Below are 238405 nucleotides of genomic sequence, written 5' to 3'. Positions count from 1 at the left end.
AGGCTTGGAAGAATTTTATATGATAATGATACAATAGGTTAAAATGCATGGGAACTCCAATTTTTTCTAAAAAAATCATGATGAAACGGGCAATCGGATTTGATAATTAGTCAAATTTCATGAAGATTTATCAATTACAAACTGCAAAGATTTTTTATTTTTATATTTCTTTAATGACAATAGATAGAGCTCGGAATGTATTATTTATGAGACTGATCCAGAATCAGTATATTGATCCCCTTCCAAAATTAATGGAATGTTCCATGGCGTAAGATCTAACTTTGGATAAAATGTTGTCAAAATTCGTTAAGTATTTTGGGACGTTGGAAAAAGTGCATTTACTAAGAAGATGCAAGTGAAATGCTGTGTTCTGAAAATGTTTTGTTATTGTCCTTTGATGTCACAGGGGTGTGATCCCTATATGTCAGTCAATAATCAGCAACCAATTAATCAATAACCATAAAACATATACGAAAATGTCAGGATGAAGCAGAATTGTCCCTAATAGTCTGCATACTGGGGTACCCGGATTGGTAAAATCAGACTAAATGTGGGAGATGGCTTTTCGCAACAACAAAAAAACTTGCATAATAATATAAAGGATCTCAATAGTTGGAGAAAGCCTTACAACATTCTCACTATTGAATTTATAAGTACAATAAGCAAATACTAATAAAAAACAGAGGTCAGCTGCACAAGCATTTCACCTTCAAAATAAAATCTTTATTATTCTTAACGCCTATTCACGCCAATGACTTACTGTACTCATAACGGGTCCACAGCCCACTTTTGGTGAAAACTAGTGTATTCCAATGGTAAGTTACACACTACTATTAAATGATAATTGTCCAACACTGAAGGAAAAGGATTTGGTCTGAAGTATTTTTGTAGGTGTTTTTATCAAACCTGGATCAGTGCCTATTGTTTTTTTTGTTTCTTTTTTTTTCTGGCCAATGGATAGTTACAATGGATGTAACTAAAAAAATATAACACTTAAATGATTGTGTCACTTGCCTGAGATGGTAAGAAGGAAAATTAATAAAATAAAACCTAAACAAAAATAAATCTCATCTTTCAATATGAATATTAGTTCCTCCAGATCTCATGGTTGGAGTGCATTAGTTTTTCAATGCGTGCTTTTATAAGTGGATGCACATCATGGGTCCCATGTGTGCAGCTTGAATGATGGCCGGTGACTCGTGAGCACACATTTACAGGAAGCTGCAATCAGGGAGAAGACGGGCCACCCAAACTCCCCAGATGTCTTTTCTGGGTGAGTTAGGTAACTCCACTGCTGCCCTACTTTTGATACACACAGTATCACATACACGCATGACACACTAAAGTGAATGAGCTAAGATGGAGTGTGTGTTTGTGTGTGCGTGTGCATGCCAAGTATCCATGGGAATGACTGTTATTTGCTGACCTTCTCTTTTGCAGGTTGTATAACTAACCAACTTGGCAGCAATTGGAGACCCAAAGGTGAAAATGGGTGGCTGCCATTGGTGAGATAACACAAACTTTAAAAAAAAAAGACTGTAGTGAAAGGCTGGTGCAGAACGTTGCTCAAGTACAGTGTGCTGTTCCCTTCATACAGTCCAACCACATCATATCCGAGCCAGGAACAGCAAATTACCCCCCCAATCCTCTATTATGCTTTTTTATAGTTGGTCATTATTCAACTACAGATTGGCCTTTTGAGTTGCAAATCTTTACATATGAACTTTGATAAACTCTTAAGAATTTAAAAGGAAAAAGCTTGCATAAATGCATGTGATGCTATTTATTTTAAGAATCGGAGAGTTGACTTTAAAGGTGTTGACTAGTCTTTGAGTGTTTGGGTTACCTATAGATCTTATTGTGTGGGAAAAAAAATCTGGTTTTTCTAGATCATAATCCATTTGCCAATCATTTAAATTCCTTCTTTTTTTACAAGATGTAATTATCTAGGTTTTTAAAACACTGGTTGTGCTGTTCAGCTGTTTGATGCCTAAAGCTTAACACTAACTGTGCCATGTTTAGCCCACAAAGGTTCCCGGTATTCCAGGTCCTGGTAGAGCTGGTCAAGATCTCCTGTGTCAAATGTTTGCTGGTCCTGTTGCTATGGCAACATGTTGGGGATGGATTCCAGGTGACTTCAAAAAGTATTCGAGCAATAGTTTTATTTGTTTAAGATTGGTTGCTCTGCACTTTGCATAACGTTGTTAACCTAGTTCTAAATGTAGATCTACGTGTCTATATCTAGAGCTTCAGGCCTCTGAATGAAGAGAGCTAATTTTGTTCATCTGTAATCACCATACTTTGGAGCAAAACAAAGTATTGAGGAGATCCTGTATTTTAAGGGATTGCATAAGGGATGTTTTTTTTTTTTTTTTTTTTTTGGGGGGGGGGGGGGGCTCTGACTGACCTACTTTATCAGTGCTTGGGAAAACCAATGGATTTCCTGCCCATGCAGCTTCCCTACTTTCTTTCAATGACCTTCAGCTTAACAACAATCATTTTTAAATCCACAGTCATTTGCTCCTGATTTGGCCCTTGAATCTATTTCTACTTCCATGAGTTTCTCAGTCCCTTTGTGCAAACGTTTTTTTTTTCCTAATAGGAGGGGGAAATAGATGTAATTAAATAAATGGTCTATATGGGAATATTATTTTCCGCCATTTTGGACAGGACATGACGCACTTTCATTGATCGGCCTGGCCTGTCGCTTTAAATAAATGGTGCATTGTGGGAGGTAGAGGCGCAACAGGTCTGTTCACATTGTGGGAAGTGTAGTTTTTCTGTTAGCTGTCGGCGCTAAGCCGCAGCGTGTATCCACTCCTTCAGTGATAAAAGTGCACCATCCAGGTGGTGTGTTACGAGAGGATTAATCATCACCTTTCTCACCAACGACCTGCTTCTTGTGTGCGGGCCTGTGACCACTCAGCATGCTGACGGGGTCCGACCGAACAGGTAAGTAGCCCACAGATTCCTCTCAATGCAGCTCAGCTTTACACTCTCCACGCAACACTGTTGCCTAGCAACAGCTAACAGGAATCAATGAACGTGTGTCATATCCTGCCGAAAATGTCGACTCTCCATAGTTTATGCCCGTATGTATAAAATCGTTCCAAAAAGTCCCTTTAATGTTTATTTTTTTTTAATAAAAAGGTGCACATATATTTATTGGTAATACGCTGAACTTATTTTTTTTGTTATATATGGGTACCCTTTAAAATCAAATAATTTTTTGAAAGAGGTTGAGTCAAAGTAAACGTTCTTCAACTTTTTTCATTTTATTGAAAATGAATGGAACATAAGCTACAGATGAATCTTGTCAATTATCAAATGCGTGTCCAGTAATGTAAACTAGGACACTTTGACTGGGAGTTATTAAGTCCACAATGAAGCACAGAAAAAGTGTGACACATGTTTACTCTGTTAGTTCAGTATCCCAAACAGGACAAAGAACACAAACCGTTTGGTTTATTCACAATTTGCAGCTGTAGACCCATTTTTGCAAATTAATGCATACAGAAATCATACTATCAAAAACAGACATGAACAGAAAACATCAACGACATGTCAAAATACACATTCGTTCATCTTGTGCAAATTCAGAGGCCATGAAGTGTGAAAGTGAAAGCAATTGGTTAACATTTGATAAAATGCTTGAGTTACGTCATGGTCAGTCAAGGTTCAGGAAAGCTTGCTAAGCTTTGACCCTCAGTCGTTTCTACAAAATATAAAGAATACCCAGCTACAAGTGTTTAAAGTAATTCAAAATACACGAGTACACAAATAAAGCACCCAAATAAGAGGAAAATAATTCGTATTAATTGTGGAAGACCTTTACATGCAGCAGTCACATCCTGAATATGTAATTTTCTATTGTGTGGATGCAGTTAGCACTTGTGGCTGATAGTTGTGTAAAATGCTACAGGGGGATAAACTGTTGTAAAACCAGATAAGGGTTAAATTTATAAGAGTGATACATTTTTGGTAAATGACACCAGTGAATTTAATCCACCATTTACGATATTAATGCTTGAGTTTAAGTCAAACACCACTGCATTCAGAGCAAACATTGAGGTTAATAAACAAGTTGGAGAAACCTTTTAATTTCTTTATGTAATTGGGCAGAGCCTTAACAAGGACAATTTCTCTTAGTTTTATTGATTTATAAATGGTCAAACAGTGTCGATCAATAACGATCTTCTATTATGCTAAGATGGGATTGAAAACAATCAACTTTAAACATTACCTGAAGAAAAAAAAAGTAATTCATGACTAACCAGGACCATTAGTTTCTTAAAAGTATTTGCAGACATTCAGAGAGAATAATGCTACATCTAAAAGTTAGTCTGCTTGAATTAGAATTAAGTCTGTGAAATGGGAGCTTCGCTAACCATTGCCTTTTCCTACGTTTTGAAAAAGCAATAGTTTCTATTAAACCCAGAGTAATTCTTCGATAAACATACTTTATGGGGGGATAGTTCAAAACTTGTATAGTGTAACACCATTTTTTAACCTCATATCAAGGTAGCCTTGGCTACGGCAATTAGGCTCCAGATGTTTTACTCTCAGCATTTGGACATTGTGTTAGCTATTAGATTCTTACAACACATCAAAATAAAAGCAGTCTTGTTGTTAAATTTGGTTCGCTAGTGCAGGGTTTAGTTAATGGCACAAATTCAGCTAAAGGATAAAGTACTGTTGCTTTGTGAACAAAAATGACCATCTTATAGCTATCAACTGGACAAAAAGCTAAAACATTAAAGAACCTTAACCTATATTAGTCTAAATGCCCCTGCAGATTATGTTCAAGAAAAAAGTGGAAGACAAAGAAGTTCAACGTAAGGCACTACAAAATGCTGAGGTCAGAGAAAAAATGAATGCTCCAATCATGTGGAGCTTAAACTCAAATTCAGAAACTGATGTGATAAGTCTGATTTATCTCATTTTTCCCACTTAAGTAAACACATTTGTTTGGGATACAGTTTGAATATTTCAGAATATGTGTTTGTATTATTCCCTTTCTAGCTGAAGCTTGATTTTTTTTTTTTTAAATTACGTTTTACAATTCAACAAATCAATTTGAACGACTCCGTTGCTTCTAAGGCCATTGTGCAGCACATGCTGTTTGCATGTCAGACTGAAGCCTTTCCACAGAGGTGTATCTGTGTAACATGATTTAACCTCCAGCCTCAAAAGCTTATTACAGATCAACAGCCACGGATGATTTCACTTGACATGATAAATACACATACATTAGGAAGACACAAACACACCTCTGTGAGGAAAACCACCAAAAAAACGTGAGGAAAACTAAATACAAAAACCTGATCGAGATAAAAATGTGTAGAACAAAACACATGACAGGTTTTTGAAGGCAAAGCTCATCATGTCTTAGAGATAAACTTTAGCCGCACAAAAACAGTCCAGTCACTGATGTCAGCAAGGCCTCTGTTACATTTCATTTCAAACTTACTGCATGTTTTTTTTTTTTTTTTTAAAGATATTTTCTGTTGTTTAGTTTCAACTGAAGCTTTTTTATGTACATTTTCTATAAAAATTACACAATAAAAAGTTCAAATGGGTCTGTGCCGTCAATAGATCCACACTACTGTACTGTGGATGGAAGGCACTGGCCCTTTCTCATTACATACATCAGTCCCACTCGACGAGTCGAGATCCTTTGTGACTTTTGTATGGGCCTGTTACATCATCTGTGGGACTTTAGAGGTCATGCTTACCAATGCAAATCCAACCAGCAGAGGATTTAACCCTGTTGCGTGGACTAATGCCCTGACAGGTCTATTTCCTTTATTTAAAGTGTAAGGAAGTCAGAATAACTACTTCATCAAACAACCAAAAGCGATGGGAATGATTAAACAACTTGTTGTGGCAAGTGTTACGCACATTCAAGCATCTCTGGGAGGCAGTGAACAAAAACTTTGAATTGACCCCAGCATGGGCTGGGTAAGCAATTTCATTTTCTCTTGTTGCAAATCCAATGTCCATTTGGCCTTTATCACCTCAATTATTGTATTGTCATTATATTTTGTGTGGTTTAGCAGGGATTAACATAAAAAGGTCAGGGTGGTGTGTTTAAAGAAGTAAAAACAAGTCTTTGTAAATCAAGCAGCTCAACATCTCTCTCTTTGAAATGTAAACAATATCACTGCATGCATAAATAATGACAAAATAAATAATAATAATAAAAAAGTCCCAAATCATAGAAAAAGATGAATGAAATAAACAAAAAAAAAGAGCCTTAAAGCATGTCAATGTAGTGCTCAGTGCATTGTTAAAAAGCTGGTTAAAAACAAGGGGAGACAGAATTGGAAAAAAAATGAATGAAGGGAAAAAAGAGGAAGACAAAAAATCTGTTTGAACACTCGGTATCTATATCTGCATGTCATTTAGTGAGTTGGTTTATTTCCTCAATAGTATTACCATCTAATCCCTGTTTTATTGCATAAAAGGCAGGGTTAGTGTTTGGTCTCTGACAGTTTACATTTGAAGAAATGCAGTGTGGGATCATAAATCTAAAGCCATGTTCAGTCCGGAAGCTCAGGTCTCTTAAGCACATCCTGCAATTTTTGCCACCGTTTAGGGAATTTTAAATAAGAGGAAGAACTGAGAGCTGCAAACATGGACGGAAGCCTGAGAGGCGACAATCAACAAAAACTGCAGCTGTGACGACAATAGTTACATTGTCCTCCTGTCTGAACATAGCTTTAGTCTGCCTTCACTGAGATGGAGGAAGAATAACCCTGCATGGAAGATCTCTGCTTAATCCAACTTGCAGCATTTTCGTCTAAAGAACCATCCCTGCTACATAGAAGGAGGTGCCACAACATTGAATTCAGTTCTTTGTGCATCGAAAAGGAAGGGGAACAGGACAGCTGCTACGGACACTTTGGACTGTGTGCGTTATTGTGTGTGCGTATGTTTGCGAGGCCTGTGGTCGCAGCATTGACACGGTCACCGATGCCTGCTGTACGTCATAAAGAGCAGCACCTTTCGGATGCCGCTGAGTCGGTCTTTGAGGGAAGTGAGAGCCAAGAAGGGCAGCTGAGCTCGGCCCTCTAATGGCAGAACAGCGAGCAGCCACCAACACCACGAGGGACCATTGGGACAAGCCTGTGAGGAGACGGAAAGTCAGACGGATTAGGAAAACCAAAGAGATGAAATGGAAAATCTACAGAGCAGTATGGGCTGCAGATGTGGAAAAAAAGCAGCAAATTAGGATACATTCACACAGCAGGTCTTGAAGGGATCCTCTACTGTTTTTACAAATGTGGCCTAAAATCTTTGAAATGTTCTCATTAGAAGATCTATGCCTAATAACTACTTTACCGTTTTAAAACGTGTATTCCGCCATCTTGAAATCATGTGATTGATGATGTCGCACACCCCCATTTGCCTGTTAACATCCCATTGTTTTCTATTGGAGGGAAGTATTCAGCCTGCTTTTTAGATCATTTAGCAGCTTTTTGGGTCAAAATGACAATTTGTGCTGCTTTTGGTAGGACTCCCACCTAAAAAGACCTCTATCCTCAGGGTTTGTGCGTCTTCAACAGTCCATGATTACTCGCTAACTGCAGTCACCAGAGCGTCAATGCGCACTGTTTAAGGGAGAGTTAAGGCCCCTTAGGAGAGCTCTGCTTCACTGTCTACTATGAAACCTCAGAGTGGGAACTGTCGCTCCCTGCGGTCATAGATTATTTTTCGGGTCACAACTGTTTTTATCCTCTTTTGGTAAACAAAAGAGGATTACATCGTCATCTTTAACTTTTCCTAATTATTTAGAGCCATTCTTTCATTTTGACCATAAAAGCTGATAAATGATCTAAAAGGCAGACTGAAAGTTTCACTCCAATAGAAAACAATAAGGACAATGGTGGTGTGACGTCTTCAATAACGTGATTTCGAGATAGCGGAATGCAGGTTTTAAAACATTTTTAAAAGTTATTAAAACGAATATGGTGCAAAATAATGTGTTTTGTTAGGCATATATCTTCTAATAAGGACATTTCAAAGATTTTTGGGCCACTTTTGTAAAAACAGTGAGGATACCTTTAAATTAAATTGTTTTTGTGTGTGCTTGTTCATATTGCACATTAAATGAGTTTAAAAAAACCTGATTTGGGTCGCATTTGTCTGCAGTCTGAGAGTAGCCTCAGTGTTAAAGTGACACAAAAACCATTGCGAGTGTCAAAATACAAATGCTGTGTAAAACTAAAATGCCAGAAACAACTAAACTCCATCAGTAATCCTTCACAGTGCAAAGTGCTGGCCAAATGCCGACCACACTCTGACTATCCACTGTGACATCTAGGTCAGCCTAACCCATGTCAGTGTAGTGTGAAAGCACCATGTGAGTTGCAGTGACATGCATTTTTTGTACCTGAGGCTCAGAGTCTTTCTCGGGCAGGGGTCCAAAGTGGCCCTCAATGCGCTCCTTCTGCTCAGCCTTCAGAGAATTTACCCAAATCAGGGCTTGGTCGTACACTGCATCGTGCAGGGACTGCAGCTCATGCTCTGCTGCACCCTCCACCTACAGGCAAACACACATTTTGTTTTTTAAATTAAATCACTTGATATTCAACTCTCTAAATTCATTCATCTCACACTGTACCTTAACATCCTCCAGGTACTCGATATCAGCCGTGTTGTATCCGTCCCTCTCGCTGTGCTGCACAACTTTAAACCTCCGTCTGCCAATCGTGTCCACTACTGAGCGGCCATCGGAAAAGAACTTCACATCGCGGATTTCCAACAGGCACCCGTAATCTGCAAACCTAAAGGTACATAGAGAGACGAGTGAGAGGTGTTTTTCCTTTGATTGGATGCAGGCTGCAGCGTTCTCATCTAACAGACACTAACCCTTTGCGGTCATCGCTCAGACACATTCCGAAGCACTTGGTTCCCGTCTCCATGCAGCGGCGAATCATCAGCCGGTAGCAGGGCTCAAAGATATGGAGAGGACACGGTACAGTGGGGAAGGCCATGGTGCACACGAAGATAGGCACATTCTTGTTCAGGCTACAGAAATATAAAGATTATTGAACTGGTTATATATCTCAAACATGAAGCAGGTCAGTGTGCCATGAATGTACACCATCTATTGTAGGCCAGTAGGTCAAAGAAGGGGCGGGGCAGAGATGTTATGCGAGCACTCGTCACATGGGATTATTTTCATAATGAGAAAAGAGATCAACTACAATTGCTTTAGAGAAGAATGGGAAAGGGTGTAGAAATCTTACTTGGAGAGCTCAGTCATTTCATCGTGGTGGATTTTCTGTCTTTCCATGAGCTCAGAGGGAAGATACTTTGATATCAGCATCTCTATTATTACTGTCTTACAGTACTGTCTCTGTACAAGGTACTGAAAGGAGAAAAATATAAAAAATCAAATAAGCAAACTTATCTTAGAGCCTTTTCGTCACTGGTCATGTTGAATGTTTCATATCTGACAGAAAGCCTTTAACCATTCACAGTAAGTGACTCTCGTACCTCAGAAAGCTCTTCTTTACAGAGTGGACACTTTGGGTTATGGTCCAGACATCTTTCCAGACACTGAAGACAGAACGTGTGACCGCATGGTGTCGTCACAGGCTCATATAACAGTCTGGAAGGAAAACAATTCATTATTTTTACACCGGAAATCCAAAGGCGTACAAGTGCAGGAGTTAGCGATATACCCGTCAGAGCTATATCGCAGGAGAGCTTGTCCTATTCATTTGGAGCTCAATTATTGCTACATTGCCCAATTACTGCTTTTTGTCATTTGAATAAGGAACTATAAAAGCTAGAGTTGCACCAAAATGAAAAGTCTTGGCTGAAACCAAAAACTAGAAACTACGGCCAAAAATCGAAACACTGAAATCAATTACTATGCCAATTATTGTAACTGTGAACCAACATCACTAAAATCAAATCAAAGCAATTGTATAAATTATTTATTTATTTAGCCCTGACATTCCAACAATGCACAATACAAAATAATGTTTAACTTGACTCCACTCATGTTTAGATTAAATAATAATGTACAGGCCTATAACTGACTGGGCTGCTGAAAGATGGAAAAATAAAGTATTTTCCCTCATCAAAATACAAAGTGCATTTAAGTTATTAATGAAGAGTAGCTTTTCTGCTTTATCACAGTTAAATCTGTTCCTCTTCTCATCTGATCTCCTTCTCTTGCATTCATTGCAGCGCTAATGATCTTTTAGATGGGGATCAATTACAGTTGTGATGAAGTGCAGAGGATCTGAATAAATCGTGATGAAACGTGCTGATAATGGATGTTCTAAAATGTGACATTAGAACAAAAGCAAACTTTTTATTGTTTTTGTTTTAATAATACCTAAAAAATAAACCCTTCCAACAAAGCTCACCTCATGCACAGAGAGCACTCCAGGTCTGTTGGGTCCACATAGTCATGAACTGAATTTTGAATGGCAGCCCCCTCTGTTAGCTCTGTACGTGAGGATAATCACAAAGATAATAACATTATATTGCTATAAAAACCAATGCAGCGTATTTTGTTTGGCAGCAAAGTTTACCAGATTTGAATCTCTTGGGATTGTTTTTCTTCTCCTGTTGATTCCCTTCTTCCTCGTCTTCCGTGATTCTTCGTTTGCGTTTGAGTAAGAGGCAATGGTCGAGCATCTGTCTTTGGCCTTTGCCCTCTGACCTCTCTATGGGTGAGAGAGTGGAAGGAAGACTGAATGTGGAAGACAGCGAGGCCGGACTAAGGCTCTGAAGGGCATGAAAGGATAAAAGAAAAAGAAGTGACAATCAGTGGAGATATTAAACAATGTGTGAGCGAGACCACTGAGCTGGTGTAGGGTCTACTGGAGGCCTTCAGCTGGGCTGCACATACCTTGAAAGGGTTATGGATGCTGTTCTTAATGTAGGTTATGGAAGACAGAAAATTGGAGCAGTCTGAGATGTGTTCAGGGACTTGATCTGTGACGGGAGCCAAGAGATCACTGAGAAGCTGGGAAAAAAAACGGGAACCAACGATGTCATATTTTATTTCAACGGATAACAAACTCACATTTTTAGCATGATGGAGAGAGGTAGTAACAGAATTCGAGAGGTTTACCTTGTGAGCCTCAGCCTTGGCCAGTCTACAGTCCGGCTCTATGGACAGACAGACCAGGTACTCTCTCAGAGCCTCCTCAGTGCTGCCTAACACCACCAGCGTTTGGGCCTTACGAACGTGACCCTACAGGCAGGGAGCATCAACATTACCACTGCACACATCAAATGAGCTCAATGTCCTAATCTACATGCAATTAAACTAATTTAGCTTTTTAATGAGGCATTGGGCTTACCCTGGACCAGTGAGGCATGAGTCTGCAGGCTGTCTCTGCGTCTTTCAGAGCCTCGTCGTAGTTTTTCAGACTAGAGTGGATCTGGGAGCGGTTACTGAACAGTATGTGGTCCATGGAGACTAAGTGGGGCAAAACACAAAAAAAGGCAAGTAAGCAGAGTGGCAATGGTGCAAAAAGCATGAAGTAATCCCCATTTATTTAGACTTAAACACAGGGTCAATGCTGTATGATTGTTTAAATGGGAAGAAGAGTACGAAAGTGCAACTGATACGGACACGTGAGTGTGGGCGTTTATCAAATGTGATGCAGAAAACTGAAAAAATAAAAACATTATGAAGACAAAACCGAGACCTCTATGTGCATTAGAAAAAAGTTAATCATTAACTATTATTTCAATGAACAGACCTGTTCTCTATGCACTAAATAAAAAAATCACAATAATATAGGAAAAAAGAGAAATTTTATTTTTTAAACTTTAGTAAAGGCATCTTTACACAATTTATTTTGTGCATTTGAGTTCAAATTGGCTTTAACAAGTGCATTTAAAATTAATTATCTGGCATATTTGGAAATGTTGTATAATTACATTAATTTATCCTAAAGTCAAGCCCGTCATATTATTTAGTAATTGTTTAATGATGAGTCATTGTGAGCGTGAGTCCTGAAAAGATGAGTAATATAGTGGTGTAGAGAATCTCCTTGCATGTTATAAAACCTGCACTACCATTTGCTGCCTTACAAAACCACGCAGCACTATGAAGGTCACCCACATTCTGGGTTTCATAACATGCACAAACTTATGCAAATGTCTGAGTGAGGCCTATGGATATCAGAAAAATCCAGGCTTCTGTGTGAGAACAGCTACTTTTTCACTGATTAACAAAAAGCTCAAAACGGACGTGTAAGGGAGACTTTTAGATGGAATTAAAAAAATCGAAATAGTAAATTGAGTTTAGGTTACCGGCATAATGGAGATGTAAATACTAAGGAGGAAAGCAGGCACAGTTGTGCAAGAGAAACACAAAATATTGATTACCAGAGCACTCTTTGCAGCACTCAGACAGAGACCTGTGCTCTATATAAGGATGAGGCCACTCTGCTGATGTGCATTTATGTCCAGTAAACCCATCTCCAAATTCACCCAAAACAAACACGTATCTCATATAAAAAGAAGAAAGCAGTTTATAATGTTAAATTAATAAACCTTCCCATCCCCTGGGAATTTTAATTGATGTATACATTTAGAAAAGAAAATATGCACATGAATCAATAAAATTAAGCTGGAAACTTTAAAGCATTTGCAATTTGTATCTATTATTCAGAAAAATCTGAACTTTGACTTTTAATAAACAGAGTTGATGGGGCAGTGTTAGACCTTATTCGTGACATCTTTGCTGAACATCATCCTAAAAATACACTGAATGCAGAGCTAAGGGAAAACCCCGTCTATGTCTGGAGTCATTTTCCCAGCTCTTCTGCTTTGCCTTCATCCGGACCATCGCTGTGGTTAGACTTATACAAGCTTTACAACAACAACAAAATCATCAGCTGTAAAAATCATCAGAATAAGAGGAGGAGGCTGCTGTTTGAGTGCAGATATTCCCTGTCATTTTGACTATTTTTAAAATTCTACCACTGCCAACACTTCCAAAGAATCAGCTCTGGTTTTTCTAAGAAATTTGAATATTTATCTCGGAGCATGCATAGATTATCTCGTAGTACTTTGGTTTTCAACCACAGTCCAAAAACATGTCTGTAGGAGGATCAAAGTCTCTGAAATGCCAGAGGTAATGTGTGTGTCAGTGATTCCTTTTGTGTGTTCGCAAAGTGATGACTGTAAACTTGTCCAGAGAGTAAACTACATTAAACCCATAAGTGATCTTATTATATTTGTGCAACCCAAATTACTTTCTAAGTCAAGAAGCATCACCTAAATTTGATATTGCTTTAGCTAAATCTTGGTTTACAACAATAACATCAATACAAATCATTAACGATGTGATCAAATATGTTACAATATATAGCCCAGTGTCCAATCAAGATTTAAAACATCAGTTTTGGTACGCAATTAATAGGATAAGGGCTATATCATACTGCACACGTAAATCAAAAGTTCACTTCGTAGCTAGGAAGTCAGATATCGTCACAACAAGATGTATTGTTTATTATCAGAGTGGTTGTGCGATATTCCAAGCGAGCGCATCATTTCAACAGCAAGAGACATAGTCAATGTCCAAAGGTCTCAAATGCTGTCAGAAAGTGTAGACATGCTATGCTAATATTGCTGAAAAACATGACATCCATATCTTAAATCTGGGCTGTGGAGACTGTTCTACTTTTTTTTTCTTTTTATTGTTATGCAAAGTTTATGCACAGATATAAATGTTTTTTTGAAGAATGCCATAATGATGATATGATTTGGTTTTATTTTTAGACCGGCATTAATCATGAATTTCAGTCTGTGTTTTTGCGTTCTATTTGCAGAGTGGCACTTTTTGTACTTTAAACAGGGAACAGTCTTCTATGTTATTGTTTATTTTGTTTCTTATATTCACTTGAGTTGGGGAAAAAGTCACACCAAGAGTATATGTAAGTCTGCTCAGAGTAAGTTAAAAAAAAAAAAAACATTTTGTATATAGTTCCACCCCTACTAGGTGGAGCTAGATTTTAGTTGTTATGCTGCAATGAAGTGGAACAAACTGCTGAAGTAGCATCCAATGTGAACATTTTTAAATCCAAGAAAAATGCACTCTTTTTCCTCTACTGCCTATGACTGAGAGGAAGATTTGAATCATTTTACTGTTGATTTAATGTTTTTTTTTTTCCTGCTGATTTTAATATTCTTATTAATTTAAAAACTGTTTCATGTGTTCTTTTGCACTTTTTATTCACATAAAGCACATTGAAGGAAGTCAAAATCCGAAGCAAACACTTGACCTGCTTTATCAGCACCTGATATAACTCCTGCAATACCTGACCTGCAATAATACCCTTGACCTACATTCGCCTGAATCATTGTCTGACGTTACACAACAAAGGAAGGGGAGGGGCAGGGTTTGTGCTTATGCAATGTTTGGTCCACTGGCCCAGCCTACATAACTGTGTTACCCAACACATGATGAGCAGTGCAATGATGCCAGGAAAGAGTCAGTGCGTACCTCTGCAGCACAGTGCGTGACACACATACTGTAATACCTATAAATGACAACTTTACAAACATTTACAACGCAGTTATTCACAGATTCCATGTCACTGAAAGAAAAAATCAACACATAAACACACACATGCAACAATATGTGATATTGACATGTTTGAAGTAAGTCTGGGTCACATCGACCAAAACTCATATCTCAATATTTTGAGGACGAAAAATGCCACAGAAGCCTATTTGTTAACAAACAGCTGCCAAATATGTGCCACTTTTGGCTTTTTCTCCTCTAAGGGACAGCACGTGTGAGTGAGTTCTCTGGTGTGGTTTGTTTAGGGGAAGATCTGGGTTAGGAGGACACATTTAGAAATCCATCTAACTGTGCTTTTCATGCAGTTCTGAGAAGTAATAAAAACTGACTCTTAAAATGAGTATTTATACACAAAATAAGCTTTAAATTTAAAAAAATAAATAAATAAATAAATCTCATGTTAAAATTGTAAAGAAGGTGTATTGGCAGTCCTACCGATCAGTATGGCTTGGTTGTATTTGTCCAGCGCTGCCTCCATCCTCCTCTCAGCGTACATCCCGTTGCCCTGCCGCCGCAGCAGGCCGGCCTGGTGCAGGCTGGGGAACCACTTGGCCAACAGGTTACTAAGCACCACGTTCACCCGGTACCCCCGCCCCGAGGAGTCATCCCCGCTCCGCCCGCAGTCCCTGCACATCACCGGCCGCTCCCGCTCCTTCCTCTCCCTCTCCAGACACTTCTTACAGAAGCTGTGTCCGCACGGCAGCGTTGCGGGCTCGAACAAAAAGCTCAGGCATATCCGACAGGAGAAGCTCTCAAAGCGGGTGCCGGTGGTACCCAGGGCCGCCCCCCCTCCACTGTCCTGCCTGCGAACGCTCCCGGACAGGTAGTCAATGAGGTTGTTCAGATGAGCAGGTCTCAGCCTCCCAACCTCCGAGGCTCTCCGGTACACATCCAGAGCTTCGCTGAATTTCTCCCCAAACGCCAGCGCATCAGCCAGCTTCACCATCAGCTCTAAGCGAGTGTCGGGGTCCCTGGTAGCGGCCAGCTGGCACTCGTAGATGTCTGCAGCCAGGTCGAAGTTCTTTGCCTGGAAAGCCTCCGCTGCAAGGTGCAGCATGCTCTCACCGTGGCTCTCCATTCACTGCAGCCCGCTGTGCTGCATGTCTGCTGCTGCTCTGCTGTCGGGTTCTGACTGCTCCTTACAGCCATGCTCTGCTCCCGGAAGCTCCGGAGTTATTCTCACCGGAGCCGCTGCTGCAAGAAAAAAAAAAAAAAACCTTACGTAAAGGTTGGGTCATGTGACCAAAGCCAGCTGTTCTCATTGGGTAAATGTGGAGTAACTGTTACAAAACATCACCGCCAGCAGGGTCAGCGTTGGCTCCTCCACAGGTCAGCAGTTACATGTTGGAGGGTTTCCCCACTAACCCCAAGTGGTCTACAAGAAGACCTGATCCTCCTCACTACCTAAAAATGTAAGCTGAAAAATATGCTTGTAATGTTATAAAGTACTTATAACATTAACATGACATTTACTTTAGGTATGTATGTGGTTCAAAACTGATCTGCCTCTGGGAATCATCATAACTCTGTAATAATAAGTCACGACTTTTTTTTTTAATCTGTATTAGTTGAATTTGAATCCAAAACTATAAATTACCTATTAGTATTCAGAGGTGGGCAGCAGTTTATGTTCATAAAATTGTTTTTTTTTGGGGTTTTTTTTTTTTCTGATAGTGTTCGGTATGAAGTTTTCTATTGATGACCTAATTTCGGAGTCACCAACATTTCTGAATATGCCAGCTACTTCAAAGTTACTGAATAGTCCGAAGGGTTGTTTGAAAAGCACTTCCAGATACAAAATGTTCACAGTTTCACTCTGATTTATAGGGTAAGATAATGAAGGATAACTAGCAGTAACTCAAAAAAGGTAGAAAAGTTTAAGTTTGACATTCAACACCTTATTTCTCCAAATTAATTCAAATATTTTCACAGAAAATGATCGTGTTCCTATCAACTTTTAACCAAGCGTAAATGATGTAACATTTGTACAATATTATGTAACAAACATGTAATGTTTTACAAAAATCCACATATCACATACCATATATTGTATATATATATATATATATATATATATATATATATATATATATATATATATATATATATATATATATATATATTGATTTTCTCATGAAGACTATATATGATTTAATCTTTACTGTAAAACTGTATTTACGGGGTTCTTCCTCCTCAGATTAGATATTCTTCATAAATCTTGAATCATTGAATTTCAGTTAAATAGTGACTTTGGTCGTGAACGCGACGATAGGTCTTGTAATATACAATTGTTAAATACCAAAAAACTTTACTGTGATTATTAGGGGTGCCTCGATACAACTTTTTCTCTTCCATTATGATACAGATATCGTCTCTTGTTGGCTGATATCGATGAAGTATCAGCATGAATGATATTTTGTAGTGTAGGATGTTGGAAAGAGCTTGATCAAGTAATTTTACACAAACTGAGAACAACAGACAGCAACAGGTATGAGAAAAACTGACCCATTCAATCATTAATATTCAATGGGTTGCATAACCTTATACATAAAAATGTTCTACAATTGAATAAAATGAATTTAAAAAGAAATGAATCCAATGAAAACAATGTATCGTAATTTACAGATTTTAGATGCAGGCCGCTATAACCCCATACTCGTTATTATTTATTAATTAAATGTTTTGGGGTTAGAAACAGAGGATAAAGGAAAAAAAAACATGCACAAAGCAGTCAGTAGATCACAGAGGAACTCGTAATTAGTATGTGCTAAAACTGGGTTACGTTCTGCTGTTACATAGAGGGAACTGTGCCGAGCTCATAACCTGACAACAAAGTGTTTAATCATTCTCTGCACTGATGTCACCCTCGGCCTTTTAGCACTCTGAATGTTGGCCTGAGCGTCACAATTGGAGCAAAGCCTACATGGCCACATGTCGAGTTCTCAAAGCCTGAGTGAACAGCGGGTTTGGTAACAAACAGCTCAACATGTCGTTGTGTCACTTATTGTTGCATTAATAGTGTTTGCATAAGGACACATTCATGTCAATAGGCATCTTACCACAATCAATGTGAAACCCTGAACAAACAAGTGGATAAATTAACATTACAGTGTTGATCATTGGTTTGCATTAGGTAAATAATCTGTAAAAATCATCAGTTATAGGCCATCTTATGTCAACAACTTTTGTCATTGTTGTAAATAACAGATTTTTGCTTCAAAAATGAGGCTAAAGTAAACTAAATGAATAATGCCAAAACCATTTGAAAAGAGAAAAGAAAAGAAAAAAACAATGCGGGATATTTTAGACTCATTTTCATTACAACTAAAATTGTTCTTTGGAGGTCACGGCAAGTGTGTTTGAAAAGAAAAGAAATTAAAGCAAATGATTACATGATCTGCTGTGGTTGAACATAAATGGGAACACTTGTAGGGAGAACATGACTTTAATATCCATCATGCCCCTGTGGTCAACATGTGTGAATAACAATAATGAAGGTAAAGAAATGCCACATATCTACATGCACAGAACTTTTCATTTACATCTTAGTTCATCCTTCAACATTGTGGAAAAAAGGCCTCCTCTGGGTTGTGATTATTTGCACTCAAGAATCATGCATCGTCTCGTCTCTCATCAGTAGCTTCCAGCCATAGACAAGGACATTAATGGCTCCACTCGGCTCTACATTTAGAAGGAGACTGTAATGTGGACAACATCCAAATGTCTTTAACACCACAGTTCAAACAGTATAATTAGCACTACCTGAAAGCTATAAGTGGCCTCCACACAGAGCTGCTTTCAGAGCGTTTGTCGTGAGCGAGTGAGGATTAGTGGTCAATCAGTCAATCGGTGACCATCTCAGTAACAGCGTTAGTTAATAATTTAGGTCAGCCAGTCTCGCCTGTGAACTCAATCCCACTCACAGACACGAGCAGCACACTGACTGACACACATGTATAAACAGACTGACTGACATATATATGTTAATGGGACACACATTTAATACCTCTTAAGACGTGCAGCGCTAATGGCTTTATTTAAGGACATCTGTTACAGAGTAATTCAGATGCAAACGACTTCATGCTCACACAAAAACATTCTCAAATCATTAGGACACAAAGCCTGCTAAAAAATAGTTGTCATGGTGGCTGCAGATTTAGGGCAAGAGCAGAACTTTTTAACTATTACATCATCAGTTCAGTTTCAAGTTTGGCTTCTCTCTGTTCTACAACTCATTTAAACGAGATACTAAACCTACATGTTGCTCCAAACAAGTGATGGACACTGTTTATATGAATGCTAATAATGTTCCAGGTTGGTCTAATTGGATTTTGCTTGTTGCTCTGGAATTTACACTAGAAAACAGCGTTTGCCCATAAGCATTAATTGCCATTCTTTATATCTGGGACCTGTTTATGATTAAATGTCACAGCATCAATGTTACTGTGTATCCATGTTAAGTAAAGGTTAAATGAAAATTAAAATAAACACACTTTTTTAAATGTTATTTTATTTTTGAACAATTCATTGGAAAAATGGTTAGGTAGTTTAATCTGTCAACTGGTAACCCATACCTGTTCCAAGACTCATTTTAGGTTGGAAATTGGTATTCATAGTTTGGGAAACTTAAGAAATTGTGTTTTTTTTTCCACCCCGTGTATGCTGGGAAAGTATGTTTGGATAGACAGATAAGTTAAACATTAAACATTTTTCAGTCTTAATATATGTAGGACAAAAGTGAGCACTTTGTGGATACAGTAGAATAATTCCTTCCAAGTTCAGTTTTAAAAAACGGTGCTCACATTACCTAATACCTTGTACAGGTTAGGTTGTGAAATTATGCATCATAATCAGTTTTTCACAAAGAAAAATGACAAAGGTGAACTGAATGTTGTACAACAGTTTGTGGCCCTTAAAGACAGAAAAAAACATGTGAGGAGGAGATATTACTTTCATTTCACATTTTAGCTATTTTTTGGAAATCAAACAAAAAACAAAAACAGTTTTGACAAAATTTTGTCTTCCTACTCAAAATCACCAAAATTGTGTTGAATACAATCCTGTGTGAAAATGTACCTTTGCTAATAAGTCTTTGTTATGCACCGTGTGTCACATTACAGAAGCAGTATAAGTAAAATGCTCAGACTTAAAGAATTTGTATTGTATTTTGCCACAATGAAAGTCTCACATACAGTAAGTCTCAGATATCCCGACATCATCTGAACCGAATACTATTAATATAAACTATTTACAACGCAGTTTAAGTGTTCTCACACTGATATTTCATATTCAAATTAAACAACATTATTGACAGAGTTAAAAAACGTTGTGTGACATACAAAAATCCACAGACTAATCAACTTATTAAAAAATCATCAGTCTTGGATTTTGAGAATGCTTTTCTTCTCCAGGTCGTTCATCTCTTTGAGAATCAAAGCCACGTTGTATCTGAGCTCCTGAAACTTGGAAACAGGAACCTGCAAAAGAACAAAGTCATATTGATTCCATCAGCATTCATTTTATACTTGGTGTCTCGATCAAAGTGACTACGTTCACACTGCAGGCAAATGCGACCCAAATCCGATCTTTTTGCCCATATTTGATCTGTTAAACACGAGCTGAACAGCACAAGTCCTATTTTTTCAGATCCAACCCAGGTCACGTTCATATGTAGTCCAAACCATAGTACAGTATGAATAACGAAAAGACAGGAAGTGACTGTAAACCCAGAGAGGAGCCTAAACCCACAGAACACAGACAGGGAAAACGCCAACACTGACCACAACCCAATACTAAATGGTTGGTTTAAAAACTATTTATCAGACAGAAACCACTTTGTTTATGATAATAATCTCTCCTCAACACACACCAGAATTAATCATGGAGTTCCACAAGGTTCAGTTTTAAGACCAATACTCTTTACATTATATATGATTCCACTAGGTAACATTTTCAGAGAACACAATATACATTTCCATTGATATGTGGATGATACACAGCTTTATTTGTAAATTAAATCAGATTAAACTCATCAGTTATCAAAACTACTGGCCTGCCTTAAAGACATCACATCCTGGATGAGCTGATACTTTCTCCTTCTTAATCAGGACAAAACTGAAGCGATTTTATTTCGTCATAAAATACTTACGAGATAAATTATCAGAGCAAATAGTATCTCTGGACGGCATTACTCCGTCACCCAGTACCACAGTGAAAGATAACTTAGGTGTTATCTTTGATATCAACTTCAAAACTCAAGGACAGCCTTCTTCCACCTCCGTAATATCTCAAAAATCAGAAATATCTTGGCCCAGAGTGACATTGAAAAACTAATCCATGCATTTGTTACATCTAGAATAGATAGTTCTTACTCTTTGGTACAGGATGTTGCAGTAACTGATTAAACTTAATAATCAATCTCCATTATATCTTAATGATCTGTGCCCTATCGTCTGGGCAGAACACTCCCAGTTTGCTGGTGTACAGGAAGTTGCAAGTGTGTCTAGAAGCAGAACAGGAGGCGCCTCACCTTTGGAACCAGCTCCCAGTCTCAGTACAGGAGGCTGCTACTCTCTCCACCTTTAAGGCTAAACCTAATGCCTACTTCTAGACTTACAGAAAATCAGTCAAACAGGACTAGAACTCACGGCGTTGAGCTTGCAAACCCAAAGTAGTATCTCTTCAGTTCAGTCGGCATTTACCAATGTTTTTTATTTACAATCTGGCAGATCAAGTACGTTCTGTCTAATTGTCAACCAGTGTTAATATTTGACAACCTATTTATAATTTATTGTCATAAGTTCCCACGCAGAGATTTTCTCTGACTGACTCATTGAAATTCTTACATGTCCCGCCATCACAAGACCCTAGCTCTACCCTAAAATTAGACAATAGTTGGACAAAACCAGTTTTAATTTTTTCTCCTTAAGATAATTTTTGCGTAGTCTGTATTTCTGACAAAACGTGATGCATTTAAGTCAAAGATTTAGTCACTCTGCCTTTGTTTGCATTAAGTCTTAAAGCTGTGAAAAACATATTAATCAGTTTATCAATAGGCTATGTCATTGTGCAATGGCATTTCGGTATGAAGTTGAAAAAAAAAACAAATTTGCAAATTTTTATTTGAGATGAATACCACCTCCTTTTCACAAGGACCTCATGTCTGCAGGAAACAAGCATTCATCATAAGAAGAACGAGGCTGTCAGGATGGAGAAGGACAAGCCTGCTGTGTTGCCTGAGATAATGCCTGGAAATGCCAGGTAAATCTTCTTGATCTGATTATGTAAATGCTGCACTTGGTGCACCACATGTCAGCAGAAGAAGCCTATCTGGTGATCTCCACATCGACACCCAAAGCCTAATATTTAAAGGAGCAGATGGAGCCAAGCCTGTCAATAGTGAGTATGAACCCGATTATCATAACATTGTCCATCATTATTGATTCAATGTCTTCAAATTGTAAAAGAAATATACACTAAATCACACACATGTATCAAACTTGTTGTGTGCCATTTATTAATCAATTAGTATAAAGTGTAGTGCAAACAGCAACTAAAATGCAATGATAGCCAAGGCTTTAAAGCTGGGGTATGTAAGTTTTTTGGGGTTTTATTTGGTCAAAACTCCATAATCATCCTATTATATCGTATTGCATATTGTAATCCAAAGTGTTCTGAGTGGACAGTGAATCTCTTCTCCTTGCTCTGTAAATGAGCGTTAGAAATACAGGAGCATGATGCTGGACTTCAGCCAATCAGAGATCTTTCTACCAACAGAGCGATCCCATGAGCAGTTTTAAGCGTTACTATTGGCTGCTCGAGTTGCTCGTCAAAATGGGATGCACGTTCTCGACCTGAGAGTAGGGACAGTCCCATGGCTTTATATTCCAGCTGAAGTCTCTAATGCAGCTTTTGGCACAGCGGTTACACGGCAAAGCAAGAGGAAAAGGGAAGACCGAGGTGAAGAAGCAACAGAATAAAGGCACAAACATGTTCAGGAGGAACGCTGTCCGTGGAGTGAGTGTGTGTAGCGATCTGCGAGAGATCCGCTTTCAGTCAACACAGTCCACCCCGAGTCAGCGAGAAAGAGTGAGAACAGATGGAATAAATAGCTTATTAAAAATGATCTAAGGTGGAAAGAACAGACCTAATTCATCTGCAGTGCGGACGGAGTGTGTCTGCTCTGATCAGCTGCTGCTCGGCTGCTTGTGTTTGAGCAGCGCATCGCGATTCTGCAAACCCCAGCTTTAAGTCTAACACGAGTTTTTCTGACCAAACTAAAGTAAGTAGAGGGGACGCATAATTTATTTACTTCTCTAGGTGCACAAATTAGCAATGATGGATAAGCAATATAATGGAAGATTAGATTATGTACCTCAAATTGATGAACACTTCCATCTGAGAGTTTCATCCGCATCAGAACAGAGGGCTGCAAGGCTCTGGCTAAGGAGCTGAGGACGAAAAGCACACCAAATACAAAATGTAACCATGTAGTCACTCAATTTATTCTCAATCACTTCAAGAAGATATTAACAAGCACATTCTTCCCGAAAAGTTTCCATCTGCTTGCCATCACTGCTACTGTATGTTACCAGTTTAATTCAAACACAGTTCACTTACAAGGTTTACGAATGACAAAGGAATATTTTTCCACCTATTTATTATTGAAGGAAAAGCCTTTTATAATAGACATAACGCATGCATGAATAGCACAATCAGTTGACATATGACATATAGGAGTACCACATTTTGACCTGGAAATTGTACTTTGCTGGTTGTGTTTTTTAGGTTTGATTCTAACATGTATTTGATTATTCAAACTCCATCTCCACAAATTTTTTGGTAGTCATGTAAAAGTAGAGATTTTTGTCTCCTTTTGTCTTTGGTAGGTAACGTCGTCCAATCTTCTTAAAGCACTGTAGGCGATATTCTCCGGATATACTTTTTAAGTTTTTGGTTGAAATTGTCTTTATGTACTGATAGAAATTATCTTATGTGCTCTGAAAAAGGAATGAAGAAAATATGTCATCTGTAGCAGCTCTAAACCTGTAATAACTTCGACCAATTGAAAACCAACCATGTCTCCCTGCTCGTTCTCTCGCATGCACAAGCTCACACTGAAAGCGCATCACATTTTTTTACCATATATAATGGTAAAGGTTATTGTTTACTTACTGCTGAATAAGACATGAGAGAACAAAGTTTCTACACAATACAAGCGATGAGCTGAGGTCTGCTTCTGCAGCAGCTGTGCGCGTGCATGTGAGTGAGACGGAGCACAGATGGGAGGGGGGTAAAGGCGGAGCCGTCGCCGAGGCTACATTCAAAATTATGCTAGCTTTCGAAAATCACCAACCCTACCTTTAAGCTCTTTTTTTCCCTCACTTCTCAAAGCAAAGTTTAAACTCACCTGTATTGGGCATGTAATTGAAGGACATCAACAGAAATAAACAGCAGAGAAACAAAATACTTAAAAATGTGGACCCTTTAGTTGAGGCCTACATTATGGGGTTCGTGGGCTTACATTAGGGGAATATGATGAGGAGTTGGTCAAAGACTTTGATGAGTTTGGCCTCATGCTTGTCTTTCAGGTGCAGGTTGGTGTTGGCAAACATGAGGTAGTTCTTTCCTCAGCTTCACACTGAATTTCCACTACACTCATTAATAATGGAAGCTGGTTTAAATCCGAGACTGTAAAAAGAATGGACGTGACGTCCTCCATACTTTCTACTCAACGTTCTTGAAGCCAAAATACAGCACTTAGGGATGCAGCCATCTTGCAAATTTGACGTCATTTGGAGCCAGAGTCTGCGCAGCTGGGTCGGGCGGGAGGAGCCCTGGTAACACGCCTCGCCCATTTAGCGTACTGCCCAATCATCGGCTGTCAATCATCGTAATATGACGTCAAATCCCGTATTTCAACCTGAAATAACTTATTTAAAACAAACTTTACATAAAAATGAGCACTTTAACACAATGAAGGGTGATGATAACTAATGATCACAGCAGAGTTTAGGTTAGGAAAAAAATAATGTGACGAGTATTTTAAGTTTAGAGTTTGAACCACATCCCATCTGTTAACATTGAGGAGGTGGGGTTTATGACCTATATTGCTGCCAGTCAGCAGGGGGAGCTCTAAAAGTAAAAGCTTCACTTTTGGAGGAGGTTGTTCTGTCCATTTTTTTTACAGTCAATGGTTGAAATACAAATATGTGGAGACTGCTCCCTAGTGGCTTGCTGCGGTAAAGGTAATCTGACTAACAGCTGACAGAGATGACAAGACTAATTTGGAAGAAATATGTATTAAATTGTGAGGAAAAAATAACATGTTAATAATTATATCACTAATTTGTATATGGCTCTCTCCCTGGGCAATGAAAAGTGTGTGCAAGGAAGGGACAACTAAAAAAAAAAGAAATAATCTTTAAAACAAAATGTCTTCTTTGCGGCTGGGTACTAAATTGTCCACACGCAGGTGTCAGTCTAAGGCCTGACGGTTAAGGACGTCTGCTCTAAGGGCTTTTTCTGTCTATACGTCAAACCTAAAGTCAGCCTCACCTTGTTGAAATAGCAACATCTACTCTCCATTTAAATTCTTCCAGAGCTGGGAGGTGAGGATCCTTTTGGGATGCTACTGCTTCTAGTCCTGCCCGTCTGAAAATACAAAGTGCAGTTTTATTACAGAATCCAAAAACACCAAACATTAACCAAGTGTCTTATCTTATAGTAATTATCATGATTGTTCAACTTACCGACTTCCAAATACGACACTGGAGAAATCTGTGACAAAGTCTTCTGGTATCCTTAAGACAATAAGTATAGTTGTTGTTGTTTTTTGTTTTTTCACAAAAGTGAATTATCTGTGAAAAGCTTCTTACCTCAGTTCTCTTAGATCTTCTTTCAAAACCTTAATGGATAATAAAAGTCAATTTTTGTGGTTGTGTTTTATTATATATTTGTTTATTAATACTTTCAAACTAGGGCTGGGCAATATTGTGATTCAAGATATATCGAGTTTTCATTTTGTCCATATAGAAAATGACTATCGCCTATATCGACATATATATATATATATATATATATATATATTTTTTTTTTTTTACTTGTTTTTATTTATACAATCACACAGTACAAATTACATCATACAATAATTTAATATTATTCATAAAGTGCAGTCAAATAGTGTCCTTTACAATTTGAACAATTCTGAGATATATTTTTATAGCTTATTTAGTATAAAAAAAATAATCGTTTTAGGTGTGTCTGCTTTTGTCAGAACAGCATGAAAAGCACAGTTAGATGGATTTCTAAACGCATCCTAACCCAGACCCTCTCCTAAACAAGCCACACAGCAGAACTCACTCACATGTGCTGTCCCTTAGAGAAGAAAAAGACTAAAGTGGCACATATTGGGCAGCTGTTTGTTAATAAATACGTTTGTGTGGCATTTTTCATCAGCAAATTAAACCCAGAATTATCTTTTTGGTAAGACATTATCGAGTTAAAAATATTGAGATTAATATCGTATATATCGCCATTTTGAGAAAAAATATTGAGATATGAGTTTTGGTCTATATCGCCCGGCCCTAACTCATACCAAAACAAACATCATTTGGGGTATTAGATTATCAGACTGTGCAGTGCATGCATTATTTCAGGTATCACAGTCCAAAAATATGACCTGAACCTGAACAGGATGTATTATGGCAAAAAATGTATTCATCTCCATTCCTGAAGGGCCACAGTCCTGCATGTTTTAGAGGTCTCCTTGATCAAACACACACTATATTGAAAAGATAACTGCAAATTAAAACCCTATTTGGTTGTAGTGAGAGAAAACAGATGGCTGACATGCAGGATTGCAGCCCTCAAGGACCAGAGTTGAACAATCCAAATGTATCTAATAAACAGAAGATGTGGATTGATTAATCAGCAGTTTACCTCCTGTTTAAGCAGGGACGTTGGAATGCGGATTGCTTCAGATAAAACCCGATGCATCCCAGAGATGATGTGACTGAGCTGCTCTTGTGGTACTACACTGCTTTCTGCGATTGACTTCATCACCTCACGGCAGTCCTTCCCCTCCAATGAGCTGACCACAGCTAGACACACAATGATAAATACATTTTTGTACACATCCCATGTCTAAATCTAATAGTCATATATAGGGGTGTTGAAAAAAATCGATCCGGCAATATTACGTCGTGCGATTATCTGATCAATTCTAAATGCATCATATCAATTTTTTTTTTAATGAAGAAAAATAAAAAAATATATATATTTACCTTTATTTAACCAGGAAAGTCTTTTCCACTGCAGGAGACATTGTAACTGCACAAAGAAGTGCACTGAAACCTGGCCATGTTGACCAGCTTGTGTTTTTTCAATAAAATCTAAAAAGAAAGAACTAACTTTCTGCATTTATTTGTTGTTCTAGGCATATACCTCAGTTAAGTTGCACTAAAGTCATGTTGCACTAAAGTCAAAGTTGGTTTAAAAGCCACAGGCAGATTGTGTGTTATTTTTTATTTTAAATTGTTGGCTCATGGCATGATAAAGCCAATGTTTTGAGTGTAAAATATGCCAATAAAATATAATTCATACATAACGTTCTCGTTAAGCTGTACAAATTTACAGATTAGTTGTTTCTTAAGTCATATATTTTTTATTGCAATAATTGCCTTATACTTTAATATTGGGATATATTGTATCGTATCGTGACCTATGTATTGGGATACGAATGGTATCGCCAGATGCCAGACAATACACACCCCTAGTCATATATATTTAATATAAATTCCACCTTTAAAAATACATATACGAAGAAAAAAAAACATTTTAGGTTATTTCCTGGGTTAGGATTTGGGCTAGGGCTAAAATGAAAGGGTTAGCGAGGTAGCTAAAATATAAATATGAGCTAAAATAAAACTGACGGAACTTTAAGTCACGTGGTGCACCTATCACGTCACCTAAACTGGCCAATGAGGGGCGCTGACTACGTTTCTGTATTAATAGCCACGGCCAAATTTAAAATGTACTCCATTCTAGTCCTTGTTCTTCTGTCCTTAGATACTTCACCTGCATTGTCCTGTATAAATGTGAAAGTATAATCTGACTGTGGTGTGAATAAATAATGGTCTAGGTGCCTGAGTTCCTTGGGAGATGCAATCTGACCAAAACGAATCCAAAATCTAAAAGCTTAAACATTTTTTTTTAATTTTTTTTTTAAACATAATTAAATCAAATGACAACGAATATGAGTTGACAAACAACATTTATTGCATTCAGTTTGCTGTTAATAAATAATAAATAAACGCCATTCGAGGCTTAATCGATCACTTTTAGTCTTTTATTTACCTTTTAGTAGTTTCCTGAACAGCTCTTGATCCACATCTCGTAGGTTTTTTGCCATTGTCTCAATTTCTGAGGGCATTCTCCCTCCCAAAAAGCTGGGGTCTTTAGCCTGGCTCCAAGACATCTTGCTACAAATAATGTATAAAAAAAAAAAATCAAAAACACAGATACAAACCGAGCTCAGCGGACGCTCGGTTTACTAGCCCTCACCTTCATTTCCTGTCACATGACTCACGACTTCTCTTTTCCAATCTCGCGATAATAGACGAGGATTCCAGCTGGAAGAGAGAGTTTGCCAAATGGAAACGGGAGAAGACGCTACGGTCTGAACGACAAAAGGTCGGTGTTGGAAAATAAATAGCTTCATTATTAACACTGTAACATACTCACAAACTAGAATAGGGTTCTGTTGTGGCATAAAATTGGTTTGTAATGGGGAGCCTGTGAGCTTTAGCTTGAAACTGAAGCCATTAGCCCGTGTAACGGTTTAAGTGGTGTTCGTCTTAACCGGTGACCGCACTACATGCTGCTCGTAAAGTTACACCAATGATTAAAAAAGGGTTAAGATGTTTTTCCAAACACGGGTAATTTAGTGACTACTTTGGCTGCTTGGAAAACAGTACAGACAACCTTGTGGTTCTTAATAGCCTACGTATTAGTAGCATTAGCCTCATTTAATGCACCCAGGAGCTGGTGTCTGAAGTAGAAACTAGCTAATTAATATTGGAAAACCAAGACGCCTAATTCACCACGTTTGGCTTTTAATAATGTCTTTTTAAGCGCAACTGAGCTCATTTTTACAACATCGCGGACTTTAATCGCAGTCAGCAATAGGTCATAAATGAACACGGTTACCAGTTGAACGATAGCACCGTGTTGTTTGGTGACGTGTTTAACAATTTCCCCCAAATTGCATAAGATAGCTTTTGATAACTTCAGGTAAATTACTTTAGTTAGTGGTTAATTTCGTTATTGTTTAAAGAATCGTCTTGTTTACAACTATATCCAGTTTATTTGAGTGCTACGTCGTCATTAGTGAACGCTGTTATTGTTGTCATTTGTAAACTCTAAACTGTGGTTAGTGACAGTGGAAGGTTATTGCAATATTTTTGATTATGTAGTAACTAGCACCACTGCTTTTTCCTATTTATGAGTGTCTTATAGTGAATGTGTCAGTATATTATCAAATCACTTGATTAATTTCTTATTTTAAGCTCTTAGTTGGAAGTCAGAGGCATAAATAATACTCAACCCATTGACACTGCAAATACTGTATCCTCAGTTGTACATTTATGAAGGTAATGCTTGCTTATTATTATTATTATTATTATTATTATTATTATTATTATTGTTTAATGCATGATTGAGAAACCCTGTCAGTCAATACCCATTGGTCTTATTTTCATACATATTCCGAATTCGGCATATTGACATAAAATCTGAATGTTCCATTTGTAGAGGATTTCTTTTTTCTCACAGTCTGAACAACACTAGGAAAAAAACAACCAAAACAGCACCTAAAATATTTCAATAAAAACTAGAAGTTACTTTTGTAAAAAAGGCAAGTTGAAATGTTTACATTACAACTGTTTATTATTACAACATTTCAGCTCTATAAATGGCTCTTACAACATTGTGTAAGTGAGACTTATAATTCTAATGGAAACATTGGATATACTTAAATAAAAGGGCATTTACTGTTATAGCAGAAATATTAGTAAACACAGATTTGAACAAATTAACTTAACAAACATGTCTCCATGAGAAAGATTATTGCTGTCTGGACAAAAAAAAATATGTATTAAATGCTTACCAGTTAGTTTAATATTATGAAGTTTTATTTTAAAAAGGTATTGTCCGATGTTTATTTGTTTTGGGATTTTTTTTTTCCTCATCTGCAGGTGCTCCTCCCAGCCATGTCTGAATCTCTGTATGAGAAGTTTTTGGCCCCAGAGGAACCATTTCCTCTTCTCTCCCAAAGAGCCAACCTCAGTGATGTGGGGACTCTGGATGTCAGTGACTTTGGCTGTCAGCTCTCATCCTGTCACAGAACAGATCCTCTTCATCGCTTCCACTCTAATAGGTAAGACGTTTGATTGTGCAATGCATGTGTCTGTGTCATCCAGAAAATAGATTACAGGGTTGGATTAACATTGCCTGTGTTTTTTTATTTTATTTTATTCAGCTGATGGCCGATATCTAAAGCTGATTTCGGAAGCTGCTATTTGAGGCCGATATACTTTTTTTTAAAGCACATTGAATATGAAAGATAATTGAAACACTCATGATATAAATGCCGGGTTCTTCCGTCAGTCAAGTGGTGGCTACAGCTGCCCACACGGGTGCCTGGTCAATAAGGATATAATAGGATAAGGATATTTGATCAGGCAGAATAAATTATATCCTTATCCTATTATATCAGCTTTTTATTTGTAAGCCTATTGTCTTCTACCTCTCCCATGCACATGCTATTATTATTATTACTTTTTTTGTTGTACATTCATACATCTGAATGGATGTTTATGTGCTTTCTTTGTTCCTTTAATGGCTACTTTAAAGTGCTAAATAAAAAAAATAATAACATCAGTCGATCTTGAAAAAAGTCCATATATCGGCCCAATATATCAGTGAACCTCTATTTATCACTTTGGCTATGAGGTGTAAGGGGCTTATTTTCACTTCAGGATCCAGCTTATAAAATGCAATTTATATATTTGTCTCAGAGCAGATTAGTGGTTTTCTGCTAATGAGAAAATTACTTTTGATCTGTATGTTCACTTGTTTAGAATTCCATGGTGTTTTTTTTTTTTTTCTTCTTCTAAATAATACACAATACATCTTGAAGAATATAAACATTTTCATATAGCACATATATTTAAAGTTTTAATCCTGTGCAGATGGAACCTGACTTCCTGTGGCACCAGTGTTGCCAGCTCAGAGTGCAGCGAGGACCTTTTTTCCTCTGTGTCTGTGGGGGATCAGGACGACTGCTACTCTCTCCTGGATGACCAGGAACTCGCATCCCTGGATCTTTTTCCTGAAGGAAGCGTGTGCAGTGACGTTTCCTCCTCCATCAGCACATATTGGGACTGGTCCGACAGTGAGTTTGAATGGCAGGTAGGTTCAGCTGCTTTACTTTTTATTTCAAGCATTTTATTTATAATTTTGACAGCTTATAATAACATAGCAAATACAATAAATCTTTTATTTGCTGTACATTAACTAGACATTCAAAATTATGCAATTTTGCAATTTAAATGTCATTAGAACAAACACACACAATAAATAAGTAGAATGCAGACTTCCAGCAGTTAAACCATCACATTTAAGATGTGGCTGATTTTTTCCTGATTATGGTATGGTGCACATTTTAAAAGTTTCCATGTATTTTAAGAATGGCTGCCAAGCTTTATTAAATGTAGTCAATGAACCAGTTAAGGTATATCTCAACTTTGCAAGGTTAAAAACTTCATAAGTTCAATTCAACTTTATTTGTAGAGTGCAATTTAAAACAAAGTCATCTCAATGAGCTTATCAAAATATCAAATTCATAATAAGAAAGAAAAAAACCCAACAAGATCCTCATGAGCAAGCTTTTAGCGACAGTGGGAAGAAACAACTCCCTTTTAACAGGAAGAAATCTCCAGCAGAACCAGGTTCAGAGGTGGCAGCCATCTGCGTCGACTGGTTGGGGTTAGTGGACAGAAGGACCAACAGAACAGGATAGAGAGAGAGAACATCAGTGTGTCTCAGACTAGTTAAGCTGTGGAGCACAGATCAGGAACTGCCATCATTAGCTTCACGACACCTGAAACAGAGCAGAGAGAGAAGGTTGAGGAGAAGGCACTGACTGCAGAAAAACATGATATATTATTATCAAGTCAGCCTGCCTTGGCCTTGGGCCTCACTCCCAGTGGCCTAGTCAACGCTTATTATAAAGGTGACAAACCTCTTCCTGTTTATTGGTAAACTAACAGCGACTCTAAGGAATGTAAAACGCGACCGTTTACGGGCGAGCACATGTCCGCTCTAGCGATTAAGTTCAGCTGCTCGACTTTTATAGTTAATTGTATAAAGCTGTCATATTTGTTGGATTTGAAAAACATGGATCACTACCTGTCTTTGTTTGCTGTTCTCACAGTTGCCAGGAAGCGACATTGCCAGTGGTAGTGATGTTCTTTCCGACATTATTCCGAGTGTGCCAAGTTCACCGTGTTTGTTTTCCAAGAGAAAGCCAAAGCCTCACCCACACCGTAACCTGGATGAGCTGCCATGGAGCGCCATGACCAATGATGAACAAGTAAATATTAGATATTGTTACCATTTAAACTGGGCTACATCATGAATAACTGATTGCTCACTGATTAAAGCTATCTTGTGTGTGTGCCAGGTGGAATACATTGAGTACCTCAGTCGCAAGGTGAGCACAGAGATGGGCCTGAGAGAGCAGTTGGACATCATCAAGATCATCGATCCCTGCGCTCAGATCTCTCCCACTGACAGTGAGTTCATCATCGAGCTCAACTGTCTCACTGACGAGAAACTCAAGCAGGTGAGCGTCACTCAAACACACGCCCACATTACGTCACTGAGAGTTTAGTTTTCCTCCCTCGACTCTCACCTTGTTGTCTAACCCACATTGTGCCTCGGTTTGTTGTGATTAGGTGCGCAGCTACATCAGGGAGCACAGCCCGAGGCAGCGAGCCAGCAGCACCAGAGAGGGCTGGAAGAGGAGCAGCCACAGTAGTGCCAGCACAGGCGGCGTCAGCAGCAGCAACGCCAGCTTAGTCAGCTCAGCCAGCTCCTCCACCAGCTCCACGGCTTCTAACTCTGTGGCAGGTAAGACATTAATTGATTTATATTCCTGCGATCCAACTACATCGATATGTGTTTGGCAAGTTGTCCTTCTGGATGACATTAATCGATCTAAAATTGTTTTAAAAGGTTATTAATCGATTGTATCGATACGAGGAAATAGTGCTTTGGGTTAAAGCACGGCAGAGTTTATATGGATGTTTTTTGAAAGTGCTTTTAATATTAATATAAGACGTTACGACCGACTCTGTTGACTGTGATGGCGCGCCAGCAGACAATAGCAAAATGGAGAAGCCGGCGATCAATCCACCTTTGGGGTTCAGTGTGTGGAAACACTTTGGATTTAACACAGACAGTGAGCGACTCCTTTAGAATGTCTCTGTGTTCACTGCAGCAGCGCATGTAGCATTAAATCATTAGCGTTAGCTCTGCAAAAGCTGTATCAGGTTTAAACACTGCTCATTTAACCTGAGCAGATCTTGGTTGCACTTGATTTTTTTTTAAAATTAATATTGGTATTTTTATGTTGAAAAAACAAGCAGAAGAATCAGGTAAACCTAATATGTATCTTTTTTATTGAACACTGAAGTGTTGGTTGGACTTTACTCATATAAAATATGAATACATTTGTTTATTTGTTTACCCTTACAAGAAACATCAATCTATTAAACCTCACCGGCACTTTACAAGTATTCATGTATTTATTTCACAGTCACACTGGTTGAATCATATTTTGGGCTAAAAAATTACTGAATCGATTTAAAGTCATCGAAGTGTTTGGGATGGAATCGTTTTAAATAAACCAATATTGTCCTTGAATCAAATCGGCAACAACAAATTGTGATTCGAATTGAATAGCTGCTAAAAAAAATTGTTATACCCCTAGCGATGATACAATTTCCAATCGATGTCCACAGCCTGTCTTCAAACCTGGTTAATGCCAAATGCTTACTTGCTTTCAAGTAGGGCTGCTCAATTAATTGAAATTTGATTCACGATTTCGATTATTGCACCCAACAATTACAAAATAACATAATCAAGAAAAACAATTATTAAAAAAAAAAAAAAAATATATATATATATATATATAGGCACACACACGTTATTAATACTAACTTGGAGTTGTTTAATCCATGTACCCCTCCCCTACTTCCCGCCCCTCTCAAAGCCAAAGCTAGCCTGCAGGCTAACATGAGGAAAGTTGTTGCTTGTGGTCTTGAAACAGGGCAGGAGTAACGCAGCAAAAACACTTGGTAAACAATTCAAATATTAAATAAATTCTCTTACATGGGAACACTTTGGGTTTGATGATGAAGACCTAGAGGAAAGATACTTGAAAACAGGGACAACACTGTTTTAATCACTGATTATGTGTTGCAGGTGGAACGGCCTCAGCCTGCAGTGGAAGCAGTATCACCAACATTAGCAGAGCACACAGCGACGGCAACCTGTCCACTGCTGCAGAACGCATACGAGACTCCAAAGTAAGAATTCTCACAATGGGTGTTTGTGGAAACACAATGAGCCACCATTAGTAAGTAATGTTTTATTTATATAGCAGAAGTCACAAAGTGCTTTACATATCCACTCATTCACACACCAATGGGCTGCCATGCAAGGCGCTAGTCAACCACTGGGAGCAACTTGGGGTTCAGTGTCTTGCCCACTTCGACACACATAGACCGGGATCGAGCTCCCAACCTCTCAATCACAGGATGACCCCTCTACCACCTGAGCCACGGTCGCCCCATTCCGTTTGTGTGCTTCACTCTCCTCCACTTCTCCTTCCTCAGAAACGCTCCAAGCAGAGGAAGCTCCAGCAGAAGGCGCTTCGTAAGCGGCAGTTGAAGGAGCAGCGTCAGGCCCGTAAGGAGCGACTGAGCGGCCTCTTCCTGAACGAGGAGGTTCTTTCTCTGCGAGTGACGGAGGAGGACGACCACGGCAACGACTTGGACATACTGATGTGACACCAGTGAACCAATCAGTGCTCCCGCTACGCCTGCTATACCACCACTCGCCCTCGAGCATAGAGCCTATAGCACGCTAACCCATGCCGCTGCCTGGTAACCTGCTTTCTGTACGAGTCACATGACTAATGGTACGCGCTTCTAGTTGCTCAGAGCTTTGCTTGATTTTCTTGGGGAACTTGTTGCTTTATTAGAAGCTTCTGTTAAGACATACGTTATTAGCAGTGCTAATGCTAACACACGCCTCAGAGCTTAGCCTCACCTGCTCACGGCAGCTTACAGATACGAATAAAAATAAGACTCTTAAATTGCTTCTTCTTAATGGTTATCAACTGTTCATTCCTACTAATACATCCATCCCTGGTAGAAGGACAGACCATGCAGGACAAACACATCCACTACTTACTGTAGCTGCTGACATTTAGTCACAGCTTCCATCTGTGAATCTAGAGACTTCAGGGCAGGTCTGTCGTCCTCCCAGCCCAGCTCTCTGCTCTGCTCTGCTCTGCTCTCATTCCACTGCTAAGGCCTAGAGGGAGCACTGAAACACTGCATGTTCACCATCCTTCACACCTGTTCAAACGGCTTACCTGTGTTGTAAATAGGTAACGGTGTATTAACTGCTCGCTTTCAGGTTCTCCTCTGTACCTATGGTTTATTCTATTCTTTCCTTTTTTGTGTCTTGATAATTTAGTGAACTAATTGGTAATCATAAGCTTTAATGCTGCTTGTTACCAACTCTTGTATGTGATTATTTTTTTTTGGAGTCTTATTTTAATGGTTTGGTTGTTGTCTAGAACACGTTTGCCCTCTGATCTTGACAAACTGCGAACACTCCTTGAATGAATTTAATCGTTGTGAATGTTTTGGAGCTTTGATTTACAAGAGGAGTTTCCTCATCACATTGTACACTGTAGGCTGAACTTTTAACTCTGAATAATTCCATCAGTTTTAAGCATGTTTAGCATGTTTTAAGTCTGGCAAAGTGATGAAGAAACACCAAAGAGTTGAGTTGTAGCCTCCATGCTGTGAAGAGATTGTATATTTTGGGCTAATTGTTTTGTTTTCCAGATTTCTGCAGCTGCTCGACTGTAATGTGATGAACCAGCAGAGTGAGGGTTCTCACAATCGGCTAATTCTTTAATTTCCCTGTCCCATGTGTAAGATATTTACAACAGCTTCACTCCAGTGTGGCATTCTGTAGTCTGTAGCAATGAATTATTTAAACTCTATTCTGAGACATTTAAAAGAAAAGTCTTAACTTGATGCAACAGTTGCTTGCTGACAATAAAAGTTAACAAAGCTTTTTAAGAAGAAACTGAAATGATGTTTTAAAAATGAGGAAAAGCATCATAGGCTGCAGTAATACAATAACTGTGTTGAGTGACTGGGCAGAGAGAATTTTTCTGTCGGTCAAACCTCAGTCCCTATCAACCTGACAAATAAACCTAGATTGTTGCATCCAAAATTGTTTGTGGTTTTTACAAGTACAATATGGAAAAAGTGACAAATTCTGAAGTTGTTAAATGTGTTTGTCTTATTTTTTCATTTTTTTTTTTTTAAGTAAAGCGAAGCATGAAAATAAAAAACATTTAGCCTTATCTCAGAAAAAAAAAAAAATTCTATCACAAGACCTTAAAAACTAGTGCAAATATGGTGTGCACACTTCAACTGTGATGAAAATGCATGAAAAAAGTGACAAACACCCAAAATCGGAAGTAAGGCTATAAGGCATTTTTTTCAAAAATTTCAAAAAAAAAATTGAGTTAGGACCGTCATTAGACCCTAAAAACTACTGCAACTATAATGCACATACTTAAACAGGGTTAAATAAGCAGTAAGGCAAAAAAAAAAAGACAAGAAACAAAAAGTAAGGCTATATAGCAGGGCATTTTTTTCAAAAATTTAAAAAAGAAAAAAAATTCAGTTAGGACCATCATTAGACCCTAAAAACTACTCCAAATATAATGCACATACCTAAACTGGGCAAAGAAATCAGTAAGGCACAAAAAATGACAAAAAAAAAAAAATTCAGTTAGGACCATCATTAGACCCTAAAAACTACTGCAAATATAATGCACATACTTAAACGGGGCTAAATAAGCAGTAAGGCACAAAAAATTACAAAAAACAAAAATCACCCAAAATAAAAACTAAGGCTATAGCAAGGCATTTTTTTCAAAAAAATTCCAAAAACAAAAAAATTGAGTTAGGACCATCATTAGACCCTAAAAACTACTGCAAATATAATGCACATACTTAAACGGGGCTAAAAAGGTTGTAAGGCACAAAAAATGACAAAAAACAAAAATCACCCAAAATAAAAAGTAAAGCTATAGCAGGACATTTTTTTCAAAAATTTCAAAAAAAAAAAAAATTTCAGTTAGGACCATCATTAGACCCTAAAAACTACTGCAAATATAATGCACATACTTAAACTGGGCTAAATAAGCAGTAAGGCACAAAAAATTACAAAAAACAAAAATCACCCAAAATAAAAAGTAAGGCTATAGCAAGGCATTTTTTTCAAAAAAATTCCAAAAAAAAAAATTGAGTTAGGACCATCATTAGACCCTAAAAACTACTGCAAATATAATGCACATACCAAAACTGGGCAAAGAAATCAGTAAGGCACAAAAAATGACAGAAAACAAAAATCACCCAAAAAAAAAGTAAGGCTATAGCAAGGCATTTTTTTCAAAAAAATTCCAAAAAAAAAAATTGAGTTAGGACCATCATTAGACCCTAAAAACTACTGCAAATATAATGCACATACTTAAACAGGGTTAAATAAGCAGTAAGGCACAAAAAATTACAAAAAACAAAAATCACCCAAAATAAAAAGTAAGGCTATAGCAGGGCATTTTTTTCAAAAAAATTCCAAAAAAAAAAAATTGAGTTAGGACCATCATTAGACCCTAAAAACTACTGCAAATATAATGCACATACTTAAACGGGGCTAAAAAGGTTGTAAGGCACAAAAAATGACAAAAAACAAAAATCACCCAAAATAAAAAGTAAGGCTATAGCAGGGCATTTTTTTCAAAAATTTCAAAAAAAAAAAAATTCAGTTAGGACCATCATTAGACCCTAAAAACTACTGCAAATATAATGCACATACTTAAACGGGGCTAAATAAGCAGTAAGGCACAAAAAATTCCAAAAAACAAAAATCACCCAAAATAAAAAGTAAGGCTATAGCAAGGCATTTTTTTCAAAAAAATTCCAAAAAAAAAAAAATTGAGTTAGGACCATCATTAGACCCTAAAAACTACTGCAAATATAATGCACATACTTAAACGGGGCTAAATAAGCAGTAAGGCACAAAAAATGACAGAAAACAAAAATCACCCAAAATAAAAAGTAAGGCTACAGCAAGGCATTTTTTTCAAAAAAATTCCAAAAAAAAAAATTGAGTTAGGACCATCATTAGACCCTAAAAACTACTGCAAATATAATGCACATACCTAAACTGGGCAAAGAAATCAGTAAGGCACAAAAAATGACAAAAAACAAAAATCACCCAAAATAAAAAGTAAGGCTATAGCAGGGCATTTTTTTCAAAAAATTTCAAAAAAAAAAAAATTGAGTTAGGACCATCATTAGACCCTAAAAACTACTGCAAATATAATGCACATACTTAAACGGGGCTAAAAAGGTTGTAAGGCACAAAAAATGACAAAAAACAAAAATCACCCAAAATAAAAAGTAAGGCTATAGCAGGGCATTTTTTTCAAAAAAATTCAAAAAAAAAAAAAATTGAGTTAGGACCATCATTAGACCCTAAAAACTACTGCAAATATAATGCACATACTTAAACAGGGCTAAAGAAGCAGTAAGGCACAAAAAATGACAGAAAACAAAAATCACCCAAAATAAAAAGTAAGGCTATAGCAAGGCATTTTTTTCAAAAAAATTCCAAAAAAAAAAATTGAGTTAGGACCATCATTAGACCCTAAAAACTACTGCAAATATAATGCACATACTTAAACGGGGCTAAATAAGCAGTAAGGCACAAAAAATTACAAAAAACAAAAATCACCCAAAATAAAAAGTAAGGCTACAGCAAGGCATTTTTTTCAAAAAAATTCCAAAAAAAAAAATTGAGTTAGGACCATCATTAGACCCTAAAAACTACTGCAAATATAATGCACATACCTAAACTGGGCAAAGAAATCAGTAAGGCACAAAAAATGACAAAAAACAAAAATCACCCAAAATAAAAAGTAAGGCTATAGCAGGGCATTTTTTTCAAAAATTTCAAAAAAAAAAAAATTCAGTTAGGACCATCATTAGACCCTAAAAACTACTGCAAATATAATGCACATACTTAAACGGGGCTAAATAAGGTTGTAAGGCACAAAAAATGACAAAAAACAAAAATCACCCAAAATAAAAAGTAAGGCTATAGCAAGGCATTTTTTTCAAAAAAATTAAAAAAAAAAAAAATTGAGTTAGGACCATCATTAGACCCTAAAAACTACTGCAAATATAATGCACATACTTAAACGGGGCTAAATAAGCAGTAAGGCACAAAAAATTACAAAAAACAAAAATCACCCAAAATAAAAAGTAAGGCTATAGCAAGGCATTTTTTTCAAAAAAATTCCAAAAAAAAAAAATTGAGTTAGGACCATCATTAGACCCTAAAAACTACTGCAAATATAATGCACATACTTAAACGGGGCTAAATAAGCAGTAAGGCACAAAAAATGACAGAAAACAAAAATCACCCAAAATAAAAAGTAAGGCTACAGCAAGGCATTTTTTTCAAAAAAATTCCAAAAAAAAAAAATTGAGTTAGGACCATCATTAGACCCTAAAAACTACTGCAAATATAATGCACATACCTAAACTGGGCTAAATAATCAGTAAGGCACAAAAAATGACAAAAAACAAAAATCACCCAAAATAAAAAGTAAGGCTATAGCAGGGCATTTTTTTCAAAAATTTCAAAAAAAAAAAAATTCAGTTAGGACCATCATTAGACCCTAAAAACTACTGCAAATATAATGCACATACTTAAACGGGGCTAAAAAGGTTGTAAGGCACAAAAAATGACAAAAAACAAAAATCACCCAAAATAAAAAGTAAGGCTATAGCAAGGCATTTTTTTCAAAAAAAATTCCAAAAAAAAAAATTGAGTTAGGACCATCATTAGACCCTAAAAACTACTGCAAATATAATGCACATACTTAAACGGGGCTAAATAAGCAGTAAGGCACAAAAAATTACAAAAAACAAAAATCACCCAAAATAAAAAGTAAGGCTACAGCAAGGCATTTTTTTCAAAATAATTCCAAAAAAAAAAAATTGAGTTAGGACCATCATTAGACCCTAAAAACTACTGCAAATATAATGCACATACTTAAACGGGGCAAAGAAAGCAGTAAGGCACAAAAAATGACAAAAAACAAAAATCACCCAAAATAAAAAGTAAGGCTATAGCAAGGCATTTTTTTCAAAAAAATTCCAAAAAAAAAAAATTGAGTTAGGACCATCATTAGACCCTAAAAACTACTGCAAATATAATGCACATACTTAAACAGTGCTAAATAAGCAGTAAGGCACAAAAAATTACAAAAAACAAAAATCACCCAAAATAAAAAGTAAGGCTATATAGCAAGGCATTTTTTTCAAAAAAATTCCAAAAAAAAAAAATTGAGTTAGGACCATCATTAGACCCTAAAAACTACTGCAAATATAATGCACATACCTAAACTGGGCAAAGAAATCAGTAAGGCACAAAAAATGACAGAAAACAAAAATCACCCAAAAAAAAAGTAAGGCTATAGAAAAACATTTTTTTCAAAAAGATTCAAAAAAAAAAAAAAATTGAGTTAGGACCATCATTAGACCCTAAAAACTACTGCAAATATAATGCACATACTTAAACGGGGCTAAATAAGCAGTAAGGCACAAAAAATGACAAAAAACAAAAATCACCCAAAATAAAAAGTAAGGCTATATAGCAAGGCATTTTTTTCAAAAAAATTCCAAAAAAAAAAATTGAGTAGGACCATCATTAGACCCTAAAAACTACTGCAAATATAATGCACATACTTAAACAGGGCTAAATAAATCAGTAAGGCACAAAAAATGACAGAAAACAAAAATCACCCAAAATAAAAAGTAAGGCTATAGCAGGGCATTTTTTTCAAAAATTTCAAAAAAAAAAAATTGAGTTAGGACCATCATTAGACCCTAAAAACTACTGCAAATATAATGCACATACTTAAACGGGGCTAAATAAGCAGTAAGGCACAAAAAATTACAAAAAACAAAAATCACCCAAAATAAAAAGTAAGGCTATAGCAGGGCATTTTTTTCAAAAAAATTCCAAAAAAAAAAAATTGAGTTAGGACCATCATTAGACCCTAAAAACTACTGCAAATATAATGCACATACTTAAACGGGCTAAATAAGTTGTAAGGCACAAAAAATGACAAAAACAAAATCACCCAAAATAAAAAGTAAGGCTATAGCAGGGCATTTTTTTCAAAAGTTTAAAAAAAAAAAAATTCAGTTAGGACCATCATTAGACCCTAAAAACTACTGCAAATATAATGCACATACTTAAACGGGGCTAAATAAGCAGTAAGGCACAAAAAATGACAAAAAACAAAAATCACCCAAAATAAAAAGTAAGGCTATAGCAAGGCATTTTTTTCAAAAAAATTCCAAAAAAAAAAAATTGAGTTAGGACCATCATTAGACCCTAAAAACTACTGCAAATATAATGCACATACTTAAACGGGGCTAAATAAGCAGTAAGGCACAAAAAATTACAAAAAACAAAAATCACCCAAAATAAAAAGTAAGGCTATAGCAAGGCATTTTTTTCAAAAAAATTCCAAAAAAAAAAATTGAGTTAGGACCATCATTAGACCCTAAAAACTACTGCAAATATAATGCACATACCTAAACTGGGCTAAATAAGCAGTAAGGCACAAAAAATGACAAAAAACAAAAATCACCCAAAATAAAAAGTAAGGCTATAGCAAGGCATTTTTTTCAAAAAATTTCAAAAAAAAAAAAATTGAGTTAGGACCATCATTAGACCCTAAAAACTACTGCAAATATAATGCACATACTTAAACGGGGCTAAATAAGCAGTAAGGCACAAAAAATGACAAAAAACAAAAATCACCCAAAATAAAAGTAAGGCTATAGCAAGGCATTTTTTTCAAAAAATTCAAAAAAAAAAAATTGAGTTAGGACCATCATTAGACCCTAAAAACTACTGCAAATATAATGCACATACTTAAACGGGGCTAAATAAGCAGTAAGGCACAAAAAATTACAGAAAAGAATAATAGCCCAAAATAAAAAGTAAGGCTATAGCAAGGCATTTTTTTCAAAAAAATTCCAAAAAAAAAAAATTGAGTTAGGACCATCATTAGACCCTAAAAACTACTGCAAATATAATGCACATACTTAAACAGGGCTAAATAAGCAGTAAGGCACAAAAAAATGACAGAAAAAAAAAATCACCCAAAATAAAAAGTAAGGCTATAGCAGGCATTTTTTTCAAAAAAATTCCAAAAAAAAAAATTGAGTTAGGACCATCATTAGACCCTAAAAACTACTGCAAATATAATGCACATACTTAAACAGGGCTAAATAATCAGTAAGGCACAAAAAATGACAAAAACAAAAATCACCCAAAATAAAAAGTAAGGCTATAGCAAGGCATTTTTTTCAAAAAAATTTCAAAAAAAAAAAATTTAGTTAGGACCATCATTAGACCCTAAAAACTACTGCAAATATAATGCACATACTTAAACGGGGCTAAATAAGCAGTAAGGCACAAAAAATTACAAAAAACAAAAATCACCCAAAATAAAAAGTAAGGCTATAGCAAGGCATTTTTTTCAAAAAAATTCCAAAAAAAAAAAATTGAGTTAGGACCATCATTAGACCCTAAAAACTACTGCAAATATAATGCACATACTTAAACGGGGCTAAATAAGCAGTAAGGCACAAAAAATGACAAGAAACAAAAATCACCCAAAATAAAAAGTAAGGCTATAGCAAGGCATTTTTTTCAAAAAAATTCAAAAAAAAAAAATTGAGTTAGGACCATCATTAGACCCTAAAAACTACTGCAAATATAATGCACATACTTAAACAGGGCTAAATAAGCAGTAAGGCACAAAAATTGACAAAAAACAAAAATCACCCAAAATAAAAAAGTAGGCATAGCAAGGCATTTTTTTCAAAAAAAATTCCAAAAAAAAAAAATTGAGTTAGGACCATCATTAGACCCTAAAAACTACTGCAAATATAATGCACATACTTAAACGGGGCTAAATAAGCAGTAAGGCACAAAAAATGACAGAAAAAAAAAATCACCCAAAATAAAAAGTAAGGCTCTAGCAAGGCATTTTTTTCAAAAAAATTCCAAAAAAAAAAAATTGAGTTAGGACCATCATTAGACCCTAAAAACTACTGCAAATATAATGCACATACTTAAACAGGGCTAAATAAGCAGTAAGGCACAAAAAATAAAAAAAAAACAAAAATCACCCAAAATAAAAAGTAAGGCTATAGCAGGCATTTTTTTCAAAAATTTCAAAAAAAAAAAATTTAGTTAGGACCATCATTAGACCCTAAAAACTACTGCAAATATAATGCACATACTTAAACGGGGCTAAAGAAGCAGTAAGGCACAAAAATGACAGAAAAAAAAAATAACCCAAAATAAAAAGTAAGGCTATAGCAAGGCATTTTTTTCAAAAAAATTCCAAAAAAAAAAAATTGAGTTAGGACCATCATTAGACCCTAAAAACTACTGCAAATATAATGCACATACTTAAACAGGGCTAAATAAGCAGTAAGGCACAAAAAATTACAAAAAACAAAAATCACCCAAAATAAAAAGTAAGGCTATAGCAAGGCATTTTTTTCAAAAAATTCCAAAAAAAAAAAAATTGAGTTAGGACCATCATTAGACCCTAAAAACTACTGCAAATATAATGCACATACTTAAACGGGGCTAAATAAGCAGTAAGGCACAAAAAATGACAAAAACAAAAATCACCCAAAATAAAAAGTAAGGCTATAGCAAGGCATTTTTTTCAAAAAAATTCCAAAAAAAAAAATTGAGTTAGGACCATCATTAGACCCTAAAAACTACTGCAACTATAATGCACATACTTAAACGGGGCTAAATAAGCAGTAAGGCACAAAAAAAGACAAAACACAAAAATCACCCAAAATAAAAAGTAAGGCTATAGCAAGGCATTTTTTTCAAAAAAAATTCCAAAAAAAAAAAATTGAGTTAGGACCATCATTAGACCCTAAAAACTACTGCAAATATAATGCACATACTTAAACAGGGTTAAATAAGCAGTAAGGCACAAAAAATGACAAAAAAACAAAAATCACCCAAAATAAAAAGTAAGGCTATAGCAAGGCATTTTTTTCAAAAAAAATTCCAAAAAAAAAAATTGAGTTAGGACCATCATTAGACCCTAAAAACTACTGCAAATATAATGCACATACTTAAACGGGGCTAAATAAGCAGTAAGGCACAAAAAATTACAAAAAACAAAAATCACCCAAATTAAAAAGTAAGGCTATAGCAAGGCATATTTTTTCAAAAAAATTCCAAAAAAAAAATTGAGTTAGGACCATCATTAGACCCTAAAAACTACTGCAACTATAATGCACATACTTAAACGAGGCATTTTTTTCAAAAAAATTCCAAAAAAAAAAATTGAGTTAGGACCATCATTAGACCCTAAAAACTACTGCAACTATAATGCACATACTTAAACGGGGCTAAAAAGGTTGTAAGGCACAAAAAAATGACAGAAAACAAAAATCACCCAAAATAAAAAGTAAGGCTATGGCAAGGCATTTTTTTCAAAAAAATTCCAAAAAAAAAAAAATGGAGTTAGGACCATCATTAGACCCTAAAAACTACTGCAACTATAATGCACATACTTAAACGGGGCTAAATAAGCAGTAAGGCACAAAAAAAGACAAAACACAAAAACCACCCAAAATAAAAAGTAAGGCTATAGCAAGGCATTTTTTTCAAAAAAATTCCAAACAAAAAAAATTGAGTTAGGACCATCATTAGACCCTAAAAACTACTGCAAATATAATGCACATACTTAAACGGGGCTAAATAAGCAGTAAGGCACAAAAAATTACAAAAAACCAAAATCACCCAAAATAAAAAGTAAGGCTTTAGCAAGGCATTTTTTTCAAAAAAAATCCAAAAAAAAAATTGAGTTAGGACCATCATTAGACCCTAAAAACTACTGCAAATATAATGCACATACTTAAACGGGGCTAAATAAGCAGTAAGACACAAAAAATGACAAAAAACAAAAATCACCCAAAATAAAAAGTAAGGATATAGCAAGGCATTTTTTCCAAAAATTTCAAAAAAAAAAAAAATTGAGTTAGGACCATCATTAGACCCTAAAAACTACTGCAAATATACTGCACATACTTAAACGGGGCTAAAAGAGCAGTAAGGCACAAAAAATGACAGAAAACAAAAATCACCCAAAATAAAAAGTAAGGCTATAGCAAGGCATTTTTTTCAAAAAATTTAAAAAAAATAATAAATTCAGTTAGGACCATCATTAGACCCTAAAAACTTCTGCAAATATAATGCACATACTTAAACAGGGCTAAATAAGCAGTAAGGCACAAAAAATGACAAGAAACAAAAATCACCCAAAATAAAAAGTAAGGCTATAGCAAGGCATTTTTTTCAAAAAAATTCCAAAAAAAAAAAAATTGAGTTAGGACCATCATTAGACCCTAAAAACTACTGCAAATATAATGCACATACTTAAAAGGGGCTAAAAAGGCTATAAGGCACAAAAATTTACAAAAAACAAAAATCACCCAAAATAAAAAGTAAGGCTATAGCAAGGCATTTTTTTCAAAAAAAATCCGAAAAAAAAAAATTGAGTTAGGACCATCATTAGACCCTAAAAACTACTGCAAATATAATGCACATACCTAAACGGGGCTATAAGAGCAGTAAGCCACAAAAAATGACAAAAAACAAAAATCACCCAAAATAAAAAGTAAGGCTATAGCAAGGCATTTTTTTCAAAAAATTTTTTTTAGTTAGGACCATCATTAGACCCTAAAGACTACTGCAAATATAATGCACATACTTAAACAGGGTTAAATAAGCAGTAAGGCACAAAAAATGACAAGAAACAAAAATCACCCAAAATAAAAAGTAAGGCTATAGCAAGGCATTTTTTTCAAAAAAATTCCAAAAAAAAAATTGAGTTAGGACCATCATTAGACCCTAAGAACTACTGCAAATATAATGCACATACTTGAACTGGGCAAAGAAATTAGTAAGGCACAAAAAATGACAGAAAACAAAAATCACCCAAAATAAAAAGTAAGGCTATAGCAAGGCATTTTTTCCAAAAATTTCAAAAAAAAAAAAATTGAGTTAGGACCATCATTAGACCCTAAAAACTACTGCAAATATACTGCACATACTTAAACAGGGCTAAAAGAGCAGTAAGGCACAAAAAATGACAGTAAACAAAAATCACCGAAAAGAAAAAAGTCAGGGTATAGCAAGGCATTTTTTTCAAAAAAATTCCAAAAAAAAAAAAATGAGTTAGGACCATCATTAGACCCTAAAAACTACTGCAAATATAATGCACATACCTAAACTGGGCAAAAAAATCAGTAAGGCACAAAAAATGACAAAAAAAATAAAAATCACCTAAAATCATAAGTAAGGCAAGGCGAATTTTTTCAAATAAAATTCCAAAAAAAATAATTTAGTTAGGACCATCATTAGACACTAAAAACTACTGCAAATATAATGCACATACTTAAAAAGGGTTAAATAAGCAGTAAGGCACAAAAAATGACAGAAAACAAAAATCACCCAAAATAAAAAGTAAGGCAAGGCATTTTTTTCAAAAAAAATTCCAAAAAAAAAAATTGAGTTAGGACCATCATTAGACCCTAAAAACTACTGCAAGTATAATGCACATACTTAAACAGGGTTAAATAAGCAGTAAGGCACAAAAAATGACAGAAAACAAAAATTACCCAAAATAAAAAGTAAGGCTATAGCAGGGCATTTTTTTCAAAAGTTTCAAAAAAAAAAAAAATTCAGTTAGGACCATCATTAGACCCTAAAAACTACTGCAAATATAATGCACATACTTGAACTGGGCAAAGAAATTAGTAAGGCACAAAAAATGACAGTAAACAAAAATCACCGAAAATAAAAAAGTCAGGCTATAGCAAGGCCTTTTTTTCAAAAAAATTCCAAAAAAAAAAAAATGAGTTAGGACCATCATTAGACCCTAAAAACTACTGCAAATATAATGCACATACTTAAACGGGTCTAAATAAGCAGTAAGGCACAAAAAAAGACAAAACACAAAAATCACCCAAAATAAAAAGCAAGGCATTTTTTTCAAAAAAAATTCCAAAAAAAAAAATTGAGTTAGGACCATCATTAGACCCTAAAAACTACTGCAAATATACTGCACATACTCAAACAGGGCTAAAAGAGCAGTAAGGCACAAAAAATGACAGTAAAGAATAATCACCCAAAATAAAAAGTAAGGCTATAGCAAGGCATTTTTTTCAAAAAAAAAAAAAAATTGAGTTAGGACCATCATTAGACCCTAAAAACTACTGCAAATATAATGCACATACTTAAATTGGGCTATGAAAGCAGTAAGAAAATAAAAATGACAAAAAACTAAAATTGCCCAAATTCAAAAGTAAAGCTATAGTAAGGCATTTTTTTCAAAAAAATTACCAAAACAAAATTGAGTTAGGACCATCATTAGACCCTAAAACCTACTGCAAATATAATGCACATACCTAAACTGGGCTAAGAAAGCAGTATGGTACCAAAAATGACAAAAAACTCATTATCCCAAATCAAAAGTCAGGCTATAGCAAGGCATATTTTTTCAAAAATTTCAAAAAAATAAAAATTGAGTTAGGACCATCATTAGACCCTAAAAACTACTGCAAATATAATGCACATACTTCAAAATGAGCTAAGAAAGCAGTCAGGGTGTTACGGCTGGTGCCTCCTGGCCTCTCAGCCTGTCCTTCCTCTCCTCTCCTAACACACCTGGCTCACATCAGTAATCAGGTAGGAGAGGGAGGAGGAGCTGTATAAAAGGCTGAGAGGACCAGAAAGCAGGAGGCACAACGACTGACCAGCAGCAGGCATGTGGGGAGAGTTCTTCAGCTCCCCACTGGACATCTTTTTAATTTTGTTGTTTTAGTTTGGACTGGAGATTTCTGGTAGTCCTGTTTTCGTGTTCCTGTCGTTTAGTGTTTTGTATGTTTGTAGTTTAGAGGGTGGACGACGGCCCTGTATAGGGTTGGCCCAGTGTCCTCCCTACTATTGTTCAGTTTGGCCAGGATCTCCAGTCCCTGTTATATTTGTTCTGCTGGTACTTTTATAATTTTGTTAATAAATACTTTTGATAATCGTTGAGGTTCTGTGTGGCGTCTTGTTTATGTTGTGGCCCCTCAAACCTTGAATAACATCCTAGAGGGGGTTGTAACAGGCACAAAAATGACAAAAAACAAAAATCACCCTAAATCAAAAGTAAGGCTATAGCAAGGCATATTTTTTCAAAAATTTCCAAAAAAAAAAAATTGAGTTGAGACCATCATTAGACCCTAAAAACTACTGCCGGTATAATGCACATACTTAAACAGGGCTAAGAAAGCAGTAAGGCAAAGAATAGACAATAAAACAAATATCACCCCAAATCAAAAGTAAGGCTATAGCAAGGCATGTTTTTTCAAAAATTTCAAAAAAATAAAAATTGAGTTAGGACCATCATTAGACCCAAAAAACAACTGCAAATATAATGCACATACTTAAACAGGGCTAAGAAAGCAGTAAGGTACCAAAAATGACAAAAAACAAAAATCACACCAAATCAAAAGTAAGGCTATAGAAGGCATTTTTTTCAAAAAATTTCAAACAATAAAAATTTAGCTAGGACCATCATTAGACCCATAAAATTTAGAAAATTATAAAAATCACCCAAAATCGGTGGTAAGGCTATTGTAAGGCATCTTTTTTTTAAAATTTCAAAAATTAAAAACTGAGTTAGGACCATCATTAGACCCTAAAAACTACTGCAAATATAGTGCACATACTTAAGCTGGGCTAAGAATGCAGTAAGGCACAAAAATTGACAAAATTAGAAAAATCACCCAAAATCAGAGGTAAGGCTATAGTCAGGCACATTTTTCAAAAAATTCAAAAAAAAAAAATTGAGTTAGGACCATCATTAGACCCCAACAACTACTGCAAATATAATACCCATACTTAAAATAGGTTAAGAATGCAGTAAGGCCTAAAATTTGAAAAAATGTTGAAATTTTTTTTGACATTTGGCTATCACAAGACCCTAAAAACTAGTGCAAATATGATGTGCACACTTAAACCTCGATGAAAATGCAAAAATGCATGAAAAAAGAGAAAAAACTGACAAACACTTTAAATCAGTAAGGCATAAAATGTAAAAAAGTTTGGAATTTTTTTTTGAGGTAAGGCTATCACAAGACCCTAAAAACTAGTGCAAATATGATACGCACACTTAAACTGGGATGAAAATGCAAAAACCCATTAAAAAAGAGAAAAAAGTGACACCTTAAATCAGAGGTAAGGCTTTTTTCTAAGATAAAGCTATCACAAGACCCTAAAAACTAGTGCAAATATAATATGTGCACTTAAACTGTAAGAAAATGCAGTAAGGTATTAAAAATGAGAAAAAAGTAACAAACACCCTAAATCAGAGGTAACGCATGAAATTTAAACAATTTTGGAATTTCTTTTTTTCTGAGATAAGGCTATCACAAGACCCTAATAACTAGTGAAAATATAATATGTGCACTTAAACTGGGAAGCAAATGCAGTATGGCATTAAAAATTAGAAAAAGTGACAAACACCCTAAATCAGAGGTAAGGCATAAAATTAAAAAAAAATGGGAATTTTTTTTCGAGGTAAGGCTATCACAAGACCCTCATAACTAGTGCAATTATGATATGTGCACTTAAACTCAGATGAAAATGCAGTAAGGCATGAAAAATGAGGAAAAAATTGACAAACACCCCAAATCAGAGGTAAGGCTATATAGTAAGACAAAAATTTGAAAAATTTTGGAATTTTTTTTCTGAGATAAGGCTATCACAAGACCCTAAAAACTAGTGCAAATATGATATGCACACTTAAACTGGGATGAAAATGCAGTAAGGCATGAAAAATGAGAAAAAAAAGTGACAAACACCCTAAATCAGATGTAAGGCTATAGTACAGCATAAAATTTAAAAATTTTGGAATTTTTTTTTAGATCAGGCTATAACAAGACCCTAAAAACTAGTGCAAATATGGTGTGCACACTTTAACTGGGATGAAAATGCAAAAACGCATGAAAAAAGAGAAAAAAGTGACAAACACCCTAAATCAGAGGTAAGGCATAAATTAGAAAAATTTTGGAATTTTTTTTCTGAGGAAAGGCTATAACAAGACCCTTAAAAACTAGTGCAAATATGATACACACACTTAAACTGGGATGAAAATGCAGTAAGGCATGAAAAATTAGAAAAAAGTGACAAACATCCAAAATCAGAGGTAAGGATATAGTAAGGCATAAAATTTGAAAAACTTAAAAAAAAAACTGAGAAAAGGTTATCACAAGACCCTGAAAACGAGTGCAAATATGATACGCACACTTAAACTGGGTTAAAAATGCAAAAATGCATGAAAAATGAGAGTCATGGTACCACAGCTCAATGTTGAAAGGTAGTCATGGTAATCCTGAGTTTACCATGTTATCGTGACTGAAGCTTGTTGGCTGAGCTTGAGCAACTTGGCGGAGGTCTATGAGTGCTTTTCTAGTTATTATTATTATTATTATTATTATTATTATTATTATTATTATTATTATTATTATTATTATTATTATTATTATTATTATTGTATATTATTGCTTTTATTATTATATTATAGTTACTGGATTCTTATGATATTATTTTGTTATTGCTGCTACCAAACTGCCAGCAGAGCTGAAGTCAGCATTCATTGTGAACATTTTTAAATCAAAGTTAAAGCCATTCTTTTTCTCTACTACTTATTATTGAGAGGAAGATTTTTGGTCATGTTGTTGATGTAATGTGTTTGTTATTGATTTTAAATGTTTTTACTGATGATTTTAAATGCTTTTTTTTGCTGCTGATTTGAATGTTCTTGTTGATTTTAAGCTGTTGAATATTTTCTGTTGCACTCTAATGTAAAGCGCATTGAGTTGCCTTGTGTATAAAATGCACTATACAAATAAATTTGCCCTGCCATTATTATTATTATTATTATTATTATTATTATTATTATTATTATTATTATTATTATTATTATTATCAATATTAATATTGATACTATCACTCTTACTACTATATCACAATCATCATCATCATCATCAATCATCATTGTTGTAGCCAAAGATCTGAAATATAAGGAACAAGAACATAAACAATCCTCACAGAAAACTATTGACAAGACTATTTACAAGCCTTTTATTGAACCTGTGGAAGAGAACTGTTTTGCACTAGGTTGTATACAGAGAGACATAGTCAGAGGTTTTGCTTTGCTGAATCAATCAATCAATCAATCAATCAATCAATCAATCAATCAATCAATCAATCAATCAATCAATAATTTATTAGAGATGAACAGAAAATGAATCAACAACAATATCAAGTCAATAGAAGAACAGGCACTCATCTAAAACACAGCTGTGGGCGTCAGGGTCGTCTCACTCCTTGGGCCACAACTGTAGTTTTCTCAGCATTTTTATTCTATGTTGTTATCTCGAGTTTTCTCCTCCTTCTGCTCACACATGGCTGGGACATGTGTCTTCTTTTTTATGATACATAAGACATTTGTGATTGTCAGGGTCAAACATGAGCTCATCAAAGATAAAGACATACATGCAGGAAGAAATGTACAAGTCAAAGCACAGTTTACAAAAGTTTAAATCTTACAGTATTATTTTAATTAGAAGATGTTTTACATTTAGAAATCAAATGATCTGTTAATGTAGTTAGTTAAAGATGTCATTTACTGGTGATTTAAAGCAATACAAATTATGTTCAAGATTATTGATTTATTCATTATTATTATTTATCATTTAGGGGTCTATTGTGTCTGTTTATTTGATTTATTAGGTATATGAATGTGAGTTGTTTAACGTGTATTAAGTTAAATTTTTTAAATATAATTATTCTTATTTGTTAATGATTTAGACTTTGTGCATTTTGGGTCAAACTGACATTTTAGTGTTCATTTGAGTCTCCTAGTTATTTATTTATATCTGATTTGCATTATTGCAAACTGCTTGATTTTGTAGATTTAGATTAAGTCAAAAAAAAAAAAAAAAAAAAAAAAAAAAAAAAAAAAAAGTCAAAATCAGATGTTCTGAAACTGTATGTCCTTGTCCTGTGGGGCTTTGACAAAAGTTGGCCTGACTGAGAATGTTTTTATTAACAGGATTATTGAGTATAAAGATATATAATTATAGTATCACACACAAAAAGAAACCATGAATAATAATCCATTCCAACAGTTTAAAGGCTGCCTCCACCAGTACTGTTCCAAGATGGCGGCGAGGAGGTGCGTCCCTCTACTCCGCCATGTTGACGCTACCCGGAAAAAGAAGAAGAATCCAACCAATCAGAGGCCAGCCGCCATTAAAAAAAACAGAAGTAGGTGTTCTGTTTACTGACCTCTTTGAGAGCAGACAGGCTCCCTTTCACTGTATCTTTCGTCAGCATTTGAACTGTTCCCGGACTGGTTCGGGTAGTGTGCTGATGGGGGGTCATGGGGTTTTGGGGAACGAGCCGGAATCGATAGATTACTCCGTGCACGAAGCGTGGAACGAGGCTACAAACGTTTATCTGCTCGTGATCCTGGTCAGCTTCGGCCTGCTCATGTACGCCAGAAAGTAAGGGCCCTGAACGCACCACAGCTCCGTCTGTTGTTCGACTTGTTCACTAATGCTCACACGTTTTAATCGACTTTTTGTGGTTTATTTTTTAGAAACAAAAGGAAGATCCTGCGCATCTTCACTTTGCCTCCGACTGTCGGCAGCAGCTCGGAGCCGAACTTCTACGACAGCCTGCAGAAGGTCCGCCTGAGGCAGCAGCTAGAGATGTACTCTCTGGGTGAGGAGAAGCATTCTGGAGAGTTCCTCCAGACACGATCGTCTTTAAAATATATTAATTTGAGCTTGCCGTGACCCAAAATGTTACATATATTAAAAAAAAAAAACTTTTAAGATGAAATTGTCTTTTTCTACATAATAGAATATATAGTGCATATTTAGAACACAAAGTATACTGTACAGCACTTTTAAATCACAAAATTAAAATAATCTAAACAAAAATGCAATTTAAAAAACAACTATAATTGAATTTAATATCACCAAGTAAATATTAAGAGAAATTGTGCAATTACACATTTTTGGCCCAAAATATTAAAGCCTATATACATATATTTAATTTTTGTTTTGAGAAATGCTCAGGCTTTAAAAGTTAGATCTGACTGAATCCAGTCCAAACCTGATTTCAATTTATTTTTTTAAGCCCAAACTCATTACAGTCCAACACTATTCAAATCTGTGCATGCACACAGCCTAAGAACAAGTCTTTGATACGTTTTAACATAATTTATTCACTTGCCAGTGACCAGCCTTGGATTCACCTCCTTAGCATCCATTTGTGCATCTTTCTTGTGCATTATCACACAGTGCCTGAGCACATCTACAAAGATAGAAAGGAAGACTAAACCCGACCTGCAGGTTGGGGCAACGTCAGCTCTAATGTTCAGGGCCCACTGAAAACGGGTTTGCAAGCCACAAATTGAGAAGCAGCAGAGCTGAAGTCAGCACCCATTGTGAACATTTTTAAACTCAAGTTAACGGCACCATTTTTCTTTACCGCTTATGACTGAAAGGGAGATATTTTATTGATTTTGTTTCAACATGTTACTTATTTTTAATCAGGTAAAGCATATTGAATTGCCTTGTCTGAAATGCACTATACAAATAGATTTGCCTTGCTTAATGCCAACTTTTTATTTATTTTTTGCTCCAGCCCGGAAGTTTGATCAGCAGGGGCAGACGGACAGCGTGCAGCTCACCATGGAATGAGGCTAGCAAGCAGTGCGTCACTGTTGTTTTCCTCCTTGGACCAAAACAACACATTTCGGACCTGTAAAAAGATGTTCTTCCTTTGCTTCACCTGTGAGGTGAAGAGATCCTACTGCTGGCTTGGTGAATAACAGACTGGGAATATTGGAGCATCACACAGCAGTGATGGTGATGAGAATAATCAATAACCCAGGACTCCAAAAGAACTTATTGGACTTGGAACAACAATGTCATTTTTCTCTAGTTTAATCTGTTTTAAGTGTTGATACCATTTTTTTTTTTAGTCTTAAAATTTAATTTTCCAAATAGTGATTTTGTGGCTGTATTTACTGTATGTATGTATTGTCAGAGCATCCTGGAGTTGTTGGATTTATTTTAAAGTTTTAACTTTTACTTTAAGATAAATTATGTTGCATCATTGTAATAAATGCAGAATCTGTCCTCTGCAAGTACAAGATAAGGCTTGTGATTTAACTTGATAATGAAGTCAATGTCAATAAACCCAAATGTCAAAAACAAAATCTCATGTTACAGATTGAGCTTTCTTTCTCTGTGGATATAAGTGTGTATTTGATCAAACATTTTAACAGTAACTATTTATTGTAATCAGATTTTAACTGAACTACTGGATCCTTGAATAGCAGGACTCCAACATGAGTTTTGACCAGGATCAATGTCTGCATGCCAGAAATAATGGTCAATTCTAAACAATAGTAATATGTGAAGGATTCATTTATTCAGACTACTTTTTTTTTTTCAGGAAATCTGATCTAACATGTTTCGAATTCTAACTGTCAGTGTTCCTTGGAGGCATCTAGTGATGTGTCTTCATCAGTTCTTTCTGGGCGTGGCCAACCTGAGAGTTCTCTTAAGATGGCCACGCCCCCTGTCACCAGGGGGCGTGGCCATCCTTATGAAATAACTCATAGGGATATATCAAAGCAATCACTAGATGCCTCCGAGGAACACTGACAGTTGGCAGGAGATCAATTTTCCTGAAGAAAAGTTGCCTGAATAAATGAAATCTTAACATTATTTCATAAAATCAAAAAATAACTTGCTGGAATTGATTCTAAAGAGGTTGTCATATTGTTATGATCAACTGTTCTTAATATATAAACAGAAATACATTAGAGAATGCATACCAGGCAGCAATTTAATAGTGGGACATCCACTAAGCTGACAAAGAAAGAAAATAAACAGACTAAACAGCAGAAAAGGACAGCTACAAGGTCAAACAGGAACAGAAAAGAAAATGTTCACTGAGTTATAAACTTAGTGGAACACGGGAGCAGCAGCACAAGTATGTACATCAGATTGTTTCATTCAACACAGCTACATGCTTTGGAATGATTTTCAGCTGAAGTTAAAACGCCTTAGAGTAGGATGCAGAAATGCGTCGGGCATTTAGGAAAATGTACAACACAAGATTCCCTGATCCTAAAGTCATGGGAATACCAGCAGAACTTCACAAGATATAAAAATACAATGATTTACAATTAAACACTGCAATTATATACATAGAAAGGCAGCAAATCTGTAAACAATGAGAATGAGGACTGATTAACTGAGGCTGGATGCAGCTGGAGGTCGTCTGCGGGGACACACATCCACGTTGTCCACAGACAGAGCACTGCTGTACTGGGAGCTCCAGTCCCTCAGGAAGAGCTGCTTTGCTTGGCTTTGCAGAGTCCACTGACCTGGTCCCAGCTCAGCATCCGTCTGGTTCACCACCAAACCAACACCAGCAATGTTAACAAAGTAGTTCTCTGACCAGTTGGAGGTCCCTGTACACAGAAGCACCAAGTTCACCTTCATGAGCCAATAGAACTGTACTGAGATGGAGACGCTAGGGAGGACAATTAGCACAAACTATCTGCTTTATCCACTGACAATTTCATTAACATTTTCAATATTTCCCCCCAAAAAAGTTTACTTTAAAGAGTAACTCAACCCTAAAACCACTTTTTTCTTCTGAATACAAATGTGAAGTAGAGATGATTGGTCCTGGTCCAACTCTCAACATTTTTGTCAAAGTATTTCAAATTGGTGTATTTTGTAGTAAAATGTCAAAGTGACTGCCCTCTATGGGTTGAAACCCAGCTATTACATTTGAATTTTGCTATTGGTTGAAAATGACATTCTGTGACATTTTGGGACCATCTCGGGTCACAAACAAGCACTGTTGGCCCCGCCCCTTTAATACAAACTAGTACCTGTGGGCTCTGCAATCTGTGGTGAGTTGGTTGGATTGAGATAATAGAGAGGTACAGTAAGTATTGAGTAGCTAGCTAGCATTGCATAGATAGTTCTTTGGAGATTATAAAGTATAGATGGGCGTGTCTTAACTGCTCCAGGAGCCCTGCTCATAATCAATAATATTTTTGAATTTCCCCCCTAGGGGCAGGTCAGCAAAAATCTGGGGGCTTAGTTACACTTTAAAGACAAAACTAAATTGCTTATGTTACTATATTATACAGATTGGAATATTAAGCTTGATTGTACTCATGATTGTGTGAAAACTCTAGCTCACCTTCAGCTTGTGAAACACGTGCATGAGGCTCATGTACCTCTTTTAAATCACTGGTAAAAAAAATCCTTGTTTTTGCTCCACTGTTTGTTGCTAATATCATTTTCTTTATTTGAGTCCGTTTCTTTTTACTCATCACCTCTGTGTTGTTTGATAGCATCCGTCTCTAAAAAATGGTAAAGCACTTTGTAACTATAAATAAAGTTTATTATAAAAGCATTTGACAAACCAATGGGAGTGAGTTTGACATGTGTCGTAAAGCAGCACTATGGTGTACGTATTAGGACATCCTCAGGTCTCAGAGTGAGGTATCAGGTAAACCTGTCATTTATCAGACCAAACAGATTTGTGTCTCAGCAAAACCTCCGTCGAATGAAACAGCCTCAGGCTTCAAAATAAATGTTGTCGACTCAACAACCTTAGTCCGTAAAACAAGACATGGCATTTTATTTTGAAGGAACCGGAAGTACAGATAAAGAAGTAGGTTGAAAAGCTCTTATTTATTTATTTTTTAAGTTAAGATATATCAACATTTTGTTTGATTAATAAATGCATAGTTAAATTAAACGTTGCTATATCTTAACCTTTAAAAATTAACAGAAAAAAGCTTTCAACTTACTTACTATCCGAAGCAGCACAAATTGATGACGTCATGTGTATTTCTGCGTTTTACGTCCTGAGGCCGTTGAGTCAGATGACTTTTACTTTGAAACCCGAGACCTTGTCATTTGACACTCTTTCATTTGACTGAGGTTTTGTTGAGACTTGAGTCTGTTTGGTCTGATAAATGACAGAGGTTTTCCTGATAGCTCACTTTCTCTGAGACCTGAGGATGTCCTTAAATGTACACTGTACAGCAGAGAGCGGCACAGTGTATGTTCAGTCACTCACCTATATAGACCACTCTGTCTGTGACCATGTACTTGGCATGACTGACCCGAGCAAACAGGATCTTCTTCTGCTCATCATTTGAAGGCACAGTGAAGATGCTCTACACAGAAACAAGAGCAGAAAGTTGTATCAGCAATAAAAAATGACCATAATAGCACCAGTTTGTCCAATATTGAGCCCAAACTTTATAAAACAAATCAAACACGCACTACATTCATTTCATGAAGTTCTTGCCCCGGGGGCCCAAAAAGGGCCTGATGAACACAGTGAGTATGGATTGTCTCACACCAGGATATTCATCAGGAAATCTTAGAACTACCAAACATACCACTTCAATTTTGCACTTCAGTGGAGTTCTGTTGAGCACCAGCAGGGACTGCAGAAAGGTGAACATGGCAGCGTTTGAGTGTTCCCAGCAGCTGACCATCAGTCTGACATGCACACCTCTGGTGCACGCAGCAGCACGCAGCTCTGAGTCAATGGCGGGCCAGAACCTGAGCACAGTCAGAACACCACATCAGATTCTAATTGTTCAGGACTAGAATTCTAGCATACAGTGAGTAAAGCCTGGTATATGGTTCTGTGCCAGGACCTATGCCGTCAATGCGATGCAGAGTTTTGCCAACTGTAGTTCTGCGTTGAGGGAACGTATCGCTATGCGATTGACCGCTGTGTCACTAGGAGGTGGTAACTGTGTGTTACAAATGAGCATTAAAAAGCCCTCATTTATCTTCCGGTCACAGAAAACAATGTTTTATGTTTAAGCATTTTAAAATGTACCGGTAATTTATTTATGAAGAATCATTACTTACCTACTGTACCTAATCATGTGTGTTTTGTTGGACACAAACATTAAAAAAATGGTTTAAAAATGAGCGCTTAATTTTTCAATATATACTACTGCAACAGGTTAAGTATAAAAGTGTGTCAATCGCTCCAGTCAACAATCACGCCGAGGAAGAGGGGGCCCCGACCCTGCTGGAGAGCGGAGAGAGAGCAGCGAGGTAACCTGGTCCACGGCCCCAGGAAGCAGGAAGTTGAGGTCTGGAGCTGACCAATCACAGCCCTTACTTTCTGTGTCGCCCTCGGCATGCAGTCAGGATTTTTGGGAGGAACACGTCAGGTTACAAGGAGTCTACGTAAAACGCTAAGTGCATCTAGGGCACTGATTTTACGTGGAACCATATATCAGGCTTTACAGTCAAACAATGGTGGTGGAAATTAAATCAGCCTTTGAACAACGTCTGCTGGAGCTGAGACAAACACAATGTGGTTACATAGTAACTGCACTAATTTTATTTCTCCAACAATGTAAAATACAAAACACCATTGAATGCACCATAAGCTTACTCTACCCTCAAAGGCTTTTTTTTTTCCAGTCAGACTGGTTTCAGACTTCAGTCAGCAGCTGCACTGTCAGGTACCCAGAGTGCACTGCTCTTATTGCCATGCTTTGTGAGCTGTACCTTGTCAAGCCGTCACCACAGTGAGGCTTTACGATCAATAGGACTTCAATAATCCAGCTTTGGACAATGTCTAACAGCAGGTCCTATTAGAGAGGGTCATGTTCCTTTTTCTGCTAAATTAGCTGCTTTTTGTGGAATAATTAAACATACGGTAAATAGGAGTTTTGTGCTGTCATTTTGAAATAGCAACGAGCGTCACCTCAGTGTGTTGAGGAGCCATTTTTACCCACAAACTCAAAAAAGTCTAATTAAAAAAGGTAAAGTTTCTTCTTACCTATCTAAGCACTAAGTACATGAAAAAAGTACTTTGCTTTAAAAAAATAAGTCACAAATGACCAGCATCCACGACTAGAAACAATGCACTTTAAAAAGGACAAGCTGTGACAAATGCAGCAATGAGTGAGGTGTACCTGACGGGCTTTTGATACTCAGACAGAGGCAGGTAGTCCATGACGGAAATGTAAATGAACTTCTGGGCATCTTTGATTACAGACAAAATGGCAGACAGGTCATCTGAGCGGCCTCGGGCAGATATTTGGGGAGGGGCACTCTGGGAGAGTCACAAACAACAAGAGCAGTGAAAATGTGTTTCTGTTCCAGATTTATGAGAGTAATGTTTACTCCTACAGACACAGGAACTGATCTGAATCAGCTTTAACAACACAAAACACGACAAACTTTAACACTTAAAACTTCTGAGTCTAAAACAATCCTGCACTTACAGAAAGGTAGACCTGAGCGGGGACTCCGTTAAACTTCAATTGCAAAGGATTCTGGGAGCTTGACAGGGCAGAGAGGCGAGCTGGCCAAACCAGAGGGAGAAAGCTGCCATTTGTGCCCCCGATGCTCCAGTACATCTCAAAGATCCGAGAGGCGTCCTGAGCCAAACAGCTGCAGTCCTCCACTGCCAAGCCCACCTCCTTCACCTGGTTCAACACACCAACAAGTGTTTATCTAAACACGAGAATGACAGAAATAAACTAGCAGTTTTGCAGAGTCTATATTAAGTTCATTCATAATAGAGACATGGAAAAGCAGCAGCTACTCTGGGTTCTCTTATTGACGCTTATTGATGTAGATAAAAACATAAAGTGAGTTTTCAAACCAAACAATCAAATAGCAGAAGTTTGAAGACGTCAACACCTAACTGAGGATAAGAGGCTATGTTCAAAATCGCATACTAACGTACTACACACATTAGAATGGTGATGACAGTTCCCACTGAAGTATACTCCCAAGTTTCCCAAGATGCATTTTGAAACTACATGCCAAAAACCTGAAGCACACTGAGGCTAAATATCTCTGTTAATGCTCCACCTTTGAAAGTTCTGAAAACATTTTAAGTAAGAAAGTGACTAAGTTGAATATCATCATGTGGTCATTTGATCCATAAAACTAACAGAAACACATTTCATGCTGACATTTCTGAGATTTTCGGAGACCCGCCATTGAACTGCTGACTAAACTTCTGGTTACCTTCAAAACAAGAGCCCTATTTACAAAAGAGTTAAAAACTAATGGGAGACAAGAAGAGATGCTTTTGTTTTCAAGAGGGGATGTTTGCCTTTTAGCCTGAAGCACAATAACGTGTCATGAATCTACTTAACATGAGAAGTTCTATTTAAACAGCGTCCCAGCTCATACCTGGATAAAGGCTGTGTGGACTGAGTGAAGCAATATGTGAGAAAGACAGGTTCATATGGCAACTGTACCTCACTGAGAGAACGCCAGTCCATGTTAGCACTCCCAACATAAAAGTGCTTCTGGTCGACCACCCACAGTTTGGTGTGGAGAATTCCTTTACTTATGGCCTGTAGGTCCACCTCTCTGACCTCAGCACCTGCAAAAGCCAGCATGAAAAACCACCAAGCCAATTCCAACACTGCTCAACAGAACACAAAGATAAACAAATGTTCCCACCTGCTGCAGCAAGTTCTGCTGTGTCTTCTGTAAAAGTTTGTGGATGATTGACGGTAATCTGGAGTTTTACACCTTTGGATCCAAGTTTCTTGAGCTGTTCAAAGACCTGCCGTCCCTGCAAAACAAGAATAGTACGATTTTAGACATCCACAAGCGTAATAACTTGAGCATTGTGGGTTTGTAATTGTGTAAATAATTACAATTATGACGTAATTAGAATTGTAGTTGTAATTGAAAAAACATGTTTCTGTGGTTTCTGTAGAAATCATAATTGAGTTCAGGTAATTTACTTTATAATTGTAATTGGCATGAACATTCTATAAAAACTGTCATTTACAAAGTAATTAAAGAGGCGGTATTATGCTATTTTTCATCCATCTCCATTTGTGTGATTAATTGTAACTGAAATCTAATAATCGAGAACGGAATTGTAATTGACTGGCAGGTGAAAAATAATAATAGTCATTGTAATCGGAAAAAAAAACAGGTCAACTTAATCGTAAATAAGATGCAATTGTAATTTCAAAATGTAATTGACCCCAACCCTGGTATGCGTAAAGTTTCTGGACTGACCTGAGAGTCAGAGGACGTGGGATTGCTGTCCCGCAGAGTGAAGTAGAAGGCAGCAATCTGGACTGAGCTGTTGGCCTGGCCCAGCAGCCTCAGCCAGCTGTTTGCTATGCTCTGTCCAGTAGAAGGGGATTCTGGGTACAGACCCACAGGGATGCTTTCAATCAGATGGACTCTGGTAGACACAGAGAAGCAGGATCAAACCAACTGAACAAAAAAACATTTCTAAGCATAGCAGACACGTTTTGGTCTACACACCGGCAGTCAGTGCTGCATGGCTCAGGCATCAGCACCAAGCCCTGCAGCCAGTGGAGCTCCAGCTGAGCTGCCAGCTGAGCCATAGACCTGGGAAGCCCGTACTGCCACACATGACCAAACCCTCCCAACAGCAGCAGCGTGAGGGGCAGGAGGCAGCAGATGGAAAGGCTGGAGCATCCTGACTTCTGTTAGACCAAAGGAGGGGGGTTAGAGTAGAAACATTTCTACCACTATGACAATATATATATTTTTTTAAATATGTATATTAATATTATGTATAAATGAGTAATGTGGCTATTAGTTGGGTCCAAGATAGACTATGGTTTATTTCCAATTCCCTAACGCTGTCACTTGTTCTGAAATCTTAACTTTTATGGTTCAGACTTATGTGGTAACGTTGTCCCTCTATCAATTTTTATTTTAATTTGCTCTCATTCCCTTTAGTCATTCCTGAAATTGGAATAAAATTGCATTCAATCACTTCATTGAAACCACATCACTGTCATGTGAACAAGTTTTCTCTCCAAATATAATTACTGTTCAAGCAATAAATAGAAAGGAGCAGAAAAACTGTAACCTCACCACACTTTTAACTGGTTTCTCCTTCTCTGGCGCTGCAGTAAATGGAGCTTCAACAGGATCACAGCTTTGCTCACCAAGATCCAATAACTCCGACTTGGGGTTTACCTTTTCTTCAACTTCCATCTTTTCTGGGTCTTGCTCCCCTACTATTTCACCTTCTGGCTCCTCGTCACATTCTGCTTCTGAAGAAGACCTGCTGATCTTTAGGTGAGCCGCCTTTATCGTCTCCATCTCCCAAGGTGGCTCTTCGTCCATAATGGCTTCCACTTGCCCAACCTCTAACGAGTGAATCATTTCTGCAGACTTGTTTGTGTCTCTGGTACCAGTGATAGTGGTGGCGAGCCTGTCCTCCCATGGCTTTTTGGTGATGAATCCCTCTTGTGGGAGCAGACTCTTAGAGATTTCTGTCATGGTGTCATCTTCGACGATAGTGGTTTGGCCCGGGTCTGTTCTGAGAGCAGGCCTGGGGCTGGCAGTCAGAAGAGGGTTGAGCACAGACTCGGACACACTCCAGCTCTTTGGTGCAGTGGTGATAGAGCTGGGCGCTGCTGCAGCTTCCTCTTCTTTGCTGTTCATCACAGACTGGACTTCAAAGCTCAGTTTGTTGACACAAGCTGCAGGTTGGATGGGTGTTGCTTCTGTCTCCTCTGAGGGTTTGACCTCTGAAGCTTCCACGCCATCACCTGCATCTTTCTCAATCGGCGGTGAAACATGGACAGCGTCCCTCTTGGTGACCAGTGGCTCTGTGGTTAGATTGGTGGGGCGTTTGTGAAAAGTAGGGATTCGGGAGGCAGGCTTTCCTCCTTTACGGTTCATGTCGTCTTTCTCCCCAAGTTCTTTTTTCTGAGAGTTGTCTTCAGTTTGGATTCGATCCAACACAATGCTGCAACACTTCAACGCCTGAAAATGAATAGCAAGAATGTCAAACCTGTATCATTACTTGTTTAAATAACGTTCATCTTTGCATACGGTCCATATACAAGTCCAACAGCAACCTCAGGGTAAGACAGGCATTTATATATGACACGTTCCAAAAGGTTAGCACTTCAACTCTAATAATATTTGCAAGTGATGAGTCCTGCAGTCTTTGCGTCCCCAGTCTTGCCAATAACTCACGGAACAATAATTCTCCGTGTTACCTTGGAAGGCTTCCGTACCACAACGCTTCAGCAGCCACACCTATTCAAATTAGCTCCACTCAATATGGCACGTCAGCACAGGCGCTGCAGACCATGAGTGTTTGTTTACAAATAGGACACGTGTGTTACTGTGACAACTGCAACACACTGACATTCTGTCACAGTGTAACAGCTGAACAGCTTTAGGCTTCATCCACTGCTTGTTAACACACGCTCTATAACAAACACTCTTTGGCAAGGAAGCAGCCAGCCTGCTTTGTTAATACTGTGGATGCTGATGAAGTTGACATGAAGACGTACGACAATACTCTGACTTTACTACACTGTACTTCACCACAAGGATGTTTCAATGCTACAAATGAAGCAGGCTTACCTAACCTTGACACCATTATCACAAGATACAAAAAATAATCATTTCATGTTATTTAATGCTGTCGTTCAAATTTTGCTAACACTTTAAATGGTAAATGGACTTGATTTTATATAGCGCTTTATCACCACACTGAAGCAGTCTCAAAGCGCTTTACATATCAGCGCATTCACCCATTCACTCTCACATTCACACACCAGTGGGACAGACTGCCATGCAAGGCGCTAGTCAACCACTGGGAGCAACTTAGGGTTCAGTGTCTTGCCCAAGGACACTTCGACACATAGTCAGGTACTGGGATCGAACCCCCAACCTCTCGATCAGAAGACGACCCACTACCACCTGAGCCACGGTCGCCCTTTACTTGACGTTTTATACAAAATTTTGACACTATGCTGTCATTAGAATGAATAAGGTGTCATTGAAGGCTGTTATTAAGTCAGAACTGTCATCACTGTGGATTATCCACTTCCTGAATGTAACGTCTTATTTTCCTACAGGAAGTTATTCCCAAAGAATAATCTAGGGTAGCATCTTCTTGAATAAATTGAAATTATATGTACGGTATACATCAGCGCTACACCAAAATGTACACAAAAACAATCAGATACATAGATTCTTTACTAGGAGTGTGACGAGATATTGTGCACGTCTCGCAAGATTTTTTTTTTGTGAGCTATTCACACTTCTATTTGTGACCTGTGGGGGCAGTAATGCGCCTTTGCTACATAAGATCAAATATTTTTCTTGTGCACTAAAATACAAAAATTTTAGTTTAATTTTCAAAAATGGATTCAGATGTAACTTTTGGACTCTTATTGCAGAATATAAATGAGGAAATGGGGAGTAATGTAATTCTATGCTTGGCCAAGTTTTCCATCCACAAGAATCAAATTTTAAAGTCAATTCTCAACTTTCGATTATTTTTAAACAAAGTCAGATTGTTTTGAACTCACTAAAATGGATTTTTTTTAAATCTACTAAAGCACAAATTATACACAATCTTTGAACTATTCCAAATGAATCGGTCCCCTCTGTATTTAATTAACAACATTTATTGTACTGCGGGTAAAGTAAGTATTTAACATGTCATAATTTTTCTCAGTAAAAATATTTCTAAAGGTGCTAATGACATGAAATTTTCACCAGATGTTGGCAGCAACCCATGTAATCCACACATGCAAAGGAATCAAACCATAGATGTCCATGAATTAAGTTATGTGTAACAATTTGAAATGACACAAGGAAAACTTATTGAACACATGAAGAAAGGGAGGTGCAAAAAAGCATGGAAAGGCAAGACACCAGCTGAAATCAAACAGTAATTAAAAAGCTATCCTGCCCCTTATCAGTGCAAATTCATATCAGCTGGTCTGGTCCGGCCTGTAAACCATGGATTTCCACTGGATGCTTATCTGCACCGAAACGGCAATAAAATCTTGAATGAACGCCACTTCCTTAAACTCAACTGCAATAAATCGGAAATCATTGTCACTCACTCCACATCCACATTAGAAACTTGGACTCACTGACCGTCTACAAAAAACTGCTCAAAACTCACCTGTTTCAGCTCACTGACAACCTACAATAGCACTCCCATTCTTTGTCTGTTTCAATTTTGCAAAGCGTCTTTGAGTTTGTTTTTTTTTTTTTAAAAGCGCTACATAAAACGTATGTATTATTATTATTACCTAAAGTGTCACACAAGAAACATCTCATGATGGATAAAATCAAAGAGCTCTCTCAAGACCTTTGCAACCTTAGGGTTGCTATAGCATTGGTTACAGAAGGATTTCTAAACTTCTGAATGTTAGTGATAATCCGGAAGTGGAAAGAACATAATTTCACCATAAACCGGCCACGACCAGGTGCTCCTCACAAGATTTCTGACAGAGTGAAAAGAATTCAGAATAGTTTACCAGAAGCCAAGGATCACTTGTGGAGAGCTCCAGAAAGACCTGGAATTAGCAGGTACAATTGTTTCAAAGGAAACAATAAGTAATGCACTCAAGCACCATGGCCTGTACTCAGCACGCTCCCACCCAGGGTAATTTAACATTTTTTGTTAAAGCTTTGCAGTTGCACTTTAATCTCAAAAACAGAAATGTGTTTTCACTTTTTCAAATAACATTTTCTTTTTTTGTTGTTGCAATAATTAAATGTTGTTTAATTATTGCAATAATATGTGTTTTTTAAAGGCGGGGAAAAAAAATGAAAATCTGAATCAAAAATCAAGTTTTCAAATTTAAAAAAATAATAATCGGGCTAATTTACTCACTGTTGTAATTTGGAAACATGCACCATGTTTGTCCTTTCAATTTCAATAAAGTATTAAAAAAAAAAAAAAAAAAACAAGTACACGTATGTAGCGTTTTAGGATTAGGTTATAACCTAATATCGCAACAATTTTTATTGTATGGTTTAGTCTTAGTCACGCGACCTAAACTGACCAAAAACGGATAGAATGTCAATATATTGATACAGCAACCATTTGGATAGCCACTGCCAAATTTTTTATTTTTTTTTTAAAGGGGAAAAAAATCGAAATTGGAAACAAAAATCAAATTTACAATGTAAAAAAAAAAAATAATCGGAATTTTGTTTAGAGCTCAAATCGTGCAGTCTTATTACTCACTGTTGTAATATGGAAACTTGCGCCATGTTTGTCCTTACAATTTCAATAAAGCATTAAAAAAGGGGGGGAAAAAAACTACAACTTTTTTTTTTTTTTCCGCACTGCCGCATAGCCTAAAAAAAGCGCTATTTCCGTTGGCACAGTGCAGGTGTCAGAGACCCAGACACACCCTGGTCCTGAAGTAGTCTTGTACTTATACTGTATGTATAGAATGAAATAAATCCTACCGTGGAAGTTGGATCTGTCTCCTCCAGCTCGGTCTGGTGCCTCTCCATCACCTCTGAGTCTGACTCATCCTGGTCCTGCAGGAAACTGTTTTGTTACACCCGTAGGGTTATAAACACTTGGTTATATAGAACTGTATGCACCCAGAAAACTACGAATATAGAAAAACACTGTTGCTAAAGCTTCCAGGCGGAAGAAAACCCATGTAAATCTAGTTATAATGCACAAAAAGGTGAATAAAACACACAGACGTTCTGTCCACAAAGGCAACCCCAAGACTTACCATTTTGCTCAAACTAACTCCCCCCTTTAATAACTTCTAGAGATGAGTTTGGATGCTAGCTCGTTAACTAACAAGTGAAAACAAAAAGAGCAGCTGTGAGAAATTAGTTTAGTATTGACGAGTGTCCAGTTAGCCCGTGCTGCTGTTAGCGGTCTAGCTACGTGGCTGTGAGGTCGGAGGCAGCGGAAAGGCTGTGGATATAAAGGCAGACCCACCTCATACGTAACTCCTGCAGGCAGCCTCGGTGCTGCCGGTGTATCCTGTAACTCTATCTCCGCCCCGTGGATGGTTCTCCTGGACCGCAGCACCATCGGCATCACGAAGCCCGTAAACAATGCAGGACTACAATGGACGGCTTCTTCCGCGTGTAAACAACGGATACGTTTTCCAGCGGTTTACTGCACGCAACCCTTCAAAAACAGATGTTTCACTACTAACCAGCTGCAGTCTTGAAATTCAAACTTTTTTTATTTTTTATTTTTCAAAAAAGTTTACCAGTTGTATTGCAAAGGTAACGTTTGAATTGAAGGCAGTTTATTAATTAAAGTAGCCGCGGGTTTCCTGTTTTAGTTTGATTGGCGGTTAAAATCAAACTCTAAGATCCGCCCACCATCATACGTCACGTCGATCACGCAAACGCGGAAGCTGCGGATTAAAAACCGTCGGCGTAAACAACAGCGGAGGATCCTGCATCTATGTGCTAAATAAGGTCAGTGTTTTACCAACAAATGTTGTCACTCATACCCACTCTGTTCCCTTCGTGTAGTCGCTGAAATTGAACAACAAAACAATAGAGATTGATTGCGTTTAGTTGAGAGTTTGAGAGTGTAGCCTTTAACATATCACAGCCAGTTGTTTACTTATATAAAGCAATGCAATGAAGGATCGAGTGACAAAGGTCACCAACCACGGGGTTACGGATGTCGTTATAAAGTAAACACTACCAAAAAGTATGCACAAGCTGTTTTAGATGTGTCCCACACACTGCTGAGAGGTTTGTTTTCAGGCTTTCTGCAGAGCTGCTTAATGACACTTCATTAGATTCAGGATTTATTCTAATTTAGCAGGTTTGGACACACCTGATGTAGTGCCATGGGTCTAGACATTGACCTCTCTAGACCAGGCTCTGGTGTTCTGTCCTCCTTTCTGATCACATGACCCACCTTCCATCCTGATTGACCTCATTCAGCGTATTGTTGATGATACTGTGAATACAATTATTTCCTTGTTGTTGTTATTCACCTCAGCTGTCAGTGGTTGTTATGGTTCAATGCAGTGCAGTTCTCTAGAATTAGTTTTTGATCGTGTTTGTTATAAAGAGTAGCCATTTTGTTTGAACTAGATTTATATTTGAGGAAGTGAAAGGGAAAGTGTATAATACAGTTTGTACAGATTGAGTGTGGGGTTTTCAATTTGAAAAAGAAGAATAATTTAAAAGTCTAATTTTAATTAGTAATGTTTTTTTTTTCTTTCTTTCAATCACTTACTAACTAGACATTTAAGGCGGCAACCCCCACATGGGGTCACGACCCCAAGGTTGAAAAACTCTGGTTTAATGATTTATATTCCAAGCACAAAAAAAGATGACACATGTCAACCAACTCAGCAAATTCCCTTGTAAAATATTCAAATGTTAATTTTTAAACTTGTATAATGCTGACTCATTGAGGTGAGCTTAAATATAGCTGTATTGCCTAATGTTGTTCCTCCTGTCATCCTGTTTATTGTGGAGGAACTAGTTTTTATTGTTAGCTCGGACAAATCCCACAGAGATTACGAAGCTTATTGACAAACATTTTGCAGAATATTGGAAACGGCAGATACACGGACATGCAAGAAGAAACCATGTCTATTTATGTGCATGTATGTGTACAATAAGTCAATAACTAAGAACGTCTTGGCTTTTAGAGAATAGAAATGGCACATCTGAGGGAGTCTGTGTAATCAATAGAGCTGGGCAATATATCAAGATTCAAGATATATTGAGTTTTCTGTTTTGGCGATATATAAAAAATGACAATACTGTATCTCCTATATCGAGATATATCTTTTTTTTTAACTTGTTTGGATTTATACAATCACACAGTCCAAATCACATCATACAAGTATTTAACATTATTAATAGAGTAAAGTAATACAGTCTCGTTTTAGGAGTCGCTACTTTAGTTCTTTGAACAGCATTTAAAACACAGTTAGATGAATTGCTGAGTGCATTCTAACCCAGGCTTTCCCCTAAACAAGCCATACTACAGAACTCACCCATATTGTGCAGATGCTTGTTAATAAATGTGCTTGTGTGGCATTTTTCAACAGCAAATTTAACCCAGAATGGTTTTTCTGGTAAGACTTTATTGAGTTAAAAATATCGAGATTTATATCATATATTGTTTTTTTGAGAAAAAATATCGATATGGTCCATTTCGCCCAGCCCTAGTAATCAGGCAGGAGACATTGACATCTTGACATTTTTTTGTGTTCGCAAAGTTTCTTCTCTCTTGCTGACCTCTTGTTCATTTGCTTGTCCTCAGCGTTCTCATGTGACCTCTGACCTTTTCTGGTTGAGAGGACAAACTTTTGCTCCTTCCTTGCGATGACGGACTGCAGGTAATCCTGTCAGCTCTTCAATGGAAGCTCCCGCACCTCCAAACTCTTCGACCCCGCCTGTGCCGGTCCCGATCCATCCGGCCGTGGCTCCGTCTGTGCAGCGGGGCTTCACCATCCTCTACACCGCGTTGTACGCAGGCCTCTTCCTGGTGGTGTACACACAGCTGTGGCTCCTCTACTTTTATCGACACAAGCGATGGAGCTACCAGAGCGCCTTTCTGTTCCTCTGTCTGCTGTGGGCCTCCCTGCGCACCACACTCTTCTCCTTTTACTTTCAGAACGCTCTGGAAGCCAACAACTTACCCATGGCTGTCTACTGGCTGCTCTACTGCCTCCCTGTGTGTCTGCAGTTTTTCACCTTCAGCCTCATTAACTTGTACTTCACTCAGGTAAGACCACAGGAGCGAGACAAAACTGGTCTGAATTTCTCGGCGCAGCTATGAAGATGCAGTTTGATTTACATGATTCTGCAGGGTTTTAATTGGGTGTGTACAATCTGACGATATGATACAATTCACATGTCACAATAGAATATATTCTGATGCATCACAATAGAATAGAGAGAACCGAATAGAATCCTTTTTATTGTCATTGCACAAGCATAATTGCACATGCCACTCCCAACAACATTCAAGTACACAATTCAAACCAAACAGAAGCAATCATCATAAAAACAACACAAGGTACAATAAAAAGTGCATGGGTAACAAAAGGTCATCAGTATACTAAACAATACGATATGCATTGCGATATATCACGATATCAATAATTACAAATTTTACCTTTACAAGTACAAAATGGTTTGAAATACAAGTTTAATTTATTTAAAACTTGCGAGAACAAGTAAATGGGAACTAACAGTAATTCAAGTACCAAATGGTATGTTTATCAAACTGTCAAATTAAATGTTTCAAAAAAGTTTAACTTTAGTTTCTACAACAGATTCTGATTCTGTTAATTTCTTAATTTCTTTTAAAAAAAAAAAGTAACCACATACATCTATAAAAGTGCCCAGTATGATTTATAAAAATACAGTGCAGTCAACTTTCAAGCTAAAATGCATTGAGGAGTGAGGTAGTTTACAAAGGTTTAGTGACCGTGCGTTTACGTGCTATGTATATGTTGGCACAATTAATAGTTTTTCTTTGCTTAAAAAACATGATTTAAAAAAAAAATAATAATTTTGGCATTTTTTTTTTGGATCGATACAATTATCGCGTGGTGAAATATCGCGATATATCGCCAAATCGATTTTGTCTCACACCCTTAAGTTTTAATGGCTTTTATTTTCTCCTCCGGGTTTACAGGTGTTACTCAAAGTGAGCGAGGCTTACAACTCAGACATGGACAGAGGACTGTAAGTGATTTACTTACAATTTATCAGATGTTTCTGATTAAAACTTCCCCTTAAACGCTCTTCAACCTCTTTTTCAGGTGGTTAGCTCGATGTATTTATGGCACGTTGAGCATCATTTTCCTCACTGTCAATGTGGTGTGTGCGGTTCTGGGAGATCGAGACAGAGACGGTGGGACGGGCGAGCTCACATGGAACCTGGTCCTCGTCCGTGTGATCATAAACGACCTGCTCTTCATCTTTGATGCAGTGCTGCTCGCCACTCTGCTGATGTCACTCACTCGACACTCGCGCTCCACAAGCCCCTACCTGATCAGCAAGGTGCCTCCTACTTACGTTCACACATAGACAGGTTCAAGTTAGTGAAAACATCATTAGTGGCCAAGTATAAGGAAGCAACGAGGTTTGAGAGACAAATTCTATTGAAAAGACCCAAGGCATTGACAATATTTAAACCTAATATTTTAGTTTTTTGTATCTCCGCTTTATAGAATATTACTCATTTTTAGGATTTTAAAGAATAAATAAAATAGACCCCAGAACAAGCATAAATATGAGAGCATAACACTGCCCCCTACAGGAAAGCAGGAATACTTCCCTTTTCTTTCTGTGATTTCATTTTTTAATTGTAGTTTTATATCACTTGAATACTAACGCTATAAACATACAAAAAATACTTTATTTGCTCTCTGGAAAGTGCCAAACTGCCAAATCCATCAAGATTTAAGAAGGAAGGCCCCAAAATAATTATTTCGTACAGTTGTAAGTTGAAAATATGACAGTATGCACACTGTAACCACATTTTATATGGAGTGGTCCTATTGGCTGAAACTGCACCGTAGGCCGTCATTCTTTTGTAACTTGTGTGTACAGGTTCCAAAACAGCGGACTTTAAAGAAATATAGTAAATTGATCATCCTAGCATAGAATGCATCAACACTAGAATCTATTCTTCATGGGCTTATATTGTATGGAATATATTTGTGCATGTCGGTCTCTCTATTAGTGTTATTGTATGCAATTCATTCATTCTCTTTCACCACTACTAATGTTGTGAGTCTGTTGTGTTACTCTGAGACAGCTCCAAGCTGACGCTGACATTTCTCATTCTTCCAGGGAACTACGGTGTGCAGAACAGCAACACTTGGAGCAGCAGTGATCTTGTTGTTTGCTAGCCGAGCCTGTTATAACCTGACAGTCCTCATCCTGTCCCAGAACTACCAGGTGGAGTCTTTTAACTTTAACTGGTACAACGTCTCAGATCAGGTAAGTGTCCATGGCTGATATTAATAAATACATCACAGCGGGAAGGGTTTTGAGCTATTTCCTTTGACCCATTTTTGCCTCTTTTCTAAAAGTTCCAACATTTTTTTCAGATTTTAGCTCCATTTGCCAATAAATAACAATTTTTTCCTATTATTTGTCCATTTTTGCTAGTTTTTTTGACACTTTTATCCAAATTTTGTCCTTTCTTTTATTTGTTTGGCCACTTTTCATTCAAAAAAGCTACCCTTTTACCCAATAAATAACACTCATTTCCTTTTTACCTAAATTTTGCCTCTTTTTTTTTTCACGTTTGCCACATTTTGCTCATTAAAGCTACTTTTTGTCATTACATACCACCTGGTTCCTCTTTATGTGCCTTTTTTGACACCGGTAACTGCTTTTGGCCCACTTTTCACTCTTTTCTTGCCACGTTTTTGCCACTTTTGGACCATTTTTGGACACCTGTTAAAGTCTACTTCCACTTGCTCATCAAAAAAAAAAAAAAAACAGGTAGTGAATGTACCGGCCCACTTCATGACGATGCCCGGTATGCCAGATGGCCAGTCCACCCCTGGTTTGGAGCATTTGTTTGATCACTAAGAATTTGTGCTTTTGTTTTTAGGCCGACTTACTCAATGAACTTGGTGACAGGGGCTACCTGGCATTTGGTGCCATTCTATTTATATGGGAGCTGCTACCAACCAGCCTCCTCATCCTCATCTTCAGGGTTCGGCGTCCTACTCAGGAGGTAATTAGTACTGTCCATGTGACAGGGGCGGGCAAATAATGTTAATCTGAGTGTTGTCTATTTACTCTAGACCAACAAGGTGCCCATCAACAACAGGATCCTGCCTCGTCCGTACTTCTTTGATGACCCTCAATGTAGCGACGATGACTCACCGGTCCCATGGACACGAAGATTACCTTCTCAACCCAGGTACGAACAGGGTTGAGGTCAAATACTGTATAATTGTAATTGGTAATTAATTACAAATAGGACGTAATTATAATTGTAATTGGAAAAAAAACCTTTTGCTGTCATAATCATAATTTAATGGTTATCGAGTTCAGATAATTGACTTTGTAATTGTAATTGTCATGGAAATTCTATAAAAACTGACATTTACAATTTCATTAAATGCAAACCTGGGGAACCATGTTACATTTCTATGGCTTACACATACGTAACATGTTAACAGTTGTTAAAATATCAATATCAAGTTTACCTCTTGAAGATAATTTTACCATTTAAAATAAATAAATACTGTAAATCTAAAAGGTATATAGACAGAAAAATGCCCACAACAAAAATATTAATACCAATATTTTCATAGATAAGGAAGCCTAATAAGGTAACTAAGAGATGAAAAACAAATTAGATAAATGGTAAATGGACTTGTATAGCATGAGATAGATGATAGATACTATACAATAATTGCAATTTCAATCGTAATTGGAAAAAAATGTCGCCGTAATCATAAATGAGTTGTAATTGAACATCGATAATTGGAAACGTAATTGTAATGGAAAAATGTAATTGACTCCAACACTGGGTACGAACACCACAAATAAATCCGTCTCACAGGCAGAGCAACTAACAGTAACTGGTACCTTACTATCCTCATTATACTGTACACTGGGTATGAAAAGAATAGTTTAATGTAGGGATATTGATAAATACTTTGGAGCCCATACCAAGTGTTGAAAATGTACTTTAATCTAACAGTTTATTGCATGTTGATGAATATAATTGTTTTATTCTTTACATGTTTATCACCAGAGCTTTAAGCCCACTGTGCCCAGTACAATGTAAATGATTAACGGAATGTTTCACACCAAATAAAAACCGTTTTCATGAAAGGCAAAGAGTATCTAGATAGAGTTGGCCAATTATTTACGATTATTATTAACTATTATTATTTTGTAAAACTCAAATTACACCATATTTACTGTCTTCTGGATTTGTGAATTGATTTACAAATGGTTTTTATCACACTAGGTTTAGCATAAATAATTTAAACATGTCCATGAAGATTAAACAAACACCCAGTTTGAGAAGCAAAATGCACAAAATGTCAACAAAAGTACACAACATGATAACAAAGACACACTAACCAACCAATTAAATATAAAAGGACTACAAAAACGTGTACAAGGACTTCAAAGACACACAAAATGACAGAAAAATACACATATAGACAACAATAACACAAAACAATATAACAAAAAGGCAACAAAAAATTGCCACATTCACAAGGAAAGAGACAAAATGAATTCAAAAACACAAAATGTCTAAAAAAAAAAACCTACACAAAAGGACTAGGAAGACAAAACATTTTCTTTCATTAATGCTCAGATTGGTCATTATTCTAAATGCTAACATGAATGTTCATAATGTGGCCCTCGGATGAGACAATGTAATTTTTGTGATAGAAGTTTCCCATCTCTGCCCTAGGTTCTAGGTTTCATGTTGGTTATTGACTATAATAACTATTGTAACTTTTCTCTTCCAGCTGGTATGCGTCTGAGAGCGCTCCTCTCCTGTTTGCCAGCAACACTGCAGACCAGAGCCACCAGCACCACACATTCTACTCCACCCCCCAGAACTGACACCAGCACCCACCCACCCTTTCTCCTCCCCAGCTCCAAGAGATGCAAGTAGATGATCAGGAACCAGCACCTTGTTATAAGTGTAACTGTGGGGTTCATTAATACTCCACAGGAAACAAAGCCAGTAGTGGTCCTGAAATGATCGCAAACATGTAGCTATTGATTGTTTTTATTGAGGTTTTGCACCAATGAACTGCCAGAGTTCCTAAAAGTGGCACATTAAGCTTTGTCAGCATTCCATGGTAAATGTTCACAGTATGTTTGGTTCTCTCTAACATGGATTTCTGTGGCTATAGATGTTTTTTTAATCAACAAATGAACTAACTTCCAATGACGATTTTGGAATTTAGTGTTGCAGAAAATGCAGTGATTGAGTCACCTTATTTATAAATCAATGGATTTTTTTCTCTCTTATCTAACTTTCCACAAGTCAGCGTTTATTGCTGTTTCTACTCTGTAACATCAGTAAAAATTGTCATCTTTTAGTTTGCGGTTTTATGTGCAATTACTATGTGTAAGTTAAACTTACAGGTACATCTCAAAAAAGATTTTGTTTTATTTTTGTCACTAATTTCAGAAAGTGAAACCCACACGCTATAAATTCATGACACATAGTGAAATATTTCAAGCCTTTATCTCTTAAAATGTTGACGATTATGCCTTACAAGTAATGAAAACCCCAAATTTATTCTCAGAAAATTAGAATATTACATAAAATCAATAAAAAAAGAGAGGAATAGAAATGTCAGGCTAATAAAAGTTCATTTTTCTGCTCTTTTACTTGTTTGGTCCTCCTTATACAGTGTAGCATGGAGGTGATCAAAGCACATGACATGTTAGCACAAATCATCACTAACTGGAAAATTCACACTAGCCTTCAAACGACATGGGTTCTGTTCCTATCCACTCTTCCTGACTCTGGGACCTTGATTTGAAAAAACACTTTCTGAAATGAGTGACAAAAATATTTAACTTTTTAATGATACTGTACATGTATTTTACCTGTAATGTATGTCTTATACTAGTTTTACAACACTAACTGAGGTGCAGTTTTGTTTCATTTGGCTTTTATAACTGTGCATTCCTAGACTTACAGAGTAATTACAGAGCCATCTAATATCTTCCTGTTTGCTTTCTGTTATTCACCAGTGTTGTTAGATGTTGGAGCTCACCTACTTCACAGAGAAACTGCAGTTTTTGTTTTAACGGGTAAATATGAACAAGGGAATGCGAGGTCTCCCAAATACCAAAACTACTTCTGATGTTTTTGAATACTACTTAAGTACTTGTAATTTTAAGTATTTTATTTTTGTGGGTAATAAAAAGAAAAGTGAAAGTAAGATGTTGCTTCATGTGTTTGCAATGCTCTGCTTGGTGGTCATAGAAGCTGGGGTACAGACCCACACATTAAAGCAGTGGTTCCTAAACGAGGGGGAGGGGGTCTCCCCGTGCTGCGTGGGTTTCCTCCGGGTACTCCGGCCTACTCCCACAATCCAAAAACATGACTGTAAGGTTCATTGGAGTCTCTAAATTGCCCATAGGAGTGAATGGTTGTCTGTCTGTGTTGCCCTGCAATGGACTGGCGCACTGTTCAGGGTGTACCCCCGCCCAGAGCCCAATGAGGGCTGGAGATTGGCACCGGCAGACCCCCGCGACCCTGAACAGGAAAAAGTGGGTCTGAAAATGAATTAATGCACTCAGAACTTTATAGTTACTGTTTTAAAATATGTGATTATTTTTATGAGTTTTGAAGAAGAAGAATCACAATTTTAAAAGTAACATGTTTTGGCCATTTTGTTGCGATCTGGGGTGGTTGGCTTGGGTCTACACCAGACAGTTATTGAGAGCTTTATTCTATGTGTTTTATTTTTTTTATTTGTTTGTGATTTCTTCTGAGGAAATTGTACTTTCCATACGCAACATATCAACTAATGTGGCACAAAGGTTCAATCACATACCAGAATGCCTCAGCTGCAAAAACAGGCCAATCGTCTTAAATGTGACATTACAGGAGTAAACCTTTAAAGTTCAACATTTCGAAAATTCACAACAAATCAACCATTTGTGCTAATGATTTGTAACTTTCACCAAAATGTAGCCCCAACACTGAGGAAACTTTTGGACATTTAAACCTGTTGCAAATTACGAAATCCATCACATCTATTACTCAACCTTTCTCCTCCCACAATTTTTGCTCAATTGACACTAAAAATCACACAGATTTTTGATTTATCAAAAATTGAGCTTACAGTGCATGAAAATGTTCGACTGCAAATGGAATTACAAATATATACTTGAGAATTCTTGCTGAATGCATTTTCAATCTTCGTGAAGAAAATTGACAACATTTTGGAAATGGCAATTTGATCAAAAACTGATTTATTTAATTTTTCTGCATTTTGAATTTTGCTCTCATCCTAAAATAAGTCCATGTTAAAAACTAATTACCCACACCTTATTGCTGTCTTGATGCAATTTGTGTCTTTTTAGACTTTAGTCTTCATAACTGAATTTTTGAAAGTTATTTGAAATCTGCTGTTAAACGCTAACAGCTGCTGTTTTTCCACACAGGTTACTGGCTTAGGGCCCTATTCTCCCATGTGCTTTAGTTAAAAAAGCTGTGAAGTGGGGCTATTTCTCACCTTTGAGTTTTATATTTGAGTACCCCTGATCTACAATAATAATAGATTACAGAAAGTGAAGAAAAATCTAGTCTTATCAGATGATTGTGTATCTAGTGGAGGAGGAACTATTGTTTCAGATAATGCAAAATGTTAACCTTTGAAAGTTGCACATAATAAGTTACTAACAGAAATGTGAATGGCTTATAAATGTGTGAATAAAATCATATACTGTATTATTGTCATTGGTATGCAGAACGAGTAAGAATTTAACTGTCATAAGGTCTCAGAAATGCTTCCAATTTTCCTGTTTAATGCCAAATGATGGAGACCTTAACAGCCTGCAGTACAGTGATCCATCTATCAGTGTGGAGTTTGCCTGTTCTCCCCAGGGCAGCAAAGGTTTTTATCCAATTACTCTGGCTCCCTCCTCCCATAATCCAAAAACATGTATGTTGTGTTGTTTTAGTCTCTAAAGTGCCCGAATACATGAGTGGATGTGTGAATTTGTCTGTTTTTATATATACAGGTATAAATGAATAAATCATGCATTAAGATTTCACTGAATTACTCTTTTTGCCCACACGGGGGCAGCAGAACAAGCGTCACCCTGCTGCTGATATGGAAAAGAAATATTTACACTTTATTTACTTAAGTAGATTTCACTTCTTTATTATTGCTATTGTAAAGTTATAGAAGGAAGCCATTCATTTTGAGAGCATTCCATTTTAAATAGAGACTGCACCAACAGCATTGGTGAGGCTTTTAGCTAACAAAGGCCTAACAGTAATAGAAGATTAAAAAAATGATTGACATATATATAGCATCTGAGGTCATGCATTTTCTGTAAACAGAATATCAATATCGGATATCGGTCCGATATTAACCTGAAATTAATATCAGATTCAAATTTCTGGATTTTTCTTTTTTTAATTGAATTTTAATTTTTTTGAATTTTTTTTCCCCAATTCATTTTTTTTTATTTTTTAATTATTCAAGATATTATGTTGAAGATTAGAATATAAGCAATTGGTTAATAATAAATGGGTCAGTTTTTCTCATACCTACTGTTGCTGACTATTGTTCTCTGTTTGAGTAACATCACTTAATCAAGCCTTTTTTAACATTCCACACTACAAAAAAGCAATTATATTTTTCTATTAAAGGAAAAAAAAAAGTATGTATGATTCATGCTGATATTTGATCAATATCGGTATCAACCGATACGCAAGGCTGCAATATCGTTATCATATCGGAAATGAAAAATGAAAAAATATACACTTTTTAATGATGTTGCCTTGCTACATCTTTTTTTTTTTTTTTTTTTAGGTCTGATGGTGACAGTTTGGTGTGAGAAATGTGTGTGTGTTTCTCCACCCAACTATTATGGACAAAGTCAGGTGATTGAGATGAAAAAATGTGAAAAAAAAAAAAGAAAATCACACAAAACTTTTCTAAAAAATTGTGACAGAGGCAAGTTAAAATCAGTGGTTTTGCTATCATTAAAAAAAAGAAGAAGAAGAAGTCAAGTGTTGAGTCATGTGAGGTGTGTTAAAAGGCAGGTTCTGCAGCAACTCTAGATTAAACACCTTCCAAGTATTATTAGAACTGGCTGTATTTGAAAATGTTGGCTCTTATCAAGCAACACATGGACTAAACGTACTGTATATTGAAATATTTTTAAGCGATGGTGTCCAAACTTAGTCCATGGAGGACTGCATTATGCACCTCTGCACAAAGTATCAAAGCTCTTTGTGCAATCAGTTGAGCTGTGCAGTAAAAAAAAAAAAACTGGACATGAACAGACTCATCTGCAGTGCAGCACAAATCAAGGTGGGAACTAGTGGAGCCACACCTTGATGCCGTCACAAATCAACACAGAGCTCAGATATATGTGAAAGTTTTGTTTATTCAGAAAAGGCTTTTCAGGAAAAAACTTGTCCTTAACATATATTCAAAAAAAGAAGACAAAATGAACCTACTGGAACTATTACAGATGTTGAAACATACACAGCTGGATGTGTTTTAGCTCAGCTGTTGTGCCTTGAACACCACACATACAGTATTTACTTATTGCTCTTTCATGATCTAAATTCTGGACAGAGCAGCTCTAATTGAAAAGTGTTGACCCCGCACAGCCTCTGTCCCTCCTGTGAACCCAGCAGACAGGAGCACAGCCTCAGTATTGATCCTGTAGCTGTAATTCAGGAGAGTACCGCCCTGTTTCTGTTCTCAACAACAACAACAGCCTCCTTTAAACTCATTCATATTTATGGCCTATCACAGGAGCTTACAGACTGACCTGCACGTCACACTGTTATAGAACTGCATCTTAGCAGTCTCTTCACAGCTGGTTCTTGGCACATCTCTCTCACATACACTGGGACTGGTTAAAGGGACTTGTGGTGATTTAGGATAAATAAAAGTGGGCTGTAATACATTTTGGGGACCCTGCCTGCATGAATCAGCTGTGTGCCAAAAAGGCTCGTGTTGTGACTGGGGAGCCTCAGTACGTTTTGAATAGGAGTTCATCTTCTGCCATGATAAATGACTCAATGCTTCTTGTAACTACTCAGGTTTGAGGTATGAAGGCCGCAAAGCATACAGATGTCTTTTAATATTTATTTACTTTGAGTCATCCGACACCGTGAAAACTACAAAAGTGAAAAAAAACAAAAAAAACAGACATTTCAGACACAAAGCATTTTTAACAAATAATGGCAACAAACATAAACGAGTGAAAGTCACTATTACTGTGTGCTTAAACCATACAGAATAGCTAGGATTTGGTCATATTAGTTCCCTTTGAAGCTGTAATGCATCAGACTGATTCCACAGGTGCAATCTTTATTACCTGTGGTCACGTGACTTGCCTCATTCCCATAAAATAAAACCAAATCTAAACCATAGGAATTGCTTATGAAAACAATCACAGAAACAAAAACAAAAACAGAAACAACTCTCTGGTCTTTGGAGAGAGCAGACGTGTTTTCATTCGCTCCGATAACACGACCTTGGCTACAGCTGGCTACAGCTGGCTACAGCTGAACAGCCTGAAAAATTAGGCCCAAGACTGAAGGAAAATGGTGAAAAAACCGCATGGAGGCCCTTCAGAACCCAATTCGGGTTTGGAAGAGGTCAAGGAGATGATACGCGAGGGTCTACGAAACCTATCTGCCGAGATAAAGTTGTTGGAAAAGACGCTGGAAAACTCACTGGAAAACCTACAAAGCGAAGCAAAGGTACTGAAAGAAAAGAATGAAAGAAATGCTGAAGAGATAAAATTGTTGAACGCCAGGGTTGAAGAGTTGGAACAAAAGGAAAGAGAGAAAGATGTCATCATCACAGGCCTAAAGATAAAACCCAGGAGTTACGCGAGTGACGAAGAAACAAAATCGATTGAACAACAGGTCATTGACTACCTGGAGTCAAAGGACATTGTCCTAAACCCTGACAACATCAACTCCTGCCATCTCCTGCCAAAGAAAAATGATAACAGAGCTGTAAAAATAACCTTCACGAATAAGAAATACAAAGGACAACTACTGAAGCAAGGAAGAAAGCTGAAGGAAACGAAGGTTTTTATTAATGAAAGCCTGACAAAAAAAAAAATGCAAGCATCGCATGGAAGGCACGCCAAATAAAAAAAGGAGGAAAAACGTGGACAAGGAACTGCAGGATTTACATCACACCACTGGGAGAAGAGAACGGAAAACCAATCCTCATCAAAACGATGGAAGACTTGGGAAAATACGAAGGATCCACCTAAACAACAACATTACTGATGGTAATCATGGATATGAACCCAGATCTATATAAACACTGAAACAAAACTCAGACTGTGATTATTTTACGGAGACTGAATTAAATGTGGAAACTAAGAGTAAAAAAGGTCTGTCATTTATTCATTTCAATTGCTAGGTGGTGGGGTGATTAAGGATTACATTAAATTTAAATTAAAAGTGTTTATTGTCATATGTGCAGTTAGAAACACGTTTTCCTGTACAATGAAATTACTACCTTGCTTATGAACTAAGATATAATAATGTGTTTATACAAGTTAAATCTAACAGTGGAAAATACAACACTGCCAATAGAACTAACAACAGCTGGATTAACCTTGATGTAGAGACAAAACAAGCTGCAAACTTGTGTGTCCAAAAGAGACATTCCCGAGTGGTGACACTATGGATGAAAAGGGAAAAACCTTCCAAACACCTTCGAAAGAGGAACTATTCTTGAACTGGAGGAATGCTAACAATGTCTAGCAGGGAACAAGGCCAACACAAACAATGATAGAGAGGAGGAGGAATAAAAAAAAAAGAAGAAAAAAAAAAAAAAGACAACACTGACTACAGATGAGAATACACAAAAAAGGACTGTTCAGAACAACTCAAGAATGTTTGACCAGAGAGACATGTAAACCCATGTAAATTTGCGATGGTAAAACAGGGGACGGGACCCAGATAAGCAAACTGCTTCTCTCGTCTCCTTTTTCAAAAAAATGTAAAAAAAAAAAAAAAAAAAATGTAAAAAAAAAAAAGTGAATGTAACCATGTCGGAAATAAACTGAATAAATAAAAATAAAATAAAAAAAACTAACTGTCTCCTGGACAGTTACAATGCTGGTAACAATTTCTGCTTCATGGGGTTTGATGGGGAATTGGTTGTAATGACCATGAAATCAAAGCTATGGTCATGTACTAATGATAGCTTTGATGGAAAAAAGTAAATGACGAGTTAGGATTTTGAGAAAAAATTCAAAGCTTTTCAAAGAAAAAGAGGTAAAGTTTTCCTGTTCATTTTAAAAGAATGGGAAAAACTAGACATTTTGTGATGAACAGAATTATTTTAGCCAAAATTCAAAGGATTTAAAATAAAAAATCTGAGTTTTTTCTTCAAATGAAACCTTTAATATTCACTCTTTAAGAATAGCTGTAATGTATTGTTTTATATCAGGGTGTGCCGACCAAATTTTGGTCCAGTTATCAGCTTTAGGAATTGTTGAGTTTATAAGCAGATACCCACACAGCCAGCATTGCTTCCATTCAACCAGCCTATCAGGATATTATTAATTTATCCCTCATGGCCTCTTCTGTTATACCTGCACAGCTAACTATAGGCTATACGGTCTCTCTCACTGGGAGTCGTAACTCTAATCAATGAGGAATGGTCGAATGAGGGACTCTCCTGTGAAACCACCTCACCTGCAAACTTTAAAACTTGGTTTAAGAATCAACAAACATGTGTTGGTTCTCAGTGTGTTTACCGATTTAAATAAATGAACTGGAAATCCCTATAATAACGAGACTAGTGGCTTCTGAGGCCACACAGGTGCCATAACTTTAACACAACCTTATTTTCCTGTATAACTACAAGTTAAATATTCCATGACAAATTGCATTTTTACGGTAATAGCCTGGAAATGTATAGGGCTATTAGAATATTTTAACAGTTTTGTGCATTCAGGAAAGCATTTAGCTGGCAACAATCCACAACACCAAGAGCGAACAACAACTAATGTGTATGTAATTGAATATCATGCTGGAACTTTTCCAATTGTTTTGCACTTAAGTTAAAGTTACGCTTCCCTAATAGCAATTTGTTTTGGTTGTTCTCCACATTAAACAAATGAACAAAGCTATTGTTTTGCATGACAACATAGGACCTAAAGTAGGGGTCACCAACACGGTGCCCGAGGGCACCAGGTAGCCCGCATGGACTATGTGAGGTGCCCTCAGTTTCAGTTACTAAAATCTGTTTTATTTTCCAGGATTTAAACTCACAAAGATAAATACAGATGAGAGATGTAGTTAGTACTTAGTAAAGTTAAATACTGCTGATACAGTGTTAGTATTCAATTTAAAGTAGTAAATTAACTATCTTCATATGTTTATTTTCACTGAAACATTGTGACAAATGTTTTTAAGTGTTGCAGATCTGGTGTATGGTCAGTGTTATGTTATATATAATATGATATATATAAGAAATATTTTTTTTTTCTATAACATTTATTGAAAATTTAGCAATTGTGTAAATTAAGAGAAATAAAGTGTTTCATGTTGAAACCTCAACATTTCCTAGCTTTTTAAGTTACTGCTATAGCCTTCCTTCTTATCCCACCCTCTAATTAAAGTAAAACCATGAAAATGTAGTATTTAAGAAGTGCTTTTCTAACTGGTAGCCTATACAGTACCTCTAAAGTAGCTCACAGTTTCAGAAAAGTTGGTGACCCCTGATCTAAAGTCTGGATACTAAAACAATCATTAGTAAACACAATAAATGTTTAAAAACAATGAAAAAAAAAAACATATATATATATATATATATATATATATATTTGTAACTTCAAAGAAGCTATATTAAGTTTGCTGCTGGTCGTCGGATTCACACCATGTGTACTGATGCTCTGAAATGATAGCGCTTCCCATTTGTGCAGCATACGGGTGTCTATGGTCTGCCTATGAGGTGAGTTTCAGCACCGAGGACAGCGCATTCTCCTCCGAGCTGTTTTATCTGGTGTGTTGTTGTTTTCTTCTTCCATCTAAAGCCTGATCCACTCAACCTAATGGCTTTTAGTCTGTGTAATAAAACTGGTGTCTCTAAGGCACTGTAATTATAATCCCTCTTTTAAATTAAATTTAGCAAAACAGCCCGAAAAAGTTCCCGATGGTGCGTTCAAAGACCCTCATTGGCCCCCAGAACTAGAGCTTCTGAGCTGGAGTCTCTCAGAGGACGGAGCAGAGCAGTCCGTCCTCAGGAGCAGGACAGCGGCTACACTTTGAGTTCGGGGAGCGTTGGAGGGAGTCTGATGGGCGGAGGAGAGGTGATCGGGGGTGAGCTTCTCATCTCGGTCTGTGTATGGATTATATTTAAGTACATCGAGGAGTGCTGCGGTGTTTCCATCCATTATTCATACGCTCCAGTAAAGCGGCGGTGGTGCGCGGCGGGGACCGGCAGATGATGTCCCGACGTAGGAGCGCTTCCTGGGGGGACGAGGGTGAGGACGAGGGAGGATGAAGGGACGGGGAGAGGGATCGGGAGCGGCAGAGGTGGGTGATGATGAAGCTGAGTGGGAAAGGACTGTGCGCCGTCCTCTCCAGCTTCCTCCTCTTCGTGTGCGCCCTCAGCCAGGTGGTGGTCGGACTGCGATGCGTCTCCCTGGGCTCTGCGCTCAGGGCGCACTTCCACCTCGGCGCCGCGGCCGGAGCTTTCTACTCTGGACTACTTGTGGGCTTCGGGCTGGTTCTACTTGGGTCGGCGCTGCTGTGCTCAGAGAAACCCGGTTGCAGGAACTTCTTTCTCCTGGGGGTGTTGGTCTTTTTGTTGGGGATCCTCACTGCCTTCTCGGGCGCGGTGGTGGACGGGGACACGGCTTCTGTGGTGGAGAGGAAATATTCCCATTACTGTTTCCACTTGGTGCAGGTGAGCCCGGCCTGCGAGCAGCTGCGGGAGTACCAGCGGGGTCTGGTCGTGTCCACAGGGCTCAGCTGCCTGAACTGTGTCCTAGGGCTCCTCACCCTGCTGCTCATCAGGCGCTACAGGGCGGAGCAGATCACCCGGAACAGGCGGTGTCCGCGGCGGGGCGCAGGGAGCGTCCTGTTCAGTGAGGAGGTGCACTTTCAACCGGTGTCTTACATCAACCTGGGTGTTTTCAACGTGATGGACGAGACGGGCGCAGAAGTTCAGTGTGGGGGACACCCTTCTATAGAGCTGCCCGGGTACTCAACCTCGGACCCGGATCTCAACCACTGCTTTCCCTTTTCTTACCCGATCCCCAGTGAGCTGCCGCCCGCCTATGAAGACATTTTCCCAGCTGTGGCATGCAGCTAGTCGGAGTGGAGCTGAGACTATCCAAACCTTTGTGCTTATTTTACTCTAAAATTTGTTCTTCATCCACCAAAGCAGTAAATTGTTTATCCACGCGTGGACAGCAGTGGATCTCATGCTGATCATCATCAGTGCAGATGATGATGATGATGATGATGATGATGACAGCAGCTCAAAAACAGCACAGGTAGAACAAAACGACCAGTGAATGCAACAGCTTGTTACCACAACTCAACCAATCTGTTTGCTGAATGTTGGCTGTTTTTAACATGTGAATAAAATGTCTATTCAACCTCATCGTAAAATCATAAATCTGCTTAAAATATTTTTTGATATTACAACTGGGCTCCAGTTTAATTGGAAATCTGATCTATGGCTCTGATTAACTGGCATTTTAATATGGAAGGCAAGTTGATTGGAAGATGATTTACCCCGTAAATTAGCAAACAGTTTTATGTGAGCTTGGGATTTTTAAAAAATGATTTTAATGCATTTATTGCTGCAGTTTGGTTTAAAAAGAGACACAGTTGTGTGAGATAACTCCATGTGAAGGATCCTGCAGGCACTCATAATTTAAAATGTTGTGGTGTTTTTGCAGAACAGATTTTTTTCCAAACCTCCCATAAAACAAAACAAACATTATGAAGTCATCTTCTTATCTAAAGCTGTCTGCCACCATCAAATAAAAGATTTAGTGGACTACCTTTTCAGCACAACCCACAATCTGTGTTTCCCAGACTTGATCCCTCTGAGCTCTGACATCATTATATGACACGAGAGTTAATATTTCAGTTCCCATAGCCAGGAAACTCAGTAGGCTATGATGCAACTGCCATTATTTTGGGTTAAACAGTTGGAGAGAACCAAAGATTTGGTCATTGCAAGACATTGCAATGGTGATGATGCAAGTCTGAACGTATGTATTTTTCCAAAGCTTATAGGAGTTGATAATGATAGTTTATCTCTGCTTTAAAGCGGTTGGAGATGCACCCTCAGAGCACACTATGTTATACAGACTGAAAGGTGTCAGATCCGATCGCACATTCTCAGTATACATATATAACCAATCACATTATATCCAAGACAATTACACCAATAAATGTGGTTTATTTTATTCTAAATTGAAGCTAACCCTCCTATCATCCTCAAATATTACTAACAGTTCACCCTTGGGGTCAATCAGACCCGAGGGATATTTGCCTCCAGAAAGTGAATATCAGAGAATTGCTGACTAGGTTTTTGTGTCAGGTACTTTGTTTATTTGTTGAATATAAATAACCCCTTGATGATGAAACCATGACCTGTTCTTAAGTGCCACCATCAGGCCAAACTTTTCAATTAGAATTAATTTATCTTGAAATAGTTTTTATCCAAACTTTACTGACAGCATAAAAACCACAAGAGTATGAACCCTATTGATTGTGATGGTGGACGACCTTTCCTGCAGCACCACCATCAAGTCAAACATTCAGTTTTACAGTTAGTGTATCTTGAAAATCTTTCATCCAAATCTTTTCTAAATACATTCATGACTCTCACAGAGTGAACCATATTGATTGATGTTGGTCTTTCCATTTATTTTTGGAAGGGACTGAGTCTGCGGGAGGGTCAACACGCTCATTGTCATCAGATGAGAATCAAATCAAATTCAGGTTCCTCCTCAACACAATCCTCGGTCTCAGACACATTTTCCTCTACATCACTTTCACTGTGAAAGAGCTGTTAAAAACCTCATTAACACTAAACCTTTAAAGCTGATATCCGGAGTTTCTGAGAAATCTATGTTTATGTATCATTCTTTTGAAATGCGAAAAAATACCGAACTAGTATTTTTCTATGATCTACTGCAGGTGGTCATTCATCTACATTAATGTATACAAGTCCATCCTTTGTCCTATAGACCCCTATACAAATGCAAAGAAAGTGCCGACTTCGCCCAGCCAATAGGCTTCAACTTCCTGGAGCGGGCCACTGTCAATCAAAGTGAATGCCCGTGCACCGTCACAACAGCAAACGGGTATCACTGAGCAGCAGCGCGTCATGAAGGAGCGCTCCGAAACTCCAGTTGCCCATTCCACGATTGCCAACGTATAAAGCTTTTACTAAAAAATAAAAAGAAAAGAAAAATCCAGGTACAAAGCTTGTGGATAAACGTCTTTGTGACCGCAACAGAATTTATCTCAGAGCTGCTTTTCAAAGGTGGAGGGACTTTTTGTTTTTAAAAGGATTTCGAACAGACCAGGATTTATAATGGACAGGTAATAAACACGTTTTCATCAAAAGGTATGGCACTCTAACAATAAATGTGTAGTTTTTGTATGCAACTTTGTAATGTTTTGCAATGCGCGTGCACAAACTATAATTTTATGCTTAATAAATTGTAACAATCAAATTAGGGAAAAGTCATAAAATATAAAGCAAAAATAAATATATAAAGTCAGCTATTATTTTTTTAATGACAGATATTGAATGGGGTCAAATCGACCCCAAGGATAATAGGAGGGTTAACGAATGATGATCTGTGTGCCTTCATAAATGTATCAGGTACAAACTAGGAGTGGAAGAACATGCTTGCTTTCTGTCTTCAAAAAAGTTTTATCTTCAAGGATGTTTGAAGGTTCTAAAAGTTTCACAGGACCAGAAAGATGTAGGAAAAACTAATGCTATAAGCTCATTCAGCTTCCTGCTGTGCAAGAGTTTTGATAGAAAACTGTAGGAGAGCGCTTTGTAGCTCAATTCATTTCAAAACAACAGACCGCATCACAAATACGAGAGTTTCCCTGCAGTGCAGATGGGTCAGATGGATATCAATGAATAGAGTGAGCTCTGTGGTTGGTCAAGTTTTGGCTGTTTTGGAGACATTTAGCTGATCAATTTTACACTCGTGTTTATTATCTCCTCCTAAATACCAGGACAATAAATGGGGAAAGTGTTTTTGTTTTTCTCAAAGAGTTGGTGCATTGAAGCAAAATCTGAATCTTGGCATTTTTTTCCCTTTATTCTTTTTTTTTTTTTTTTTTTAAGAGATTGAGAACCTGTCTGACACTGAATCAGAAATATCAGAGTGACAGGAGGTAAACAGACATCTGCCGGTTTCACTTGAATGCTTTTAAATGAGATCTTATGGGATCCTGAGTGTTGCATAAATACAACGTCTGGATGTGAAAGCTGTCAGTGGAGGAAGCTGCAATATTACCAACATCCTGTTTACCTTCAATACTGGCTCGTTTGCTTTTAGATTTAGAGCTATTGAACTGAAGATGTTCTCTGCCTACATTTATATTTGAGTTCTTTTATAATAATTCTCTGTGTGATTTTTTTTTCCGAAAAAAAAAACAAGGTTCCTAATTAGTGTTTTTTAGCTACAAGAAATCACGCACAATACTTTGATTTAGCAGAGACAGACTGAATGTCAGGCAAAAGGACAAATTTGGTAAAATATAATTTCTTCTAAATAGACAAACAATGAATAATTGAAAGGGGCTGTTGTAACAGTAGAACAGAGAAGTAACACAGCACCTTTTATTAAATTCATCTTGGGAGTTTTGTTTGCTCTGAGGATTTCATTGAACCAAAAGTGATCGATCATGTTTTCAAAGACTTATCTTGATGTTAGGTACCTAATTAAAAACATGACCTGATATAACTAAAGCCTGGTGAATCCGGGTATCATTCGTTTATTCATTATGTAACAAAAACATGAAAAAAAAAAAAAAAACACTCATTATTTGATATTTGTTTCCAAAACCAAAATGAAAAAATGGAAAACGCCTTGTTTTTCATATTCAAGCTCTTTTTCTTCGGTACAAAAACGAAAAACGGAAAATGAACACCTTTATCCATTTTCTCCATTACCAATTGGCCAAAGTACGTGACTTGAAAGTGAAGCGTTACACATTCCCCAATATCTTTAGCTCTGCAACACTTACGAGTCTCTAAATCCTCCGAAATGTCCGTGAGGAAGTTCTGTGCCCAACACCAGCTAAAGCAAAAAGGACACGTTTCGGATGCACAGTTGGAAGCAGAGATCTTGTCATGCCGAACTGCCTTTAGCATAGCTGTTAGCGTCGGATGAGAGTACACTTCCGGGTCATGTACTTTGGCCAATCGGTAATGGAGAAAACGAATAAAGGTGTTCGTTTTTCGTTTTCTGTACCGAAGCAAAAAAGCTTGAATTTGAAAAACAAGGCGTTTTCCGTTTTTTCATTTTGGTTTTGGAAACAAATATCAAATAATTAATGATACACGGATTCTGGTGGCCCAAAAGCAAAGCATGTAAGAGTTTAACGTGTGCCACCAGACAACAGGGAGTGCCAAGTTGCACCAAAATCAATCAGAAATACATTTCTAATTGTTTTATTGCATCACTGCAGCAAACACTTGCACTGAATCTGTAGCATGAGGGTGAAATCACTTTTCATGGCTGACAGAATCCCTCAATTTGCCGTGACTTTTTCCCTGTGCTTGTTTTTCAGTCCTTTCTTTTTGCAAAAGTTCAATGCCACGCAATTACTATATGACATAGTGCATCTACCCACATGCGTAATATGGGGGAGGATTAAGTATCCAATAGTCAGCGCTGCAGGCTGGGTTTATAACCTGTTGTCTCTTTCTGACAAATGCATCGTGCACATCTTTAGCTAATATCACCTGCTCGCTGGAAACTACAGTATATCCCAGACTACATCATGAGTCTGTGCTTTGTTCTGTTCCCAGAAATACAATATTCCTGCATTATTTATAGGTAAGATACATTCAAATAAAGTGTGCATCTCTAAGTGAGTCGAGCTAAATCTGGACCCACAAAGTGTTAAAAAGGAGGAGCTTTATCTGTGGAGTGTAATGATGAATAATGTGTGTGGGGTTCAGATCTCCTGTGCCTAATGGAGATGCTTTTGACTCAATTTATTACTCATCTTAAATGTGGTGAAGTCACCCTACAGAGACCAACACTTTCCATCTGTATATATTCATATCAACGCATGTCAAGGACACAACACGCTGCTTTAAAAACAACGATCAATACCTTCTAAAAGCCTTCCATCACAAATGTATCTATTTGCTGTGTTTGGCTGCTGCCAGGCACAGCTGCGGCTGGAAAAGCTCCAGTGCTTTCAGAAACCATCATCAGGCCCATTTCTGAGAAAACTGTGCTGTGATACTTTTGTGTGGGCTTCTAAGCAATTAGACCATGCCAGTTTCTCAAAGGCCCAAATCATCTACTGTAATTGATTCTTCACTTTCCATATCCGGAGCAATGATTCTAGACTTGACCACAACTTGAAATGTAGTTATAAAAGCCCTGCTGTGTGAAGCCATTTGTGCAGAACTCTGACATAATGTCTTTTACCTCTGAAAGACTTTTCTTTCAATTTATCCGCTGTCAGCCATAAGGAGGTTTTATCAGTGAGCACAGGAAAACATGGACAGACAAGTGACATATGACCGCTGTTCACGGCTGAACACACGACCACTTAATAAAGAATACAATCTTCTCTCTGAGCCACTATTTGACAAATCACTGCTAAGTGATGCAGATGAGTGACAACCTGTCAGAGGACTAATGTAATGTAGAAACTGTGCATGATAGAGTATGTAGCAAGAAGTTTTACTCACATTGGTTTGTGTTCCAGACAGTTTTTAAAGTGCTGATATAAACCAAGGCCACGGATGATGAAGGGATGACCATGTTGTTTTTGCTTCAAAGCAATTTGTAGCAAACTCTTTTTGAAGAGAAGTGAAAATATTTTCCCATATGGATGAAAACAAATGATGGAAGGCTATAAATAGTAAAGTCCTCAACATAAGAACAACTAAATGAAGGCTTTGTATTACTTTATGCCAGAGGTGCGAACAAGTCACTGATTCCCAAGTCTCAAGTAAATGTCAAGTCAAGACCGTCAAGTCCAAGACAAGTCAAAAGTCCTCAACTTCAATTTACAAGTCTTAACAAGTCATAAGCACATAATGTACATTTACAGAGCACATTTATTTAAATAATACAAACAGTGAATTACTTGAACAGAGTACATATTTGTCAAATAATTCTGTTCTGTTAACCAAACAAACCATAATCATACTGGGAAGTAGAGCGAGGTATAGTTTTTCCAAATCAATTATTGATCATGGTATAATCTTTAAATCCAAAGTAAGTCACTCTTTGAATCTTTTTATCTGCTAGTGTGCACACGTTTTCAACTGCTTCCTGATTGGCTATTAGTTTATTTAAAGGTTGACCTGTCAATCAAAGTTCTGTTCGCCTTCGCATGGCAATGCTGTTCTGCAAGGGTTTTATTTGAGCAGACTTATTTCTCATTAACAAAGACTGCATTTTATAAAATCTCTTGTCGAGTCTTTCTCGTTTCAACAGGATCAAGTCCGAGTAAAGTCCAGAGTCATTTGTTTTAAAGTCCACGTTGAGTTGCAAGTCCTTCATGATTTTGTCAAGTCGAGTCTAATGTCATCAAATTTGTGACTCGAGTCCAAGTCATGTAACTTGGGACCACACCTCTGCTTTATGCACCCACAACAGGATTTGAAATCAAGTTATCAAGACGTCCCCATCTTAATTTGCTGAGTCAACAAAAACACGTTGTGGTGATGCACAGAGCTGAAACTCTAAAGGACCTGACTGCACTGGTATACGGAACGCTGGATCACTAAACATCTGGGCGTCTGCACATTTCACAGTTTAGGTGATTTCTCCAGCATTTAGCTAAACAAGGGCTCCAGTATGTAGGAACTCCTGTTACAGCAACATCGACTTAGTTATTAAAACCTGTTGTTGAATAACCACTTCTTAGATAGTGGCATGCAATTTCTTATTGTTTATATACCTTTTTTCAACCTCTTATATTACTATATTTGTTTTGGTCTCTATATTTTAAACTTCACAACAATGATGATTTACAGTGTTGGGTAAATTACTCTAAACTTGTAATATATTTATATTACTAGTTGCTGGGACAAAAATGTAACCAGTGAGAAAACAAAGCAAATATGCACTTAAATTAAATATGCATGTAACTTGAGTTACTTTAATTGTAACTAGTAATATATCACCACTTTTCACTTTTGTAATGAGTTACACTACTGAGTTATTTCAAAAAGGAATATATTACACAAATAACTGCTTACTCCCAACACTGATGATTTATCCTAGATGAGGGCCTTTTAAATGTTTACATAAAAGTGAATTTGGTAACACACCTGTCATTAGCATGAATAAGGCATCATGAAGGCTGTTCATTACCCTAATCCTTTGTTACCCTAACCCTAACCCCACTAGATCCCTCCATCTAAACCAAAAAACACAGCTCCAATAAAGGGTTTTCACGGCGTGTCATCAACCCAGAAGTCGCCATTTTGGAGATAAGCAGCCGGTTTACAAACAGCACACAAACGAGCACATCCCGAATTTTGAGAGGAAATTGTGAACTATTGTTGTGTTTTTGGCTGTACTAATTGGTCAGACTGTGAAAAACATGTGGAGTTTTATAGACTGACAAAAGTTATAACAGATCAGGGAAGAACAATGTCTGCATTTTTTAGTCAGTAGTTCTACATCAGGAGAGCAGTGACATGAGACTAGCTCACCAGTTGTTATTGGTGTACTGTATATGCTACTCCAGTGGCCCACGAAGTAGCAGTGCCTCGTACCAGCGGTGTCCGCCAGCGGAGAAGAGGTAAGTGGTGTGATCAGAAGCAGCAGCGGGGCTAACAACCAAGCTAAAAGCTAATCCTCAGAGAACGCCGCTTCCTTTCATCCTACGTTCTAATGTCCGCTCCCTGGAGAACAAACAGGACTGAAGCTGGATTTAAATGCAAGACGGGAGATGAGGGTGGTGGCGTTTGCATATACACCAATAACAACTGGTGCAACAACGGTGAGCTAGTCTCACGTCACTGCTCTCCTGATGTAGAACTACTGACTATAAAATGCAGACATTGTTCTCCCTGTCCATCCCTATCTGTTATAACTTTTCACGGTCTGACCGATTAGTACAGCCAAAAACACGGCAATAGTTCACCATTTCCTCTCAGAATTCGGGATTTGCTCGTTTGTGTGCTGCTTGTAAACAGGCTGCTTATCTCCAAAATGGCGACTTTCGGGTTGTTGTGGCGGTTGATGACGCGCTGTGAAAACCCTCAATGGTGTCATAATTTAGCAAACAACACTTAACGACAGCTTAATGACACCTTATTCATGCTAATGACAGATAATGACAGCGTAATGTACTTCTTATGTGTAAAACTTCCAGTTGAGTATTACCGTCAATTTCTAGTGAAAAGGTTAGTTAGTTTCTGAAAAGTTAATAGCAACCTTTTTTGGCTGCTCACAGGGTTGAATTCTATGCAAATGCGATGAGTTTTCCTGCTCACTTATTGCAGTTCTGGTTGGCTGGATTCCTCCAGTGACTGAGAGCAAAACACTGGCGGCCTCATGTGAGCCAAACCAGGAGTCAATCAAAAGCTCCTACAGTGGCTGTTTCCAGCGGCAGCCCTAAACTCATAGTCAGCTCTTTGGCTGGATGCCACCTAACAGACAACTCCAGGAGCATCCAGGGGGGCGTCAGCTTTTCCAGGGAACTCTCCAAAGACGCAACACCAGTGTCTTTCTTTGGATGCTCAGCTCCTGTATATATTCGATTCAATGTATTCATAACGAGCTGTGAGAGTCACAGACACCAAGTTATCTGGACAGCGCTCATTATACAGCGGTGCAATTACAGATTTATGAGAAGAAGATTTACGACCATAATATGAAGACAAGAGCCCTGGTGTGCATGGTGAATAGAAGCCACATTACAACTGCAACACCAGGAAGCATCATTACATGCTCTTATGTTCCCTCACTGAAGCTAATTATACCGTTTCATTTGCATTATGTATATCGTGCTCACAAATGCAGTTCTTCCCAAAACACGAGAGCAAACAAAAGTGGTCTAAAAGCAAACCAGAAAGAGAAACCTACTGAACTTTGATTCATGTAATAATCTGAGTGCACTTCATTAAGGACAGCAGAATAGATAATCTAATGATGTGTTCGCTGACACTCGACTTTGTCTCATTTTGCCTTTAATTCAAGTCACTTCTGTCCGTTCATCGGAGATGTTTTTTGGCTCTTAAAAACAAACCTATTTCACACTGTGTTTTAAATGTAATATTTAGTTAAAATAAGTGAAAATAAAGTCAAACATGTATTTATTTTACACTTTTCTAAATTGGAATTGAATGAGCAAGTGTTGGGAATAATTATGGTAAGAATGTGAAATGAAATGAAAAACTCTCAAATGATGAAGATTGATTGGTTGATCGATGTGGTCTGAGCTTGGCTGCAGCACAAGATGCTGGTTACAGTTACTCTTGAGGCTTTTTCAGGGGGTTGTAATTTAAGGTGGTTTCCTTCCTTTTAGTGAAACAAAATCCACCTGATTTTTTTTTCTTTGTACTGCAGCAGGATGGTGGTTCTCTCTCTGTTCAGCAGCAGCTCTCACTTATTAGGCGTGTTAGATCACACACACAAACGCATTTACCCATTTAATTCTATCAAGGAATTAGACTCATATTTATTCAATTATAGTATGGTAGTATTTGTCCTGAGCAGCAATCAGTTGTTCAAAACGGTTTATCCAACCAATCAGGGCTTCTCTAACCTCTAGGGTCCGAGGGCTCCTAAACGAGGAGAAACTGATTGTGATTGTCTCTGTGCTCTCTGTGAGGGAGCCTCCACTCTGCTGATGCATTCCAGACAACTCGGAATACAAGATTTTCCGACGTCCTACTCAAAAAAGTGCATTGGAACACCACCTGATGTCGAAGCTCCCACTTGGTGAAGTCGAAAAGAAAAGTAGCGCAACTTCTTTAAAAATCAGTGGTCTCGCGTCACACAACAATGGCGGCACCCGGGCAGAACCACATCAGTGCAAAAACATTGGTTAAAAGCATTTTTAATGCCACAAAACAATAGGAAATAATACACAAAATTCACAACGTTTAAAATTTAGTTTTTACTGACAGCTATTGTGAAACGATAATTTTACGATGATTTTAGAAAAGCTGTTTTTTAAGATGTCAAAATTAATTTCAAATGTTTATATATCTATTTATATTTAAATTTTGTCCCGTGTCATGTTTTATTGCCTCACGTGAATCACATTGAATGCCTTGTTGCTGTACCTGTAGGGCTAATAAAAAAAAAAAAAAAAAATGCTATTCTGAATTTTCACGGTTTGAATCATGCAATCAATATAGCCTTTATTTTCAACTCGATAACGCTGAGTTCAAAGTTGCCTGGAACAAAGCATGAGTAAGCTGTGACGATGAACAGGATAAACGGGTAAACAATGGATAGGCAAATGGACAGTACTCAAGGATGGAAGTATCTATGAAAGATACAGATATTTGCAGGAATGCAACTCAGTTTGTGTTGCCATCAGGGTGACATCACAGTGGAGGTTTAAGGACTCCTACTCAGAACCGAGGACAGCATCAAGTGTGTGGCTCTTCTAACAGAGTCACCTTTTGAAATTATACAGTCATTATTTAGTGGGTGGAGAGCAGATAGAAGGCTGATCACTGAATTATCATCCACCCACTGATACAACGTGCACAGAGAAACACTTGCTCTACTTTCTGAGTCATATCTGGTTCAGTTTTACAAAGTCAGGAGGGAACTTTAGCGTAAAACGTGGTGCTGAGGACAGATGGCCTCCACCCAGGCTGAAAAGAGGAGAAAGACAATTTAATGGACAGCTGAACACTAACACCAGAGGATAAATGTGGGCTGGTTTTTATTACAATGTCTTCTTTAAACAGATAAATCACCTCTCAGAAGAAGCCTTAATATGTAGCATAAAAAGTAATTTATTATTTAAATGTTCACGTTATGAAACTCATTCAAACTATTTTTGTAAATCACTATATGACACACTATATCCATTTCATATTAATGCAATGATGCCAAAACTGTGAATACAGACAAATAAAAAAATGTAGCAATTATTTCTTTCTGGAGGGATTTAACCAAGTTTGACAATTGATGAACAAAAACGATCACAGAGACACAAACAGGAAATTAAAGGGATTAAAGAAGTAAAATATATTACAAAGAAAAAGCACATGGTCTGGATTCAGGAGCAAAAGTAAGCAATGACGAGGATGCACGCGTTTCACAAAACCAGAAACCTAGTTTTCACTCCAGTCAAATGTGTTTTTTTTAATAAAAACACCCCCATTAAAAATCCAGACGCTAATGCTGCAGCACACTAAATGAAACTAATGTTTGGTTACTTTGTCAACATTCCTCCCATGTCAAGAAAACTAATTGGCATGTGTCTCATGAGCCTCTGGGTTCCATGAAACAATTTCACACACATTCAATGAAATTACAGCAAAAAGTTTAGTTAGTTTGAAACTAAAACACGTCGTCTGATAAAGTTAGGACGCTAACGGGGCTGTAACACACTGATATCATCTCGGCGAGGCCAATTGTTTGTTCATGTGATCAGTTTCAGTTTTGTCATCTGTTAAACAATTAAAACCTATTTCATGGTTGTCTGTCTGAAAGACACACGTCACGATAATAAATCCTCGAACAGGAAAACACCCTAAACATGACTACTGCAATTTATGTACCAGTTTGTTCTGGTCACTCTGCACTGGAGCGTCCCAGTTAACTCAGACCAAACAGGTCTCCAGGTCATTCAAGATCTAACGTACAACGTACACAAACACACAATCATATGCATTCATGCTCACCGAACACGAGGCTTTATTTCATTTTAAATTGTATTAATCATTGCAGTTTGATCATTAATAATTTTTGTTGGTATTGTGACGTGATATTCCTTAATATTCTCATGTGCATGAACTTTTCCATTTAGAAATTTAGACAAATTTGGCTGCACCTTATTATTGGGGATTGATGGCAGGTCCTAAGGTTGCAGAGTACATTCATTATGGACTTTTTGGACCCATATTTGATCTTCACTCTCTCGACGTAATTCAGAGAAAAAAAAATCATAACAGGATACTAGTCTGTAAGCATCTTACAGCAACATGAACACATTGATGTAACCAAAGTAGGGTACACACGCGTCTCTATGTGTGCGTGAGTGTGAGTGGAGCGAATATTTCCCCGACGTGGTGTCTGTTCGACCTGAAACTTTGTCAACGGCTTCCACATAACCCAAGTGTGTGCAACCGTTATTTTGGAGTAATTTGGTGCAAAACGTTCATTTGAATTCTAAGATTTCGGCTCCCTCTCGGTAGTGAGTGCGGTACTTCCGGTTCAGGTTCATGACGTCACTGTGTCGCAGTTTGTTCGGGTTTAAAAAAGAAGGTGAAGATTAAAAAAAATTTGTACTGCTAAAAGTTATTTAAGTTAATATTTCATGGTTATTTAAAATTATTCGTGTGACCTTAAACTTCCTTTAAATCACGGGTCACAGAGTCCACTTCCTCCTCGTCTCCATCACTGTGCCATGCTACCGTCAGCGTTTCAAACATTTCACGGGAGCTCTCTGAATAAATCATTTGAAACCGTCAGCCACTGGTGAGTCTTTTGTTTCCCATTGTTTAAACCATATAATGTCCGTGTAATTGCTCACTAACGTGCTGTTTCACTAGAGTTGGTATTGAACTCAACCTGTTCAATACTCCATCTGGAAAACTGCAGATTCTCTGTGGTGCCGCGCATGTAAGCTAACCTCTGACCACTCGGTTCTAAGGTAAACGCTGATTTTTCTTTAAAAAAAAAAAAAAAGACAGCCGAATTGTAGATAATACTTTATTTTACTTACTCACTCATGTAGTTTGGAGCTTTACTTTTTTGTTTTGAGCAGTTTTGTTACTTTTCTGATTGGTGCTACAATGGCTATGGAGTTTGGTCATCATTGACATATTGAATGAATGAATATTGCACAATTATTGAAACTCTTGAGTCTTACTCTGCTTGAGTAGTTTGAAATTCAAAAGGTGCACTTTGACTTTAACTTTGATTTTGACTGAATATTAACTTGATACTGGGGTGTCTTGGTTACTATTTTAATTTTGAGTTATTCATGACAATTACTTTATTAAATAATGAATTATTGTATTTGTATTTAGCATGTATGTTTATGCATACATTGATTTTATTGTCTATACTGACTTGGTTATTTCAAATGCAATACTTGTGTGTATTTTTGGCCTTTTCGGTCAGTTTTTTTTTTTTTTTTTTTAGTTTTTTTTGGACCAACTTTAAAGTTTCTTCACATGGATTTTGCTCCAGGCAGCTCAACTCTCATGGTGAGCTAGATCAACAAACTGGTAAGACAAAGTCTCAAAGCCTCACACTTACCGCTGTGGACAAACCTTTCTTTGGATTTAAAGGATATGAACTGAACGTTTGAACTGAACTGGGCATTTGGGTCATTGTGGGTAAATCTTATTTCTTTTCCTGGAATAGTGAATTGTTTGTATTGGTAGTCCTTTATGTAAACATTTCTGTTAATACACAGACTCAAACTGCACAACTGCCTCATGTATTCATTCACAATCCAGGCTCCTTTAAATAACAGTCTTCTGGTGCCACTATTACAACAGTAACGATATTTTCACCTCGTGTTTATAACTTAATGCACACCTTGGGGATGTACATGACATGTTTGTGTGTAATTCATTTTCCCACTGGGTGTTTTGAGTTTTTCCTTTGCCGAAGGAGGGTCTAAGGACAGGGGACGCTCCGGGACATTTACTATCTATTCGCTCAAGTCCAGCAAACATTGGTGCCAACTTTATTTATCAATTTTAAATGCGCATGTCCCATAGAATTAAAGCAGGGAAATTGCACACATTATATACAATTAAAGTATATAACACAATTAAAACTGTTCTATGCCTGACCTTTATGCCTGAGACAGTAAAATAAATCAATAACCAAAAAAATAAACAGTTTTTGTCTTGTTGCAGAGCCAATGATTAATTTCCAGATCATGCAGGATTTTCTAGCTCTTCACAAAGCGACTCTGGATTATAAAGTAGTTAAATATTTTTTTTACCTTGGAGCAAAGTGGCTGAAAGGAGATGCAGACGAAAACAGAACAAACCCAAGGAAAGTCTATCCCAGTTACCACTTTCATCTCTCAGGAAGGAAGTAAATTCCAATGGGAGCAAACATGTCAGGGCTCACTGTAGATTATTCTACTTGACACTTCCTGGAGGAACCCTGACACTGACCTGAGGCTCACTATACAAAAGACATTTTGGTGATGTGAGGTGTAATGACTGCTGACGGAAAAATCCTATGGAAAGCTGTATTATGTGGTTTATTAACTATTTATTTATACCTTTGGAAGTCTGTTTGAAATAGCTTGTTCTGCTCAAAAGAAGTGCAAGCATTGGACAAGATCAGGCCACCAGCTGATTGGTTGGTAGAGCTTTCAGTCTGGTAACCTTGAAGCTTCTCGCCTTTAATGCAAACGAAGTGACACAAAGTGCTCCATATGTAAGAGTCTCTGTCTCGGAGGAGTCAAATGCAAATCCTGTTTGTCTGCCTTTTCAATGACGTTTCTAGCATTTAAATGTGACCTCATGGCAGCACAGTCCGTGAAGACGCACAGCTTCAAAGATGAAGAGGGAAACAAGAACTTCTCGTATCAGAAAAAGCCAGAACATAAACACCTGCTGCTCACCTTCTCCTGCCGGCATAATTCTTAAAAACCCGGGTTTGGTCCACATTTCCGTGTGCCTGGAGGATTTCAGGGATGTTAGCCTGGAGCCGCCGTCTCCAAGCAGACGGCTCATCAAGGTGAGTGACAAGAGCAGGGCAGGAAGTTAACATTCACATCTCTGCCTGGAGGTGAAAAGTTGCACACTGAAGCTTTATTTCATGCTCGCTCTTTCCTCTTTACTTTCTTATCTGATCAAATCTCTAAAGGAATTTACATTTCAGCTTCCAGGTTTTAATCAACAAAACACTTTAAAGCCCTCACAGCTGTTCAATAACACTTCAAAACCAAGTCGTCACTAAAGAAAGTATCACATGAATAGTCCCCATAGGATGACAAATCCAATCTTAGAAAAGAAAAACAATGCAAGCAAACTCCTCTCCAGGAATCGGAAGCCTCCTCGACACTTGTAAAAATGATGCAAAAGGAAATGTAAAATTAAAGCAGCCAAGTATAGGAAGGCAGCAAAACTCTCACGGTTCTGCTGTATATTCACCAAGGAGAAGTCTTTTTATGACACTAAGGTTATATATAGGAAGAGCGAACAGTGGGTGTGACACTTTAACAGCTTTTGGGCATGTAATGAACAGCTGTGAGTTGTCATCGCTATAGGTTAGGATTGAAACTCATCAGCATGTGAATGTATTATAAAGGTAATCTCATTTAATGTTGCTCAAGGCTGTCCAAAGCACCACCAAAGTGTCATATCTATCAAAGTTATTACATGGTGGGCTTTAGAATATGGTCTATAAATCAGGAACTCGGCCATTTTATTCTATGTTGAGAAATAGGTTGTCTACCTCTACAGACACATACATTACAACATACTAATGATAACATTATTATGGACTCAGATAGAATTTATAGTGGTAATGATTTCTGAGGAGGCCTTCCAAAGGTTCAGAGGTGGTTTGTGGGATTTTTGGAGCGTTCCTCCAGAACAATGTTTGTGAGGTCACACACTTACTGTAGGTAGGAATAAAACCTCTGCCCCATAGATTCTGTCTCATTAAATTCATCACAAACCCATTCCATAAGGTTGAGATAAGGCAGGAAAGTTGATCCACATCAAGCTCACATTGACTGTGTTCAAAATCGCATACTAACGTACTACTCATATTAAGGGGCAGATTTACTTAAGGTTTAGGGGTATTAAAACGTGTGCAAACATCACTCCACGCACTAATTAGGTGTACATACTCCAGGGAATCAGGACTGCGCATCTTCTGCTTGTCACAATACGCCCACAATCCATTTAGCGCGTTTCGGTCTGATGAATATATAAAGTAGGCGGATCTCATAAGGGGCGCAAAAAAATGGGAAGAGGAAATGGCAGTTTAAATTGGATTGCTAACAAAAATAGTGTTTATTTAACACAGCTGTAATTTAACATTTTAAAAATGTCTCAAAAACCCAAGGAAAAGCAAAGAGAAAGCTAATAAATATGTTTACCTTATGTTCTGCACGGCATATTAAAAACAACCTGATAACTTGCACAGCTGATCGCACACAGTGCATCACGTGAACAAGTTATGATCGGAAGCACAAACGAGTCACTGGTTTGTTTTCACACATCTGTGAAGTTTAAATTGTTCACCATTAAACCAAAAGCAGCTCCGTCGTATCCAGTCAGTTTTCTTGTCCTGAAATCATTGAGACGGAAAAAAGGATCTTGAGGTTCCAGACGTTCTTTTTTAATTTTTCCTTCATTGAAATCAAACCCATTCAGTGACGCATGAAGCTAAACAATATTGTATGATTATACATTTCGCAGCTCTGGAGCTCGCTGTGCGCTCATCCCTGAGGCAACAGTGTAAAAAAAAGGTCATCAGCTTCTGCTTTTCCACTTTTTAAAAAGACATTTAAATAGACCGCTCGAAAATATACATCACGTGCGTTTTGAAGGCAGAAGCATCCGTCAATGTGAATCTTGAAATCCAATGAAGTTGAATGGATGACTGTGTCCAGGATTGTCCAATCCATGGCTCTCTATGATTTACTTGAGGTGGGGCTCTGCTCCATGGTGATGAAGAACAGACAGACTCCTGCAGTGATCAGGAGGTGCATGGACTCGTACAGCAATTTGGGTGAGAAGACGCTCCATATGAAGAGATGGTAGCGCAGGACAGTCACCAGCACAATGTAGGCAGCGGCTGGTACAGACCTGAGCAGAGCCAAACAGTAGCAGCCGTGGCCCAGTGCAACAGGACTCCTACAAGGAAGAGAGACGTCAATGAGGTAAGAGAAAAATCTGGATCAAACTGAGCACACTGTGGGTTGCTTGGTTACCAAAATACCATAATGCCACTGTTCTACCCAGGGTTGTGGTCAATTACATTTTAAAATTACAATTACGTCTTCAATGGTCCATGTTCAATTGCTATTCAATTGCGATTATGGTGACCGACATTTTTTCCAATTACAAAGCAGAACTAAGTAACTTGCACTTAGCGCTCCCCTTAAAGGTCCCTTTTGGTTATGTCACTGTCATAAACACTTTGCACCCCCCGCCGCTTGCCCCATCCCACAGCTACATGTGCACATTTGATCTCCCAAGACGGTAGCAACCGATCACTGAAAAATCCTAATACAACAGTGACACTAAGGGTGGTTTCACACATATAGTCCCATGTGACCATGTGAACAGTATGAGGAAGAGAGACAAGTAAAATAAATGAATGATGTGGGAGTAATACAGAAGGGAGTGTGGAAATGGGTGTGATGTGTTTGTTTGTGTGCTGAAAGCGGCTCTGAAAATGGATGAATATTTGTGTGTGTGCTGCCTGATGGAGCACTGGGTTGCGTGTGTGCGCGTGTCTGTTGCCGTGACGACAGTGTGTGTGATTGCTGTGTGCTGCTGCTGAGCTGTCACTGCATGGAGTTGCTCCGTTTCTTGGACAAAGGTGTTCTCTGCCTTTCTTTTTTGCTGGCTCCGCCATGACGTAAGTTTGAGAAAAGTGAATTAGTAGACAACAGTGTGCATAATCTAGCATTAGTTTGTATTGGGCTGCCGTACAGCAGTACGTCTTGCCATCGGGATGATCTTATTTTACCATCTATTTTGTTTCTCATGTCTTGGTTAACTTTTTGGCTTCCTTATCCAGAAAAATATAGGGTTCATTATTTTTTGTGTAGGCGTCTGAGCCTTTTTTGTGTCAGTATACCCCTCAATTTCATTTTTTTTTTTTAAAAGGTAAAATGATCCTAAGAGAACTGACGTGTAACTTACCTACATATATGTAAGCCATAGAACTAAAATGTGGTTCCCCAGTTTTGCATTTTATGAAATGGTAAATGACTGAATTGAATTACAAATTAAATTACAATTACAACAGCAACATATTTTTTTAAATTAAGGTTACAATTATGATTATGTCATAATTGTAATTAATTATCGATTACGCAATTACAATTAGAATTGACCCCAACCCTGGTTCTAAAAGAAATTGGAAAAGGTCCAACTGCACATGTAGTCACCCAGCAAGGAGTCTCGCCTGATCTGATCATTTTCACCTGATAGATAGATGCTTTAAACCCAATTAAAACGCGTACACAGACACTCATATACTGTACCATAGAACTGTATCACACCCCTGAAGCACATGAGCACTAATTAGTGCAGGGAATTGGTTGATTACAGCAGGTAGTGTCACCAGTGAGGGGGAGGACCTTTGAGCCTCTTATTAAAACAAGGCACCTGATTGAAAACACAGCCTGCAGCCATAAAAAGCTGAAGGTGGATGAGCCCTCACTCATGCACTTCAATGTTCTCAATAAAATGGATGATACAGTGATTAATGGACAAGAATGATAGGAAAGGTTGCAACGCTATATCGGAAAAAGTGTCAGTGTCACAATGAAGCTTTGCTGTTCAACAAAAATCCCAACTTCATTTAATTTTCCAAGAATGATTTATTGCTGTTTGTCGTTGTTCTGGCTCACATCTGCAACGACTAGTGCTAAAAAGAGAAGTTTTACATCCACTTGACTGGACCAACCCTTAATCTTCAAGTATGGGGGTTTGTGCTTTTTTTCACAGTATCATTTATGATCAACATAAACATGATCAACTCTCAAATACTGGCTGATCACCTCAAAGCGACGCCACATTGATGCAGTAATTCATGAATAAGGAAGTACAACCAAGTATTGAGTGCAAAGACATGAACTTACTTTTCATATGCCTGGAATTTGTGTTTAAAAATAAACCTTCTTTTTCTATTTAAAAAACGGTGTTGTGTTTTCATGATCTTTAAACCATAATCATCAAATTCCCAAGAAACACTACGTATGATTCCTTTTCATATATGGAATTCACTTTCTGAAGTTCTACTAATTTAGATTAATAAGTGGAGTAGAGGGGAACTTTTTAAACTGAGAGTAGCAGGTCTTTGAGAGCCAGAATACTTGCTGATTGGCAGGTGTTCATATACTGTACTTATGTGCAGCAATAAAATACAAATACATTATTTAAAAATCACATAATGTGAATTTTATTTATTTTTATTTCTATCTCTCACAGTGGAAATGCACCTATGATGTAAATTTCAGACCCCTCCATAATTTCTAAGTGGGAGAACTTGCAAAACACACACATATATATATATATTTTATAGTCCTACCCATATAAGGCTGATGCTAAACTGAGTATTTGGACTATGTTCATGCAGAATGATTTAAGGCAACAAAAGCCAAAAACACTGAAGTGACACGCATAATGAGGGCTGTGATATTTAAAAATAAACCAATAAACCTATGAAATAAAAAGTGGATTTACTTAAGAACAAATTAACCAGTAGAGGAGATCTTACGTACGTCATCTTTAATAGGCCGAGTGTGTGTGTGTGTGTGTGTAGGGAAACCAACTGAGGGACACTTTTCTCATGGCCGAGCTGTGTAAACAAACTCAGGCAAATTAAGCTTAATCTGAATCTCAGTTGTGAATTCTGAAAAGCGCCACACTGTGACAAATGAAGGCAGAGAAAAAGACCATGTGTCTTGAGCTATGCAGGATTTTATGATGCATAGGAACCAGAGCTATGCACAGCTGACAATGCAGCAAGCAGAAACCAAATCACAAGTGTAAGTGACTGGGCGGAGCCACAACAAATGCTCGGTCAATAGACAAAATGAAAGCAAACACCTAAAGAGGTTTTGTTACATTGGAGATTGAAATACAATCTAGAGTTTTCATTGTGCAAATGTATGAAACGCACCGAGACAAGCTCTGTGTCAAAAAGATACTGTTGTAAATAACAAATTAACAAATTTCCAAGCTAAAGACAAAGACTAATCTACACAATATGCATTATACAGATGAGATGGGCACATTTAATCACAGCAGGGGCCACACAATTTGGACAGTCTTTTCTGAGGGCCACATTATGAAAACTCATGTGCTGCATTTAGAACAAGAAGACAGTCATCAACATCCCCCGCCAGATTGGTTCTCATTATAACTCACAACCTTTTCATAAATGTCCTAAATCTAAAAACTTAGATGTATACATAAGAAAATAATATCACATCAGAATATAAAATTACTAACTATCTTATATGGTTTCTATGAAAAGCTGTCCCCTTTGAAGATACCTCGAACACAGTAAAGAAAAACGGAACAAGGGCAATAACTCCTGAAAAAATAATTGCATACTTCTCATTTTCGAACTCCATCAAGGTATTGATACCCTAAAGCCAAACACCTTTGTGGCGGGGGGATAATAATGATCAATCAGAGCAGTAATGCAGGGAAGGACAAATGAGTTTTTGGAGTAATTTTGTGCATTGTTATTTAGGGAAATTTTTGTTGTCGATTTGTGAATTTTGGAGTTTTCTGTATTGATTTGTGTGTTTTTCTGTTTTTTTTGGGGGGCCAAACAAAATTAGACCGAAGGCTGCATCATATTGCTCTTGGGCCGCCGGTTGACCATGTCTAGTGTGTAATATTTCTTCGATGTAAATGTTTTCCCCAAGTAAATATCTAACGAAACATAACCAAGATGGTTTGATGAGTGGAACATCTGATACACCTTCTGCATTATTCCTGCAGGTAAGACTTTGGTTTTCTTTTCAGGTCTTATTCAAATATCAAGGTGGAGAAGAAAAATACTGATAGCGTCAAACAGAATTGTCTGGTTTCTTCTATGGGGATTGCTTTACTTTAGATATTTTGACTTTAAATCACCAGCATCTCCTGTTAATATGGACAGTTACATTTCTGTTTGTGATTAATATCCATATACAAACACAGATTTTTTTTTTTGATTTAGGGAATGCCAAAAAAATTAAAAATAAAATAAATTTAAAAAGTGGAGCCAGTTTTGGCTTGTGTATGCCCCAGAGGATTCAATGGTTTTTAATTGGGATGAGTTTTTTCTCCAATTTGGTCAAGGCTGCTTGTGAGACAACCTTGTGTTATGTGAATAACTCAATCTACAAAACTCTATCATGCCAATTCTCTGCCTTTACACGCACCAATTTGATTTGAGTACCTTAACACAACACACACCTCAAGACATAAGATCTTTAGACAGTAACTGAACACCCAAAACCACTTTTTGTCAGCTGAGGGTCTCTCGATTGCCTGAGCTCAGTGGATTTTTATACATAAACTGTAATAAGCAGTCAAAGTGAAGGTCGTGCCCACATAAAATGCCATGGAAAGCGAAAAGGAAGCAAAGGTTGGAGGATTGGTTGGATTTTGCAGGAAACTTTTTTTAATCAGTGATGCACAAACTATAAAAGGCTGCCTAATTTAACTGGGATCAAGGAACATTAAACATATCAATCATGTGAGAGTAGCTTCATCCACACACACACACACACACACACACACACGTGACTATAAGCGTGACTCGTGCCAACAACAAAGAGCGCCTTTTGTCTGCATTAAAGAAGCCTCTCAGCTTTGGCTCCATCAGCAGGGCAGCTGTTGGAGAGCCAAACACCTCATCACTCAGCACTGCACAGAGGGCCCATGGTGAGAGAACGCTGCTGCATTCACATGCAAACAACAAGTGGACCCACTCCATTAGAGGTTATGGGCAGATTGAGCTGCTGTTAGCAACTCCTCTAACACATATATTTGTATTGCTGTTGCTGACACCACAATGTATTAAGAGGAGAAGTGTGTTAAGTCATTCAAACGTAATCTAAGATGTGAAAAACAGGAGCAGATGCAGAGCAGCTTCAGACGCACAAAGCAAAAGAGCTTATGGTATGATTATTGCTAATAGATGTATTTTGTAAATGTGGAAATCTGATGCCCCGCATGTATTTGAAGCTTGGCCGAGATAATTTATTGGAGTACTCCATATTCAGAAACTGAGGTATGAAGTGTTGGGGAACCTACATCAATTTTACAGCATATGGAAACCTATTTTGGAGTATTTAAAAGTTTAGATGACCCCATTACACTCAATTTGTTTGTGGCTAATTTGTGGATATTTTACTATAGTGTTAATAGCCTCATTGTTAGTATTGTGTGTTTTATTGCTTTGTGTTTGTTTGTTTATACAGGTCTACTTGTGTTTAAGATAAACTCTGGACTAAGTACTGTATTTTTATGTATGCGTATTTAGTGCCTGGCTGCATGTCTTTTTCTGTCTTAGTCACATGTAAAATGTTAAAAAAAGTGACACAACAGGGTGAAAGAAAGATGAAGTGAGGCAGAGACTTTGAGAAGTGTTAATTATGAAAATGTACAAAAGAGCAAGATTATGGATGGATTATGGAACGTCATATATTCAGATATGGTGGCCCGCGGCGTTATTAACTGAACGACATAAACTGCAATCAGTAACTACATCAGGAAGGGCCACCTCAATTAATCAGAATTTTTACAGTATTAATTCCTTTTTATGAATTTTTGTCTTCTATGCCAGTGGTTCTCAACCTTTTCAGCCCCGGACCCCCAAAATAAAGGATCCAGAGACCGGGGACCCCCGCTGTACCTGAAGGTGGTTAAACACAGGCATGAACATTGAAGAACAGTCATCTGGAGACAGGGCCATCTACAAGAGGGAATAAAGGAGGAGAGATTTTTGGGGCCCATCCATAAAATCAGCAAAATTATGGTCCATTGTTCTATGAATCTGTGAAAACCACATTTATTTATTCATCTGAATAATATCCACTGTTATCCAGGAAGTTTAATATTATTTTCGCCATAGTATATAGACATCATAAAGATGTAAATCCTTGTTTTAATCAGAAATAAAATGGGTTATAAGAGACCAAAAATTGTAAAAATGTGGTGAAATGGGCTTTTAAAAACACAGAAATTGGCTAAAAGTGACAAAAACAGACAGAAAAAATAGTAAAAAGGGTTCAAAGTGTCAATATTGGCTTTAAGGTAGGAACAATTAGTTTAAACTGAAATAATGAGCATGACAGACCATGAATGGGGTTAAATTGTTAAAAATAAACATGAAATATGGTGACAAGAGGTTAAAAGTGACAATAATGGATCAATATATGCAACATTAGGTGGGATAAGTGGTGGAAAGGGCTTATACGTGTTGAAAATGTCTTGAAAGTGAAAAAATGTGCAAAAAAGGCATTGACATTTGATGGAGAAGTGGCAGAAATGGGAGTAATGTAGCAATAATGCAATAAAAGGAGCAAACATGGCAAGAAAAAGTGATGAAAAAAGTTTGATGTAGTTGCAGAAAAAGGTCAAAATAAGCATAAATGAGTGAAAAAAAATACTCTTAGTTTCTTGAAGGCATCTGGCGACCCCCTCTCAGGTTGAGAACTCCTATTCTATGTAATTATTTTTTGGACTTGATCTCAGCTCCTCAGCAGTAAAGACATGTGGTTTAAGAGAAGGACGAACAAAGCCACCACAGTCAAACAGGAGGTCCACTGACACACAATGTGGTCTTTAACCTAAACTTTTCTCATTCTACATCTATACAAAGCCCCACTGTAATGCACCACCTGTGTATTTGAACCCACCTGTCTCTCTCTGAGCTCAGGTAGCAGATGAGGTGACAAGCCCAAAGCAGCGGGCCTGCGTAGGTGCTGAGTGCGGTTAAAAAGATGGCCGGCGCCTCAACGTAGCTTTCCAGTCCAACGAAGCCCACTGAGATGTCGATGGTGGCGATGTTGTTGGAGTTTCCCTGAAGGAGCACATTCAGCACAGATTTAAGACAACCATAGTGTTATATATGAATGCAGCCCCACATCAGGAATAGTTGGTTTTCTCCTCTGCACACACAACACACCCTTCAGGGAAAAAGCATAACAGCTGGCTCCTGTTTTAACGATAAATAAAAATAAGGTGCATCTAGATATCTTCTGTTTGCTGAAAGATTTGCTTAGATCTTTGAAGGCAATTAATTAGCAAATAAATAAACAAAACCAAGTAGTCTGAACAATTTTCTAATTTGATTTTCCCTTAGAGATGCCAGTGAACAGGTAAGTGGTGTTGTATGTATACAAGGAAACAAGTACAGTAGTAAAATACCTCACAAGTCTCTAACACATCAACTGAAAAACACCCCTGCATAGTTCGACACGTCCATCAAATAAATAAAATGCCTAACTGAAGGCAGCCGAAAAACAATTTTTGAGAGAATAAATGTTTTGTGCAACTTGATTTCACTTCATTGCCTCTGCAGCTATAGGTCACTTGGAAGTGTTCCCACAACCCTCTTCTGTTTTTTGTTTTCTCAGTAAGTTGCCAAGAACCAAGGACACTTCAAAGAGGACAACTTTCTGCCAAACCTTAATATAAAAATTGTAAACACACACACACTCACACACACCAAAACCAAATGTTAATTTTCCACAGCCCAGTAAATGTGCTTGCTGATTGGATTTTTATTCAAATAGAATGAATAATGGATTATTCAATTATTTTTTACACACTTTGCCACTTACAAGTTAAAGCTACCGACGCCATTCAACACATTTTGGGCGAGTATAAAACACATCAACAACTTTATTCTATAAGTCCATATAAATCACTGAAGGAGGAACAACTACAGCCAAGGATCACAAATGACATCCAAGATATTGTGAATTTGCACAAGAGGACAAAGCAAATGCAGAAGGAATTCAATCCAGCTCACATTGTTAGACATTAATTTAGGCTTTCACTAGCTCGCCCTGTCATTTGAACGAACACCGTCACACTCCTAACCTCACAGATGCTGACTCCTAAATTGTGAATCCCTAACAAGCAGTATGATCAGTTTCTCTTGTTCTGGAGGACACAGCATCCATATTTCAACTCACATACTATTTCAACTGAAAATTTCCTTCGTTTGTTTCTTTGCATGACTGTCTTTTACTTTGGGATTGAAGTGGCAGTGATGAAATGGGATCACAAATGGATTTGTAGTGGTTAAGGAGGTTGTTTGAATCTGTGCTCTGTGCTAACAATCCTGTTTTATCCTTGCCATGCCTTCTACGGAGCTTTTTTTGTAGCATATTTATTAGACTCAGGTGTGTTGGAGCAAGGTGACACCTACACCCAGAGGACTGCAGCCTCTGCAGAAACAAGTTTGGATACCTCAGCCTTTGTTTTTCTAAAGCTGTGAATCTGATTCTTTTTTTAACACGAAGTCTTATTTTTCTTTTTCAAACCAAACAATGTAATACATTAGAAAACAATGCTCTGATTGAATTTCTTATGCTTTTCTTTAAATGTTCATTTTAAATAACACTTAACTATAAGTAATAATATTTTAAATATTAATTATTGTACAAATCTCACAAACCTCAGAGTGCCCTCACGTCATACCCCCATTTGATTTGATTTGATTTAATTTAAATTTCGAAAATGAAAACAACAGCAGTGCATCTACCACAATGTGAAAACAACAATAATAATAATTAAAAAATAATAAATCAAACAAAGCAAAAAGAGAACAAATGGTTACAAAATCCTGCAAGTGAAGCCTGTACATGTTCGAGGAAGTATAAACTTATATGATCCTACCCCTTTTAATATCTAGTACTATACATATAACCTTCTTATAATATACACCTATTTACACTATAAATATTCATATATATATACACACATAATTCATTGATATATATATCTATATAATTATACAATTCATATAATCCACAATGTAACATTCAGCGGTCCAAACATACACTTATTTACAATTTTTTCCCTTTAAAACTTATGCTTCGAGAAGATAAACTTTATGTATTTATGTTTTAATTGCTTTAAATTCAGACATTTTTAAATTCATTAAATTTCTTCACTCAACTTTTTTTTTTTTTTTACATTAAATGAAACTACATGGATTTTAATGACGTCTCGCGTTGCCTACCTGATAGTAAAAGAAGGCCTGACCAAACCAGTAGTGCATGATGGTGGTTTGGGCTGCGTCGTAATGAAGCTTCTTCCAGATGAACTGAGCCATGAGAGTCTGGATGAGCAGGCTGCAGCAGAGGACCGGGAGGTTGTGAGAGCGGAATAACAGCGACACCAGCAACACCAAGCCGCTGTAAATCTCCCACAATCCCCTGCTTTTCAGCTTAGCGTCCGCCGTGATGACTTGGGATCGCAAAAGGTCCTTGGTGCCCGAGAAGAGGATTCCCAAAACAAAGACGTAAACAAAGCGAGCCTCCACGGTCCCCCTAAAGGAAGGAAAAGAGAGACGTGTTTTCTATGCAATCAGGCAGGATTGACTTACAGGAGGGCTGAACGATTAATTGCATTTGCGATATCACGATATCATAAAACACGATTTTCTAATCGCAAAGGCTGCAATTTCTCATTTGATTTTTTTTCTTGTCCTGTCTTATACTGTCCTGTTCAGTTCAGAGAGTGTTTAAGAAGTGCAGTCCACATTTTTACATGTTTCATGAAACGTGAAGTTAGTTAGAAATGTTGAAGAGGTAAAGCCACGGATTTGTTTGCTTTATTGTTGTAATCTGTGTTTTAAAATTCACATTTTATATTTATTGAAAGTTTAAATGAATCTGAAATTGTTTATTATGACACACATTGATTTAATGCTTGTGTTCATTGAAAAATACATGACAAGACGCCCTAGAAAAAACTATTGCATATTAAATCGCAATCACATTATTGAGGAAAAAAAATTGCAATTAGATTATTTTCCACAATTGTTCAGCGCTAATTTACAGCACACAAAATGTAGTTTTTTTTGTATAAAAGTATCACAAAATGCTACAAATAATGAAAGCAATACAGTTTATGTTCAACATTACCTTAACATTTAAAAGACCAAAACCCTACTATTGCTCTCAAATGACTAGACATTATTTATTAACAAGTGGACTTAAGCAGATATTAGAAAGCATAACCATATTAGACAACACTCAGGTTCAAAGTGTTTCATTAGCTCTTCTTCTTATTATAAGCTTCCTCTAAAAAATTGACCTTAAATTATTTATACAGCATAAAAATCCCAAATTGCAGGTTTAAAGAAAAAGTGCTTTTGATTATTAAGCAACTAAACTTTTTCAAACTTTCATTTGATTAAGTCAGCAGTTGCTTTTATCCACATGAGACCCACGGAACAATATTTTGACTTTTTAATTACGTTTCTATATCAAAAGTGGTACGCTCAAAAAAAAAAAAAGGAAAAAAAAAAAAGATGAGCGAGGAAAATATCCTTGACAAAATAAACAAAAAACATTAATGTAACCACAACAATGGGGAACAATGCATTAAGAGCTAATGGAGTTAAAACAGTGATTTATTTTTCGTTGAACTCCAGCCTGAGGAAAGCAAGCTTTAATTGCTTTCCTGGCAAATGTGTCTAATGTAGCTTCTTATATTCTCACCTCCAGCTCCTAATCGCTGTTATTCCTAAACTCAAACAGCAGAAAAGTCCAAAGTTAACTTTAAACCGTCACCTCCTAGGAATCAAACCCAGTACCTGGTCCCAGGGACAGCGTTCAGGAAATCTTTTCAAGATTGCAGACGGATCAAGATCATAATTTTTCAACTTTTTAATTACCCTTTAGGGAAGTTAAACTTGTTGGAGCAGGAACCAACTAAAATAAAAATAATCAGCATACAACAATCCCAAGAGCTAAAATGTCTTTAAGTTATCTGAGGTTGCATTGTGAAAAGTCATGTATTATATAATCTTTACTCCTTGGAGTAACTGTAATTAAATTTAAACATATTTTTACTTGTTTCCTTTAGTAAATCTGTGGTTCTGTGCTCTGTTTTAATCAGTGGGAGACTTCACCACACAGGCAGGAGAATGAAACCATTCTGATAGTAAATGTAGGAAGAAGCTACATTAGCGTCAAAATCAAATCAACTTTTGCTCAAAGATATCATACCTTGTTGACACCAAGTTTTGAAGCAATGACAGCAACTTAGCATTTAAGTATCAGGATTTAACTAAAATGGAAGCGACTGCACCAGAACATTTGAACAAGAGATGTTTTGCTCACCACTAAATCCCCAAATGCTATTCAGAACCTCTCAGAATTAAATAGAAATTGCATCGGAAAGCAGGTTCAAGGTGTGACAGCACAAAGGTACATTTACACTTTCAGAAAATAAGCAGAGGAGCCCGACTTGTATCCAGTCAAGAGCACATCACAACAATGGAGGAGCAGTTCTCCTGCACCAGTATTCAGTAAGAGCTGCAAATATACAACAGGATAATAGCTGATGCTGAAGGCCTTCAGTGTATTGGGCATGTTTTATTAATCCCTGTATCAGACATAGAGACAGGAGCAGGTAAGATGCCCATACAGCATTACTTTGTATTGTTTAAAACTCACCCAACAATAGGGCAGAACAAGTTATTCATGATGTTTTAAGGATAGAAACAGCAAGAGAATGGCAATGTTTTTTTCTTAATAAGCATATCATATTATATGTATCATATTTGTACATTTGTATTATTTTTGTAAATATCTATCATATTTGTATATAATTTGTATTATAATCTTACTTTATTTTTTACGACTGTAATGTGTTTGTATCTGATCCTTATTTTTAACAGTCTTTTACTTAATTATACACTTATTTAACATTTATTCTTTCTTTCATCTTTGTTAACCGTTTTATTAGTGATTTTTTTTCTTAAGTGGCTGGAACGAAAACAATTTCCCCCTGGGATTAATAAAGGAATTCTGATTCTGATTCTGAAGCAGAATATGAAAAGATGTGGCTGAGGAATGAGCCAACAATGGAAAGTATAACAATCAGGACATAGATGATTTTCTAAGAACATGAGATACACCAGAGAGTAAATCCACATCAGACTAAAACAATAAATGTTTCATCCTCCTCACAAATGATGTGACTGTGACAGCTGAAAGGCTTTTTGTTTGTTTTGACAGTTTCTATGCAGAATGCTTGAGCTGTTTTTCCTCAAAAGAGACTTTTTGCTCCTTTCCAAAACGTAGTTGCATTTTGAAGAAAACATTTAGATCTTGAGCCTCCAAATCTGCCTCATTCCATAACGTTTTGGTCACACTTTGACGTTTTATACATAAGGCTGACATTACGCTCTCATTATCTGTCATTAGCATGAATAAGGTGTCATGAAGGCTGTCATTAAGTGTTGTTTGCTAAATTAACACCTTTAGAGATATGTTGGCATTTTTTGGGTTAGGTGGAGGGATCTAGTGGGGTTAGGTAAGGTTAAGATTAGGGGTTAGGGTAACAAACGACACTTAATGACAGCCTTCATGACTCCTTATTCATGCTAATGACAGGTGTCTTGCCATAATGTCAGCCTTAATGTATAAAACTTCAAGTGAAATGTTACCAACATTTTTAGCTTTCAAAAGTAGAGTTACACAATCTGCATTTTCATAATAAAGAAAGTCTGCAAAGTCTTCTAAAGCAGCAATTCTCAACTGGTGGGTCGGGACCCAAAAGTGGGTCGCAGACCTGCACTGGGTGGGTCTTGCACAGCTGGTCAAAAATGAACAAATACTTAATGTCTCTCATGTTGGACTTTATTTTAAAAGAACCTTTTCTTTTGACAGACATGCTGTAAAATGCATGTTGCAAGGAAAAATCTAGAGATTTATGTTTAAAAAAATATTGTATATGTGTATGTTTTCAACTGCTATTTTTGAAAAACTAAATTTAATTGGTTGAATTCTAAAAAAAAAAAAAAAAGAAAAAAAAGTGGGACGTGATTTAGTGACCGTGTCAAAATGTGGGTCCCAGGATGAGACCAGATGAGAACCCCTGTTCGAAAGGGTATCAAAAGCTTTCATCCAAAAAGATGGTCATTATAAGTATATATCAGGGGATTGGTGCATAAATGACTGAATGAACCAGTATAATTTAAACATCAAAGTTCTTTTATATATAAAAAAAAACCCATTGTTTTTGTATTCTATGTATTTGTTTTTCAGAACCAGGACTAAATTCTGCTCTTATTTCTTTATTAAAAAAAATCAACAGTGGCGACAGAGTGTTTGTGGCAGTCGTGTCTCCTGTGCTGGGCAGTAATTGGATTTAGTGCTGCTATAAACTGATTTGCCAAACAACATTTAAACTCAGAAGGCGACACAGTGAGTGAGGTAATGTGTCTGACGCTGTTATTCTAAACCACTGCTGAAACAACGTCTTCGGTAATTGTTTCTACAATGTCAATAAAATGGTGCAAGAAGCATTTTGCTCCCTACTAAAGTCATCCCCTAATGCAAAAAGGGCCAAAGCCACTGAGAGGGAATGGTTTTTAATTAGCATTGAAGATATTAAGCTGTGGTTTTTCAAAGGAGACAGGAGTCAGCTTTAAATGCTGCATTCAACCTAGGTCACTGCTTCCTTCGTCTAATATCTGCTTACTCATCCTTTCTGAAGTGCAGCTCAGTGGGACTTCCTGCAAAATACCGTCATCATCTACTATTGTCTGCTATTTAAATCCTAAATTCTTTTTTTGGGTTGCTGTAGTAGGAATGACGAAGAATAGTTTCAGACAAAGGAAACATTTGCATTAGCCTAATGTTAACAATATCCTAGCAATAGCATTAGCTTAGCGTTAACATTAGCCCGGCAATACCGTTAGCAGTGAAATGGTTGAAAAAGTTGAAATTGGTTGAAAAAGTTGAAAAAGTTGAGAGTTGAAAAAAGGTGAAATCGGTTGAAAAAGTTGAGGCAGAGTTACTTAAGTTTTTGTTTTTAAGTTGTTTTTTATTTATTTATTTATTTATTTGTTTTACTAGCATATATATTGTGAAAGCCTATTTTTATTTTTTACTTTGATATTTATTATTATGGGTGTGAAAAAAAATCGATTTCTCGATATATCGCAATTTTTTGGGTGCCAATTTTAAATTGATTTTTAAATTAAAAAATCAATTTAAAATTGGCACCCAAAAAATTGCGATTTTTATTTTAATCAATATTTTTGTGGTTACAATGGTTACTTGATGTACTTGATTTTATGATGGCAGTGTGTAATACCTGCAATATTTATGTATGGACAGGCATTTTATTTTCATATAATCTGTTCAGATCAGTGTTTAAACTGAGGAGAAAGTATTTTTTCTTATTTTTGTGCATTGTCAGTAACTCAGGGTGTTTTATCCTTAATGTTCTCACTTACAGTTGTTACAATGCCGTCATTATGTTGTCATGGTTACTTTGAGACTTCTACACAGTAGTTTCAGTGAAAATAAACTTGTTGCACTTTATTTTATGACAGTGTGTAACACTGCACTTTCTTTTTTTTGTGAAAATGTGCAAAAACACTAATAATAAATAATAAATAGGATGTTTTTAAGCAAATAGTTTTGACTCAATTTGTCCTCTGAATGATCAATATCTTCTGATGAACATATACAGCAACTTGATTTTTTATCTCTACGTTTAATTTTGATTAAATGGCTAGAATATTGCGATATATCATATCGTGACCCACGTATCGCGATACGTATCGTATTGCAACATCCTTGCCAATACTCACCCACCCTAATTATTATTACTCACCTTTATTACAAACGTTGCTGATTGAGGATTTATATAGCACCTTCTTTTGGTCACTCAAAGCGCTTTCATTGGCAATATTCTTTTACTCCACACTTAATGGTGGTAAGCTACAAGTGTAGCCACAGGTACATTTTAAAAGTAGTAAAGTAATTCATTACATTTCTACACCCAACCGTTCCTGAGTAAATGATTATTTTTTATTTCCATTTCATGGTCTCTTCATACATTTCTGACCTCAGGTCAGCAGTTTATGAAGGCACATCGAACATAATCTATATGTTCTTAGTCGTGGCATTTCTAATCAACTCTCAGCCACTTTCTTGGGGTCAGGTTGGGGTTTCTACCTATTATGTTTTGTTAAGTTGAGGTTTCGTTTATTCAGACAAGATTTTTCAGGAAATATTTTATCTTCCGACATGTTTCGAATGTCAACCGGCAGTCATAGTTAAAAAAGAAGTCAAAATGAATCTAGCTGGAATGATTACATGGAAGTCTAGTGAAACTTCAAAGGAACCATCAAAGGCGATCAGCAGGACTCCTCTGACGAAGACAAAACATTTTCTGAATGAACAAAACCTCAACTTAACACACTGTTCAAAAAGAAGATAAAATGAATCTCGCTGGAACTATTACCTATTAAGTTGTAACGCACATGGCACATTTGACATGGCAATGTTTTAGAGTTCATAAATGTATCTATACTCGGAGCCTGATAGTTTTTTACATTTTGAATTGAATCCATTGGTGTAATTTTGATTTTAAAAAAAAATTGTACATTTTGACAAACCTTTTATTTTATACAGATGCCCTTGTGGAAAATAAATGAAATTCTAATTGTGCAAGATTTCCTCATTTCCTTTTTAAATTTATACATGAGATGTTTACTGTATGCAAGGGAACCATGGCAAGATTTATTACCTAAAATAAGTTATGGGTGCAAGTAACTAGTAACTTTTACTTTGAGTACTATTTAATTGAGCTACTTTTTACTTGTACTCGAGTACAATTTCAATTAAGTAACAGTACTTCTACTTGAGTAGGATATATCAGTACTTTTTACACCTCTGGAACAGAGTACAGATAAATCTTTTTTTTTTCCAGATGATTATTAAACTTTGAGTTGACTTGCTCCAAAAAAATAAGGCATGTTTTATGTGCTGTCTTTGTCAGCGGGAGAGAATAAATCAATTCAAATGTGACCACTGATGGCACTAACGGTGAGCTGCCTTTGAAGAAGAGTGCTGAGGCGGTTCAACTCTCGGGTAATAAACCTGCATCCTGTTTTCTTTTGTGTGTGTGTGCGCGCGTGTATGTACGTGTGTGGCAGAAGTTCAGCAGGTGTGTGATTGGGCAAGTTGGAATACATTTCCATTTTTAAGTAGACTCGGCATACATGATTTTGTTTTATATTGCACAACAACACCTACAAAAAGCAGAACATAAAAAAAAAATGAGTCATGCTTTAAGCAAAGGTGGCAAATCAGAAAAGCAGAAACAGGAAAGTTTCCACTGATTTAGTCAGCAATGCATGTATCACATGGAAATAATTTATGCTAACTAAAAGGATTAAAGACACGTCATCTTCTATCTGCTCAGGTTGACTAAAATTACAAGCACAATTGTAATATTGCATGATTTTTCCCCAACCAGGCATTCAGAATAAAATATTTAACGTTTATTGCATGTGCTATCCCCCATCTCAACTCTAAGGTTTAAGCCACAGTCGACAACAATGTGAGAAGCATTAAAAAAACTGAAGGATGTTGTCAAGCTTTGACCTTGTCAGTCATTCAATTCTTTAAAAGAAACCAGGGTGCCACCTTATCAGGTGTCTTTGTGCCTGCGGGGGCAGGAGGTACAGCTTTTAATAAGGCAAACGGGTAGAGGAGGCAGCCACAGAGCAGAGGAAAGGTTGAGGAAGGCAAAGACTGCATCACAGGGTCAGAAAAACGCCAGAGAAAGACCATGTGCTGACCTGGGCTCAGTCATTTTCTGGAAGGTAACTTTTGACTGTGATGAACAGAATGAAATATGACACTTTGCTGCTTCAAGGCCCCCCAATTCTTTAGCATTAGCTATTTTTAGCAACAACTATTTACGCGAGGCTTCTATAAAAGATTGTAACCCATAACACTAATAACCATGTTACAATGCCACTTTATTATTCTGCCGAGTTAGTGGAAGATAAATAATCCTGAAAGCACAGGACACTGAAGGGCTGGAAGTGGATGACCCTTTTCATTACGTGCAACAAGGACGTGATCATGCACCAACTACGCTTGATTAAGACTTGAGTATAAAAAGAAAGGTTGTGCAAAAAGGGATTCAAATTCAATAAATCAAAACTTCAAATTGACTGGCTGGCAAACAGTTGAAACCCTAACGCCAAAGTCATTTTACCCTCACAAACCTTTAGACATTAGACACATAATTTCCCATTATTTTATACAAAATGCAAGCAGCTGATTAACTGCTGCTCAAGACAGTGGAGTTATCACACTGCACCGTCATTTACATATTATTACAGCTCTGAATTGCCAGAACTTTAAGGATTTGTATTTTTGATAGGTGAGAAATAAAATAATCAAACTAATTTTAAAAGACAAATAAAAATACACTCATGTCTATAGCACTGAAACTTTGCCGGGTGCCAATTGAAATCAGTATTCACATTGCTGGATGTTTCTACATTATTAAACTAAATTCAAGACATGTTTAGACCTCTTCTGAAGTTCTGAGTACACCGCTTGAAGATAATTTACTGCAGCGGATGTAAAAGCAAAACAATAATGCACAGTCATTTTATCTCTACCGTTAGTAAATTGGCAGCTCTGTCTCTGATGAAACGTTGCCTGAACGCCCAACCACGTCAAAGCAAGATTTATTTTGTTCTATTGTAGCTTTAGTCAGAGAGATTCTGGCCCTGACGTCCATAGAACTTACTTGGATGCAGTCCGACTGGAGTGTTGCCAGGGAAACAAGACATTGCCCACAGCAGCCCGATAGCTGTAGACACCAATAAGTCCGAGTGCGAGGGCGACTTTGGAGACCCACGAGCATCTCCTCTGAACAAGGAGGTAGATGAGAACCAGACAGAAGGCAGACAGAAAGGAAAGCACAGTCTTGTGTTCGGAGCTGGAAAGAGAAACAGTGAAATGGTAAACAAATGAATTGAATGAAAACTACTACTTTTTTTTTTTACATTTAGATGTAGAAGTCCCCTAAAGCAGTGGATCTCCAACTTTTTTGGCTGAAGTACCCCCTTTCTCTTACTTTTGAATAGAGGTTGACCGATATATCGGGCCGATATATGGACTTTTTTCAAGATCGGCCGATTTTTAAAATTTTTTTATTTAGCACTTAAGAGTAGGCATTAAAGGAAAAAAGAAAGAACATTAAACACATCCATTGGGATGTATGAATATACAAAAAAATTAATTAATTACTGGATACTTTAGGTTAAGAAAGAAGCTTGAAATAGTTTAATCCGACTACTTGCACATTGTATATTGTTGTTGAGCTTTACTGCTACTTAGCCGTCCTGTACTGTTTGTTTTACTTGGTTGTGTACGGGTATATTTAAAGTTCAATAAATTTCAAGAGTTCTATTGGTGTATTTCATTTATTTTCTAATATATACATTTATATCATATGAGTGTTTCATTTGTCTTTCATAATCAATGTGCTTTATCGGTTTCAAATGTCGGCTTCCAAAATCGGCCATCGGCTGAAATTTTTATTTATTTTTTTTTAAATCGGTATCTGCATCAGCCTTGGAAAATCCCATATTGGTCGACCTCTACTTTTGAATCCAAGTACCCCCTTTGTCCGACTACTATATTTTACCCAGATATCAGTGAACACTATATATAGAGCATAATAATGGAATGAATGAGTGATAACACACATACATATTAGTCTAACTACTCTTTATAATTATGTTTATACTTCTTTTTTAATTTATTTTTCTTTTTTTCTAGTTGATTGTTATTATTAGTCTAACTACTCTTTATATTTATGTTATACTTCTTTTTATTTATTTTTCTTTATTCTAGTTGATTGTTATTATTTAATGCTTACACTATCAGAGAGAGCACAGTTCACCAAGACAAATTCCTCGTGTGTATTCAATACATTACTTGGTCAATAAAGTTGATTCTGATTCTGATTCTGATTTTAAAGAATCTCATTTTGTAAATAAGTGAAATGAAACAGTGTTTAAAATTAGTTTTATTCCTAAAGTTTCTTTCATTTACAGTTACAGTATCTCCCTCCTGATGAAGGACCAAGACTGATCCTTGTATGTTCAGTTCGTATTCTAATCAAAACAATTCCTGTCATCATTTTGTTTGTTTTTGTTATGTTTTTGGTGTCATTTTGTGTGTTTTTGTTGTCATTTTTGTGTGTTTTTGTTGTCATTTTTGTGTGTTGTTGGTGTTATTTAAATTATTCTCTCTCAGTGTGTTTTTTTGGTGTCGTTTGGTTGTTTCTTATGTAGTTTTGTATGTTTCTCTGTTATTTTTGTAGTGATATTGTGTTTTTCCTCTCATTTAGTGTGTCTTTGTTGTTGTTGTTTTGTGTGTTGCTGGTAATAGTAAATATTTTTCTCTTTTCGTGTGTGTGTTTTTGGTGTCATTTTGTGTATTTTGACGTTGTTTGTGTCTGTTCGTTTTATTATTCAGTATATTTTTTTCTTATTTTGCGCGTTTATGTTGTCGTTTTGTGAGTTGCTGGTAATATTTAGTATGATAATCCTTTTAACTAAAGATAAACATGATAAAAAAAAACTTTTTTTCCCCATAGGGCTACACGCACCCCTATTTGAGAAACACTGCCCTAATGCAAACATATGTCAATATTTACACCTAGGAGCTAAAAATATTTAGTTTCCAAAACACTCAGAACCAATTGTTTTCCATTTACTTCCACTTCCATTACTTAAAACAACAGGTGGGTTGAAACATGGTCAGCAGGACAGATGAGCATCACAATAAAAAAAAAGGCTTAAAGTCTAAATAGTTTCAGGGATGCAGTCTGAAATACCAGACAGGTGGTATTAAGACCTCAAATGGCATATTAGAGCTGAAGAGAAGCCATGCTTTTAGCAATTAGCAAGTTAGGAAATGCAGCTAAACAGGGTACATTAAGAAATGATGAGGTATGACTTCCTCCTGATGTCATTGTCATAGCAACCAGCAATGCATCTAGAAAGGGCAACACTTGGGAGGTTAAAAGGTCATGTTGCACATCTGTATGAAGTGTGTTTAAGAACACAGTGTAATCCCCTCACCCGAGCTAGTATTGGATTACAAATGACCAAATGGATATTTTGACTTGAAATCCCTGCTTTCTAACAGAAGCTGATTAATCCCCACTTGTCTCTAAAAACATACAATAAATATTAGAACACATATTCTATGAAACTTTTAGTCTCTCACCTACAAAATTATTTTAAATTCCTCAAAATCCAAAAAGGAAAAACCAGTTGTTGCTATAAAAAGTCAAAATGAACTGAAACGTTCCTCGTTTCTGTTATTTCTAATAAACTTCTCTGTCACATCATCAATGTGTCTCACATCATCAAACCCACAGCCTGATGATTGACACTCGTGTCATTTAATAAAGACTAAAAAATACTGTTATTGCGATGCATTCTGGTCTACTGTGCACGAGTCCTTTTTAAAATGTGTGTGACCCTGCCAATAGATTGTGTTTGGACAAAGAAGGAAACACCAAGAAATAAGAACCACAACATTGGGACAGAGTGGATGATACTGGTGCGTGCTATTCAGTGGGATATGTTAAGCAGCAATTAAAGATGATGTATTAGACATTATTTTGTGAAACTGTGACAAATCCACAATGGCAGTTCGTCGAGTGATAGAAAAAAGAAAAACAGGGATCACAACCTGTCGTTCCATAAGCTAATGCTCAAATTCCAAAGGAACTATAAACCAATTCTGATCCAAGTCTTTCATGGCAAAGTTATATTTTCAGCAAAAAAATTTAGGAGCATTGAGACATGTGAGAAGCAATGAGGTAAAGGGTTTCAAACTCAGATATTTGTCCTAAATCACTGTTTAAATCTTGGAAAAAATGATATCGATAGATATTTAAAATCAATGCTCCACCTAATATTTGTGTCATTTGTGAAAGTCATTTACAATTGCATTCTCAATTTTTAAACTTCAATTACATTTAATCACAATTACTGAGCCTTTATTAAATAGCCCCATAAAACGTAACCTTCGTCTTGTGTTAGCTTTCTGTTAGCATCTCTTATGATAACAGGTCGGTTTTGACCCATGTATTAAATCAGCTGTAAAATACACAACAAATATCATCTATCACCTAATTTGTTTTTCCTCTCTTGATTACCTTGTTAGGCTTCCTATACCCCTCCATTTCAATTCATATGAAACATATTTCAATAATTGTTAACGTGTTAGGTATGTGTAAGCCATAGAACTGTAACATGATTCCCCAGGTTTGTGTTAAAATTAAATTGTAAATGAGTTTTCATAGAATTTCCATCCTGATTATATTTACAAAGTAAATGATCTGAACTCAATTACAATTCAGTTATGATTACAAAAGCAACATTTTTTTCCAATTATGGTTACAATTATAATTATGCCATAATGAAATACCAATATTACGCAATTACAATTATAATTGGCCCCAACCCTGGAAAACCGTAGATGTTCGCTTACATGTTTGATTTAGGATTGTACAGTAATTCTAAAAGTCTCCTAACCTGTTGAGCCAATGTCCCACATCAGGAAGATGAGCCCACTGCACCCCAGTATGGTTGAGCGAGCGTAGCAGTCTGCAGCACAGCAGTGAGAAGGGCGGTGTGGCTAACGCTAACCATTTCTCAGTGTGCGCATCTGCTTTGTAGTGGACAGGGGAAGGGTGGTCTTTGGAGGTGAAGATGAGCTCTTCTTCATCTATGGAGGCACTTTTCTCTCTGAAGTACTTGCGGCAGACGTCCTGGAAGACGGCGAGGCAGAGCGTGTTGAGCAGGAAGTACCAGGTTTGATGTTCCTCCTCCACAAAACTGCTGGCTCCCAGGCTGAGAGTGTGGCCGATGGTGCCGACCAGCAACAAAATGTCCAGTTCAGATAGCTGCCAGCCACTGCCACTGCTCTTCAAAGGAGACTAGGAGAGAAGAAAGGGGTTTGAAGGCCAAGCTCCAGAGAAAGGAACTGGGATGGTTTTTTAACAGTTATCTACCCAGCTGTGTGACTCAAGACAAAATAATAAATACATTGGCAGATATATACGTATATGATTTTTTTACAAATAGAGAGTGGAAGGTTTGTGCATCACCTTAAAGTAACTAGGTGTCGGCTTTTTCTTGTAAAGCACATTGAAATATGATGCAAAAGCATTTCAGGTATCATAATTCTCAGTAGGTGAACAACATTATCCTTTAGTACTTGAAGGGTTCTTTGCAATATCTAGTTTGAAAACCTCTTCACCTCACATTCTTTAACATCCAATGTGAACATTTTTAAATCCAAGTTAAAGGCACTCTTTTTCTCTACTGCGTATGACTGAGGAAGATTTTTAATCATGTTTTTGTTTATTGGATGTTTTTACTGCTGATTTTAATGTTCTTATTGATTTTTTAGGCTGTTGAATGTTTTCTTTTGCACTTTTTGATCATGTAAAGCACATTGAATTTCCTTGCGTATGAAATGAACTATACAAATAAATTTGCCTTGCCTTTATTGGACCATCTATGCAAATCCCTGTATGTAACCATGATGAATTACTGTATGCAGAGGGATGTACAGATCATACTCACATTTGGAAGATTAAAGGAGCACAAATATAATTTTCATTGTTATAATATAAAAAAATTGTGAGTACCTTATGCATGCAAATATTTTACAAATGTATCACAATAATAATATAAGCTCAGGTTTTATTTCAAAAGATAAATTATTTAGAATATTTAGTGGATTCAGTTGTTGCATTTACCCAAACTTTATGTTGAGGAGAAGAGTTTACTGTATGAGTGTTTACTCAGTTTTACTAAGTGCATTTTTTTTATTAGGGTATCACATTCATAACCAAAGTACTCACAGTAGCTGCAGCAGGAGGACACGGTTGACTTATATTTAAAGGCGCGATCTTTACCGGCCAGCAGAACTATCAGCCTTTCGTGACATTTGGGTGACATTGAAACTACAAAGTGCTTTTAAGGATGTCTTCGTCACAGAAACGCCACAAACAAGGATTAATTAGACCACAGTCTGCAGTATATGGATTTAGAGTTTGGTTTCTTCATGCAGCCTAATGGTCCAAGTGGATTTTGTCCCGACTTTTCCACCATATCAGCACTTCTCCAAGACTCCCAGAGGGTAAAATGAGATGTGACCTTTACAGATAAAATATAATGAGCACAGAGGTGCAGTGAGATATACGAGTTACCTTTCAGACTACTGAACTCTAAAGAACTCTGAACGCTGAAGATTTCACTTACCAGTGAGTAACTGTCCCATTAGAGAAGATGGGTTGCATACTTTTGTTAATTTATTTGTTAAGCTAATCAAACACTGATATAATAAAAAAAAAAAATGTATACCCATGTTGGTTGAAGTCATTTATGCACTGCTCAAATGAAAACATCTTTTAGGTTTAGGCATGGATCTGGTTCTGTTTATTTTATTTTCTAATTTAATTTAATTGCGTGCGAGTAACTTCATCATACACTTGTATTAGTAACTAGAAATAAAAATCACATTAACATTGGATTATTAAAAAAAAAATGGGTTCAATCAAACCTCACTCAAATAGGAACAATTAATTCAAAGCAAATAATTATAATTTATTGTGATTAATTAATATTTCTTTAGAGATGTATATCATTTTATTTTTTAAAAGAGTGCATATATTTAGTTAAAGTTCCCATATTATGAAAAACACATTTTTTCTGATCTCTACATTGATAAACTGGTCCTCCTTCAATGAGGAAAACAAACGATTCCTGCATGGTCTCTGCAGCCCACCCACTGGTAAAACGGCACTCATACAGGCTGTTCAGATTCAGAGCCTGTCGTGATGTAATCAAAGGAGTAATTTACATAGACCGACCGACCTTTGAGCGTTGATAGGAGATGGGTAATAGACTCCACCCCCAACCTGATGAAAACGTTTGCGAAAGTCCGCCATTGTTTTTCTTGCTAGCAAAGGAGTAATGGCTACCGGTAAAACTAAATACAGAACTTGTAAGCTGCTGCCACGCCTCCACAGTCAACATACACTGTAGTGTATGCACTATTTGTTCATGCGGAGGTGTACTTCACTCTTGGGGTTTCCAGCGCATCTTGTGGCTTGGCACATTGGCGCAGTGATGTGTGTTCAGGCACTTCTGTGTAACCTGAAGTCCTAGTAAAATGGAATATATAATATACTTTGTCATATATGTAACGCTACATAAACAAAATGTGTTCTCTGCATTTAACCCCTGCAGTGGGCAGCCACGCTGTAGCAGACACATTTTTAGTACCTGTTATATCACCTCGTATTGCTGATCTGACGTGTTTGTGACACAATACGACGCAACGGTTGGACAAAACAAATGAATATCACCTTAAATGCACTATTCCTGTAGTTAGAAGAGCAGAGGAGGAGAAGAAAGTAACTTAGCAGCTTAACACAGGCAAGTCAGAGTCTATAGACACGCCCACTCATGAATATGCAAAGTTAGGCCCCTAAACAGCCTAATATTAAAACTGCTCAAAAAGATTCTTTTCAGAGAACTTAAACTCTGGAAAACGGGTGAATTTGGGAAAATAAACCTCAAATACTATGTTGTTGGGATTCTTAGAACAAATGGAGATGGGTGAAAAATAGCATAATATGGGAACTTTAAGGAAAAATGCCAATTAATGCAAATACTTGGCAATCTGATTCAAAAGGAAACTTTTGATCAGAAAAAATATTCCACCAATGAAAGCAAAAAATAATAATAATAATTAAAAAAAAGAGAGAGAAAAAACAGCTCAGATAAGTGAAAGCATTAAAGAACAGCCATAAAGTACTGGTAATGGTCTACTTTCAGGATGACAGAGAAACTCAATTGAGGAAATTTATTAGGAGTGCAATTCATGAGGAGCACAAACAGTAACGCAGAAAATGAGAACTATGGGTTCCCTTGAATGTTTTATTGAACAGGAACATTAGACCAACCCTTCTGAATAAGGAACTATTGATAAAAAAAAAAAGAAGTTAAAGTTACTTTCACACTCATGTGCCCGAGTAACTCTAAGACAAAAAGTACTGTGAGCTGAAACGTGCCCACTGCAAATATCATCGTTACAAGGGTCTGATTAAAATCTAAGGAGAAAAATCCAATCCAATAAGTACTATGGATGATTTATCAAGTACAGTAAAGCTTTGATTACTGTACTGGAACCTGTTGGTCCGAACGACTTTAGTCTGCAGTGAATTAATGCAGTGTTTCTCAAATGGGGTATGTGTACCCCGAGGGGTACACAATGACACTACAGTGGGAACTTAAGAGTGTGAGAGAGGAAAAAAACAAATAAAACCACGAAAAATATGGGGATTTTAAAATGTGTATTTTTTAGTTCAAAATGAAAATCATAATAATGATTATGAAAATGATCTTGATTATAACAGAAAAAACTGTAGAAAGGAGCCACTAAATACTGTTTCTTTCCACTTATTTATGAAGTTAGATTCTTTAAAATGTGTGTTATTACTTATTAATTCCATCATTATGCTCTAAAGTTGTTGTTTTTTTAAATAGTATTCCGAGTAAAGGGGGTACTTGGATTCAGAAATAAGAGAGTGGGCGTACTTGAGCAAAACAAGTTTGAGAACCACTGGATTAATGGATGTATGCAATTATAAATGTGTTGAAACCTGACAAAAACTTGATATTTCGTCATCCATAATTGTGCAACGATAACGGCAGGATGAAATGCACCATTTTTGTACATATATAACGCTGGTTCCAAAGAGCTCACTGACTGTCTATTGTTCAATTTTAAACTATGAAATCCATGTGAAGTGTTAAATTGAATTTGATTCAATTAAAGTTAACTTTGAAGTCATGAATTAAAAACCACTGAAGCAGGAAAGTTCTTGAGCTCTTAAAATCACCTATTATTTAATCTATCTAATAAAAGCAGGTGCATCACAATTATTGGATACAGAACTTAAATCAGTTTTAATTAATCTCAAAACAGCGAGCAATTATAAATAAGGAAATTGCTAATTATATCACATAGATGTAGTTATCTGTTGTGTTACACCTGGTGTATACTAATTATATTGGCATGAAGTATTGATAATTATTATTATTTGCAGTAATATTCTATTGTATGCAATATGACACCAATTGTTAGCTCATTTGTACAGATGTATGAATGGTTGTATGCCAGTGTGCACACCTTTTTCTTTGTTTTTAATTGCTGGATGAAAAAAATCTAATCATTTGATGGGAAAAGTCGAGCAAAAATCTTTACAGATTTAATCAAGGCAGGCCAGCACGTTTTTTTTTTTTTTTTAATATTGGAGAAATCAATAAGAGTCCTTGAAGTTAAATTAAAAAGTGATGCTTATGCGAATGATGGATTATGTTCATCAATATGTTTACATAAAGTGTTCTTGAGAAGACTGTAACATCTACACTACAGCAAATTCATTAAAACAAATATTTTTGCGTGCAGCCACTCCTAAATGGTTGGTGTACAGTACTATCAACATTACCCAATATGCAATTAGCTCTAATGTTTTGCTGTATTGTTCAAAATTAAGACAATGCTTGGCCTAACATGAGAATCCCAATAAATTATTTTCAAAGCTATTAAAAGAAGATAACACATTGATAGATTTCCTGTAGAGTTCTTTTGCCACGGCTATAGATGTCCTCTAATTGTGATAGTCTTTGATATCCCAGTGTAACGAGAACCCAGTCTAGCACATAGGTCTGTTAACATCCAAATGTAAAACAGTTATTGCTGTAGTATTGTGTGATGCATTTAGGTGGTTTTACTTACCTTTATTCCCAGAGGAAGCCTCCGTGTCGCCATGGAGATCAGAATGCAAAACATCGCAGAGCAGAAAGCAACAGCAGCGAAGACGAGGCCCCAGGAGAGGCTGCAGAAGTAACAGGAGCTCTCAGCAGAAGTGCACACAAGGACGTGCACTGAGGCGAGGAGCAGGCACAGGAGGTAGAAGGGAAGGGAGAACATGGCTGAGAGGACGGGGAGGTCCACCACTGCAGCTCCACACAGAGCTTCAGGCATTGCCAACAGTAAGACCAACAGTAGCTGGCAAGTCATAGAGAAGAAGGAAAGAGGAGAACATTGTGACGTTTTGAAGAGACAACTTAAAAACAAAAATTTGTAAAAATCTGTTATGTACTTTTGACATAATCCTGCTAACAGACAAACAAATAAATGAATGAATGAATGAATGCTGGTGAAAATAACCTTGTCAGCGGAAGTAAAAATAGTAAAACATAAAAGCAGTCCATAGAAGTAATGAGTCTTAGAAATGTTTTCTTCTTTGCTTTTCCAACCCAACTACAATTTGTTTTGAAAAGTAAACATCCAATATCAGTTCTTGGTGTAAATCCTAAAGTAGTAATTATGTACTAGTGGTTTTAAAGCTACAGCATCACAAAGAAAGTGATGCTGGATTGGTTTCTAATTAGAGATAATGACAAAAGTATGTACGGTCGGTCTCATACAGCAAACGAAAATTTTACAGTACAAAACCCAAAAACCCTACGTAACCAATCAGTTCATCCTCTTTAATTTGAATACAGTCATTAGTTAGTATATCTTTTCAAACACCTGCATATGAACTTTCACCAGCATATTACTCATTATCTAGTTCAAACAGGTGAACCACCAGAGCACTTACCTGAAATAGGAACACCATGCCAACGATCATGGAGTACATGTCATATTTGCCCAGTTGTTTGCTTAAAGCAGAGCTCATGGCTGCAAGTGCCTCCAGGTACTGCTTCAGCACCTTCTTGCCCATGTTGGTCAGAACTTCTGAGGTATTTCCTTCCAGGTAGAGTTTCATCCAGTTTCCGTGAGCTTTTTCTGCAACTCGGAACTGCTCGAAACCTAATACTTGAGCAAGAGGTGAAGATGGGAGTCAGTTTAATTTGCAGGGACAAGCAGCAACAGATTTGCAAGCAGGAAAAAGAGCACAGATAGGTGCAAAGAAATACAGCACAGCCCATTATTTTTGTAGCTTTCAGGTAAAACCCTTGTCCTCAGTTTGCCACCTGCATCCCTCTGAACACAGGCCTTTTAACAGTGTGCTCCCTATTTGTGATGTCATCAATCACTCTAATGTATGCTGTAAGCTTTTTCAAAGAGTGCATCAGTCAAATGTCACTATGTTTACCGTCTAGTGTTAATATTGTTACCTGAAATAAAATAAAAAAACAAAACGCCTATGGTCAAACCATTGTGTGTGAATTGAGACAACATCTTGTTTGTCAGCCTGCAAAACCCTAAACAAGCAATAACCTATTCCCATGTATACTCATAGAAGACAAAACCGGTGGCGTTCAATAACCTGTTAAGTCTGTTCAAGGACAATGCAAGAATTTCATTTGCAGAATAAAAGACACACCGACATTTTCCAGGGTAACAACCATGATTAATAGGGAGTGAAGCATTGCCAGACCGAGGAGTTTGTAGAACCTTAAGCCAAAAAAATGAATCACACAGCATTGACGGCCATTGCCATGTTTCATCTATCTAAAAGTAAAAGGACTGGTTAATGATCTCCCACAATGCCGGAGGCTGAAATGCAAAGGAAAACATGAGATGAATATTGAAATTGAGCTGACAGATGGAGGCTGATATGCCACTGTATAGTTGGAGCTGAACTTTAAAATTGTTATTTTTTACCAGGGTAAGAGTTTTTCCTACTTTAGATAAATGGAATGATTGTGACACCTTAAATTAGACTGTACAGCAATGACAAAATTATCAAATTAGAGTCAAACTCAGCAGAATTCCTCACCAGTTTTCATTATTTACAAAGTGAATTCTGTCTCCATGATAAAACAGATGAAATCAGATTGTATGGAAACTGCAGACCTTACGACTTTCCAGATCAAGTCTGCTTTGATGGAACAGCAAATTTACGACTGATAAAGCCTTCAGAAAGGACGTTACTTTCCACTTTGAGAACTGCCCCTTAATTAACCAAATTGACATTAAAAAAAAGGAAACTCAAAACACATCCTAGTTCAGGACTTTACAAATACTTTATGCTTCCCCCATTACCATGAAAACCACAAACCAAAATAGGATAGAGCAGTGGTTAAAAAATGTACACATACATTTTCTTCATGATGTCACACTATGTGATAGAGCAGTAGTTCTCAAACTTGTTTGGCTCAAGTACCCCATTTCTTTTATTTCTGAATCCAAGTACCCCCTTTTTCCGACTACAACATTTTGCTCAAAATACTATTAAAAAAAAAAAACTACTTTAGAGCATAATGATGGAATGAATGTGTGATAACATATTTCAAAGATTCTCATTTTGTAAATAAGTGAAATGAAACAAAATTTTGTACTTCCTGAATAACACAATAATATCTTTTATAGTTTTTATAATTTCAGGTCATCTCCCATCTGATGTGGCACCAAGATTGACCTTTATATTTTCAGTTAATGTTCTCATCAAGATCATTTTCATCATCATTATTATGATTATAGTTTTTAACTAAAAATACACATTATAAAACTCCATATTTCGAATGCTTTAATTTGTAATTTTTTCACTCTCCCTGTCAAGTACCACCTGTAGTACTATCACGTACCCTCAATTTGAGAAACACTGTGACAGATCATCCTTTCATCCTCTCTCTCTCTCTGTGTGTTTGTGATGTGATCCTTGTTATTGAAAAGTTGTTTTTCTCTTTATAATTTTGGAGCATTAAAGCTGCAGTTTGTAGAATCATGAGGCACTCCACACTCCCTCCTCCCTTCCTGAACTAAACTGACCTGTCTCCTTGTGAACGCTTGTGCGGACGTGCACACTGTGGAACTCTTTGTGACTGTTTTCTCCATAGAGACTAGTAACAAATGTAGGGACTTTGTGTTATTGGAGAGTAATCTGATGTTTCAGAGAAATGAAAGTACGTATCACTCGCTGCTGTGAGGACAGTAAGAGGCTCAGAGCCACAGCTGCTCCACACACACAAGCAGCCGAGCTGCAGCTGATCAGAGCAGTCACACACACATCCACACTGCAGATGAACTGTGTCTGTTATTTTCACCTTAGATAATGTTTCTCTTAGATTCACAAGCTATTTAACCTGTCTGTTACCACTCTCTCTCTCTCTCTCTCTCTGACTCGGTATATCGTGCAGTCCGCCGCACAAACCGAGGCAGAGGAACCTCCGCTATTCCTCCTAGGCCTCCCATTGCTATGGGAACAACTACTAGCATCCCAACAGTCAGTTTTAAGATTTGAAGTGATCTCAGTTTGTGTGTTTTGTGCGTAGTGTATCTGCTTTATCTTAGTTTTGATATAAAACAATAAAGTATTAAGTTTAGTTAATATTTTCCTGTAAAGTGTACTGGTTTTCTGTGGACACTTAGAAAACTAAAGCCAAACTTTCGGTTATAAGTCCACCTAACCATTAGGCTTAGTCATCAGGCTTTCTGCTTTCATGTTGGTACGGTTTGTAGAAGAAACAAGACCAGCAGGACTGCAGCCCTAACCTGTGTTGTATGCTATGGTCACACTGTAGTGAGCATGAGTAGCCTATAAACACCAAAGAATACCAACAGAAGCTGTGCCAGATCTTGAAATGTCTTTGATAACCAACCTTTCTCATAATTGGATATGCTGTCTTTGAGTAAACAGCTGAGCTGGTGACCATTGAGATGCAGAGAGCGAAGCTGATCTCGCATCGACGTTTCCTCCAACAGACCCGCGATGACACGGCCAACACTGTTCTGAGAAATGGGCAGGCCGAGACCCAGGGCTAGGGTTGGTGTCAGGTCCACCTGCTCCACAACAACAGGTTTCTCCATCCCAGCTGACAGCAAGGGGGAAAAAGACACAAGAATAATGATAATGAGGACTGAGGCGGTAAAATAAGAGAAAGGAAGGCTGAATGCAACACCTTCACCTGAAACGCTACAGAGTTGAGACAGAAAAAGACAAAGTATACAAATGTTGAATTATAATTTGCATTGAATACAGAACTGATAAAAAAGTATCACATTTTATCACACTAATATCACCTCACCGCCAAAACCTGTTAATATAGACACAAGGAAGTGAGTAATTACGAGTTATATTACAACCTATGTGAATGCTAGTGGTTTAGTAAACTACTTGCCCTTTATTTCACCTTACATTGCTAATACTGGCTTAAACAAACAGAATCAACAGGTACCTTAATCCTTCCCCATAGAAATGGTAATGATAAAATCACAGATTATCTTCATTTATCATTAAACCTTTGAGGAAAATAAGGAGGAACATTTTTTAGGAAATTTGATGAAAAGCATCAAAAGAGGAAAGCATCAAAGCATCTACTGTAAATGCTTTGTTCCTTATGAAATAACTCAAGTATACATCAAAGCAACCAATAGATGCCTCTGAGGAGGACTGACAGTTGGCAGTCAAAACATGTCAGGACATCAAATTTCCTGAAAAAGGTTGTCTGAGTAAATCAAACCATAACATTTTATTTAAAAAAAGAAGACAAATTGAACATGCTGGAATTATTAAAGAGGAAAATACTATTGGGTGCCATTTAGGTATTCCATTATTTATTCGTTAATTATTTTTGTAAAGGACTGCAATTAACAGCACTCAAATGACAAATATCGATGATTTGTGAAGTTAACCTTTAAGAGTATCTGTAGCCACTATTCAGTATCCTGCAGAGTCTCTGGGTAAAGTAAAAAGTTGGAGACATTACAAATTAAAGTAGGATTAACACATTTTGAGAATGGGGACGTTGAAAATATTAAAATAAAAATAAAAATACATGAAAGTAGAAATTCTACTTCATTCACAGATAAAATGAACAGCCTTGGTCAAAACGAAGCAAACCATTGAGGTACTGTAAAGTTAGAATTGTATTATGCTGTAAAACGAGTGAACTTTGCTAAATCAGTAAAGCTTTACATTGAACCAGGTTTTCTTTGAACAACCTCAAAGTGAAGTTCAGTTGTGAAGCCCTGTCTGAAATCTATCAGCGTAACGTGAGCTGTACAATTGCCCATCTAAAGCACAGCTCTTTGTAGCACAGCTGGATCGTGACTCTTACTTTATTGCTTCCTTTCTGTGACCTTCAGTGATTTTTGCTGAGTAAGTCCAGATATATCATAAATCTGGATCTCTTTGCTATTTTAACTTCATGTCCTTTTTTCCATTTTGTTTATTGGATAGTACCAATAAACCAAAATGTGTAGGCATGGGAAAGCAGTAATTTGCTACCGAGTAAAACGTGACCCACTGGATGATGATTCACTGATGAGGCGGCTGAAGACGAGGCCATATGAATCACATAAATCCTGAAACACAGACATTTTAACTCTGATTATGAATGTGGAAACTCATTCTGTGAGGACGGGCACAGCCACTTAATTTTTCAGCCTTTTGTAGCATTCCTTATTTATATTCAGGTGAGCTGGTAACAAAGCTGTTAGTTTAATTTTCTTTTCCACAAATCTCCTCTTTTCAATTATACTTTGTTTAAATTTTCATATGAAATAAATTAAAATAACTAATAAAACTGTCATTCTGTAGGTGATTCATTTGATTAATCCGTATGCAGATGAGGAATGTAGGTAGGAAAAGAGGAGAAAAATATTGAGGTTTATTTCTCAGTCCAGCTTCAGCTGAAGCTGCTCATCAGTTTAACATTCTGATTTTTGCAGGTGCATAAAAGAAGTATTATGTGTTTGATTCCTGTAGGGTATATGTGTCAAACTCGAGGACCATGGGCCAAATTCTCCCCTTTAGAGCCTCCACTTTGGCCCACAGGAGAAAGTAAAAATTATTGTGTAAATTACCAAATATATCATTTGTAGATATCTCAGTTCCCTGCAAATTCATAAATTCAAAGAAACAATATTTGCATTTTTCCCATGGCTTTGTCACATGACAGCAGCCATTTTTTTTTTAACACAAATTGTGGGAAGAACTCTTTCTAGAATCCTGCAATTTCTCACAAAATCTCTCTAATAAATCAAGAAAATTCTGTGTGTGTGTGGAGACGCACACAGACGCTGTGTCTGTTTGACCTGCTAAACGTTTATTTGAATTTTATTTAGCCCGGACGGCACAGTCATGTTCACTAGAAATTAAATCTCTTACAACCTCTAATAATCAGTAGAACAACACCCTCCTCCAGTCCACAAAAGAAGGGCAATATTAAAAACGTTTTTTGCACTGCTACAAGTTATTTAAGTCTGTTTTGAGATAACGGCTTCAAATTTTGATCGTGTCATGGTACTTCTGGGACTGTTTTTTTTTCTCTCTCTCAAGTCTCACGCATTGGGTGTGAGACACGCGTTTCAACAACCTGTGACGGAGTATGTGCATGCGCGGGGGTGTGTGTGAGAGAGAACCCACGAAGGAGATGGAAAAAGTCCCACACGGCAACCAGGAGGACAGGTAACATGCCCTCACCACACATAAGGTATTTATAATAAAAATATACTAAATTAGTAAAATAAAACAAAAAATTAATCAACATTTGTCAAAAAAGTACACAAAATGACAACAGAAATGCACAAAACTACACCAAAAATATACAAAAATACACAAAAGACTCCAGAATTACACTACAATGGCAATAAAAAACAATAATTATACAAAAAATGCACGAAAAGACAACAGAACACACACGACTCCAAAAAACATACATTACAGAAAAATATGCCAAATGAAAAAAATATAAAAATTAGTAAAAAAAAAAAACAACAAGCACACTAATCATGCACATGTCCCATAGAATTAAACTATGGAAATCGCACGCGCTATTTCACTTTGCACCCGCAAATATAGCCCTTTATAACAGAGTATGTACATCTCTTTGTACATCCAACCTTCAAACACGTACTCATTTGTCCATAATTGACAGCCATACTTCAGCCTCCGCTATATGAATACAGACTTCCAACGCGCACTGTACTAGTTCCTCTAAAATACACGCGCGCAAACACACACACACACAATCAGGGATTTTTGACATGAAGATCCAGAAAGGACTAATATCTGTCATTTATTGCTTGAATAATGTAGTTGCACACTGCATACATACTGTATATATAAGATATATGTGACAGATTAATGTTGAAATTGCACTTTTTTCCCCCAACCTAAAATCTGTGGCTCACTTGAGATCAAAATGCTCTGGATTTTGTCCCTGAGTAAAAATAAGTTTGACATCCCGCTGTAGAGGTTGGGAGCTGTCGTGATGCATTTTAACCAAAAAATGCTTTTTTAAAATGTTGGTACTAGTGAGGGAGCAAAGAAGTGCGGTGGGGGAGATGGAAGGATGCCAGGTATGCTAAAATATATTTTTCGGTAAAGTCCTCAGAAGTTAAATTTCTTTAACTTTTAATGAAATGCTACTGTGGGATGATTGGCAACAGAGCAATAAAGAATTCAATGGCAGATCAACAAATTGTGCATTCGTGACATTAATTAGTTACAAGACAAATCTTATGGAAACATCCTTATTTCTGACAGTTATTTGTGTAAATAGTCTGTGTTGTTTTAGCATTGAAATATGTAGATTTCAAAAGCTAGAAAGTTTTGGGTTCAAGCCCTTGTCATGCGTGCATTACTGTGGGGAGCTTGCATGTTATTTCTAAGAAAAAGTGTTTTTGGATACTGCAGTGCAAAATGTTAGGTTAAATGGATCTACCTATTTTATTTATTTATTTAATTTATTCAGTTTATTTATCATAGAAGTGTTTGTGTGTTGTTTGTCTAAGGTCTGTGAGTTGGGCTGTAAAGAAAGACACAAAGGGGCTGGTTACCCGTCCATGTTAAGTTAACTGGGATATGTTTCAGAGCTCAGTTAAGTGACATTTGTGTAATTGAAAAACAAAAACACATACACTACATTTAAAAGTAATCAAATTGATCAGAATTAGCACTACATTTATCATCATCACTCAGTTGTAGAGAATGTGTTGTATAATAAAAGAGATGTTGGTATTTAACTCAAAATTCAGAAGGAATAATCCCAAACTTTTGATAAAAAAACAAACTTCACAAATCTGTGAATGGCATACAAATTGTTTGAATGCAATTAATTTGGGAGAACTCCTTTGCATCTACTTGTTGCTCCTAATGAGACTTGGATTATTTGTGTTGACACAGATAACAGATATAAAACACCTTCGAATAAAAACTGCCTATGATTTTTTCCCATGAATGAAAAAAAAATCTGTGAATGCATCTGAAAACAACTGCATAATTATCATGTTCACGCTTAGAAGTACTTCATCAGAGCAGTAGGAAAGTTGTGCTTATTTACACCAATGACAAAAGTTCTCATACAAAATTAATTCCCACTGACGCAGTCACAGTTTTCATGATTCATAACAATAAAAAAAAAAAAAATGTTGATTAGAGGGTGGAGCAGGTAGAAGAGCAAGCCTGCTGTTTACCTTTTCGTCTGAAAGCTGGACTTATGAGAACCAGGGGAGTGTTGACCTCTGGCTCTGAGGAGCCTCCGTGGCTGCCAGTCTCCGACATGCCGTGGTCTCCACATAGCACCAGCAGATAGGGCAAGGATCCCTCTGCCTCCTGAGAGGAGCAAACAGCACCATTAATGAACTGCTACTACATGTGTAAATGAGAGTTTAAACCTCAAATCACCAGGGTGTGAATTATTTACATGTGTAGAGGGAAACTGTCTAACCAGCTTGGAAAACAGGAAGTAACGACTTTAACGGAAAGCTACATTCGATTTTTCTTTATGTTGGACGTGGAGTACAAGAGAGGGAGGGAGGTCGAGGCAAAATGTTTCCTTGCCAGTTTCCCTCCATCAACAAATTAAAGAAAAACAAACAGTGGGGGTTGAAGGATTGTATGTTGGCAATAACAGGCTTTGATCACAGTCACTTTCTAAAACCTGAGTGATTTCCTCTCAACTCCACTTACAGCAATGTTGTGCTGACTCGACAGGGATGGCTTGGCTTGTGAGTCATCGTCGTTGCGGCTGATTTTGGAAATGCCAAAATATCACTTTCAAACTTGGTCCTTAGAATCACACACACTCAAATACTCCTACATTTTACAAGCAAAAGTAAGAAAAAAAGAAAAACTGCAGCAGAAATTGCATTTATATATATATATACAGTATGTATATATATTAGGGGTTGAACAAATGAGTCGACTAGTCGACTATAGTGTTGTCTCGCGACTCTGTCTATGTGACATCGACTAGTCGCAGTACCTGACTTTTGCCCAAGATGGCGGCGCAACACAGCAAACGAGGGTCCTAGTACCCCTGCACGGACATTTACTCCCCCTTAAACATGTTTGTATTTCTTCTCCAGTCAGCATTTACTTCACCCACCGGAGCGTCATGTTTAAGGGGGGGTAAATCGCTCCTTAATAGCTAAGAAAAGGTTTCCGCAGTTGACGTAGCACTCTTCTTCTCTACCGCCGAGAAGCCGCAGCGGTCATAGAGTTTTTCGGATCACAGTCTTTGGCACAACACCGGCTTCGGTGAAGGAGGCCGAAGCTACCGTAAAAACAGCCCAAACAAAGTCTAAACGCCCAGCTCTGAGGAAGCCTTGGGGCTTAACAGTTAACGTAGACTCACGGTAGGCGAAGCAGCAGTGTTCCTGGGTTTACTTAGCTTCTATAGCATGTCCCGTGTCCCAGGGGCCCGTTCGTTATCAATACACTGGCGCCAAATATTGATTCATTTTTTATATTGCAACATACAAGACAAGACGAAAAAAATATATATAAACATGATACACAGAGATAATGCAGTACATACACAGTACAATGAGACAATAGGTTAGGAGTGAATATTTTACAAATTTAGTGTGTGGGCATGTGTGTTCAGAAGATCCACTGTGCAGTATACACTTTGCATGTGAAATTGATTGACAATGTTTGGTAATTCCTGTGAAATGGATTCAGTGCAGTCAATAAATTATGAATTTTTTCAGTGACAGATATCGTAATGTATCGTGAATGTATTTTCTTGCAATATATCAATTATCGCAGAATCGCTGTATCACGATATCATTATCGTGGGCAAAAACAAAAATTATGTGACAGTATTGTATCGCCAGGTACCTGGTGATACCCAGCCCTGGAATAAGGTGTCATTAAGTATGGTTTGTAACCATAACCCTACCTAACCCCTCTAGATCCCTCCACCTAACCCAAACAATTCCAACATAGCTCCAAAGGTGCCATAATTTAGCAAAAGATGTCACAATTTAGCGAACAACACTTAGTGACAGCCTAATGTTTAAAACTTCAAGTAAAGTGTTACCCAGATAAAACTGACAAAAACTTTCTCAATAAATGTTCAGAAATCTATTGGTTGCACACGAACATAGACATACTCAGGTAATGAAAACACAGAGCAAACATTGCAGAAGCAAACAGGAGATCAACTGCACTGCTACACTTGGACAGCTCTGTTATATTTGTTCTTAAGCACAGAGAAGAACAAGAGGACTGTCCTCAGGCCCAAACAGTGCCTCTGAAATGCTTGTTTAAACAAAACCTGACACCTGGGACACAGGCAACAATGATTTCACATTGTTTGCGGTTATTCAGCCTTTACCAAAATCACCCAGTCATGAGTTTAATACATATTTTGTTTCTGTGAGTCAGACTGAAGTGGAAAACTGGATGCAAGCAAAGCCCAAATGTGTCAATCAATAATTCAAAAAAACAAAACAAAACACAAAACATACTTACATCAACAATAATGGCAAATATTTATATAATTTAAAAATGAAACGTATTTATGCAATTCATCTTTCAGCTGAGGCAGGTCCAGTGCATCCAAAGTTGGCATTTAAAGGGCCCATGTTAACTTTTCTTTTTTTTTTTTTTTTTTTTTTTTTTTTTTTTTTTTTTTTTTTTTAAAGGATTTTTTTTGGCTCTAGTGGCCTTTATATGACAGTTGCTTGACAGGAAAGGGGTCAAAGAGAGCAGGGAATGACACGCAGGAAAGGGTCCCAGGCCGGGAATCGAACCTGGACCCGCTGCAGGTGAGGAACTATAGCCTCTGTACATGGGGCGGGCGCTCAACCCACTGAGCTAAACACCACCCCTCCCATGTTAACTTTTCTATGTAAACATCACAAAAGTGCTATTTGGGCTTCATACACATGCCCAAAGTGTTTTTTTCATTGATTCCCTCAATCGTTAGTTAGAGGGTGATTTGCTCCTTTCTTACTGCAGGGCGAGCCCAAACACCTCGCTCCAATTTGATGACGCGTTCCCACTTTGAGGACAAGGTTGATGCGGCACTGAGCTGGAGAAGCCGCGCCTCCAGGAAGCTCTCTGCCGTGATTGACATGTAAACAGACACGCCCACAAAGGTGAGCATTTCAGCATCCTTTGCGCAGTGCTATGTGTGTACCGGCAACCGCCCCGCCCCCACGCTCCATCTCGTGTTTATAAAGCAGCATCAGCTCGGCTACGGAGTGGGTGGGAAGAGGGCGGCCCGCCCTCTGGCCCTACGTCACCGTACGGGGAGGAGGAAGTCAGTGTCCCGTCTATAGACACACCCACTCATGAATATGCATAAGTATGACGCAAATCAGCCCGTTTGTGTAGAGTTGCTCAGAAAGTGACTTTTCAGAGACTTAAACTTTGGAAAACAGGCGAGTTTGGGAAAATAAACCTCAAACACTGTTTTTGGGGTTCTTAGAACAAATGGTGGTGGGTGAAAAATAGCATGACATGGGACCTTTAAGCGTTAATATGAAATGTTTCGTCTAAAGACAAAGAAATGGAAATGTATTGTAAAACACTGTTTGGCATATAAGCATTGTAAGATTATAGGATGTTGTAATTCTTACTGCAGCATTATATGTAACATTGCATTCTGGGAGTGCATTTTCTGCAGGATGATGATTTTTTACATTATATAAAAGCATCACATTAAACAGTGCAATTAAATAAACTAAGTAGTTTTATTAATTGTGACTGCTTTCAACACCAGTTTAAAGGCATTTAATTGTATCATAGTTGACAGCTGAAGCTGGAAAACAAAGTTAATTTTAACAAAATGATTGCTTAACTACTGAGAAAGATAAGATATCTTTATTGTCACTGTACAACAAAATACTAATGGAGCAATCCAGTAGATGCCATTTCAAAAATATACAAATATTTCTTTATTCTTGACAGAAACCTTCTAAATTCTAAATTTCTAAAGGCATTGAATTGTATCACATAGTTGAAAGCTGAAGCTGGAAAACAAAATGAGAATTTAACTACTAAGAAAGCAATAGGGTATTAAAAACTATATAATCCAGGGTTATCCATTTGAAATGAATGTAAACAAGAAATACAATATTTCAGTTCTTGCCAAATAAGCCTGTGCAATGGTAACTGGTAAAAAAAAAAAGGTAAATTTCTTTTGTCTCCCAGCTCACCTGCTCATCGTGCAGATTCAATTTATTAAGGTTAAGCCTTAAAATTGAACACAAACAAAACTAAGACTGGAAACATCCAGGCGTGCAGATTAGGGCTGGGCAGTGCACTCAGCATTCACAAATAGGTCTGACTGAGACGTGTCTGAACAGAGCATCCTGCTCTCCAATCAGGTCCGTAAATGGAGGTTCTATCTGCTCAGCAGGCAAAAAGTTATTTATTTAGCCTTAATGTGAGTGCGCTGGAATGGGTTCCTCACTCCACATAACAAATTGAGCTCTGGGAACTCACTCGTTGTAAATGCCACACTATTTTCCCTCTCCCGTCACTGGAATTTGTTGCTCCTTCACTCTCTCTGATCAGGTGCAGCAGTGAACAACATCATCCAGCTCACGAGTGCAGTCTAACACCTCGACGCTGAGATTACACCCACTGACATGATAAAAAACGTGCTGATTGCAGGATCCATGCTCGCTCGTGCTAGTGGAAGCTTCACAGATAGCTTGTGAGACTCCACAGATTTGTAACTATATTTAGGCCAGGCTGCTTCTGCAGAAAGAACCGAGCAGGGCAATTAATGAATGAGGATGTGAGGTGACTGAGGAAAGCATTTCACACTTGTTCCATCACAGAACTCAATAAGAGAAAATCATCTGTTGTACACAAATAATAGGGGTGTGCATTGCCATTAATCTGAAGATACGATTTGCATTTCACGATACAATATATCACGATACTAAACAATGCGATATATCACAATATCAATAATTACAAATTTCACCTTCACACGTATAAACATTGTATGATACACAATTTAATTCATTTTCTTAAACTTGCGAAAAAAACAAGTAAATGGTACATAACTGTAATTCAAGTAGAAATATCAAAAACAAGTGTTTTTTTTAAAAAAAAGTTTAACTTTTGCTTCTACAACAGATTCTGAGTTCTTAAATCATTATTATTATTATTTTTAAAGTAACACATTTATCAAAGTGCCCAGTATGTTTTATGAAAATAAAGGGCAATCAACTTCCAAGCTAAAAAGCATTGAGGAATGAGGTATCGCTGGGCGATATATCGAGTTTTCTATTTTGGCGATGTAGAAAAATACAATATCGCCCATATCGATATATATATATTTCTTATAGCTTATTTTGTAAAAAAAAAAAAATATACAAATTTTAGGAGTCACTGCTTTCACTACTTCTCAGAACAGCATAAAAATCTCAGTGTGATGGATTTCTGAGTGTATCCTAACCCAGACCTACCACCAAACAAGCCAAACTACTGAAGTCACTCACACGTGCTGTCCCTTATGGGTGAAAAAGCCAAAAATGGCACATATTGTGCTGATGTTTAGTAATACATGTGCCTGTGTGGCATTTTGCATCAGTAAATTTAACCCTGAATTGTCTTTCTAGTCAGACTTCATTTGAATTAAAATAAATTGAGATTTATATCGTATATTGCCATTTTGATAAAAAAAAATATTGGGATATGAGTTTTTGTCTATATCGCCCAGTAATAAAATGAGGTAGTTAAAAGATTAAATCTAGAGTTTCTGAGAATTCTATGTTCATGTATCACTCTTTTGAAATGCAAAAATAAAGCCTAACTAGTCTTTTACTATGATCTACTGCTGGTGGTCATTCATATACGTCAATGTATAAAAGTCCTACCTTTGTCCTATAGACCCCTGTACAAATAGAAAATCGCACCATGATCGCCCAGCCAATAAACTTCAACTTCCTGTAGCGGAGACTGTCAATCATAGTGGGAATTCCGTGCGTAAACTGTGCAAGGAAACAAGGCTGTGCGTCACAACAGTAAGCATGTATCACTGAGCAGCATAGCATCATGGAGAAGCGCTCCGAATCTCCAAAGCTTCTACTAAAAAAAAAAAAGAAAAACCAGAGAGTGGATAAACATCTTCGTAAACGCAACAGGTTCTCATGGACAGGTAATAAACATGTTTTAATCAAACAACCATAAGTGTTTTATTAGTGAAAAACAATACTACACGTGTGTTGGTTGTGGTAAACATTGTTATGTTCCGCGATGCGCGTGCACAAAAGTAAAGGCGTGGTTTCTGGTAGATTGGCAGAGGCAGGGGGACGAAGTGGAGCTGTTTAGGACGGGACATCGAGACGTTCACTTTTGAATTTTCACTCTCTTTTCATCCTCCGGATAATCGCTTTAAGAAGGTCTTACGTGGTTCACTGACACCTAGTCACCGGGCTTTACATGCTATGCAAATGTTAGTGTAATGAAATGATTTTCTCATTATAAAAAACATGATTAAAAAATTGATTGGGACATTTTTTGGATTGATACGATAATGGCGCAGGGAAATATCACAAAATATTGGAAAATCAATTTTTTATAATAATATAATCAATAATAATAATACTGTGTTTTTTCTCAAGCAGGTGCTTGGAGGTCACCTGCAATGAATAAAAAGGTGAGTGTAGCCTTAAGGTTTATATAAATAGGAACTGACAATGACAGAGTGGGATGATACATGATGCAGAGTTAATATTCCTGCACAGATGACAGGCCATGCTGTGAAAAAAAAAAACCCTACAGAGGCACACGGCTTGCACTCGGTGAGCAGAGAGAAAACAGAGAAGCTTAACACTTTATTAAATCTGTGCTGCTGCAGATAACGCAACAAATGCTAAAAAAAAAAAACAGCTGAGATATTCTGAGTAATAAGTGACTATCTAATAACTCATCGCGCATACAAGTCACTGATAGCGTCATTGGCTTTTATTAGCTACCGATTAGGACTTGATCAATTTAAAACCAAAAATCCTGTAAACCTCAAACGTTTCTAAATTGATCCATCCCTCCACCTTCTATATGCTGCTCTCTTGATGAGTCACTAAAACATTTTTTCCAGCTTGTTTACGGTTGGAAAGATCAATACACAGACACGCAGAGGCAAACTATCACAAATTCACAAACTTTCATGCAGATTTTACAGACAGGTCCTCTTGTAATACAGTATATACTCTCTTTTATTTGCAATTTAAACAAAAGAATCAGCCTTGACTAGTTGAAATTAATATTTACATTTGTTCTGAACCAAAGCCATAATGTAAACATTACAGGTTTGGATGCTGACATGAATTCAAACCAGCAGTTCTACTATTACGGTCCTTTTCTTCATGTTATTACTTAACAGTGGAAGGCCATTACTAACAATCATTAGTGCATTATGTTATTGTTAACGCAAAAACTTGTTAAACTGTTCAAGTAAGGCTTACAAAGCAATAAACCAGCTGGAATAAGTGTAAACTAATGTAAGGGTTAATGATAGACATCAAATGAATATGGCAGTGACTCCTGTTACGGCAATTATTATATTAATCATCATCAAATGTGTGTTTATGGGTACAATTTTTAATGTGTTTATGCACTTCATTTATTATACTTGTGAACAAAAGCATTGTGTGCTTATCTACTATGAAATTGTACATTTTGTAAGTTCTTCTTCATCTCTGAGATATCTTCTCATGCCGTTGGTCACAATGCTCACAAATCATGATACTGTTCCAGTTGGTACCATACTTCAAGGTTACACACGCATAGCTAGAATAGATAAGAAGGCGCCTTCACATACACATACACACACACACACACACACACACACACACACACACTTCCTGGGAAACTACACGATCCTAGAGACCTCTGTTTCCTTTTCTTTCACTCAACGCAAGAGAATATTTGATTTTCAATGAGCTGCAAGAACTTATCTTTAAATATTTTGTAGTAAATTATATATATATTTTTTATAAAGGTTCACCTTCCGTTTTATGCACCAAATTGCAGAGCAAAAAAACTTAGCTTTTATTAAAAGTCACAGACAAAAATTGCCCAAACACTCAAGATTTTTTGGAACAGACATTAAACCAGGTCATTAACAAACCTTTAAAGAATGTATTAGTAGTCAAAAACTAATGACTCAAATAATACCCGTGAAGTAGTTTAGTTCAATGATTTAGGCTTAAACAGGCATGTTTAATATCATTATTAAGTAAAGTTTTTTTTAAGGTCAGTTAATTAAAAAGGTGCTATCCTTTAGTGTCTTTTCTTTGACTTCCTACTGCTTAATGGGGAGAAAAATCCTTTTGATGACTAAATATGTCAAAATTTGAGTAAACCAAAATCCAAGCATAAATACGCTTATACTGAAGAATGTCCTTGCATGTATCTACTATATAAATCCTGAAGGTGTATGACATTCTTTTAAAGATACACTTGGCAAAAGATTATTTTACAAATTATGAAACACACAGGTATAAAGGTTCCTTTTCAAATAAATGTACCGGTACTATTTTCCTGGGGGAAAAAAATTAATCCACATATAATTTGCTTCAACCAATAAGTCACTTGCCAGGTTTTCACTGGGTTCCTAGCTAAGTGAGAAATGAACATGCTGAGTTGGAATTCACATTTAAACTTGCTAGCTACTGCTGCTGACTGGCTGAAATATCCAGTTTGCTCCACCACATAAGTTGCTTTTTTTTAATTTTGAATGAAAAAAAGTAGTATCTCATATCCCGGAAAATTCTGCAAACAAAAATTGAGAAAAAAATTGTAAAGGGGAATTAGAAAATTAGAAAAAGATTGGGAGGAACATCTACCTTGGAAATGAGAGCACTGTGGATCTTCTTCAGGACGTCATCCATCTCCAACAGCTTGGGTTGGATGAGTGAACTGTGCGGTCCACTGATATGACCAATGTGGTCCAGACCCAGGTAGTGGAGGATCAGAATGTCCCAGTCATCTCTCTTCAGGGTGCTGTCCAAGTGACGGGTGACATTGTTGTCAACCTGGGAGGTGGATGAAACCAAGGAGATATTTATTCACCAATTTATGGTCCTTTCCCACAGGAAATCATTCCTGCCTGTGGCAATCAAACTGTACAACTCATCACTTTAACCTGACAGCTTCTTGATTTCACAATGTAGTTGGTAGATGGCTCACTATAATATACTTGTATATCTGTACATTTGTATTATATTTTCCTGGAGGTGTGCACTTGTATTTAATCCCTATTTAACAGTCTTTTATTTAATTAACTATGTTTTCATTTTCTTTCTTTCTTTTCTATGTTTTAGTGTTTCTTCCAATTATAAGTAAAGTATATCTGATTCTGATTCAAGTAACTTTTTGTATGCAAGTTCTGATAGACATGTTTGCATTTACCTGTGGAGAAACATATTTTAACCAGTAATTACATTATGGCCAGTGGCATGTCTAGTACACACTCGTACGCACCTCGGTGTAGTCGGACACAAAGAAGGAGGTTGTGCCATCATATTCCATGAAATGTTTTGGGAAGAGGCGCACCCAGGTGTCATCTCCATAGAAGATGATCCTCTTCCCTGCTGTTTTGGCCTGCCAAATGAGGTTGTCTTCCAGGAGAGCCGGGGAGTTCAGGTTCATGACCACATCAATGAAGCCTGGGATACTTCCAGTGGTAAGTGCCTGATCAGAAACATGTTTTGGTCAATGTGGGAAAAAATGACTGCCAGTAATAATATTAGGGGTGTCCCGATCCGATATCAATATCGGATATCAGTCCGATATCAGCCTGAAAACAAATATCGGATTCAAATTTCCATTTTTTTTCTTCTTCTTTTAATGCAATTCATTTTTTATTCATTTGTTTGATTAACATCACTTGATCAAGCCTTTTATAACATTTCACACTACAAAATAAGTTATTTTTTTTTATTAAAGAAAAAAAAAAGAAAAACAAAATCCGAAATTTGTATGATTCATGCTGATATCGGATCAATATCAGTATCGGCCGATATGCAAGGCTGCAATATTGGTATCATGTAAAAATGTGGAACAAAAAGAGACAAAATGTAGGAAAACAAGGAAACAAGTGGTATTTATTCGGCAAAGGTTAGCTCATTGGGATGAAAAGTAAGCAGGCTTGTAATCGGAGGGTTGCGGGTTCGAGTCTCACCCTTGCCATCACTGTGGGATGTTGAGCAAGTCCCTGCCCACTGCTCCTCAGGGTTGGGTTTAATGCAGTTAAATGGGTTAAATGCAGAGAACAAATTTAATATATGTGTAAAAACATATATGACAATAAATAAAAGCAAAAGCCCCGATTCTTCTTCTTTTAAGGTTTTTTGGGGGAATAATAATTCAAATAAAGACATAATAAAGAGCCACATGTTGAGCATCACTGACTTAATAACATTTCTACATTGTGTCCGCTGTCAATGTAGTGGGCTGGTCTGGACACAAAATGCCAGGGCTAAATTTTTAACACTGAGTTTAAAAAAGCATCATTATTATTATTATTATCAATATTATGAAAGTTCCAAAAATAATTCCATTCAAATTGGCCAGTTCTAATCATGGTGACACTAATCTAACAAGCTCCCAGATCCCCAGAAGCAATTTTACCTTCCCAAATTGGAAATGAAAAAAAATAAAGGTAGTTGGAGGATATCTATGAAGCAGCATTTCCCCTGATTTCATCATCGTACCTGAAGCAAAGCAGCCACACTGCTCTGCATTTTACTGCAAGGAAAAAAAAAAACAACAATCCCATTTTATCTTGAGAGTCGGTTAAAAGCCTGATGCATTGTTGAGAACAAAGGACACCTTTATTTTTGAAAGACGAGAGTCTGGAGCAGGCAGGAAATGCAGTATAATAGGCCTCGTGTTCTTATCCCCCTAAACATTGAGAAATCCATACTTAAACCAGAGGTGACTGCCTATTTAAGGATGAAAGAGCCCATTGCTGAGAAAACTTAAGGGGGTTGAGCTGAAATCATTTTGAACCACTAAAGCATTAGTTTAACTCAATGTTGATGAATACGCCTGTACTTTCCATGGTTTCAGTGTATTTCACAGAGATTGTTGTAACAATATTTACCTGATTCTAATCAAGTGGCTGTGGTTTTAATCAAAATTGTACTGAAACATTAAGAAAGGTATCACGCCTCCCCATCTAATTTAATTTCAGCAGCCCACGGTTTGATGTTGGCCAAGATCTACTGAGCCGTTAAAAAAAAGCTTTATAGATCAAGTAAAAGAAATTGAAGCTTTGTCTCGAAAAGACTGTGCGACTGTGTGCCAGCTCGCCTGCAGGAACTGCAGAAGACTCCACACATTCATTTGTAATCTCACTCAGTTCTTTAGCTAAAGTTTAATTAGAAGTGAATGATCTACTGACCACCTTAAGAGGCTTATTATCGGGGATGGGAAACCTTTGAGAGCTGCAAATATACTACTATTGCTGCTATTGTGTGAGCCTGTTGACACACAATCTTACCCAAAAAGGTTAATTCTACTCATGTTTGCATTTCTTTACTTTCAAATAAGTTGGTTATCATGAGAATGAATTCAGGCAACCTTTACACAGTGACTGCACTATACACATCAGAAAAAAAACAACATGCCAGTGTACACATGTATAGGGTGACCAGACGTCTAGATTTACATCCTGGACAGTCCTGGTTTTCAGAGCTAGGTCTCGTGTCCCAGTCGATTTTCACCAAACCATCGAGTTGTCCCTGTTTTTCACAAGCTCAGTCCAGTTTATCCCATTGAAAGCAGCAGCGCATTTCGCTTAAAAAAGTGATCTCTGTGGACTGTCAGCTGTCAATCACAACAGTTGCCATCGTAGCGCTTGCAATATAAACCAACTAAAAAGCTGAAAAGTCTTCCACGCATTTGCAACTCGATGCTGATTGGTCGATGGCATTGACAATATTACGTGTTCGCTTCCTCTCATGCTTTCTCCTTCAATATGCCAAAAGGAAAATATTTTTACTTATGGCTAGGAGTGTGTATTGCCTGACATCTGGCGATACGATTCATAACCGGTTACATAGGTAACGATACGATAAAATATATATCCCGATATTAAAGTATAAGACGATTATTGCGATTTTTTAACATATATCACTTAAGAAACAGCTAATCTGTAAATGTGTACACCTTAATGAGAACATTATGTATGAAATATATTTTATTGGCATATATTACACTCGAAACATTGGCTTTAACATGCCATGTGCCAACAACATCAAATAAAAAAATAACACACAATCTGCCTGTGGATTTTAAACCAACTTTGACTTTAGTGCAACATGACTTTAGTGTAACTTAACTGAGGTACTGTATACAGTATGCCGAGAACAACAAATAAATGTAGAAAGTTAATTCTTTCTTTTTAGATTTTATTGAAAAAACACAAGCTGGTCAACATGCCCAGGTTTCAGTGCACTTCTTTGTGCAGTTACAATGTCTCCTGCAGTGGAAAAGACTTTCCTGGTTAAATAAAGGTAAAAAATAAATAAATAAATAAATAAATTTTTAAATTTTTAAAAATCGATATGGATGCATTTTGAATCGATCTGAGAATCGCACGATGTAATATTGCGATATATCGTCGAATCAATTTTTTTCAACACCCTTACTGATGGCCACTTTAAATTTGGTTCAGCCATTGCAATAATAATCAAAAAGGAAGAGATAAGAACTGTAATTTATTTGGTTAAATTACTGTCCCGGTTTTGAGTTTTAAAAATCTGGTCACCCGACATATGCACCACTCCTCCAATATGTTTTGGTGATGTTTTGAAAAAAGGGAGATGGGACTCTTGAGTTTTGACTGTCGTGTGGTGTTTCCATCGGAAACGCATTGCTTAAGAAATCTATCTTTATCTTTACAAACAACCAGGTGACACAAACAGTCAGAAGCTGCAAACATCAGACAGACACCTAAGAGATTCTGGGTATTTTGTTTCTATTTTTGCTCCGAATAAATGTCTTATTCACCATTGTCATTTTTCTTTAGCCATCAACCCTGTCATATAACAACATTATTAGCTTTAGCAACACATTTGTGAGGAACACAAACAGGCAGCAATCTAACAAATGTACCGGAAAAGCTCTTTTATTTCCACTTCATTCCCGGTAACTGTTTTGCAGGTGTTTGTTTCAGGAAGCAATGAATGGCTGCGCTTTAAAAATAAATTGCTCTTTTTTTCCTGTGTACGCTCACAGAGGTCCCTGATCTATTAGTAGATACATTATGACAAATGGAACTGGGGGTTTGGACACAAAGTGGACTATGGCGATTGTAAAACAAAGTTGTTGCTCAGACAAGCCAAGGGCATGTGTATACAATACATAAATGTAACGTAAGAAAAAAGACCAGCTTAAAAGTTCTATGGAAAGGTTCACATTTCCAATATATCGTAGGCCTAGAACTGGTGCGGATGCCAAAAAAGCTCTGATAAGCTGCAGATCTATGACTCATCAACACTCTAATTACTGGCCTGCAGCATGTGTCGAGGTTTGTGATGTGCCGCTGATCAAATGTCAAACAGACACTGACACTGTGGAATGATCATGAAAACTTTTAAAGACAGGAAATCTTCAGTCTGTTTCACAGTCCAACTTAGTCTAGATGATGATCTAACAACAAAATCTAAGTCCTTTGTATTCAAACGGCAAATCGTGCTTTGCTACAACACAAATTCATTGTTGAATTTGCACATCTTTCCTGATTGAAGGTTGAGGCCTGTCACTACACAATCTGCACCAGAAAACACAATGAATTCTGCGCATGTGCAAAACGCATCTACATCCTCTCAGTGGCAGTGTCGACCTATTTTAAGGCAGTTACGGATCGTGCACTCTGTCACTGTCACCATGGTGACAGTCTTCACCCGATCCGTAGGAAAACCCAAACACGTCTACATCCGCTCAGCAGCCTTAAATTCAACAAATGACAACGTAATCAATCTTTTTTTTTTTTATTACTTTATTTACATAAAAAGCATCAATTCGCAATACTGCCAATTGCAACTTCTGGTTGGGATTTTGATTTTCCACCACTTGAGTTTGATCACATTAAAGCTGATATCCGGAGTTTCTGAGAACTCTATGTTTATGTATCATTCTTTTGAAATGCTAAAAAATACCTAACTAGTCTTTTACTACGGTCTACTGCCGGTGGTCATTCATGTACATTAATGTGTATACTGTAAGTCCCGCCTTCATCCTATAGACCCCTATACAAATGCAAGAAAGCGCTGACCTCGCCCAGCCAATAAGCTTCGACTTCCTGGAGCTGGCCACTGTCATTCAAAGTCAATGCGTGTGCACCGTCACAACAGCAAACTCCAGTTACCCATTCCACGATTGCCAACGTATAAAGCTTTTACTAAAAAAGAAAAAAAAAAGAAAAATCTAGGTACAAAGCTTGTGGATAAACGTCTTTGTTACCGCAACAGAATTTATCTCAGAGCTGCTTTTCAAAGGTGGAGGGACTGCTTTTAGAAGGACTCATCTGAACGGACCAGGATTTGGTGACATTTCTTATGGACAGGTAATAAACATGTTTTAATCAAAAGTTATGGCACTCTAACAACAAATGTGTAGTTTTTGAAGTTATGCGACTTTGTAATGTTTTGCGATGCGCGTGCACAAAGGTAGAGGCGTAGCTTCTGGTAGATTGGCAGAGGCAGGAGAGGAAGTAGAGCTGTTGAGGGCGGGACATCGAGACGTTTTCTCAGAAACTCCGGATAGCAGCTTTAAGTTTGGTTTAAAAAGGTTTAAAATAAATATGTTTTTGTACAACATGAAATGTTGTACAAAATGTATTCAGAAATTTAGATATTTAAAAACAAAACGATGTTTGTCACATTTTTTTTTTAAATGAGTTAAATTATTTAAAATAATATTGAGTTTGTGCATTCTAAATAGGGATGTCCCAATACAACTTTTTCACTTCCAATATGATACAGATATTGCAGCCTTATGTATTGGCAGATACCGCTATTGAATCCGATTTGATATCAGCACAAATCATACATACTTTTATTACTTATTTTGTAGTGTGGAATGTTAGAAAAGTCTTGATCAAGTGATGTTACTCAAACAGAGGACAATAGTCAGCAACAGTATTTTACTTTGTCGGAGTGTGAACCACAGTCACCTATGGATAGAAGGCTGGAGCGGAAAATTTTATCGGAGCGCTTAAATCGGTGATTTTAGATGATAAAATCCAATATTCGTTTTCTAGCTGATATCGGATCGGGACACCTCTAATTCTAAACATGCTGACAAGATTTCCCAAATTATTGGAAATGTGTCTTTTCATTTTTGGTTTGGTTCTAGATTGTCAATGTTCTGTATTGTGTTTTGATCAGTTTTTGTATATTTTGTTATTGTGAACAATTTTTTTATTTATTTTTTTAATTCCAGCTTTTGTGATAGGCAGGGCAAGGCAAATGTATTTGTATAGGAAATTAATACACAAGCCAATTCAAAGTGCTTTACATGATTAAACACACAACAGAAAACAATATAAAATATAGAGATATATATTTATAGATAAAATATGATAGCCTGCAGTGATGGATTTAAGTGAAGTGTCTCGTTTGAAAAAAGAACAATAATAATGAATAAAAATGAACTTGTTGGGTGCATCATTTGCTGCAATCACAGTAAGTGTAAGGAGTGCTTGAAACTGTGAGTTTTTATTATCATTTATTGTTTATAAGTTTTTATTATTATAACATTATCTATTACTATGTATTTCATTTGAATATTTCTCTGCAGCTGCTGGATCACAGACGTCAATTTTTATATACAATTAACAAGAAAACCACCAAACTACATACATACAATTCCTACAAAAAACACATTAATTCCCAGCTTTATATGTTATTAGAGGTTATGTTAAACTTCTCAAAAATTCATCTTATGATTGTTTACATTCAAACATCATGGCACGCAACATCGCAGAAGCTCCGTCATTAAAAGTGCGTACTCCACACACATGAGCAGAACGGATCGTGTAATGACGAGGCCAATTAGTCTGATGTGTGCAAAGGATCATAACGAGGACTTTCTCTATACATAACTTAACAATGGGAGGATTTCCCGGTGCAAAAACTGCATAAAATACAATATGAATTATTGCTCAGCACACTGACAATCCCATTACTTGATGCAGTCTGTGTGGAGGTGAATGACAGTTTCACAGAGACATTATGATTTATAAGTTGACTAATGTACAAGTTAGTTGGGTGCAATGCAGTGACAGTACAGGCAGTAAAAAGAAGTTACACTGTACTGCCCTCTACTGATCGCTATTTAATGATGCACATCATTTTGTCGAAAAACGAATTTATTGGTTGAAACAACAAAAGGGCAGAATTATCGTTTTTTTTGATTGGAGAAGCGCATTGAAAATAGGAGTATCAATTAGTTCCGTCAGTAAACACTTTTATTTGATTTCAAAGAAGAACATACTGTATGTGTTAAAGAGGATAAGAGGATCCCAATATTCTAAAGACCAACTTTGTATTTGGGTTTCATAAATTTGAAAGGCCACTCTTAAGGATTGGCTTCTTGCAAAGTATAAAAGACATTGCAATCAAATTGGGTTGTGTTGTTTTGTTTTTAAAATCAAACTAAAAGCACAACCCTAGACTAATTCAGCAGTTTAAACAATTGCAAATCCTAATAAAGGGCATCTTTTTTAATAATCCGTCCTTTAAATAAACACAATTAGGTTCAGGTTATCTTAAAGGGGTAGAATTAGATACATTGATACTTATTCCTACTTCTTTTTGTTCATGTAAACTGAGACGCGTGAGAATTTGAAGATGCAAGATACTGTTTTGTTGTTATTTCTTGATGTTAATTTAGTTTAAACTGTTTTTAAGTTGTCATTTACATGATCAAAATAAATCAATACTGTAAATCAAATCAAACCATTTACTCAAATGTTTCATATTAGACTGAGAAGTTGAGAATGATTAGGAGAACTTAGTCCCAGTTAATACATAAGAACAAGATGAATCTGCTGAACTCTCAGAAGTGTTTTAGTCATGCTTGTGCTCAATCAGTGTACAAATTAAAAGTGCATTTGAGAAAGATGAGAAAATACTCTCTAAATGCCTCATCTCCACTGTGTTTCTTGCTGCAGAATCACAGTGAAGCTGCATATCAGTGCATTCTTTCAAAGAAATCATTCAGATTTCCCCCCACACTAAACCCCTGGATTAGAGAGAAACATCTGCTTTGCTTCAAAATCTGGCTGTGCCCTATCCCATCACCCCTCCTCCACATCAACATGACACACTCCAGCACAGCCTGTGTAAACCTGTCTTTATTTTAGTAAGACAGAAAAGTCTGTCACTCGGGAGCTTTTACATTATATGCAAACTAAGGATTTCTTTCTCCAGAACCAATAAACCATGATAAATCTTGTAGAACTGACCATCCAACATTTGATCGCTCAACAAACAGAAAACTGCTGCACAGATCAAATCTACTGACAATATACTGTAAAAGTGACAAGTTCAAATCAATTGGGATAGTGTTTAAATACAGTACAATGATGATATATACATAAAAAATAAAGTGACTGGTGAATGCTTTATTATTAAACATTCTGACAGCGCCTGTACCTTAATTCTGGGCATGGTGACAGTAGGGGGTCTGGCCTTGGCCACAAAGCTGTGTGATGAGCCTTTTTCCACCAGGTGTCTGGTGTAAGGCATGTGGGTGCGGCCATTGGCTCCAAAAACAAAGTCTTCTCGAAGCGCATCCACCAGAACGATGACCACCCTCTTAAACAGAGGCGGAGGGAGGCGTGAGGAGTTAGGAGGGCTCCCTGCAGGCATGAGCACAGTCAGAGAGCATGTTCCACTTTAACAGGTCATCATTTTAACTACCGACTGACTTCTGGGGCAGTTTTCAGCTTGGAAAGAAAATTTCATTTTTTCATGCTGTATCAACCAGCAACGCTTCATAGACACTAGAGCCAGCCTATTGATCAGTGTAGTTGATTAACGGTCTATAACAATTAATCTACATCATAGTTAGATGGATTGTTGATTGTCTTCCAACCTAAATCTACCACTAAACAAGCCACACCACAGAACTCACTCACAGGTGCTGTCCCATATGAGAGAAAAAGCCAAAAGTGCCACATGTTCTGCAACTGTTTGTTAATAAATGTGCCTGTGTGGCATTTAGCATCAGCAAAATTCAATGAGAAATGTTTTTTTTTCTGCTCAGACTTCATCTGAATTAAAATAATCAAGATATATGTTACGTTCGATTGCACTTGGAACCTGGAAAGATCCGGGTCGTTAGTTCCGACCTCCGAAGTAAATGACTTTTATTCAGTAAGCTCGGAAAACATGGCCGGCCGGCCATGTTTAATTATATATTTTTCGAGAAGCAAAAATGCTAGTTGGGGAAATATATTACCTCCTTGGGTAAGTGAGAAAGAGAGAGAAAAAGACATGTTTAACTTTAAGTAAGACTTGAATGCACCAGCGGTGTGGATCCTGCATGCTTCATAGAACCATAGACTGTAGAGAGTGCATAGAACTATATCGGTACCATTACTTGTGCAGAGTGGCGTTCAAATGAACAAAGTAAGGATGGAAATACTACTACAGAATTATTATGCACTTTTGGTAACACACATGCCAAATTAAATTAAATTAAATTAAACAGCACGTAAAAGTTGAGGAGAAAGTGACTGACTCAGGGTGCTTGAATCCTGTCCGAGTTCCCGAGTCGGGGTTCCAAGCTCAAGGATCGTTTTATTGCACTTTTCCAATTTGTTCTGTCAAGTTTATCCGAGTTCCGAGTGCAACTGAATGCAGCATTATATCGTATATCGCCATTTTGAGAAAAAAATATCGAGATATGAGTTTTGGTCCATATCGCCGAGCCCTAGGCTGCACTCACCTGTCAGTGGCTCCAGAGGTTGCTCTGACAGCTGACTCTTGGACGCCAAGGAGGATTTGACGGGTACAGGGAAAAAACCCCGCAGGAAGAGGACGATACCAACCACCTCGAGTAATAAAACAAAGGAGGCGAAAACCGACGAACGGATTTTCATGGTGATGCCAGGTGAACAACAAGAGTCAGAGACGGGACAGGCGACAGCGCTAGCTGCCGCTACGGACTAATAATCACCCTGATAAAGAACCACAGAGAGCTCCATGGCGTCTCATTTAAACGGGAAACACCGTCAGAGGACAAACGACAAGGCTCCTCGTCAGAATATGGGGTCAATAACTATTTTCTTCTGTTGTGAAAGCCGTCCTTTAGACTACAACTACTGCTGATAACAGCCAGTGTTGTCCCATTCACAGACTTCCGCTTTTAGCAGCAACAAGAAACTACGGGTCGGGGTTGGAGTCAAAACGTGCTCATTCGCTCAGTTCTATTTCTTACCTGTATTTCCAGATCCACAATTATTATTATTATTTATGGAAGCCCGTTTCCGCCACTAAAATTAATTAAAAATTTTAAAAAAAAAATCACTATGACAAGTCATAATTATGAGTTAGTAGTCATAATGATGAGAAAAAGTGAGAAAAGTATTTTTAATGAAAAGTTGCAAAGAAGCACGTGACATAATCATTTTGCAATAAAGACTTATTTCCAGGTATGCACTTCTACTACTTTGTATACTATGTACCATATGTTGAATTCTGACTTTCTTTCTTATAATTATTATTAATTAATTATTATACTTATATTTCTATCTCATGATTATTACTTTTCTTATAATTATGACTTTCTTTCTGATAATTTTGACTTGCTGTGATAATTTTTTATATAGTGGCAGAAATGGGCTTCCGTATTTATTTGAACTCAAACGGCAATTCTTGAAAAGTTGTAACGTAATACCTTCTAATAGCTCTCACTGCCATTTTAACACTATTATTACATTTTAATACCTACACTAGAATTTACAATTAGAATAAAAATGACCACGTTGGGGAAAAGAGTAAATGCTTTATCACCAGTACCAGAAGATATTTTTTCTCTCAAAAAATGAAATAAAAAAATGTACGTCAGAGCAGTCGGGGCAATATATCGAGACTGAAGAGTTTTGATGATATAGAAAATTACAATATCGCCTATAATTATATATTTCTATTTTATATCTTATTTTGTAATAAAGTACTCCTTTTAAGAGTGGCTGCATTTGCGACTTCAGAATAGCATAAAAAGCACAGTTAGATAGATTTCCGAGTAGGTGCTAACCCAGACATTCCCTTAAACAAGCCACACTGCTGTCCCTTAGAGGAGAAAAAGCTAAAAGTAGCAACCATTGTGCAGCTGTTTGTTATTAAATGTGCTTGTGTGGTATTTTGCATCACAACATTTAACCCAGAATTGTCTTTCTGGTAAATTAGTTAAAAATATTGAGATTTAAATTGTATATCACCATTTTAAGAAAAAATATCACCCAGCCCTACGTTGGAAACTTCATTATGTTGATAGAAAAGTAAAGGTGGCCGATTTGATCCCTTTACACTTACAAACCTTTTCAATCACAAAACTGGCAGCAGGATTGCTGCTGTCACAGACGTGTGATGAATTTGATGATACGATCAGAGATTTCACTCCATCGCTGTCAAAAGCTTTCGGACCAGAAAGTCATCATAAAAATAATGCTTCAGCAGCAAATAGTGGTTAAAAAAACAGTTTGTTTTGGAAAGGTTGTGTGTTTAAAAGGACCAGACAACTGAATGCATTGATGGCTTATTTTTATTATTAAAATATAGTTTAAATGTAAATACAGTAGGTGTATATAATGTATAAATGATGACAGCAGCCCATGTATGACACCATGTAGGAAACCACTTTGTTGCATTTGGTTAATTAACATGGAAACTGATGTTAAATAGTCACAGAGAAACTTAACTACAAATTGAGCTTGCTGTAGTTTATTCAAAGAAAACTGTGCAGCAGACTAACTTCACATCAGGTGTTGTACATTAAATGATCTACTGTATTTATATAAGTAATATACACATATATTACTTAGATTGCGTTTTCAGTCTATTTGTCTTTCCTCTTCAGAACACTAATAAATGCATCTTTGGGGACGTCAATGTTGCCGATCCGTCTCATCTTCTTTTTTCCCTCTGCCTGTCTCTTCAGCAGCTTCATCTTCCGGGTTATGTCACCTCCATACTACCAAGCAAACAAAACCTCATTTAGATCACGAGTGATGCGTTTGCACAGCTGAGGTTTATGCAAGCGCGAAAAAGAGCGATTCACTTACACATTTAGCAAGAACATTCTTTCTATAGGCCTTTATTCTGAAAGAGGCACAATTGTAGATAAGACCAGATTTTTCATTGCATATGTGTAATTTTTGGTGTCGTGCCAATTTTTGTACTTACGTTTCTCGAGCAATAATTTTACTTCCGAGGGCTGCCTGCACAGCAATCTCAAACATCTGCCTAGGGATTGATTCCTTTAGTCGCTCACACAATTCTTTCCCTGTACTGTACGCACTACCTCTGAAAAAAAAAAAAAAAAAAAGCACACTTGTTACCACTCAAAGCACAAAAAATGATTAACCATACAAGAGTTGAAATCACAGCATTCTAAACTACTGCTTATTTTAGGATTGAAGGAGCCTTTTTCATGAAGTTGTAAAAAATGAAAACTATCACTAGCAATAAAACTCTTCTGATTTATCATGTCTTCTTCTTAACATTAACACTTGTGGCAACTTTAAAAATAGCCACAGCTGGGATTTACATAGTTCTAATTGAATTATAATTTTTTTAGTACTAGTTTACATTTTAATCATAGTCTTATTAATTATGCCTTTGTTTGCATTAGGTCTTAACTTAGAGTTAGTCAAGTGAGAAAGTTAATCAAAAAAATTAAATATATTTTTTTTATTTGAACATGAACACAAACAATGTGTTTATATACCATATTGAAAATGAAAAAAAATAGTAGTAAAAAACAAAAACAAAAAAAGTATAAACTTGTATCATATTATGTTAACACTGGTGTAAGGTGCCCTACAGGCTTTAGTATGTTCATTTCTGCCCTTCACACACTGTATAAGCCCATTAAAACAGACCTACATGTACCGCATCACTTCTGTTAAGTAACTTTACTGTCACTGATAGAACAATGCCCTTGTCTGGGGGTCATTATAATACTGCATGACATAAGATCAAATTTGGAAAGTAATTCTAAGAATAACGTTTTTTCCTCCATTTTTGTTGTACTTTTGCGTGTTTTTGTTGCACTTTTATTGTACTCTGGTTTATGTTTGATGCCTTTATGTGTTTTGGGTTTTAGATTATATTTTTCACATCATTTTGTATGACTGGAGTCATTTTGTGTATCATCATTACCTTTTTATGTATTTGGAATATTTTTGGGTATTTATTTTTTCAAATTTTGTGTAATTTCTCTCATTTTATGTATTTTATTCCTAATTATGTGTGTTTGTAGTTTTTTGTGTATTATTTGTGCATACGTAGCTGTATAGAATTAAAGCGTCTCTAAGAGGAGATGATGAAAATACACTACATAGTTTTACATTGAAAATGCAATCAACTTTAAAGCATGGAGGTTTTGTACCTGTGCACCACTGTTGTGAGTTCTTCCACGGGTCGTCCATTGAGCAGAATGTCCATCTTTATGAGATCAGCTCTTTGATAGCCAGTGTTTTCATAATCAAAGCTGGGAGAAAGAATATGTAAATCAATTAAGTACTCAAAATAGTTACAATAAAAAATAGATAAAATCACATTTAATGTAAAACACTGCACCTCAATTGATACACGGGTCTTGAATTTAGAAACAGTAGGTCAAGCAAAACAAGCAGTAAAAAAAAAAAATCTTACTTTATTTACATAGTGTGTTAGCCTACCTCGCGTATCCTGATGACAGAGATTTAAGCTGGTCGTAAAAATCCACAACTATTTCATTTAAAGGGAAAAGATATTTCATCATGACGCGCTGGTCGTCTATGTACACCATGTTCTTCTGGACTGCTCGACGGTTCTGCAACAACACAAACACAATGCAACTAATATAAATGGTAAATAGACTTAATATATAGAGCGCTTTATCCCCACACTGAAGTAGTCTCTAAGCGTTTAACAATATCAGCTCATTCACCCATTCACACACCAATGGGACAGAGCTGCCATGCAAGGCACTAGTCGACCACTGGAAGCAACTTAGGGTTCAGTGTCTTGCCCAAGGACACTTCAACTCACAGACAGATATAGACTGGGATCGAACCCCCCACCCCCAACCTCTGGTTCAGAAAACGACCCCTCTACCATCTGAACCACGATAGTTGTAAAATGTAGCCGTCCTGTTTGCCAGGGTTTTCCCTGGTTTTATTGTTTGCATATTTCTTTGTAGGTTAATTGTAGTCCTAAAACTCTGCGTCAGATTCTAGCATATGCTACCAAATGTAGGATGAGTGGATGTACCAAGCAGAGTGACATGATCTGGCCGGTGTAGGTGTCTGGAGCGAGAATAGTTCCCAGGACCATAGGCTCCAAATACTCCGACACCACCGATCTGTCTGGAAACTGAGCGGGATTCACAATGGTTATCTCCTCACTGCCGTGCTCCTGGACAAAGAAAAATAATTGAATGATTTAAAAAGCAAAAAAGCTCTGTAAGTATTTAAAAAAAAAAAAAAAAAAAAAAAACATTCAGTCAAAGTCATTTTTGGCCTAAAACAAAAAGGCTCACTCATACATGTATACCTTATATCCATTTATTTTTAGTTTACATACAATTATTGGAAACCATTTATGGGACAGGGCTTTTCTCATTCTTTGGAGAACCTCCTAGACCTGTGGTATCAACCTCATTTTAGTTCAGGGCCCAAATATGAACAAGTTTGATTACAAGTAGGTAAATATGAGTTTGGTAATTTCAACCTTAATGGCCTAGTTTGCATTTCACGTAATGATGTGTAAAGTATTTAAGGCACTGACAATATTTAAACATTAAGTGACAGATATCAATCCCTACAGGAATCCTGACTTAAATTTCCTTGATTTTTTTTTATTTATTTTTTTTAACAAAATTTAATTTAATTTTGGGGAACAATTTGAGGAGATTACAGGATTTTGCATATATTTGGAGTTATTTCAACAATTTGAGATTAAAAATGACTGCCAGTGATAAAAGTGTGGGAAAACTGTGAGTCCTGAGTTCAATGATAATTTACTTCATGATTCATGTTTTTGTGCAATGTCATTTTTACTTTCTCCTGTGGGCCAAATTGGATGCTCTTAAAGGCCAGATTTTCCCCCCGAGCCTTGAGTTTGACATGTGTGTCCTAGACACTTTGACCATGACATGTGACCTTTGAATCATGGTGCTTTTGGTTCTCATTAACAAGTACCAAGATGTCCACAGCAGGCCCGTTATTCTAAATAACATCAGGCTTATACCTTGATCAGTTTTGGGGAGGAAAGGACTGCTTTGTAGGGCACTGTGGGCGCGGTCACAATGACAGAGGCATTGTACTCCTGCTCCAGCCTCTGATTGAACACCTCCATGTGCAGAAGTCCCAGGAAGCCAAGCCTGTAGAAGAACGAGAGAATGAGGATCCACATTTATACCCAATGTTTGGTTTCTAATTAAAAAACATAAAGAAGAAGAAAAGATGTGGTGGAGAAATATACACTGGGTATTATGCAGTGATTTCATTTTTCTATAAAACTAAATTCAATGTCAATTTAGCACGGACATACATGGTTTTGATTGCAGTGAGGTCCAGCTTTGCTCTCCAATTAAAACAAATATTTCTTAAAAATGTTCAACATCAGTTTAGAACACAATCAATAAGATATTTTCTCAAATTACATTAGTACATTATTTTTAACAAAACAAATTTGTGTTAAAGTTGCCTAAGTAAATTCCTGTGATCAGACCTCCATCCTGCTCCCAGAGCCAGACTGCTGTCCCTCTGCACTGTGACACTGGAGTCGTTCAGGGTCAGCCTTTCAATGGCGCTGCGAAGGCCTGGATACTCTGACTGGTCCACAGGATACAAGCCTGATGGGTTAAATAACAGTGCACAAATAAGACAATATGTTCCTGTCTAACTGCTCCAAGGTTTGCTCAGTGAAACACAAATTTGATCATGTTTGATTGAGAGCAGCACACTCAAACACACTCCCAGACCAACCTGTATATAATCTGAAAGAGCCACAAAAACTCCCTTACATTAAAACAATCCTAAAGCGTATGTTAAGGTTTAATTTATTCTGACAACTGTTCCTTAGGAAATAAATGAAAACATGACATACTCAAAAAAAAGACAAAAAGAATCTTGCTGGAATCTGAAAAGTGTCTTAGCACAACCATGTTGTAAGAACATTTCCTACCAGCAAACACCATGGCTTTAGCAGGTTTGAACCCTGGGAGAGCTTCCACTGGCTGCTCCTGCAAGTAGAGGGTGTCACCGATCTGAGCCTCCTTCACGTCCTTCATCCCTGCTATGATGTACCCTACTTGGCCTGCAAACCTACAGATGATGCAAGAACATCCTGCTGGTATCATGACAGCCATTACGGACAGGAATTTAATCATCTATAATAAGCAGAGCTGCAATTATTATATTATTATTACATTTTAACACTTTTAACTCCCAAATTATTTCTTATTCTTCTGACCATATTTTGACCTGCTATTATGCTGCCAATTCTAAACCGATCTACACCATTCAAATGTCAAAATGTTCCACTGCTTTGTAGCAATGCTGCCATCTAATCTGTAAAATCCTAACACTTTTACTTTTAATGTAATATTAGGTTTTACATTTGAAAATATTATGTCATAGAAGAACTTTACAAGTAGAATATTCCCTTTAGCTCAAGAGCCACTCAGAATCTTCTACCAGATTATGTCATTAAGCTTTCCATTTACTGTTGCTGAGAAAGTAGAAAGCAGACCTGAAGTTTTAAAGTCAGGAACTATTGGCTGATTAAATTTGTCCATTTCCCAGCATGTCATTAAGGCAGAATGCAGAGTTAAACACAGTAAATAGTGATGTTAAGATGAGCGTACAGTTTCTGTGTCGGGTGCTCGTCTGGCTGCAGAAGGCCCAGCTCATTGACCTCGTACGTTTTCCCAAGGTGGGCCGATTTGATCTTGTCCCCTTTTCTGACCCGACCTCCAAAAACAGCAATGTTGGCCACCACTCCTCTGTAGTGGTCGTAATTGGAGTCAAATACCAAGGCTTTAAATGGCTCATCAGGGCTCGCCGCAGGTCTGCAGGAGGGGAGAAAAAGAAAAAAAAAAGAGGTTCAACTCCGGATGCTAATGTGATGTGTAGGAAAGAAAATCGATTTCACAATATATCGCAATTTTAAATCCATTTTCTTTTTCTGATATTTAATCATTATTTTTCTTATCGTATTTTTTGTGGACGTGTGTTTTCCACTGCTGGAAAAATTGCACAGGCATTTTATTTTCATATAATCTGTTCAGATCAGTGTTTAAACCGAGGAGAAAGTATTTTTTCTTATTTTTGTGCATTGTCAGTAACTCAGGGTGATTTATCCTTAATGTTCTCACTTACAGTTGTTACAATGCCGTCATTATGTTGTCATGGTTACTTTGAGACTTCTACACAGTAGTTTCAGTGAAAAGAAACTTGTTGCACGTTATTATATGATGGCAGTGTGTAAAACTGCATTTTCTTTTTTTCAGTGAAAATTTGCAAAAACACTACCGGTAATAATACATTTTTTGAAGCAAATAGTTTTGACTCAATTTGTCCTCTGAATAATCAATATCTTCTGATGAACATATACAGCAACTTGATTTTTCATCTCTATGTTTAATTTTGATATTAACTGGGTAGAATATTGCAATATATCTTGATAATATCAAATCGTGACCCATGTATCGTGATAGATATCGTATCGCAACATCCATGCCAATACTCACCTCCAGTGATGTGTTTGAAATGAGAAATAATAAATAATACTCACGGTGGAATTCTTTCAACAACCGCTTGAAGAACTGCTTCCACATTTGTTCCAAGTTTAGCAGAAATCTAAGGGGGAAGAAGAGGAAACCTTTCTAATTTAAGAAATCTGATCTACTTTAAGGCTAAAAAGAAGGTTTTTATATGTGTAATCTAACTCACTCTGATGCACTCTTCACGAGGCATATCAAACATCGTTTCAATCTGGGACTCTACTCGCTCTGGATCTGCATTTTTCAAATCAATCTGAGAGGGAAACATCAGAACCATTAGAGTCATGTTGGAAAACAATGGTAGATTGTGGATTCTGTTTGTGAGCGTCACCTTATTGATGATGGGGATGATTGTCAGCTGAGCCTCAAAAGCCAGGTAGAAGTTAGCCACCGTTTGTGCCTGAATGCCCTTTATATGACAAAATAATGATGGTTTACTCATTATGTGCAGCAGAATTCATATCTACCTATGTCAGGATACAATGCTGTACCTGATTGGCATCGACTATCAACAGGACGCCCTGGCATGCAGAAATAGAGCGAGATACTTCATAACTGAAGTCCACATGACCCTGAAAGAAAAGCAAACAGAGTTTCAGATAGAAGGGAACTCGATGATTCCCCCTGGTGGTCAACTTACCGGCGTGTCAATGAGGTTTAGCAGATATTCGTCTCCGTTGTGGCTGTAAAACAACGAGGCTGTCTGAGCCTTCACTGTGATCCCTCTTTCTCTCTCAACCTGAAGCTTGTCCAGCACCTGTTTGTTCTTCTCAGTCTTTGCAATGGCACCTGTTGGTCAACGACAGTAACCCTGAGAACAGCAGGTACGACAGTAACAGCTAGGGGTGCGTATTGCCTTTATTCGTATCCATAGGTCACGATACGATATATATCCCAATATTGAAGTATAATTTTTTTTAAAAATATATGACTTAAGAAACAACTAATCTGTAAATGTGTACACCTTCATGAGAACATTATGTATGAGATATATTTTATTGGCATCTTTTACACTAAACATTGGCTTTAACATGTCATGTGCCAACAACTTCAAATAAAAAAATAACATAATCTGCCTGTGGCTTTTAAACCAACTTTGACTTTAGTGCAACTTAACTGAGGTATTTGCCTAGAACATCAAATAAATGCAGAAAGTTAATTCTTTCTTTTTAGATTTTATTGAAACAACACAAGCTGGTCAACATGCCCAGGTTTCAGTGCACTTCTTTGTGCAGTTACAATGTCTGCTGTAGTGGAAAAGACTTTCCTGGTTAAAAAAAGATTAAATAAAAAAAAAAAAACATTGATATGGATGCATTTTAAATCGATCCGAGAATCGCGCAACATAATATCGTGATATATCGCCAAATCGTTTTTTTCCCAACACCCCTAGAAACAGCTAAACTGAGCTTAAACAGCAACTGAGATGTTAATGTTGGGTGGTTGTGGTGTCTTAATGCCATCCAGAGGTGAAAGTAATGGATTACAAGTACTCACGTTACTGTAAATGAGTTGCTTTTATGGGTACTTGTACTTTTTTGAGTATATTTCTAAATCAGTCATTTTACTTGTACTTAAGTACGTTTTAAAAGAAGTAAAGTCATTCATTACATTTCAACTCCCAAACCGTTACTAGGTAAATTATTATTTTTTGTGTGACTATTTTTAAAATTTCCATTTGATGGTCTCTTCATAAACTTTTATGAAGGCACATATTTGAACATGATCCATACATTCTTAGTCGTGCCATTTCTGATTAACACTGAGCCATTTTCTTTGGTTCAGATTGGAGTTTCTATTATGTTGTTACCCACATGGCACATTTGACATAGCACTGTTTTAGAGTTAATACATTTTGCTAATTAATTACTGAATAAAAATATATTTATTTATGTTTTTCAAATTAAAACAACACACACTGTTAAACAACTGTATTCTGTACTTTCACTTTCTCAAATATAAATCTAGTTTACATAAAATGCAGTATAAAGAAAAGAAGAAAAAACGAGAAAAAAAAAAAATGAATTATAGGTAAAATACAGAATGAAAATATCTGAGCTGGCACATCTGTGTCACTTTGTCCAGAGATCCTGGTTACTCTGTATTTGTAACACAGTATATCAAACATGATTAAAAACTAATTCTAGAAAGAAAGAAAAAAAAAAAGCCTTTTGGGTCACTAGAAATATAAGATATAAAAATGGGGTCACGATCTAAAAAAGGTTGGGAACCACTGGGTTATGGCATGTCTACTAGAAGTGTGGGTTAACAGGAGCGTATCATATTTAAATCTAAACAAGGTACAATAGGGTGTAATCCCTCATTTTTGCTCATGGTGGCAGCACAGCTCTGTTACAGAGTCCATGTGTGGATGTGGACAAGCAAGTAGGAAATGTGGGCGACTGTGGATCAGTGGTGGAGTAGGTTGTCCAGTAACCGAAGGGTTGGAGGTAGGGCTGAACTATTAATTGCATGTGCGATATTATAGCAATCTCATAAAACGCAATTTTCTAATTGTAAAGGCTGCAATTTTTTTGTTTTTCATTTTTTCTTGTCCTGTCTTGTACTGTCCTGTTAAGTTCAGAGAGTGTTTAATAAGTGCAGTCCACATGTTTACATGTTTCATGAAGCGTGAAGTTAGTTAGATATGATGAAGAGGTAAAGCCAAAGATTTGTTTGATTTATTGTTGTAATCTGTGCTTTAAAATGTATATTTTATATTTATTTAAAGTTTAAATCTGAAGTTGTTTATTATGAAACAGATTTATTTATTGCTTGTGTTCATTGAAAAATTTATGACAAGAAGCCCTTGAAAAAATTTGCATATTAAATCGCAATCGCAAGATTTAGGTAAAAAAAATCTCAATTAGTTTATTTTCCAAATTCGCTCAGCCCTAGCTGGGGGTTCGAATCCCGCTCTATCCAAGTCATTGTGTACTTGGGCAAGGCACTTTACCCACATTGCCTAGTATGAATGGGTATGAATTGTGCATGAATGGTGGTCAGAGGGGCCATAGGTGACAAAAGGCAGCTACGCTTCTGTCAGTATGTCCCAGGCAGCTGTGGCTACATTGTAGCTTACCACCACTGATCTGAGTGACTGGTGTGAATGAATAATGGTTTCTGTAATGCACTTTGAAAAAAGCGCCATATAAATCCAAGCCATTATTATTATTAGTTAAATCATTTTTTAACATTTCTGTGTAAAAATGTACAGCTCTACTACACACTGCTCCTTTCCAATGTGATGCCGTGTTAAATCCTACCCGTCAGTTCCAACAGGCGATCAGCCAAAGTGCTTTTTCCATGGTCTATGTGGGCGATGATGCAAAAGTTCCTGATTCTATCCACGGGGAACTTGGACAGGTCAACAGAGTCCTAAAGAATAACAGACAAAAATAAATAAATAAAATAAACAAGCAGCCATTGACCATCACAAACATACAGCCACGTCCATGATTCACCAACAGATCAGTGCTTTTTCTCAGGTGACGATACATTATTTTATATGTAGTTTTATATTATACAAATCTTTATTTTATTTCTAAAATACATTAAAATGATCAAAATTATATATATATATATATATTATATTATTTTATTTATTTATTTTTTAAATGACATCTTTTGTTATGACGCTTATGGCTCTACATGTGTGTACTATATATCAATTGTACAGATCATGCAGCTCATTCCTGGAGCTGCTTTTCTTGTATATTAGTGCAACTAATAGATGTGTTATGAATAGATAGAGCCATCAGAGAGTGCAAACCTCTGCCAAGGGCCAAATATCCTCTTTGTCGGATATTGGCAGTTACTGTATCTGGATGAGTGATCCTGATCATTGTACCATAATCATTCACACTTCAAAGGATTGGAAGACATTTCCATCCCCATGAATAACAATACAGCATGTCCAAATGTATGGATACCCCCATATTTATTTATTCATTTTTTTTAAATGACAAGAAATTCACTTTTTAGATCTGATTCAGATTCAGATTTATGAAGACAAGGTAATTACGAATGGAGGTATAGATTTTTGAAGTTTCGACAATGATCAGAGATAGGGATTTTCAGTTTTTGCAATTGATCCAGAATCAGTATATTGTTTCAGATCACTTCCAAAATGTAATAGAATCTTCAATCTTTGGTAAATTTTTGTCAAAATCCATAAAAGATTTTTGACGTAATCCTGTTAACCAACAAACAAATGGCTAAAAGCCAGTGAAAATATCACACCCAGGGCGAAGTAGTAAGAAATAAAGGAAGGATTTTTTTTGAAAAGACTAGCTAATATCGAGATTTAAGATATGACCAGTTTTCAATTTTGGCGATATAGAAAATTACAATATCACCTATATTGATATATTTTTATTTAAAGCTTATTTTGTTTTAAAATATTTGTTTTAGGAGTCACTGCTTTCACTATTTCTCAGAATAGCATTAAAAGCATTAAAAGAATTACCGAGTGTGTCCTGACCCAGATATTCCCCTGAACAAGCCACACTACAGAATTCACTCACACGTGCTGTCCCTTATAGAGGAAAAAGACAAAAGTGGCACATATTGTGCAGATGTTTATTAATAAATGTGCCTGTGTGGCATTTTTCATCAGCATATTTAACTTATAATTGTCTTCATATCGCCGTTTGGATAAAAAATATTGAGATATGAATTTTAACCCCCGGGACAATGGGTACGTTTCTGGACCTTTTCTACATAAGCTTGTGTTTTTTCCGGGTGATCTAAGGCGTCGCACTGAAGAATTCTTCCTTCCGCTAATGTGGGTTCGAATCCCTTTTTTAACATAGCAAATTCCACCTTTAAAAATATATATCCGACAAAAAATAAACATTTTATGGTTAGGGATAGGGCTAAAATAAAAGCGTTAGCGCGGTTGCTAAAAATACATCTGAGCTAACATACAAGTGACGGAATTTTAAGTCAGTGGGATATGCATAGAGTGGCAGTCTATTGATACGTTTAACGTATCCATAGCCACGGCCTTTTTTTTTAGAAGTCACTTGCTAAATGCTACTTCATTGCAGATGTGCACATATTGCTAACAGTAGCGCCTCCAGGAATAAGGTAGATACGTGTGTGTGTGTGTGTGCGCTCAGAGTGACTAAGTAGAACTTGTTACCTGGTCTGAGAGTGAGCTGCTACTCCTGGATAAAACGGGCAGTGTTTTCATCCATCGGTGTCTGAACACCGTGTAGCTGAGGCTGGAGCTCAGGACCTTCCTCCTGCATGTTTTGAACTGTGACAGCCGTCTGAGCAGAGGACTCTCACAGCAGCTCCGGACCAGTGACACCCACATAGTTCACCCTCCGTCAGGACCACCAGTAAACCACCCGAGTCCGCACTACAGGGTGTGGCACATATCTGATTGAAAACACGGGATATCTGTGCTGCAGTAACGACAGTAACACAAGCCATACACAACGATCTCAGGGTGCTGACATTTTGGATGACGTAGAGCAGACAAAGGATTATGGGAAATGTAGTTGACATGCCAAACCAGAAATGAAATTTAACATCAAGACGGTTGAAGCACTCACTTCCGGTTTTGATACCGTAAATTCAGATTAAATTTATTTTTCTTTGAGTGTTATTTTAATTTTCTTTTTTATTAGAAAAGATTCTTGTCATAAAGTCCTTGAAAAATATACAATAAACAAAAAAAAATATTATTTTATTTCTTTATTTATATTTTCATTTCTTTATTTGTTTACTTAGTATAAACATATCTATCTATCTATCTATCTATCTATCTATCTATCTATCTGTCTGTCTGTCTGTCTGTCTGTCTGTCTGTCTGTCTGTCTGTCTGTCTGTCTGTCAATGATTGTACTTTACAGTCATCATTCCATAAATTGTGTCTCAAACTGTTTAGGTTGTGACACGCTACTGGAAAAGAGTACCATCTCATTGTACTTCATATCTTTGAAAACATGATAGTCAGAAGTCCCGCCCACTAGGTCTGTCAGATGAAGGATAAAAATGGATATCAGTTGCTATGACAACCAAGCAGCCTCTTGCACAAGAATAGGTGACTGTTTTTTGTCTTTGTGCACCAGAGATAGATAATAAGCCTCCATTAGCCCCAGTTTCTCCCTGTCATGTATGTAGACATATATTTTAGTGCAGTTTTAAAGTTAAGCTCCTACTGAGGGGGTTTCCTTTGATCTAATCACATTCGGCTATGGCAGTTGATTAATCATAGCATATTTAAACTTCTCATATGTTGCAGATGAATGATGAAAAACCAAAACCAAGCTGAAAGTATTGAAGAGATATCATGAATACAAAGATCTGCGTCAACATCTAAAAAGACCTAAATGCAGGTCAGAGCAGGAGTAAAATTAACTATTTTTATATTCCATTACAGATTCTTGTGCACATAATTACAGTTTTTCTCAGTCGCTTTGGTACATTTTTCAGATCAGAATTGAAATAGTCAAAACTATCTGTTTAATCTTCACATCATTGCGTCACTTGTGCACATCAAAAAAGCAGTTTCTCAACTTTGAACAAGTTTCATATGCTTTGGTACATCCAGTACATTTAGGCATTAGTTCATAGCATCAGTCTTTACATGCAAATTGGTTGAACACGTTGTCATAATATGTCAAGAATATTCCTATTCATTTCCATTCCTTTTTTTTTCTAAATCTGTCCTGACTTGGTAAATTGTTCCCTTTCTCTAATAAATCAATCAACTGGCAAGTATATACAGTATATAGGAGGGAATACAACACAATGCTGTACTTTCTGACAGTGGAAGAAGAAAGAAATGGACGAGGTCAACAGCCAGAGAGAAGAGGAAGAGGAGTGAGGAACATTGTCCTATGTCAAGGATGATTGTACCAAAGCGACTGAGAAAAACTAAGATTTTTTTCTTTTTATTTCTTAGTGTTGTAAAGAGCTACAATTTCTTCTCCCTATTGATTAAAAAAAAAAAAAAAAACCACCAGACAAAGTCAGAAATAAAGGCACAAGTGTGAATGAAAACATCAAAACTGTAAAGAGGGATTGATCTGGATTGAGGATAAATATTGCAAAATAGATCCAGATACTGCTGATCTGTCCATCTGTACACAGTCAACCACAATGACAGGCTAATCTGGCTAAAACCAGTAAAAAAGACCATTCACAGATGGATGAAATGGTTCTTCTATCATGTGATAAAGTCAAATCAGTGGATAGTGTCTTTGTTATAAGACTTGAGTTAGTTATGGTCTTTTAAGTACTGTAAACATTTTATCCAACTAATATTTACAATAAAATAAGTTCCATTCACCCTACTTTAAACCCTTTCCATGACTTTGCATGTTGAAGTCATGTCGACACCCGTTAGCATCAAGTACTCCGCTGCTCACAGGGGCCGTGTAGCATGAATGCAATCATTCGTGATGTGCACTTGTCTCACACTTTGTAGTTCCCACATGGATACATTTACAGCTTTGCAACGGTGCTTTTCTTTTCTTTATTTTTTAATGTAAACTACACACAATACAGTTTATCATGAAGCTTTTTGAAAAATACCTCAAAGATAATAGCAGGGGGTTTTTCCTCTACCTAATATTACTTAATATCTTATTAATTGGCTGGAATAAACCTTCTTCTGCCACTTACAGGAAAATTACCAAATATCAACCTCATTCTCCAGTTATTTTTTTCAACACACGCGAAAATATATACTCTGTTTGCTGCAAAAGTACGTACACAGACAATAAAATGATCCTTTCCGGCTTTCCATTAAAAAAGGAGTTGTACAATAATGATACTCCTCCTTTGTAAGAGCTTTCTTTGGATTATCCTTTCCTATTCCGCCATGACTACATACCAGATCCATGAAGACATTGATGACGTTTGGTGTAAAAGAACTTCACTGATGATCGGTACATAGTCCTGACCTCAGCCAACCTCTGAAGCTCAGTGTTGACCATGAGCAAAGCTATCTCAACCTAAATCAGGGCTTAACAGCTGCATAGGGCTGATTTTATAAGTGCACATTATTTACTTTGAAGCATTACTAAAGAATTAAAGCTGTGATCATTAGGCATTAAAGTTCATGTTTGTAAAGAACAAATATTTTAGCGTATACGGTGAATAGGTGGCACTCTCCCTTCAGCATGAAGAGGTTTGTTTTATAGTGTCTTTTTGATATGGTAAACTCTAATTGCTCAAACGTGAAACGATGATAATAAACGGCATCTTGCCACTTTAAACTGGAAATAGAATCTTTTATCTTTGTATTTAAGATGATTAAGTGCAGCGGTGTAAAGAGTACTGATTCAAGTAGAAGTACTGTTACTTGATTGGAAATGTACTAAAGAACAAGTACAAGTAAGTCGTACACAAAATAACCAGTTACAAATAAAAAGTAGCTCAATTAAATAGTACTCAAAGTAAAAGTTACTCGTTAATTTCACCCCCATGTTTATTTTTGGAGATAAATCTTGCCACTGTTCCCTTGCATACAGTAAAGATCTCATGTAGAAACTTGAAAAGGAAAAAATGAAATATTGCACAATTGGAAGTTAATCTATTTTCCAAAAGAGGTATCTGTATAAAATTATATATAAATAATATATATATATATATATATATATATATATATATATATATATATATATATATATATAATAAAATAACACAAATATTTTTATTTATTTTGTTTTTAAAAAAAGCTTCATTTATGAACTCTAAAACTAAGAAATTACCCAGCATTCAATGCTGTTTTGGCGCAGTGCATTACGTTTAATCTGGTTGGTCGGTTATGGTGTGATGCATTTGATTGGGGCAACCATGACTCAGTGGGTTGTCCAATAATCAAAGGTTGAAGGTTCAAATCCTGCTCCAGCCAAGTCATTGTTGTTGTGTCCTTGGGCAAGGCATTTCACTCACAATGCTTAGTGTTGGTGGTGGTCAGAGAGACCAATGGCACACCATGGCAGCCTCCCCCCTGCCAGCCAGCCCCAGGGCAGCCGTGGCAACAATAGCAGCCCACCACCACCATGCATGGGATGAAAGAATAATGCACATCAATGTAAAACGCTTTGAGTGTCTATACAAAATACAATGCATTAATATTGTTGTCTGGTCATTTCATTTTTTGTAGTTTCACAATGTCCGTTGATCATTTATTTATCAATTATAATTCACTCAGTAACGGCTGGGTGTATAAATGTAACTAATTACTTTTTTAAAATATGAAATGACTGATTTAGAAATATCCTCAAAAAAGTACAACTACCGATAAAAGCAACTCAATTATAGTAACATGAGTACATGTAATCAGTTACTTTCACCTCCGATTAAGTGTAATTTTTGTAAAGCCTGCTGAAAATGACTGTATCTCCAAAACAAACAAGAAAGAACACCGAGAATGGTCCTCAAATATCAAGGTTTCTGGACCTGTATGCAAGGCCCTTCAGTGGAACTGTTAAACCACCTCTCATCCATCATCAATCTGTGGTCCCTGAGTGGACGAGCTGGGTCAGCTACAGCTCAAGGAGACGTCTCAGGGTATAGACGAGAGCTCACTCAGGGGTCTGCTTTGCTCAGCGACTGAGTGGTGGAAAGATTGGGTTGGGGAAGTGTAAGTAGAGTGTGCTCTGCTCTGAGGCTCAGTGCCACAGGGCTTTTCTGTGGGTTTTTACCAACACACTGGTAATGATAGTCACTTGCAGTGTGGGGGCACATGTGACAGCATCCTTTCCTGCTGAGCTGCCTCTCTCATGCTCCCATGGGCTCACTGAGCTGTTGTTAACTGTGAATTGTAGTCCTATTGACATGCAGCTCGTGGACACAGGACACTGAGCTGCTCTCCCAGTAATCACGTCTTCTACTGTGCCTGTGTGGAGTCCTACTATAGTAGCTCACTGTCAAACCTGGGTGGTAAAATAACTCTAGATGGTATCTAAATCATAAGATGTTTTATTTGTCCCATTGCTCATCCATAACAGGTTTATATTGTCACCTAATACCTACAGAACGGTTCAACCCATTAAGATTTGATGAGCAGACATTTTATTTTCAAGGGTAGGGATTGTTTTATAAAAGTCTAGAATTTAATGTCAAAACAATTTCGGGAATAGTTGTTTCAAAATGTGATGCATTTGGCATTCGGTTTATGGGGCGGCGATTGAAAAGTTACAGCAACTTTTCACAACATTTAGCAACAAACCACATTTAAAAAACAAATGTGATTTTTTTTTTTTAACGTTACTTTTGACCAGATTTACAGCAACATTTGTAAAATTTGTGATTTTTTTTTCTCGAAAAAATAAGTAAATGTTAAATCTGATTTGTTAAATCTAAATCTAAATGGTAAATCTAAATCTAAATCTTAAATCTAAACGCTAAATGTTAAATCTAAATCTAAATATGAATGTTAAATCTAAATCTAAATATTTAATCTAAATGTTACATTAAAATCTAAATGTTTAATGTTAAATCAAAATGTTACATCTAAATGTCACGTGTGAAACTAAATATTTAGCTAATGTGCAAAGTCATATTTAACATTTAGATTTATAATTCAATTTAGATTTAAGATTGAACATTTAGATTTAGAGTTAACATTTAAATTTAAGATTGACAACATTTTTTACGAGAAAAGTAAATATCACAAATATTGCTGTAAATCTGGTCAAAAGTAATATTTTAAAAAAAATCACATTTATTCATTAGTTGCTAAATGTTGAAAAAGGTTGCTGTTTATTTTAGCATGTGGGACTTTACAATCAACGTCCCATATTGGTACACTCTTTTTGTTACTATTCTGTAAAATACAGATCTCATGTATAAGTATTATATATATATATATATATATATAACAAGATAAAGAAAGGAATAAAAGAAGAAACTAAATAATGTGTTTTTATTACAAACTGTGCACGGAATCAAGCATACACCTTGTGAACAATCGTCTTGATCTGGAATGTTTGAGATCCTATTTCATGTTGGAGAAATTATGAATTATATTTGACAACATAAAAAATAAAATGATTGGCTGTTGTTGTTTCTCCATGCTTCAACAAATAAAGTCTTAAAGTAATTTAAAGAGGAAAAAAAATGATATCACCTCATGTAGAAGTAGGTCAACACATTCGATTACCATGTATGACTGCTGATATGGGGCAGAACTTACATTATATAAAGAAGCCACAGTAGAAGGATGTGAAGCTTTTTTTTTTTTTTTTCTTTCATTTTCATTTACACATACCACGTCTTTACATGATATATTGATATAAGCATGTAACCATGCACCCGTCCTCTGTTATAGGAGCTGATAAAGAACAACCAGTGTGGAATTCTTGGCATTTGCATCACTTGGCAACCAACCAATTTTAGTTATTGTCTTTTGACTAAAATGCAACTTAGTCATCATGACTATTACAGTTAGTCTACGGTAGTTTTAGTCAACTGAATCACATTTTGCCTAAACGCGTTACAGATATTGTTGATTCAAATGTGCAGAATAAAAATTTGTGGATTTTTTTTTTTTTAAATGATTCCATTGATGTGAATACACACACAAACAGATTTAATGTGATCAATGTCTAAGACCACATGATCAGTTGAGTTCTGATTGAATTTCATCCCAAATGACAAAATAAAAACAAAATTGTCAATGTATTTTGATAGTGTTTTTGTTCTCATTAAATTAGTTATAGTCTAGTTATTGTCACTTTAAATATGTAGTCGACGAAAACAACACTGCAACAGATTTTGTTTGTATCTTGTCATCTTGGATTAAATGTAGAAAAATAAGAAGCATTGACTCTTACGTCTGCTTTTGTCGGCATTAAATTCTGAAGAAATGTGCATCCTAAAAACAGGCTGAAGAGGATGGGCAAAAAAATTCATAGGATAAACAATTGTTTTTTTTTTTTGCCAAGGAGGTATTATTGCCATCAGTGCTTATTTGTTTGTTTGACTGTTAGGAGGATTAAGTCAAAATTGATTTTGACTAAATTTTACCCAAAAAAAAAACCTTACGCCAGGAAAGGGATCCGGATCAATATATTGATTCTGGATCAGTTTCATAAATAGAAAAATCTGTCATCATTGGCAAAATGGGTTGTAATTGACCAATCTTTATGAATTTTAACTCAGTTATGTCGGGTTGGTTCCTTAACACCAAGTTCCAGTGATCAGGATTACGAAGTTGATTTTATAAAAGAAAATGAGACATGTTCAAACATTTTGACTTACTGTATTGTTATTAATGGGGATAGAAATGTCTTCCAAGCCTTTAAAGTGATCCAGATAACTGCCAATGTCTGGCAAAGAGGATTATTTAGCTCTTGGCGGAGGTTTGCGCTCTTGTTAAAAACATTTTTTTTTACATTCCAATGCTTCTTTTTTTGATACCTCTACTTCCATCTCCATTTAACTAAGAATTTCCCAGTATTTTAGACTCATATTTAAAATTAATTGTAACTGTGCAAATACAAACTCCTTCAATCCTTTTTCAGCGCACTGTTTTGGTTCACATTGGTTCAGATCATGCTGTTGTTTACCTTTGTTTTACTCATCTCCAGTTACAGATATCTCCCATGTAAGTCATTCAGCATCGAACATAAATGGACTATAAGTGGGAAAATCCACAGCTGGTTTAGAAACAGTTGATTTTCCTAATGAACATCCGTAGAAGGTGGTGGAGACTAAATAGAAGAGTTACAATACAAAATTGGAGATCAATGCTCACATGTTCTGTCTGCTGGTGTATAAGCAGGCATGTTATTTAAGATAATTAAAAAAAAGAACAAAACTAATCACTAGTCTTTAAGGCGTTGGTTTGTCAGATTTGATTCTCCGTATAAATCATTGAATAAAGACAGTATGTGGTTTTATTACAACCTGCATGAAAAAACAATATAACCCCAGCTACAGCTATTCCACACATAATCCACACGTTCCCCCAAAATATGCACCGTTTGTAATTTTGTTCTGTCCTGCTTTTCCAAATGTCACGTGCAGCTGTCAGAACCACAGAGTATCACACGAACAGTTTTTGTAGCGATTCCTCTTCACAGCCTGTTTGTCCTGGGGTGGGGGGGGAGAGTCATTCTGGAGATCAGCATGAGAGTGCAGCCCCATACCTGTAGTCAAAGATAATAAAACAAGCTGTACACAGTAACAATATTATACAAGTGTGTTTTTGCATTGGCTTGGACAAAAAGAAGAAGAAAAAAAAAAAGATTCCGGGCCACACTTGTGTGGCGAAGAAAGCCAAGAAAATTGACAGCATCTGTCCCTTTCACTCAAAAGAAAAACAAGAACACACACTGTGTTATCAAGAAAGTGGGCAGTACTAGCAAAATTCATCACACTTAAATGTATTTTTAAAGAAAAATATATGTGATACTGGGTTTTCTCTCAATTCGTATATACAGTGGTCACATACTTAAATTGAAACATACTTTTAAAGGAACTATGCACTCCGATCAAAAGTAATAACGCACTATGTCACCATGAAACCATGAATATAAATATACATACACATTTACAAAAGCCAAGCGTTTCAAAAGTGCTGCAGACAGTGTAGAAAACAGGCGGAGATAGAGGATCACACTGCAATCCAAGACTTTGCCAGGTTTGTGTGGACACAGTTTTGCTGGAGGTATTTGGTTTGTCTCTCCTTTCCTGGACCAGATGCACATCGTATCTGCTTTCTAGGTAGATGGGACCATGTCCTTTATAATGGGTTCTCTGTTTAGGTAGGTGGCCCAGTAGACCAGGTTGAAGCTGCCAAAGAGAACTGGGAATAAAACCCGGGACATCCTGTCAATTTTGCTAACACTGTTGAACGATTTCCTTGCATCCGGAGCTTTGCCGTCTGCTCTGGGCTTGTTGGGATCTGTGACTCCGCCTTTGGCGATTGTTGGAAGGGTGCTGGAATCCTTGGTGATATTTGGCGCATAGTTAGCCACTGCTACAGCGTAGGCATTATTCTTCTTTACAACAGATGCCCTTTCTTTTTTCTGTAGAGAAACAAAACAAAAAAGTCAGGTGTTTTGACAATAAAGGACAGTTTAGTTTGATTCATCCACTACATTTTAAAGGTAAATACCAGCACATTAACACTTATCACCAATCCTTTCTGACCAGTGAAAGCTGTTTTTCTTGACTGCTGTTCAATCGGAATTTATAAACTGCTGCAAACCAATTCAAGACACAATCGTAAAAAGCTCCAATTCAATGAATAAAAGATGGGTCAGTTTGAACGTGAGGCCATATTATATAAAACATTTAGATTTACAAGATTCAAGGATGCTTGAGATGGATTCAATAGCTTAAATTCAAAGAGAAAAATGGATGTAAAATAAACTTATTTATTTATTACTAAAAAAAAAAAAAGCTTGTGTTGTGTTAAATACCACTGAGCACTTTGAAATATCAGCAGCAAGGTGCTAATCTAGGCAAGGCAAGGCAAGGCAAATTTATTTGTATAGCGCATTTCATACACAAGGCAACTCAATGTGCTTTACATGATAAGACATTCAATTGTTTAAAATCAAAAGGAAACATTTAAAATCAAAAAGTGTTGTAGTAGTCAAGACCGGTCTTGGTCTCAAGACCACATTTTGAAGGTCTTGGTCATGTCATAGAGCATCTTGATGTAGGACTGGATGGATTCTGGATTTTTCTTCCAGACCAGTCGAGACCAGCACTGATCTGTTATTCTTCAACTTCATTCATGTGCTAATTAGGAAAAGCACTTGAAACTGTCTGATTAACAATGTTGTAATTTGACTTGTTGTAATTTGATTGTTCTTGGAAATCTTTTCAAGTGCCTTATGTGTCACGCACCTGCAAAACTCAGTCCATCTCATTTCTAATCAAAAATACTTAAACACTTACTTTAGGCCTCGTAAAAATGAACAACTTTTTTTCAGATATTTAAAAAAATTATGGATTTATAAGTGGGTACAATGATTTCTTTTTTCAAAAATTTAGTGGAACAAATTTGACAAGGTTGGAGATTTTTACATGTTGTGCTTTGAAAGAGTTGCAGACTCCTTGGTTATGTCTGTCAGTAAAAAAAATAATAATTAAAGAGAGAATGCTCAATAACTGTTCAACCGTGTTGTGGTTTTTAAAATTGATTGTTATGATATTGTTTTTGTCTCGGTACATTCTGGTGTCGGGGAAAGTCTTAGACTCTATTCAAAATCGCACATTAATGTACTATACACTACACACTCAATGAGTACATACTGTCTCCTATATACTATAAGTATGTTTGGGAGGATTCGTGTGGTGACCATTCCCACTGAAGTATACTTCATGCATTTCGAACCAACAACTACAAAAACCTGAAGCACACTGAGGCTAAATATCTCTGTTGATTCTCCACCTTTGAAAGTTCTGAAAACATTTTAAGTGAGAAAGTGAGAAAGTAGAATATCAACATGTGGTCATTTGATTGATAAAACTCACAGAAACACAGTTCATGCTGACATTTTGGAGATTTTGGAGACCCGCCATTGTGCTACTTATTTACTGTAACTTCCGATTAACTTCAAAACAAGAGCCCTATTTACAAAAGGGTTAAAAACTAATTGAAGACAAGAAGAGATGCTTTTATTTTGAAAAGGGAATCTTTGACTTTTAGCTTGAAGCTGGTCCCAGGATAATTTTCTGTTCCGCTCGCAATGCATCATGGGGCAGTTGAGTATGACTAGTGTGCCCACCATGCATACTTGTCTTGTATAGTATACATCTGGGTATTTCTCATGTACAGAATCTTTCCATACTATCTAATTGGAACACTCTACATACTCAATTTGACAACAGACTTAGTATGAGTAGTATGATAGTATGCTATTTTGAAGTCTTAGTCTCGAATAGTTTGGACTTGAGTACAACACTAATGCGAAGTACCAAATGCATAATACTGAGTGCAGTCAACAAGAACTATATCTAGACCTAGAAGAGCAAACAAATGTATTTTTAAGCCCATTAATCACAAACAACGTGAATAGTTGATACAAGTAACATGTTTCAAAGTACTGTTACGTACACAATTTATTTCAACCATAGTAAAGTACATTCATCTTCTCTCACTCTTATTTTTTAGTAAATTTGAGAGAAGCCGAGATGTACCAAAAGTTTTGGCCCGTATGTATCTTTGTAGCAGTGCTATGGTTTATCTACATATGAGGGATCAATCAGCATTCAGAAACATATAATCAGTCTCTTGAGCAACTTTACCACAAAGTCAGAAAAATTAATTAAATCCCTACATTTTAAAGTCTTGATGTGCCTTTGAAAATATTTTTTATTAGAGAACATAAAGCATATACACTCTATGTGTAATTTCTCACTTAAGTCAACCATAAATCCAAATCTCAAATACTTTCCCAACGAATACTGCAATCAGTTTTCCAGAACACGTCAATACTCAAAAAATTATACTTTCCCATGACTTGATAGAATTAATAATAGTATTTATATTAACGGCACTAATAAGTGAGTGAACAAGACTGTAGTTGTCGTAACACTGCATTGATTCATATTTTTTTGCAGATTTCAGTAGTAATAGAGAGGGTGCCGTCACTTGCTCATAGTATTTGTTTTTGGCAAAATAAAGAAAATGTGGGCTTGTGAGAGGAGAGACAGTGTGTGTGACTAAATTTATTTAATCAAGATTTGTTTGTGCGGAGCAAAAACCACAAGCCAAGAAAATACAACACTAATGATGTGTATTTAAGTGAACAAATATCGTGGTATTTCCCAGCACCTCTCAGAGCATCTCTGCTAGTCACTGATACACAGGAATGTCACAACTTTGCATTAGAAAACCTAGCTAGGATCAAGCAACAGTCTGCACTGGTCTTTAATTATAGTTAGAGCTAAAAAAACATGAAGTGAAATGTCCCGCATTGAAACTAGTCTATGAATAATCAAAGATGGAGGACATTGTAAGTCTCCACACTGTGGTAGGTGACTGTCAGCTACCAGCCTAAAGATGGCTGTCGCTTGTCGATTTAAATAGTAAAAGAAGAAGAAGTAGCAGATGTAAACGCAAGAGCAGCAAACTGGCACATAACGTAGTTGCAGTTGTGCTCAAAACTTTACTTGCAAACGTACCTAGAACATTTATTAATTTTTTTGAGACATGTTTATTCAGAATGTCTTTTAAAAAAATAAATAAAATTAGTATAGTTGACTCATGTTTTATTCAAAAAGCACATTTTAGAAAATGATTTCCAGGGTTTTTTTTAAATTACGAGCACAAATGTTACTTAAAGGACAACTGTATCACGGCTGTATTAGTGACGTGCATTTCAAAATTTGGTTCTGGAAGTGATACCGCTCTGAAACCACCCAATGAGAGTCGACTGAAGCATATTGTTTTGAAAATATTTTTAAACATGCACTTTGTTCCTCCTACCTATATTCACATTTGGGAATAATAATCATATAATAACTAAAATACCTAGCCCATCACCATGTTATATATAGTAGATTACAGATCAAAGATATATATTAAGTCATTAATTAGATTAGAAGGCTATCTATTTTACAGCCAAACTTGCACTGATAGTCATTTGAATAATTTATTTCAGATTCCAACCTATGGGGAGAGATTTGTCTCAAAAATAGTCACAAATGGATCCACAATTTTCAAATGTATTTTTCTGATTTTCAAGTGTTTTTCAGATTTTAACACTTGTGGATGTGAATGTGAATCCCTTTCAAGGCCACAGGTGCATAAAGTCAAGTTCCTAGGCACGCAGAGATTGCAGACTGCTGCTACAACCTATCATTGGGTTTAAAGGGCCCATGTTACGCTAAATTAACTTTTCTGTGCTTTAAACATCATAAAAGTGATTGATTGATTCCCTCAATTGTTAGTTAGAGGGTGATTTGCTCCTTTCTTACTGCAGAGCGAGCCCAAACACCTCGTTCCAATTTGATAAAGTTGGAGAAGCCGCGCCTCCAGGAAGCTCTCTGCTGTGATTGACATGTAAACAGACACGCCCACAAAGGTGAGCATTTTAGCATCCTTCGCGTAGTGCTATGTATGTATTTTCTACAGTCTGTGTATGTACCAGTGAACGCCCCGCCCCTACTGTCTTGTGTTTATAAAGCAGCATGAGCTCGGCTACGGAGTGGGTGGGAGGAGGGCAGCCCGTCCTCTGGCCCTACGTCACCGTGCGTGGAGGAGGAAGTCATTGTCCCGTCTATAGACACGCCCACTCATGAATATATAGGACGTTTGTGTAGAGTTGCTCAGAAAGTGACTTTTCAGAGGCTAAAACTCTGGAAAACAGGCGAGTTTGGGAAAATAAACCTCAAACACTGTTTTTGGGATTCTTAGAACAAATGGAGATGTGTGAAAAATAGCATGATATGGGACCTTTAACACCCTGATGGTTTTAGCGTGAGCACGGAGCCTGAGGTTACAAAAAAAGTCTAAAAAACAGAAACGTGCATCATGATTTTCATTTTTGTGAATAGACTTACTGCACCCTTACTGTAACAACGCTTCCTACTTAGTCACTTTGATTTCTTTGTCACGGTTAATGTAGCGTTTGACAGCTATGTTACTGGAAACACTTCTGCAGTGGTTTCGAGGTCAAGTGCTATACTGCAGGGTTCATCATGGTGCATTGATGGCACTGAAAGGTGAATTTTCTGTGATATAAAACAGTTGCTTTAGTGTTATACATTGGGACAATCATTCTTAAAGTAACGTCAATGTATTTTTCTTCTTTTCAGTTTCACAACGAAGGAAAAAAGTGCTCACAACACTTTGGCTTCACTTGTAAAGGGTTAAAGAGGCCATTACTGCCATTTCCTTCTACCTCTAACAATCAACTCTTCAAGCTTCCATCAGCAGGCATTGCCTTCGTCCACTTACAATCCAATGCAAATGAATCCTCTCTGAAAATGGAGCCTGTCAGAAGACACGATTCCTTCTTCATTACCTTGTCATGCACGACGCTCTTTCCATCCCAAGCCCAGCCACGCTTTGTGAAGTAATTGACAGTGGCAAACTCAATCAGGGCTGAGAAGACGAAGGCGTAGCAGACGGCGATGAACCAGTCCATGGCAGTGGCATAGGCAACCTTAGGCAGGGAGTTCCGTGCACTTATACTCAGTGTGGTCATGGTGAGTACAGTGGTAACACCTGGAAAAGACACCAATATTCACACCTATTGTTAAGTTGACAAATTACTTGTAACTTGTATTTGACACAGCTTTTGTCCTCAAATTGTCTTACTTCTAATAGCGTACAGCAGGGTTGGTGTCAATTATATTTTTCAATTACAATTACATCTTCCATTATCCATGTTCAATTACAACTCAATTACGATTACGGTGATAAGTATTTTTTACCAATTACAATTAAAATGATTATGTTTCCCCTGAAAGTCAATTCTAATTACATTCTCAATTAGTAAAGTTCAAATACAATTAATCACTATTACTAAGCCTGAAATAAATAACGCCAAAAACCATAACTTTCCTCTGGTGTTAGCATTCTGTTAGCATCTCTTATGATAATGGGTCATTTTTGACCCATGTCTTAAATCAGCTGTAAAATACACTAAAAATATCATCTATCATCCAATTTGTTTCTCATCGCTTGGTTACCTCGTTAGGCTTTCTAATCAATGAAAATATTGGTATTAATATTTTTGGTGTGGGCATCTGAGCCTTTTCTTTTTGTCAGTATAACCCTTGATTTACATTTTTTTAAAATGGTAAAATCCTGAAGAGAACTGACAGGTAGTGGGAAAACTCGATCTGAAACATTTTAATAATTGTAAACTAGGTATGTGTCAGCCATAGAACTGTAACATGCTTCACCTGGTTTGCATTTAATTAAATTCAAGTCAATTATCTAAACTAAATTGCAATTCAATTACAATTACATCAACATATTTTTTTACAATTACAATCATGATCATAATTATGCCATAATTGTAATGAATTATTAACTACTTTAACTTGTGATTGTTGTGTATTTTTTGTATTCACCTTTGTTGTTATTAGTTTCTTTTTTGACTAGTGATCAATTGTTTCAGTAGTAAAGTGTCTCTGAGTTTTGAAAAGCAAATAAAATGAATTATTATTACTACGCGATTACAAATACAGGCCTACAGTAGCATGTTAACCAGTGACTGCCTGTGTTGTTTCCACAGGTGTCATCTACTTGTCTTTTATACATGATGGCATATTTTTTCTTCTCCTTACATTAGTACCGTAGTTACACGTGGGATCCAGATGTGTTCAGAAGTAGCATTGATTACAACTGCCTTGTCCCCTGTTTTCACTCCCCCTATTCAAAGCACTATTCCTCTGATAAAACCAGTTTCTAATGTGATAAATGCTAAGAAACTGTATATAATATCGGGAATTTGGCTTTTAATCAGAATGTCTCAGGGTTGATGACAAAAAAAATTCAAATGATGACATTATATACTTTACCAAACACAGTGCGAGCAGGCACTGATTCTCTATTCAGCCAGAAAGACACTTGAGAGAGGATGACAGTCATGATGCACGGCAGGTACGTCTGGATGACAAAGTAGCCAATCTTCCTCTTTAGATGGAAATGAGCCGTCATCACCGTGTATTCACCTGCCAGGATGTAAACCAGGTTCATTTAAAGTGATTTTTCACATGTGGCTACTTTAATTAGCTGCCACATTTGATGGCTGCACTAAGATGTGTGCTTTGCTGGCAGGTGATGTCACTTTGTTTTGTACATGGTAATAGATTTTACAGACGACAAATGAGTGCTCAGGGTGGCAATTGGCAAAAACAAGAAAAGGAGTCTGTGAATCCATCTTATTGTTTCCACAAATCCTGATCAGGGTCGCTGGATGATCACCTGACCCAGGACATGAAGCAAGTTATACCACAGAGAGATGGCCAGTCCATCCTTTACACAAACAAGGTATCACATGCACAAACACGTATATCTCTACTGTCAACATAGACTCTAGTTAACCAGCTATCAGAAGTGTGTTTAGACAGTGTGACTCTTTGTGTTGCAAGAAGAAAAAATGCATAAGTTGGGTTGGATTGCCTAAGCCCCTCACATGAATATATACTGTAATTTAAATATAAAATATAAATATAAAATACATAATACATAGCAAATGTTTTACTATTTCATTCATTAACAAATATCTACATTTTCATTCAAATGTGTTCGAGCAAACATAATCCTGTTTCCCCTGGATATAAATCTGTGATTCCCAAATTGGGGGGGGGGGGGGGGGGGTTCTGAGTGAGAACACCCTGGCTAAAGATTTAGCATTAAATCTAGAAATTTTTTTTAATTTTTTTTGCACTTTGAACTTTATTATTACTGTTCTAAAATATGTGTTTGCACATTCAAAGTTGTTTTTCTGAGTTTTGAAGAAGTACAACAATTGTTTTAATTTTTTACCCATTTTGTTGACAGTTTATTGCAATGGAAGGGCCCTGAAAATAGTTCCTTCTCATAAAGGGGGCGCAACAGAAAAAGTTTGGGAACCACTGACCTAAATAATGATACGTTTGCAACATGGTGGTGGATATTATTGAGTTAATTAGAAATAGGTATAGGAAAATACATTATGGTCATCATATAAGTTTGTATACAAGACACTCAGCTATTCTGATTCCTGAATAATAGGACAACACATACGATTTGAATTAAAGGCTTACTTTAGCCATCATTAGTTAATCACATGCATTAGATTTATTGTTGGTGTAAGGTTTGGTTACCTTCAGCTACCCTGTTTTTTTAAGTAAAAACAAAGGAACAGTTTTGCTCCACACTTTCCAATGTGTGGAACAGACAGGGGCAACTGTTGGCCCAACAAATATACACAATTGCTCAAAAAACACAACACTTTACCACAATCACACCAAATGACAAAAAAACACAAAATATGCTAAAAAAAATTGGACAAAATGATGTGAAAAACACAAAATCACATGTTCTTTCCTGTATTAATGCTCAGGTTGTTCATTATTCTAAATTTGGACATTCATTCTCATAACGTGGCCTTTGGATCAGATCGTCACATATTTTTTGCTCCTACTGTGAAAGCATATTTGATGCCTCAGATGGGTCCATTGGTCAGTGAAAGTGCTATCAGCTTTTTTTTTGTTAGTCTTGATTTATCTAACAACAGTCAAAAAATGCTGAGTGTGTCAATAGTGTTAGAATACAGACTTTGTATTATTAAAAAAAACAATAAATCTTTATTTACAGTTATAGAGTTATATATCTACAAAATAAATATAATGGTTGGATTTTGTTTATACCGTTCTTGAGATTTTAGAAACCGCTATTCATTCACAAAGCAGTCATACTGGTGAAGGTATGCTCAATGTCCCTCCACCAAACTCATTTGTATATATACAAATACACATATACATATACAAATGCTTGCACATATTAAGTTTGATGCCTCAGGACACATCAGTTGTAAATGGAATAGAGTGGGATTTTAACTGCCAGTCCTCCTGTTATTACACCGTTTGTATTGGACAAATATTCACCATGGTGTTTGTAGTGTTATCCAGAATGTTACATGTGTTACCGCTAGGGGCAGACCATGCATAGAGGGTGTGTGGGGACTGCATAAAAGGACACCAGTGAAGAAGGGTTTGTGTGTGGAATCCATCATAATAAAAAGGCTTTGTGTTCACCCAAAGCAGCGGTCTTTATTTGTGAAAGAACCCAACACAACAGTGTTGGTGGATAGTATATATAAGATGCAAAAGGGCCCTTTGTTGGACTGATAAGTCGTGATCTAAGACTAATCAGTGTGGAGTTTGCATGTTCTGCGTGGTCATAAGTGGTTTTCTGAACCACTTCCTGTCCAGGATGTACTCTACTCGCACCCAAGTGCGTGTGTGTGTTTGTGGAGCAAATATTTTTCCGACGCGATATCTGTTCGACCTGAAACTTTGTCATCCACACAGGCCAGGTGTGCGCATCTGTTATTTTGGAAAAATTTGGTGTTGCAAAACGTTTATTTTAGTTTTAAGATTACGGCTCCCTCTCGGTCGAGAGCGCTACTTCCGGTTCCGGGTCACAATTTGTTTGGGTTTAAAAAAGAAGGTCAATATTAAAAAGGTTTTTGTACTGCTAAAAGTGATTTAAGTTAATATTTCATGGTTATTTAAAATAATTCCCGTGATCCCAAACTTCCTTTAAATCGCGGGTCACGGAGTCCACTTCCTCCTCAGTCTCCATCACTGTGCCATGCTATCGTCAGCGTCTCAAACACGGGAGCTCTCTGAATAAATCATTTGAAACTGTCAGCCACTGGTGAGTCTTTCCCATTGTTTAAACCATATAACGTACGTGAAATTCAGTGATGTGCCGTGACCACTAGGGTTGGGTAGGCACGTTGCAAATCGAGACCACCAATGACAATTTCATATGTTTCTGCTGGCAAGTGTTAATTCAATTCAAATCAATTTTATTTGTATAAAGCAATTTCCAACAAAGTCATCTCAATGCGCTTCTCAAAATATAAAATTCATAATAAGAAAGAAAAAACCCAACAAGATCCAAATAAACAAGCATTTAGCCATCTAACAAAATCAACATCATAAACACCATTAAGAAACATAAACAATTATTTTATATAGCCTCCATACTCTCCCAACAAGATATATCTCATGACACGGCAGCGTATCCGTTGTTTGTGTTGGAAACACAGAGAAAATGACAAAAACAACTCAGAACAGCCTCAGTGAGGAACATCCACAAAGCCAATCCTTCCTTTTGTACCATTCACTGTAGAAAGTACCAACAATGTTCTGACCTTACCTTTGCTGAAGCTCTGGTAACTCAGCTGTTGGTCTCCATCTTTTAAAAGCTGTCGTTTTTCCTCAAAAAAAAGTTTCTCTATCATCTCTGGTGCTGTCATCCTGCCTGTAGTGTTATCCCGCCCACTAGCTAGAGAACGTAGCAGCAGCGGTCATGTGGAATCTATTCACTAATGTACTGTGAACTTAGGTATAGCATTTAGCATAGCGCGGTTAATGGTTGTCATCTTGGGGACCTGACTGCGCATGCGCAAACACGTAAAAACATGCAATGGGAACGGAGGCAGAAGAGCAAGGTGCCTTTGGGAGGGGGCGTGGCCTCCCTCGGCCTTACAGCGGGGTGAAAAAAAAAAAAGACTGCAGCTGTTCCAGGAAATAGCGCTGTTTAGTATTTTGGGCTATGAAACGCACAAAATGCGGACACTTTCAAACTTATAGGTACTGTAATTCTCAATTCACGCTTGGGCAGGCACTGCCTACCTTGCCTACCCTGACGGTATGTCACTTGTGAAATTGCTCACTAATGCGCTGTTTCACTAGAGTCGGTATTGAGTGTGGAAAATACGTTTGGTCCACCATCAAGGTTTTTTCAGTAAAAAAAAAAAATGTTGATGATATTGACATTTACAAATAAATAACAAAAAAATGTGATAAAATCATACAACATTAAATTCAGTGTAATAAATGCTTTGGTCATACAGTATATGTCACATGCTCATATGCTCTTAGTAACGTGGATATAAAAAAAAAAATCTAGACCTACAAGCATTTTGGACCGTAGCTTCAGCTAAAAGCATTTTAAAAGTGGGAAAATTAGCTAAAGATAGGCTTTTCAAAAGTTTTTATGCGAAAAAAATATTAGTAGGGAATGAAAGGAACCAGTATAATCCAATTACTTAATCTTGTAAAAGTACAAGGAGAAAAATATTCTTATCATCTTAAGAATATAGAGAAGCAATTAGGCAGGGATTATCAGGTGTTTGCTTGAGAAAGTGGACAATGCTGGTCTTTTTTTGTACGCTGCTATTTTTTATTTTTCATTTTACAAACTAAGATGGCTGAGGTGGTGTTGAGCAGCTGGGGATGAAGACACCACTCACACCAATACACAGCGTCTAGTATGTGTCGCCCTGCCTTTGTGTTTCCGGACAATGCTCTTAGCATCCAATCCCCGTCAGAGTAAACTGGGAAAGACACAGGTGTGATTGAGTGCAGTTCTTACCTGCTCCACTCAATTTTTCTCTCTATAGACGTACTGTAAATCTGGATTTAGAATAGGTTCTTTAAAAGAAAACTGGAGAAATACATTGAAATATTTGATTCATGAGTGCATTAGTTAAGTGTTTTACCCAACATTACAATATCTCTCCATTGGGTAAATTGAACAAGGCAGTGCTCCAACCTCCCTGTGTCCTGCTAACAATTGTAATTTACATCAGTAAAACCTGTCAGAGCGGTAAGATTATGGCTCTGAGAGGACGATAGCTTGTTGTGTGTTGATTACACAGCATAAAGACCCTTTCCACCGCAGACACTTGACATAATAATCTTTGCCCACAAAAACAGGCGGTTTGTTTTCCTAGCCACCGAGCAAAGCCTCACAGCCGACGAGGAGGTGAAACCGTGCCAGTACTGCAGTAGCAGGCAGGCTGCTCCAAATGCAAGAAATCTCAAAGAGAAGCCAAGATTAGACATGAGAAGAAAAATGTGTTACCCATGGCAACAGAACAGAGAAACATAGCTCATTTGCTGTGATTTAAAAATGAAGGCCTTGATACATGTTGCCACTTGGTGAGAGGGAAGTCCTTCTTAGCAGGGGGAGGGGGGAGGGGGCTACTCCCCAAAAGATATTTTTATTCTCCCTTTCTTTTACGGCGTTGTAGTTGCACCTTGCAGTAATGTGGACTAATTCTTGCTCCGCTGCCACACACACACACACACACACACACACACACACAAACACGCACACACACACGCACAGGAATTTACAGGAGTTGAGTGTGCTCTCAGTACCCTATGGAGCTCTATATCTTGTGTAATTTAATTTGCATGCCAGTCCCGGTGCTTGTGTTGAGGAGAAAAAAGGAGGAGGAGAGATATGTGCAAGCAAGACATTTGCTGGATGTGGCTGAATTTCCTCTGGAGAAGCCTGTGATGGGGAAGACAATAATTGCAGCATGTAGATTGTAATCACGTCATGTCTCGAGATGTAGGCAACACGGTTTCCTGCAGAAAGTGTGGGAATACTTTGCTCAGTCATGTTCAGCATGTCTTTGTGGGAATTTATCACAGAGGAAGGTGTGAAACAACTTGGCTTTACGCTATCCACCCTTGTTTGATCTACGTTTGCTGTTTCCATGTCTGTCTTATGTCAGCAACATTAGAGAATTTGCAAAGGAAACATGGCAAGGAAACACTGACCAAACAAAAAAAAAGTTGAATGTTAAGAAGATAGTAAAGAAAACAACAAATAAATGTTATTAATTTTCATTTGTCCAATTGTCTCAGTTGGATGGTAAAGGATTGGACAGGTCATCAGTCCATCACAGATCACACACACAAATTCATAGGCTTTATTGAACCCTGGGGCCAGTGGTCTCACACACAATCCCTGACAGCAGTCCACAAGATTTTAGATGTCACCCTGCAACAAATCACTGAAATCTGAAGGTGTGTCATCATGCAGGTCTGCAGAAGGCCTGATAACAAGACTCTGCTGAGCAGGAAAACATCAAAAGCTTGCAGGACTATGTTTGAGACACACCAGGGCGAGGGCCAAACTTGTGCAGCCCAAATTTCCATTTTTGATTTTTTTTTTTTAAGTGTCCCTAAAGCATCTACTATTATTATGTATTTTACTATTACTTGAAATATTGATATCATGTCCATTCATCATAAGATAATAATAATGTGAAAGAATAAAATGGTCATTGATATTCTATCCATCTCCCAGTTTTCTTCTTTCCTATTTTAGGTGCAAAATTGCTATTGCTTTTACACATTTAATCTTACTTTATGTTCCAATGTCTCACTCTCTCAGATCAGTGCAGGTGCTTTTCACTACCAGTATACGTATGTAAAGCAGTTTGATGAGGTTAAAGCTGCACTACCTGAATCTTGAACCATGACAGAGGGGCATGGCTGAATTCGAACCGTAAATCCCGCCCCCCACTCTGATAATCCCTCCCATTCTCCTCCTCTGGAAGTGAAAAAATATCCATGTTAGGAATACTCAGCTATTCAGGTTTTAAAATGAGTTTTTCTCAGGTACAAACAGCCCATACATACTGCATAAATATCTTTTAAAAAGCTGCAGTGACATCGCAGCCCTAACATCATTTATTATAGACAGCGTGTGGTGAGACATGACTACACACCTCGACTCAGGTCGTGGAGGTCTATGCATTATGTACAGTAATTGTAATTGTCTATGCAATTACACAAAACCTATTTACAGCGCAAACAAAAACAAGAGGTAGTTTAAAAAAGCGAGCCGGTACATTCCGGTGCTTTCAGGTAACATTCCCAGCATGACTGTAACAATTAAATGGTTGAATAGCTTCCTTTTTTTGACCAGTGTGTCGCTACACTTACTGGCTTATGCAAGACATTCGTCTCCATGAGGCCGGAATGCACTGGTTGGTGCCAAATGACCTAGTTTACAAGTACACTCTACCAAACACTGACACACTGGTTTTAAATGATTAAGTCTGCCAATCAGATAATGTAGAGTGACTAGTTAAACAAGGGTCCCTGGCAGGCATCTTGGCTTCTACCAAGGCTTCAAACACCACTTAACCTAGATAGGAGCATTTGGTACATGAAAGGGTTTTTGACTCAATGAAACTGAAGCAGGGATTCCCTTGATAGTGGACTGCAGTCACAGGAGAATTGCTGTATTGTGGTAATTGTTACTTAAAGCTGTGCTGGAATCTTGCGCAAAGGGACACATTTACATGCTACCCTACATTTTCTCTAGGTGCTAAAACTATATGCAGCCTTGTTGTCGCCAAAAAATAAATCTTAAAAAATAATTTCCAAAATAAAAGACCAAAGCAAACAAACAAACAGCAAAAACCTCAAAAAACTAAACATTATTCCAATGCATTTTAGTTCAGGGGCCAAATATGCACCAGCATGGGCCACAGATTTTAGGTGGAAAATAAGCAAATTCAACATTAATGTTTTATTTTATTTTTTATTTATTCAGTTCATTTCCGACATGGTTGCAATCACAGAAATTCACTTTGACATTCAGAGCAAAATCACATCATTGTTTTTTTTTTTTTTTTTTGTCCTTTTGCATGCCGGAAAGGGCGACGGAAAAAAGCATTTTGCTTATCCAGATCCGTCCCCTGATATTTGAACACAGATAATTTTACATCAAACCTCGTTTTTTCCCTAGTCAAACATTCTCATCTTCTTCATACCATAATTTCATCTTTTCATTAATGTCTCTTTTTTTTTTTTTTTTTGTCCTTTTTTATGTGATGTGTTCTCGTCTGCAGTCATTGTTCCTGTTGTTACTCCTCCTCACTGTCCTTTTTCTCCGTATCTCCTCGAGCTTTCTTTTCCAGTCGTTGTTTACGTTCCTCAACTCTCCAAACGAAAAGTTCTTCTTCTTTCGGAGAACCTTCATATCCTCGGAAAGTCGCCTCAGCATACGATGCATCAGAAAGGCACATGCACATACACATACCCCCATCATTAGCAGGCCAAAGATCATGACCCCTAGCAGATAGATGTCCTCCACATCTTCCACTGTCAGCGGGGAGAGACAGAGCATGTGGCTTCTCCCTCGTGCATCCATGACATATCCACTTGGGTATGTGTCCTTTGGACACGCTGGTTCGTGCTGTAGTAATTGCCTCGTCGTGAAGATTTTGTCGATGGCGCTCAATAACCAGTTGATGAGTTCCATGTCGTCGCTGTATAGTTCAATGAAGAGTTGACTTGAGACCTGTATGCGTGTAGAAATATCCTCCGTGTTTTCTCCTTAAATCCTTTCAGATTTACAGATTGTTGTGTCTCTGCGTCAAGGCTATTCCAGAGGTTCATGGCTCTATACACAGTACTATGTTTGCCAACGTTCGATTTGACCCTGTCTGGTCTGAACACATTATTATGTCTGAAGTCGTAGGAATTTTGATTGTATGTGAAACGTTTTTGTATTTGATGTGGTACTTTTTTAGATGAAGCCCTAAATGCGTGTATTTGTGTGTTGTAGTGTATTATTTCTTGCAGTTTTAGGTATTTTGCCTTCTCGAATAATTCGTTTGTGTGTGCGTTGTGTGGTGCTTTATGTAAAATTCTTATAGCTTTTTTTTGTAGTTTAAATAGTGGTTCAAGATACTTTTTGTAGTTATTACCCCATATTTCGGAGCAGTAATTTAAGTGCGATGCTATGAGTGAAGAATAGATTGTTTTAAGTGATTTGGTATCTAGGATTTGTTGAAGCTTCCATAGGATGTAACTGCTTTTGGTAACTTTGTTTTTAACTATTTGTATATGTTTTTTCCAGGTCAGCTTGTCGTCCATCCACACTCCTAGTACCCTATATTCTTTTACTTGTTCTATTATTTCCATGTTTAGTTTCAGTGTTATATCTCCTGTTATTTTTCTCTTTCCGAATTTGATGAATTTTGTTTTACTGACGTTTAGGGCTAGTTTATTTACATCTAACCATGTCTGAATTTTTGATAGTTCTTCATTTGTTGACTCTATTAGAGTTTTAATGTCTTTACCTGAGCATAGAATGGTTGTGTCATCTGCAAACAACGTTAGTTTGAGGCAATTTGAGACTTTGAAAATGTCGTTTATGTATAAAATGAACAGTTTTGGCCCTAAAATTGAACCCCGTGGCACACCACATTGTATAGTTTGGCATTTGTGTGTTCTTCAAAGTCAACATATTGTCTCCTATTTGTCATATAGCTTTTAATCCATTTTAAGGCGTTGTACTTTATTCCGTAATTTTGAAGTTTTTCTTCTAGAATATCATGATTAATTGTGTCAAAGGCTTTTTTTAGGTCCAGAAAAATTCAGAATACAAATAGTTTTTTTTCTAATGCTTCTCTTATATTCTCCGTGATGTCAATTATAGCCATTGCTGTTGAACGTCCTTTTCTAAATCCATATTGTCCTTCATGTAGTATATTATTGTCTTCTATAAATTTGTCGAGTCTTTTCATGAAGAGTTTTTCCAGAATTTTCGATAATTGTGGTAATTTTGATATAGGTCGATAATTAGTGATATTCCATTTTTCTCCACCCTTGTAAATCGGTCTGATTTTTGCAATTTTCATTTTTTCTGGGAAAACACCATTCTTAAATGAGAGATTACTTATATGTGTTAGTGGCGGGGTTATTTCAGCTGTTATGGTTTTTATTAGACTCATAGTTAGATTATTAATGTCTCTGGATTTTTTTGAGGTACAGGTTGTGATTATTCTTTCCACCTCTGCTTCTGTTACTTCTTCAAGTACAAGGTACTTATCAATGTCTTTCTTCTCATTGTCAAAATGATTCCATTTAAGTGTTGGGTGTTTATTAATCCCTTTCTTCGTGTTTTTTCCAGTATTCATGAAAAAACTGTTGAGTTCTTGTGCTATTATGTTTTTATTGTATTCTTTTACATTGTTTATTATAAAGTGGTCTGCATTTTTTTCTTTGCTTTTGCGCATGGTTATGGTGTTTATAATTTCCCACAATTTTTTGTTTTTTTTTTATTCTCTTTTAATTGTTTTTTTCTTCTATCATTTTAGTTAGTTTCTCATTAAATATGTCTATTTTACAGTCAGGTGCACGATACAAACAACAGATTATTATCTTACGTCCCTCTGGACTTGTAATTTTCACTGTTATACATTCCATCACTTCTTCCACGGTTAAACTCATCGATTCTATAATCTCCATCTCAATATTTTCTTTTATGAATAGTGCCACCCCACCTCCTGGCTTGTGTAATCTGTTCTTATAGACAAATTTATATCCTTTTATCATAAACTCCATGCCTTTTTTTTCTTTCAGCCAAGTTTCTGACTGTGCTATTATGTCAAACCTATACAATGTGGAAATGTAATCCTTAATGTCTTCAAAATTTGCATACATACTCCGACAATTACAGTGAATAAGTGACAGACCTTGTTCCTTCTTTGTTTCCACTTTGAATTCAGTCTCTGTGTAGTAATGGCAGTTTGTGTCTTGTTTCCTATGTTGATATATAAATGATAAAGTATGTGAGTATATCAGACCCTGCAGTATCTTCACTTAAATTTCCCTGATTTGGGGAATTTGGTGAAATTTCGTGGAATAATTTGAGGAAAATTTGGGAAAAATTGAGAGTTCTTTCACCAATTTCATATTAAAAATGAGTGCCGTCATGTCATTTAAGAACTGGAAAACTGAACTCTACAAATATTGAGGATTTTAATAAAAATGTTTGTATCTGGAGGGGCTGATATCTATAACTGAATTAGTAGGTAAGGCAAGGCAAGGCAAGGCAAGGGAAATTTATTTGTATAGCGCATTTCATACTCAAGGCAACTCAATGTGCTTTACATGATAAAACATTCAATTGTTTAAAATCAATAAGAACATTTAAAATCATCAGTAAAATCAGTTAAAATCATCAGTAAAATCATCATGACATCAACAACATGACAAAAAATCTCTCTCTCAATCATATGCAGTAGAGAAAAAAAGTGCCTTTAACTTTGATTTAAAAATGTTCACATTGGATGCTGACTTCAGCTCTGCTGGCAATTTGTTCCACTTCTTTGCAGCATAACAACTAAAAGCAGCATCACCATGTTTACTGTGAACTCTGGGCTCCACTATCTGACCTGTGTCCATAGATCTGGTAAATTACAAAATGTTTGATGTTTTTTCTATAATTTTTACATTCTCCAAAGGGCTGAATTTGGCCCCTGGGCCTTGAGTTTGACACACGTGTTCTAGATACAAACCAGATAAACAAATAGGGAATATCTAGCTGCATACTAAGGCTTTGTAATCTAAACTCTCTTATGTGTGTTTGTTCTGCAATGAACTGGCACCCAGTCTAAGATGAAGGCTAGGGCCCAATGTCAGCTGGGATAATCAATGCTACAATTCAGTAGATGCTCGCATTGTATATACTGCGATTCCTGAATTTTGACTTCCACCTGGATTAAGTCAAAAATCCAAGAATGTAATTCTTGTTTGAAAAAAGTAAAATTTTTACCCTTTGACCCTGTTCAGCCATTGCCACGTCGTGATAAGAAAACCTAAACTTAACAAAGCAATTTCTATATTGTGTTTCCCCAAAAAAGGTGTGTCCCTGATTGGGGTAATTGAGGTATCAATTCAGTTATGTCGGGTTGCTGTCAGTTGGAACCAACCCGACATAACCGAGTCAGATTTCATGAAGATTGATCAATTATTTTTTAATTTCGTCAATTATAAGAGATAGGGAATTTCTTCGGTTAAAATTTTGACATAACATGTTGCGCACTTTTGACGTTATCCCACTAACAGACAAACAAGCAAATAAAGAGGTAATGGTAACATCCCATATTAGCATTCTTACATAGTGGTGCATTATCATGTGATATTTCTCTCAGTCATCTCCTAGCTGGTATATGGTGTTGCGTTAGGGGTAGTGCCACTGGTACCACTCGTACCACGGAGATCCCTGATGCAGTAATGTTCACCGACCACATCCACAGCCATCACGTCCCACTGCACTGATGTGGCGGCCTATTTATTACATGTGCATGCTGCTGTTACTGCTGCTCCACTCCACCCTGCCTCCACCTGCTTCGGTTTTGCTCTGTTTGTATGCACCCTAGAGGGTATTTATTTCTAAGTTAATAACCATTGAGGGATTATTTGCAATGGCCCCTGCATGTTATTTATTACTGTGGTTTGAATTTCACTCTGCTCTGCAGTGCAGGCTCAGCGGGGAGCCGCATCAAGATGAGACCCATATTGTGGAGACATATCAAATTTCCCTTTTTATTTGCTATCTGACATAATAGCCCCAGACATAACTAAATTCAAAATGTCGGAAAAATGACGACAAACAGCACAAGCAGCAAAAAACTGACGTGGAAGCAACTTTTGATGGAAGGTGCACTATTAGCTTTATGCTCTATTAAGTAAATAAATGATAATGCTTTTTTGTTTTCTTTACACACACCTAAAGCCCAATAAGCATACATAAACCCTTTATCCTTCAGTGCTCTGGTCATGTTTAGTTACAAAGCCTCACTGACTCAAAAAGCAGAACATAGCTTCTACCATCGTCTGATTTGCTTATAGCCGTCATAAAATCTGCTGTCACTAGATGTCATATCCCTTGTCACTTCCAGGATGTGAAGGCAAACAGCTGCCAAGCCTCGCTCATGTCTGAAGAAGCTTGTTAGCCTCCCCCAGTTCCAGTATCATTATTTTTTTTGTGGCATAAACCTGTTTGTTTTTATTCTCATCTTTTAAACTATAACGCAGCGTGTTTACTATCTGGACAGTAATCGTGTCACTTTCATCTTCACACCGACAGACACATATCAAGGCGTTGACGTTCTGGCCTCGTTTCTCTGGCATCTGTGTTGGTATGCCTGCACGAAATGTGATGCTTCTATTTTTAGCACCCATTATTGTTTTTCGATTGTGAACCATTTTTTTTTTTTCTTTGCATGTGTCTGCTTCATTTAGTGTATCTACTTTGCAAATAATACGCTTGTTAAAGTAATCTTTTTTTAAGAAATCTCAAAAAAAAATTGTCAAGGATGAAATATATTACTATTATTGCACAGGCAGCAAAGCCTTAAGACACCGTGCATGTAGATTCAGCAAATCCGAACATTGTCTCCACAAGTAAATCAGCTCTATAGTTGTAGGGCAGGGGCGTGGGGGGTGGGCCATGAAATAGAGGCCATGGGAGATTCATGGAGACAGGATATCTGTAAGTAGCGCAGTTACAAAGTTAGCAGCATATATGTAATCACTGATATCAGAAATTAACAGGTGCCCCCGCCCCTCAAACAGCAACCATGTGACAGTATTAGCAATGTGCTCATTCTTCTCACCAGGGCAAGGTTTGAGATAATTTATAGATCCTATTATGTTTTTGTTTATTTCTTAAATAAAGACAGGGCCTGGATTTCATAACCCTGATAGTGAAGATTCCCTGCACTTGCGCTTTTGGTTTACAGCTCATTGCAGTGAGTTCATCACTAAATGAAGATAGACCCTCTGCTTTTGATTGATGGAAATCTGAGGAAAAATACACATCTTGATACTGATGAGATGGGAAAAAGTGGCTTGGTAATTTGCCAAGAGTGATGGATTGAAACTCTAAATCTATGCGCACCGTTAAGTGGCAACATTATTTTGCGTACAAAGTAAAGGGAAAGAGGAAGGGTTTGTAGTTAAGGCTCATTTAGTTCTTAGTTAATTTAAGCTGCTCTCTTAATCTAATGTACCGGTAGAAATTTGTTAAATTTGGATCGTGTTGTAAATCTTTTGACTATTATTGGGATAAGTTCACACTGCAGGTCAATTGCTATTATTTTGCCGACATGGGACATGTTTCTGATGTTTTCATCCGACCCAAGCTGCTTTTGTATGTGGATATAAATCGGATATGTATCCGATGAGACTACAGTCTGGACGCTCAGGTCGGGGTCATCTGACCTATACGTCATTAAAAGGTGACAAATGTCACAATTGTTCGACAAAAGGGACAGGCCCAAAAAACAATGTTGAATGAAGGAGGAAAAACAGTCAGTGGCGAAAAGAAGAGGCTTTAGAACTGCTATAATATATAGGGGGCTGTGAGTTCAAGCCAAAAGCTTTTCTCTTGAGGATTAAATCCAAAATACCATTCTTTTCATCCATCCCTTAGGTTTTATGGACACCAATATAAATCCAGCCCCTGCATATGAAAATCAGATGAAGTTGCACCTGTTTTGCAGTTTTGAAGAAATAAAAACTTTATAAAATAATTCTCTAAACACGGACAAACTCAACACATGAAGCCACTCACTCCAACAAAGTGATTCAAAACAAGGAAAAGACATGATCACAACACAAAAGGTGGTTTTTGCTTCATTGCTAGCCTTGAACTATTTTACCAAAACAAACATTTTGGAAGTAGTCTGTTTTGCATAATGGATAAAATCTCTACAAAGCTGCAGATAAAACATACCTGTGCTCGACTTGATGGTCTCTTGTCCGACCGTTTGCCCGAGCAAGTCGTACTGATTGAGACGAGAGCTTTCTCCTTCCACCACAACTGATTCAGAGGCATTTCTAGTCCAAGCATAAGTCACTTCTGATATTGTGTAGGCATCTAGGGAGAAGAATAGAGGGGAGCATGAAAAAGTCTTCACAATATCAGTAAAGAAGACATTTTCTGCTCATTTCTATTTCTATTAAAAAGGCAATAAAAAGAGAGGGAAAAAATCCCTGAAGAAGTTCTTTTAAAAAAAATAAAATAAAAATTAAGCAATCGATACATTATGACATTTTCCCTTATCGATCACTCTGAACATTCAGACAAAATAAAAAGTGAAGCATTGCTTTCCGACCTCTATATCTCTGCCTAAATAAGAAGATGTAATTTATCTCCACTTGATTTAACACCATCCTATTAGTACATTAGGACTCCTAATTATTTAACACTATCATGTTGTGTGGAGGTATGTGCAGGGTAGCAAACAAACAAAATCATTAAATCAAAACACTGTAAGCTTCCACATAAATGCATTATAAGCAAATATATTTGAATATAGAACAAAATCAAGGGCATTTTCAAAAGGATCCATCATGTTTCATTGCTTTAAAATCTCTCAATGGAAATCTCATTATAATCATTCAAATCTAGTCCAATTTAAAGCTCTAACCTTCAAACTTAACAAATTGATTAGAAGAAGATCAATGATAATTCAATAACAAATTGTTGTTTTTGTTTTTTTGACTTTTTTTTACATTTACAGTGGTAAAAAAACTCTTCATTCAGTATTTAACTCCAACATCTTATTTTGTGATGTTGACTTTCCTCAAAGCCCTTTATTGTACTTTGTTATATATCTATTCCTATGTATCATTGTGCGGCTACTGCTAAATAAATGAGCCATGCATTTTTAGCTTCACTCTGTTTTTTGGCTGCACTCTTGCCAAAGAACTGATGAGCACAAAAAGAAAGCGTTTTACTTCAAGTTCCCTCAGGCACCATTATCATCAGTGTTACTCACAGCTGCCAAATTTTAGTGGACAGGAATGAAAGTCCATGGGGAAATCCTCCAGATGCATTGGGCACTCAGCATGCACAGTTAACCTGCATCCAATTCACACATCATTAGGGAGACTTTTCAAATGCAAAGAAAGTAAACAGCGCAGATTTCGGCAATCATCCCAAAATTAAAAGAAGACCCACAAGCCTCATGCACTATTTAAGACCCTGCCCATCCTGGAAATAAAAACAAAAACAAAATCATCTTAGCTGTAATCAGCAGAGCAAAGAAAACGAGGTACTGCAGAAATCAAATGGCTTGTGCATTCCTACTGTATGTTTGGTGGTTAGTTTTATTTTTTTTTCTTTATTACATCACTACCCAATTACTGCAATTAATAGACAGATATTTGTAAAAGAAATTTAGTTGAAAAGAAATTATTCATTTGACTAAATGTGGTTATCTATCGTTAATAGTAACATTTATGAGAAATTTCCTTGAACACATCAGAAAGGCTGTTTGTGATATTAGCAGTTAAACATAAATATGATTTAACTTCATGAAATTTAGAAATACATTTGTGTGAAAGGGATCTCAAACATTTCCCAATTCCAGAACTTACCTCATGGTGTACAGCAGAGTCCCATCATCTTTGATCCTCAGCAGTTTATTAGGCATGGTCATGTTATGTGCCACAGACTTTTTCCCATTGTGGAAGAAGGTGTCAGGAGTCCAGATCTTACTCGCCATCAGGTTGTTGAGAGGCAAAATTGTCATTGGCCCTTTGAATTTCAATCTCTCGTCCTTCCAGCTTTGCCGGAAAAAAACATCAATGGTGTATTCCTGTGGACGAAGGAGAGTAATGTGTTTATGAAAATCTCCAGCAGGCAGCACGATCATGGAATGGATAGCACTTCTACTTCACCCTGTCTAGGGTGTACCCCCCTAAACAGGAAAAAGGGTGTCAGAAGACCAATGAACAATCTCCATCCAACAGTATTTACACTTTATTTTCATAAAACATACTGGGCACTTTTGTATATATATATATATATATATATATATATATGTGGTTACTTATTTCTGAAAGAATTTAAGAACTTAATAGGACCAGAATCTGTTGTAGAAGCAAAAGCTAAACTTTTTTGAAAGATGTTATTTGACAGTTTGATAAACATACCACCACTTTGTATTATTTTGTTTAATTTCTAAAACTCTTGTTTTTTTTAAAGCTCCCTCAAGGCAAAAGCCTGGGCTCTCATTTTTCTTGCAACTCTCCAAGTCTGTTTTTCCTGAGCAGGCTCTGAGGCCGAGGCAAATCCTTGACCCACAATCCTCCGTTGTCAAAGAAAACCACAGACAAGAAAGGATTCAGGGCAGTGAGCACTGCAGCGTTAAATGCCCATACGTTTGTGTGTGTGTGCCTGTGTGTGCGCAGTTTTAGTTTTTTTTGTCTAATTATGTGAAAAGCCTCACACGTAGATTTATGGAGATTTTTTACTCAAACTCAGCCTAAGATTAAAGAGAAAAAGCTTCTCAAATCAAATAAAGACAATAAGTTATTCTAACAATCACACAAATATGCAATTTTATTTAAGAGGGGAGAAAAGTTGGAAGTCATAAAAATTTAGTTTGAATGATAGTCATTTGTTTTTATTCTTAAAGCTGATATCCGGAGATTCGGAGAAATCTATGTTTATGTATGATTCTTTTGTAATGTGAAAAAATACCAAACTAGTCTTTTACTATGGTCTATTGCTGGTGGTCATTCATATACATGAATGTATATAAGTCCCTCTTTTATCCTATAGACCCCTATAGAAATGGAAACGATCGCTGAGTATGCCCAGCCAATGTGCTTCGACTTCCTGGAGCAAAGACGGTCAATCAAAGTGAACGCGCGTGCTGCGTAAATTGTGCAAGGACATGAGGCCGCGCATCTCAAACCGCTATCGCTCTGAGCAGCAGAGAGTCACGGAGGAGTGCTCCGAATCTCCAGAGTTACCCATTCCACAATTGCCAACGTAGAAAGCTTCTACTAAAGACAAAAGAAAAGTCCGGGTACAAAGCTTGTGGATAAACATCTTCGTGACCACAACAGGATTCATCTCGGAGCTGCTTTTCAAAGGTGGAGGGACTTGCTGCTTTTAAAAGGATTAAGAATGGATCTGGATTTGGCGACATTTCTCATGGAGAGGTAATAAACATGTTGAGGCGTAGCTTCTGGTAGATTGGCAGAGGCAGGGGAGGAAGTAGAGCTGTTGAGGGCGGGACATCGAGGCGTTCTCTCAGAAACTCCTGATAGCAGCTTTAAGGCTTAGATGTAAGTGATTTTACACACAAGCACTATATTGTTCCTGAAGCCTGATAACCTTTATTTCTCAGTGTCACATATCTCTTTAAGAAATCATTACGTGGACAGCAAGAGTGGTTTCCTCCTCCATTACAGTAAATGTAGGCTCTGTGATCTTTTCCAGGTCAAGATAACATACCATTTTCTGATTAAAACCCCAAGCAGAGAATAACAGAAAACTAAAAAAATTTCAGTCAATCTTTTTCTGAATCTTGTTTTGCTGCACAGTGGAAAGCTTTTGCAGGTGCTCTTTTCTTCTCTGCATGTTTAAAGCCCATAAAGCTGAATACACGTTTCTCCCTTATTCTTTAACATCCCGTGCTAGTTGGACTTTCTGTAAATTCCATAAATCCTGTGACAAGGGGCCGACCTCAGCAATCAGATGAATTGCCCCACGGTGTGAGAATAAATCAATCAGATCAAAGGGAAATGTTTCATGCTGTTCTTCATTTTTATGAGACATCTGTCTTCGCGAGAGCAGAGGCTGGAATAAATCATGTGTTTTTGAGCCTTATGCCCAATTTTTCAACACCATATGTTGGTTTAATATGTTTAAAGCAAATTACATTTTTCAGATTAGGGTATAAATGAATGATTTCTCCCCCATTTGGTTTAAATTGAGTTTTCCCGATACCCTTTTGACTGTGTATCCATTTGTTTACATGTAGGGATTTTGGGAATTTGCTGACTGTAATTATCTGTCCTGATTTCCTTCTACGTCACTATGTGGTGGGGAGTGTCCTGTGCTTCTGCGTCAGTAGCTGCTAAAAAGTCTCTGCAGAGAGTTGTGAAGGCCACAACCAAGGACATCTGCCCCTCCAGAAGCAGGAAAAAGGGCCTCCTGCATCATGAAGAACCATATACCTACCCTGAACAGAAGCACCTCCAGCACCAGGCTGACCCAACCACGGTGCTCTACAGAACGCCACAGGAAATCATTCCTGCCTGTGGCGATCAAACTGTAAAATTCATCACTGTAACCTCACAGCTTGATTGTTGTGAATATCTCAATCATATTTGTATATTTGTACTATTTTTGTAAATATATGTATCATATTTGTATATAATTTGTATATTATTATTATCATTATTAGTAATAGAATTATCTATCCTACTTTATTTTCTACTACTGTAATGTGTGTGTATCTGATCCCTATTTATAAGTCTTTTACTTAATTATACACTTATTTAACATTTATTCTTTCTTTCGTCTTTGTTATAGTTTTTACTCTTTTATTTGTGATTTTTTTTCTGTCGCTGTAACATAAGCAATTTCCCCCTGGGATTAATAAAGGAATTCTGATTCTGATTCTGATTCTGATTCTGATTCTGATTCTGAACACACCCCTCCAAACAAAAGCAGGACCACCAGAATGAGTAACAGATGTTGTCCTGAAGCTGTTTGCCAGTGTTTCTAACCTAAACCTGCAAGCTTTATCATTGCATTCACCGAACCCTTCATGAAATGGGATTTCATTAAAACGAGGGTTTATATTTTATTCATACACACACATGTACGTAAGTAGGGTTGGACATCGAGTATCGTGTATCAATTGATCCCGGGACTAACTTTGTGATTCTCCCGGAATCATTAAAATTTATAAATTTTGATTCCTTCTTTTGCTAGCCAGTTTGTTGACTGGAAAAAGAAGCCAATGAAGAGAAGAATCCACCGTAAGTGTTTGCGTTACCGCGCAACCATGAACAGTGTGCGGTGCATCTGTTTCTGATTTTATCCTGTACCTGCTGCTAATCTGGACTGAGTTGTACAAGTTGTTCCTTAGTGTGAATGTGCTTTCATGAAGTTTTAAAAAATAAAGCTATTGTGAAAGAAGAATGTATGATATTTATATCCAAGTTCATAGATTTGATATTTATATACTAGTTGAGTTGAAAACAGCCCTGAGAAATTCCTAGTAAAGTTCATAAAAAGTAAAAAGTTCATAGAATTAAAATTAATGGAGAGGTATTGACTATTTCATCCAGAAAGCCCTCTGGTTAGTTAGCTCATTTAAAACATGTCAACTTTTTTGACCCTGCCTCTTAAAAGAATTGGAATCGGAATCGAAACGAGGAATCGGAAACGGAAACATTCAAATTCAAACGATGCCCAACCGTACAATTTTTGCTTCGTTGAATATACATTTTTATAAATGGATATTCAAAAATAAAATGTAACATTGTTATTGTAAATTACCTTTTAATAAACTGCTTCATCATGAACATGTATTTTGTGTAACACATGTTTACCATGTGTGTCTTGACTCCTGCCAGACCCCTGAGACTGACTCAAAGAACCCCTGGGGTTTGATTGAACAACTAAATTATCCCTTAATCCTTGAAACATAAAGGACGCTCATCATTTAAAACCCAGTGCCATGAACTTGCAGCTTCTTTTGATGTTAAATCAATAGATGTGTTGGAAAACAGGTCTTGGACAAGAGAGGGAATGCTGATGATGTGATGCTAAGACGGCTGCAGGATTCCAAATAATAAACGTCCCTGATAAATGAAGAAAACACAATAATAATACAATGTAAATAATTAGATGAATAAACATTTCGGTAATGTATTCCATGATTGTGTGTTTGTATGCAACCATATGTATGTAAGGATGTGCATAATTCTATAATTATAATTATATAAGGATTACATACAAGTGCACACATTACAGTACTAATATATATATATATATACATATATATGTATTTATCCTATTTTCTTTTTTACTACTGTAATGTGTGCAATTGTATTTAATCCTTATATAATTACCAGTCTTTTACGTAATTATGTATGTTTTTTCTTCTCTTTCTTTCTGTCTTTGATTAGTTTTTTTTTTTTTTTTTTTTTACAAATAAATAATATATTTCTTGAGTGGCTGTAATGCCAGTAATTTCCCCCTGGGATAAATAAAGTACTTCTGATTCTCATTCTGGTATGTGTGCGTGCGTATAGAGAGATGCAACAGTAATGTGATTTTCAGCAAGAATTATGCTTCTCTTGACAACAGAAATTTTTTTAGCCAGCAATTAAAAAGAAAGAACAAAAAAAAATCTGCACTCACCATGTCTGTGTCTGAAACTGGTCCAAAGCTGGTGACGTAGATGTTGGTCTTCACTTCAGTTACCCTGTCTGGATCAGAGAAAACGTACAGTTATGACATTAAGCCAGTAAAGTAGGCAAAAAACAGCATTTGATAAGTGCAAAAACGAGAGTGTTTCTGGCTTTCAACATGCTGTTTACCTGCAGGTATTTTGCTTCTGAACTTTAAAGAAGTATACCAAGTGTATCCGTGTATCATTCGTTATTTGATATTTGTTTCCAAAACCAAAATGAAAAAACGGAAAACGCCTTGTTTTTCAAATTCAAGCTCTTTTGCTTCGGTACAGAAAACGAAAAACGGAAAACGAACACCTTTATTTGTTTTCTCCATTACCGATTTGCCAAAGTACGTGACCCGGAAGTGAGGCGTTACACATTCCTTTAGCTCTACAACACTTAGGAGTCTCTAAATCTTCCGAAATGTCCGTGAGGAGGTTCTGTGCCCAACACCAGCTAAAGCAGTTGGAAGCAGCGATCTTGTCATGCCGAACTGCCGTTAGCATAGCCGTTAGCGTCGGATGAGAGTACACTTCTAAATATTAAATAATGAGTGTTTTTTTGTTTTTCATGTTTTTGTTACATAATGAAAAACGAATGAACGAATGCTACACGGATTCAAGTGCTACGCAATGTTCAAAACTGAATTTATGGTTTGTCACTAATTTATCTTAGTAACCATAAAACAGTGGTTCTCAACCTTTTCAGCCCGTGACCCCCAAAATAAAGGTGCCAGAGCCTGGCGACCCCCACTGAACCCCCAAATTTATTTATTTATCTGAATAATATCCACTGTTATCCAGGAAGTGTATTATTATTTGCATCATAGAATATAGTTATTTTAAAGATGTAAATACTTGTTTTAATCAGAATGGAAATTCGTTAAAAGTTACCAAAAATTGTGGAAAAAGGTAGTGAAATGGGATTTTAAAAACCACAGAAAATGGTTAAAAGTTGCATATTAGAGTGGCCAATAACAGAAAGTGGTAAAAAGGATTCAAAGTGTCAACATTGGCTTAAAAGTGGCAGAAAAAAGTAGGAACAATTAGTTAAATTGATAAATTGTGAATGTGGTTAAATTGGCCAAAATAAGCATGAACTATGGTAAAAAGCAGTAAAAAGTGACTATAATGGGTCAACATATGCGACGTTAGGTGAGAAAAGTAGTGGAAAGGGTTTATAAGTGTAAGAAATGTCTTGAAAGTGGAAAAAACTTGCAGAAAATGCAATTAAATTTGATGAAGAAGTGGCAAAAATGGGAGTAATGTATCAAAAATGCATTTAAAGGAGCAAAATGATGGCAAGAAAGTGATGAAAATAGGTTAAATGTAAAAGTTGGTGTAGTTGAAGAAAATATCTGGTGACCCCCTCCCAGTGTCTCACGACCCCAAGGTTGAGAAACGCTGTCATAAAATAAGCAGTGTTTTTTTTTAATGAATTATACAATAGACCTGTATATGATTGTGTTACTGCTTCAACAATTTGGTTTCCCCTGCGAAACCTGCACTCTGTCAGGGCTGTAAAAGTAACCTGCTGATAAGCACCCAGCATGTTAGACTAGCCCCGTCTCTACCTAAAAACAATAAACTGGGTAAAATGGAGGTGGCTTTGACAGAGTGTGCTGAGGTACAGCTTTCGCTGTGAGGCACATGCATTTTGGAGGTTTCTCACGCACATCACATCAAGACATCACACACATCCAATTTTTTCACACAACATAATTTGGTTTTTGCCTGTCGCGGTCAACAGAAGAAGAAGAATTCAGACTGTGATCTGCAGGAGAAGAAATAGCTTAAAGTGTAGTAAGTTTAGGGTAAATTTTTGTTTTCTTTCCTTTCTTAGTGGTTCACATGAAACCAGGATATGATAGTCTATGTATGTAGTTTAGTGTAAATATTGTTTAATTTTATAAATGATATATTTAAGGAAATAAATGGGGGAAATAAAACACAATATCAATCCTAATATTAAACAGGCCAATGAAGAGCACTTTCTGTGGATTAAAACTTTTTCTGTTGGACTAGTAACATCATTAAAATGGGTAAGAATTTTGTGTAAATACAGATTTTTATGGAAATACAGATTATTTTTGCTATAGAATTGTTGTGTGTCTGAGAGTAGAAAGTAATTAAACCAACATGACCATTTCAAATTAAAAGGCTGTATACTTAACTTGATATTTTTCAATTCTGCATTGTTTTCTGCTTTAAATTAAGAATGTCCATCACCTGACAAATGTATTTATTTATTTATTTTTGGCTGAACATAAATCATTCAGTAATTTTAACAATTTTATTTTATATTTTCTAATCAAACAATGAACCTACCTATCTGAAGCTTATATTGTGGTACATATGCAGTCATTTAACCACAACAGTAGTTTTCTAATTGAATGTTTAGCTCAGGTTGACCTGAAAGCCCTACAAATCAACCTATATAACCTATATGACCCATATAAAGGTAAATAAACACCTTTAGGTATTTATTGCACAGACCACCCACAAATCCACCAGAATGCAGGAAATCATATACTTAATCCAAAATCTCTTGACCTTTAGTCATCTTTGCACAACATGTAAACAAACTATTGTCCATCTCCACAAACCAACACAATACTGGGAAAAACATTTAACCAATCAAATTTATTAAAATCCTCTGTGTGTTTTTTTTTTTTTTAAAACGTTAGTAGCCCTGGATTAATGACTTTAAAAAAAAAAAAACTTAACTATTGATTTATACTACTGGTAATTAAAAATGTTGCTCGTAGCAGTTAAAACAGCCACTTTATTATGCATCAAACTGTACCATTAACAGAACTACTGCCTCAGCATTTGCTGACCCTCTGACCAGTCAGCAGTCTGTTTTAAGTCTAATTTAATTAAAAAAGAGTCCTGCTGCAATTACCAATCAGACTCATTTATAAAACCTACTGCCACTCAATAACAGGAAGGAATGGCAAAATACTTCACTCTCAACTCTGATATTACAATAACTAATATTTGTAATAACACACCTTTGGGCCAGCAGGGAGTTATAGAGTTTTATACAGCATACCTAATGATCTCTAACTCCAAATTTAACAATTACGCACTCAGGGTTGGGTCAATTATATTTTTCAATTACAATGGATTGATGGATAGATGGATGAAATAGAATTACGTCTTTAATTATTTCAAAATGGATCTTATAAGAAAACTATAAGCGCGTCTTTCTCACTTTTCTAGGTCTAATAAGACCTGGATGAGAGAATATCCACCATGCTCTAGAATAGCAAATAATATACCAAGATATAAATAGGCACTAAAACATTTACAAAGGGCATTTTAATACCACAATGCAATTTACAAATTTGCCGGCATTTTCTTTCACTTCGCATTTGCTCCTCATTATTATTCAGGTGGAACTATACTGTGTTGTTCCAGCTCAGCACACCTATACAAACTAAACACATTGGCTGCACTTGCAAGAATAAATGTATTGAACCAAAGCAAACGTGTCAGCTCTGATTCAAAGCGTGTAAAATTTGTCCTAAATGCTCACACTGATGCGACAGATAGGAAGAGCAAAGCTTTATATGTTTCCTATTCAAGTGATTGTATGCGAACGCATCCGCGCTGATGCATCGGGTCCATTTGCTTTCTCTACACTCTTTCTCTTTCAATAATTACTGAGACTCAATCTCTCATGCTTGGCCAATTCAAAAAGCTTTCAGGTTTTACTACACACTCTACTCGACACAGAAAATCCACATCCAACGTACAATCAAAGAGATCATTACTCAAAAAGTAGAGTGGCGAGGTAAGCCACCATTTACATCCCATGAACAAGACAAATTAGAGAAGCGGTTGGTGATGTTGTCCAGGTTTTACAGTGCAAGAGAAGGGTTGATTGTTTTTCATCCTAAACTGCTCTAAGAAGCAATTTTTAGCCACCCCAACCTCTTTTGTGTCCTTATTATTCTTTCACGCTCAATATTTGCAAAACAAATGAAATGTGAATGTGAAGATACAAGTCAATAGAATAAATATTAGTCGCTAATTCACAAAGAGACAAAACAACCATGTTTCTCACTGTAAACGGACTCTCCTGTTCATACAGTAACAAATCAAGAGAGAATGGCAAACTCCAAGGTAATAGGTCCAATCTATTTGATGAGATAAACAGGTCAATGTATATTTATATGTAAACTAGGTCAAGGTATGTGAGACTGCTTTGTGCAAATTGATCATATTTCTTACAGTCTCCATTACAGTGTATTTATTTATCTAGTTTAAACAGCTTGTTTTGCCAGCGTAGATTGCTTCCTGTCATGAACCGACAAAACGCACATGGCTATGATGCATCTTAATACTGAATCGATTCACATTGATTCCTTTATCTTGTGCTACCTATACAGTAACTATGTTTTTACACCGCCACAAAACATGGTTTACTTGCCTCGTTTTGTATCCAGTGTCTAGATTGGTTTGAATGAATAAGAGCAATGGGGCAAAATTACAAAGCACAGTTATGAGTGATCATCTGAATTAATATTTAAAAAATGTTAATTGCTTAGAATAATTGCCAGACCAATTGCATCCAGTTCCCCTCCGACTTATTATTAGGTTTCACAGCCATTTTCAAATCAGGCAGCACACTATTGAATAAAAACGGACAAAAAATCTTGAATTCATTATTACAAAAAAAAAAAAACTGAACCTGTGATTATTATTCAAGCATGTCTGCAGATATTTGACTCGAGCCTGTGCTGATGATATTGTGTCATGTGTCTTTAATTTATAAAGGCTACATGTTTAATATAATACACAGGAAATATCTGCATTCTGCACCCATCACACAAAAAAGTGAATGAGTTCAACTTCAAGTGTGAGTCTTCTCTTATATGTGGTCCATTTATTGACAGAAGGTGTTTGGTAGGGCTTGCACATTTAAAAGGCAGTAGCCGGGTATATAAGGGCACCTTGGGTACAAGCTTAAGCTGTGAAACTGTTTGTTGCTTTTTGCTCTACCAGGAGCCTTTTAACCATACTTGTTGGGGGCCGTCTTTCATTCTTACAGGATGGAAGCTTCTTTTTTTTTTACTCCTTTTTTTATTTCGTTTTATATTAAATCTTTCTTTATAAAATCATCTATCTCGACTGGACTCCATCATTCAACCAGAGCATAAATCATGTCTCCAAATGAGGTCAACCGCAAATTTGCCGTGACAATACATTGCGAGCAGAACGTAAAATCGTCCTGGAACTGGCTTCAAACTAAAACTCAAACATCCCCTTTTCAAAACAAAAGCATCTCTTCTTGTCCTCTATTAGTTTTTAACCCTTTTGTAAATAGGGCTCTTTTTTTATGTTAACCAAAAGTTTTGTCCATAGCACAATGGCAGGTCTCTGAAAATCTCTGAAGTGTCGGCATGAAATGTGTTTCTATGAGTTTTGGATCAAATGATCACATGGTGATAATCTACTTGTTCACTTTCTCACTTAAAATGTTTTCAGAACCTTCAAATGTGGCGAATCAACTGAGATATTTAGCCTCAGTGTGCCTCAGGTTTTTGTCGGAGATTCGAAATGTATCTTGAGAAAATTGGAAGTATACTTCAGTGAGAATGTTCATCATCCTAATTATCCTAAACATACTTTTACAATATAGTAGACAGTATATACTCAGTGGGTTTGTAGAGCATAGTATGGAGTGTGCCATTTTGAACACAGCCATATAGGGCTGGGCTTTATGGACCAAAACTCATATCTTGATATTTTTTCCTCAAAATGGCGATATACAATAAAAATCTCCATATTTTTAACTCAATAAAGTCTTACCAGAAAGACAATTTAACCCAGTTAAATTTTCTGATACAAAATGCCACATGGGCACATTTATTAACAAACAGCTGCACAATATGTGCAACTTTTTGTCTTATAAAGGACAGTGTTTTATTACAAAATAGGCTATTAAAAATAGTTTTTAGTGATATTGTAATTTTCTAAATTGTCAAAATATAAATCTTGATATATCTTGAATCTCAATATAATGCCCAGACCTACAGCTATAGTCTGGGCATTTGCGCGCCGTCATTAGTTAGAAATGGGACCAGTTTATTTGACACACAGGTTAACCTGCTCTTTGTGTTTTATAGCAAAAATTGCCCGTTAAAGTGTCACCCATGTTTTCAGGCTTGTTCTCCATTGTCCTCCTGCAACCACGTACAAACACAAGTCTAGAGATGACGTTGCACTAATGTATATGTCGTATATGAACCTAATGATGTAAGTGTTGGGTAAAACGTGCCTGAACACTTATACTTTCCACCGACATGTTGGCATGTGAAAACCTTTTACAGAGTCAAAGGGGTGTCCTTCAGGGAGAACATGTCAAAGCTGTTGTATCCACATTACACCCAGTCCCACCATCTCCTCGTCAGTTTCATAATTCTTTGTTCTCTTTTTCTTGCATGTAACTTTTGTTTTACACTCTTGATATTCAAAGCTTTGTTGTTTATTTATATAATGTGTTATTGTAGATTTTAGACATTTATTCCAAATGCAGCAGATTCTGTTCTTTTTAATTCTCCACAGACTATAAATGACCTCTGAAGGTCGCCTGTTTCACTCGATTTATCATCCGTGCTGAATGCAGAGAAAGAGTCGCCCAGTACGGCAGCCTATCAAAACAACAGATAAAAATAAGGTAATCCTCAATATATTTACAGCTCAAGCCTATTTGCATTATAGTAGTGAAGCAAATTCACCAGCTAAAGTGGCTACATATTTTTGCTGTAGCAAACTCATAAAAAAAGCACATCCCTGAGGGGAATTTACATCTTTAAAAAATATCACTTAATGCCAAAGGACATGAGAATACATATTTATGAGAACAAGGACAACACCTAAAGTTCATTTACTCTGCAGGAACATAAACGCGTGTGCTTTTAATAAAATCTGAGTCATTTAGTGCAGATGGGTGTGCTGAACCATATTTAATTGGTATAAGACACAACCTGCCAGTGCATTCTTCTATGCAACGACCCAAATGTCAAAGAAACTCTTGCCAGTTTGAGCTATGGCACAAAGAGCAAGAACAAAAAGTAAACTTTTGGCCATTTTGCACTTAATATCTTTAGGAAACTTTCAAAAAGAGTTTTGTCACAATACAACCTGTAAAGGAACACATTATTTTTTAAAAGAAAGAAGGAAAAACAAGACTAATTGAGAAATATTGCACACAAAATACATACGATTCAGCCAATCATAAATCTCACATTGTAGTGTTTTTTTTTTTTTTGAGCTTTTTTATTTTTAGTGGCTAATGTGTCTCGGTAGACATTTTGACATCCAGCAGGGACCAACTTCCATGAAGGTCATTGTTTAGAAAACAGCAACAAGAATCCAACCACATGATGACACAGTATCACAGAGAGAGAGAGAGAGAGAGAGAGAGAGAGAGAGAGAGAGAGAGAGAGAGAGAGAGAGAGAGAGAGAGAACAATGAACAAAGACAATGAAGCAACAAAGTGTAAAAAAAATCCCGTTTTTGATTCATCTCATTACAGTGTAGTACTGTAGATACATTTTTGTTTCTGTGCTACACATAAAGAAGTTTTTAACAATATAAATGTAGGTTGTAGATTTCTATTTGTAAAAAAATGAAAAGCAAAATGATTAAAGCTCAAATGACAGGCAGCAGGGAGAGTAGGACTGCTTAAATGTTTCAATTGGGAAAAGGAGTTATTAGCTTTTATTCTTGAACGCAAAAAGCAACAGAAACATCTTAGAAGAAAAGTTGAAAAATTGACTTATGATCTATTTGTTCTCTTTTCACTTGTCCTGATCAGGATGGCAGGATGCTGAACAGAATAAAAATGTTTTTTTTGGAAGTAAATGACAACAGGATTTGGAAACAGAACCAAGTCTTCTATTTTGGAGTCTGCATTATTAACCTTTGCAAAGTTATTTAGTTTGACCAGGCAGCTATTGTCATCAAAACATCATTATTTCCTCTCAATTAGTCTTGTTAGCTGGTGCAACCAGTAGCAGGATGGAGGCTGATCAAATGGTCTTGACATGAAACCGGTGGCTTCGCGCTGTCTTTTAAGTCTCTCCATGGTAACAGGAGGTAACGCTCTGAGCACTTACTCGTGGAGGCATGACACATTATTTTATGTGGAAAACAAATTAGAAGTAGAAGAAGAAAGTGTGAATGTGAACAGAGGAGGGATGCCATATTCACATTAATGATGATGCAGAAGCAAACGCGCTTTCTGGATTCACTCTTGGGAACCAGCATCAGTGCAATTGAAACAGAGCAATTGCTGCATTTTTAAAGAGGCCTTGACACATTTAGGTAGAGGAAATCTCATTGTAGGATTAAAGCTGTGGAAAACATAATGTTAGTTAATGAATGGTCCAATAAATCTACTATATGAGGAAAAAGTCACATTTCTGCTGGTGAAAATCAATAGACGTCTCCTTCTGGAAGTCTATATGATTATGAATGTTTTGTTGTGTTTGCCATCAATGAAGTGAAAACTAAATCACACAATAATTCATTAGTTGTCGAAATAATTGCAGTTGTTTTCATCGTTTTTTTCCCCCTCCTTGAAAACACTCAAGTAGCCTCAAGGGAACACGTGGGTTCATCTTGAAAACTTCTGCCCCAGATTCATCATTTCTATCTTTTCATTCAACAGCAGCTCCTCAGCATTATATAACGTCTGATCAGTATGTTGTATGTGGGATTATTTATAGAAAGATTTGATTAGACACATTTTAGGTTCTAACAGTTTTTTTGGGAAGAAATTGAGGTTCTTTTGCCACCAAGTTTGATCACAATGAGGGTAAATTAATGTAGTTCTACGTGCTGTACTGTATGTACTGTTATTGCAAATGCGTAACCCTGCTTCTAAGAAATGACTGAATGTTTGATGATTCATACAGTGCATTAGAAGCACAGGGATCCAACCCTCCTTTTTTCTTTTTTTTTGCTCTCTTTTCGTGGCTCACTACTTGAACCATGAAAACTGTCAAAGGGACTGGCTTTTTGTCCCTGACTATACAGTATGTATGAATGCACACACTCTTGCAGCTGTGATGAGGTTCTTTTACAGTCTTTATAAATGTGTTATAAACTAGTCCAGTGAAGCGTTAACATGTTTTCTTCCCACAGATGAGACATACAAATCTAATGTGTCTACTATGTGGAAAATTACATCTGATGTCATTTTATGCTTTTTCTCTCCCAGACCGAGGCCAAGAACCGCGCTTTGGCTCCTTCGTACGTTAATGGAAGCATCGTGGGAATCACGTAGAGTGGTGCGGGCTTTGGCTTCCTCTGGGATAAAAATCTGATAAAAATATACGTATGTTCTTGTGGTTCTGTAGAACATTTGAGCTCATTTAGGTTATGTTACTTTCAATGTTTTATTTAAGTGCTTTCATTTCAGACTGCTGATTTGCTTGAATGCTCTCTCTTGTCTAGATACAGTATACTCAAAAAACTATATAAGAGAAATAGAATAAATATCCTTTTTAACTGACATCACGGTCATTGCCTCATTTAAAGGGTAGTAACGCTGCATAAATATGTTGCCTGTCCACTGCAGTAAATAAGCTGGCAGCAGAACTACAGAGGGTCCAGTTAAACAGGCTGCGCGCTGCAAAGCTAAAGGAGGTCTGTTCCCCATATGGCAGCTCCTGGACTCGGTTGATGGCCTGAGGAATTTGAATTTCAAATGGCATCAAATCCTGAGGGAGGAGCTCAGCTTTGGGGTGAGTGGGCCAGCTGGAAATGAGATGCCAAACATGGAGAATAATAGAAGGGGTGAAGAGGAGAAGAGAAGCACTGTGCACAAAAAAATGTAATTCTTTTCAAAATAAAAAATAAAAATTCTGCAGTGCCGTGAGAGAAATATGAAAGCCTCTCACGTTTATAGAAGGTTTCTTAAATTGCGATGCTGCCTGCGATGCTGCCTCTCTGATGCTGAGGAAAGGCTAGTAGTTCTAGCACCAATGCACCACTGGTAAAATGTGCTGTATGAAGGTTATCGCATGATTATGCTGGATCGTAAGAATGATCTTTCAATTGATAACTTAACAAATGAGTTGATTTACTCCTCATATAGCAATACTAATGATGAACCAGAAATTAATTCAGGAAAAAATGTGATAGATGCAGGGTTGGTGTCAATTACATTTTAAAAATACCATTATGTCTCCAATTACCCATGTTCAATTACAATTATGGTAATAACAATTACTGAGCCTTTAATAAATAAACCAAAAAAAATTAACCTCTCTCTTGTGGTTTTGACCCAGGTCTTAAATCAGCTGTAAAATACACAAAAAATATTGTCTATCATCTAATTTGTTTTTCATCTCTTGGTTCCTTTATTAGGCTTCCTAATCCATGAAAATATTGGTATTAATATTTTTGGTGTGGGTGTCTGAGCCTTTTTTGTGTCAATATTCCCCTCGATTTTTTTTTTTTATGGTAAAATGATCCTCGAGAATTGAGAAGTAAACTTAATAAGAAACATATTTTAATAATTGTAAACTATATGTAAGCCACATATAACATAGGTAACATGGTTCCCCAGTTTTGCATTTAATTACACTGTAAATGACAGTTTTTATAGAATTTCCATGCCAATTACAATTAGAAAGGCATTTATCTGAACTCAATTACAATAGCAACACAGTTTTTTCCAATTTAGATTACAATTATAATAACATCATGAATGTAATTAAATACCAATTCCACAATAACAATTATAATCGATCCCAATCCAGGATAGGTGTCACATCTACCACAAGAGTTAAACATAATTAGTATGACAATAATATATCCGAAATGATGAAATAATGAATGTGAAATGGAAAAAGCAATCTGACCTGTTCCTGACTTTCTCTTTTTATTTAAATTTGGGGCCCCAACATGACACGGAAATGCCTCACATGCATGTATATTGTTTTGGGATAATATCACGTATTTATATGGTATTTTTCACTGGAAAATGGAAGACTGAATGTATAGAAATTGTGACAAACAAAACAATAAGTCAAATTCCATTGGCAATAACTAAAGGTTTCACAAATAATGTTTTGGGACCATGTGATGCTTTTCTATGGTATTGAGGATCTAGCAGTGTGGCTATCGATGCTATTGTGATGTAAGCTTGTGTGATTTCAAGCAAACCATCCCGATTTTGTAAATCATCTGAAGCACGTCAAATGTAAAATTAATTAACAGTAGTTGACTTATTAAGCCCATTTAGAATGTTTTCTACAATTTTAGGAAGTTTAATAGCCAGTAAAGTCGTCTATAAATAGGGAAAGATGATGAAACAGACAGGAAACAGAAAAGTGTAACGTGACGTGACACGGAGACCGGTAAAATTCTAGAACGTGGATATTTTGAAAAACTTTGAAATGGAAAATCGGAGGCCCAACCTTCTGTTTAAAAGACATTCTGCTGTATCACCTGAGCCACTGCCTCCTAATCATATATGCTTCATCATGTACAACCACAGTATAGCAGAGGCTGGAATATGCACTAAAACTAAATACCCAGTACATTTCCTTAAAAAACCAAAACAAAATGCAATTTCATGGCATTCAATTGGGCATTTAGACCCCCATGTTCTGCATGGGATTCCCTCTCACGCTCCAGTTTGTACACCTAAACACATATAAAGTAACATATTAAAGTGTATTTTGCAAAAAATTATTAATAAGGATCATAAATCATGCATTATATCCTACAAACCTGCTTTTTCTAAAGTCTAAATTAATTAAGTTTATGGATTTCATTGTTTAAAACATCTCAAATTATGCATAAAGCTAAATACAGAACACTGCCAAAAATTGAACTGTGATTTTTTTTCAGGTTGACACGGGGAAATTTGCAGGGGGAATTGAACTTTAGTAAAAGAACACTCCGGGCAACTTTGAAAAGCATGTGCATCTCAGTTTGTGGCAAGAGGGTCCAGCTGCAGAACCTCCACGCTCAGCTCCGGAAGAGACATCAGGAAATGATGAATAAAATACAAAATAAAACCGATAGCATAGCCATGTTGGCTAGGCATTTCCGGAAGGTTTCTCTGCGTTTTAATACTTTTGTTAACCGAATTCCTCAGCAGTGTTGCATTGAAAAAAACAAAGTATAATGCACCTCATCAACAACATATAAATTGATCAGCATTTCCGTGAATGATTTCGATCGTTTGGATTTCCTTTAGAGACACTATTGTTGTATTTGTGCTGCAGTCCGATCACAACCTCTTTGTTTTAACCTTAAAACGGGGATAAATGTAGGATAAATTCAATGTTTAAAGATTCACAGCATTGTGAATACCTTAAACCTACAGAACTACAAAACTGAAGTGCAACACATGGTAAAGGAAAAGTATTTCATTAAGTCCATTTTATAACTGTGTCACAGTTATGTATAGTATCTTTATATATATATATAATTTTTTGAGATTAAAGAAATTCTTACTGTCCAGAGCTAATTGTTTTATGAAACAATATCAAAACTTTCAAGACGTGGCTTTACGTTAGACAGAAAATTTGTGTTAATGTTTTACGTATTCAGTTATTTTTTTTAAAAAAAATTTCAATTTTAAGGTTTTACTAGGATGGCGTCTCGTGCTCATAATTTATGCACATCTGCATTAACATTACACTAGAAGTAATTAACCATATGCAGAATCACATGGCTTTATAATCACTGTATATTGTACAGCTTATAGCTCAGTGCTAGTGAAAGGAAACCTCAAGGAATATAGTTATTGCTATATATACCATAAATCCAATATTAACGACATCAGTAAAATACACAAAAATGTACATTTTGTTACAGTTGTGAATAGGCATACTGTTATTGATCTAATAAGTATACAATGCCAGATACAAATACATTTACATTTGAACCACTAAAACTAACCATGGCGAGCACTAACAATAAATGTTACAAAAATCCTTCAACAATTTTGTTCTAAAGAAGTATTAAAACCAGTATTGTTTAAGTTATAAGTAAGTAATATGGATCATAATTTGCTAACTAAAAACACAAATAAGTGGTTGACAAAAGGCAATATTTAGTAATGTAAAAAAAAGTCCAAATTAAGTTATGTAAGATCAACACAAAACAATATTAAACAATGGGCTGTAAACATGATGAAACTTAAGGAAGACATCTGTTTTGTGTCTTTATTTAATTTAATTTCAATTCAACTTTATTTATAAAAAGCCAACTAAAAGAAAAAGTCACATCACAGTGCTCATAACAAAATATAAAATTAAGAATAAACAACAACAATTCCACATAAACAAGCATCGGCTACAGTGGAGAAAAAAAACTCCCTTTTAGAATAGAAGCTTTTATTGTCATTGTACATACAGTATGTACAATGACAATAAGTTGCTCTTTAAGAATCACATAAAACACACATTTAAATAAAATACTGGAAAAGGAAAGACGTATAAATATATAATACTAAAGAACTACTCAGCAAACTATATACATTACTATACACACAATATAAAAATATAAAGTGACCAGTTAGGAGATAAATAAATATGGCACAGTGTATTGCACTTTGATGTGGATTATTGCACATGTAGTTTGAGTCATGGGAGGAAAAAGGTTATTTTTTGTTCAGGGTTCTCATGGCCCAGGGATACAAACTGTTTGCCATTCTGGAGGTGGAGCTTTGATTGATCTGTATCTCCTTCTAAGGGGAGCAGGGTGGGAGGGGTCAGAGAGGATGGGTCTGATGGTGGCCCAGGAAAGCACCTCCTGGATGTGAACACCCAGGAACCTGAAGGACGATACTTTCTCCACCAGGTCACCATTGATGATGAGAGGAGCGTAGTCTACCGGGTTCCTCCTGGAGGTGATGGTGTTGTGTGTTTCTTTTGGATATGTGTAGGAACATTTTTTTGGAATAATAAGAGGCTACAGTGACGACATTTGACCATTTTAGATCATACTTTAGGTGAAAGAGTGGGGGGAACTGGTGCTGATGCAGCTGTTGAAGCAGGTTGGGAAGGAGAAGGAGTGACTAGGATAGGTTCAGTAGAGGTAGGTAGGCATTGGGCTCGGCAGCACATCTTGAGGTGTACTTCCATATGACCCACATCTCTGTCTGCACTGTAAAGTGCAACAGCAAATGAACATATCTAAAACAAATAGAAGTAAAATAAAATGATTACTACAGAGAAAGAATAAAACAAGGACAAAAATAACTTGTATAACTAATAGGAGCATTTTCTTTTAATCAGCATTGATATCAGATCTTACCTTTAAATGCTATTGTATTTTTTACATGTGCATCAGAGTTCATCAACTTCTAAAGCTTAAATGACTTCAGTTTAGGACAAATGGAGCAGTGATACTGCTCGCAGCACGTTGTGCAGCAGCTCACCTCAGGTTTCAGGTTGCTGACAAAAAAAGAAACATGCATCTGAAAAATAAAAACATTTAAAACATTAAGCATCAGTGAGTTAAATTGGTTCCTTTGGAAAAAGTTGCTTTAATTCTATACTAACACATAAAGAGAGAAAACAAAAGATTTGGAAAGAGAATATTTTTTGTGTAACAATCAACACAAAACCTTCAAATCTACATTTAAAACGCATTAAGTATTAATTTACATTACGACAAACCTCTGCTAAATAAGACCAACCATGCCATCCTTTTTTAATGGACACACAAATACAACAATAAATGAAATTACAGATTTTTATATTTGCTGGTAAACTGTGAAACCATTATTATAAATACGCACTCGATTACGACTGTTATTACAATTTAATGGTATCAAAATTAACCCTTGCGACTAAATTCAATGTCATGACAAATGATAGAAAGATTTTCCATTTCATCTACTTGAAAAAAAACTAAGCCACGTTACCTTGGCCTTATAAATATAAAAAATGCTTTGTGCTAGTGTAATTATTGCATTTTACACTGACAGATCATCTGAAGAAACTAATAATAGATAGATAGATAGATAGATAGATAGATAGATAGATAGATAGATAGATAGATAGATAGATAGATAGATAGATAGATAGATAGATAGATAGATAGATAGATAGATAGATAGATAGATCTATTTACATATTTAGTACAATGTCCCAGACTTTTTTATTGTACAGTCATACAGCTGTAGGGATCAATGACCTAAGCCAGTCAGTACACTGCAAGTGTCAAGGATTAATAATTTTATCGATCTAGTCACGTAAAAAACTCTTAACCTACCATGTTCTCAGAAATGCAACGGATCTGAAGAAGAGTAGCTTCATCTTCTTCTTTGGTTGTTAAAGGCATTTGGCACCCAAAATGTTGCATTACTGCCACCTTTAGGAGAAGAGCGGCTGTGCAGGAGCCCATATATGGAGGGTTAGCTTCCGGAGCTGAGCATGGAGGAGCTGAGTGTGGAGAAGCTGCAGCTGGACCCCTCTCGTTTGTGGAGTATCTCATTGGAACAGTCTTAATATTAAACTTCAAAGTTGAAACAACTAGAGCTGGGCGATATATCGAGATTCAACATAAATCAAGTTTTCTATTTTGGCGATAGAGAAAATTAAAATATCGCCTACATCAAAATATATTTGTATGTTATTTTGTATTAAATTACTAATTTTAGGAGTCACGGCATGAAAAGCTCAGTTAGATGGATTGCTGATTGTGCACTAACCCAGACCTTCCTCTAAACTAGCCACACTACAGAACTCACTGACACGTGCTGTCTCTTAGAGGTGAAAAAGCCAAAAGTGACACATATTGTGTAGTTGTTTGCTAATATATGTGCCTGTGTGGCATTTTGTATTAGGGCTGAACGATTAATTGCATTTGCGATATATCGCGATATCATAAAAGGCGATTTTCTAATCGCAAAGGCTGCAATTTTTATTTTTTTCTTGTCCTGTCTTGTACTGTCCTGTAAAAATCAGAGTGTTTAAAAAGTGCAGTCCACAAGTTTATATGTTTCATGAAATGTGAAATTAATTAGATATGTTGAAGAGGTAAAGCCACAGATTTGTTTGCTTTATTGTTGTAATCTGTGCTTTAAAATTTATATTTTATATTTTTTTAAAGTTTAAATAAATCTGAAATTGTTTATTATTAAACAGATTGATTTATTGCTTGTGTTCATTGAAAAATACATGACAAGATGCGCTTGAAAAAATAATCGCATATTAAGCAATCGCAATATTGAGGAAAAAAAATCGCAATTAGATTATTTTCCAAAATCGCACAGTCGTATTTTGTATCAGCAAAATTAACTCTGAATTGTCTTTCTGGTGAAACTTCATTTGAATTAAAATGATCATGATTTATATCGTATATCGCCATTTTGAGAAAAAATATTGAGATATGAGTTTTGGTCCATATCGCCCAGCCCTAGTAACAACATAAAGAAATTTATTTTTTTTTTATAAGCAAATCTTATTACCGTAGATCAGCAGAAAGACTAGAATCTTATGGGTATGGACTAGTGCTTGGCAAAAAATCGATTTAATTTTTTTTAAAATTACATCTTTTGTTATGAGGCTTATGGCTCTACATGTGTGTACTATATATCAATTGTACAGATCAGGCAGCTCATCCCTGGAGCTGCTTTTCTTGTATATTAGTGCAACTAATAGATGTTATGGATAGATAGAGCCATCAGAGAGTGCAAACCTCTTTTTTTTTTTTCCCACCACAGTTTTTTTGGACTTTTTTGCGTTCCGATGTGAGCCAGCCCCCTCTTTGTTTACATGTGTTTACCCTTTGAGTAGGCTATATGTGTGCCACAGGCATGTTCAAATTTTTATTAAAGCTTGAAATTGTTGAATGACAGAACCTCATTTACTTTTTATTTTGGAATTGTTCTATGCATTTTAACTCTTGAGGACAATCCGAGAAATAAAGTTGCACTTCTGACAATATATCTTATGTCTGCAGTCATTTTCAAGTGCATTAGAAAAAAAAAAATCGAAAAACGAATCGAAACTCAAATTTTTCTTTAAAAAATCGGAGATTTTTTTTTTTTTTAGGCAAAATTGCTAGTATGGACATGTGGATGTTATGTACATAGGTAGGCCTATGGATGCTTTTTTTGGTTATAGTTGTGTTTATTTTGTTGTGTATTTATTTATATATATGTATATACCGTACATGCATTTGCGCAAATGCAAGATTTCTTTTGTTCTTTGTGAAATAGCTTGAAAGTAGGGGCAGGACTAGACAAGCTTTCTTCTGCCCCTCCTCAAACATTGCTGGGGCTATTTTTTTTAAGTGAATCATGATTGCTTTATATTGGTTTAAAGCTTGAGATAAATACACCAATCAATTAAATCGATCAATCAATCAAAGTCCAGAAACATGCGTGTCTGGTTGATTGTATAGTCTCTAAATTAACAATATGAGATAGTATGTGTCCTCCTGTCTCTCTCTCTCAGTGTCTTTCACTCTGTCTGTCTCCCTGTGATGGACTGCTGACCCAGAATAAACTGCAATGGTGCCTGGTGACCCTGAGCAGGAAAAGCAGATATAGTAGACTGCTGGTTGGAATACATAATACAGTAAGATGCTTCTTTTTCATTAGTCAATTTCATATTCATGAAATCAGTGCTTCCTGCTTTGAATTTGAATTTTACTTGACAGCAGCAAGTACAGGAAGCAAGTATTGTAAAATAATAAACGGACCGAGGAGTGACAAATGTTGTTTATATTGTGCTTCATCACAACCTGAGTAATCTGAAAAAGCATTTCACATTTTTTAATCGTTTTCAATCATTCACACAAACACTCGCACATCAATGAACTATCAGCCTCTGAACTGAAACACAACGCAAGTATACATGCGCCACCATAGCCCCCTCGCTGTGATACAGTACAAAGACGTCATGGAGGAGTGAGTTCAAGAGTTAGTTGATGAGGAAGACCCTTTTGCAGAAAGAGGGAGGAGGGGAGTTCAAGCACAAACCATTTAATATGCAAAAGCCAACAAAGTGCAAAGCAAACGCCAGGGAAGCAGAGAACAGAGAGTGACTGGGTGAGGGAAACAGAGGAGAAAAAGACAAAGCAGCTGAATTCACTCAGAGCTCAGCCACTCGTTACTGGGGTAAGTAATTAGGTGATGAAAAACATCTGAGTGGAAACATGAGGTAAGACAGGGACTACCCCGTACTCAATCTCTCACATTAACATATTGACAAGACAGTGGCTGTTTGAAAAACACTACAAACTCAATGAGTATATACAGTCTACTATATATTATCATGATGATTAGGAGGATTAGGATGGCGATCCATCCCACTGAAATATACTTCCAAGTTCCCCAAGATGCATTTCGAACCTACGACAAAACCTGAAGCACACTGAGGCTAAATATCTCAGCTAATTCGCCACCTTTGAAAGTTCAGAAAACATTTTAAGCGAGAAATTGACCAAGTAGAATATCAACGTGTGGTCATTTGATCCATAAAACTCACGGAAAAACACATTTCATGCCGACACTTCGGAGACCCGCTATTGTGTTACAGACAAACTTCCTGTTAACTTCAAAACAAGAGCCCTATTTACAAAACGGTTAAAAAAGGAATGAAAGACAAGAAGAGATGCTTTTATTTTGAAAATAATGTTTGCCCTTTAGCTTGAAGCCAGTCCCAGGTCTATTTTACGTTCCGATCGCAATGCATCACAGGGCGGTTAAGTAGTAGTAAGACTAGTGTGCCCACCGTGCATACTTCAATAATTTCCTGATATAGTATATACCCGTTTATTTCTCGTGTACTGAATCTTTCCATACTATCTAATTGGGATGTACTACATACTCATTTTGACAACAGACTTAGTATGAGTATTACGATAGTATGCAATTTTGAACAGTCTTAGTATCGAATAGTGTGGTCTTGAGTAAACACTAATGCGAAGTACCAAATGCATAAAACTGAGTGATAACAGAGACAAAACACCAATACAAACCAAGGCAAAATTAAAACTAAGAACTATCAGAACACGGCCAACCATAAACTAAATCATTACTAAAGCCAGACTCACAAGAGAGGTAAATCCCAATTGAACAAGGAGCCCCGACTAGATTAGAACCAACAACCTCTAAACAACAAGAGGCAGCACTAATCCAAGAACTACAAAAGCATCTAAAAAACACAACTAAAAAACATGAGAAATGAACTTCAAAACCGCCCACAGATCCCAAATCACGACAAGGGGCCAGCGTGTTTACAGTTATTAAGCCATTAAAATTATAGGTATATTATATCATATTTATTAACTATAGGCTAGTGCTGTATATTCATTTTTCGATGAGGTAGAAGAACTTTTATTGCAAGCTGTTATTGAATTTTAAATTTTTATTATCAGGATAAAAAAACTATGTCAAGGCTGGTGAATGACAACCTTCCTGAGCAAATGTTCTTGCTTTTCACATTTCATTTCCAATAAATGGAACACCAAGAATAAAATCAACACAATTCTGTAGATGTGAACATAAACAACTACTGGTTTTGAGAGCTCAAAGATACCAGCAGAGGTAGCCTCTGAATTATCTTTAGTATTTGTCACAAGACACTCATCTCTCTTTCTTTTACTTTGCTAAATAATATCTACACACTAAACGCAACATCAAAGCAACTCTTTAGTGTTATTAAAAGCTTCTAAGCTGTGTGTTCCTCATTATCTGACGTAGTCCACAGGCGTCATTTAAAAGTGACCAGTTTTTCAGAACAGCCGATGTTAAATGAAGTGTTTTCACTTCAGATGTGACTGTTAGAATGGAAACACATGCCATTTTATAATGAGTAATTTATATGGATTACAGGAACTGGACCTGTGTTGTTTGATTAACGTAAAAACAGAGCGAGAGTAAATTAAATGTTCTCACCTCCCAGACCAGGCCGCAGACGGTTGTCATATCCATCCAGCAAGCTGTCCAGCATGCGCGTGAACATGGTGATAGTGGCTTCAGATGCAGAATCTGCATTCACTGATCTAGTTAGAAGACACAACATGACAACCAGATGTTACACACAGGAATATGTTTAACTTAAAATATATATATATATATATATATATATATACATTTGGTTTTTGTATCAGTCCTAATTTTATGGATAGGATGATTATTATCTAGCAGTGATCCCTAATGTACGCTCACACAGACATTGTTTTTTTTCTTCACATGGATGACCCATTTTCAAGCAGAACATTGGCGAGCCATCTGATCTTTGAGCCAAATCATAACTGAATATGCAAATGTAATCAGAGCAGAGATTCATTATAAATACATTCAGAGAAGGTCCTACATTAAAGCCAAGCCTAATCACCACTGTTGAAAACTCTAGTGTACCAGCTTCAGGTGAAGGGCCTATTTTACTTCAAGCTGTCAATGTGAATTAAATATTTATCATTTTTAACATATGGCCCTTTTTTTGTTTGTGTGTTTTCAACACATGAATATAATTAGCATCACTGAACAGGTTGGATTAATGAAGCCTACTTATTCCTCCTCTCTGACAGAAATATGTATAATTGTTCCAACACTTGTCAAAGACAGAAGTTTACTTAAAAGATAACGTCAAAAGTTACATATTTTTTTCCCCCTAAAGTCAGGCTCAACCCATAATGCTAACGCTGCTAGAAATATTTACGAGCTAAAACAGCTAACGATGTTGATTCCCCAAATAACCTATAACCCTGTAAGTCATACAAATTCAAAGTATGCATTTCCTGTTAGATAGAAAGCAACGAATATCCCCTAGAATGTAGGACACAAATTATTTAAGAGATAACGTCAAACATTACATCACATTGTCTGTCAATGTGAGGTCACAGGGGCTAACATTAGCTTGCTAACTGCTTGCTGGTTTGTTAAAACTGTCAGTGATCTTTGAGTGTTTTGTGATAGATTTTCACTTTCTTAAGGTCAAAGATAATATTTTTCCCCTAAAGTCAGCAGCAAATATTTTATGCTAACCAATTATGCTAACACTGCTAGGTATAGTTACTAGCTAGAGCAGCTAACAATGTTGATCCCCAAGCCGGAAACCCTAGCCTATAACTTTGTAATTTACACAAATTCAAAGTATAAAGTAAACTAAACGTGCCTTTTCTGACTTAAAAGAATAACTTTTTGACAAATCATGGAGGAAAGTTAATTAGAAAATCATATAACCTATCGAGATGAAGATAGCTGCACCAGACATGCTTAACAACAAATAAACTACATTGAAAAAGATATGATGGAAAAAACTTCCCAGCCACGAGCAATAACCAAATTCTGCACAAAAGTCCAGTCCCATCCCAGATTGTCTCAGCTGCAATAACAGGCCAATAGTCTTAACTGTAGCGCTACAGTAAGCCTCTAAAGTTTGCTACAGATTTACAACTTTCACCAAAATGTAGCCCCAACACTAAAACTTTAGTACATTCAAACCTACTGCAAATTATGAAGTGAATCACCCTTCAAACTTATGGAACCTATCACATCCCACGTTTTTTACACAACTGACACCAAATTTGCAACAGCACATCTTCAGACTGTCCTACACAAACGATCCACACAGATTTTGGAGATTATCAAAAAATAATTCAACAATTTTGTAAATATATATACTTGCAAATGCTTGCTATATACATTCTCATTGTTCTTTAAAGAAAAAGGACATTTTAGAGTAGAATGTAACGATTAATCGTAAGGCAGTTAAAAATCGATTCATAGGAATCACGGTTGATATCGATTTTTCTGAAAATTGAATCGCGGTACTTTTTTTAACCAGCAGAGGGCGCTAACCACAAGTGTAGGCGGCGGGCGGAGTCTGCTAATACTTTCTTTCTGGCCACCTTCTACTCTAAAATATGTTAATAAATGATTCATTACCCCTTTAGCACCGAAAGAATATTGGTAATATTACTTGAATATCTGTAAAAGTCACGTTTTTTTATTAGCTCTGTCTGCTAGCATAGCTTCTCTTCTTCACTGAAAGATAGCTGCATGCCAACCGACCACTGTATTACCAGCGCCCTCTGCTGGTCCAAACAAATATGACGTAAATCATTGCAATCACGTTTTTTTTTTTTTTTTTAAAGTCCAATTGTTAAGGCACAAAATACATTTTCAGTTGCACTTTTAAAAAGAAAAATAACTATTATGCAGTTTTGCATTGTTTATTATAGAACCAGAATTTAAATTAATAGGCTTCATTTTCATTTGTATTATTCCTTTATTTATTTCATTCAAGATTTATTTTTAGTTAAATTGCATTGTTTTGAATAGTTTATCAAGGAATTCTTTTGACAATGAAAAATAAAAAGAAAATAGTACCGTATTGTCTAGTTTTTTTCCCCCAAAAAAATTTGTCTACCGTCCCATTTTGTAAAATAAATAGTGAGAGAATCGTATCGTGAACCCAGTATCGTGAATCGAATCGTATCGGGAGTTGAGTGAATCGTTACATCCCTATTTTAGTCATTATAGTCATGTTAGTCCAATATCAATTCTTGTCTTTCATTTTTACATCATTTTTTAATTTTGCTGTCATGCTAACATGGAGTCAATGCAAAAATGACATTTTAAAACATTTTTTTTTTTTTTTTTTTAACTTTTGCAGCCAACAATTGATTGTTAAAAACACATAGCTAGCATCTTCATACTGTCTAGATGCAATTTGCCTATTTTTGGATTTTAGTCTTTATAACTGAATTTGAACAGCTGTTTACAAATCTGCCTTTAAACGCTAACAGCTGCTGTCTTGCACACAGGTGACTGGCTTAGTCAATTAATGAAGCTACAGGTGACATTTCCATGTGCTAATCAGCTCAGCGACATAGACGTTCCATCGTGTAATAGTTATGAAATAATAATGTTTGCCTTGTTGATTTATTGACTAATCATTGCAATTCCTATAATAAGCAAAAAAGAGGCTTTAAACATGTATACCATAGAATTGTTTCTTGCTAATTAACTCATTGAGATTGAGCCAGTGCTTTCAACCCTCAACTGATATAAAATGCACATTACAATGCCACCTTTTTCTCATCTTCCTACACTCTGCTAAAATTGCCTGGCCCCGACCATTGCTGTGCAGCAGCTATCATTGTAATCGATTTTACTGGGGTTTTATGTAAAATCTGCAAGACTAATGATGCTTTACACAAGGGAGGTCAAACTAAATTTAGTTCAGTGGCCAAATACGGAGCAGTATGAGCTTAAGTGGGCGGCAGATTTGACGTGGAAAATTAGCAAATTCACTATTAATGTGCCCTGGTTTGCGCTTTCACGTATAAATTATATATAAATTATAAAGTATGTAAGTATATCAGTCCCGGCAGTATTTTCACCTAAATTTCTCTGAGTTTGGGAATTTGGGGAAATTTCGTGGAATAATTTCAGGAAGATTTGCCAGTGAGAGTTCTTTCAACAATTTGAGATTCAAAAATGACTGCCGTCATGTGACATAAGAACTGGAAAACTGAGCTTTGCAAATATTATGGATTTTATTTTTATTTTTTTGTATTTGGAGGGGCTGAGATTTTTACAACTGAGTTAGTTGGTAATTTAATAAATGTTTCATGTTTTTTCCTATCACTTTAACTTTTCCCAAGCGAGCCGAATTTGATGCGCTAATGGGCCGGATTTACACTATACTTTTTCTGTATATAATAAACATATTTAAAGACTTTAAACTGATTTTATTTTTTAATAAATAGACTCGATCAGAAATATAACTTGTTGAATACTAGGGGATGAATAACATTCTTAATCAAGTGTTTTTTTTACTGTCAAGACAACAGGGACGGCTGTGCCTTCCATGCCTGCCAACCTCCTGTCCCTGTCCATTACAATTACAACACACTCTGTCCAAGAGAGAAAGAAACAGAAAGAGAGAGAGAGAGAGAGAGAGAGAGAGAGAGAGAGAGAGAGAGAGAGAGAGAGAGAGCTCAGGCTTCAAAAATAGATGTGTGGGTAGTGAAACCGTTTATATTTATGAAAGTGTCAATTTGTACGGTTGCCGTACGGACAACCCCCGGTGCTATTGGTACGTTTACCGATGTACACGTACGTAGCATGTTAGGGTTAGGTTGTTATAACCTTATATCGCAACACTTTTTAGGGTTAGGGTTAGGTTTAGTCTTAGTCACGTGACCTAAACTGGCCAATGAAGGGCGCTGCATACGGATAGATTGACAGTATATTGATGCGGCAACCGTACGGATAGCCACTGCCTATATTTATTGGGTGGTAAACACACCCTACGGTAGACCAATTCTGGTCGTGCAGGATATTCAAAAAGCCAGAAGTAGGAATGTGAAAGGATAGAATATCTAACTTTAACAAACATTTTCTGTTTTTTTTTCACATATCAAATCACAAACAACTTCAACAATAATTGTCTATTCAGCGTCAACAAAGATTCTTAGACAAGTGAATGGAAACTGTTCTCAACTTCAATCCTGCTATGTCATTTTTTTTTTTTTTTAATCACTTGAAAAGGTTTCAAGAATATCTATTTGCTTTTTAAATGTACTCATGCTTTCTCAATCGAAATATAAGCACAACTCCTGAACAACAAAGTCTATCAATTTACACAAACAATAATTTTATACCAAACACAGCGAAGAGGAGAGGAGTCACAAGCAGCTGTTATGGATTTAAAAATAAATAAATGTCTGAGCCACATCAATATAAAAGAATAACCCTTGTATTCACTAGTAAACAAACCGCATTCATTAAAATACTTAAAGTAATTCAGTATTCTTTGCCTTTTGTAAATTTTTACTTTTCTCCTAATTACATACACAAGAGTATTTATTGAAAGTCTGGATCACATAGTCACCATCTCATACTTCTCAATCATATCAAGGGAAAAGTAGGGTTTACATAAATGAGATTTGTTGAGAAAAGTCTTCATTAAAGTAATGATCCCAATTGTGCACAGAAAGCCAGTGCCACATAAACCAGCAACTAAACATGCATTCAACATATATCCACTGTTTGAATAATTCATCAAGTCTTTGGAGGAAGGCAATCCCACCGACAGAAGGAACTGCTGTTGCTTTGATTTGATTATGGTTCTTTGATCCTCGCGAAGTATAGGGTGCACATTTCATTAGAAAAGGATTATGCTGAGAATGGGTGTGCACGTTTTTTCAAGTCCTGACTTTGGTGTTTTATGTTTCTTAACCTAAATAAATAAGATGGAATTGTTTGATACAATGAACTTCCTTGCCAAAAAAAATGGTGTAATAATAATAATAACAGCTCAACATCAACAAACAAACATAAAAATGTAAAATGTGTGATAATAATAATGCATTGGATTTTATATAGCGCTTTTTCATAGACACTCAACACTTTACATTGATGTGCATTATTCTTTCACTTCACACACAGTGGTGGTAAGCTACTACTGTAGCCACAGCTGCCCTGGGGTAGACTAACAGAGGTAAGGCTGCCATTGTGCGCCATCGCACCACAAACATTCACTCACACACCGCATTCATACTAGGCAATGTGGATGAAGTGCCTTGCCAAAGGAGGACACAATAACAATGACTTGGCTACAGCGGGAATTGAACCCCCAACCCTTCGATTATTGGAAAATCCACTCCACCACTGTGCCCCAGTCACCCAGTAATGTTGCACACATGGGCGTCGGAATGGGGGGGTTAAAGGGTGCTTAGTATACCTAGGGTCCAAGGCGGCGGATGGGCTCATAAGTCTTTATATATATATATATATATATATATATATATATATATATATATATATATATACTATATATATATATGTATATGTACAAAAATGCATTTGAAACATTTTTAGATTATTTATATTGGAATGGAAAGGGCTCTGTGTGAAAATACGCTGGTTGTTAAGCACAGTTTTGCACTAAAAACAATTATTCATGCCGCTTCAGGCCACCCCCTTTAAAACAGTGCAAATGGTACGACCCGCAAGTGCTTCTGCTGCATGCTGTGGCAGGTAGTCTGAACTGTGGCTCTCACAAGGTGCAGGAGATAGACAGCAGCAGGAAACCTTGTCTTTTCTCAAGAAAGGAAAACCAGGTTGCAAAAAACATAAGGAAAGAAAGGAGAGGGAGAGAAGGTCAAATGTGAGAAAGCAACAACTCAATTCTTCAGAGATGAGCTTTAAAACACACATCTTTTTTAGGCAATATATTATTTCGACTGAAATTAACTATGCGCACTCTCGCGCATTTAAATGCTGGATAATTCCTTTTGCACCTCCAATCTTAATTGGAAATACAACTATTTTGAAAAATGATTTGAAGTCTAAATTTTGCTGCCACCAAGTATTAAATAGGTGGCTCGATTGTCCCCATGATTCTAATCATTATATACTGTATTTACCTTTTATTAACCAGATAAATATAGTAATAGGACTAATGTACTTTTACGAGCCGCACAGTAAAAATATAGGATCCATTAGCAACATTTCCTCAATACCACATTATTCAATAAACCACAAAAAATATAGCAGCACAGATTTATAAAATACAAGCAATGGATATTAATCATTAGGTTGTTGTGAAGAAATAAGAAAGATTACATAATAATGCAAGAATACAAGTAGGCTATAGTTTTCGGGTGGAAAAAAAGTCTACATAACTTACAGTAGGGGCCCAACAAGATGGTTTGTACCCAGGGCCCAAAATGTGGTGATACGCCCCTGGTTGCACAACAAATTGTCTCTGTGAGGGGGAAATACGTCACATGATCACAGCCAGTATGGCTGTCTGAGACAAGTGTTTAGGACCAATGAGGCCCTGCAGCCTCATTTAATGGTGTCTCCTGCTTTCATACAGTGGCTTTGTCGGCTGTCCCTCAGGGTGAGATACTGAATGACCTGATCCGTCACCCTGGCCTATATTAAAAAGACACCTTCACACCTGATGTGATAATGTGTGATGTCCTCAGATGTAACAGAAGGTCTCTGTAAGAAAAAAAAAAAAAAACCAACAGAGCAGAGGGGTTGCCTCTGACATGCCCGTTTAGAAATGATTAGAGCTGCAAGATTTATTTAAACGAGGAGACTGTTCATTAATTAATTGCTACAATGTCCTTGAAGGATGTCATCTGGTCAACAATACAGGACCAAAGGGAATTGTTGTAAACGCTAAACATGCCACCACCAATGAAGGATAATTACCTTCAAACCCCCCAGATATTTTTCATGGCCACACTGGTACTGCCTCCCCTCCTGTGTACAGCTGATATTTAAACTAGGGAAACAGGGTTCTTCAGTTGGTCCCTAAAGACAAAGTGAGTGATCCTCAGCCCTGTGTGTGTGTGTGTGTGTGTGTGTGTGTGTGTGTGTGTGTGTGTGTGTGTGTGTGTGTGTGTGTGTGTGTGTGTGTGTGTGTGTGTGTGTCCCATTCACTCACCTGGTTTTCCAGAGAGCTGTGAGCACCAGCAGGCAGATGATGGGTAGAGGAGTGCTGTCTCTGCTCCACATGGCTGCTTCAACACCTACTCACACGCGCACACGGACACATGCACGCGCACCAAAAAAAAAAGGCAGAAGGAGGAAATTAACGATGATGCGTTTGACTCATCCACATCACACACACACAGGATCTTGTGAGGAAGGCAGTTTGTGAGGATCCCTGATTTTGGGGGGATTCCCTCCAGCTTGGGGTAAATAAATAAATAAATAAATAGATAGATGGATGGATGGATGGATGGATGGATGGATGGAGGAAGCAGCAGCAGAGAAAGCCATTGACGGTAATTAGTATCCACTGTCACGTCCCACGACTTCACACTTTGAACATTATAACGTTTCCAAAATGATCAGATTAAGACGCACGCACACACACACACACACACACACACACACACACACACACACGGTAGTGAGAGAGAGAGAGAGAAAAAAGAAAAAAGGCGCTCAGTGCTGGAGGGGCCACTCCATCCAAAAAAAAATGTCCATTTTTTTTTTTTTAACAGTGGGGAATCAGGATGAAGGATGGAGCTTCTACTTCTTCTTCTTCTTTAAACAGCAGCTCCTCTACAATCATGGCCCAAATAATCCCGTCACGGACTCGCGGTCTTTGTGTGTGACAGCAGAGAAACATGAACACCAGGGCTCACCTCACCTGCTGCAGCCGGAATCGTCGAAGATGCGTCTGAAAGTTAAAGGCGATTCACCGCGTTGATCTCCTCCGGTTCTGTCATGAAGAACAAATCATTGTCCAATCCAGCTGCAGGAATGCACCCGAAATGCATCGGATGTCATGCTGCTTAATGCTCCCTGCACACAAATGTTTTTGTTGTTTTTCTTTCTTTCTTTTTTTAAACGCAGCTAATTGAAATTCCTTCAGCGGGGCGCAGGGGAAAGAGACGCAGCTAAAAAATAAATAAAAGGAAAAAATAAAAGGGGAAGCAGTGGGTGTTGATTCTTCACACTGGCCTGTTCAGCATCCTTTCCTCAGATGGAACAGGCTCGATGTGAATCGTGATAAGCATGAAGCACATATCTCCGTCTCCCTCGTCTTCTTCACACAAAAACTACAAAGGCTGAGGAGCATGCGCACTGGGTCCTAGAGGTAGTGTGTTTATTTATTCGCACAGCCTCAGCTGTGCACTCCTAATGTCTGGATACTTTATCCTTTAATCAGTGAAAGTGAACGTCTGCAACACTTTTCATCAAATGACCATTAGTGTAAAAAGACTTTTCCTGTTTGAAACCAGAAACTCTAATTGCAGTAAATCTACAGATGTATTCCGATAATCTCAAGTGCATCTCAAGAAAGAAAAAAAGACGCCATACTGGTATAAAACACTTGGAGCATTTAAAACAATAATTCATTGCATTCTCAATTTATTCTTCACTGATTTGTGATTTGTGCACATGCTTGAATACAGAAGCTGATTAGGGCCAATTTTGATGGAGAAAATAATGTTGGGCAAATCAAGATCGAAGTTGAAATTTTGTGAACAAAGTTCAAATATAATGTCAAGATTTACTTTTGAAATTTCAATTTTAATCTCGACATTTCGACTTTATTCTTTGTTTGCCCAACATTATTTTCTCCATCAAAATGTGCCCCAATCCACTTCTGTACATGATGTATTTATAGGCCACATGGAATCCAACTTGGCCATCTGTCGCCCCAGAATCTGCTTCTTTGTGGATTTTTAAATGATCAATTTCATATAATAATATAAATCTTTGCTGATTAAAGGCTCAACAATTTTGGAAGAGGAGGAAACTGTAGCAAGCTGCAGGGCCGAGAAGGTGTTTCTTTGTATTAATTGCAATTATTTATTGCTGCTTCCACTTTTTAGGATCTTGGAGGATGTTTTTGTGGTATATGAGCCTTTAGGAGCTGTTTTTTCAGCACCACAGAGAACCACTGAAACAAGATGAATAATCTGCTCTCATGTGGAGGTCAATCAGGCAAAATCACTTTTTCCAACACCCGATAATGTGTTTTTCTTTTCAGATTTTCATTTTTTAATTTTTTTTGCAGTTTTTACTTAAATTAAAGCAGGGTCATATGACTCAGTATGACTCAATAGTCTGATTAAGCCTCATTTTAGGTGCAAATCAACACAAACAGAGCAAAAAACACAAAAAATAAAAAATAAAAATGATTGATGTTTTTTTCTATTATTTATAGATGTGTTTAAATTAAAATGAATTGTGTTAAACAGTATTTGGAGGACATGCAACCTGCACTTAGAAAAGTACTGTGTAAACGTTCAACCGTTTACTGTTTAAGCAATAAAATCACTGGATACTTGACGTTTTCCAAACATCACCTACAACGACTCAAAACAATGTCTTTTTGTTTTTATCCAACAACAATAGCGTTATGGTTAAGGGACTTGCTCAAGATCCCACAGTGATGGCAGAGATTGGATTTGAACCGGTGACCCTTCATTTATAAGCCCTCTTCCTGAACAGCTACGCCACCACTGCACCCGATCATTCAAGTGCATGATTATGTTACTGTTTACGATCCAACATTTTTTATTGGAAAAAAAAGTGTTTGTCGTTCGTTTAGAACAGCCTGGAGATGGTGTCAATTGAGCAAAAATTGTGGGAGGAGTTTTGAGGGAAAAAAAAACAGAGTGATGGACTTACTAGGTTTGAATGTACAACGGTTTCTTCAGTGTTGGGGCTACATTTTGGGGAAAATCTGTAGCACATATGATTGACTTGTTGTGAATTAAAAAATAATAATAATAATAATAATTTACAGGCTTGCTGTAGCACCACCTTTAGGACGATGGGCGTGTTTCCGTTTTGTAGCTGAGACAATCAGGCATGGGACTCAAACTTTGTGCTGATTTGGTGATTTTTCATGCATAGGAAGTTTGATTTCAGATGAAGAAGAAGATCAAGAAAGAAAGAAAGAAAGAAAAACACACGGGATATCAATAGGTTCCCTGCTAAGGAAAGAAGTAATGCATGTGGATGCAAGACCCCAAAAAAGAGCTTTGAGGGGACCACATGCCCCTCTTAAAGTAAATTAAAAATCACAATAGACTGTTACCTGTGACGACTACCAAACAGCCTTCTCATCCGCTTTGCTATGTATCAAAACAAGAAGTATCTTTTATTGATCTGTGTTTTCATCAATGCCTGTGACAGGTGATTGATGAGGCAGGTAATCGCTATAAAAGTGACCCATGGGCCCTTCATCAAATCTAAATGAGCAGGCAGTGAGAGAGGGGGCAACCTGACAACAGTGCTGAGAACAGGACAATCAAACATTGTGTTGTTGAAGTGCATGTGGTTGGTTGTACGAGTGCTCCTATGTTGCTTTTTTATTCAAACTTTGGTTTTACTTGTGCTGCCATAGCCTTTGGGTGTCTTACAGCACATTGTTTATTACAACATCTTGCATCATATTCAGGCGACTGCTTTGGCAAGAGTAGGTCCCAGGAGGAAAAATGAGTGACATTGTATATCAATGAAGTCCACAATGGGGGAAAATAATAATGACATGCTTAGATACAGGTGTAAATATCTGGTTTAGTAGTACTTCACCTTTTCCCCCCTACATAACTGTTGAGAGCAAATGTCAACAACAGATGTGCTTGTGGAGAAGAGGTGTCACTGAGGAATAAGGATAAGAATCCTTTCAGTTAAACCATTTCTGCACAGACAACTCCACGTGTCATGACACTTTAATGTAAGCCTTTTGCTAAATAGAATGAGTGCAATCCAAATATGCAAAGTGTTTAATCATTAGAAAGATTAATGTTGAGCTGAGTAACTCCAATCTGTTATATTGCTGGCATGCCATGGCTTACTAATTAACTCTTTTACCATCGCTATTGTTTTCAGTAGATGGATGACTTGTAAACATGGCAATAACACAAATACAGACGTAGACAGGTTGGAAGTGAGTAATGTGCCTTTGGTCAGCAGGAGGAGAGCAGCTCAATAATAAACACATAAATAATTAAAAAATAATTACAGCATAAAACCCTTGTGCCAGGCAGGTTTGTTCAATTACATTTTTAAATTACAATTCCGTTTTTAATCATCCATCTTCAATCTCATCTCCTAACTTAATTTTTTCAATTCTCATTTTTCCCAGAAAGTCGATAACAATTACATTCAATTACAATGAATCACAACTAATGATCCTTTAATAAATAAGCCCATAAAACATAACATTCCACTTGTGTTAGCTTTCTATTAGCATCTCTTATGATAACGGGTCAGTTTGACAATAAGCAATAGGTAGAAATGTGTGTAGGCTCATTTTCTCTTTGGTTTAGAGCTCTTCATCCTCCATTAGCATTAAAAAAACTTAAAATTAATGTTTATTTTTGCTCAAATCCTGCCCTATGCTCCATTAAATCAGCTTTAAAATACACTAGCAAATATTATCTACTATTCAATTTGTTTCACATCTCTTGGTTTCCTTGTTAGGCTTCCTAATCATTGAAAATATTGGTATTAATATTATTGGTGTGGGCGAGTGAGCCTTTCTTCTGTCAATATACCACAATTTTTTATTTTTTTATGGTAAAATGATCTTCAAGAGAACTGGCAGGTAAACTTGATCTTTAACATTTTAATAATTGTTAACCATGTATCTGTGTAGATTTTTAGGTTATTCATTTTGGACAAACTATGAAATTATTTTGCTGTTTGATAGTTTTCAGTTGAAGAAGAAGAAGAAGAAGAAAAAGAAGAAGAACGCACGCACACACACAGACAGACAGTTTTCCATGTTCATAATCAAACGACCTAAAGTGATCTTGGCTAAGATGGTGATAACCTGACAACAACAATCTCTAATTTGGTTCCACATGCAGCCATAACCAATTGTAGCTGTTTTAAGAGGAGGGAAATGCCTGAGCCTGTCATACAGCATTTTGTTGTCAGTCGTATGTCAGCGTGAGTTGATTCACCAGGCACTGTTGGAAATGCTAAACCATTCGCAGGGCTGTTACCTCGGCAACAAGCCATGCAAGGCAGAAGAAAGATGTTGTGAGCAAAAAAAAAAAGATGAGGAGCCCATCAAGGAGCTCTGACACTCTTAAAGTGATAGGTCACCCTAAAACATCTGATTGTGTGCGTGCATGCATATGTGGTTGCGTGTGCATGTGTGTGTTTGTGTCTTGATTGAAACACTCTACCAGCTGACACTCAGCTGTCTTCCTCTTTGAACAAACACAAAACCTTTATGCTTGTTGTCATTCCTTATCCCTCAAGCTTGTGCGATCTCTTTCTTTCTTTCTTTC

The 238405-nt window shown here is 36.8% G+C and overlaps 10 protein-coding genes and 2 long non-coding RNA genes across 20 annotated transcripts; 5 read left to right on the top strand and 7 right to left on the bottom strand.

The window, feature by feature from the left end:
• Nucleotides 1-3411: 3411 nt before the first annotated feature.
• On the bottom strand, nucleotides 3412-15905 carry LOC114470634 (LON peptidase N-terminal domain and RING finger protein 3-like). The gene is made up of 13 exons (XM_028458927.1): nucleotides 15870-15905; nucleotides 15008-15766; nucleotides 11334-11452; nucleotides 11102-11224; nucleotides 10877-10993; nucleotides 10557-10752; nucleotides 10389-10470; nucleotides 9505-9619; nucleotides 9255-9376; nucleotides 8875-9033; nucleotides 8627-8789; nucleotides 8396-8545; nucleotides 3412-7128 (listed from the first exon to the last, which is right to left on the bottom strand). The coding sequence occupies exons 2-13, from the start codon at nucleotides 15648-15650 to the stop codon at nucleotides 6970-6972; spliced, it is 2148 nt and encodes a 715-aa protein (XP_028314728.1). The 5' UTR covers nucleotides 15651-15766; nucleotides 15870-15905; the 3' UTR covers nucleotides 3412-6969.
• LOC114470637 (uncharacterized) lies at nucleotides 15843-26661 on the top strand. 2 transcript variants are annotated; one of them, XR_003674902.1, is made up of 3 exons: nucleotides 15843-15984; nucleotides 21741-21970; nucleotides 26528-26661. It is a non-coding gene; the product is annotated as an uncharacterized LOC114470637 (long non-coding RNA). The 2 variants fall into 2 exon arrangements; XR_003674901.1 differs by lacking the exon at nucleotides 26528-26661 and adding an exon at nucleotides 24163-25547.
• Nucleotides 18010-28161, bottom strand: commd5 (COMM domain containing 5). 2 transcript variants are annotated; one of them, XM_028458931.1, is made up of 8 exons: nucleotides 28136-28161; nucleotides 27929-28053; nucleotides 26513-26673; nucleotides 25450-25478; nucleotides 25324-25374; nucleotides 25130-25225; nucleotides 22947-23022; nucleotides 18010-20049 (listed from the first exon to the last, which is right to left on the bottom strand). In XM_028458931.1, the coding sequence occupies exons 2-8, from the start codon at nucleotides 28047-28049 to the stop codon at nucleotides 19948-19950; spliced, it is 636 nt and encodes a 211-aa protein (XP_028314732.1). In that variant the 5' UTR covers nucleotides 28050-28053; nucleotides 28136-28161; the 3' UTR covers nucleotides 18010-19947. The 2 variants fall into 2 exon arrangements, with proteins under 2 accessions (XP_028314732.1, XP_028314731.1); XM_028458930.1 differs by having other exon boundaries at nucleotides 27929-28145.
• fam199x (family with sequence similarity 199, X-linked) lies at nucleotides 28121-36175 on the top strand. Its single transcript, XM_028458928.1, has 8 exons — nucleotides 28121-28264; nucleotides 29827-30008; nucleotides 30823-31042; nucleotides 32067-32225; nucleotides 32316-32477; nucleotides 32590-32764; nucleotides 34121-34224; nucleotides 34534-36175. The coding sequence occupies exons 2-8, from the start codon at nucleotides 29842-29844 to the stop codon at nucleotides 34705-34707; spliced, it is 1161 nt and encodes a 386-aa protein (XP_028314729.1). The 5' UTR covers nucleotides 28121-28264; nucleotides 29827-29841; the 3' UTR covers nucleotides 34708-36175.
• Nucleotides 36176-52432: 16257 nt separating this feature from the next.
• smim19 (small integral membrane protein 19) lies at nucleotides 52433-54434 on the top strand. The gene is made up of 3 exons (XM_028459941.1): nucleotides 52433-52707; nucleotides 52803-52927; nucleotides 53858-54434. The coding sequence occupies exons 1-3, from the start codon at nucleotides 52574-52576 to the stop codon at nucleotides 53911-53913; spliced, it is 315 nt and encodes a 104-aa protein (XP_028315742.1). The 5' UTR covers nucleotides 52433-52573; the 3' UTR covers nucleotides 53914-54434.
• Nucleotides 54435-55049: 615 nt separating this feature from the next.
• On the bottom strand, nucleotides 55050-67357 carry pld7 (phospholipase D family, member 7). Of its 2 annotated transcripts, none has more exons than XM_028459731.1 (12): nucleotides 66783-66980; nucleotides 66502-66576; nucleotides 62131-63030; nucleotides 61549-61733; nucleotides 61294-61465; nucleotides 60721-60835; nucleotides 60513-60640; nucleotides 59523-59726; nucleotides 59211-59350; nucleotides 57663-57828; nucleotides 57335-57434; nucleotides 55050-55700 (listed from the first exon to the last, which is right to left on the bottom strand). In XM_028459731.1, exons 1-12 carry the CDS (start codon nucleotides 66783-66785, stop codon nucleotides 55477-55479), a joined length of 2412 nt encoding a protein of 803 aa, XP_028315532.1. In that variant the 5' UTR covers nucleotides 66786-66980; the 3' UTR covers nucleotides 55050-55476. The 2 variants fall into 2 exon arrangements, with proteins under 2 accessions (XP_028315532.1, XP_028315531.1); XM_028459730.1 differs by lacking the exon at nucleotides 66783-66980 and adding an exon at nucleotides 66998-67357 and having other exon boundaries at nucleotides 55051-55700.
• On the top strand, nucleotides 67351-75956 carry gpr137 (G protein-coupled receptor 137). The gene is made up of 8 exons (XM_028459732.1): nucleotides 67351-67491; nucleotides 69311-69775; nucleotides 70694-70743; nucleotides 70821-71061; nucleotides 71857-72006; nucleotides 72629-72754; nucleotides 72825-72943; nucleotides 74520-75956. Exons 2-8 carry the CDS (start codon nucleotides 69407-69409, stop codon nucleotides 74614-74616), a joined length of 1152 nt encoding a protein of 383 aa, XP_028315533.1. The 5' UTR covers nucleotides 67351-67491; nucleotides 69311-69406; the 3' UTR covers nucleotides 74617-75956.
• Nucleotides 75957-84028: 8072 nt separating this feature from the next.
• Nucleotides 84029-85359, top strand: tmem271 (transmembrane protein 271). The gene has a single exon (XM_028460154.1). It carries the CDS (start codon nucleotides 84297-84299, stop codon nucleotides 85068-85070), a length of 774 nt encoding a protein of 257 aa, XP_028315955.1. The 5' UTR covers nucleotides 84029-84296; the 3' UTR covers nucleotides 85071-85359.
• Nucleotides 85360-101114: 15755 nt separating this feature from the next.
• pigg (phosphatidylinositol glycan anchor biosynthesis class G (EMM blood group)) lies at nucleotides 101115-156532 on the bottom strand. 3 transcript variants are annotated; one of them, XM_028460140.1, is made up of 13 exons: nucleotides 156120-156532; nucleotides 154823-155028; nucleotides 146637-146846; nucleotides 146000-146188; nucleotides 137372-137510; nucleotides 132553-132765; nucleotides 129606-129823; nucleotides 128735-129007; nucleotides 123451-123854; nucleotides 119637-119828; nucleotides 111073-111382; nucleotides 108737-108900; nucleotides 101115-101990 (listed from the first exon to the last, which is right to left on the bottom strand). In XM_028460140.1, exons 1-13 carry the CDS (start codon nucleotides 156271-156273, stop codon nucleotides 101768-101770), a joined length of 2895 nt encoding a protein of 964 aa, XP_028315941.1. In that variant the 5' UTR covers nucleotides 156274-156532; the 3' UTR covers nucleotides 101115-101767. The 3 variants fall into 3 exon arrangements, with proteins under 3 accessions (XP_028315941.1, XP_028315943.1, XP_028315942.1); XM_028460142.1 differs by having other exon boundaries at nucleotides 123565-123854; XM_028460141.1 differs by having other exon boundaries at nucleotides 129606-129817.
• A 1399-nt stretch (nucleotides 156533-157931) lies between these two features.
• Nucleotides 157932-169646, bottom strand: guf1 (GTP binding elongation factor GUF1). The gene is made up of 17 exons (XM_028459747.1): nucleotides 169315-169646; nucleotides 167435-167546; nucleotides 164809-164957; nucleotides 164660-164740; nucleotides 164500-164577; nucleotides 164338-164421; nucleotides 164180-164244; nucleotides 163251-163454; nucleotides 162569-162708; nucleotides 162113-162236; nucleotides 161630-161762; nucleotides 160652-160795; nucleotides 160078-160211; nucleotides 159786-159887; nucleotides 158579-158698; nucleotides 158458-158494; nucleotides 157932-158366 (listed from the first exon to the last, which is right to left on the bottom strand). The coding sequence occupies exons 1-17, from the start codon at nucleotides 169489-169491 to the stop codon at nucleotides 158232-158234; spliced, it is 2019 nt and encodes a 672-aa protein (XP_028315548.1). The 5' UTR covers nucleotides 169492-169646; the 3' UTR covers nucleotides 157932-158231.
• A 7373-nt stretch (nucleotides 169647-177019) lies between these two features.
• gabra2b (gamma-aminobutyric acid type A receptor subunit alpha2b) lies at nucleotides 177020-234187 on the bottom strand. Of its 4 annotated transcripts, none has more exons than XM_028459584.1 (10): nucleotides 233776-234187; nucleotides 233077-233164; nucleotides 225555-225661; nucleotides 205624-205691; nucleotides 200829-201049; nucleotides 200228-200310; nucleotides 199180-199323; nucleotides 184635-184787; nucleotides 183128-183330; nucleotides 177020-178171 (listed from the first exon to the last, which is right to left on the bottom strand). In XM_028459584.1, exons 2-10 carry the CDS (start codon nucleotides 233145-233147, stop codon nucleotides 177863-177865), a joined length of 1359 nt encoding a protein of 452 aa, XP_028315385.1. In that variant the 5' UTR covers nucleotides 233148-233164; nucleotides 233776-234187; the 3' UTR covers nucleotides 177020-177862. The 4 variants fall into 4 exon arrangements, with proteins under 4 accessions (XP_028315385.1, XP_028315382.1, XP_028315384.1 ...); XM_028459581.1 differs by having other exon boundaries at nucleotides 233077-233161; nucleotides 233786-234187; XM_028459583.1 differs by having other exon boundaries at nucleotides 233077-233161; nucleotides 233791-234187.
• LOC114471048 (uncharacterized) lies at nucleotides 219201-220973 on the bottom strand. The gene is made up of 3 exons (XR_003674940.1): nucleotides 220919-220973; nucleotides 219956-220118; nucleotides 219201-219834 (listed from the first exon to the last, which is right to left on the bottom strand). It is a non-coding gene; the product is annotated as an uncharacterized LOC114471048 (long non-coding RNA).
• Nucleotides 234188-238405: the final 4218 nt, after the last annotated feature.

This window comes from Gouania willdenowi, chromosome 10, assembly GCF_900634775.1.
Source record: "Gouania willdenowi chromosome 10, fGouWil2.1, whole genome shotgun sequence".
Lineage (NCBI taxonomy): Eukaryota > Metazoa > Chordata > Actinopteri > Blenniiformes > Gobiesocidae > Gouania > Gouania willdenowi.
This window is presented reverse-complemented; position numbering and strand designations above follow the sequence as displayed.

Bases quoted from the DNA above. Each gene is read 5' to 3' on its own strand.
- LOC114470634 (XM_028458927.1), bottom strand. From the start codon at position 15,650: ATGGAGAGCCACGGTGAGAGCATGCTGCACCTTGCAGCGGAGGCTTTC. The intron at 8,790-8,874 runs GTTAGTGTCTGT...ATGTACCTTTAG, and splicing joins CTGAGCGATGACCGCAAAGG to GTTTGCAGATTACGGGTGCC. The intron at 7,129-8,395 runs GTACAAAAAATG...GTCTCCTCACAG, and splicing joins AGAAAGACTCTGAGCCTCAG to GCTTGTCCCAATGGTCCCTC.
- commd5 (XM_028458931.1), bottom strand. From the start codon at position 28,049: ATGTCTTGGAGCCAGGCTAAAGACCCCAGCTTTTTGGGAGGGAGAATG. The intron at 25,479-26,512 runs GTAAACTGCTGA...TTATCCATTAAG, and splicing joins CGTCCCTGCTTAAACAGGAG to GTTTTGAAAGAAGATCTAAG. The intron at 20,050-22,946 runs GTACATAATCTA...GTTCTTTTGCAG, and splicing joins GAAGTGTTCATCAATTTGAG to GTTCCTGTTTCCAAGTTTCA.
- fam199x (XM_028458928.1), top strand. From the start codon at position 29,842: ATGTCTGAATCTCTGTATGAGAAGTTTTTGGCCCCAGAGGAACCATTT. The intron at 31,043-32,066 runs GTAGGTTCAGCT...CTGTTCTCACAG, and splicing joins ACAGTGAGTTTGAATGGCAG to TTGCCAGGAAGCGACATTGC. The intron at 32,226-32,315 runs GTAAATATTAGA...TGTGTGTGCCAG, and splicing joins CCATGACCAATGATGAACAA to GTGGAATACATTGAGTACCT.
- smim19 (XM_028459941.1), top strand. From the start codon at position 52,574: ATGGGGGGTCATGGGGTTTTGGGGAACGAGCCGGAATCGATAGATTAC. The intron at 52,708-52,802 runs GTAAGGGCCCTG...TTTATTTTTTAG, and splicing joins CTGCTCATGTACGCCAGAAA to AAACAAAAGGAAGATCCTGC. The intron at 52,928-53,857 runs GTGAGGAGAAGC...TTTTTGCTCCAG, and splicing joins GCTAGAGATGTACTCTCTGG to CCCGGAAGTTTGATCAGCAG.
- pld7 (XM_028459730.1), bottom strand. From the start codon at position 67,099: ATGCCGATGGTGCTGCGGTCCAGGAGAACCATCCACGGGGCGGAGATA. The intron at 61,466-61,548 runs GTGTGTAGACCA...TGTGTCTACCAG, and splicing joins CCATGCAGCACTGACTGCCG to AGTCCATCTGATTGAAAGCA. The intron at 57,435-57,662 runs GTATGTTTGGTA...GTTTCTGTGTAG, and splicing joins TGAAGTGCAAAATTGAAGTG to AGCATCTTCACTGTGCCTTC.
- gpr137 (XM_028459732.1), top strand. From the start codon at position 69,407: ATGGAAGCTCCCGCACCTCCAAACTCTTCGACCCCGCCTGTGCCGGTC. The intron at 72,007-72,628 runs GTAAGTGTCCAT...TTTTGTTTTTAG, and splicing joins GGTACAACGTCTCAGATCAG to GCCGACTTACTCAATGAACT. The intron at 72,755-72,824 runs GTAATTAGTACT...TATTTACTCTAG, and splicing joins TTCGGCGTCCTACTCAGGAG to ACCAACAAGGTGCCCATCAA.
- tmem271 (XM_028460154.1), top strand. From the start codon at position 84,297: ATGATGAAGCTGAGTGGGAAAGGACTGTGCGCCGTCCTCTCCAGCTTC.
- pigg (XM_028460140.1), bottom strand. From the start codon at position 156,273: ATGAAAATCCGTTCGTCGGTTTTCGCCTCCTTTGTTTTATTACTCGAG. The intron at 155,029-156,119 runs GTGAGTGCAGCC...TCATGCCTGCAG, and splicing joins ACCTCTGGAGCCACTGACAG to GGAGCCCTCCTAACTCCTCA. The intron at 137,511-145,999 runs GTAGATGTTCCT...TGCTCCTCTCAG, and splicing joins ACAGTGCTCTCATTTCCAAG to GAGGCAGAGGGATCCTTGCC.
- guf1 (XM_028459747.1), bottom strand. From the start codon at position 169,491: ATGTGGGTGTCACTGGTCCGGAGCTGCTGTGAGAGTCCTCTGCTCAGA. The intron at 164,422-164,499 runs GTGACGCTCACA...TTTCCCTCTCAG, and splicing joins TCATCCCCATCATCAATAAG to ATTGATTTGAAAAATGCAGA. The intron at 160,796-161,629 runs GTATAAGCCTGA...TTCTTTGTCCAG, and splicing joins CCTCCCCAAAACTGATCAAG to GAGCACGGCAGTGAGGAGAT.
- gabra2b (XM_028459584.1), bottom strand. From the start codon at position 233,147: ATGTGGAGCAGAGACAGCACTCCTCTACCCATCATCTGCCTGCTGGTG. The intron at 205,692-225,554 runs GTGAGAACATTT...TCTCTGATCCAG, and splicing joins TCTGCGGCCTGGTCTGGGAG to ACAGGGTAACTGAAGTGAAG. The intron at 201,050-205,623 runs GTGAGTGCAGAT...CTTCGTCCACAG, and splicing joins CAGTTTCAGACACAGACATG to GAATACACCATTGATGTTTT.